The sequence below is a fragment of the Rhyacophila brunnea genome, unplaced genomic scaffold (genome assembly GCF_057557595.1).
Source record: "Rhyacophila brunnea isolate RB1 unplaced genomic scaffold, BYU_Rbru_1.0 scaffold_12, whole genome shotgun sequence".
In the NCBI taxonomy this organism is placed as follows: domain Eukaryota; kingdom Metazoa; phylum Arthropoda; class Insecta; order Trichoptera; family Rhyacophilidae; genus Rhyacophila; species Rhyacophila brunnea.
Genome location: NW_028232774.1, coordinates 27282275 through 27498684, shown reverse-complemented (window position 1 = coordinate 27498684; position 216410 = coordinate 27282275). Strand labels below are relative to the sequence as shown.

The window sequence follows — 216410 nt, the reverse complement described above, 5'->3', positions numbered from 1 at the left end:
AGAAGAAGTCGCAAAATCGTGTTGGAGTGGACGGATGAAATAATCATTAATTTAATCGGATTGGTAGAAGGTAATCCACTATTGTGGGACTGTACACTGACTGATTATAAAAACAGGGTCCAAATCGTACAAGATTTGGGCCTTGAAAGCAGTTCTCAGTACTCGGTGGATGATGCCACGCGTAAATGGCAGAGTTTGCGGTGCCAATACAAATACTATAAAAATAAGGAAAAGGCGACAAAGAGTGGCCAAGGGACCAGCGACAGGTACCACGTGAGATGAAAGTTTTTCGGCCTCCTGAAGTTCCTTGGCTGTGACTCGATAGCTGTCGTCACTACTTCAAATTTAGCAAGTATCGCAACGATTTTTATTAGACATTCCACATCGAGTTAAGTGTTTCTCTAGCGGCTAGCTATTCCAATTCAGATAACGAGATCTCTTTGCAAAGTATTTATAGTATATTATTATTCTATGAAATGTATAAAGGTACCTAGGTACCTATCCACAAAAGTGTAGACAGCCTTGAGGTACGTTCCTTCCTGAAACTTGGTATTATATTAGGCAGATGCTCTGTGAAATTAAACACAATATTATCCTATGACCATTCAGTCTCAGTTCTCTTTTCAATTGATGACTTGTTTAGGCTATTAAGCTAGGTAAAGATACTCTACTCCATATCGTTGTGATCTCAATTCTTGATTCCTGATGTTTTTTTCGTGTGTATCTTTAACAACAATGCATCGAAATCTTCCAGCGACAAGCGTACACAATTTTTATACATTGCCGTATCCTCAGCTCTTAGCTCTCTTATTAAATTACTGTACCTAGCATCCGAGAGTTTCCCGTCTTGCAATCCACTCACTAACCCAAACTCGTCTGCGTCTTGGTTTTTTATTGTCTACCAACAATAAATATGCCACGATTGCCGCGGCAGTAGCTCCATCCGCCGGCATTATAATAATATGATATGGACAGGAACCAAATAGATAAATAAATTTAAAATCTCACTAACAAGCCTAGGTAGGTACTGATTTATTTCGTTTTATAATTATTATCTGTTTGACGTTTATGAAGGCGTACCAACCATAAAGTTTGTCAAGCGTCATGTTGGTAGTATTTATCAGTGGCAAATATGTGACACAATAGATTTTACGGCATCGTGTGTAAACGGATTGGCACATACGGGTGTCATAGAATCTATGCCCACGCCTCTGTCATAGATTTTTTTGACATATATTGGCTCATGTGTAAACGGAATGGCATAGATATGATCATAGACACTAAAACGCTCTTGTCACATATGTGCCCAATCGTCATAATTATAGTCTATTTGAACAAGGAGTTTTACCAATGACATTAACATGGACGAAGCATCTGGAAAATAAAATGACACTCACTTTGTGTCGGGTCTGCCGAATGGTGAAATTCATATTTTAATATCGGTATCTTACGCTCAAATGAACATTCTGCTTGCAAGCGGTCTGGCGACACCGCTGGGTCTGCCCATACAAAATTTCTGACTGTCAAGTTTCGACTCCGCCGTTATTGTTGTGTTACAAAATGCCAATGTGCCTAGTTAAAAAATGTAAAAAATCTAATAAGCACTCCAAGAAAGATGGGATATCACTTTTCATGTGTTAGTATTATTTATTATTGATAAAATGCCATTTTAAGATATTGATGAATGTTTATTCAATGCAATTGAATGACAGAAACCATTGTTCAGACGCCTGTGATGCGCTGGGCCCACATGCGTCTAATCTCCGAGAAGTCGTAAGTAACCTAGAATCTGTTTCTAACGTAATGAGTAAGGACACTAATACTCCATTACAATAAAGGTTATATTACTATAAATTCTCGAAGCTTGTATCGCATAATGGAAATGGATACGTCATATGGTCACGTGACGTCTACCTATACATCTGTAAATGACTTTCATGCACAATTTCTCGTGCGTGCCGATATGAAGTGAGTTGTCCATTTAATATGTTATTGAGTTTTACCTACTAATAAAACTCTTATTATTCATGTTGACTTTGAAGTCCTTGAGATAGGGCTTGCTCTTTCTTCTTCGCGTGAGGTTATATTCTACTAATTTATTTTCCTTTTTCTTATCATTGGTCATTCCTCCCTTTTTATTTACTGGTCATACCCGCGCGTCTATTTTTTATGTAGGGAGTTTGGGATCCCTTTGTCTTCATTATGATATGGCTCAAGGAACCAGGTAGAAGTTACCTGGACTTCAAAGTCAACATGAATAATAAGAGTTTTATTGGTAGGTAAAACTCCTTTCATTATTCGAATTTCACTTTGAAGTCCTTGAGATATCTGTTTGTTATCACCTTTCCCCCTTCTGATCATTGGCGCACCCAGGATTTAATATTGGGGGGGCCCAAGGAGGAGAATGTAAATTAGTCCCATAGGATCTTTTTCTTCTTCACAGCCTAATTTCTCGTTTATCGGTATTTTGTCTATTGCACTCGGTGTACCTACACCATGGTCCCCACATCCTGAAACGGACCCCCTACCTACCGCTAAGATTAAAGACAGTGTGAAACACTACATTAACGTTCTTCAAATTGTGTTTCAGTTCAAATTAAGGGTAAGTACTTATATAGTGAATTATTGGCGATTTTTAATACATCTACTTTAATATCGACATATAATAATCAAACAATATATTGCACAATTATATAAGTAATTGAAAATGTTCATGGCCATGAAGTATAATAGCGCTGCAGGCGACTTTTTTTACTATTAAAGCTAATTTATGATGTGTGTTTATCTCACTTATCTGGTCAACCCGACACGCCGGGCTCCCCACAGGCCGGGCCCCCATGCTAGAGCTCTGTCAGCCCTCCCCAGCCATGACCTACACCATTCCGGAATTCTGGTGGACACCGAGAATTTTTTGACAGTTCCATTAGGGATTGTGTTTCTAGAAAACCTGACATTAGTGTTTCGAAATTTTTGTGTTAGAAATTAAAATCTAAGAAATTTTTCTAAAAAGGGTGCTGGAGAATTATTACAAATCATTTTTTTGCCGTGTCTTTATTTGTCTAAGCCCAAATGTATAGTTTATTGGCTTTCAATTTCAATGTTTAAAATCATTCTGATAATTTTCATTTTTGGGGGTTGCCAGGGCTCCTTGCCCCCCCCCCCCCCCCCCGGGTGCGCCACTGCTTCTGATAGTGGTGTGTCCATCGTTCTCTGGTAGTTGTCGTGAAATGTCGACTCACTACGTCAGTTACCTCTCTTTAATATATCATATATTGGGTGTATTTACAGTTTAAGGAAGCCACCACTGAGCGGACACTGCCTGGTGGTTCTTGTACCCCTGCTTCCAACAGTACTGACCTTATCGCTTATCCAATTCCCTATAACTGTCCTGGTGGCTGGTTTTGGTGGTCCTCTTGAAGATATAAATAATTCCGAAATATCCCCACCTTCCTCTATCCTTGGGTTTGACATGCAGACGAGTTTCCGTAACCAGAATACTGGGTCGATGTTTTGACACGTGGAAGCGCTTAGCTTCCATTCCGATTGACGATGCTTGGCGGTATGTCTTTGCGCCAAACATTGGCCATATAATTATGTGGTCACCTTTATCCACTAATCCATTGTCTACTATTACTGAATAGTGTGAGGTCATGAACCCTTCGTCCCGATGCGAGAAGCAGCCGAGTAGGTAGCTGTCCTGCGAGACGTTTCGAATAGGTTGTACTCCACCGGTGTTGTTTTCCTAAGATGATCTACCACTCGTCCTGGATCCCAAACCGGTGGTTTAACAGGTTTCGTTTTATGTACCGAAATTGCCTGTAACACATTGTGTTGTACTACCACGTTGGTGCTGATATCTACAATGATAATCGGTTTGCAAAATGTGGCTATGGCTGACCTATGCACCAGGATGGTGTTGTACGACAAACCCTCCATGTTGTGCAAGTAGCCTAGGTATCTGGCCAATTCCATTGGTTGAGGGCTATTATGATCCATTAGGTCCATGTTACATCATGCCATTGTCTTCCATTTGTTCCAATCTGGTTTGTAAGTTTTTAGAGTCGAAAGCCGCCATCTGGAAGTAAGGAGTGCTCTTTCTTCCTCCATTCAATTTGATGTTATTTCACCCCACCCGAAATTATCCATAGTTAAAGGGACAGGTCCTGGGTCCTGGGTCCTTGGAGGTGGACGGTTGGTCTCCATACCTACTAGTGTCGTATGTAGGTGAGGCATTGTATAATGAGGTACTTTTTCGTAAGTCCACTCCCCAAAAGCATTGTTTCCAGCTCGGTGCCACTTACTAGTAAGTACTTCCGTTTTGCTGAGTTCAGGTGCGCCAGAACTCGTAAAAGTAAGTTTGGTGTGGGAAATATCCACGCCAGTCTGAAGTTCTATACTCGGCTGAAGGCGTCGTGAAACAGCGCGCCACTGTCTGTAACGTCTCGTGACACATACGTTGTGCAACGACATGTGCTGTTTCGCTTGCGAATAAATCCACCTCGGGAACACCCCATCTTTGAAACAGGGGGGTAGTTGCGGTGTTGATGAGGTGCCATTCGGGAATGAGTTATCTGCGGGAGAGATGATCTGCCACGCAGTTGTAATTTCTGCGGAAGTATTGTGCAGTAAACGTGATGTTGGCTCGACTGGTAAATACTAGTATCTGTCGGCATAGGTTTAGGAGGGTGACAGATTTTGTGCCGCCCTCGTTGTTGATGTATGCTACCACTGTTTTATTGTCTGTCTGCAGAAGCAGATCTGATCCTATGATTGATTGTACCCGAGATTGAATTGCAAACATTTCTTCCTGTTGGAATGCCATGCCATGCTGACTGGTCTTGTTCCCACGTACCCGATAGGTGGTGTTCATTCAGTTGGGCTCCCTAGCCTGTGTCGGCTGCGTCTGTCGTCAGGAAGTGATTGAACTCTGAGGAGCCTATCACCTGGAGCCACCACATGATGTCCTGTTAGGCCTGTGGTGGGATTGTCGCCTATTGGCGAGAATGGGACCTCGACAATATTGATGACTGGAGCTTTGTAGCCGTCGGCAATGCAACCTTCCTCGTGGAGGTAGGATGCGCAGTTAAGTCGCCCCAGAAGGGATCGGACATGTGCCTGCCTGCGGGACCAACTGCCTTTTTGTACCTGTGTTGTGTCAAATCTGAGGATCCTATCGCCTAAAGCCATCACATGATGTCCTGTTGGGCCTGTGGTGGGATTGTCATCAATTGGCGAGGATAGGACCTCGGCCATATTGATGACTGGAGGATTCAGACAGGATCTTTTAATATTTATTAACTACCCTAAATACTGTAGGAAGGTTATCCTGTATTCCACCTGAACCGAGACTGTTTCTCGGATTGGTTGGCTACTAAGAAGTCGTCTGGTAAGTGAATATTCTCAGCCATTCTTTCGTAGGCGTTCGGCGACCCAATTGGTCAGGGATGCAAACATAATCGGAGCGGCTGACAGCACGAACGGGAGAGACGTGAATTGTAGGAGCTCCCCTTGGTATGTTAGTCGAACGAATCGACGATGTTGAGAAGTCATGGGTACCTGGAGGTACGCCTGGCTTAGATCTATGATTACTAGCCAGTCTTCTGTTTGTAAGACGGCTGGAACCTCGTAATGGTGAATTAGTTTGAATGGCTTTGGCTGTAGGAACGCATTCAAATGCTTTCGGTTGAAAACAGGGCATAGGGTCCCGTCTTGTTTCTTGATCAGAAACAGGGTTGAGAGAAAACTGGGGGTTGGACCCGCTTCTTCTAGAACCCCTGAGTTCTTTAAGTCCTCGATCTCGAGAGTGACCTCTGCTGACTGTTGCGTTAGAAATTCTTTCCGTAAAAGTAAAGAAGGACTTACCAATGGTGGTGTCCGTACAAAAGGTATGCGGGCTACGGCTGTTATTTTTACCAATGTTGGGGGTGGTACACTACGCCATCCAGACTCCCCGAAAGTCTCTTAGGCGGCTCCCAATGTTGTTGGTCGTCCAGATGCGGTCACCTCTGCTTAGAGTACGGATCCCTGGTGGAGCCCGTACCTCCGATGGAGAACTCCCTTCCCACAGAACGTCGCCTCTTGAGATTACCCCAGCCATAATGTGAGTTCGAGGGCCTTCCGGGACTCTGAGCTTGGAGGAATCCTTGATAGTGCCTCCCGAGTGAAGGTATCCTTCCGGTAAGGATCTGAGTCATGTCCTCACATTATGCGTTGTCCCCAAAACCCTCTTCGATTTTTTGGTACAGGCCCATCGCTGTTATGATGTTTTGAGGATTGGTTGCCCAATCCACTAACCATTGCATACCCTTCCAGAAGCTGTCCCGTTGGGAAAACATCGCATTCTGGAGGGCCGCGATGGTCCACTCCGTCAGATGGTTAGCTGATGACGAGTAGTCGCACCGACGCAACTTGTCATTTAGACCTAACTCTACGATCGTAGGGGCCGCCAAGAATTGTTTTTTGGGCGTTGTGCCACTCCTTGCCGGTCCCCCTGCTGAAATATGGTACGTAACGAGGATACCTCAAACATCAGCATCTTAATCGACGCTCGTACGTTGAACTTTCCCTTCTGTATGAGTTCCGCTTCGCCGTCTGGTGTTGCTTTTAGAATATCCTCCTCACGGTCATTCAGACGTTGCGCCATAATCACTGATCACTTAACGTTCACTTAACTATCACTTAACGTTCGTCCAAGATAATTTTTTTTAATAGTTAGAATGAACTGTCAGACGTAACATGTAAACAATAAGAAAGCCAAATCCAGAATGAAGACAAAGGGATCCCAAACTACCCTATCATATCCCTACATAAAAAATAGACGCGCGGTATGACCAGTAAATAAAAAGGGAGGAATGACCAACGACAAGAAAAAGGAAAATAAATTAGTAGAATTGAGTAGAATATAACCTCACGCGAAGAAGAAAGAGTAAACCCTATCTCAAGGACTTCAAAGCCAAATTCGAATAATAATTATTGATGAATGAAATTAATTATTTTACTTAGAATTTATTCAATAAATTTCATTGTCAAAACTATTTCTTTTTAATCATGTCACTTAGAGTTACAATGTATAGGTAATAAATTTGTCTTGTTAGATAATACCCAGACCAAAACTCCAACTCGCAACATTATTATCGTAAATTTACTATTATTATCTATGGACTGAAGACATCGTTCGACGTAGATGTTTCCTAAATGAGAAAAGTTAGGTTATATTCATAGATAAGATACTTAGTTATATTCGATCTGTCAAATGTCAAATACATGAGGTGTAACAACATCTTTTCTATTTTACTTGTTGGCATAGCTAGTTGTAGTATCATTATTATCACACAATGAAGTTTTTTTCGCCACCCGAATGGGATGCTGATGTTCCAGCAGAATCGACACACGAGAATTTGGTGAGTGTAGTCATTTTAATTTAGAAAATGTCTCATAGATACCTACCTACCTGCTTAAATTTACATTAATTATTATACCGATAATTGTATATCATAAATTACTTTTTTAGACTCACAAGTCGAAATTAAAGAAGCGAGGCAAAGAACCAGTCATTGTTTCTACCGTAACCGATATTACCAGAGATGACTCGAATCACAATGAATCAAAAAAATCTAAAAAACAACGTCGACCTGAAAGGAATGCTGAAATTCCAGTTGTCTGTGATGTTCAAAAAATCAGCGCCAAACGGAAAATTGTTGATAACTTGATAAGTAGTGGAAGCGCCGAGGAACGTGAATCAAAAAAACACAAACCCAACGAGACAAACATGAAATCCGTCTCTATAACTTCCCCTGTAAAGACGAAAGTATCAGATTCTCAATCCAAGAAAAAACAAAAATCCATCAAAAAAGATAACAAAATATTGAAACCAAAACACAAGCCGGTGCTTAAATTCAGTAATATTCAACAAGAAATCGGGGATTTTTTAAATAATGGTGATTTACCGAAAAACAAAATTAAGAAGAAAAAATCTGAGACTTTGTCATTGCATGTATCTGAAACACCTGTAGATATAAGCAAAAAGAAACCCACCCTTAGCAAGAATGCTATGAAAAAATTGAAAAAAGCTGGTAATATTGTCAAACCTGTTGAAAATCTTGTAAAACCAGTTGAAAATGTCATAAAACCGGCTGTGAAACTGGTAAAGCCAGATGAAAATACACCTGTATCTGCTAAAACGTTAAAAAATAGAAAGCGACGTAGTAAAAAGAATAAAACTACGGGCAATGGTGACTTGAATTCGAATCCTGTTGCAAAAGTTAAAACCTCAATAAAAGAAAAGGCTGAAGCGAAAAAAAGTGAAGTGGTATCAGCCGTACTCAGTGTACAGCCCAAGGTGGCTTCTAACAGTTATATAAATAAAATCCGTAATATGCTAAGCGCTCAAGCAACATCAGCAGTGGCGGATTCCACAAATAATGCAACACCTGAAGAAGTAAAAAAGATCACAAAAAATGACAAGAAATCGAGACTGCTCAAACCTCTTCGGCAGCGTATGGTTGAAAGACTAAAAGGTATTATATATTAATATATTATAACATATTATTACCAACATAAAATATATTTCTTCGTCTTCATGGTGCTATTCTATGATTCAGGTATAGGAGTATGCTATATCGACTCCCTCCATGCTTTGTATGCTACCCCTCCAACATGTAAATTATTGTTTTGTTCATAGTTTCACAATAATTTTTAAACCAATAAATCAATTTTATTGCGTAGATTTCTTTCCAACTCAAATTGGGGTACTGAATTAGAGCAAAATCTTGATAGGACTAAAATTGTTGGAGGTACTATAGATCCACCGGTATAAGTTGTCCGCTGAATGAATGTGCCACATTCTAACATTTGACTTATCATTTCATACTTTTATTCTGAGATCAGCTTAGTTCTAAATTCGAACACCTGACGATTTATGATGGTATATCTATAATAGTTCCAATTTTTGGTTAATAATTTATGTAAATATCATAACAAATTATATTTATATGCTACAACTCAAATTACACCCTTTTGGGAATATTTGATTGACGAAAGATATTTTTTTATAGGTGCAAGATTCCGATATCTGAATGAACAAATGTACGTAAAAGAAAGTAATGATGCACAGCAGTTGTTTAAAGAAGACCCTCAAGCATTTGAAGCTTATCACGATGGATACAGACAGCAAGTTAACAAATGGCCTTTGAATCCATTGGACATAATAATCAAGGATGTATCAACCATGTAACTGCATTAATTTAATTTATCTTTCATTATAATGATTTATATTATTATTAAGAGCGTACATAAGTGAAACGGCAAATAATTTTCAACTGTATGAGGAACGAAAATTATATTATAATAAAACGACAATCACTAACATAACACAATGCTCAATAAAACTGAATAGTTTAATCTATTAAAAATCCAAATTTCACTCAAAACAAAGAACACATAAATTATTATAATATTTTCAACCAGTCTGGACTCAACTTTACGCTTAAATTAATAGGACCCATAAAACATGTAATATGCAGAGACAATCATGCGGAGAAAATAAAACTGGTGACTAGCCATGCAATTTTAATGTATTTGCCATCCATAAAAGTTACACTAATTAAGAAGTAAGCGTTTGGCAACGAGTATTCGTCATTAAATATGACTACTTACTTTTTCAAGGCAAAGGACTATGGGTGATTTTATCAAAGTAAACACAGCTAAATTCGACACTCGATTCTTTTTTTTTAGTTTGGCACTTCGATCCTTATGTATCTAGGCGTGATAACAGTTATACCAACTATTTTTAACTGCCGTATTTATTATTACTTATTATTTTGACACCCACGGTGGCCGCGCGGCTTAAGCGTTGGACTATCACGCCGTAGGTCCAAGGTTCGAATCCTGGGTTTGGCAAGTACACATATTGTTAATACAAACCTCTACTCTGCGGAAGCCCATATGATCCTATTAGGATCGGACATGGTCGGAAAAAAAATTTATTATAATACAGCGAAGAATAATATTTAGAAAAAATGTACCGCAGACGGGACTTCTTTCGAATCGAAACTTACGCGGCGGCCTGGTTAATGACGCCATCACACTTGTTATTTTGATTCCCTATTCGTGAATGAGGCCCGCGATGATTAACAGGTTGATCAAGTGACTAACATCCATTTCTCATAAAAAAAATGCTAAGAAACCTTTTTGTGATGTGGCCAAAAATCAACATCAAATTGTATAGCCAATTAAAAATGTAAATGTATATGTTATAATATTATTATTATTGTATTTCAGGCCCAAAGAGTATGTCATCGCCGACTTGGGTTGTGGAGATGGTCGTTTGGGAAAAAAAGTTCCGAATAAAGTTCATTCCTTCGACTTGGTATCGATCGATCCTTCTGTAAAAGCTTGCGATATGTCACATACTCCATTGCTGACTGCTGAAGTAAATGTTGTTGTGTTTTGCTTATCGCTCATGGGAACAAACTTGAAGGAATACATTATAGAAGCTAACAGGATACTGAAAGTTGGGTAAGATCAATTTTTAACTAGGTTAACTTCTTTAAAGATGGTAATTCATTTTTCCATGGAATAATCATGCTTCTGATTGTTACTTCTTTATTTCTTTTACACTATTAAGATCTTTAAACAATTTATTAATTTGTGTGGCCTTATTAAATACATACACACTGTAATTAAATAGAAATAAGTTAACCTAACCATAGGTAACCTGGTAGCACTTTAAACTAGTAATGCAATTTGTAAAAGCTCCTGGCCTCAAATCCCACTTGGATGATTCAATTTATATTTCAATGTGTTATTTGACCCACATGATGGGTATCGATAATGTCCTTCCGTATCCGTCCTTAAATGAATGAATAACGTCCGTGAGTGTTGCTTCTAGAAAACTCATAATATAAATTTTGTAGTATTGATGAGTTCTCATTGTGTAAACTTGCTTTTTGTTGCAGTGGCCTCTTGAAAGTTGCAGAAGTTGAAAGTCGTTTTGAGAGTGTAGAGACATTCTTAAAAGATGTTCAAAAATACGGATTTAGCTTAATTAAATCTGATTTAAATCACAACCTTTTCTACTTCATGGATTTCAAAAAAGATAAGGATATCAAGAAAAGGAATAAACTACCTCAGTTAACTTTGAAACCATGTTATTACAAAAAGCGATAGAAAATATTCAAATAAAGCTTCATTCGATGTATACTGTTTTCTAATTTATGAAGTTCCTCGCACCATAACTAATATACCAATCTCCGCTACGGCATAACCCATACCAATAAGAATAACATTAAATTGAAGGAAAGGTTGATGGCTCCTATGCTATTTTCAATAGAAACATTAGTTTTATAATACCAGCGGCACGAGCAAGGTTGGATTTTGGCTTAGTCTGCCAAAACCCGATAGGTGCATATTATCTACACTGATGGATTTTGTATAAATCGGATAAGACATAATATACCTAATACTCTTGAAAGATGGACAGTGTATTTCATACTATAATTTTAGGACTTGGATTAGTCAAAAGTCCACAAGAATGATATTTTGGGTAGAATGACATAAAAAAAATCCATTATGTCCTATATTCGATTCTGAAAGTACAAAATGGGACATCAATTTTCAAATACTGATGTCTACAATTTAATATTTGCGGTATGCAACTTCACTTTTTGTGTTTCAAGTATAAATAGTGTTGATTTTAACATTCGTTTCTTTTTACCATTGTATTCTAGGTATTTTCAAATGAGATTATCTAGTATAGTATATCAATATGGAAACCAATATATTTTATAGATTTTGACCATAAATGAACTTATCCATTTTCGAAAATAGATGCTTCAAATTTTTATTGAAAGACCTAAAAAGAGGACTCTCCTGAATCTAAATGATAAATAATAATTGTATGTTCCAAAGACATTGCATTGGTATGTTCTTATTTTATGAGAGTCCCGGTTTCGAGGCCATGCTCAATGCCGCTATAATAAGTAGGCAATCAAAGAGATTTGAGAAAGAGAGGAGTCCAATCTTTTTGTAAGCAATGGATAAATAATGTGGAAATCATTATTAAAGCCGTGTTGACACGATCCAAGTACACTTGAATCGAGCGCCATCCAAGTGCACTCGTACGGGACATCTTCATACAAATTAGTCCTATCCAAGCTACTTGGACTGCATCCTACTCATCCAAGCTTGGATAGGAATAACTAGTATGAATATGTCTCACACGAGTGCACAGAAATAAAGCAAAATTATTGGAAATTCTTACAGTTATTGATATAACATTATACCAGAGAGATTCTCTTTGCATTATTCCTACAAAATTTTATTAAAATATTATTCTGCCTTCAAATCATAGACAATAATTTTCGAACAACCTTCAGCAAATAAAATAGGTTAAATTACTTTTTCTCTATGGTTAAGAGAGTGTTCAGCGCAAAAATATTATTTTGTTTGTATAATAGAACATAATGTGAATTATAGTATTTTAAGTGAACCGTAAAACGTTTTTAATGCTTTTTCCTGACTGCATTGTCATATAAATATGTCTTTATAGTGATAGTTTAAACAATTTCGATTAGAAAGAAAATTTTGACAGATGATAATTTAGTAACACAAACATACAAACATTGAATGTTGATATTATTATTATCGTTCTCCCATATGTTTGGGTTATTATTGCTTTAAAAATTAATTTATTCATAGACATGTCATTCGCAAATGAGCAGAATACATCCGAAGATCACGACGAGGATCCACTACACAATGATGAAAATACGAAAAAGAAGAAGGTTAAAAATCATGGCGCTGATAATGTTGACGACATAGACACCTCCAATTTCTCTATCGAAGAACGATTAGTATCGGCAGTTTGGGTTCATGAAAGAAAAGAAGATGGGACGTCGATAAACGATGTTAGAAAGTAACAATATTGACATTATTTGACCGATATTTCGAGACCGTCATTGCAGAGAAAAGTTGTGAAGTGACAATCTATACAGCTGCCTGTGTGTGGAAAACAAATATGCCGCACAAAAATTATATCTTGCTTCCTCCACCCTAACAAACTTAATAATTTTACAGACCAGTATATTAATTACTATATCAATGAGTTAAAAAGAAATCCTCGTCAATATTCTTAGAAAACACGGTATTATAGCGCCTCTACACATGCATGGAATTACTGTCGGCAATTGTGCTTATTTTAAACTGTCATGATAATAACTGTTTACACGTAAAAGTGCTGACTGTCTCTCCAATTTCATTATTCAAGAGTAAGCGAGACGCGAGGTTGTCATTTTATGCTACTATCTGACAGGTCGTATTGAAAATCGGTTAAGCTCAAAATGAGTAGTTTGTCTTTTTACCGGCATGTTCGTCCCTATCCCTCTACTGTGCAGGTGCAGATCGAAAATAATCTTACTTGCACGCAATAAATCATCACAATTTGGAATCTTCCAATCTTGTTTGATTTATGCACGCAATCTTGCCAACTGCAGGATAATATGTTTCCCCATACATTTTCTTACTGTGCACAGTACATCCATGCACGTGTAAAGCCGGGTTGACACGATCCAAGTACACTTGGACCGAGTGCCATCCAAGTGCACTCGTATGAGACATCTTCATACTAATTATTCCTATCCAAGCTAACTTGGATGAGTAGGACGCGGTCCAAGTAGCTTGGATAGGAATAATTAGTATGAAGCTGTCACTTGGATGGCACTCGGTCCAAGTGTACTTGGACCGTGTCAACGCGCTTTAAACAGGGTATTATACCTATTCAGTACTTGCATGTTTACTAAAAAATATCAATGTCTCATAAATTACTCCCATCTCCACTTGCCCGTGCATCATTTATTGCAAATAACTCCAATTTACAACTGTCAACTCTCAGTTTGTCAGGTGTTATTCACTGAATAATCCTAACATGCTAAAATCACGGCTTGAAATTATTTTTATATCTCCACTGGTTTGCTATATTAGGTATTTTTAACACAAAAACATTGGGAACATTTATGGAAAGCTGTCGATTAACTATGCTACAGATGTGGTATACATAATAAGTTTTTTTATTCTCCAATTCAGTCAGTTTTCTGGAAATTTCTTCTTGAACTAAATAATATTGCCAATCACATCTCCCTACTAAATGTATTATTCAATCAAAATCACTAAAAATTAAATAATAAATCAAAATCACTAAAAAAAAAAAAACACCCAGGTTTTGAATCGAATTTGTGTACATCCTCATTTTTCAATTTGGGGATCCATTAATTCTTGCATATTGGATACCATTATATTAAGGCTATAAAACAGTGCAAATTTGATGTTTAAAAATCATTTTTTTTTTTGATATAAGTATAGATAAAATTCCCTTACATACTGGGTTTTTAATTTTGATAACCGCGTACTGAATGAGCAAAGGTCTACTTCAAATCACACTGAGGAGGCCATAATCAAACAAGAATACCGTAATTCCACTTACCAAATTGCCTACTTGGTTTTGAAATTGTTTTTTTTTATGCTGTAATAAATTTGTAAACAGCAGAGACGTAGTTGCTATGTTTCTTTACCTTGAATATCTCAAAAATGAAACAATTGTTTTTTAATAGACGTATTAGTAGATTGTATTTAAAAATACAATGAAACTCATTTTTGAAAAATGTCCCTTGCTATGTTTTATATCTGGACAGCTGCAGTATAACCGTGTATTACAATGTGTGATTTTGTTTATCAAAATGTTTATAATCACTTTCTCTTCTGCAGATCAAAATGAAATTCCGAAGACGATTTCACAAACAGCCACCAACCAAAAATACTCTCTACTTTTGGGAAAAAAAGATCTTTTCATCGGGTAAAGTGGTTGACTCCAAAAGATCTGGCAGACCGTGCAGAAGGTACTTATTTGATGAAGCAGATTAAAGATCCCAACCCACGGTTATGGACACCCATGGATCCAGATACACATGTTGATTGAAAAATGTCAACAAACTAAATACCGCTGACTTGATGTTTTTCAACCACATATATGTATTTATTAGGACCCAGGATTGGTCTAATATTTAGCGTTCTACTTTTCTTCCTGATTCTCATCAGATATCTCCAAATGTGGAGGCACATAATATCCTACATCTGGGAATATGTTCAACCAAATCACTTCGGATATTGATATATTCCATTTGTGTGAGGATGAATTTAGATGGATGTTGTTTTTTAAATTCTTAAACGGATGGCTGCCAATGACATCTTAAGATGCAAAGTTTTCCGTGAACGGAATGCCGCTCATACAAAAATGACATCTTAGGACGTCCCGCTTTAAACGGGATTTTACTAACGTAAATCAATTATTTTAAACATACAAATATGTTGTACACACAACGACATTATATTGGGAATATCGTCACATACTCAGAATTGAAACATAATTCGTTTTCACCACTTGAAACATAAATTTATTTTAATTTTTTATTTTTGGAATAAAATTCGCGGCATGCAAGGTACCGCCATACATACACGTACCGGCAGTAAAACGGGTAATATTATCCTCCCTCTTTAGTATTCAAAAGTCTTCCATCCATTTTTTATGTTGGAGTATAATATCTGTTATGATTTTTTTATTTGCAGAAAAGCACATATGGCCACTGTTGAAGCATCATTACAAGAATCTCCAGAATTATCCTTGAGAGCGCGTGCTGAGAAGCTCTCTCTTCCTCGGACTACTCTCAAAAAAATTATAAGAGACGATCTGAATATTACAATGCATCCTCCACCACCAGGTAGTGTGTACTCTTATATTGTTTCAATATAAGTAACCTTATTTCCGCCTCTGAACCTTTGGGTACTCGCAGTGACAGCCAGTGGCTTCTAGTTGTTTTTTTTGTTAGTAGTACACTAAAAATACCTTTTATATGGAACATCTAATTGGTGTTTTTGGTGGGAAATACGCCTATAACCTAATTGAAGCTAGTGATAATTTGTAATGGTGATTTTCAATACATAATCAACAAAAATAATGAGTTTAGACTTTCTTCGTTGATGGTGTTTCGTAGAACTGATTTTATTATTACATTTATTCAATTTAACTAACCCACCTTAAACACACCCTTACATAATATGTATCTATTATTTTTTTTCGTATATCCTATTCTGAAAAGAAATGGGTATAACCAAAACCGCATGTCTCGATAAACTAAATTTAAATCTTCACTGGTTATTAAACTGGACTGTAGTTTGGACTGAGTGTTTCAACCATAACCTTCATAAGTCAATTCATAAATAACAAAAACTAACTTTGATTTACATACACAATGTATAATATACAACTTCATGCAGGAATAGCAAAGTGATATTATCACTTTGCTATTCCTGCATGAAGTTGTTATGGTAATAAAAAATTCATTGACCCTCATTTTAAAATACTTGGTAATTTATTTCGTAACTGAATCAATTTGTCATAATATAATACTCGTAATTTATAATTATATGACATCATACCAACTACATTAACAGGGTTGCCTGGCGAGATGACGATTACTTCTCGTGCAGACCAAATCGGAATTGCTTTCCTCTGCATGAAATATTAAATCAATACCAGCAATTTAAATAAATAATGAAAATAATAGCGCAGCGGAACTCTGTGGACCAGTAGAACTTTGCGCACCAGAATGATGATATTAGCATGCAAAGCACATGAGAGGAACTGTTTTGATAGTTTTTTTAAATATCCTACCGTTGTGGTAGTGTGCGATGACATGAATGACAAATTTAATATACACTTGGAGTTTGCTTTAACAAATTATGGGAAATCCAGTGCACTTGTATAATTTTAAGAGTAGCTGTGACTAGTTTCAGATACAAACCCAAAATTTGCATGGTTTTCAATCTATGTATTTGATCCAGTGCACCAATGACATTAATATGGACCAAGCATCTGGAAAAAAAAATGACACTCACTTTTTCGTCAGGTCTTCCGAATGGCATAATCTGTTCTAACGCCATTACAATAAAGGTGATATTGCTATAAATTCCCAATGCTTTTTGTTGGGTCTGCCGCATGGTTTGGTTCGAACGGGTTCGCTCAAATGTACATTGATACTATAAACACTGTTCTAACGCCATTACAATAAAGGTGATATTGCTATAAATTCCCGATGCGTGATATCGCATAATGGATATTGTGTGACGTCTACCTATGCACGTGCGAATGTTGCTATGTGCGAATTTACTTACTAGCTACTGTACTGAGTGCAGCACGGATCCTATTGGTTGGGTGAATGACTAACAACTATTCTTGGTTATAAAAGTCTGAAAGAGCGAAAACGGTAATTCACTTACTTCCTTATAATGTTAGTATCTTTTACAGTTACTGCAAAACCGAGACAGGAGAAGAAATTGATACCTGGCCGTCGGAAAAAGAAACAAGCGGCGAAACCTCACATGGACCCACCCGCCCCTCCTCCGGTTCAGCAGCACAATGATTCAGATGCACAGTGTCATCCATATGGCTACCCGGAGCCGATAGCACCATTAGCTTTTCCTGTATTACAGCACTACCTCACTTGCCCTAATAACAGCTATCATCAACTACCTGCAAATGCGCCTTCTCATTCTAAAGACATGGATCCTCTCAACCTCAATCCAGGTGTTGCGCACATCGTTCAACACAGTCACCAACACCACAGTCATCCTAACAATCACGGTAATTATGTGACCAACGGGCAAGCCACAATTATGGTCAAAAGAGAGATTGGATATCAGCAAACCATGGAACACTTGCAGAATGGAACTCGGAATCAAATGTCGCAGGGGTTTCACTCATAGCATTTAATTAGGAGTGATTATGAAAATTGTGCTAAGAATAGTAATACGTATTGTACAAAAGTACTTCAAGTAACTATGTAAAAATCTCAATTTTATTGTAACGGTGTTTCGCGAACTGTGTTTTTTTTTTTTTTAAATATTTCTTTTGTTGCATTGTCCAAATGGAACTGAAATGAATACTCAACGCATTTCTGCACTATAATTTCTTCAGTAATTTTGAAAATGCCAGACTCATGGGCGTAGGCGTTGATTATGTCAGAAAAAAATCTTTATATTCAATTCTGAATAGAATTTTTTTTATTGCCAGCTTGGAGGACCTAAAATATAGCTAAGATATACTGGTAAAATGTAAAAGGGGTACTAGCGTGTGTAATAATTGCTTCTCCCGCATTAGATTACTGGTTTTCGATTTTTTGTAAGTTAAATTAATAACATCGACATATGTAATTGTCTTTATTAATACGATTCAAAACTATTGCATGTAACATGATATTGCAGTGAATAGTTTGAAAAAGACCCGAAGCTCCGGCCCGCTACATCACAACCTCTCGCCGAGAACATACAGATATCCACACTTTTTTCTTCCATTCATCCGTCTGTGGATTATTTCAATGAAATTTTGGAATATTATATAAATCAAAATTTACTACATACATGTTTATTGGCCTTGTCAGATTTTCAAAAAAATTTTAGATGTCGACCCGAAAACGTGCATTATCGAACCATCAACTCAGCGATGTAAATATTACAGGCTGAATGATAAAATGTAATGTTATTTACTTCGTATAGTAGAATATTTTATGTGACTCGTGTTTCGTTCACTTTATCAAGTATAATATACCAAAACTTTTACATTTGAGTATATATAATATAATTATTGTCAATCCTATCACGTTACGGCGAAAAATACCTATCTACTGTAGGTATGGGGCAGTTGGTAAATTTCTATATTAATAGTGAGTAGAGGCGGTAGCAGTTTTTATATTTACTACCTATGTAGTATCTACTCAAGATACAGTAAAACCTCGTTAATACGAATTCCATGGGACCGAAAATCAAATTACGAAATGTATGGGGGAAAAATATAAAAATTTTGAAAAAAAAAAAAAAAAATGATTTTCGTTAATTTTGTTTACGATCATAGATGTGCCTACGAAATTTCCGATTCCGTGTGTGTTAATAGGTCATAAAATGTCAGGATTATTTCGAGGGCTTAGTGTCAAACAACACTATCTACAAAAGTGCAACTTTACAGGAGAGCCAAAAATCGTTATTTTAGATTCTTGTAACTCAACAAGGGAAATGTTTATTTAAAACCCAATGTTAATATTTTATAATTTATTGTGTATTGTACATTTATCTTGCTTGATAATGTTAAAATTTATAGGGATAGTTTTTAAAAAATATGAAAACAAGGGTAACTTATGTAGTTAGCGTTAAACTTTACTGACGATTTAATAAGAAATTAGAAAAGATTGACATAACGTTATTTGACTATCATGTAGCCGTAAATGTAAAATAATGTTATCTCAAAAAAAAAAAAACACTTTTGTAGATAACGTTGTCTGACTTTAAGCACTCGATTTATATTACCTTCTTAAAATAAGTAATTTATGATTTAAGAAAAAGCTGTCACAATTTTCAATGACTGGCTCATGAAATAGTCTGCTTTATTACGATTTATTGAATATTTTTGTATGCCAGGACTCTGAAATCATTTCGAATTACGAAATTCGAATTAAAGATATGATTTTATATGAAAATAATGTTCAAGGGACTTTTTTTGCGAAAATTTCGAATTATCCATGTTCTTATTAATGAGGTTTTACTGTATTCCCCTTTTCATATGATTTCAAAATGCCCACTGTGTCGCAATTCAAGTCATTAAAAAACTGGTGTGTAATCATTGCAGTTGTACATTTTGACTGCAACATAATTCTGTACAAACTGAATATGTAGGTAAATATTATATGGGTGCATAATATTGTACTATTCAATTGTGTTTGTATTATATGTAAATATTTCGATGTGTTGATATTAAATCAAATTGTATTTATGTAGTTTTATAAATCTTGAGCATAATATAGTAAGAGATCTGTAATATTTAATTTTAATAATTTATGAAATGTGGAAACTCTGAGAATTTTCATTACATGTTGGAAATGAATACAAAAAGAAAAACAAACGCCGAATAAAATATGTTTTTGCAGATATTTGGGTTTAGTCATTGCATTTCTAACTTTACCTTATTCAAACTAGCTTGTCAAACGCTGCAACTGAGACAGGCGACGAAATAGAGTGTTGCACTCAAACAGATGTATCTCGGTACGACAGACGATGTTCCTATTCCGAGAGCAGTAGTGTCGTCTGTATCTGTCGCCAGGTTCGAACTGCTAGCTTTGGCCGCTATGTTTTTCAAAATCCTCTATTATTGATTGTGCGAAATCGGATTATAATTTTAACACTAAGCGTACGGGAGACTAATAATAACTCGCGGTAGGCTGAATTGAATAGAGGATTGGCTGAAAACTTGCCAATTGAAAGTAGATTAATCTACATTCCCTGTTCACACATCTTTTTTGTCACACATGCATTTTTTCTTTGCTAGAAAGTTTCTTCGAAGGTCATTCTAATAGTTTTGACAGCGGAACCAAATAAAGTTGAAAACAAAATCCCGGTAGTATGTCAATCAAGTTAGTAACATTACTACTTTGAACATATATAATTTTGAAAACACGTCTGAGAAAATAAACTATTTAATAAAAAATCTTTATTAAAAAAAGTAAGAATCACCCAGAATCGAACCTGCATCTCTCGGGTATCGCGCCCATGCACATAGTCCACTATGCTAAAGGAGTCATACTTAATTGTGACAGATTTTAACTATTGGCGATCAGCTTTTGTATTTTAAATCAAAGTAGGTATTACTTTAATTACTAACTGACGTCACGGATCACTCCAATATTATTATATTAATTAAATTAAATTACTTATTAAATTAATTATATTAAAAGCCAATAGTTAAAATTTGTCGCAATTAAGTGTGACTTTTTTAGCATAGTGGACTATGTGCGTGTGCGCGATACCCGAGAGATGCAGGTTCGATTCCTGCGGGGTGGGGTGTCCTACCTTTTTCAAAAAAGATTTTTTCTATTGGTTGTAAAATATTTTCACAAGTGTTTTCAAAACTATGTATGTTCAATAATTGGAATGTTACATTCTTAAATCTTGTGAATTATTCGTTTAATAAAAAAAAAAGTTAATTACTACTTTGATTTAAATTAGAAAGATGGTAGCGATTATTGACTTTATTCGAAAAATACCTCAGATAGTGTATGTAGTTATTAGATAATATCTGGACCCCCGACAAAGCAATTAAAAGAATTCGCTTACCGTTCCTCTTGGTTTTTTCAGATTGTTATTTATTTTTATTGGAAGGTCCACCAATATGCCAGCGCCAACACTACGAATGGGAACATTGTGGTAGGATAATTATTTTAATAAGCACATAATAAATCATTACCATTGAATATACATTGTATTTATTATAAATATTTTCTAACATTACATTTTTACATAAAAAGAAAATAATACATTATTACAATGAAATAGCCCACAATTCATGCATAATACTTCACAGAGAAAATATGTAGATACATATTTATGACCTGCTGATTTGGCTACGTTGAGAATTAAAGTGTGAAATTGTAAAATATAACTTTATAAAATCATTGTTCTCATCTATTTAAATGAGAATTATGTGTAAACAAATTAATTAAACCATAACTATCTCATACATTGTCTGTTACAATATCATATTGACTTGATTGAAATTTTGATGTTGTTAATGTAAACTCACTACCGACTACGTTAAAATTTGTTGATATAAAAGATAACCTTTGTTTGAATATAATTGAATACACAATCCAGTCATTCAGCCGGCAGTGTCATTGGTCAAGTAGCAACGAGAGACTTGCGGCACAGTCCCCAAAATTCTCGAGGTATCATACATTTTCCAGTAGCGGTAAATCTGAAATTGAATAGAAGGCACTGTTCATTGCGTGTTTAAGACGATACATCAGTGAAACAGCAAATAATTTTCAACTATAGGCGCGACGAAATTCGGAGAGCGAACGTCAAGTTGGGAACAAGTCAATTTGTTTCTTGATAGCGACGGGGGTATTAATTCTTAAATCGTGTAAAGATGACTAAGAAAACATGTGAATGAATATATTATTATTGTTACTAATAGAACAATAAACAGAACATTAAATGGACGCATGTTGGATTTATATGACAAATTATATTTCGTTTGGCATGCGTCATTTGCACCCGCAATCCGCGCATCGCCTAGCCACGATCTTTTTAGACCATGCCTCAACTGAGGTATAGCCATAACATATTTGGTCAACTCATGATATCAATTAAAACAACCTACAATAAATAGAACTGAAGTATTACTGACTAATTGGGGATGAAGGTATCTGGATAATAAATCAGGAAAATCGAAAAAACATTTTTTTAGTACAAAACTTTTGTTCATACATAAATAAAATTCATTCAAAAAAAAGTTCATATATAAAATTTGACCATTCATTTATGCATTTTTATCTAAAATAAAGAATGCTTTTTGTACTCCAGTTACAAGAGAGCATGACAATAACAGACAATATGTCATTTTTTCATTTGTTGAAGGAACGCTGGGTGGTTTTTTGCATTGACTGCCTCAAACCAGTTTAAAAATGACCATTTTTTTTTGATGAAAGTTCTAGTGCATGTAGCTCCACCGTGATTGAATTTCTCAATGGTGCCAACTGAATGATTCCGTGAAAAATGTATAATATTAAGTTATATGTACTATAACTTCATGCCAAATAAGCCAAAAATACTATGATTTTTAGATCTTTGTATGTATTATAATCAGCATATTAAAAGATCACGATACTCCTTCCCGTGAAAAATTGAACACTATTTGACATACAAGTGTAGACAGTTGACGGAGTGTATTCCACACATTGATCTAAAGCAGTGGTGCACAACCTATTTGAAAGAAGGGCCAGTTTATCCATTTTTTTAATTTTTCACAGGCCGCAGTCTGAAAGTGTTGAAAAATAATGATATATTATACTAGATGAGACATACGTTTTATTATTTTTAATTTGATAGTTACATATCAGCTGCTCCAATCACTCTACATTACGTACATATGTATTTGCATGATGGAACTTACTATATAGGAAATTAGATTTTTGTCACATTCAATGAAAAATTTGGTGATGAAGTACTTGTTATTTTTGTCAACAAATGCCATTTTGGGATGCGGTTTGTGCATCACTGATCTAAAGCATGCGCAAAACTACTCTTGTGTTTAAACCAAAATTAAAAAGTTGAAGTGAACAAAATGGAGACATAGTTTATTGTCATGTTGGCAGAACCACCATCCATAAACAATGCAATTATTACAAGCAGGTATATTACTATGTAGTGTTTACAGGTAGGTAGGTATATCTTATTTCAATAGAAACTGATTATTTAAAATTAAGTCTGGAAATAATTATGGAAAAATTATTTAAAAAATACGATGACAACACTAAAAGAAGAAAATTAACATATTCTTATTTCAGGTTAAGCCAAATAAAGTGGAGCAAATTGCTACGCATTGCCTGACATTAATTACTATAATTATACTGCATCTATTTTATGGCATATGGTGTACTGTCTTCATGTGCATTGTTATTTTTTCTGGATTTATATAATTGTTTACCTCTATCCAAAGTAGCATATAAATCTTGATATTCAATTAACTCAAAACTAATAAATCACACGGTAAGTATCCACAGCATAGCTTGTCACCTTGCGAAATTTAATATCGTTATTTCTTTCTGCCTGTGAATTGTGCCACATAACATTTTACAGACTAATGAGATAACAATCTTATAGTTGACATCCGTAAAACTTTATATCGCACAACCGGTAGACGGAGATAAACGATGGTATTTGGTTTGGCGAGGTAAAAAGCTATGCTGTGGGTACTATAGAACTATTCAAATTAACCATTTGATAGTTATTTTCACTGTAAAGAAGTAAAAGATGTATCAATACCTCCATCCTATGTGTGATGTGCAAGAATCACAGACTGCTATGGTCCAAGCGTATCCCGGGAACCAAGAAAACTCTTCTGAGGGATTTCCTTGGAGTGATAAATTTGTTACCGCCTTCGATGTTGTTATATTATGAATATAGCCACCTGTATTTAAATAAAAAACTTTGATTTAATAAGGACACGTAACAAGTGTGAAGATAACAATGTTCGTGCAGGAGAATACAAACATATATACAAATATTAAAAATATCTATCGTAAATCAATTATTATTGACTAAATGGCGCCAATGTTGTGCAATTGAATAATTTAACTGTGGCGATGGGGTTGAAGTGGCCGTTAAGATCCGACATAAACAGTGCACACTAAACTTTGTCAGTCATACATGGTGCTGGTTAGTTTTCAAAATTCAGTTAATCAAACGAAAATTATGTATGATTTAATGGCGTAATTGTAGGTATTTTATAGGTAGAAGAATATTTATTTTATTTAATATGGTTTGGCTTACAGGGTTTATTTGAATTTTAAAAACCATCTGCAATTTATATTCTTCTTTCAATGAAAACAAATAAGTATGCATGACAAATTTTAGTGTGCATTTTTATGTCAGATTTCTACAACCTACCTCCACCCTTCACCACTGTATGTATCAACAATACAGGCGACCCTCGGCTTTCGTAAAATTTGCTAATTTATACATTTCTTAGAATTTAGATTTTTGTTAATAATGCAAAAACAGCATTTCCATGCAGTCGCTGATTTCTCCTCCGCTCCCCATCACCTTCTCAAATACGTAAACAAGTTTAGTCTTGCGTTAGGACACGTGCTGATACGTTTTGCCAGTTTATTTGTATATGTACATATTTCGCCCTTATAAATTTATAAACATGAGTGAGAAACGGAGAAACTGCAGTGTTGATATGGAGAAAAAGAATGTAAGGACTCATATGATCGAGACAAAGATGAAAATAATATGGTTAATTGAATCTCACTCAGAACCTCTGTCAAATGAATACTTAATTGAGTAACAAGAGATAAATGAAAGTGAAGAAGATGACACTGATAAACTCATTATCAAGACATTGACAATCAAAAATAGAATGAAGCCTTCATGCATCTTGACAAATTTTTGACTACCATGCAAGAATGTGATCCCAATGGAGTGTATATCTCATAATTGATAAAGACAGCATGTTATAGAACTCTTTATCAAGAAAAGAAAAAAAGGGTGGTAATCAACTATCTCTTGAAAAGTTTGCAAAGAAAACACCTGATTGCTAATACGCCTCGTTACCTTTGTTACACCCATTGATAAATAAATACTTATTTTTAAAGTACACTTCTTGATGTTTTTTTTACATCCGTCTATTTTCGTACATTCGATATTCGTACACATTTTCAGAAACCAATAATTAGAAGTTGTAATATTATAACAAATAAACTCAAATGTAAATTTCTGTACCTTGATAAAGCTCACGGCGTGAGCGAAACACATGCCGTAAGACAATCTTTATTAAGGTGAATACCGAGTGAGTTGAATTCTTCTTACCATAGTTACAAAAATTGGAATACAATCCTTCCCTGGACATTGGAAATATATGTTCTTTCTGACATATAGTACGCATACATTCCCTGCAGCATAACACGCTCTTCTGAAACAAGCAATAAAAAAACATTTTACTTTTCTTAAAAAAAAAATTGTTGACCAATCGTGTTTTCTTTTTATAGAAAAAGATAAACATGTCTCTTTTACTGCTGGATCACACAATGGCCCAAGTCACATAAATGTTTGTGGTCACGTGGTGCTCACCATTTTAAAGAGGGCGACATTAGCGTTGGCCATCTACCGACACAGTGTCTGTATTTCAACACGCATCAAAGGTCACCAACATTTGCTTGACTTGTGCCAATGTGAATCGGGGTGTACTAAGTACTTATAAATAGAAATTTAATATAGAATAAAAAATATTATTGTTACCTTAGCTACAATATGTTTTAATTCCATAAAAAGACGCAAAACTGCGTTATCTTCCGTGAAAAGTGCCAGCCGATCTCTGGGGGGCAGGGTGAGATTAGTAGCTACCCAAAAAGATAGTGTCAATGGGTCTTCAGGTAAATTCACTGAAATGTATAAATAAATTTATTATAACAATACAAAAATATCAGACATAGTGGGTGCAGTAGAGGGGGAATGCTCAACTCTTAATCTGACAATCTTAAATTCGAATCTCGCAGCCCAATTAAAAATTCACTCGTTAATATCAATCTGTGATCCATGTTAAATAGACTTAATGTACCCACATGATGAGAGGCATAATATATCCGCCTTAGAGTGGAAATGGTAATGCACCTATTTTGGTTGTCATAAATTTTCATTCCCCTCAAATTTTGAGTACCCACGATGGCCGCGCGGCTTAAGCATCGGCCAATAACGTTGTGGGTCCCAGGTTCGAATCCTGGGTCTGGCAAGTACACATATTGTTTTTCAATTTGTGTATGAGGCAGAGTTTGGACCTGCAAATGGATGACATCCATTTCTCGTAAAAACAAAATAATAGAAAGCTCCACTCCGTGGAGGCCCATATGATCTTATTAGGATCGGACATGGTCGAAAGAAAATTTTCATTACAACTAAGTACTACTAAAAAATCTGTGTAAGTCCTTTCAGATGTTTCGACTTCGATGGAATCGGACAATTTCGTCGTATCGGGACGTCTAATATCGATTTGGTTTGGCATGCAATTCAAAATTCAATATGAAATTCTTTCCAAAGATGCATATAGGACAACTTAAAATGAATTTTGTCATTGAAGTTCTGTCTATTATTTAGTTGGCGACCTTTTATAAAAAAACTTGTAAACCCCTTCCTGAGTAGTAATTATTGCATAATTTAAAGTTTAAATTATAGAAATAAGACTAATTCATAAAATTTAACTCACCAAAAGACAATTCTTTGAAAAAGATTTGAATGTGTCGAATCATTTCTTTTATATCTGTCATTCTAAAAACAAAAGGGGGCACCGACGTGAGTAGAGACTCCGCTCGCTTGCTTCGGGACCTGTCAATAAAAGGTATTGTGTATTTAAACTTGTATTCTTAACTATATACAATTGCAGAACTAAACAAGCAAGTTTAAATTAGTTGAGAAAACAAACTGTACAGAAATTTAGTAAAAACGTCATCGAAAAATACCTGTTGATTTCATTGTTTCTTTGGCCACCGAGACTTGACAGACGAATATTGTAAAGAGGGTCACAAATGACAATGTCTGGTAAAATCTGAATTTCATAATCGGCAATGCTAGAAGAAATAAAAAAAAAAATATATTATAATTTATATGAACCGACAGTGATCCTGGTAATCGGCTGTCTGCTTTAGATCATCAGTAATGGCCATCCATTCTGACAGTGGCGAAGGGTGGAGGTAGGCTGTTAAGATTCGACACAAATGGTGCACACTAAAGTTTATCAGTCATACGTATTTGTTTTCATTGAACTAAGACTACAATAAGCAGACACTGTTGGTTAGTTTTTAAAAATCCATAAAACCCTGCATAAACCATGCCTTAATAGATAATAGTCGAAAACTATGCATCTATCTATAAAATATATAAAATTATACCATTCAATCATACAAATTTTTGGATATTTTATAGATATAAGAATTTTTTTTATTTAATACTAGCTGAAGTACCCGGCTTCGCACAGGGTCGCTTCGTGGTTATATTTATCTTAGATATTTGAAAAATAATAAGAGGTAATTATTTTTTTAATATTAAAATATCTGTGTAATACAATATGGCAATATGAAAATAATTCTAATAGGAGTAAAGGTCAAACATAAGAACACTAAATTAAAATCGAATCCAAAATATGAAAACGTTATTAATGTTATTAATATGTAGTAAAAAAAAATCAAAATTGGATGGAACAAACAAACAACAAACTTTGTATGTTATATAATAATAATTTAGAAACCTTCGTAGGTGTGCGCACACAACTGACAAAAGTTTCATCGCAATGGGATGAATGGTATAGGACCGCATATGAATAGTAGAAGAAGATGATTTTCTAATTCAGAAACCTTCATGGGTGTGCATGCAACCACTTACCAAAATTTTATTGCAATCGGATGAATGGAATAGGAACGCATACAAATAGAAGAATATAGAATAGAAGAAGAAGAAGATGGTTGTACTAATTCAAAAACCATTGCGGGTGTTACCACAACAACTGACGAAGGTTTCATTGCAATCGGATGAATGGTATAGGGACCATACGAATAAAAGAAGATAGAATGAAGAAGAAGAAGAAGAAGATGATGATTTTTCTAATTCAGAAACCTTCATGGGTGTGCATACAACCACTTACCAAAAATTCATTGCAATCGGATGAATGGTATAGGAACCATACGAATAAAAGAAAATATAATGAAGAAGAAGAAGAAGATGATAATTTTTCTAATTCAGAAACCTTCATGGGTGTGCATACAACCACTTACCAAAAATTCATTGCAATCGGATGAATGGTATAGGAACCATACGAATAAAAGAAAATATAATGAAGAAGAAGAAGAAAATGATGATTTTTCTAATTCAGAAACCTTTATGGGTGTGCATGCAACCACTTACCAAAATTTTATTGCAATCGGATCAATGGAATAGGAACGCATACAAATAGAAGAATATAGAATAGAAGAAGAAGAAGATGGTTGTACTAATTCAAAAACCATTGCGGGTGTTACCACAACAACTGACGAAGGTTTCATTGCAATCGGATGAATGGTATAGGGACCATACGAATAAAAGAAGATAGAATGAAGAAGAAGAAGAAGATGATGATTTTTTAAATTCAGAAACCTTCATGGGTGTGCATACAACCACTTACCAAAATTTCATTGCAATCGGATGAATGGTATAGGAACCATACGAATAAAAGAAAATATAATGAAGTAGAAGAAAAAAATTATGATTTTTCTAATTCAGAAACCTTCATGGGTGTGAATGCAACCACTTACCAAAATTTCATTGCAATCGGATGAATGGTATAGGAACGCATACGGGACAGACACACAGACATACAGACAGACAGACATTCATTTTTATATATTAGTATAGCCTATACTCTTCCCGCAAGTGCAAGCAATAAGTTTACAAAGTTTTATCGCAATCGGATGAACGGTATGGCTGCACATTAAATACGAACAAACAAACACACAAATATTAATTTTTATATATTAGATGTTTTGGCATATCCACGGCTTAATGAATTAAAAAAAAACTAACCATTTGTAATATGTACTAATAATCCAACGAAAACAAATAAGTATAACTGAAAAAGTGTTGCAGTATTTTTGGCAGATCGTCAATAACATACCAAACCTATTATGGTTTGGTTTAGGTAGGGTTTAATGGATTTTTAAACACTAACCAGTGTCTGCTCATTGTTTTCTTAGTTCAATGAAAACAAATACGTATGGCTGAGAAAGTTTAGTGTGCACTATTTCTGTGGGATCTTAACAGCCTACCTTCACCCTTCGCCACTTCATTCTGATCTACGATAACATAAATTGTAATTTATTTATGACAGAGTTTTTAATACTATGTAGTTTGAATTGAAAGCAGTGTTGCCAAACACATTACTATAATTATAGTACAGTACTATAATTTGATTCCGTGAAAATACTATAATTTTACGCTAAATATGCGAAAATACTATAATTTGAAAGAATGAAAGATGAAAAAAATTTGGTATACCATAGTTTTTTTCAGAATTACTATAATTTTTATACCTATGTACTATAATATAGTAATATATAATAAGATGGCAACACTGATTGGAAACCTCAGCACCATTAAAACATGGCGGCCTATTTTGACGTTTTGTTACACTACACATTTATTATATTATAGCTATTACTGTAATTTGCAATTTTTGTAATTATTCATCTAAATATACCAAATAATAATGGTTAATTGTATAAAAAAACTTGCTTAATAGTTCAAGGTGTTTTTATCTCAGAGCACAAAAGTGTAGTGTTTGCTAGAAATGATTCTGCAATGTGAAATGACTTGTAACTAATTTGATCACCAGCTTTGGAGTTAACAAGGCTTTTAGTGTCCTTAGAAGATTGAAAACTTCACAAAACAATGTCAACGATGATTAATAAAAACAAAATGGTACCCCTCACATTAAATGCCGCTGTATGCGCTGTTTGGTCGGGTACAAAAGTCGAAAGCGTTGTCGCGCTCTCGCTTTGAAAGACGCCTGCTGGCTGCCTTCAGTTGCTTCCAGGAATTCACACAGAACCCCATAATTTGATAGGTAGACATCTGTTCCACTGTGGGAGAGATATAATAAATCTAATCACGAGTTGTGCAAGAGGCAACCACTCTATCCTTTGCACCACTATAAACGATCATAACAATAAGCCGGCTCGCACATCTAAACTCGTCTCGTCTGCAACATGTCAAATACGTCGATGTCACGTCATCTTTATTCACAAAACACACATTGCCAAATGGAGCTTCGCATATTGGTAGAATGCGACATTTTAGTTTGAAAAAAACATCTAGTGTTGCATGCGATTCACGCTGCGAGCAGAAGCCACCAGTGTTGCAGTCACGCATGCGCACAGGCTACGGGTTGATCATTTCTATATAGACGTCAAGTTGGCCGGTCACTAGACAGAGAATATTTTGACGTTTCGTGAGGTTACGTGTGATTATCGCTAGGCGCCTATGTGAGCAGTTCAATATGAAACATTGGTGCTACGTTCCTAGGTTTGATTTGTGGCTGTGCCGCAGATGATGTCGAGTTTAGATGAGCGAACCGGCTTACAACCGTCGAGTGGGGGTGTTATGGGGTCACCGAGAAATAATTTTAAGAAATCTTCAGCATCTTTTTAAAATAAATTATCGTATCCAGAGCATGGACATAACAAATTATTCCAAGACGTTTATAACATGACATTCAAGTTCTTATTTAAGCAGACAAGTAAAGAATACAGTGAGATGTCAATTGAGTGAATTAAACAGAACCTATTTTAAGGATTTTTTATAAAACAGTGTCCATCCAAATTCTGAACTCAGCTCAAGTAAATGGAATATATTGATATCCAAAGCAATTTAATTAAACACAACTATTACTGCTCGCCCAATCGGCATTATCAATAGCAGGTAAGTTCTACACCTTGGAACAACAAACAGTTGATACTCCCAATTTCTTAAACCGTTTCCGGAAACTTTCATGTATGCAGTTCGCCGTATCACATTTCACTGTGAAATGTTGTATCGGAAATATATGGCCGTATATTAAAGACCGTCCAACCTCTTTGGGTCGTATACTACTGATATAAAAGTCATGTCTAAATAAAACACAGTTCCTGTCAGTTTACACTTTACAGGAAACCAGCAGCAAAGAAATTTTGAAAATAGCTGATATACTGGATTATTTATTAGTGTAGGTTAGGTTAGATTTTCATTCTTGAATTCATGAATTTTGCCAATATCAGCTATGAAAATTGAATTAATGTTCATATTGAATCTAATAAAATCGGTCATCTCTTTCCGATAAGACAGTTCATGGTGAACTGTGACACGGTGAAATGTTTTACATACAATTTACATGTAACCTTCTCAAACATAATGAAATACTCTGATGTTTTCTTACTAATATTACATATAAATTAAGTAAAAGTGTAATAAACATATTTAAAAATAATTATTACTCTGGTGATAGTAGACCGAACAAGCTCTTGGATCGAATAGCATCAAGTAACATGGTGGACTCCACAAGGTTGTTGCTGTACATGGGCACCATCTCTCCAGGAAAGACCACTCCATTGTGCGCCCAGCATGACACTCGGCCTGTCCATCCCGGATCAAAGACAGAGTGGCCAGGTACTGTCACCAGACTTGGTAGATACTGTAAAGTGAAAAATATAATATTGTTAACATCAATAATCTAATCCAGGGTTTCCAAAACATTTTCTACCCACCGACACTGTTTAGTTAGACCATTATTATATTTCTTATGTGCCACCCCCCAATCAGTAATGTTACACTGATAATACAATATAAATCTGATGTTTGTTCTTATACAAGGGTAATTAGTATCATCATTCAAAACCAGAGAAAATGACACAATATATCTAAGTACTAGTGAAAAATCATTTAAATGCGACGTTTGTTCTTGGACATGCCTAAATCCTCAAAAAATTCATTCATAACATGAAACGATTCATTTGGGTGGATCGATTTACAATCTTTTGCCTTTTTGTCTCTTATGCACACAGAGTCATACGTCTAATAAATTGATTTTCAATAAAACACTAGAAATTCAATAGAAAGATTTTGTTTCAAAATTAATAAAATCTATAAGTAATAGAATTTTTTAAATCAGAAAAAACAGAAAATATTGTAACATCAAACTGTACTGTGCTCTTTTCAGATATACAACTTTATGTGTGTTAAATATTAATTTGTATTCTTTGCCTCTTTTGAGCACCCTCCTACTGCTAACATAATATATCTTCTAATACTCCTCGCCTTCATCTTATTTTGGAAATCACTTATGTAACATTTCAAAGAATCCAATTGGAAATGATTATAAATCTATTCAAAAACGACACAACGTATACGGTGGGTTAAACAAATTTAAGAGAGTCATTCAATATGCAAACCTACCGAATGTTCCGCTGTAAGATTTATATCGAAATCTTCAAGATCGGCAGCATCCACTTCTGTATTTTCCCCTTCATCAGCTCCATCTGTCTCCTCAAATTCTAACGCATTTATAAGATCATCAGGATCTGAATCCTCATCTAAAATTATAATAACATTAAATTAATAAAAATAAAGACACAGTGGACCTCCATTATAGAGGTAAGGAAGTTTCGAGTTAGGTATACTAAGTGGAAGTGCTTCAGAACACCCAATCTCAAAGAAAGATGTACTTTTTGTGGACCTAAATAAAGACCATGGACATGCTGGATAGATGAGAAAATCAAATTTAGCGGGTACCTATAGTAATCATAGATAATATAGTGTAACAAATGGCCTCAGGTCATACTTTAAGGCAGGAAAATAGCAAGGCATTTGTTTTTTTCCGCTGCCCCACTCCGTCCTTCCCGACTTCTGCCGCCTATATGAGCCAATTTTCTATAATAATTTTCACCGGTTTTTTCCTACACACACATACACAGTGGAAGCAATCGTCATCAGCGAAATGTCAATGTTGTTTATGTCGCATTTACACATGGTAACTAATGCTATCGGCTTTTGATTTTATATATTTTCACACTACAGCATTATTTTATAGTTTCAAGGAGTTTTTATTACATTGACTACGGAGTGACCGATTGAAGGTGACTAACAGTGACTCCTACAGAAATGTGTAAATTGGCATACTAACCAATCTCTCGATTAAAATCAGCTGTGCTCTCTGCTTGGTGGTAATGAAAGAAAGCCTAAAGCCGCGTTGACACGATCCGAGTACACTCGGACAGAGCGCACTCGTACGAGGCAGTTTCATACTAATTACTCCTATATGCATCAATTACATTGAGCTACTTTACGAGCTGTTTGTTGGCGAATTTAAAAGCGGGCGATTCAGCTACTGCGATTGTGATGATGACACACAAAACTTTCCATTCGCTGAGAAGCCAACAAGCTAGCAAGTATTTTGACAGAACGTAGTTACCGGGAGGTCTCTACTGCGCAGACGCAGTAGGCCCACACGCCGGCGTGTAGCGTGTAAAGTTGACCGGGTTTCAACTTTTCTCGGTAGATTGTTTACAATCTGCTTGTTAGCTTGTTCAATGATGACACTGGGCGACTTGACAGGCAGATTGTAAATTCGCCAACAAACAGCTAGTAAAGTAGCTCAATGTAATTGACGCAATACGAGCTACTCGGACCGCGTTCTACTCTTCCGAGCTAGCTCGTATAGGAGTAATTAGTATGAAGCTGTCCCGTACGAGTGCGCTCGGATCGTGTGAACGCGGCTTAAGGATTGATGAAAATTGAGACAGCCGTTATTGAACAGTGGGTCGAATGTGTCCCGAGATGAAGATGACAGATACATACGTCATATTTATATTCTTTAATACATTACGCTGATGGTTTTAAATGCTGTGGTTATTTTACTACTGCACTAACTTACTATTAGCACCTATGTATTCATTCTATCGATTTCGCATTTCATAATATTATACTTCGATATTCAATAACAGCTGATAGAACGCATTTCACGTTAACACAAAAAAAGTCTTTAGCATACCTGGATCTATTACCGGATCCATTACTGATAGACGTAAATTGCAAGCAAAAACATAAATAGTTTCCGTAAACAAAGAATAGCGATATAGTAAAATTATTTATTAAACACAAGCAAAAGGGCAAACAATCAAAACACAAACAGTGCGTGTTTGTATATCATAGTACAAGTACACGGTGTTACCTTTTTTTTACTCAGTTATAGTACATTTTACAAAAAGGAGATAGGTACTATATTTTATGGTACACATTCTCTGTGACATATTTTTTTAATCGCGTCTGTAGTGACGAACCTTTATTTATATTCTGAGTTACCAAGTAGTTTTCCTTTTGAAGCCAAATTTGATAATTAGGTAGTTAGGTATAGGTTGAGACTGTTGAGAGCTTTTATTCCGGGCGGCTAATTGAAAAGTTTTAATTCATATTAAAAGTTACACGGCTTTTTTTTTCAGGATTACAAAAATGTTGGTAGGTCAGTGACGTCCCGTGGGGGTAGGCAGATTGAGCGTCGCTTGGGGGCGGCAGTTATTCGAAGGGCGGCAAATCGAGGAGAATCATTAAATATATAGGAATAGGTACCTAAACTTAGTAATAACGGAAATATCTTTCCATTAAAAAATTCAGCTCACTGATTGGAAACAAAATGTATTAATTAGCATACAAGGTTTAAGAAGACTGTATTTTTTCGTCTGGTTCGTAATGTCTAGTTTACTTCCGTTGTCTTTGGACATCACTCCTTGATGACCAACAATGACACGTGCAGATTTGCGAATTATATTTGAATTATATGTAGGTACATATTTAGATACTTACCTAATTAATTTATCTAAATATTTTTGCCAGTCATTGTATTTTTAAATATATCTGAAACCGTGGACTCGCAATATTGTCTATTGAAGTCGAGATGACATTTAAATTAAATTTTGTGGTATATATTATTTTGCTAATAATGTATTTCTTAAATATTGAAGTCATGAAACGATAATAAAAAATACTGTGTAATGGGGTGACATTTTGACGCTGCCTAGGGGCGGCATTTTGTCTAGGGACGTCACTGTGGTAGGTACATAAAATAGTCACCTTTAGTAGCAAACTCTTTCTCAACATTGCGACTAGCCATCCTATTTAATTAGGTACGATATATGTGACCCCTATCTGAAGCAATACTGACCCTATGTAACATTTAAAAACTCAATTATCTTAGAAAGATCACGAATACCTACGTCATAGTTTTTTTTCCGTATTATCTACCACTATTCCCGGAAACTTGATTGTAGAAACCATCCGCGACTACGACTTGAGACTGTTAAAAAAATCTACAGCTTCACGACCAAGGACCATGAGCTCTTCGTCAATATGTATACAATTATAAGCCCTATGAATGACAAAGATCAAAGGCTTAAATATTATGATACAGAATATATTTGAGAATTATTATTAACCTAGTATTTCGACATACGGCCGAGTGGTCATGTGTCTAGTTGTTCTGGGTCTCGAATTCGAATCTCAGATCGGTCAAATTTACGGGTTGTTTTTTAATGTGTGTTTGGACCTAGAGCTTGGACTTAATACGTTGAGTAAGTTCCACATTGAATTAATTATAAAACCATGGATAAAATATATTATATAATTATAATATACTTACCTAATTGTAGAATGGTGTCAAATTATTCTGGCAGTATAGGCCACTCATTTAGATGTTGATAACATTACTTTCAAATTACCTACACTAACACCAATGCAAAATGATTTCATCGTTGCATCAATACCATAAGAATTTGTTCTTCCTCTACTGGCACAGATAACCTAAAGTGTACACATAGTAAAGTTCGGCAAGAAAATTACAACAAAATGAAAGAGAATTGATTTTTGCGATCAGAAAGATTCAAAAGCACCGTCTTTTTGCACGCGATAGCTACTAAATAAATTCAATATGTAGTAGTATCGTAAACAAATAATACACGGAACCAAAACTATAGCACAAATACCAAAGAGATTGAATTGTCCAATCTCTTTGACAAATACGTACTATAACTATATTATCATACTTGGCAATACTGCTGCCCGTCAACTCAAATGTCACAATTATTATAGTGCTACCATATGGAAAAAAAGTCTTCAAAATATGTGGAATATTTTTTGACCTAATGACTGTGATTCACAAATTATATGAAAGACGACGGTGTAAAGTTGATTTAATTTTTCCAAAAGATTACACCGTGTCATATTATGTATTGCATACCTATAAGATTTTTTGAAATATGCAAGGTTTGATCTACTTACAGCACAAGGCGTGTAGTTCTCTATGTGATACTGATAATAGTGATGATATTATCTAGGACAATTCAGCGCTCGAAGTGGAATATTTTACGAACTGGAGCGCTCGATAATTTTTCGAAAATATTAAAACGTGGTCAATTTTTCTGTTATTTGTACCATATGTCTTATAATAAAACATAAAATAATATGTTGGTAACCTAAATGAATTTAATATTTTATTAACAATTCACGCACAAGAATGTAATTTATAAATTATCCACGAGACGGAGCGATAATCTCTAGGATTTCACGACTGGAGCTGCGTTCCGGTCAGCTCCGGTCCATTAGCTCTGATCTAGGTTATATCATTTCGTCTGCTTGGTAACAGCTTACAAGATATTGTCAAACATGTTTGAAACTCAAATAACTGCTCATATATTATTGTTATAATTGATGTTTGTTTCATATTTTATTCCATTTATTTAATAAAGTCCCATTCGGTGTATACGTTAAAGAGGTTTTTAGTATGCATTTTATGTAATTGTCTCGCTAGATTTCAAAATCAGCCAAGTCCATAATAGATAAAAGAGAGAAAAACAGCTTTTACTTTCTCAAATACACAGTCACAAGGGTGAAAGTTTATAATATTTCGAGTATAGAATATTTAAAATTAATAAATTCCACATTTTGATAATGCAGAAATGTTAAAAAGCAGTATTTCTTCAGAAATTCACAAAAAAGTAAAAAATATCTAAAGGTGGACTTGGCTGATTTTGAAATGAAGCGACAAATATATTAATATGGGCAGGCCCACCCAAAGGAACTCTGCCGCCTCACCAAAAAGCCTACGTTTATTGTGTAATTATCAAAGAAGTTGGGAAGGTTGGATATTTTAGAGTAAAGCACCCATAGTGCGTCTTAAACTGAGGATATATTATTGTATTGTACATTTAACAATTGCACACTTAGTTTTTTTATTTAATGCAATATTAATTTTGAATCATCGTTTTGATCAAAATAACTTAGCTCTTTATTAACAATAATTGTATAAATAATAACGTCTGAATCTCGGCATGACAAGCGTTCACTCAAGATGCTTCACTATGGATTAAATTGACCAGATTAAAATCGAGGGCCTCATACTTGTGAAGGTCCCAAGATTCCTCAAGATTTTCCCCCAGTTCCAACTGTTTGGATTACTTTTGGATTTTTTTCTCTGCCTACCTACCTGAACCTCATTCTCAGTCTGCAATACTGAAATAATATGTACCTAATATGAAATAAAACGAATGGTAAATTTACCTATTAATTTTCCCTCTAATTAAAAAAAACATTATGAAGCTATTTTTGGGCCCCCAATAATCATTAGACCAGTGACGAGGGCCCTTCAATTGTAAATTTGTCCCTGCTGTTACTCTTAGGTCGGCTCTCTATATAGGTACCTATCTACTATACCGGCTGTCTAGTGCCTTACATTTTTTCGAAAAGTCACTGGATGCAACCATATTATTATTTTTGTCCAATGTAAATTTGAGAACAATTTGTTATACACACTAAATAGATAATTTTGACTTTTTTGTGATTGAAACAATAGAGAATGAATAAACATAATAATTTATTACATTGTATAAAATTCGTATTTATGCCACTCCTAGACCCAGCCGCTCGTGCTTTGTGCACTTTTGCCAAGTCTGCACTAACCATGTTTATATTTGAAGCAAATTATTGAATAAAAGATAAAACAGAAAAGTAGGTATTCGAATATTATGTATTCCTGTCATACTTAATAAAACAAATTATATTATAACGTTTATAATAACTTTTCGCGGTTAGGTATGAATAGATGGTTGTGGAGATCTTCATCATTTTTCATTCAATTTTACACGCGCCAATGAAATAGGTAGTAAACGCAAAATAAAATATTACTCTGTAAATTTGGTGAATGAAACTATTTCAATTAAATCATTTTTGTATTATTTATCGCTTAACAACAATAATTTGTTTAAAATTGTGCAGATCATTAGTTTGTTATTGAAAGAAAAACAATTAATTTTGACAGATCAAAGTAGGTAGATACCTACAATCTTATCTGGAGAATGACATAGGAGAGCTACCGTAGAAAACTACCCAATCATGATTCGTAACTGGAAAAATCTGACATTTGCATGACGTTTTTCAATATGGCGTTCTATGGTAGTTCGTAGTTCCATTTTTGGCCATTCTCCAGATAAGTTTGTAGGTCTGTATGCAGGTACCTATGTAATACGAATGGATGGTGGATATCCATGATAATAATTTTATTATTAATATTAAATATTTTAATTACAATGCTTATTCATGAAATGCAATGCACTATTATAAGACATCAATCAAATTTATATACATAATTCTAAAAACGTATGAGGTAGTATTATATAGGTATTGTGTAAATTTGGCGTTGTTTTCATTCAAAGTTGATTTTAGGATTGTCCCTGCGAAGTGGCGCCGACCTGTTGGCGAGGAAAGTAAACTAAACAGCTGCCGAGTGCCGAGTGCCGTTTGGCCAACAACTTTACTTTACTATAACCTCACATTACGGGTCCAGTGGACGGGTCCATTTTGAATCGAGTGAAGTGAAGTAGGTGTGTGAAATCGCACGTAAGTGTGTGTCCGCCGTATGTAGTGGATCGTGAGCGAGACCCGTTCTCCGACTGTTGAATTCGATCGGTGTCAAATGGTGCGTGTGGTATTTATTTTAATGAAAATGCAGTGATTTATTTTTTTCGGTGATTACAAATATTTATAATAAAGATAATGTGGTGTTTATTATCGAGTATGCGTTTCAGTATGCTGGCTCAGAAGTGTTTTGTCAGTGACGTCTCTATGTAAAATTAGATCAATCGTTTCTCTCCTTCTGTCAAGAGGAAAATATAGTGTTGTGACAATCGGGAATTCGGAAGATTCCCGTTTCAGATGAAAAGTGTGCATAAAATGGATGAGTGCTTTATCAGGTGGAAATACAATCTGGCTCCAGCAACAGTGGTCGGTGGTGGCTCATGAAGAAACGACGGTGAGAACCTCTTACTACATTGTCGTTTGACAGATAGGTGCGTAATAACCTCGGCGACGGACAGGGTGCTCGAATCCCGTGGCAATTATTTAGCTATCATATCAGTTGGCGGGATTTAGCATTCGATCTCTACCAGTTGAATATTATTGAACTGATTATTAGTGCCCTGTTTGATAATGAAATTTTTGAACCGTGCGTACGTCAAATTTGCGGAACGTCGTTGGTCTTTCGAATGATTGCATGTTATTCGGTTTTGGCACCTGAAATGGCTGCCTTTCTTATCATTTTGCGGTATTTACGAGTAAAATATGTGAATTGTTAATTGACGATAATGGCGTTTGCCATTTCTCTGTATTATATTATTTTGCTGTTGTTACTTTCTCTTATGATTTCGCCTTTAACGCTAGAGAGAGACGGCAACAGTTTAGTCCGAACGCGTGTGGAAGGTAACCGCCAAAGTGTCGTAGAGGCTATCTTCGTCTACAACGGAATGAGTGAAAAAGACGGAAACAGAAGGTCGCATGACGTACACACGTATTTAAGCATCAACATTCCGTTTGTCAGACAAACTGCCCCGATTTCTTTATATAATAAATAAAAAGCCACATATCTAACATCCAACCTGATAAATAAATTATACTACAATCAACATCCCTCACAATTCCTTTAAGGAGTTTTGTTTATGTCCAGTTCGGCATAAGCAAAGGTATAATAGCTGCAATCTCAAAACGACACGAAAGTGACACATCGTTACATTGTTTCCCTTTTCTATTGTAGTTGGTAGTACCTGTGTTTTTGTACACATTATTTGGATATAACTTTGCAAATAGCTAGTGCTACCGGAAATACGAGATAATAATATTGCGACAAGATACCTATATAATATTATTATACCTAGTTTGATAGGACGTACTAGGTGGGTACCTATTAAACATAATGAAACTAAATCAACTCCACAGAAAATATAATAATATGTTGTTCTAGTATTATAAAATAAATCATATTATGAATAATTGTTTACATTTACCTATTTATCATTAATACCTTGTTGTCAACTCATTTCCAACTCTCCATAGACAACAAAAAATATACAAATATTTTTTAAATTAAATCGAAGGCACTTGCTTGAGTGCGAGCAATATAAAAAAGAGTCAATACTAAATTAATATGCATGTTGGCATTATGTATACCTACCTAGCTAGGTATATTTCTTCATACTGGCAAATAGTCAGAGAACATAAATTATAGAGTATCATTGGTAAATATTGATTTTTTGCAAATGAAAAAAATAGGTATAGATATATGTAGGTATGTATTTACACACCTGTATATTATTATTATTTCATTATTATCAAGTAAATTGCGAATACTCTACAAAGATGGCAGACAACCTTTGCATCGCCTTTCACTTGCAGACAGCATTTTATTAAAAAAATTAAAAAAAAACAGTTTACAAATCATCCAATAAAAAATAAATAAAAGTGTAAATACTTTCTTGGTTATTAAAACATGGTTGCTTGCATAGACATTGCGAAACAATCCCTATATAGGTATTTAGATATTCCAATTGGTTCATTCGTATAAGTGGCGTATTAGTAATTAGCTCAGCTTTAGCTTATAATAATAACGCTAATAATATGCCAATTATAAATTATACAATATACTTAACGGTTAAATTATAAACTTTTATAACAGTTCTGCATTCAACTGACAAACTGTTTTCAACATTAAATGAGGTATACCTACTTACATACTCAAATGATCCATTATTATTATTATTCCAAGATAATATGAGTGTTTGAGGGAGGACAATTCACACCATAACATTCAAATTAGATACGTTAATATGGCAATAATTACATCATTTTTTTTATAGTCCATGGGTTATAATCCAATGTTAGAAATTTAATGCTTATAGCATATTATCATACTAAGCAATTTCAGGTTTGAATCCTGTTCCACGCATCGATATGTGCCTAGAATATGAATCTAGCATGTGATGTGAAAACAGTACTGCTCTAACTCATTTTTAATAAGGATAGTAACGTGTACTAGTTTAATCCCAAACACCACAAAATTTCCTCAGTGTAAGAAGAACCTAGGTCCTAGACTAGAATATAATACAATAGTGTATATTCTATTGCTTCTTTATGGTTAAGTTATCTAGTCCTAGTCACTAGTGTATGCCACAGAACTTCCTATAGGTATATTAAATAATTATATGAATACAAAGTACTTGGGTATCCTTAAATAAGCCAGTAAACAAATGAGCATTGCTACGTGTTATATTTCCTTGCAAATACATACGTAAGCTGGATTTAATGTTAAATAAAATATCACTATATGTAATAACATAATGATTCTGTATATCAGACATACTTTCAAGTTGTAACAGTTTTTTTATTAGCTCTGAGATGAATTGATTTTATTCGGAAAATTTTCACACGACATCATTGCTCAACCTTCCACCTTCTTCCTTCACCGGTCTGAACCAGACTCAGTCCAGAACTCATGCACGTCGAAATGAGTCATAACTAAAGCATGGAATTATCGTGTTATAAGTATATTAGTTGGATCGGTGAGATCCTTAAGTTTAGTGGAGACAGCAAAGAGAGGTCTTGAGTCTTAATCCAGCAGTGAATCAACAGTGGTTGAAATATGACAATGATATTAAGTAGGTATAATATATCAATAATGTTGTATAATATAGGTCTATAAGGTAGAGTATATAAGGGTCCTTTTTTGCTCCACTTTTATGTTTGGGTTTTTTTCACATCTTTGTATGCATTATATTATATACTTGAACTTCTCATTATGTTGAACTTTATATTACGTAGGTATATATTTATACCTATATAGAAAAGGTATTGGAAGAATACACGTGTCGTGGAAGATTTTAATTTTTAATCACGTGTCCTAGTGAAAGCACTATGTTGCCTGTTTCAACCTTTGTTAGTTGAGTCCTACCTTTAATAATTGGTACCTAGCAATAATTAAAAGCCGAACATATCTACTATCAATGCATAGCAGATATGTATGGCATAATAATTGATTGCAGTAGCTATCCTTAAGTAGCTAGGCAAAAATGACCTTTGGGATCACTAATTTTCATACAAATTCCTAAATGTGAAAGTGTATTACCATATTTTTGGACACAATAATGTAACTTACATAAAACGGGAACTTACTTCACTGATTTTTATGGGCAAATCACATAAGGCGCCATCTGGAAGAATATTCAACATCTTTGATGGACAAATTTCATTTTTACCTCAGATGTACCACAATAGTACTTTTTAGCACGTATTTTTACAATAACATTTTGCGTCCAGCCGTAGATGCGTTAGTAAAATAGGATAATGATATAAAGATATTCACGCAGCTTAGCAAACATACCCTTATTGAAACGTAGACAGAGTTCATTGTCCCACTGTATTCATCGGTGTTTAAGTACTTGTTTGCGTAACATTTTTTTTAATGATCGCCGTCAGACCCAGATATCTATGGGCAGGGTCTCTTACGATGACCCTTTTATTCGTCGTATACCATAATATACACTAGTAAGTCACTGAACAAAAAAACTGCATTCATCACTTATGCACTTACACTCTCGGGTCCAGATGTAATTTTTCTATTATATGTAGGTACATAGGTATCTACTGAATTGATTATTACCGTGTGACAAGTACAGTCTTCATGACGTTGAGAAAATGTATTATGTTATCCACAGCTACTTACGTGTCGGTATATATAGCTAGACTAGGTAAACGACTTATTAATGAAAACCTGTCACGTGACTCCTTACAGGTTATCGTTCATAAACATCAAACCCACTATTTGTGTAGTTGTAGTGCAATGTTATATTTTTACACGCGCGTCCACTGCCACAGAATAACATCGTTTTTTCTCTCTTCGCATTCCGTCCCCCAGACGGCATTGCTCTCGAGTCAAGTCTGCGAATGAGATGCGAATTATTATCTTTATTCTTCTTATTATCCGGGGCAACAACCTGTCGTCTAACGCCCGGGGGTGTGGAACGGGTGCTGCTCCCTCATTGTCCCACTTTGACACCCCGCCTGCCCCACAAACGGCCGACGACACCTCGTCGTCATGTTTCTATTTCTGCATCTCGGGGGTGGATTGAACTCTTTTTTTTCTCGGCTGACTTCTGTAGTAATTGCTTCTAAAAATCTATTGTAAAATACTCTGGCATCTTTTATTCTGTTTGTAATTTAATCGTCTATTTTGGGTGAGAATAAACTTGTTAAAATTTATTGAGATTAAAACAGCAACAAACACTATAATGTCGAGACTACTAGAAATAAAATTAATATAATAGCCATAATTCTTAATTTCATGTAGGTATACTATGTATGTATTTAATAAAGTTAGATCAGTTGATAAAATGAATGGAAAAAAGTTGTCTAGCCAAATCTCCGGCGTTTAAAATGATGGTCGAAGGTGTCATAGCCTCTCTGTGCATCTAATCTTGACGATGGTGATTATTACGATCACATCGTGTTAGTGGACGCGGTTCCATGTTGCAATTCTTCACCTGCGGTCGATTCTCCGTTGTGCTAAGGACTAAGGCCTCCCATATCGGTCCTTCGCTTTTTGCCGTCAAGTAATTCCCCCAAATTAAAGTCATTTCAAGTGTCTTGTGTACATATTACTGGACAACAGATTTCAGAATGATAACCATTCGATGGTTATCAGGGTCTCCAGAATTATGAATAATAAGTAATAATTATAACGTATAAATAAATATTCGTTATTATTTTATGCCGAACATATTATATGACGTGACGTTCTTGACGCCTTTCTCTCTCACTACCCCGTCTACCGCCTTGATAACGGGTTGAGCGCATGACTGAAACCTAATTCTTAAAAAATATAATATAAACACTAGGATCACGATTATCCAAGCGTTATTTCATCCGGTTTTCCGTTGGATGTCACGTTGGAGAATAAGTAAGTAGGGGGCAACAGCCATTTATCGATCGCGCTGGCCATCTTTGAATAAAATTGATGATATACCTATTTCGTTTATCGAATCGCGACATCGAAAACCCGAGAGCCTCTCGCATCCACTGACAGACTTTCTCATAAATCAGTGCAGTGATGCGGAACCGGCCGGCCGCGGCACAAAAATGTAGAATATAGATGAATATTTATTTCGTCATGTTAGTTAACACTTTCCGGCATCTTATTAAAGTTTGTAATATTTCGATTTGATCGTATTTACAAGGATTTTACCTGGTTAGTTAGAGAGATACATGTCAATTCATTACATAGTTCTCTCCTATCTTTTTCCCCCAGAATGAAAATCACTTTGGCCAATACGATACCACGGCCAAGGAATTAATAGTTCTCACTAGAGTCTAGATTCTAGTGTCTAGCTAGAGTCTAGAGAGGCATCGGTAATGCCTCAATCCATACTTGCGCGTTATGTTCAGTCTGTTAAAAATGCCTATATTACTTACCAAAATAGGTACTTAATTCTTCTTCTTCCAACACTAGAGACCAAATCGAGCCTTTTCATCCTCAGTTCTCCTCTTCCTTTTTCCAGCAGTCTTCGATCAGCTCGGGATTTTCAATGTTCGGTGTTGATTATTATTATCAATTGCTTAATATCGTGAAGCACTTCTATGCCTTATTAAGTATCTACATGTCCTTACTGTGGTTTGTTGCAAAAACTTCTTGTTTTTTGCCTCAAGCAGACTCCTCTACTCTGCCCGGCTCTCTGGTCTATTTCTCAGGTCAATCAGACCTAGCACCTGTCGCAAGTCTCTTTAGACGTTTGGTTGGTTATGCGACAAAAGATTATCAACGTGGTGTTTTTATGGGGTAGGCTTGTTAATCCTGTCCCCAGCGGCCTTTTAGATGGCTACTTATACTTTTTTTCATTCGGCCTGTTGATCTGTTGGCCTGTTGATCGATCTTGAGTGTGCTCCACCATGTGGTGAAGACTATGCCAACTGGAAGTATCAAAGTGTGGTGCACTTCTTCATTTAGAGTTTAGACTCTATCACAAAAACTTCACACGATGTATGTGATACTTATTCAGTCTTCTGGATTTAATAAGTTATCATCAGTATTCATATTATCCATAAGTACTTGGTTTAGCAATAATTGTAAAAGGTTTTCTTTCACTCGTTTTTAATCATCGGTCGCCCGCTATTGCGTCTGCGGCCACCGAGGCCTCCGCATTGTTTCAATTTGATAATTTACGACCGCTCCAACATTTCAATAGGTAAGTAGGTATGCATAAGCATTTAATACAAGTTGACTGTCAACATGCTACTGTCCTTCGTGACTCTACAGAGCGCCTTAATCCTGACTCAAAATGAGTTGGCACTGCCCTACTTACCGTATCTCACGCAATGTCCTGGATGCTATGAATACTAACATAATGAAGCATGGAGATGCAACATGTTTATGTCCGGAAAACTCATAGTATTCGTTCCTATTATAATTTAACCGGAGCATGTGCGTACTCTAATATTTTGGAAACAAAGTTGATGTTCTCTTTATAAATGTACAGTTATTGATGTTGACAGTGGCGGTTTTGGGTTGTAAACCTATCCTCAGAACGATTCAATTACATATAACTAAAGCAAAACAATTAAATAGCGATAGTTGAGTCTCGGTCTGAATATCGCATCAGAAAGAGTGAGTGTATTATCTCTGAAATTTATCTCCTTTTTTCAGGTTTCATTTATTTATTTATCATTATTATATACATTTCAGAAAACTGACAATAGTGTTAGTGGCCGGGTTGGATTGGAGGGTACTAAAATGTTGTTTTCTAAAGACTTAAAATATCTTTGATTAATAAAATAGTTTTAAGAGAGGACTATAAAACAGGTTGACATCTACATTAATTAGGTAATCTCTGGTATTTTTTTTCAATGTATTTGTTTATGTCAAATTGCTCCATGGGTTAAGTCGATGACCCTTGTCACATAGATGCACAGGTACAGGACCATTAAGTAGACTTTTAGCTTTAGTTATATCGGGGCAGCGCCATCTTTCGGCTTTGATTGGGGTCATTGTGAGGGTGGGTTTATCGCGCGTCACCAGGAACAACTGAAAAATTGTTTAAGAAATTCGACATGTGCATATCTCTCAAATCTGCCATAATAATGGCGGGCTCTTGAAAAGATTAAAATTTAATATAGGTACTATAATTTAGTATCCCAATTAGGTATACATAGTTAAAATTGAGTGTTGGGACCATGGTTCCTGAATCACTGTAAATCGTCACTTGTTAAATCTTGCCGTTCCATAATCCACAAAACTCGTAGGGGACAGGAACTGTATATTTTGTAATCGTATTCTACAGTCTACATACAATAAGGTACCATTCTGAGTATTTCTATACCTTTCAATTATGATTATACCTTCAAATTACAATTACAAGCATATCGAACAAAATTGAGCAACAATTATTTATTGATGTAAGTTTGGGTTATACGTATAAGAAATGAAAGCTGTAACTATATACTTTGTTTAAATCTACGATATACCTTTACGTACTAGTGTCGAAGAGTGGAGGTAGGCTGTGGAAATCCGACATAAATAATTATTGTAAGTATAAACTAAACTTTGTCAGTCATACTTATTTGTTTTCATTGAATTAATAATACATATTGCAGATGGTACTTATTGGTTAGTTTTTAAAAATCAATTGAACGCTGCCAAACTATACTAGATATTAGGTAAAATATGTTTTTATCTATAAAAGATCTAAAATTATGGTAATGAATCAATCATACATCATTTTAGAATCTAAAATTTAAATATTTTGTACATGGAAGAATATTTTTTATATTTATTCGTTTTAGGCGGGGCTAAATCTGAACATTTGAATATTGTATTCTTAGTTTAATGAAAACAAGTAAGTATGACTGACACAGTGTGCTTTAGTTTTTTCGGATCTTCACAGCCTACCTCTACTATTATGGTTTAGTGTAGGCAGGGTTTAATTGAATTTTTAAATCTAACCAATACAATCTGCAATTTGTATTCTTATCCACAGCCTTACCTCCACCTTTCGCCGCTGAATAACATTATACATATTATTTATACCTAACTGTATTGTGAAATACGTCTGATTATTTTTCTTTCGATTTGCGTGAAAGTCATGTCGTAGTGATTACATTTCTGATACGAAATCCCTATTATTATGTTGTTGACTTTTTGCTATCTTATCATATGGTTTCTAAATAATGTATTGGGTCATTGAATGTTTTCATACATATTTAACACGATAAATGTACGCATGTCATGTGTCAAATTGTTCAATTGGGCATTATCTAAGTAATTAATTATCTCATGTATATTGTATAGGGGCATTTTCGCCAAAGTTTGTACATGTTTGAAATTTGGGTAATATTATTTTTTCACTCAAATTAACCATTTTTATATAGCTAGCAGATTCCTTGTTCTATTGCTGAATTGGTGATAGCAATTTTTCAGCAAAATATTGATTAATACAATATTTATATCATTTTTATTATGAAATTGGGCATAATAAGTTTCCGTTCCGTGACTACGAAACTTAGCTTTTAAAACATGAATGAAACACTTTTTATCACTTAAAAGAGCTCTATTAGATTAAAAAAACCATACACTTCAAAATAAAACTACAAATAGTCAAAAAATATTATTGAATTTTAATTCTTGGGCACATTTCGTTCCCCTCCGTTACCCTATGTCTATAATGGCAGAGCATTTTTCCTTTAGTATTTGAAAAAACCAATCAATGTTCGTTCTGCTATTTTTTTAAAGACAATAATCACTTTTACTAAATTTTATTGGAAAAATAAATAAGTTTCGTTATTTAATAATCAAATGAAAAATAGTTAACGTTCAACTTTTTTGGGGACATTTTCGGAATGGAACGAAATGGTAACGGAGTGTAATTTGTAAAGCTTAAGTTACATGTTACCATAAAAACAAATTTTTGTTTTATGAAATTTATTTGAATTTTTTGATAGACAGATAAATATTCAACGTGCGTCAAAATAACAAAACAAATCAAACTTAATCACTAAAATAGACATATTTTATAATAAATTTCACAATACTTGTAAAATAAGGTAGGTAATAATTTTGACACACTATACATTACCATAACTTTATTTGGCATTTATATTATTTGTAACTCAGATAAAAAATATTTTTAAGCAAATTAACAATATATGAAAAAAAAAATCAGCAAGGGATTCAGACGCGAGTTCCTAGCGCGGCACGGAGTATATAACTTTTACGAAAATAATTATAGTCAAACTCGGTTATTACGATCTCTGACATAGCGAGATCTCGGATGTAATAACGAAACATTTGTTGACAATTGGTTTATGATTTTCGCCATACATTTAATTCTTTCACTGTTATAACGAGCAACTTATCGGATATACCGAGCTAAAATACTGTTAATGTGTCGACCGTTTTAAAACATTTCGACCCTAAGCAATAAAATCCGATTGGACAGGATGCCGCCGGGGTCGGATTACGTTTATGACACTAGTAAAGTGTCTAAGTACCTACCTTATTGGTGTTTCACCGACAATAATAAAAAAGTATCCACGCATATGGTTGAAAAATCCAAGGTTTGTGAAGTCCGTAGGTACCTACCAGCGTTAATTACAATAAACAACTTCTTTTGTAGTTTATGAATGCCATGCTCGTTTCGGGGATTTTTACGATGGTTTCCAAATTTTTTATTTTCGGCTTTTTGTGTAATGTGACATGCTCATTTAAAAATACCTATTCTCTGATATAACGAGTAACGCTTATAACAAGCAAATTCAGTCGGTCCCATCTTCCTCGTAATAACCAAGTTCGACTTTATGTTGTCTTGAAATTTAATTGTATTCATCAACATAAAATGTAGCTATACAGGTTGATTGTAATCAAGACGTACTTTTCTGACATTTCGTGAATACCTACAGTTCTAGGTATTAAATCTAATCGAGTACACATTTCTGTTAAACGTGACAAAAAAATACTTTTTCATACATTTTTATAAATTTCTATGCCTAAAATGTATGGAGAAGTTTTAAAATTTTGGTGGCGTATAACAGAAAGAGTATGACAGAGCCAGTGCCTGTCTCGCAATTATTTCAGTCTGGTGTTTTTTCTTTTCCTTCTGTTGTTTTTTTTTATCTCCATACTTTTATGTGCGCTATTTTTGCGTATTCAGACATATCACATACTTTTTTAATCTTTATTATATTATTATATTATAGTCAGGTTATTTTTTATATTTTTTAATGAAAATATTTTTGTTTTTCATACGAACAGACAAAATAATTTTTTTTATAATCTATGAAGAACTAAACACACACTGTAAACCCAACTTTATGCATGCCATTTCGTTACTTTTACATTCCACATATACGTTACCACCAATATAGTTTCGGAGTGGAAGTAACGGATTCTGTTTCAGAAGTGTTTGAAGCCAAAATTTAGCTTAGTTTTATTGTTAAACCTGCGATATGTTTTATTATATCTGTAGTATGAAAGATAAGCTCCATATGTGTAGTATGTGAAATAGAAATATGTGTTTTCTTACCTTATAAATCGTGGTAACAGTAGTGGAACTTCTTAAATGACCAACCCAGAAAGCAACCTGTTCCGATAGCGATACCGACACACACCAACAATTTAAAGTGTACATGGCGATCAGTGTTATACAAAAATGTTGCTACATTAAAAAAAAGCATATTTATAGTGAAAATTTTTCGCCTTCATGCTAAAATCGTGGTAACGGAATGTGGAGTTCCACTTTTTCAAATATCCTGGGACACACTTTAAACGTGATTTTTTTTCAATATTGGTACAAATTTACGAAAAAACTATATATTTTCCAAAAATATATAATGTAAGCTGTTGAAAACACTACGAATTTAATTTTACACACTCAAAATTAATGACGAAATCAGACTTTGTTTATTTGAATTTATGGGTGGGACATGGTAAAAACGCACTACCTTTCGATCTAAATAATCAATTAAAAATATATACAGGTCAGATAGTTGTATTTAACTGATTGAATAGAGTAAATTAATAAATTTGCATGTTAAAAGTACATAACTTTCCAACATTTTATAATATAATAACTATGAAAAAATCAATCAAAGTCATGGGACATGCCAAAAACGCAATGTACAAACTTTGGCGAAAATGCCCATAGAGATGATCAAACAGCGAGAAACACGGTCATTTTAATATGGCATTCTTCGGTTGATAATAATTGTTTTTGTTCTTCAAAATATAGTGTTATTTTATTACTTAACTGATAATATAATTATTACTTAATGACAAATTTTAAGACCACTCTATTCGAAGCTTAAATTTGAAAAGATTACAAAGTTATTTAAATACTATCCAACTGTAGATAAGTACTTGCATTTTTAGGTATATGAGTGAATATAGTAGGCCTTGTATGCGGGTACTAAAACTATTCAAAATGTCGCTTACGCACATTAAACCTGATTTTATTACTACCCCAACCAAAGTATAGTTTGATAACAATGATAACATAAACCCTTCGTACCATTAGCCCTTCAGCTGCGGATTTGTAATTTATTTTTCTCGTTATCTCGCTGTTATCTATATCTCTTATCAATGCTGTCTATCACTATCGAACATTTTATAATAGTTAGTAGGCAAATAAGGTAAATATAATATAGGTCCCTGCCATGCATACTTAGTTTGCTTTGTATGACATCTTCGTTGATATGGCTTCGGTATTTTTACCACAAATTCTTTTGATTTTAAATAAGTTTATGGTCTTACAGAAATTTAGTACTTACCTATTACATAATCTTAATCAATCTTCATAATAAATCATTATTATTATTGAAAATATGTAAATTGTTTTATTCGCTCGTAAGCGGAGTAGGTACTTATATTATCGTCCTTATAGACTGGAAGTTATATTGAATAAAAAAAAAAGTTTTCTTTACGAGGAATTGTTGTTGCCCCGACCTATTGGGTCCTTGTACATATACAGGATCGATCACACATTGAAAAAACCAACACGAATTATTGTCTTACCCGTTGGGTAGAACCCACGGGTTGAGAGACAGGTGCTCTGCTACCATGAGTAGACGAATAAAGGTGCTGTCACCTTATTGTCGCGTCTGGACCCCATCATCTTCATGACTTTTTGTTAAACCTTAACGGCCCACGTGCTCGTCGTAGGTCGAAATTGAGTTTTTATTGTATTTTCAAACCATGATCCTGGACACTCCTTCATCGTTGTAGATAATCTATTTATATAATTTTGAAGCCTTATTATTCTTTATAGTTATTTTAAACATTTGATGACTGCATGAAGTATTTTTATTACATAAAATAGTATTCTTTTAAACCTCTCGCTCTAATGTTTCAGAATATAGTCATATTTCGGTACATAACTGTGCAGTGGTGTTAAGATTTTTTACATTTATTAATTTTTAAACGCATTTATAAAACCATTAGTATAATTTATTACGAGATAATTTTTGTAAAATATTCACGATAAAAAATTATATTGATAATCTCTGTGATCCCAAATTTGACAAGAATTAGGCATTTTATTATTCAAAAAATCGGCAAGATAAACACATTTGAAGATGATTCTAAAGATACTTATTATAAGCTATGTCTTTGACCATTCAAGTGTGATAAACATCTTATGAATAATGATTGCTTTATAATAATTATTGACCTAAGAATAAGGTAGTGTTTTTTTGAAATACGCCATTTCTTTTGTCATTCCCCAGTGGTTAAGCTACAACATACGGCTGTAGCCATAAATTGACAAACTATAATTAAAGTAGGGAGTAAAATTATGTTAACGCGCGTGTTTGAACATGTACCTAACCGAATTTATTTTTTATTTTTTTTCAAACGGTACATGTTCAAACACGCGCGTCAATATCATTTTACTCCCTATTTCAATTATAGTTTGTCGATTTATGGCTACGGCCGTATGTTGTAGCTTAACCACTGGGGAATGACAAAAGAAATGGCGTATTTCAAAAAAACACTACCTTATTCTTAGGTCAATAATTATTATAAAGCAATCATTATTCATAAGATGTTTATCACACTTGAATGGTCAAAGACATAGCTTATAATAAGTATCTTTAGAATCATCTTCAAATGTGTTTATCTTGCCGATTTTTTGAATAATAAAATGCCTAATTCTTGTCAAATTTGGGATCACAGAGATTATCAATATAATTTTTTATCGTGAATATTTTACAAAAATTATCTCGTAATAAATTATACTAATGGTTTTATAAATGCGTTTAAAAATTAATAAATGTAAAAAATCTTAACACCACTGCACAGTTATGTACCGAAATATGACTATATTCTAAAACATTAGAGCGAGAGGTTTAAAAGAATACTATTTTATGTAACAAAAATACTTTATGCAGTCATCAAATGTTTAAAATAACTATAAAGGATAATAAGGCTTCAAAATTATATAAATAGATTATCTACAACGTTTAAGGAGTGTCCAGGATCATGGTTTGAAAATACAATAAAAACTCAATTTTGACCTTCGACGAGCATGTCCCCCCTTAATGTAATTTTGCATTGCAGATTCATTTGTAAGCACACGCTACTCTTTTGTAGTCTAAGATTTATTTGCCGGGACTGTACAGAAATTATCAACGCCTTAGATTAGTGTTACAGGGGTAAAATAGTATTTTTGATAGAGATAATCTATCACAAAAAATACGCCATAGGAATATTATAACCAAACGCGTCAACGTGCGAAATATTTTTATATACCTAGTTATTAATTCAACCACAATTTTGGAATCATCAATAGTTTCATAAGGCAAACTTCTGTATTCCTCTTGTAAACTCTTTCGTTATATACCTATACATTGTACGCTATCGATCTCATATTATGTTGGTACATACTCTCGTTTGTGGCGTCTCATATCCTTCGAGGCCACATTCCATCCGCTTTCCCCAATTTTCCCGCGATCAGTCAGAGTCGACTCTGTGCAATCGCCGCATCGCGACGCTTTCTTTTGCGTCACGTGGCGTGGCATGAGACGCGAGGATGCGACATGCGACGCGCATCGTCGGCGTACCAGCGAGGGTAGGCAGACTCCGCTTGGGCCGCGTCTCCCGCCTACCAGCGGCACCACGACCCGGCATGGCGGTCGTGCTTCTATTTCGGGGCGCGCCAAATCACCGAAATAACGCATTAAATGGGTCCCCCGCTGCTATTTCCGGAACAATGGAAATGTCGCTAGTGAGATGTGTTGCGGTGGACCACTCACGCACAGTCCAGCCGCTAATTGATGCCAACTGCACAACCGTGTGCCTATGCGATCTAGTAAATAGTTGAATGAAAAAAATCACATTTAAAAAATAATAGTACCTACCCAGGTCTCTTTTGAGGACATCTTTTGTGTGACGGAATTTAAAACAACCAGATAGCATAAGTTGCAGCGGCTAAATTTGTTTGCGGGCATATGCATATTGGTCTGGTCTATGCTTCAGGATTTATTCGCAGGAATGACACTTAGGTCGATATCGTAATCGGCTGGGAACACTCAACCGGAAAGTGATGGATGTGTGTTCGAAAGTTTTCAGTCAAAATTTTTTTTATAAAGTGTGATTCTGTGACCTTTCAAAATTATGTTTGGTACTGTTCGGTTATACGGAATACAGCGGAAAACGCATTTTGAAAATACCCGATATACTGGATTATTTGTTAGTTTGGGTTAGGTTAGGTTTGGTTAGGTTAACTTAACAAATAATCCAGTTTATCGGCTATTTTCAAAATGTGTTTTCCGCTGTATTCCGTATATCCGAACAGTACCTTATTTTTTTATTGTAATGGAGCTCTACACAAATAAGTAAACGCGAGTTCAACCAATAGTTTATTATCAATACAATCATTATTGTCATTATTATTTTACTCTTTCCACTTTTTATTTTTCATAATTTATCAGACTGGATTTTAATGAACATTTTACGTCTATATAATGAGTAATTAGGTATAATGTATTTGTATCTGAAATATTTAAACGAACACCTTTGGGCACGTTAGCAGAATAGGATAAAAATGCTGGAAAGCATAAACGTGTATCGGCGACGTGCACCATTAAGCTGTCACCTGTTTGGCGAAATAATGAAATTTGTTTAAGTCCAAATGCGGGGGGTCGTTTACGGCGGCCGTGTTATCTTTCAGATGATGCATACATTTATAAGTCAATGACTTATGACAGATTACATATTATGGAATTGACAAAGTATAGTAAACTTTAATGTTTTCATACTAATGAATTCTTGCCAATCGCTGAAGTGAGAGGGCATAAAAATGTGCAATGCCGGTGCACTGTATGAAATGATTTCTAGCCGTCGAAATGCGGCCGCGGGGTGTCGTCACACTCGACCTATAAAATATATTATTCGCGCTGTCAACACAATCTAACACAATGCTTATTTCGTTTCCTACCTTATCATTATTTTGTCAAATCATCAACGCTGTCACGTGCAGTTTATTTATTTATTTATAGGTATTCTCAACACTGGCAATTATTGCGGACCTCCCATTTTTCCAGATTTGTTGTCGGTTAATTTATTCATCCCCTTCGACGAGTGGCAGAATGGTCGCTTGTGAAACTGTGAATCTGGCCCACTGAACAGATTATTTCTGTGTTCCCTGATATGGCCTGAGTAGACTCTAGCTAGGTACTCTCAACCCAATTCTGCCAGTCAGTGCAATTATTGTCAATTATCACGTATTGATACGTCGTGAAAATTTTCTTACGATACCCAGTATGTATGCTTCTTTCGATATCGCAGAAAAAATTCTGTACATATATAATACCCCCTTTACACGTCCATGTATTCACTGCTGACAGTACGTATTACCGCGACCATACAAAAAATGCACGTGTAAACACGTACGTATTATCGTGGAAATTGTAAGATTGGATGCATGAATCAAAAAAGTTCAGAAGCTTCTGTAGCCTGCGCAGTAGAACGATAGTGGCGAACCTGCCGGTAAAAAACGAACTACACCGCGCGAGACTCATTTTGAGGTTAACTGATTTTCACGACCTGTCAAATAGTACCGTACCATGATAACTGATAACATCCCGTCTCGCTTACTCTTGAAGAATAAGATTGTCGAGACAGTCAGCACGTGTAATCAGTTATTATCGCGATAGTTTAAAATACACACTATTGGTGCAAGTAAATCCATGCAGGTGTACAGGCGCTATTACCAGTATTTGATACTTTTTTGGATGTTCGTTGCGATACCGAAACCAATATACATTATCGATAATTTTATGTCCGATATGACATCAGTATCGATACAGACACCTAGTAGTGATATGACGCCTAGGTGTAGTGCATAATATGTATATTATACTACTTACCAATGTTATTGTTATTTAAACACAGCAGTCAGGGTACCTAATTTTGGTAGATTAAAATTGCACAGTTAGACTAGTTGCTATAGCAAAAAATGTAAGCAACAATGACCTAGATTGCAAGGATTTTCGGCGACCTTCAATCCTAGATTCGGTGTGCAACAGAAGAATGCCCCTCTGTATAATCAAAAAAATAATTACTTACGAACTAAATAGGTACATGATATTTTTCAGTATTGTTGATATTTGCAGTGCATGTTGTTGCTATGGTTTAGCGTTAATTAATTACGGAGACATGTCCGCAATCCTTGTAATAATTTCTCGCAAGATCTTCAGTAAACTGTTTTGTTTGCATTTTAAACTGTAAAACAGTTAGATATATAATTTGTTGGTTAATTAATCATATCCGAACTCCGGGACGTCGAATATGGATCTTTACGCTGTGGTGTTATCTAAATAAGATATTTTTTTACGAGGAATGATTTTTATCTATTCATCCATCTAACCCAGTAACATTTTATTTTGCTACCGTTACTGGTGACAGACGCATTTATGCATCGTAATCTCGGTTTAGCTGCATAATAGTGAAGTATAACTTCGATTGCCATATTTACACGATATTAAATGTCAAAACCATGAACACGTAAAACATAACACAATGGCTCAACCGATTGACACACTTTTCATTAATTAAACACATTTTGGGCGTATTCAAAAGATATTAAAATCTTTATTGTTTAATTGTATTGGTTATACCAATTATTTAATTTAAATACTTACAAATCAATAAATTATTTCAATGTCTTTTATTTCGATAATACTTAGGTGTAAGTATATTTTTATTGTACGTATAATAATTTAAAAAAAGTGGTTGATTAATCATATTCATATCGGAGAACTAGTGAGAAAATGAAACAGTAGTAGGACACGAGCAAACCGCTATTCTATCAGTGGGGGCGATTGAGTTGGCTGTGGAAAATGTCCCTCTGAGGCGGACGAAACCGGTCCAAATTTATTTATTAAAGTGGAATAAGTAGTACAAAAAAAATATTAGCGTTTTATTGTTACGTTGTTATTATGTTGCTTTAACATTGTATGTTTGCTTCCAGAGCGTTTGGGCACGACTAACAACCATTCCCTGTAAACTTGTAAGAAATCTCTATAGGAGTCGACCTAGCTAGAGATCCACACATTTTGCATTATTTGGATAGCCGAAATGACACATGAATATTTACTGTTGGTTACGAGTAGGTTATAGGACTATGTTAGTCAGGCATAATGCTTCTTTTTGTATAATATGTCCGCTTCTTATGTGGAACATGTGGACACTACTCATCGAATCCGAGTATCCCTGTTATTCCCAGTCCGCAAGCCAGGCCAGGTAGCACGTGGCCGAGCCAGGTCCACCATCGAATCTCCACCTTTTGTGGGACGATAGGCTACATGGTTACTTCTTCTTCTTCGGCCGTGTACGCCCCTTAGCTGGAGCATATTATGACCACCACACGGAGCCTCCAAGAATCCCTGTCGCTAGCCTGATTAACTCTCTCATCTCCTCGTTACTATTAAAGTAATGTCCAGTATCCGCTGCAAGCATCTGTTCTTGAAGCTACCGTAAAGTAGCACCAACAGAATGTGCAAGCGTTGAACGGGCGATTTTTTTTCTGACCGAGTATAATCGGAAATCCTAGACGTTACTCAACAAAAGCGTAATGCCGGGTCCACACTGGCAACATGTCGCCGGCAACCTCGTTAAATTTTACGATAATTATCATACTTATCGTAAAATTTAACGAGGTTGCCGGCGACATGTTGCCAGTGTGGACCCGGCATAATACACTGCGATATAATTATATGTAATTTATAACTTGTAATAAGTGTTTAAAGCCTTCACTTCACTATAAATTATAACACTAATTTCTTTTGGATTCACTTTACGTATGCTCTCCGTCGAGTTTCAATGTTTGTGCCGCATTCAAAGAGAGAGTGGGCGGGTATTTATTTTATCTGTTCAAGATTACGAAACAATTTCTTCATATTAAAATATTCGGTAAGTGCGTTCCTCTCTCACTGTCCCACGAGGCGTTGATGGATATTTTTATTGTCGCTATTCTAATTAGATGTCGGATACAGTGTTGCCAACCGTACTATAATTATAGTATTTGTACTATAATTTTGGTCCGCGTACTATGTACGATATAAAATAGGTATAGTACGCCCAAAATACTATAATTTTGAAAATCGTACTATAATTTTATATAAAAGTACTATAATTCTGCATTTGCCATTTCGCAATCGAGTGGTCTTCGAAAATTTGGAAATCTGCGGCCCGCGGCGAAATTTTTCCCAAAAAAAACAAGCCGACCACGAAAAATCGGGTACCTGCGGCCCGCGACGAAATATTTTTCCTAAAAAAAACAAGCCGACCATGTAAATTTGGGAACCTGCTGCCCGCGGCGAAATATTTTTCCTAATAAAAACGAGCCGACTATGAAAAATTGGGAAAATTTTCATTTTCAACAGATGACAACGCGTACTATATTTTATCTCCAAATACTATAATTTTGGAGGCTCTGTACTATAATTCCACTTTTAAAATATGGCAACACTGGTCGGATATGTCGGGGGGTGACTCCACCGAATGACTTTGATTTATGTGCCCGTGTCTTGGAACGTTCTTCTAAATATCTCTTCAATTATTCTACGATTTGTATACTACCATGGGTGTATAATATTTATTGGGTGATATGTTTTGTTCTTCGCGAATCGTGACTGAAATCATCGTAGCAACTTTAGTCGATCCACTATTGGGTGAAGACATCTCTTGACCCCTCACTCTCTTCTCAGTCTCTCTTTTACTTGGCATAAGAAAACTCGATAATGTACACGTTAGCATAATCAGACACGAACATAAGTTTAAAATGCGTACCCTTATAGCAATGCAGTTAAAATAAATTCTTCAACTACAAAAAATGCATTGTGTTTGTATATCGCAATGCAATATTTACGGCTGCGAACACCTTTAGCGGAATAGTACAACAATTCTATAAATACATGAACGCAGATTAATCATTACCAGTCAGGGTCGATACAATGTTGGACGAAGGTCTCTCCACTGTTCTTGGTTCCTTCGACGCGACGTACACCCAGGGGACTGAATTAGTTCCTACCTACATATTCATATGGTATTGGTATTTGAGGTGTATCATTTATCACCTTGAGTTTTTCGGTAATAGCGAACAACCAGGCCCCGTGAAATAAGCCTCAGGATAGGAGTTGTGGTAGATATATGTGGGAGGATGGAGGAAGACAGGAATCACACAGAGTAGGTAATACAAGTATGTTGATTAATTTCATCGATGACATTTATTGATTAGGTATTTGTTGTCATTCTTAAAGTTTTGCGCCCTTTAATTTAATATTAAACGTCTTGTAAAAGTATTTAACATCATATAGATATTCCAATAAGACAGTAGGTACGTATTTATTTTGTAATGTTTATTTAAATCCTTCTCGATAATTAACCGCCTGTTCAATCGCTAAGGTATTGGTAAATTTATTTTCATCGAATGCTAAGCTTCTGGATTTTCCCAAATATCTCGCTGTGATTCGAGGAATTACGATCGAGATAGCCCCGTCGGAATGTTAGAAATAAGTACCCAATAGCTACATACATACATTCTCTGGCACTTCGAAAATGCTCAGAAATGGATTCATGACAGTAGAATTATCTTAGACACAAACTCAAATAAGTCCATGACGTGGAACTTATACACAGTTATAAAAGGTCGATATTTTTAATCGTTCACTTACTTACATGGTATTCGAACCCACGGCATTCCGCGTGATGAATAATTGTTGGTCTCATTTCTACCAGGTTGGTATTTAGTCGCCGCTACAAAATTATACAGTTTCGATCCACTCTGCGACGAAGTCCTTCTTTAAATCCTTACATTCGTCTCAGTCATCTGGATTTTGGAGCCAAATACTTGTACTAAACTTAATAGTTTCGTCAATTCATTACACTGTGTTTCTGGCCGATTAGTGGCTCTATTTATATATTTGACCAGCTATCCACTCGTTGCTCGACATATCCCAACTTTTATCACATCGCGTAGAACCGTAGTCTAATGTAATATTATATACATGTGTATATAATGTACCTAATTCCATTGAGTATAATATAACAGTGTGAAAAATACTTGCCACTTCTAATTTGCTTCGGATTTGGGATAATGACACCAGCTGTTTCGGGCTGTGCATCCATCGTCAGGTGTGAATTATGACTGAATATTGGAAAGCTGCCAATATCCCCAAAATGAATATAAGTTTGTTTCTGATCAATGATCATCATGGTATTTTATTGAGAATATTTTTTTAAAATGTTATGTGAGTGCTCGAACATTCTAGCAATTAAAAATAAATAAGTGAGTGATAATTGTGTGGCTGAGGAATAAAAGGAGCCAAGTGCATATTATTATGTAGCAAAGTTAGGTATGTCGATAACTTGTTAAAAGTTGCAAAAATGCAATTATCAATTTTTAATACTTCACTATTATCAACACTCCGGTCCGGTCTACAGGTCCTGTTTTTAAATGATTCATTAATATAAATTAAATTTAATTTTATGAAAAAATATTGATATATCCTTTTGTGTATTGGTGTTTTTCAGTGTATGAAGGGATATAATATGTCAGGGCATAATAACAAATCGTATACACAGAAGCTCATTAGAGTGCGGTCCGATATATTACGAATAAATGAAAAATACATTTTTCAAATACATTTTTTTGAAATTTGAGATTGAAGATTTGAAAGCTGTGGCTAATTGATTGTTAATTTACATGCTACTTGTATGCTTTTGATCATCGTTATCCCTTTAATTAATGAGACTTTTTTTCTGGCATACCTACATACCTGTATTGTGGCGGTTTTTGTATTTCTTCTAAGCTCGTATCTAATAATCGAATCGAAAGTTATGATATTACGGAATTATTACAATAAAATCTTCATGCTTGAATGTATCGTAGGAATGTGCCAGCTGACCCACATATTTTATCGTCGACTTCTTCAAACTTCGTGACTCTCTTCCGTCGAGTTCGAACCAATCTAAATGACAATGACACTATCACTTTTAGCCATCTCTGAAATACTAATTCAATTTCATGTTTTATCGGAAGACTATAATATTTTTACGACCAGGTAAGTAAAGTCCTGCCATGTATCCGAACACGATATTATTTTCATTCTAAAAATTCAACAGTTTCGTACAAAGACGTTGAAGAAATCATTCTCTAAAAGACGGAGCTTAAATATATGAAAGAGAACCTGAAAAATGCTGCCATAGACTACTGATTAAACTTAGCTGCAAATAATTTCGCATTGCAGATTCATTTGTGGCAGAATTCACACTATTATTGTCCACATTTAAATACACTTCCGGTGGCACTCGTAGTAGAGTGCGTGAGGCGCTGGCCTTTCATCCGGAGTCCCCGAGTTCGATTCTCGGTGAAATCACAATGTATACATAAATACCCTTTTTTCTCAAAACCCGGATGTTTGTGATTGTGTCTCTTTTATTACTAAATACATTACTGTTTCACTACACCACTGTCATCGGGCCTTGTTAAAAAGTGTAATAAAAATAATATGTAATAGGTATGTGTCACTTGATTCATCCAATTCCACTTGTATAAATACCGTCAAGATAAACCCTGAAACTTTTTGAAATAATGGATTTGTGATATTGTTTTATAAATTACTACTCACATGGACCATTTTTAAGGCAAAACTTGTTCGACTTGTACCGAAAATATAGTGCTCACATTATTACGTATGCAAACGTAGCTTATAACTGAACATAGATAGACAGTGAAATACACCGAACCATAATTATTTAGTACATTTAAATGAACAATCATAAAAAATCGCGTATGTCATAATTATTATTAATTGTTCATGATCATACAATGCAGGGCGTGCCATAATATCTTTAACATAGTACTTAGGTTTATACTAAACAAATCAGACATGTTTTTAAGATTATCTTTGAGATTTGAGAAACTAACACAGTTTTTAATGAAATTGTTAAATAATTAATTACAGTGAATTACAATTAGGCAAATATTGTTTTTGGTTCGATAGCTACCTATTTCGAATTTCGCACCGTTCCAGGATCAGTATTCACGTTGGTGCTTGACAGTTTTGTTGTGTGGACACCTATCTATCTACTTACTGACTTGATTGGAGAATTTTATTCATGTAATCAATCAGCTTTCGTAAAATCTAAATTAATTAAGTAGGTAAATACTTAAGTACTAATTCGTGAAAAAAGATTACTTGTCAGAAATAACTTCGCTATTTATTATATTATGTTATGTTGTTTTGTTTTTTTTATATACCTACATAATAATATAATCTTCATTGTCATTAATAATTGGTCGTTTATCAGCATGTATGAGGTTACTGAGCCAACTAACATAATATTATTATTATTGAAGCGACTAAGATGCCATCCATGGACTGAAACCGTATGCGGTTTAGATCCGTATGCCATACTAAACTTGTGATTTTTGTTCATGAAAATATATTTTCACTAAATTTGTAAGTATCTAAGTGTAAGTGTATGGTATAAACGGATACGATCAGATGCTTATAATATACTTTGTGGAAATATATTTCCATGACCAGAAAAGATAAGCTTAGTATAGCACATGGTTCGAAACCGCATACGGTTTCAGTCCATGGATGGCCTATAATCCTAGTGCTGTATTTACCCGGAAACACAGGAAGACAATCGCATCGTGAGAAAAGGAGCAATGGTATTGTAGCAGATGGTTCGAACAAAACATGTTTTTTTGCCTGTATTAGATACCTATTTGTTAAAGAAAATTTGATTTTCTCTCATTACTTATATACTTTTTTCAATATTATGTTTAATCAATATACCCAGCGAATGTTTTATCATAACGTCATCCCCACAGTGCAAGACTATGTTGAGCACACATTTTTTAAATCAATAAATAAATATCTAAACATATAAAAATGTAGGTTCATACCTATATAATAATGTCCTTTTATACTTATAGACAGAACCTGTACACGTGTTTGGATTTAGTTGTACCAATAGTGTATATTTTAAACAATCGCGATAATAACTATTTACGCATAAAAGTGCTGACTGCCTCGCCAATCTCATTCTTCAAGAGTAAGCGAGACGCGATGTTATGATTTTATGGTACAATTTGACAGGTCGTGAAAATCGGTTAACCTCAAAATGAGTATCTGCGCGGTGTAGTTCGTTTTTTTACCGGCAGGTTCGCCACTATCGTTCTACTGCGAAGGCGCAGATATCGCACAGTCCAATTGTCGCATGAAAATTCAGAAGCCTCTGAACTTTTTTAATCCATGCATGTAATCTTGCAATTTGCATGATAATACGTGTTTATACGTGCATTTTTTGTTATGGCCGCGATAATACGTACAGTCAACAGTAAAACTATGCACGTCTAAACGGGGTATTAAGTAATACATCGTCCTCCTAGCATTGGCATATAAATGCCATACCACACCATACTATATCGTATGATTGTGAATCCAAATGTTTCAACTTTCATCGGTTAGGATCGCAGACGCTTGACGATCTTAACACAAAACCTAAGAGATCTGTCGGGTGACACAAATATAATGAAAATAATATAATACATTTGAAACGTTCATTCGCCCGTTTTGTCGATATACTTACATACTTTTTTTATAATTCTACACTCTTCCGATAAGCCATTGATAAACAAGCGTGATATTGTACGATACTGTCTATCATGCGGTTGATTTGCCACCACTATGGAGTTATTTTGTTTGTGTATTTTTTACTCTTTTGTTTGATTTGTTGCGCATAAGTTGGTACCTATTCAATACATAATATATAAGTATACCAAATTTAGTACTTTCCTACTCAACTGATTATAATGATGCCAATACCTGTAATTGACTTATAATAAAAACCTCAAAAATACACAAGGAATCTCAATATTAAAATGGATACGTTAGCAGAAGTCGATAACTCTACGATAAATTCACCCTTATTGCCATATTCATCTATCTACTGATCATCACATACCCAGAATATTATGTTACTGAGATTCTATATTCTGCAGATGCTGCGTCTACTAATAAGTGAATTATACTTATCACGTACCTACTCTATATTTTATGCTGACTGGCCAATAAGTAATAACTGTCTTGTCAAGATGTTTTCGTTAAATATATATAACGATTATAAAGTTCACGTTGTTAGTAGGTACTTTCAATCGAATAAGCAGTAAAATCTAGTTACAAAATATCAAATTCCTACATACAGTTTGAAATATCAAACATCTATGTAATTTACCTGTAAATCGCAATTTCAATCCACGTAAGTACCTATCTGTCTACTTAGTAATTACTGCACCGCGATTTCCTAACTCTCGTCTCGTGTGGCACCAGACGAGATGACGTAATTGTGTCGTCACGCTCGTGGCATGCCGACCGCGCACAGAATAACCATAGAAAATATTATTATCATACACCTATATGTGTATGGTGACAATGAATAGCGCCGCTGTCTGACCACTCGCTATTTTCTCGAATGCTATTATCACTCCGGTAGTACGTCATAATGATGTCATATGACGTCATCTCGACCGGGAAGCTTGCACTCGCAAGTTCTAACATAGAGCCCCTGAACCCCGATTTCCTAACTATCGTCTCGTGTGGCACCAGACGACATGACGTAATTGTGACGTCAGCCAATACACGCTCGAGCGGGCGGCATATATTGGCTGACGTCACAATTACGTCATGTCGTCTGGTGCCACACGAGACGATAGTTACGAAATCGGGCCCCTGATCGTATTGCCACCCGCGAAGAAACTTGCATCATTCCAGAAGTTAGGTGAACACAGTAACTATTTTTACACAACTGTATTTAAAACCTTTGAATCTGGTGATGTTGTGTATGCATTTAAATAGGTAATATCTGAGATTACGTACGAGTGTTTACTTTGCGATTCCACAGTTAGATAATATATAATATGTACACAATTCGAATTATATATTATTTTACAATCGCATCTTGGCTATTTTTGTGAAAGTCTTAAAAATGATTATTACTTAATTATTTGTTTTTAATGAAATATCTGTAGTTTTATAGTATAGCGGATCTTTTTTTCCCGATTTGTCGTGTTTTCGCATGAATGAATTTCATGTATGAATCGCATAGTAGTACTTACCTATCTCAGAAACAAACTTGTCCATTAGTATTTTTATTCTAATAAAATAACAAATCTAATCAAGTGCTTACCAATCATTATTCATAGGAAAGTAAGTATGAAGTTCATTTAATTAATTTGTCTATTGAATGAATAAATGTTTACCAATATTATTATATAAATGAATCTTATTATAATATGGCGGTGTTACCTGAATATTTGCCATACGGCAAAATCGATGAGCGCGGCTCCAAATGCAATTTTGTGCGAAAATTAAATGTTTTTTCGTTATTCAATCTCAGAAAAATCCAATATAGGTATAGGGCGATGGCTATCGAAAAATCCGTGTAAAAAAATAAATAATTATGTTACATGCAACATAATATAGGAGTGAAAATGGTTATTTACTAATTTTTTGTCAAAATAAATAACTTAGCATAATATATAATATTATAGCGATTATAGCTCTGAAATTTTCACAAAAAATACTATCTGATTAACATTAAAATATGCAATAATTTAGGTAAGTAGGTACTTAATTTTTTTGGTGACAGCAGAGCTATTCACATAACTATGTTTATAAAACATCGTGAACAACAAACAAAAACTCACAACTTCAACTAAGTATGTTTTGACGAAATGTGAGTTTATACTTTTCATTTTGCGATGAATAATTTATGCTTTAAGTAAGTGCTTGACTTTATATAATAATATAAGTTTTTTACACATTGAGTAAGCGTATTTGTTATCTTTAACCCACATTACTGTATGGGGTTTCTATATTTTGATATAAGTATAACGAGCACAGACGTTGCTTTAACTAAAGTACGTACTGGGTGGGTGGTTAAATATTGATTCGGCCCAGAGAAAATTCACAACATTGTGATTTGATGGCATCGGCCAGGCCGACAGATTTGATGATTGGGCAAACAAGCAAACAAACAAAACGACACACGACCGCAGCTAAATAATAAGATTTCAGCCAACGCCATACGCGAGAGTAGTTTTTTCGAAGCTTGTTTTCATTGATCATATTTTATGAATTACTAAAAAAAATGGAGATATTGAATTGTATTTGTGGCGCACATGAAAGTGAAAACAATCTAAATGACAGTACAATTATTTGCATATCACCGCTTAACACGCTGTTAATATGTTTTAACATTGAAATAAGTTGATGTAAAAACACGCAGAAAACGTGCGAATTCTGGTTGATGAAAATTTCATTCGATTTTAATGCTTTTCTTTTCTCTGTTTTGTAATTCGATCAAATGGTGTCGATCAATTTTCTTTTATACAACTTGCCACACATGATCTATACTTAACAGGGCTGACGAACCTTTTTACGTGTGCGTGCCAAAATTTCCCAAATATTATTTTTCGTCTGTTTGACGTGCCTTTGGTTATTATTTCAAATTATTGAGATTTTAAAACAGATAAGTATATTAAGCTGGCTACCATAAGGCATTTTCCTGCTGCAATAAATGTTTCTATATAACGGCTCTCGTGGTGCAGTGCGTAAGCGCTGGCCTTCTACCCGAGAGGTCTGGGTACGATCCTGGTGAGGACACAATATGTATATGTTTTTTTTCAAAGCCTGGATGTTTTTGATTTTTCAAAATTACTAACCACCTTGTACAAAAAAGCAAGGACATAGTTATTAGTAATTCAAAAAAACCAATATCTAAACTAGAAGTGATCTTATACACCATATACCGTTGTCATTCTTCAACTTGTACGATTGTATTATAGGTATTGATCCGAGGACACATGCGTTACAAATTAAACAAGGCTTGTTTTTTACCATCACAACTTACTTAAGTGCACTTATTGCACTCTTCGTCAAACTATTTTCTTAGTCCGCAAAGAGCCTATTTCGCGACGGTAAGGTGGACTACGTCTCAGTTTAAAGCGCAGCGACTCACATTTTTCTTTCTCTCACTCCTATGACAGGTTTTGAGTGATGCAATTACGAATCGAGTTATACGACGAGGTCACGGAATTTTACCAGTTACAACTGAATGTACCCTACTTACTCGTTTTTTTTATATTTTCACAAAGATTATCGACCAACATCCATCCCGCTATCGACGCATTGGACATGCCTGTTATATTATATTGTATAATATAACACAAAATTATTGATGTAGTTTTGCGACTCTGGATCTAATAATTAAAAACGGTAGTCTTATGACGTACAAAACTCTCTTACGTTTCCTTAGATGTCGTACATGTGATATTCTCGTGTATAATAATATTATATATAACCAGTTTATGTTTATGATTTGTTATGGAAACTATTGTCTCTACACTCTCTCTACAGAGATGTTATTATTGATATTGTACGCTTACACATTACTGTATGTCAAATATTTTGACCGAATCGCGCCATATTTGTTTGTATAGGCCAGGGACTAGCAGACAACGAAGTGTCGCCGTAATCTATTCAATGTTCAAGTTTTTAAAATATGAACTGTTTCAATTAGTATTTATCGGAATTATTGTTTGCCACGTTATCGTCGCCGTGTTTCAGATATCTTGAGAGCATTTTGGAATTTTCCACTGCACGCTTTTTAACATATTATTACAAATTCTCTCATATTATAGTAATATGCCGTTAGATTAGATTATTGCATACTTCACGTTCTTTTCTTCTCAATATAGGTAGGCATCTAAATAAAATCAACTGTTTGAACAAGATTATTATTGTTAGTAACGTATATTCAGGTGGTTTTTAAGTCCAATCAATACCGATTTACCTGCCTACCTGTATGAACCACACGTAGGTATGTATTTTTTTGTCATAAAATGAATTATATTGTATACCTACACACATATAAATATTTACCCATAGGAGCACTTGGTAACGATTGTAGTGTTTGTATACCCATTGCAATTACGTGCATTGCATACAATATGGTTTTTCTGTATTTCGATTTTCGTCTAAATAAAAATTGGCCAACATGAGCTTTGTTAATATTTTTAGCCTACTCATTTTTATTTTTTTTATTTACAACATGTACATCAAAAAAATTATTAACTTTCAAATATAAACTAGGTACCTATATTAGTTCTAAATTAATCGATGGTTACTATTACGGCCATAGAATAAATTATACTGAGTCAAATCAATCACATTTTCAATATAGGTATAACAGTGATAACCACATCGCAAATGCCTACGCATATTTTTTGCACATTGCATCAGTGTCGGCTACATTATTATAATAGGTTATGGACAGAGGTGCTGAATCCTTTTCCAGTTTTGTGTAGGTTCACTAAAAAGCACTGGAGCAAGTTGCAATTTGTAGGTTCACTAAAAATCACTGGATCAAGTTGCAATTTGACGTAAGCGACATTTTTGTATGCAAAATAATATATAAATATGAAAAATTATATTTTATATAAATACGATGTCCGGAAGTCCTTTTTGGCCTCGTTTTCAAGTTTTCTTTAACATCTTTAGTTGTGACATTTACTTTTTTTAATTGGCTCTTCAATCCTATGTGGATTTCGGCCGCCTTTCTTTTACGAGAAATGGATGTTAGCCACTTGCTCATCGTATTAGGTCCACGCTTTGGGACCAAACAGATATTTAAAAACGACATACGAATTTTCCAGACTTGGGTCTTGAACCCGAGACCCATGTCTTTATAAGCCGATTTGTTACCACTCGGCCACTGTGGGCATCTTCATGTGATATTTACACGTATGATACTTATTATATTATTCAATTTTGAAGATGAAACACTTCAATATCGCTAGACAATGACATATTAAATGGACAACTCACTTCATACCGGCGCGCACGAGAAATTGTGCATGAAAGTCATTCACAGATGTATGGTAGATGTCACGTGACCATATGACGTATCCATTTCCATTATGCGATACAAGCTTCGAGAATTTATAGTAATATAACCTTTATTGTAATAGCGTATTAGTGTCATGACTCATTGCGTTAGAAACAGATTCTCGGTTACTTACGACTTCTCGGATATTAGACGCAAGTGAGCCAGCGCATCACAGGCGACTGTCCAATGGTTTCTGTCATTCAATTGCATTGAATAAACATTATCTTAAAATGGCATTTTATAAATAATAAATAATGCTAACACATGAAAAGTGATATCCCATCTTTCTTGGAGTGTTTAGTAGTTTTTTTTTACAATTTTTAACTAGGCACATTGGCATTTTGTAACACAATAATAACGGTAGAGTCGAAACCTGACAGTCAGAAATTTTGTATGGGCAGACCCAGCGGTGTCGCCAGACCGCTTGCAAGCAGAATGTTCATTTGAGCGTAGGATACCGATATTAAAATATGAATTTCGCCATCCGGCAGACCCGACACAAAGTGAGTGTCATTTTATTTTCTAGATGCTTCGTCCATATTAATGTCATTGTCGCTAGATAGGGATATTGACCACATCACCCTATCTATTTCGTCGTTCTACCTTCGCAATAATTTCGTTCTATTTTATAACATCGAAACCGGTAAGTATAGCTTTTATATTTACAATGTATTTAAATCTTCATTTAACTTACCCTGATACCGTAATCCCACATATCGATTAAACGAGCGAATATTTCTCTTCGCTTAGTTAGAATGATCTTAGAATCTTGTTTATTTAATGTTTTCAAATAGGTGCATAGGTTAATGACCAATGTCCTAAGTAGGTAATATAATTTATTCTCACCTAATTTACCTATATTTGGTGCAATCGCATGACTCTCATGCCATCGCCATCTCGAAGGCGATGCTTTCCCCCGTTCGGGCGCTGCAGGTCTACCGATGCTTCGCAGCTAGACTTTGCTAGAGACTAGAGTTAGCGAATAACAATTTATTGGAAAGTTGGCTCGTCTCCAGCGGTTGGAGGCGGCCGTCACGACTGCGCTCCGCTTACCGTGGGCGGGGGCGGTACTTGCATTTTCATCTGCGCTCGGGACCCCGCCTAATGCACAACGGTTTCAACAAACAACATGCTTATTCCCGTTGTTTCTCGGTAGCTTCAATTTTAATTAGGGGCGGATTAGTGATTTTAGTCTTTTCAGTTGGCGATTCTCAAGTAGATTTATAATACATAATTGGTATTTTTTGTTTGATGACCGGTTGAAACATTTGCTTACATAACTTGAAAAATCATTTTAAAAGTTCTACACCGAATTAGTAGTATTCGTAACACATATTCGCACCCTCGCAACTAAACCGCCACAAGTCCAAATTTACGTGTTTTGAGTTAATTACTACATTTCATTGTCTATCGTTCATAGTATATGTACCTACCGACAATTTCATATCTCTAAGCCATCAAATTCAAGTCAAAACTTCATTCAATATCTAAACACATTTCCAAAACACAGTACAAAATGCGAAAGGTAAAAACTTCAAAACCGATTTTCTCTGTTTGGCGTTTTTTTTATTGATGCAGTTTAGTTGCGAGGGTGCGATATTTCGCTTGTCTGTCGAGTGTTCTAGCCACTGAGTTGTCGATGCAAGTGTTTTCCTTGCGGATTTTGTTTAATACCAACATAATTATGATCTGAGGGCGTTTAAAACTCCTCAAATTGATTTATTTATTCGTATTGCGAAAATTTCTTAACATTCACTACCAACTGTTTTTTTCGCGTTCGGCTTATCAGATGCCAGTTGGAGACGTTTTAGGACTCATTACTGCGTGGAAATCTCGATATATTCAGTGATGCGTTTTTTTATATGTCTTATTTTTACTCAATATTTCTTTGAGTTCATATTGAATAATATGGCTTCGGCGTTCACATTGTAATGCTGTTATTAATTTTGAATATGTATATTATATTATACACAAGGAAATATTCGACAATGATACGATATCTCACAGTGTTTTTTTCTTGCATAGTTATTGTTTGATAAGCTTTTTCACTAATTTGAAAAAAAACTCGTACCTAGGTATTTATAGCAATGGCCTTTCAATAATTGAATTGTAACTGCAGGTAAGCTCACAGCTATTAAACTTTGGCTGTTACTACTATGGCAATGTGAACAACCTTTATATTATTATTGGGATCATGGCCCCCACAGGGGGTGGGTTGACAGGGCTTTAGGTTTGGGTTAACCAGATAAATGAGATAAACATACAAAGTTGCTTTAATAGTAAAAAAAAGCTATTATACTTCATAACCATTAACATTTTAATTTATATTATGATAGTTTTTGATTATTATGTGTCGATACTTGACACCTCCATAATTAAAGTATGTAGATGTATTAAATATACAAAAAATCGCTAGTAATACATTGATTAGGTACCCTTAACTTGACAGAAAAACAATTTGAAAAATGCTACTTAATGCGTCACATTGCCTTTAACCTTAGCGATAGGTAGGGGGCACGCCAAAGACCCTAGCCCGAGGGCCCGCTTCAGGAACGGGGGCCATGCCTGGGATATTTTAGTTGTTTTGTCGCTTAATCTATTGCAATACTTAGATGTATGTATTTTAATCACTTATAAATTACTCCATTCTTATATTGAGTTGTTATAAAAATATGGCATTAAAACTAGAATATACTTATAGAATATACAATGACATAATAATATAAATGCATCTGATTTCAGTACTATACGGATCTTTACGGACGTTTAATAAGAAGTGTTAGGTACTTTTTTCTGGGTTGTTATTTTTTCTGTGCCGGTGTATTCTACATTAATTTGTTCATATAGGTACATATTATAAAATATATATCGCAATTACATCATATTATATCTTAATCGTCATGATATTATATTAGTATAAATCTAATATTGTGAAACACGGTAAGTGCTGTCAACCGTACTATAATTATTTATAAGTACCTACTTAGGTACAATAATATAATTTTGATTCCGCGAAAAATGTAAAATACTATTATTTTGAAGAATTCAAGACGAAAGATGTTCATGTTAGTAATATAGGTTTTTCAGAAATGCTATTTTTTATTATAGTACACAACTATAATCGTCATAAGGATGGCAACACTGCATGACTCATTATATTTATTAAACGTGTATATTTATGTAATTGTTATGAATATTAGTGACATTTTGCTAATGTGTAAATAATCCAGTCTGCGGGCGGGTTAATTATATTACCGGAACGGTGGATAGTTACCGGCTTAAATTAATAATATGACACCAGCTAGGGATTGTGTAAAACCGGTTGTTAAATAACCATTTTAGGGATTTCGGTATAGTGGGTTCACTAACCAGCAGTAATTTAGTTTTTCACAAATTTAATTAATGCGGTAGATAGTAGGTACTTACCATGCGCCATTACTAGTTTGGAGCAATGACACTATTTTAAGCCATGTTGTTTCAAATAAGTTGGTATGTCAAATTAATCATAATGCATATATGAATAAAAAACGGAAGGGACATGTCGAATTGACCTCGCTGATTTGGTATTTTCCATACAAAGTTGTCCAAAACACAGCCGGTTCTCCTGAAAAGTAGTAATTTTAGACTTATCGCCCTTTTAATGTCGCACACAGAATTGATCGGACGTGGCAATCGACGATGTATCGTACTTATATATTGTAGCAAAAGTACACTAAATCGCAAAAAAATTACTTATGCATCGTTTTTTTTAACACTAAGTATGTTTTTGTAATGTTCAATTATTATTAAATGTAGATAATTTCTACGAATTGGTTGATATGTATGTAGAAATTATTAAACAATCTTACAAAATAAAAATGATAGAAAAATAGACATAAAAAACTTTCGTGATAACCAAGTTGCAAAAATGCCTGAATTTTATAAACGATTGCTGAAGCGTATAACCGGTATCGCAAAATTTACAGCCTGTCACTTGCGGGCGCTCAATTGTGTCGCCCTCTGCAAAATATTATGCACGTACGTACACTGCAATACAATGCTAAATTACCAACGTTATCATCCGATCAATAATATAACTGATAAGGGGGATAATTGATAAAATGTTGATAGCTGTGTAGATACATACCTACTTGCCTGTGTATTAATTTACTGTAGGTATACTATGTTTCCATTTGAAATTTATAACATTAAGTACCTACTTATAAAAAAATATAAGTTTTGTAACATTTATTAAGAATATTTGCACTGTGATGATTTAATATTGTGGTGACAATTTTACAATAGGGTTGTGAATTTGAAATCTGTTATTTGAGGGTTAAACATATTATGAGGTTATGTTGTTTATCATATTGTACTTAATTTAAATAAAAATATAAAAAGTACTGTATAGGTAAGTAATTCATAAATAAATTAAAATCAAAATAAAAGTAATATCGACTGTACGCTGCATCGGATTTCCCGGGCTGATCACACTACCGACGAGGAGGTATTTTTAGCTAATAACTTATAGCTAACATCAAGCGCATACAGATTTGCCATTTTTCCGCAACGAAACTAGAGAGTACAGTGACATCTCGAGGGAAGCAGAGGCGTGGGCATAATGGCATAACGATCTGACATAAATGGGTCAAATGGTCCAGCAATTTGGTCGCCGACCTGTGACAGAAGATGGCATGAAAAGAACAAGAATATAGTAGCTAACTATTCGACATTGTTGAATAACGATTATAACCGGTTTCGTCTGCTTAGATCGTTAGTGGATATACTTAGTCAATTGATTTTTTTTAAATTAAAAAACAATAAGTACTTAACTAAACTTTAAATAGGTAGGTACTTACATTTTTCAAAAATAGTTTTGTCACCTTAAAAGAACTTCTCAAACTACAATTTAATAATAAAAATATTTATAAAATATGATGTAGTTGTAGGTATGTACTTGCGTATAGATATTTAAACTGAAAGTTTTGTTTTAAATATAAAAATAAGTAAAAAAAAATATGTTCTTGGATGCGTATTGATCCTTGATTACTTGACCACTAAATTGACTAAATAATATTAAATTAAAAAAAATAATAATATTAAAAACATTACTCTTCGAAATTGCCGTCAAAACCGCGAATGGCTTTCGCAACTCTTTAACTATAATAGGTATGTATTATTAATCTATTCTATGGGTATATAACGTATAACTAACGTGTGTCAGTTTGGTGAGTTCAATCAGTCGTCTTTGGTTCCTAGAAGTAAGTCGTACACTATATTATATGAAATTGTAAATATATTATGATATAGATATTGTAGACACACAATACGGACGGTATCGACGAAATCTGTATAAAAATGTACCGATCAAAATGATTGAATCACGTGTAGCATCCTCAACTATTATTATTGAAAATACATGACATGGTCAGTCGCCTTGACACCTGAACCTCGCCGTCTCGCCGGCCTGCGCCAATTGACGCCTAGCTAAACAGCAAACAGGTAGGTACCTATAAGTATAGGCACTTACCGTACTTTGATAAGAGAATGTATGCAGACGCATGTAACTGACCATGAATGATATCCAGTGACTATTAGATACCATCTACTTCTACCTCTTACCAGATCTCTGCACAGTGCCATGGTCGCACAATCTTATCTCATTATGCATTATCGTAATGGCCATTTTGAAGATATTAAAAAAGGTTTTTTTAAATGTTGTTTAAAATTACTTCTGTTTTACTTAGAACACCCCTGCTGACTGAGTGCTTGGTAACTAAGTTGTATTATATTAATATAATAAGAGTTATCTAGAGCTCCAGGATCTGCTCCGCTCCGGTAGAAAGTTTTAATTTGTATTTAAATGTTAAGAAATTAAAAAGTCGTTTTGAAATAAGGTTTATTATTCGTCATTTTCATTATTACTTAATTCTATTAAACAAAATCCGACAGCAGGTCGTCTTTTCTCATCTGCCTCTTTTGTCAAAAAAGTGAGGTTATTTATCACTCCGTAGTATAGCCGTATTTCAAATAATTCCAGTGCAAAGTGTCAAGTTATAATATTTTCATTGGATTGTTGGACGAAAATTTAATAATTAAAAAACATCCGGAGTGGACCACTACAAATTTTGAGTGCTCCGGGTAAAACCCCATTGCTCCACTGCTCCGAGCTCCGCTCCAACGCTCTGGAATTTAGTCATCTAGTGGTAGGAATCCATCCGAAAATGTTTCAATTAATTAATGCTTATCAAAAATCAACAAACATAACATTGTTTATCTCTTAATTTGCATCTTTGACTGCAGGTATTTGCATATTACTCGGCAAACATTTTGTTTTCATTCGATTTGCATCTAATTCAGTAGATCACGACAATATGAAAGTATGATAATATCTGCCTAACCGGATGTCAAATTACACCGTGTAAATCTGGATGCTATGCAGACTAGTAATTGGATTTATTTTTTCCCAAAAAAATGACACCGTTTATTAAACTACTGATTGTCGTTCATTCATTATAATATTATTTTATTTATAATAATATGCTGTGTCAATATTTTTTACACTGTCCCATATTCTATGCCGAGGACAGCGGTAGCAAACCTTATCGTTCACGACACGAAACGAAAGTTCGTATTATGAGTGATCGACTGTTATTATTATTAAGAATACATTTTTATATAGTTTTAAATTAGGTTTATTGCATCAATATCATGATGGTAGCTTTTTTTTCTTATAAGTAATATAAACAGATTGATAATATGTGTAATTAATAATACGAAATCTATAGTATTCTATCAGTCCATCGGCATATTATACGTTGTAAATAAGGGGTTATAAACGCTATAACCTCATAAATAAGTGTTAATAAATACTTAAGATAATATTGAATTGTTATTTTCGTTCTTATTCTTGTTAAATAATCAAAATAATGATAATAGTATTCATTTCATAAAATAAAATGGAACACTTCTGACACCGTCGGATTATTTTATGTGTTGTATACCTACTTAGGTAGAATTTAGTGAAGGATACTGTCAAATTAACACGTCACTATACAACATACTCAAATTTTGATAGCGTTAGAAAAATGCTAGTGAAACTACACATAGGTATATAGTAGTAGTACCTACTTAATAATTAGTATCGTTGTTATTTAATATTTTAGGGAAAATAATTTCGTTTATGGCAACACCAAACAACGAGCAAACATAATATTATTATATTATAATATTGCGAATGTAAACGTACCCAGTGCCTTATTTCAATATTTTGTTTTTGTGAGTCATACAAATTTTCGCACACACAATAAATTATTATTTATTTTTACAAGTTGTGCATCGTAGCGATAATTTGAAACTGATAGTTTTCTCTGAAATTTGATAGAAGCCTCTTATTGGTTATATTATTAATATTATTGTTAATTTTCACGTATTATGTCAGTCACTGCGTCGGTTGTGTCGTGGATAGGTGTGCGCTTTTATTCCTTATCAAGTAGTGTGTGACAAATTGATGGATTATTTTTTGGCAGTGGAACAGGTAAATATTTAGGCAGGAGTTTTAGTATTTATTACCTTTCATGTGTATTTGTTTATACCACATTGTGCGTATGCATCGCGACACCCGGTCGGGTAAAGCGGTCGTTTATGAAGCCGTCGGTCACGGGATCAATTATTATTTAAAAAAATATGTTTTTGTTCCAGTGCAAGAACCAATAGTTTGACTGATTGGCTGATAACCATTCTGCGAAAAAAACTGTTAATAGGTATAACCTCTACTCTCATCACATACTTCGCTTAGGAGCGAAAATGGGCATTTAGTTTTATACAACACTGGGATTTCGGATGAACACGTAGAAAACAATATAATATAAAGAAAATCATCAATCAATAATTATTAAGTTCTACCAAATATAATGCGATAAATTCTGTAGTTTTATTTATACGAATATTTCGTATGTATATTATATCATCATCATCAGCCGGGGTCAATCCACTGCTGGATGAAGGCCTCCCCAAGCTTTCTCCAACTCTCTCGGTCCTGTGTCGTTCGCTGCCACGTATTTCCGCCGAACTTTACCAGTTCGTCAATCCAGCGGCTTTTAGGGCGACCCTGTGGCCGTTTCGTACCCCTTGGGTACCATTGGATGACGGCATTTGTCCAGCGGCCGTCCTTTCGGCGAGCAATGTGCCCCGCCCATCTCCATTTCAGCTGTTTGGCATATTATATATATTTGTATATTATATACTGGACGCCAAATTTTTTTTTGGGATAGGTTTCCCATGCTTTTGTAAAATCCCAGGATTAAAAAATTAAGGATTGTAATCCCTAGTAGATAGCTGTACATATTAACACCCTTTTCCTCTTTTATCCGCTTTAAACACATTTGGTGATAATTAAGGGTGGCTGTACCGAAAGGACATCGGGTAGTGATATAATAGGTAAATCTCGGACTTTGCTCAGTATCGAAAAAATCGCATGGTCTACAAGCGCATACACGAGCAAGATGAGGCTTAGGTAGCTACATATTAATGTCTTTCTTTCTTTTGACCATGTCCGATCCAAAAGGATCATATTATCGGCCTCATATGAACCTGTGATCCACGACATTATAAGTCGACGAGTAAGCCGCTCGGCCATCGTGGGTACATACTACATTCATATTATATTATAATACGGCGTCGCGACACCTTTTGGGGGTGGGGGTGTAGGTACTTATTATCATTATTCAGATTGTATTTTTGTGTATGAAAATCGTTATTTTTATCTGAGATATTTTTTTATTAATAATAAATAAATTAATTAATTCTTCAAAACTACTTGTCGGCCATATTATAATAAATAATGTTATGTTCCTCGGAATTTCTTTAAAGTATTCTGTCTCTAGGTAGTACTGACCGCGGTATTACGGAATGATTCAAAGTCCAGTTGAATACCTCAAGTGCGACTAGGTACTAAATTAAATAATACAGTTATTGCTAATTGGGTCCAATTAACAAAATAATATTATTATTGTTATAATATTTCAAATTTTCTTTGACAATAATTTATTGTCAAATTCTGTAAAAATAAAAGTAGTAGAGTGGACAATGTTAAACTGAATTCGATTTGAATGCTAGTTTTTTTATTAATGTCTGATGACGTCTTGAGGGAGGACATGCTCAGCGTAGGTCAAAATGGAGCTTTTATTCTATTTTCAAAGCATGATCTTGGACATTCCTCAAACGTTGTAGATAATCTATTTATATAATTTTGAAGCCTTGTTATCCTTATATTTATTTTAAACATTTGATGACTGCATAAAGTATTTTTATTGCATAAAATAGTATTCTTTTAAATCTCTCGCTCTAATGTTTAAGAATATAGTCATATTTCAGTACATGCATGTGCAGTGGTGTTAAGATTTTTTACGTTTATTAATTTTTAAACGCATTTATAAAACCATTAGTATAATTTATGTCGACATTATTATAGTGAAGTATTTACGATAAAAAAATATATTGATTTGCACAACAACGAGTGGTCTACTTTTCAGCTGTCAAAATCAGATCCCAGATTGCTTGACATATTGATTCGCCCTTTCTCGTTTAAAATTGAATTATAAAAAAATCTCAAATCAAATATATTAACTATTAGTGTTATTAATAAATAATATACATTCTTGTTATTCATCAGCACTGTCAAAGTCAGACTAGTCCTTCACACAAAAACCGGTGGTTATATCGATTTCCAAAAAATATGCAGCATTGATCTATGCATTACATTTGTAGAAGGTGTGTTAATGCTAGTGTATTATTTATCATGTAACTTATCTATTAAAATCAAACCATTCCCTGTGAACACGACAGACGCGTCAGTATGAACACTCTATAGAACAATGACAGTTCATACATATACAACAACGGGAGGGGCGGAAAAAGTATGACCATTTATTGTGAATGTATCGGCTTTCTACTTGAGTCGGCAATGGTACAACTTATTGTTAATGCGTTATTCTTGTAATTAATTAACAGATAATGATAAACGGATGTCACTGTAAACAACAATGACATTAGGTAAATTGCCATACTACTGGGCTTAATAATCATGCACTTAATCGTTTGCATTATTTTTACCTATAGTTAACTACATAAAGCCGAAACTTCTATTATTTTTAAAGGTAAAGTATTAATAATTATGTTGTTATTGATGTAAATAAAGTAGATATTGCAGCCAAAGTTTAATTGTATCTAGTCTGTACTCTGTACCAATGTACCTGCAACATTATTCTCTTGTCTCGTTTTCATGCATGGTCAATGTAAAGACTCGTCACAAATTAATGTATATTGTGGACATCGAACGGGAATGGAATAATACATATATGTACATAATATGTCATATTTAAGAAATTTTAATAGCAGGGTGCTATTACGATTTTACGAGATTCATACTTACAATATAGATTACCTGCAACACTTTTGAGTAAGTAGTTCTTAAATATTTATTTACTAAATTTTAATTGAAATTAACTATTATTTAGAAGTACATTGTCTTCTTGGTAAACATTTGTAAATCACATATGTTTTTAAATCGATACGCTTCGGATCGTTTCCATACAAGTCGATTATTTTAAGCCTACATTATTAAGAAAAAAAAATAGATTTTGTATAAGTATTAAAATAAAAAATACCAAAGAGTCATCTGAGCCTAAGTATTATAATTTAATTGAATTCAGACTTCACCCACACATAGATGTAGTCGTAGTGTATTCAACTCTATTTTTAATCTTCTACATCTACAAGAAAGGCTTCGGGTAATCCAAAGTTTTTTTTATGTGTAGTTTGACACGATTTATTAATGAGATTTTTGTTTTACCTGGTTTAATATAATATGAAACGGGTCATTCTTCTAACGACTTCGCTTATATTATAATAATATATGACTGTTATTTTACTCGTAGTCAATCTCGTAGTGGACTACCAGGTCTACTGGATGTTTAGTAGATTGTATCAGTCAAATTTCCAATCCCGTAAATTTGGCTGTCCTAAGATTTCTGTTCAGTTATCTACATTGTAAACTCTAAACTACTCTAAAGGCACCCTTCGCCACTTACGTACATCGTATTAATTATATCGTGGAATAAATTAAGGACTGGAAAATATTAATGCTTATTTTCGTCCGAATGAATGTATAGCGCGATCTGAAGCAGAAGTGACATGCCGTTCGTTATTCTGATTGTTTTTATTTTCTATGCATGGTGGTCATATGAGGGAAGGATATTATTTATTTTATAAGGTATTATTGATTGAAAGCTTGACATTGTTAAACATTGGCTAGCAGGACAATGCAGGAGGTAGGCTTATGCAAGAAAATATAAAAAATAAAACATTCCGAATGCCTTCCGTGTTTAGGTAGACAATGTGACTAATAGTAATTGATTTCATTACGAAATTGATGAAAAAGGTTTCATCGTTACCTAATCCTATGCTATATTTTAATTTGGCCTATTCAATACGCAATATTATTTAAGAACCGAATGATTTGAAACACCAAAGTCGGGGGGCTTTTTATTGTCTTTAATCAATTCGTTACGTGAAAATGAGCTTTATGCGTGCTCCGCACAAAGAAAAACAGTTTCGCGTGTTTTTCTTTAATCTCCGGTCACAAAGCCCGAATATTTCGTTAATTTGTATGCGATTGTGTTGAATAAAAGCTTTAAGTTTGTTGTTTTTTTTTTTGTTTTCATCGATACTTAATAGTTTTTAGAAAGCGTAACGTTAGAACTGTTTGTGTCTTTGGCTATGTTATTGACGACCAACCTAGTTAGGGCTGTCACTCTTTTTCAAATAATTAAATAAGGGGTAAAATATGCATATAATATATAATATGTACAAACTGGAGATGGCAACATCGTACAAATGACATATCGCCTCGATTGTGTCATTAATTCATTAATCTCAGAATAAAGTAATAAAAATGAAACTGTGTCGGCACAACATCCCATTAAAATAATTTATCGTAAAATGAATACATACCTACTACGTCTTACGAGGTTGTCATCTTTTAATCCTGTGTATACACAGTTAGGGTTGTCGTTATTCATTGTCCGGTGTCCCTGACTGATGATCACCAGGTTTCGACACTCACATTTGTCTCTCTCCCAAACATCTCCTCGAGATTTTTTATTCCAGTCCAATATTTGATGTTTTCTTTCATCATTTACCTCAACGCCGTTTAATCTTGACGTCCAATGTTAATTGCAGTACCTATACTATGTAATCATCTGCATGATTTCATTCGGAGAGTTGACTCTCGGTCCAGACCACTCGAAACATTTTTCTATGGATCTACATTTCAAATGCTTCAAGCCGGTTTAATGTATTTACTCCACTAAGGGATCTGAATCCATGCTTCAACGCCGTATAGTACAATATAATATGGAACCGTTATCTAATACTGATAATGTGATAATTCATCGCCGTCAGGTATGGTTAATCGTGTGATTAGTACCTATTACTATTCAGGAAATTAAAATTAAGGCTTAAAACTTCCCGGTAATAGCTTATTGATTGTTTCAGTATATCTGCAACAGATCCATTGTCGAAATTTCCAAAGAGAAAGGCTACGTACAACGTAAGGTAGGTATAACTAAATTAACTCCAGAATCAACACTATTCCGGAGAATGTGAGAGAAAGAGACGAAAAATATTGTGGGCTGTATGCATTGATTTGCTTTGCTTACCTGTCGTTTATTATATTAATTTCAATGGCAATTATTAATTAATACGTGCAGGTACAATATTTGTTTGTTTAACGTATTTTGTAAATGTTATGAATTATGATGATATTCCATTATAAAATAGTTAAATAACAGATTAATAATTTATCGCTACTTAATTAATTTCACTCGTTCATATCAATACATAATTGTTTTTGTTTACTATAAATTGTCTGTATACAATTTACCCGCTGTTATTTTCTTTAGTTGTGTAGCTGATTAGATAGGTAGTTCTTATTAATAAAATAAGTAATTTATTCAAGTTACGAGGGTGGGTCAATAAGTCCTTAGAAAAGCCGACAGGTGGCGTGACTAGTACTGTAAGCGGTTTGTTTTCATGCAGCGGCACTACCGATTCAGTATGCTGCGAAGTTTCAATCAGATTGGTCGGGTTGTTGTGTGTTTCTCGTACATTTAAAAAAAAAATTTGCTTGTGGAAAATGGAAAAATGGAAAATGGAGAAAATTGAGTTAAGGGCTGTTATTAAACATTTTAATATAAAAGGGTTAACAGCAAAGGAAATAAAAAATGAGTTGGATTTAGTTCACGGCATATCTGCTCCTTCACTTGCAACTATTTATAACTGGTTAAATGAATTTAAACGTGGTCGTACATCAACAAAGGATGAACCACGCTCAGGACGTCCTGTAGAGGTGACTACACCAGAAATGATCAATAAAATCCACGATATGGTGTTAAGTGACCAAAGATTAAAGTTGAGTGAGATAATTGAGGTTACAGGGATCTCAAAAGGTAGCGTCATTTCTATTTTACATGACAAATTGGGCATGAAAAATATTTCTGCAAGATGGGTGCCGCGTTTGCTCACAGTCGACAATAAACGCAATAGGGTGGTAGCCTCTAAAGCCCTGTTGTCGCTCATGCAACGCAATCCGGATGAATTTTTTCGTCGTTTTGTGACTGTAGATGAAACATGGATACACCACTATACTCCCGAGACGAAAGAACAGTCAAAGCAGTGGATTGCGAAGGCAAACCATGTCCAAAGAAGGCGAAAACCGTAAAATCAGCTGGTGAGGTTATGGCTACTGTATTTTGGGATGCACGTGAAATTATTTTCGTTGACTATTTCGAAAAAGGAAAAAAAATAACAGGGGATTATTATGCATCTTTATTGGACCAGCTAAAAAACAAAATTGAAGAAAAACGGCCTCATTTAAACAGGAAAAAAATCCTCTTTCATCAGGACAATGCCCGTGTTCACACATGTTTACGATCAATGGCTAAAATTGAAGAATTGAAGTTCGAATTGGTCGACCACCCACCGTATTCGCCAGATTTAGCCCCCAGTGACTTTTTCCTTTTCCCAAACTTAAAAAAATGGCTAAGTGGACAACGTTTTTTTTCAAATGAAGAAGTCATCGATCGGACAAATGCTTATTTTGAGGACTTTCCGAAAACTTATTTTTCTGACGGTTTAAAAAATATTGAGAAACGTCTAACCAAGTGTATTGAGCTCCAAGGAGATTATGTTGAGAAATAAAAAAAAAATACAAAAATAAAAACTGTTTTAATGCTTTTTTCTAAGGAATTATTGACCCACCCTCGTATCTCCGACGTTGAGGAACCTTTTGGATACGAATATAATACAATAATTATGTACTTAATTGTATTTAGTAAATAATCAATGTTTGTTGATCATGTAGGTACTTTTAATAATTAACCCCTGTATTTTTTATACTCTTGGTCAGTGTTTCCCAACTTTTTTGTGTCATGTCAGACCTTTCTGTCATTTTTTGAAAATCATAATATTATGTTGTGTACGTATCTCGCATAAAGAAAATAATCGGATGCAATTATTCTGTGCAATTAAAGTCAAAAGGGCGGCGTGAGGTGCGCACTTCACATTTCCCGATGCTCTACCGCTCATTCCCTGTCGTATTGATTGCACGTGCGGCACCCCCACATGTCCCCACGTGAAATCCCCATGTCCAAACGTTCACCGAAATAAATAATTGGCATGTGACTTATGAGAACTTCTATTAGTTGTCGTGTGCGCTCGGCCTTATAATATCCTATACTTACGTTAGTGGCACACCGGTTGGAAAACTCTGCCCTGGGTAACTAAATTTACTTACATAAGTTTCGGCAGGCTTGTCTTTAGCTGTTTTAATTAACGCTTGACTTGGAACGGTTTTATTATTATAACTCGAATAATTAATTATGTATGAATTTTAAATCTCTTCGAGAGTCAGCTATTTTTTTCTGTGGCAACATTCAATTTATATAACCTTAACCTGAAAATGACAATCACTTTTTTGTTGTAATAAGAACAGTTTAATAATTATTATGTTATTATAGGTAAGCTTAAATAATTATTATGAAAATATTGTATGCATTGCGAATTTCTGTTCGTATTGCTGAACGAGAAGAATCGTGATAAATATACGCCAAAATAGCGTTGGATGATCCTAAGTAAATTCAACGGAAATCAGTGTTGCATAATGTGCGGGTGGGTTAAGTGACATAAAAGAGTTGGAAAATCACTTACATAACATATTGCGGAGTTGCTAATTTTGCTGGGATTTGAACGAGATAGGACCGCCGAGTCTTTTTTTTTGATTCTACGAAAGTTGCCATTCATCAAAGCGATCTATACATTCGAGGACGCTGATCGGAACGACGAGGCCGTGCTCTTATGCAATCTTGTCCTTAGATTGTTTCTTTTATGATAATAGTTTTGTATCCGGACCTCTTTGTCCTGGGCGTCTCCCGTATGTGATACGTTATAAGACGTGGTATTGTTTGTTATTACCGTTAATCACTTGGCTAAAATACTCAAGCTCTCTGTGCTATTTGGTGTGTAGGCGATAACTATCTTCGAAATAGAGAGCATCAGTTGTTTATTCTCCCAAGGTGCAGAACCAACCTGCCCACTGGTAATGCCAATTGGGAGGGCGATAACTTACTATGTTCAACCAAATTGCTTCGGGTGTTGATATATTCCACTTGCGTGAGGGTGAGTTTAGGTGGACGCTATTTTATAAATTCTTAAAATAGGGTCTCCTTAGCAAACTCGGTGTGTTTCTTTGAACTTCTATAGATGTATAATTCTATTTTCACTGCTTTTGTATGTTTATAATAGGTATGTTCTCTTTTTATATTTTAATTTCTATCGTTTTTATTACTTTTTTTCTTTATCGTTTCATGTCGTGTTGTGAACGTCTTAAACTTATAATTTTTGATGTCCACAATATGTTAAAAAATAAATTGAAATTGTATATATATTTTATGCATACGTCGATACACCAAATGACTTAAAAGATTTTATCCTTTTGCATGCATTTTCTTTCATAGCCAATGCTTCTAAATACAGCTTGAAAGAGGAGATGTGTATCTACATAATATCGGGGTGATTTGTAGTTCGCTAGGTGTTCGGCTATCTCTATACCATGACGACAAAACTATAAAATACATAACAACCAAATGCCTATCACTACCGCGGTCAATGCAATAAATGAAAAAAATACTCATTTGCATTTTGATAACAGACTAATGTGATAACTCGATAACGCGCCGAAGAAATGGCGGTATTGGTGTCACGGTCTGAGAGTGCCAGGTCGCCTGCGGCGCTCGCCGGACCTCTCACAACGATCGCCCGCCGGTCGTCACTCTGGCTGCTCGGTGGACGATTAAAAAAAAATCTTTTTTCTCTCACACAACTGATCGGCGTCATACTTTTTACCTTCTGCATCCCGGATACAAATCGTAATACATTGTGTGATGAAATAATTTCGTATCGGATGTTTTTCTTCGGTTTAATACTATTTTCACGGGACGCATCGTGAGAATTTTTTCAATCTACGTAGGTAGAAATAAATAAAGTAAAACATGATATGATACAGCTACGATAATAAGAGTATGTATAAACAAGTAATACATAATATTTAATAATAGAAACTTTTCAGTAGTGAGTAGAACAATTTCAAAATTATAAACTTGGATAACTGTTATTGGGTGAGTTAATAGAATATAATGTATTATAACTTTGCACTTGTTTGCACTCTTTACTAATCCTGATACGTTCTTTGCCTGATAACCTCGCATAAAATTAGATCAAATGATATTTACTTGTATTAATATAATATGTAATAATACTTAAATATACAGATACTTAATATATATAAAATGAATATTTTTAGAATATATTACATCGTATAGTAAAATCGATATTGCGTTTTTTTTTAAATATGGTATGCTGCCTACCTAATATATTTAATTAATCAAATAAAACGTACTGTCAGCTTATATGGGTCTTCATCTGATTAGTTTTCTATAATTTGGCAACATCAAGAATCAGAAGATTGCCGACATTTTGTAATAAAATACAATGCTTAAATATCAAGATTCAAAATCAAGTCCAAAGAAGATTTAAAAAAACTTAATTGTCATTTTTACTTATACTGCTATTATAATAACTTAATAATATTCCTGGGCTCTTCTTGTTACCTTGGTACGACACGACTATGATAAGAAACGATGTCTTTCAAATAGATATTTACTAGTAGTACTAAATAGAAGTTTTTTTTTTATGTAAAGTATCAAAGACAATGTTACTTGTACTCTTTCGTTGTAATAACAGTTATCTTTCGTTTGAAGATTGTTTGGATGCTTGGAACAGACATACGTACCTATATTAATTTTCACAATATTACAGGACTGGCAACAACTTATATTCACTTCATCTTCTTGCGTCGTAATTCACGATAAAAACATGTCACTATATGATGTATTAAGTAGTTATATCGATTTTTCTCATTAGAATATAATATTCGTATTGCGTAAGCGGGTGGGAACACTGCGTTTTTGTGGGGTAATCCCATATTTTTTTTTTAATTGGGGCTTGAAAAAATCTGTCCGAAATTTCAATACCTAGACTACCATCATTAGGTTCAGTATTGATATTCATTGTAATATAATTATTTCTCACATTTACCAGTCAATTTATCTGGTAGGTACATCGACCAGGTACTTGGCGTGAGAATGCGGATGAAGCGCCGGTGCAGCAGCCAGCAATGCCATTTATCAACAGAAGAAAGTGCTCGCTGCTCACCACAGTACACACTTTTTTTTCTCTTGCAGTATTTCGTCAGACCGCTCACAAAATAAATCCTAAGAACGAATCTGTTATTACTTTCATTTAGTCATATTTTTATCGACGTTTTGTCGCCGACCCATACAAACATGACTGAATGAATGGTCTGAATAACTGCCGTGTTTCGTCAATTTGTGATAACTGAAAAATGATATTTTTCGTTAGAAGAATTTGAACCGTTAAGTTCGTCCCGTAACCTGACATAAGAAACTGCAAGGATATATTTTAGCAACATAATTCTACAGTTTCATTTTTATTTTATTATTTATCACACGAGATGAAGACCCGTTTCACACGGGACACTTGTGTGGCGCCACCAGTGTGGCGAGATTCCGCATTTCCACTTTATATGTAAAGAGGAATCTCGCTACGCCGGTGGCGCCACGCAGGTGTCCCGTGTGAAACGGCCTAATATTGTAAGAACTAGGTAGTTACGTTAAAATTATTTTCTTAAAAGATCGTATAAACATTTAAAAATGAACGTACCGTTTAGTTAAATGCATGCTGATTATTTTTGGGTAGGTACTGGCAAAGGGTCTTTGCTAAACGATTATATTTAAATCATTTATATTGACTGTAAAATGATTGAATGACAAATAATGTTTGTTGTAGATGGGTACGTGGTTATAAAAACATTACGTTTCATCTTAGTAAGGCACATAAAAATCGTTCACATCACACATCGTTCGCTTTTTGCGGAAATTGTTAAAATCTCAATATCCGGGTCACATTATCAATTCATGAACATTCAATCTTCCTTAATTTTACCGCAATGTTATTGAATAAGAATAAGTGTATCAAAATATTCGATCTCCATTTATCACAACAGTGATAACAAAATAATAAATATTCAAATGCGCGCGTGGATTCTGTTTGATAAGAGTGTGTATAGATCGCATTATAATATGCTAGTGTACATAATTTTATTTTTATTTTGGGGGAAAGAAAACAGTCCGATAATGATAAATACATACTAATTGATTGAATATGATAATTAAACGAACAAGCACGTCGAATATGGCAGATGGCATATATTAAATCATTAGATTCGCTGTAGCCGTGATAATATGAGTGTCGGATAATATAATAATAGTTTTGGGTGTAATTATAATCCCTTTGGCTGAGATGGTACATTGTATGTAATAGTGCAGGATCCCATAGACTTGTCGTATACATAATATGCGGAACGCATTCTGACAATTGGAATTGGTTCTAGGGGTCACCAAGATATATAATGTCGATGTTGCCAGGCGATATTAGTGGTAATTTTTTTTTTATTGAGGTTTTAATTTTTTTTCTTATAACCCACCAAAAATTGTTCTGAGTTCTTCAATAAAACCAAGACCGAATCAGGAATTGATTGAAAATGCAATAATTGTACCATGCCATCGGCATGGTCGTAGAACGGTTCGTCCCATTTGAAAAAATAAAAATAGCGGGTACTGCAATGTGTTCAAAATTATCGATTCTTAGGATCCTCCTTGGCTTAAATTTTTTTATTTAGTACCATTTTTGTATAGAATCACCCAGATTCCGAACCGTTCTACGACCGTGCCGATGGCATGGTACAATTATTGCATTTTCAATCAATCCCTGATTCGGTCTTGGTTTTATTGAACAACTCAGAACAATTTTTGGTGGGTTATAAGAAAAAAAAAATTAAAACCTCAATAAAAAAAAATTGACCACTAATATCGCCTGGCAACATCGACATTATATATCTTGGTGACCCCTAGAACCTATTCCAATTGTCAGAATGCGTTCCGCATATTATGTATACGAAAAGTCTATGGGATCCTGCACTATAATATGTATGCTATTGTTTATTGAGTATTGGATGCAATGTACATACTGTAAGACAATAAGTTAATGGCCCACCAAACCATACCTCCCGATCTACAGTCAGCCATAATCGGGAGTAACATAGGAGTCCGGGACCCTATGTTTGATGTGAGGCATCAGTATCTTTTATCACCGGAAATGTCTCAAGAGCGGGGTTACCTAAGACTGGGGTCGCCATGCTCTTAAGTGTGCCTTGACTGAATTTACACGACTAAGTTAATAATCCCAATGGAATAGACGAGCACGCCCACGTTAATTTAAAAATTGTAAAATATGTATGTATATTGTAAAAAAAAAACAAAAGCCAATATGTAATACAAAGCTGCCGATAAATCTAAGTCTAAGGGCCAAAGCACAATGCGAGTGGTCGTACGATGCGCGCTTGGCGCGAGAGGCGTAAGAAGCATGTGCCGTTTAGCCCCCTGTGCCGTACGCGCATTGCACGACTTCTTGCAGTGTGCTCCGTCACGAAGTGAAGAGATATTCGCGTTGACCAGGTTGGACGATCATATGGGCCCAACAACTGGTTGCACCGACTTGAGGAGCGCTTCCTATGCGATGTACAATGCAAACCAACCGTTATTTAGGTACGTTACATAAAACAAGAAAAACAAATTAGAGTGGAAGACGACATTATTGTCTTGTAATACCGTGAAATGTGCGCTGATTTTTTACAACAAACTGTCAATCGCTGCTTTTTTTTTTACTGCATAACCATTGTTAACTGAAACAATAATAATAATATGTTATTAGTTGCCTTAGAGATCAATTCAAGTTAAATACATAATATTGTAGCGTGGACGCACCTGCACAGTTCAATTTACCATATTATATTATCAATATCATACATTTAATACCAATTATTGCCATGCATACCTACCATGTTTTTATAATAAAAAATATAATATATAAGTAGCCTCCTGGTTTATTTTACTGATGTAATTTTGTTTGTTCTTTTATGCGTAGGTACCTATTTTAAATAATACACATTATCCGACGTTTGATTAAATGTTGTTAATGTTTTCACATTCCTTGGATAGGATTCAATTATATCAGGGTTATAAACATTTCAAAGTAATGAAAGAATCCGTAAAATGCTGTTTAAGAGGTAAGATTACAAATGAAAGGAACTTTTCTCTGAGAGTATTTTGTTCATATTGTCTGAATTGAGAGCATTTGAAATCATATAAGAGTTTTAAATGAAATCCGTCTGCAAATTTTTGCTAATCCATCTTCAACCGTGACACAAAATTTGGTCCGGTTTTAACATACTTACCTATTACAGATACCGATCGGCGATCACAAAATATATTTTTTTGTTTTTATGGGACGCCTACCTACAGACTGCGTTGATCTGATGCAAATCCCTACGATGTTTGAAAAGTTCACAGCAAGCCGTTGCTTACCGTGCCTCGTCGCAGCCATATTTAGTACCTAGGTACCAATCAACCACTCTTAGGAATCATATGTAGGTATATCTGGAATGATTAAGGTATTTAAAATGAAAATATAAGCCTGGCATTGTTATGAGCCATTTTGCCAATCCGAACAGTCTTTTTCTCTGGCCAGATTTCTAATATTCGAAATGTAATATTGCTTTTATGTTTTGAGATATTGACCGTTCGTTTTCGAAGGTACCTACCAACATTGTAATAAAATGCAGTCATTTATTTGCTTCACGTGATGAGATAGTCTCGCCGAGCACTTTCCAATTGTACGAGAGTCTATTTCAATTGATTCGAATCGATATATCAATATGACTTTAGGTCGGTAATCAGTGCATTCAAACGTACATTTTGAAAGTATTTATTTCTTTTCCTACAGTGAGTTAGCAAATAATATCTTCTTGAAAAAAGTGTATAGTGTATATTAATTAAATTTGCGAAATATTCCTATTGGGTTTTTTGCCACATTGATAATGGTTGATTGGAGTCCATAGACTATATATACTCACTATATAGTCACTTATTATTTTAACTTCATGTATATTATAGGTAAAACGTTATACAGGGACATTGTTGTACGCTAAAAACGATTTTCAGTTGTGTTGGTGTTCTTTGGTAGTATTGACACAGGTGTGCATGAAGAATTAAGATAAATAAGCTTATTTTTATGACTTATTGTTTTAATAAAATATGGAATAAAAATGCGTACATTTGAACATAGGTACCTATATATTATTTACTTATACTAACTGATAGTTACAATTCAATGAAAAATACAATGTTTTCAAATTTATGAATTATCCTTAACGATATCATTATCGTTATTTAACAGATTAGTTATAAATTTATGGAGAACTAAACAATTAAAGACAATTATAGTACCGTAAATACATAATTTCGTTGGCAATGTCATTTAATTATATATAGTAATCATTAGGACTTCGGAGAACAATAATTACAAATAGCATTTTCAACTATAAGTATAATGCTGTTAAAGTAAAATAAATAATAGGAAGAACATAATTTAATCGTGTATTACTATTTATTTAGTTAGGATTGGGAATATACAATGTTTTGGAATTTATGAATTAGCCTTAAGGGCGGACATGCTCAGCGTAGGTCAAAATGGAGTTTTTATTGCAAGATTTTTTGGATTTATTAACTTAACACACTGAAATATGATTATATTCTAAAACATTAGATCGAGAGGTTTAAAAGAATACTATTTTATGTAATAAAAATATTTTATGCAGTCATCAAATGTTTAAAATAAATATAAAAGATAATAAGCCTTCAAAATTATATAAATAGATTATCTACAACGTTTAAGGGATGTCCAGGCTTATGCTCTGAAAATACCATAAAACCTCCATTTTGACCTACGTGGCGCATGTGGGCCCTTAATTACTTATTCTCCGACTTGGCACGAACATTTTACAACCTAAATAGCGCGCCGTGATGCGAAGAAGGGTTGGAAAGCACTGATTTATGCTATGTAATTAGTAATTATGCATTATAGAACATACAAATTAGGCTATTTATTTATAGAAGAAAGTGACCAGGTATTGGAGTTTGGCACTGTGCACGATATAGTCTAAGTACCTCGGGCGCTGGTAGCATTGCATGGTTTGTTTATAAAAAATGGCGGTTTCAAAGGAAGAAGAACCAAAAGAAGAAGAAGAAAGTAGGTACATACAATAAATTCATACAGCTCATTCGTTGTTATGGAGTTTAATCAGAATGAATGGCGTGCAAAGTGCCTGTTAGTGATTTCCTCGAGAAAGTTAAACATGATCATTTCCAATCAACTCTGATTATTCAGCCCGTGTACATACCTACATACTGACCGTCTGCAGACTCTCGGTCATTCCCACTCCATAATATGCAATTTCGCAGTGGGTACTTGGAAATATTTAGTCATTTTGTTATTGTTATTTTGGGCAGATAAACTTCTGTCGGCATTTTATTATCAGAATTCTAGCAATTTTTATTTAGATTAGGTACTTATCAGATGCGCTACTACATACCTATAACATTGGTCAGCGACGAATGCTCGATATTAAATATTTAATTAATGTTTATATTGAATTTGTTTTACAGACTACAATTCAATTACATATTTATAGTATGCACTCATTGATTTGTGATCATAATTGAAATTTGTATTAAAACAACTAGCGCCGCACTGTGGAGATAAGAATGATACATTATAATATTAAAAAAATATTTAAGTTAACTGAACATAATATTCAGTTTATTATGAATTTTTCGGGTTACGTCAAATATTCCTCGTGCTTTACTTGGATTACTATTTATTCTATGTACCTATATTTTAACACTTTTATCACTGTAAAAGTCAAATTTATCATTTCATTTTACGCTCCCGTGGTGTACGGATCTTTTTATTTATTAATACTCTGGCACTGATCAAACCGCGTGTATTCCTTGATTACGTTAATATGAATTGTGTTGTTAATTAGATAGGTACACAGTAGGTATTGTAATGCAATTTAATTTTACTAAGTACTTTGCGAACAAGTTTCTTTGAAATAATATACCAAAGTAACGTTAATTTTAATGATTTTTTTAAAATGACAAACAGCAGTAGAATATTATCCATATTCACTGCAGCAACGCTTCGTAGAAACCGCGAATGCTTACTTAGTACCGTTTGCTATTTGTATAGTATCAGCTATTCTGTAAGTGGTTATCATTCTAGCTACTAACTTGCATTGCAGCACATTCCTGGCGATAAATTACTAAACTGCTTTAACCTCAAATAATAATGTACATACCCGTTTTTAACTAAGCTGAACGTGTCAGGAGTTTTGCTATTCTACTCACACATATTGCAGCAGATATTATGATCTTGTTAATTGTCTTCGACAGCTGATCTTCGTCATATTTGACATAGCCGATAAATGGGCAGGCGAACATACCTATCATTGATGTCTTACATTTTGGAATACCTATTGATTCTCATCCTATTCAATGCCTTCCAGACACCAAACACCAAACGGAGTATATATTCCGTTACCCTTAGTCGGGGAAAGAGTACAACGTTCTGGACCCGAGTCTTATCAGTTCAGCATTGTGACTATGCAGTAGTCTTGGCCTACTATTTCATTTTGACTGTAACTGCTCACCTGTGAATATAATAGGTATTGCAATATGACGTTTGTTAATAATATTACCTACCTCCATGTTCTGGTAGTGCATGTTCAATCCGGGTGGTATATGCTGCAAAAATCGTATAATATGAAACGAATGTACTGAATGACCTTTTGACCATTGGGATAGTTACGGAATTTAGTATCAACATTGCAGTGAAACTCGGGTCTCAGTGGAGTTTGGATGGTTTATAAAAGTTGTTTATAACTTAGACCACGTCATATAAAAATTTACGGCACGTGTTTCGGTCACTCGATAATGTCTACCGAGTAACACAGGCGTACTTACCCAAATTTACGTGTGAGTTTACTTGACGTAGTGTTATAATTAAATTTTTAATCATTTCCAATGCTGGTGGCGGTAGAATAGTTTGAGAAATGGATAGGATTGAAAATGTTGCAATATATGATATAGAAAATATTTGTTTATATAATATCGTTATAAATTGTCATATTATACCACAGGGTAAACCCAGAATCTCTTGAAAAGAGCTTAAATGGTTTTAATAAACAACTTCAACTCAACGGCGCCAATAGTTTGTTTATAGGTATTAATGGAAAAATAATAATATACTGATTATATTTTCACTTTTCTCGCGCAGCTTGGTCTAACTGGGTTTGACATGAATGAAAAATATAAATGATTTGGGGGCGCGATGACGTCGGCCGACCCAGTTCGCGATTCACCTCTGACGCCGCGGCGGCCTTGGCGTCGCTGCGGTCGCCGCAATTCGACTCCGTTGGGCAATCCCTCGCCGTTATTAGCGAGGAACCAGACCGTTTAGCGGGGACTCGAACCGGTTAATTGATTGTAAATCACTGGGCGAAACCTGACGGCCGCTTCGGAAGTTATTTATACCAATTCGCTTTTTCATTGTTTCCGACTATAATAAATTTTTAAACGGACTTCCGGAAAATAATTTGATATAATTGTACGGCTATGGAGTCATTTATCTATTTTGAACGATGTTAACTGTTGTTAATATTATTAATGAACGTGGAGTTATGAATGTTGTGATAATGTTACATATAGGAAAAACTGTCTGTCTGCATTATGAAGTACTTACACATTATCAGCAAATAATTGTAAACGGATGTTAATACTTACTATACCTATAAACACTACAAATTATATCATACAACATTATTGGCGAAGGAACCGTCATGTAGCTAATTATAAATTAAAAATAACGTATTAATTGAGATAGCTTTTATTTGTCACATAGAATAATATTGTACCTAGTTTAATAATTATTCATGTACCAACTATTTTACAATATTTTCAATTTTAATTATGAGTGAAAAACTATTTCGGCCTTCGCCCCTGTATATTTGACAACGGTGAAAAAGGGGTTGTTATATTTTATTCCAGGTTAATTATTAAATGCTTGCAATTTTTTGCAATTGAAAGTACGTGGACATAACATTTGTGAAAATAGTTTTCACATCTTGCAAATGTGTAGGTATATTGCACGGAAATAAAAATTATTACATTTACCTATAGGTATGCAATTGACTCACAATTAAAGTGGTCAAGTATAAGCATGCAAGAAAATAATTGTTTGAACGTGTAGGTAGCAGTGGCGAAGGGTGGAGGTAGAGGCTGTTAAGATTCACTATAAATAGTGCACACTAAACTTTTTTAGTTATATGTATTTGTTTTTATTGAACTAAGCTACAATTTACAGATGGTGTTAGTTAGTTTTTAAAAATCAATTAAATAATGCCTAAACGAAACCATAATAGTTTTGGTCTAATTTGGGCAATACGACAAAATTGTGCATACTTTTTCATTCATAGTTATTTCAGTTATTTGTTTTCGTTGGATTAAAAATACATAGTACACATATTGTTGGTAAATTTTTTTAATTCATTAAGCCCTGACTAAACCAAAGTATAATAAATAAAAAAATATTATTCTATTTATTAAATATTCCAATTTATGTATGATTTAATTGCATAATTTTAGATATTTTATAGATAGACATGTATTTTTTGACTATTATCTATTATGGCTTGGTTTCTCAGGGTTTAATTGAATTTTAAAAACTAACCAACACTATTTGTAAATTGTAGTCTTATTTCAATGAAAACAAATATGTATGTCTGAAAAAGTTTAATGTGCACTGTTTATGGCGGATCTTAACAGCCTATCTCCACCCTTCGCCACTGGTAGGTAGCTACAATTAAATCACACGTACGTATTTGCAGTCAAGGTGGTTAGAACTTAGAATGAACATTACGATTTGGCGCTGTCACCTGACCGTAGTGCTTATATCTACACATTGCATTGAACAGCATAACCGATTTTTTATTATTCATTGTAATTGCAACTCCGAGAACTGGAGTAAAGATGTGTACAAAAAGCGAAAGCCTTGTTTACATACGTGGCTTTGATTTAAGAAAATCAATTCCGTTAATTGGGCTCAAATATTAGTAAATTATTTATATAGGATTTGCAGTTTTTGTATGTATTTTAATAAGGTGTGCAAATATAATAGGTATAGAGTATTTGCTTTACAGGTTTGCACTCCGGCTCTAGGATGAAAATGATATAATATATTCTAAAAATATTATTTTTACATTGACTTATTATTTGTCTATTTATTTATTAGATACTAGGTACATAATAATACAAGTAAATATTATTTGATCTAATTTTAGGCGAGGTAATCGGGCGAATCAGTATTATAGTAAGCAGTGCAAAAAAGTGCAAAGTTATAAAACGTGTACCTACTTCTACCTACGTCCTACTCTATTATTAAAATATCGAATATTAATTAACCATCACCTGTTTCGACGATCAATGTAGGTATTGGAAATTGTTTGATTGTGAATTGTGTGCTTCTTAATAATCAATTAGGTGGGTACCGAGTATTTTTTTCCTGTGACTTTATTTCATTTTTCAGTACCTAGATATAGCAAAAAAAATAATTTAATAAACTTTAATCTTGAAATTCAGCCAAGTTAACGTCGAATCCACTGAAAATAATAATACCATTATGTCTCTCCACAATTCAGTTGAAAGTGTTCATTAAAAATACGTACAATCAATAAATCACATTCGTTATCTCAGATAATGTTGTCTAGTAACAATTTAATTACATACTTACTGCAGCCCCGATCCGTTAATGTAATTTTCCTTATCGTTATCAGTCACTTAGTGTAGCAACTTACCTACGTAGCTTGCTGTTAACGCAATCTTATTTGTGCATTATGGACGTAGTGACACTGCACAAGATGACAAAAGGTACATAACTATTTACAGCCAGGCGCACACACAAGTGGGGGATTTCGGATCCGGATCCCCCACAGAAACCGAAAAATACAAACTATTTAGCTGAATGTAATGTTATTTCTTCTTCCTCTTTGTAAAGACCTCATGACTTGGAACAGACTTCTCAACGGGTTGACTCACTCATTTCAGCTTTTACGACACGCAAGACCTGTGACCACTGCAAGAACCGTGACCCTCATGAATTGATGCAACCATCCAATGTTTGCTTTAATATTATGATGCGGCCTATACCGTCGTGGGTCCCAGGTTCGAATCTTGGGCCTGGCACATACACATATTCTTTTTCAATTTGTGTTTGCGGTGGCTTACATCCATTTCTCGTAAAAACAATAATCTGTTAAAACAAACCTACACTCTGTGGAGGCCCATATGATTCTATTAGGATCGGACATGGTCAAAAATAAAAATATCTATAAAACAAAACAGCGCGGACGACAAAGACGGATAGACGGAAGACAGGTCGCAATAACTTGGTGGTGAACACCCTTAATTATACCTGCAGGCCAGGTCTTTATATCTATACTTAAAGTGCGGAGTGCCTGGGTATGAGTAATGTATCCGGAACAATGATGGAGGGGGGAAACATGGTCGACACCTGCTAGATTTTCTTAATCCCGTCCCCTCCCGCCGCCACAACAATCAATAATAAATTATTAAGGATATTTTTTCGAATTGTACCCCCCTCGAAATCGTCTTTCTGCGTGCGCTCGATGACGGCTAAAAGCAGTGTAGCATTTTAATGCAATCATTGTTTTTGTAGCTATTTATTAATAATACTATGTTATCTCTTATTTTCCTCGCTAACTGCTCAACTTCAAGATGAAGGTTTGCCGTATCTTTTTGTTACAAGGCATTGGTACGGGGAGCTTTAATCAATTTATCTATCTCATTAGTAGGATAGTAAAACGATGAATATATAATTTTTTTTCAATATAAACTAATGATAAAAATGTATACTTACTGTAATCTATTCGGAAGAAAAATATACCGTTCAGCAAACCTTGCTTTCACCTTTGACTTTACTATGACTTCACTCTTTGACTTCTTCATCGCTCGAGAAACGCTGTTCTCGAAGATTTTTTCAATATTCGAGGGAACCAGTTCAGGCAGTGGTGCATTCAGTGACGTAGATCCTGACATACCGACTGATTTTTAGACCCATACGATAAACAGATACAAATACACGCATTTGAACGATTTTTTTTTAACTCGACGGTTGATTCTACTATAAAAAGATCAAGGTGTACGTGTATAATACTTATTCGCAATTTCTGCCTTAATTGCTCAAGTAACGCATGACCTGCTTACTCCTACTGGTTGTTGTGAACCTCTTGCAATTTGTAAAATTCATTATATTCGAATGCGGAAAGGAAAAAGGGCGTAATCCACACAAATTAAATTTTACAGGAGACACAAAAACGTTTTTGTAATGGTTTTCGGTGAAAGTTAAAATACAAAATAGACATCACCTTGAAGTGCATGATAATTAATAATTTGAGTTTGATATCCCTAAGCTGATATTAATAATTGAGTTAATTAAAAAAAAAAAAACCAACAAAAATGTTGGTTATGTCGTTTTACCCACATAATTTTTTATTGCTAGCTAAATTTAGATAATAAATCGACATCTGCAACTTAAATTCTTTGGACACACCGTGTATTTAGTCGTGTACTATGCAATAAAACCTATTTTGAAAAAACTGAAGGGTTACGCCCCTTTTCCTTTTTACAGTCGAATTATGAATAAAGAAATTTGATTTTTTTTTTATTTCACCGTGGATTAAAAACATGTGCAAATATATCTACTTGCAAATAAGTGTGGTAATATTTCATCGGAGTCTAAGCAGCGACGTGTCATCTTGTGGGATGTTGTTTTGATAAAAATATGTACCTACGTCAATCTACATTTAATTTAATAGCAATTATTGTAAGTGTGGACATACGTTGTATCAAATCTTTCAACCAAATAATTGCACGTACCTACCTACTTTTGTCCAGTTGTCCACATACAATTAAAGAAATTTATTGTTGGATGAGTTGAAATAGATTCAGTGCTCGGAAAGAACGCGTTGGCGTTTTGAGTGTTAATTTATATCGGACCCGAATCTCTAACACCTCTCTCTGTATGTATTTGCATGTCAGCCAAATACTTTTTAATGTGAAGTAAATAAAAAATATAAAAACCTGAATAATATTGAAGATTAAAAAAAATATTAACGTCAACCTTGATTTGTCCCGCTGATAATTATATCGGAAGGAACAAAGGATTTTTGAATGTCTTTCGGCTGGGCGGGCATACATTCTTATTATTTATTCAATCCCTATTAATAAAAAAATTGCGTAATTTTGAAACTAATAGATAAAATTGTAGAAAAATTTGCGGGATTCCAACTCACGCCTTTCACTGTCCGGGTGAGTTAACCCTATATGCCATTTTAATCCGCCAATGAGCCATGCAAAGTATTCATAAAACTGCGTTTGGCTGTTGTGTTTCAAATTCTGAAAGTGGAAGGGCAACAAATTTTTGTGATTGATCAAGGTAATTAATTATACAAATTACTAATACTATTACTATATCATTACAAAACAATAATTGTATATTGACCATAAATAACTTTTGATAAAACTGATTCGAGAGTAATTCGAGTTTACAGCCAATTAAATGATTTACACCTGTCGATCTTACTTTTATCCATTCCTGCCTTGGTGAGTTGTTATAAAGTAAACCAACATAATATGGCTTATTTGTCGTCTAGTAACAATTTTTTGTTATTTTTCCGTCAAGTGAAATAAGAAATTTGTTAATAATTGTTATTTTGTTCATTGATTAACCTGTGACCTAGGAGTCAGGAAAAGCAATATACGACATACGTGTATGGATATAGGTATTATGGCCAAGTCAAACATAACACCGATGATTGATGGGTTTTCTTCGCTTGATAACTGACAAGCAGTAGTCGTAAAATCATTATCGGTTTATTGTGTTTTATTTGTTTCTAAAATTACCCAGTTTTCATTTCTTTTAAGAATGTGTACACACTATCTGATTCGTAATAAAATTATTACTCATTGGAGAAAATATTTCCGATTTTGTGCACACATTTGTGGTTTTGGAATACCGACATAAAATTACCCATCTTAGAATATTTTATGGTATTCAGAAGAATGCATTACTATCTAAACATGGTTTCTCAGTCATGAATTTTTAGTCAAGATATCAATGAGGTAATAAAGCACACACATTACTTACTTAATCCGCTTAAGGTGACGCATCAGTGAAACGCCAAATAATTTTCAACTGTACGCGCGACGAAATTTTGGACTCGCTGCCATTCACTGAGAGAATGTTGACCCGGGAACACGTCACTTTGCTGCGTGATGGCGACGGGTCAATTAATTCTAAAATCGTGTAAAGATGACTAAAAACGTTACCCATTTACTTTAAAAAGAAAACATGTCAATGAATATATTATTATTGTTACTAATAGAACAATAAACAGAACATAAAATGGACGTATGTTGGATTTATATGACAATTAATATTTCGTTTGACAGGCGTCATTTTCACCCGCCACCCGCAATCCGCGCATCGCCTAGCGACGATCTTTTTAGACCGTGCCTCAACTAATGCATGGCCTTAAGCTGCAACATCGGGACAAGCACCAGGTCGCGCGTTGAGTGTCGATCCACTGCCACGTCTTGTATTTGTTAGTATGTAAATTATAAAATATAAAACATGCAACGCGTAGATTGCGCTGGTTGCAGTTGCGCAAGATGGAAAAGTGTCAACCATATTCAATACCTATCTAGTTGATCCTGAATTATCACAGTTCAGTAATTCTAAAACGTTTAATATAATCATCAAAATCGGGAGCGATCTATTTTTGATATATGGCCCACCCAGCCTACTCCTTGCGATCAATATTAACTTCACCGTATTCGCAAATTCAATGGATTTAAAGGCGCCTGTTTTGTGTGTTACCATCGTCTTCTGATGTCGCTCCATTTACCGTGTTGCTATAGTCGGCACTTTTCCAATCATTAATGTTGATCAGAACTCTTGCATCACTCTTCACACCATCCTTTCGGTGCATCCGTGGCCTTTCGACTTAGGTATCCTTGAATTACATTTCGCGATATTTCTGCAGTTATAATATTTTGTCATCTGTTGTATTTCCGGTTTATGCCTAACTAACTATTCATGTCTAAATATTGTATTTTATTCGTAAAAGTTAGGGCACTCCTTTCTTTAATAATGATGGTGATGTGAATAATTAACTTGGCTCACGATTTTCTAAATATTACAACGTTCAAGAAGAAGGTCATTATGATATGTAAATTTCCGCATGTTGTATTTTTTTTACTCTTTCAATGTTGAGGAAAATTTGTTTACGAATTAATACAAAACCGAAACGTAAACAAACGTCGATCGAATTCATATAAATTTGTCTAAGAAAGGTAGTAAAGTAGGTAATGGCCTTAAACCCAATATTGTGAACTTTAAAACTTTTTTGTTTTTTCTCATTGAGAGTAGAATAATATACAGCTCTCAATACATTTTGTCCTCGTTTTTTGAAATATTATATGCTTGATATTTTAGACAATGAAAAATTTATTATTAATTATCAATTTTTCACGTCGTTGTGAATCGATTTTAGAACATTCAATATTTTGCTATTTGAACCACAAATAATATAACTCTTATATTATATTAATAAGAAAATCTTATAGAAAATTGGATGAGTTTTGTCAATAGTCTTGAAACATTGTATAATATTAGTAATTTTATGTTGCACAAATTAAGTTTTTTAGACGATAGCTACCTATTTTAATTGTCTTTATCTAGGATTTTGATCATATTGGTCTTACCTTAGTGGTTTGTCTTAGTTTCGATAATGGTGTTACAATCGAATTAGATATCGACTACTTAATAATCTAAAATTGTAAAATTAAATATTATTCGACTTATACTATTACAAAACCCGCAGATAAAACTTTTCATGTTTGAAGTATTTGCAATGGATTTATAATTGATTGTTAAAATTGTATCGTAATCTCGATTGTTGTTATTCTGAAATCATAATTATCGATTCAACGCAAAGTTTTGTTGCATCTACGCACATATTCGGAAAATGTGTGGCACACTAAATACCCGCTAGCAAATTTCAAAAGAGTTTGCATCGTAAAATTCAAGACAGCTCTATCGGTTTGCTGGCCATATAGATCACATCCAGGAAAATGCGCTGTGTTTTGCCGGGTTTAATGTTAGATGACGAGGAAGCAGCTCCTTGCAAAATAGTCAGACCAACTCAATGTCAAAGCCAAAGGGTTTTCACTGAGATAGATGGGGCCAAACCGCGGAGAATGCTGTCTGACGGCCAACTCATCTGAGTCATGTTCCTCAGCCATTAGATTTGGTTAGAATGTTAGATTAACCAAGATAAAAAAAGTGGAAAAATCCTCATAATATACGGGATTCGAACCCGAGATGACTTCATAAGCGGACGCGTAAACATTCATCCACCCATCACATACTCCTGATCAACATAATTTTTAATTGAAATAATTATTACCGTCGAATTTTACGCACAAGTCGAAAGTTTTCTCGTTGATCGTACACAGTACTGACATAACTCGCATAATAACTTTCGAAAAAAATACCACTTCAGATTAAACTCTCAGCGTTTATAAATGCCGCTTTGAAAGTCGTCAACTCGGGCACGGCGCGAACCGCAGAAGTATTATTTTGTTGTTTGCGGTACTCGCGATGTTTGTTGGTTGTCTCGTGTTTGTTTTCTTTGTGAAAATGACGCGGTCGCTCTGTGACGTCACTCTTCACTCTCCGGCGGACCACGTGGGTTTATTTTCCTCTCGGCGACTCGGCTCGGAAAATGTTGTTATTATGATTTATGATTGTTATCGAGAGCGGTTTGATTTACCGGAATTATGATTTGTTTGCTCTATTTTAGTTTTATTTGTGTCATTTTTTTAATGTAACCTAACCTTCACACATTTTGTACCTAATACAATATAACATGTGGTAGGTGGTTCTTGGTTGCTTGTAGTACCTATTTCTAAAGATCCTAGAGTAAATAACCAACATTTTCTCTCTCAAAATGATCTTGATATCAAAAATGGTTAAAATTCTTAATGAGATTAAACAAAAAACAGCAAGTCAGACATATTTAGTAGTAAGCCATAAAGCCGTGAAAAATTGTTTGTGAGGATACACATTTTTTAAATCTTTGATTGCGAAAATTTAAAACAATGCATTTTTTACTTTTAGGTAATGTGCTTTGCAGGGAGAGGAAGGAGACGATTCGTTGACCTTTAACTTTGTATGTTATAGCCAAGCAATATTTCTAAAAAAAACCGGGAAGCCTTCTAAATACTGTATTGGAGACAGGTTACTTAGTGTGCTAGTGCTGAGTTTGCGTATACTTGTCAAGTCAATCCGTAGATACGAGAAAGAAAATATTAAAATATTGTCGTGACGTTTTTATTGAGATGTATTATGCTTTTAGAATATGTATTTTCCTGAAACCAAACTCAGACACAAAAGTTATTACTTATAAGCATAAGAGAACAAAATTTTGGTGGGTAAGTGTAATAAAAAAATGTATAGAATATTCTAGTTTAGGATATAAAAACTTCTTAGCTAAAAAAACAACATACTATGTATTGTATAAGTACATATAAGACATTAGTATATGGAAAGGCGTGATAAATAATTAAACATCACGTTTTGTTTTGATATTACTTCTATAATAAGGCTATCACCAAATATAATGTAATTTGTATTACATAATAATATTATATAGACATATTATGTCCTTCTTAAATCTTTTTATCATGAAACAACTCCGTAATTATTTTAGGTTATAAAATTGTCAAAAGTTTTTGACATACGGATGCTTATTTTTATGCAAATACATTATAAAGTGGATAAGATTAGATTTAACTTTTTATTAAATAAAACACAGGGCAGGTATTTTAATTAGTAGTTAATTTATTCACATGATCAGTAATGATTTCGTACGTCTAGAAGCCCACTGTGAACCTATATTATAATATAATATACACATACACAATTTAAACAATGTAAAAACGTAACTGATTGTAATATGTTTTGGTATTTTCAGTTACCTGTATTGTAAAACTATATAAAACATACATTCTCCCAACCCTAAGTCAACTTTTACAACAATGTGAGTTAAAGTAATTCATTTCAGAGTTTTCAATTTATATTTTACAATTTCGTTAACTACAAATTTGTGTATACTTTATATACATAACACAAAAAAAAATCAAATTGAACAGTCGGTACTATTTACTTTAACCAAATAGTTCTAATGACGATTAGTACAATATTATGTTACGTCTGTTTTTACAAACATTTTCCACGGTTATTATTTAATCAGCACTTTATTCTCTAATACAATCTATTTTTGTAATACTAAGACACTGTGTAGGTACTACCTCATCTTATCTGATGACCGCAAGAGCCATTGAAGGCACAGTAAAACAAGAACAATATTATGATGTTTTTCTCCAAAAGGCTTTATTTTGTGCGTCTTTTTTTATCTATTCGTAACACAACAGAATACTATGATATTATTTTTCTATTAATATGTAAGTACATAAAACGTGTGGTTACTTCCAAGAATCGCGTGATCATACTGTCCGACCGAATGACCATGTTTAATTGCAGCCTTTTCATTCTGACTACCTCTACAACAGAATTAATAATATTATTCAACATTTATGACTTACGTATATTGAACCCCATCTATGTTATATTATTTTTACATTTTTTCACGTGAAATAATATAACATCCTAGTGTTCTGTATACTAGTGGTGAAATGTTATTATTTATTGCCATACTAATATGGTTATTAGGATATTATTCTAATATTAGACTACGTTTTCATAGAAGCACGATAAAATGCTTTCTATTATCCGTTAATTGTAATAATTGTCTTTTTGTTTATTGTGGTGCAAAACATTGATACACATGTATTGATTGAAGCAAACAATGCAATTGTATTTCTCATCGCACCAGCGTGGACCTGGCTACGATAGCACAGATATTGCCTGCATTGCACAACAGCAAAATCTGATCGGAAAATATCTGACTACCTACTAACTTTTAGAGGTTATCAAAATCTTCCTTGTTGATAACTAATTGATGCTATCGTGCAGTGTTAGCACTCTCACTTGTGCTGACACCGAGGTTAATATTGTAAATATTTACGTGGCGCAGGGTGAATAGTGACCAAAGTAGAATATGTATAATATTTAATTCAAAATAATAATACGTCTAGCTAGAGAGAGAGAATAATATAGTATCATTTATCCGCGACACTCGTTTCCTGCGCGGCAAGCAAACAGTTACATAAAATGGATTAATAATTAATCCATCCATACAATTATTATTGTCTCTACTAATTTAAAGGTCGCATCATTGCTATGTGCGAAGCAACATTACTGTACTTTAAAAAAAATCTGAGACAGTAATTATGAATAAAAGTCTCCGTGTCCGATTGGTGTATTGTTGCGCAATACCACCACCACCCTCTAAAATATTTTATTATTAAATACACACTATAAGGAAGATAATAGAATAGAAATACTCTATAATTTTACACACTAAAAAATTATAAATAGTCTATAAAATTACCTATGTAATTAAATAAATCCATTGAAAATATTGTATTTTTGTTGTTATTTTTGGGTAGAGCTATTGATCATTTATTTTCATTTATCGGAACGCGATGCTAGTACCTATGTATATATTTAAAAAGATTTTTGTAATAAAATTGTTGATTTTAATCGCTATTTTCGTCCGGTTAGTTTGATACTACTTAATTAATTCGACAACAGATAATTACTTATGGACTATAATAAAACCTACTTACTTATTTAATTAAATTGTCATCATTATCGGCCTGGATCAATCCACAGCTAGATGAAAGTCTCTACAAGTTAATTCAATTTCTTTCGGTCGCATTTGCCATGTCCTTACGCCTACGACTATGTCTTGGAAAATCAGGGGGGGGGGTCAGAGATAAAATTCCGAAAACAACGCGACCGAATTATCCCAATTTATCGGCTATGTTTCACGTTAATTGTTTCAAAATCATCCGTCTATTTAAAAAGTACCACTTGATGATTAGATTTCTCTCGGGATTGTCTCGTCTTCGAGCGACGTGTCTTGCATGCTATGTTATTAATAAATAATTTGTACTATATGTAAATGCACTTAAAACTTTTGCATTTAATTCATGTTTTGTTGAATATATCGAACTCGGTGTGGTACCTACCGAGAATAAATATTTTTTCATCGTTGATCTTGATTATTTAGATTAAACCCTGTTAAAGGTAAAGGTCATATTATAATATATTTCATGGTTTTCACTAGACACTATAGTAACCAAAATTAAATCTGCTGAGCATTTAAAATTTGTTGATCAATCTAATTCGGTAGACGCCAAATATAAATTGAATGAATGGATCAACTAAAAATAACCCTCCGAAGTATTCTCGTGTCTATTTTTGTCCTGGGGTGATTTCGTGACAATGAAGCACAGGTGGGTGGAAAATGCCGAAGCGTTGACATGAAAAGCAGCTCGCTGAGATATTATTTTCACGATTAATAATTCTTTTAGCGGAGGCGTTGGTGTAGGTACTAGCAGGGAAAATCGTGCCGGGAAATTTTACCAATCAAAATGATGCCTTGTTGTACGAAACCAATTCTCTATTGAAAGCAGCAAAGCTTTCCAATATAATTATTATTACTAAGTGAAAAGGTTTTTCTTCTTCTTTGATACCGGCTATACTAATTTGTATTATCTCCAGTACCTAGTATAAATGTGAGAGTAATAAAGCTATTAGAAACATAATATTATGCGACAGTCTCGCTTAACTGTTTTTCGAAAAACGTCAAAAACGTCAGTAATATAATGTTTGCTAATCATGGTAAAGTATTACTTTTAACAATTTTTACATGGAATTTCAAACTTGTTTACTTACCGATTTTATATTTTTATAGAATGAACATTATAACATCATTTAATTTAATTTAGATTGGCGTAGACTGACTTTTCGTCCATCTTACAGACAATGAACGGGTAGATTCTCTGTGGCTTTGTAACATTTAGATTTAGAACCATGCTTATGTTTGTATACAATAAAATTTTCATTAGTTTGAAGTTATCTCTCCTTCCAAATATGTATTACTTAATCATATTTGAAAAAAATAACAAGGTATTAAAACTGACGACAACATACATTCGATGGTTTTTCATTTTGTTAAAAATTGCTTTTTGTATCTATCTACAATTTACAATAATTGTTGATTCCATATCTGTTTATTAATAATTACTTGCACTCATTAATGCCTAGTCCAGACTAAGAACATCGGAACAAATATGGACATTTAGTATCAGGACATTTAAAATATACATATATAAATAGTTTTTATACATTGTTTATTTGTTTACGCACTGTATCTTGGATTGGACTCGGCAACATATGTATAATTTATTCGTAGTGTTTTAATACTAATGAGTGTCTCTCACTTTAAATGCAAATCAAAAAAAAAACTTCGAGTTAAAAGACAGGCTGCCTAAATATTGTGATGTTATTTATTTCGGTTACATGTACATTGTACGTAAAACATTTCACCGTGGCACAGTTTGCCGTGAGCTTTCTATCGGAAAGAGATGACCGTACACTATGCGGTTTCCAATTTTATTAGATTCAATATGAACATTTAATTTTCATTACTGATTTTGGCAAAATTCATGAATTAAAGAATGAAAACCTAACCGAACCTAACCTAACAAATAATCTAATATATCGGCTATTTTCAAAATTTGTTCACTGTTGGCTTCCTGTAAAGTGTAAACCGACAACAAGAACCGTGTTTTATTTAGACATGAATTGTATGTCAGTACTATGCGACCCAAAGAGGTTGGACTGTCTTTAATATACGGCCATATATTTCCGATATAACATTTCACGGTGAAGTGTAATACGGCGAACTGCATACGTACAAGTTTCCGGGCACGATTTATTTCGAAGATGTCATAAATTCTGCAGAACTTCTAATATGAACGAAATATATAGATTCAGCTAGGAGATGCCTTCTTCTGGCATTGAGGTATTGATTCAGGCTCATGATGATAATGATACTGTAAATTATGTATAATTTACATGGGTTTGCTGAATTAAATATTATATTGCAAGAAAAATTACATATTTTTTTTATAATGGGTAGGTACTAATTAAAATTGCAAGGGAGAAATTTATTAATCGGTTCTGTGGGAAAAATCTTTTAACTGTCGATTTTCTTCAAAGGCAATTAGAAAACATTTTATTTACATTAATTAAAAATACACTTGATAGTTTTTGTTTTTACCTTTGAACTGACGATTAATTGATCAAATTGTTACTTGACTCCAAAGAATCATTTTTGTTACATGCTCCGTCGTCAGCGTATACTGGTTGTTTACATGACATTTTAATAATTGATAATGTTATAACTTGCATGACATGGCATGACATTCTGTGAGCCAGGCGGACAACTATGTGATATATAGTAATGCTGCCCACGAATTGCGCTCGCGACCTTTCATCGATTTGAGAGCACGAGCTATTAATAAGAGCTGCGTGAACTTATCGGCGGACATGCCATGCCATCTTGCGCGATAGATAAATTAAAACGTTTTTCATAAGACAGTTAGTTAGTTGGTTATCTAAATTTGACTAATAGCTTAATTTGTTGTAAGTTCTAACATAAACGTATCTTAGATCTATGCTTCCCAACCGCCGGTCCGCAAATAGTTGTCCAAAGTCAGATTCCGAACAAACATTATGGTAGAATAATTGTCATCGTGGGTCAAAATGGAGCTTTTATTCTATTTTCAAAGCATGATCCTGGACATTCCTTAAACGTTGTAGATAATCTATTTATATGATTTTGAAGCCTTATTATCCTTTATATTTATTTTAAACATTTGATGACTGCATAAAGTATTTTTATTACATAAAATAGTATTCTTTTAAACCTCTCGCTCTTTTCTTCGCTCTCTTTCTTTTGTAAAAATACTTTATGCAGTCATCAAATTTTTAAAATAAATATAAAGGATAATAAGGCTTCAAAATTATATAAATAGACTAGCTGACCAGGCAAACGTTGTTCTGCCATATAAATTATTTCTAGTGAATATTTTGGTTGTTAAATAAAAAGTAACGAATGTATCGTAAGTGTGTGGGGATGGGATCTATGACAGAAAGAGGAATAGAGCACTGTAGACGATGACCGCCAATAAAAACAAAAAAACATCAACCATTCATTTTCTCAATTCAAAATGAGTAATGATGTTCATAATGAATGAATTACCTGTGACAGGATCTCGTTGTTTAATGTTTATGCAATATCCGTCTTGTCCCTTCCAGAAAATTAGCGGATATTGGAGAGCGTCGTATGAACGGTGTGTGTCAGCGATGAACTCCAGATTATTGTTTCTTCTTCGAATCACGATTTCTCGCGTCGATGTGCGGTCGCCAACCATGATTCCAGCAATGTCGTCAACAACAGTCGCATTAAATCGACGTACGTGCTCTCCAGCTGGTGTTTTATCAGGATTGATGACAATAGCGTGATTGTCACTTTGCAATTCGTGCATGTGTGCTTTGAAGAATTTCAATAATTCATTGTGCTCATTCAACACGACGACGCCGACGATGCGCCTGGCATTAGGCGAATTGAGGCTATTGTAGCCACAACGTGCATCCACATGCACACCGCCGCGCCCATGAAGTAGATTTGTAAAAACGTATGTGGTTCGTTTGGCATTAGCAGCAATGAGCCTACTTTGTGGTATACTTGACCTTTGATTTTGAACGTAGAATGGAATTGTTGACCATTTGCCGCAGTATTGTGAACTATTTCTGTTGCTCCGGACGAAGTCATTTGGAAGCATGAATTGAATGTGCGAATGGACTTCAGGAACAGGTTTGAATCTGGAACCGTGCCAATGGGCAAGCTGTTCAATGGTTGTGGTGGTATCTCAATTTCTGGTAGTTGCACTTTTTCTGATGCGCAACACATCCCGGCTGACTCATGTTTGAATTTTAGCGCATGACAATGGGGACATTCTTTGTCCATAGCACCAATCAGCACTATCGGATGAGCGAAATATTCAATATCTGGCTCGTACTCGAATGCGAGACGAAGGAACGAAGCGGATAATGCTCGATGTACTTGTTGACGTTGTCGGTCATTTGCTCTGCGTGTGTTAACTACGAACCGGCGCGCTTGGCTCCGTTCCAATTGTCGTTGTTGATTTCGTTCAGCTCGTGCCTCTTGTGATTGAGATGCACGCAATTGCGACATGCTTACACGCACGTTTTTGTTATCTTGTTGGATTTGTTCGTCTGTTCTTTCTACTCTACTATTTCGCATTTTTGTTGCTTTATTCGTTCGACGGCCCAAATGGCCCCCCTTGCGTCTTGCTGGCATTGTGCACTGTAATACACGCACATAAAAATAGATAAATTAAAATAAATCGTACAAAATTTTGCACGCACTGCGTTGTGATTTGCCGAATGAAATGTCAAAATGACGCGACGCTTCTCTTGAATTTTTCTCGGACGTAGTGCCATCTGTCATTCAACAACATAAATAATTTCGTTCTGTTTGAAATACGAACGACGGTTAAATTTGTAATTTTAATCGCGATTAAAAAATGGGAGGATGGGGGTAGGAAAGTGAAAATTTGAAATTATAGGTATTTTTTTATGCCAAATAATAAAAAAAATACAAAAAAAAATTGTCAAAAAAATAAAAGAAAAATTTTCTGGATAGAGATACCCTAATCACCTAGCAGTATGAAATATACTTGTTGACCTATTCTCATACCTAACAAATATACATAAAAAAATTCATAAAAATCGGTCGAGCCATTTCGGAGGAGTTCGACCACAAACATCGTGACACGAGATTTTTATATATATAGAGATTATCTACAACGTTTAAGGAATGTCCAGGGTCATGCTTTGAAAATAGAATAAAAGCTCCATTTTGATCTACGCTGAGCATGTCCCCCTTAAGTGACGCAGCATGTTCTGTCCGAAGTTTCAATCATTACCACAATACGGTAGTATAATTTGAAGCCAAAGAAATTAAAACTACCCTTGCAATTAACTACACTGCATCACTACTCTTATCGAATGCATCCAATATTTTTGCTTACTTCTTATGATACTAAAACACTGCTTCTTCGTCTGATGGGTTTAAAGCTGTTTGCTTGTTTACAGTTAACTAGAAATTGATGTATTGGCTCTAAGGACGTCATGTCTGTGTGGGATCTGGAAAGCAATTTTATTATCTTATTTGTTTCCAGTTTATGTTTGGGTCACCTCGATTATTTGTCTATAATAATATAGCGTTTTTATTACACTAACGCTAGTTTTCCCCCCTCCTTGTTATTTTTATAAGTATTATCATAAATTTAACGTATTGTATGTTAACTGATATACGACCCCTGATGAGATAGATGGATAGCAAGTTATTGTCAATACACGGACGATATTTATAATAATATGTTCTCGACCTCCTCTCCTTAAATATTCGTAGAAATCAACACACCTGCAGTCGGCGTAACAGTGGCATATGAATTAATTGAACGAGTATTTTAACACACATTGTAAAAAATATTGCTATACTACAACATAAAAATTATATAAATAAAATTAAGTAATTAACATATATTTTTATTATTATTTTTCTACGGTCTATAAATATATCAAATATTATTGGATGACCTTATAAAGCATGAAACTATTATGGCACGCGAGAATACTATTTTAATTGTGTTATCCTAAAAGGAGCCACCTCACAAACTTTAATGATTTGCAAATGATAATATAAATTATATTAAATTGTACATGACGTATTTTTTTTTATTTTTGAGAGAGAAATCATTTCGTCTCATTATATGAGTTTTATACTTAAATAACATATGTAGAATTTAATATAATTTATATCATTCCAAAAATAGAATTCTACCAAGTAAATGCTGATTCAATTAATTTAATGATTTGGTTTTTGTGACTACATTTTTTGGGTCATCATTGTTTTTTTTTTTAAAATATGATGCATGCACTGAGATATACATAAATATTGTTTTCACAGCGAATATTTGTAGGTTATACCTACTGCTTCCAAATAAGAGATATTTTGGGTCGCAGTTGCTTATCGTAGCTTGGCGCACAAACTAAATTATGTACTTATATTATTAAATGTTCGATACGTATTGTGAGTGAAATATGACCTACCGTTGTACGTTTTCTTTAGATATTATATTATTAGTTGCAGAAACGCCATTTTAACCCGTCGATTTTAAAAGCTATATAAAAATATGTAAAAGAAAAATAGAAATTTTCAACCTTCAAGTTTTCTCTGATTCACTTATTTGATTGAAGGAATACCATTAGGTGTCTTAAATTAACATTTCTCCGTTTTGACAACGTTTGCTATGTTCTGGTAGTGTTTGTATAGGTATAATATAGGTATTGTGTTGTAAAGTATTTACCATTTTAATTTCGAAAATTATTAAGAAATTTGTATTTGAAATACAAAATCTCACACATTTCAAAAGGACGAGAAAAATGATTCGATTATAAAAGTTTAAAAAAAATATGTGTTTATTTTACTGCTTTTGCGACAAATATGGGATAGGCCGTTTCTGCATGATGCCATCTAATTATGAGCGCAATCGTAATATTGCAGTTAAGTAACGCTGGTGCTATTTTTGTGAACTAAGAAGGCAAGTATTGTTTGCATATCCGACAATCAATAATCCAGCAGAGGTTTTGTTTTGAATGTTCCCTCACTGACCCTGACATTAAAAAGTGCAACTCGACAACATAACATTTACAATATAAGACTATTTATTATTACTTATATTCTGTATGTTTATATCTTTGTATGATTTTATTTTCCGTTGATATTCCCTCCGTCCATGCTGAGTTTTTCGCATTAGATAATATTATTATTATTTAAAAATAATTACAAGATAAAAAGAACTTTTTGTATTAATGTTTTTAAATTTTCTGTTGAATCATATAAACTTGACTTGACTAGCTTAAACGATCAAAATAAATTGTATTTGATAGAAATAATACTGAAATGTCATTTTGACACTTATTGATTTCCATAGTAACGCACGTATATATTAATAATTTAGTTTTTAGGACCTAGCAACCAATAATAGTGGATTACGGATTTCTTCCGAAATAACTTTTCATACAAAACAGAATTAACTGAAAATTAATTCAATTCTACGTAAAGATCGCTAAAAGTATTAAAATAATGCATTGGCATCGTGTTCTGATATATTCTAAAAGTTTCAAATGTCTAGCTAGTCGGGAAGTTAGTTAAAAATCGATTGCAAGATTTGTACTGGATAAACAACCACCGGACAAACCAGAATACCATCTAAGAAAAACGTGGTAAAATAAATAAAACCGAATATTATAATAATGTCAATCATTAGTCAGGGGGTGCTGACAGGGCTCTAACCTGGAGGGCCAGCGTGGCGCGTCGACCAGTTAGATGATAATATAAACACATACCACAAATTTTCGCTAATGGTAAAAAAGTCGCATATTTTACTTCGAAAATATTAACATTTTAAAATACTTATGTAGTGTGCAATGCAATTTGATGTTAATTAAATGATAATTCATTTTTTATTGGTGTTTCTTGACTTATACAAATGGTCATTTCTCCAATATGGCGAAGGGTCGCATATTACTTGGATCGCGATCAATGTTCATAATATGATGCCGATTACCGACAACTCAATTATTATTCAAGTGGATTTATTTAAACATACAAAAAAATGCTAAAAGCACATGGAATGCCTTTAATTCTACCTCTTGGTATATCATTTGAGGGACACTGCTGTAGAACTTGCACTTAAGCTTACCAATAGGTAGGGGGCTCCGCTTTAAGATGTGGGGGCCATGGTGTCAATAATTCTGGTATGTCTTAATCATTGTCAATTTCTTCGTTTATGCTTTGTAGGACATGTCCATTTTCCAAAGTACATTTATGTTACAATTTATATTGAACAAGATGTGAAAACTAATTAAATACACCAGAGTACCTACCGATTTCATTAGCGTCGATAGGTTTTTTTTAAAAATTGTATTGTATTATTAAATTAATTGGTTTCTAATGTATGTTTTCCATTGTTTGATAATAGCCCAGTCGTTATTATAAAACTACTCATTATAATAATTCTTACTATTATTAGTGAATTCTGTTTTATTTGTTGTACTATTGTTACTATACATTGTTATTCATTAATCATATTAACCCAACAGCAATTCAGGTACTCACCTCTTTCATACAGTATTTTTATTTTCTCAATTTTACCTATGCACTATTTCATTGTGTGATAGTGTGGAAATTGAACAGATGTTTATTAATATTATGTATTGTGGAAGCAAACGATTTATTAGTAAGCTATCCTTTTTCGGACGGTTTCGGAATAGAGTTTATCGTAATATTATCTCGACAACAACATTATTAGTGGTATGAGGAAATTAATTACAACTGTAATGGGGTGAAGATTACGCGAGACCTTGCCACTTTTCGTGGCTGTGTTGAAATGTTAAAACTAGGTGTTTTGTTTCTATTATTCTAGATTCTAGGCCTAGTAGTTATTATTTGCTGGTGGTTATGATGGTTGGCAATCCAACTACATATTATGTTTATCCATGATCCGTGTCTCCAATAACACATGTATGCATATAATGCATCATAAAAACATAAAATGCAACCACATACTATATAAGTGGTATTTCTTGTCTATAATAAATTACCACAGTGCAATTGTTACCATGGTACAAAGTGACCAATGATAATACTATCGATTGAGGATACTTCATTGAAATCGGTTTTAATTTCTAATAGATTAGACATAATGTAGGTCTTCTGGATTCCTATTTTACGATATTATAAGATTTCGTAGGAGGTATATGAACAGAAGTATATCATACCGTTTTCATTTTTGTAAATAGATCTATTCTAAAGATTCGTTTTATGTACATAATCCCCTAATCCGAGTAGGTGGTACATATGATGTGCTTTACGTTTTACTGTGTGTCTTGATTTGTTTGGAAACCATTTTGTTATTGATATTTCTCCCGCAAATATATTGCTCACACCAAGTCATAGTTTGTATGAATAAACGCGAGAGAAGTAGAATCAGCTTGGAGAGGTCTTCATCCAGCAGTGGATATATCAGGCTGATGATGATTATGAAATGCTAATGGCAAGGGAGGTAGAACACCGCTTTAAGCTTGATTTATGTTTGTATTTTCTATTGTCTAATAAACCAAGTGGCAATGCCAGATGTAATATCGTTTAATACTTTATATGTACCTACCTAGGTACTCAATATTTTAGTACTGCACTGTAAGTATCTGTCAAACTATTATGACAGTAACCTAACATTTGTTTTCTTTCATAGCCCGATTAAAATAAACGAATTCTGTTTTAGTGTCAGTTTAATTTTAAAATTTAGAATTTGCGTTAACGTGGATCTTTTCTTTCACTTAACCCCATTTAATACGTCTTATCCCTGTCTCGCTTTCGTGTACACATATTATGTTTTCTCTCGTGCAGATAAATCAATACAAATATATAGAATGCCAAACAATATGGAGATGCGCACCACCGGTTCAACTAACAAGCCAACAGTTGCCGTTCAATATTATTCACAAATCAGAATCAAAACTCTCCGCTTCAATATATGTCTTGGTATATTTATTCCAGTTTTGATTCTTTACTCGCGTTAAAATTTATTAGTAATTTAATTCAAGTCTAGGATACAGTATAGCAAATAATCGTTTTATAAATTGATGATACTTGATATGGGTAAATTGAAATATAGAACGGTCCACAAAACGTGACGTTTGACTTATATTGTTAAACGAAATTCTGCATCGCGCCTTTCATTATATAATGTCATTGATTATAGGTACACAGTTTGTTAAATTATTTCGATCACATAACTGACGTTATTTTTATCGAGTATATCGATTTGGTGTCCAACTGTTTTCTGGTTACCTACGTCCTGTCCAAGCTGCATATTAAATCGCCTTAATTAATCAATAATTATGTTGACCACGTTTCATCGAATATTTTCAAATTAATTCGGGTTGTTAGAATCTGTTAAAAATCGATTTTGAACTTGACTTAATTTTCCGATGGTTGTAATTTTAATTTTTCTGATACATGTGTATTTGTTACTTATGTAAAACAGTTTTATTATTACCCTGACGGCCATGCATTGGGGGATAAGTAGGTGATTTTTTCAGTAGAGTGAAAACAGTAACAAAATCAAGCATACTATTATGCTCGAGTAAAGGATACTTTTCACGCTGTCACTAATTGCTACATAATGTAGACGACATATTAACATCGTTATTGTGCATTGCTATTGACTGCACACGAAATTATGAAAATAAGCTATCCTAACAAATGTTGTGAAAATTCAATCTTCTTTATTGGTAACATTTTTAGCACATTCTTTGAACAGTAATGTGAGCTATTTCAGTTTTTACACCATTATCAAGACTAGTCTAATTAATATTTTAACTTTACTGTTTGTATGTACTACATCACCTCTTTCAAATAGCCGTATATTCGCGTGACTGGTGCCTGTTTTGACCTTCAGAGCGAATTGAGACTTTTAATATGAGTTTTTTTGTCGCTACAAATGTTTCTGAACGTGTTCTTGTTCTATGGTTTCAGAAACAAAAAGAAGTTCTCAGATCACTATAATAATAATATGTAATTTGATAATTTTTACAACTAATTTTTTGCCATTTTGACATTGGGTTGTAATAGTTTGTATGGTTTATTACGACAATAATCATCTGCATATCTGTTGATGTCTTTTTTATGAATATTATAATGCCTTGTATACATGTCTGGGCGGCGTTCAATAAGTTTGTCTATGCAATTGTTATTTATTTCAATGCGTTTTGATGTACCTTATCATTAATCAACGGCACGTAAATGTTATGTTATTAATGTGAACAAACTACAGTGGCAAAGACTGCATTTAGGCCCGTTTCAGACGGGACACCGGTGTTGCGCTCGATATAATATAGTAGGCCTTTGTTTTCGAATAAAGGGGCCTTTGTATTATGTTTATGAACGCCCAAGAGCTAATGAGTCAACGCGTGCCCGGTACACAGCCGCTGCATTCTCAAGCCGCCGATACACTTGGTTTTATTACCGCAGCCAGTTTTATGTTCTAATTTGTAACGCGAAATTATCCGTTGACTCATTAGCTCTGGGGCTTTCAAAAATATAATACAAAAACCCATTTATTTTATTCGACTACAAATGCCTCCTATATTATATCGAGCGCGACACCGGTGTCCCGTCTGAAACGGACCTTAAACGTTTATTACAAACGAAAATACAGGCTTGGGCAGTAATGAATGTGCTATTAATTATTGTAATACACATACTAACAGAAAATAGTCACTAAATTTCAATTCCGCACAAAAGTGCATTTTTGTTTATTCCGATTAAGCAGACAATTTCAGAATAGCCGAATGTGTTAATTTTTACAGATATTATTCAAAGTGCTTCGCTAGTTGTGTTCATATTATAATTATATAACTTGGGATAGATTCCTCAGAAGCATACTAATAATTAGATACAAGTATTTGTACCGAGCTGGTCTCGAACCTGCATTCATTGGATTTCGGCCAATGTGTTTTACTAATTAAGCAATTCATACAATATTTATCATGTCGAAATTTTGAAACACCGGGATAATCATTTTTATTATTTTGAATCAAGCAATCGCTCGATGTTACATTTTTTAATTTTGTGTTATTATTCAGTGAATAAAAATACTTATACTTATAAATATAGAGATTAGTTATGATTGCGTAACAATACCTAAATAATTTTCGTAGTATTTTTATGTATCTGTACTACGAGCATGGCCCCATATTCTGAAGCGAGCCCCCCTACCTATCGCCAAGGTTAAGGGCAGTATGTTCTACGGTAGTGTTCCCCAAATGGTGTTCCGTGTATTTTAATGATTTTCTATATTTTTAAATAAATTCCCCTGAATTATTGAGTTGTCGGCACCCGGCATCATATTATAAAATAACAAACCACTGGTCACGAGTGTCACGACCCCCTCTTGTGGTAGCCAAATAATTTGTGATCTTTGATATTGGATAAATATACATTTTTATTATTCAGGAAACACTAAAAATAATCTCTATATATATAAAAATCTCGTGTTACGATGTTTGTGGTCGCACTCCTCCGAAACGGCTCGACCGATTTTTATGATTTTTTTTATGTATATTTTTTAGATATGAGAATAGGTCAACAAGTATATTTCATACCGCTAGGTGATTCGGGTATCTCTATCCAGAAAAAAAAAATTTTACGGCTCGACCGATTTTTATATTTTTTTATGTATATTTGTTAGGTATGAGAATAGGTCAACAAGTATATTTCATACCGCTAGATGATTTGGGTATCTCTATCCAGAAAAAAATTTCTTTTATTTTTTTGACAATTTTTTTTTTGTATTTTTTTTTATTTGGCATCAAAAAATACCTATAACCCAAAATTTTCACCCTCCTACTTCTACCCTCCCATTTTTTAATCGCGATTTTAGTATTTTTGTATGAACAAATGAACCGTCGTTCGTATTTCAAACAGAACGAAATTATTTATGTTGTTGAATGACAGATGGCACTACGTCCGAGAAGAATTCACGAGAAGCGTCGCGTTATTTTGACATTTCATTCGACATATCACAAGGCAGTGTGTGCAAAATGTTGTACGATTTATTTTAATTTATCTATTTGTGTGTGTGTTGTGTTACAGTGTACAATGCCAGCAAGACGCAAGGGGGCCTATTTGAGCCGTCAAACGAATAAAGCAACAAACATGCGAAATATTAGAGTAGAAATCACAGACGAACAAATCCAACAAGATAACGAAAATGTGCGTGTGAGCATGTCGCGATTGCGTGAATCTCAATCACAAGAGGCACGAGCTGAACGAAATCAACAACAACAATTGGAACGGAGACAAGCGCGCCGGTTTGCAGTTAACACACGCAGAGCAAATGACCGACAACGCCAACAAGTACATCGAGCATTATCCGCTTCGTTCCTTCGTCTTGCATTCGAATACGAGCCAGATATTGAATATTCCGCTCATCCGAAAGTGCTGATTGGTGCTATGGACAAAGAATGTCCCCATTGTCATGCGCTAAAATTCAAACATGAGTCAGCCGGGATGTGTTGCGCATCAGGAAAAGTGCAACTACCAGAAATTGAGACACCACCAGAACCATTGAACGGCTTGCTCATCGGCACGGATCCAGATTCAAACCTGTTCCTGAAATCCATTCGCACATACAATTCATGCTTCCAAATGACTTCGTTCGGAGCTACAGAAATAGTTCACAATACTGCGGCAAATGGTCAACAATTCCATTCTACGTTCAAAATCAAAGGCCAAGTATACCACAAAGTAGGCTCATTGCTGCCAATGCCAAACGAACCACAAACATTTTTACAAATCTACTACATGGGCGCGGCGGTGAGGACATCAATCATGTGGATGCACGTTGCGGCTACAATAGCCTCAATTCGCCTAATGCCAGGCGCATCGTCGGCGTCGTCGTGTTGAATGAGCACAATGAATTATTGAAATTCTTCAAAGCACACATGCACGAATTGCAAAGTGACAATCACGCTATTGTCATCAATCCTGATAAAACACCAGCTGGAGAGCACGTACGTCGATTTAATGCGACTGTTGTTGACGACATTGCTGGAATCATGGTTGGCGACCGCACATCGACGCGAGAAATCGTGATTCGAAGAAGAAACAATAATCTGGAGTTCATCGCTGACACACACCGTTCATACGACGCTCTCCAATATCCGCTAATTTTCTGGAAGGGACAAGACGGATATTGCATAAACATTAAAAAACGAGATCCTGTCACAGGTAATTCATTCATTATGAACATCATTACTCATTTTGAATTGAGAAAATGAATGGATGATGTTTTTTTTTTGTTTTTATCGGCGGTCATCGTCTACAGCGCTCCATTCCTCTTTCTGTCATAGATCCCATCCCCACACACTTACGATACATTCGTTATTTTTTATTTAACGACCAAAATATTCACTAGAAATAATTTATATGGCAGAACAACGTTTGCCGGGTCAGCTAGTTATAATATAAAATTGTACACGTGAATTAACATTTGGTAATATCAATAATCGTATCACATAAAATTGCATTGCACAACTAAGTAGGTACATACTTTTAAATGTTAATATTTATTAGCAGTAGACTTTTTTTTTTATAATACAACTAATTTGTGGTGTGTGTCTATTTCACAACTGGTCGACCCGCCACGCCGGGCCCCCAGGCTGGAGCCCTGTCGGCCCCTCCCCCCCTTGTGGGGGCCATGACGACGAGTATTGAACTAGAAACTTATAAAATTAAAAGAGACCGCATTTGTGTTGTATATTGTTTATTAAAACAAAACATTGACTTTCCAGAAATTCTCTCTGTCTCCTAAATGCTCTTGCAGTATTTGACTCTTTAATACGTTGCAGAGACATTTTTGTGTTTATGAATACATCCACTTGAACCTTTTTTACTATTAATGCAAATTTGTGATGTGTGTTTATCTCTCTTATCTGGTCGACCCGTCGCGCCGGCCCCCAGATTAGAGACCTATACGTCATGTCAATCGGATAATATATAGTATGTATTAACATTGTGTGCATACCACAATGTATCGTTCTCATATGTGCATACTTACAAATATTGTTGAATATTGATTGTTGGTTAATTTGACTCAATAATTATTACTTAAAACCAGTCACCGGCTTTGCTTAGAATTACATTAACCATTCATTACGAAAAGCGGAAATCATATTATAATATCTATAGACGTTTTTTCACGCAATATCTTGTAGTGTTTGTTATTTGTGTTTTGGTTACGTAAAAATATTATTTCAGTATAAAAAAATCGATAAAAACTTTCACTCCCGCCACTGAGATGCACATTTTTTGACGATGTCTACTCGCTTTTTGTTTTATAATTAATTCTCTTCAAACTGTATGCCCTTGGTTATATTGTTATTCAATAAGTAGGTGTCTTCCGTAGTAATTATGTGATAAACTGATAATATTCTAATAATATCCTATTCCTGTTTGTAGTCCTAGTCGTTTTATTCCTCACTGACGAGGATCGCCCTCCATCGTTGAGCCCAACAGAGCCGTTACATTCAACGATCGTCAGCCATCCCTCCCTTTTCTTTTCTTTTCATTTCATTTTTTTTATTTTTTACATTACAAAAGATGGCAGTAGTTTAATAGTATCAGGGAAAAATTCACATACACACACATGTTTTGAGAAAATTACCACATATATTGTGAACTCATCGAGAATCGAACCCAGAGCCTCGGATGGCAAGCCCGTAACTTACGTATTGGACTATGAGAGCTGCTTCCTGCACTCTTCACCTGCGATGACTCTTAGTAGAAGCCTTTGCCGTTCTTTGTCTGGTCATTCCATAGAGTCAAAATATTTGTCTTTCGGCTGTATTATCAGCTTTTGAAAATAATCGGCATGTGTATGTTCTGGATTTGCAGTTACTTACTACATGATAGAGGCTTTCGTGTGATTGGCCATCTATGGAATTCGGAGCATCTTCCTCCATAACCACTTCTAATCGTCCAGTCGTTGTCTCTATCATGCCTTCGATGGCCATGCTTAAAAAGAAGAAACAATCGCATAAACACCCATGAAAAAATAACTATGACCTCATCGGATTCAAACCCGGAGACCCCGGGTGAGAGCCCAGTATCTTACGTACTGGATTATATTTAGCTGAGGACATTGAAGTGTCGGAATTAAACACCAATACTTATATTTCTCTATCACAAAGAAATATTCAATTTCCCTTTCGTCGTGAAAATGATAAATTTTTGGTCTACTTCTGAGGACTCATTGCACCCATCGTTTAACTACTATTCTCCTAATGTACAAAGAGCCTACAGCGTGACGGTAAAGAGACAGACAGTTTAAAGCGTGATGCCTCATATATTCCCCTCTCAACTCATGTGGCAGGTCGTGAGTGATGCGATACGAATCAAGTGATACGATGAGATAATACACGATAGAGATTTCCGCATTTTCACGACTTTCATATTCATATGGCCCGGGCCAATGTTGCGATCAACGCATTGGATATGCCTGTTCTATGTACCTATAATCTATATGGTCATTTTACTAATTAGTTTGTTCTTTGGCTGGTATGTTTCGAGGTTCATCAACCTAATTTATGTTTTCACTCTATAGGTACTAATTACATATAATATTATAAAATGGAATTCTATTAATTGAATGCTATCTCAATTTATTAACATATTTGTCATTTTGTTTGTCGCTGTAATGTTTTCCGAAAAAAAGACAACACTGATGACGAATTTAATCTGTTTATTATCTTATCTGCTGAAAAGTGATTGAATTTAAATGTACAATGGTGTATATCCGGCCGAAACGTTTAGCGAACGTGAATCACTGAAAAATGTGATATAGTTAATGAGCATAGAATCAAAAATCGCAACCTCACACGAAAGTATCGCACTAAGTTTTCACATTTTGATTCGCCCTAGCCTCATATCGAACACCGTTGGTCTGAATAGTCGATATAGTACGTTCGATTGAACGATGTTTGTCCCTGTCTTGTTCGTTTAATTTCGTTCTTATCCGAAGACATACGAACGTGACGTCGCCAGATTTACTGCGCACATTGTTCCCGCCGTTGCAACACTGAAAAAAAGTGATAACGATAAATAATTTACCTGCATTGTTTTTTTTTTGAATTTATGTTGGTAAGTATACAAAATACATTATTCTTCTTGCCATATTTTAAAAATGTTACTCACATGCTACATTGCCACCCTTTTTGCGTTGTTCTTGCTAGATTTAGGATTTTTGAATAGGCATCTAGTTTTTTTGACACCGCAAACAGTTTGAAACTTCTCATAATAAAGACAGAATATTATATCATATTTCCTTAGAAATCAATATGCTGATCTTATAAATAAAGTGCTACAAGATGACTAAACTTCTTTACTTGCATATATTTTATGACTCATTTTATTAGTTGTAAAAGATGAAATTCTTCTTCTATCTTTGTTCTTGTTAAAACAATGTTAATAATTATTGTGACATATATTTAAAAAAAATGCATACGTACCAAACGTACGATTTTCAGGAAATTAGCTTATTTTCTTATGCTGTGGCATATTTTTGTGAATTACAGTTGGCAACACTGAGTAACACCGTTATTCGTTGTCTGATATGGACATACATCCATATTTCCTCGATGATACACATTTCCGGTGGCGTTATTATTACTACGTCAATCAACTCGATGACTGAACTTGACTGTCAACATTATCTGCTAATCGGGAGGTGTGTCAAGTCGGTTTTTATTTGAGGGATTTTATAAACATCGCACGTCCTAATTCACTGATTCCACTCTCATCCCTTCTCATTATGCCTAACATGTAGGCGTAGGGTTACCATAATATAGTATGGGTATACTAAAGAATGACATAATATAATTCTCTCATTTATTACATCTTAGGCGGAAGTACCTACTATACTTTAAGATTTAGGTTTGACTCTGAAGGGACAAGATCTATTTGGATATATTTACAGTAAAAAACAAGTTTTACGAAAACCCCCAATTTATCGCAGAGGAATACATAGATTGTCTTCGTTTTTCATTTATGTCTCGGTAACCCTACCACCATGCGACATTGTAAATAGGTTATACAAAGTTTTCATAATTTCCTTACTTCATCGTTGTTTTGTCGGTACAGTGTTCTGAGTATGTATGAAAAATATCAGTAGTAGGCGAGTTGCCACGTTTTTTTACATACAAAATATACAAAAATCGTTTTGTAAAAACATAAGAAGTCTCTATTAACTCGTTTATAGAACAATTTTCCTAAGACGGGGAGGGGAGTCTTACCTCGTATCGACCTTTTGAACGATAAAACATGTTAGGTTTTCTGTTGATTGAATTATTTTCTACGTAGAGATGCTGCATATCTACCAGTGTATGGTGTCATTTAGCAAATATAGGTAACTAAAACTAGTCAAGTAGTCGATATCTTTTGCCGTTACTTACAAAGACAAGTTTAGCAAATTAACAGTATGGGCTACATAATATTGGTTGTAGTTTTTTTGTTATATGCCTTGTCAATCTATATCGCCGAGAATTACATACAAAACAAGTATATTAATTGGCACGACACAATAAATTATGATGTTATAAACGTATAAACAATATAGGTATATCGACATTTAAGATGCGTTTACAGTAAAGCTACGCGGGAGAAGGCAAGCGAATTATAATACTTATAACATTTTAGCATTTTTTTATTTTATGGATAGGATCTATTCTTCCTCATCGGGATCGGATTTGCCATAGGGTTAAACGGGCTTTAGGCAGGGTCCCGAATTGCTAATGGTCCTGGAGCCAGAACAATGTTATTATTACATCCCGAAATACACAATCATAGATCAATATCAGATTGTAAGTGAATCAAATGATACATTATTGAGAACTAGAGTCTTGCGTTGCATATAATTTGTTATTTTTACAACTTGAATATGCTTAATAAAGATTGCGGTTAAGCAAAGAGTCAATCACGCGGTGGCATCGACAAATTCGGCGTGTTGCAGATGAGATGAGTTTAGATTTGCGATATGAGTTACGACGACATAATAAGTTTGACATAATAAATTTGATTGTAATGAAGTCGACATGTAGTACGTATGACCATGTAGATAGACTATAGGATTCTTCACCCGAATACTCGCAGCTTTTGGTACCAGTCAAGGTGTAATTCGCTTCATGCAACTTTACCATTCGTACTAGAGGTCGGCCACCATCGTAACAATGCTCCTTCTATTGACTGCTGCCAGTTTAGTGGACCTGCATATTTGTATCAATCACGGAACTCCTATGCCAGTATACCGTTGAGCTTTCTTTAGAAAATGACCCTGAGAATGCTGTAAATTTGTACTCTCATAATGTGGCCGATGTATTGTAGTTTTTTAGTTGTAATGCTGTTCCAATTGATGAGCCAAACGCTATATACCTCGTCAGCCCAACAACATAATATAGTCTACGCATCCACATCTCGTAGACGTAAAATCTCCGTTAAATTTCCTGGCCTATACCTCCATGCTATAGAGAAGACTGTACCAGCGAAATCATACGTAATTTCAGGTTAATGCTGACGTCTCTCTTTCTGAACATGCAACTAAGATTTGATAAATAAAACACAATGATACTAATATTCGGTCATCTATTTTGTCATACATGAATCCATGTGACTTTTTGCATATCTAATCGTTGATTCTTTGATTAGATTTGCAATTCCGTAAGGCAATATGTAGGCCAATGAGGTTTTATAATATCATTATTGTCCAGGTATGTCAACATTGAAACTTTACATTTTTGCGCGTATCGGCGTCTCCATAAATAAAACTTTTTGGCTGTTACTATCGATTGACTTTTAATGTAATTTTTTACAATTTTGTATTATGCCTGTTAGTACTGGAAATAAATCACATATTTCGCTTTGTTTATGTTCATCTTATCAACAAACTAATGAAGACGTTATCGCGGTCCATCGCCGCTTCGTTCCACCGTGTCCACGACGATAGCACGGACTGGATTATACCGATCCGAAGTAAATATCCGACGATGTTAAGCCATTATTGTGATGCTCGATTCTTAGGACACTGCAATATGAATATATGAATACTCACTTCATTAATCGGCGTCTTCTGAGTATATAAAAAATGCATGTTTCCTAACATAATGTAAACGGCCAATCGTGAAGACGCCCGGGGCCATCATCGTGATCGATCAGAAAAAAATATAGGGTGAATGTCCCAAAGGTCAGCCACTTAAGGTTTTTACTTGATTTAAAACAGTTTAAAAAATAGTATATAGCTATTAAGATTCTAACAATTATACCTTATTATAGTTCAGAGAAAAGGTTATCCACTTGTCGTACTTAAAATGTTATTTGTTTTGATTAAATTAATTTAACGGCCTTTCAAAAATAATATGCCAAAATCACCCAATGTCAGCCACCATGTGCCTATCTCCAGCCTTTTGTGTTCCTAAAGTCAACCTAAGTCGATAGATATCCAGCAGGGTACATTTTCCATGAAATTAAACTAAATATTTAGGTATGTGCAGTCACAACAGTAGTAATTTTATTTTCATCTACATAGTTAGCAGACAGATATGGCAAGTAAATTTGTTAGAAGCAACTTCCACATAAGGTATACCCCGTTTTTGGGTACACTTGAGATGATACCATCTTGGACAGATGTCGCAGCCAACATTTTTGAGATCATCATCGTCCACATCACTGATTAAATCTTCTTCACATCCATTACATGAAATTTTAGATTGTGTAGATGTTACTTTTAATTTTTTTTTAGTTTCTCTAATCTTTCGTCCTACGATCTGGTGTTTGGTGATGTTTCTTTTTCGTTGCACTTGTTCTTCCTTTCTTTTCACTCGTTCTTTTATTTTTGTAGCCTGTTCTTCTTTTCTTTTTTTTATAGCTTCCTGCCTTTCAATCCTCTTCTCTACCAGTGCCTGTTTTATTCCTTCTTTTTTGTTCATGTAGTTCTTCCAAGCATCAGATGAAATTGCCATCGGCATCTGATCTCCTGGTTTCAATTTTCTTTTTCCAAATTGCAAACATTTTGGAGTAAACAGGTGATTTTTGAAGAAAGGAGATATTCCTCTTGTCATTTTATTGGGTGCGCATGACAAAGGTGTTGCGGGCAATGACGAAGGTGGGGTATTTCCAGACTTTGTAATAATTGAGGCAGGGCTTGAGAGAGGAGAGAAATTTAAATTGTTTATCATGTCCAGTGATTCAATAGCATCGTCAAGATTAGGTAAAAATGAATTATTTTCGGTATCTTCTTGGTTGGGGTTTATTATTCTTTCAGTAATTTGGAATTCGTCTGTTACATAGCCTGAAGTTGAGGGTTGAGGGTCAGCATCTACTTCCAGAACGCCACTGGATTTTAAAATGTAGTTTCCAATAGTGACAACACTATTGTCTGCTACATTGAAAGAAGTTTCGATAATTTCGATAACACGAAGTGCATCTATATGTTCATCTTCTAATTGTTTTTTTAAGCTTTTGATTATGTTTTGTGCCGTTATTATTTGTTCTCGGCTAAAAGTAACCGCACCTCCAGGAGTCATTTGTTCATTCCTGTTGGTGTTTTCGGCACGCTCTAATGTATTTTGAATACACTTGGTGTAGTCGACAGCATCAGGGTTAAACGGGAAAAGCCCACATTTTCTAAAACCATTCTTAATAATTTCCGTCATATCATTTTTTAGGACTTGGTTCAATAACGGACAAAAGGTGCTCTTAGATAATACTGAATTAAAATTTTCTGGATTTCCTTGCCATTCTCTAACAGTTTTTCGCCATTCGACTTTGAGAGGCCGGAAAACGCTAACATCTGCTGGTTGCATTAAGTGAGTCGTGTTTGGAGGCAGTGCATACAGAATGATTTGATTGTCATTACAGAATTTGTTGAGTTCAAGAGTAAGATGGGATTTATGCCCATCTACCAACAAGAGTACCGGTTTTGGTACAGAGTTTTTTTCCAACCACACATTCACTGCATTGGCCACATATTCAAAGAATATTTCACTTCTCATCCATCCAGTCTCCGAACGACCAAGAAACCACCCATCGGGCATACTTTCAATTACGTCTCGCGGCGGCCGAACATATGGAAAGACGACCATCGGTTGTAACGTGTCACCTGCCGCTGTAAAGACTAATAATACCGTTATAGTCTCTTTTTCATTCCCGGCTTGGATTTCATAAACATTTTTCCAGCCTTTTGGGGCGATAACTTTTCCGGTTTTTGGGCAAACACTAAAACTGGTTTCATCGCCATTTAGAATTCTTCTTGGGTCTTCCAAAAGGTCGATAGCTTTTATATCATTCAAGTATTTTTTAAGATCATAAAACCATTTACGAATGTATTCTTCTGTAACAACTGCTCTACCCTTACTAATTCCTTCCGGAACACGCTCATTCAATATTGGGTGTCTCTTAATAAACAGGTCGTACCATTTTCTTCCAGGCCGGTCATTAGTAAACGGGTTTGGCCGTTTATCATCTTTCATAATTTTTTGAACTGTATTCAACAGATCATCTTTTTTTCTTGAAAATCCACATTTGGACAATTCTGATAACCATTGCACCAACGACTCTTCTTCCTCTTTGCTTAATGTGGTATCTCGACCCATATTTTTATTTTCAGCAACTCTGCCGTGGAGACGATCTTGTAGAGTTCCTCTCGGAACTCCATATTTTCTGCTGGCTTCTCTAATGCTGACTTGATCTCCCCTTATTGCTTGGAGTGCATCTTCAATTTTGCTCCTGTCATATTGTAGAAGAGGTCTTCTATACCCATTCGGCATGATCCTCTTCTCTTTCGGCATGACGAACTTAGTTATGTGAATACCTTGAACAAAAATATAACACTGAATCCATTGATCAAGCCATTAAAAGAGTATAAGCACGTTGACGGCCGACATTTGGAGCATTAATTTCCTAAAGTCAGCCACGTCTACCCCAAAACAAAATGAGGCGGCTGACCTTTGGTATTTTTCTTTAAATTATTATGTTTGTGTATGTACGATCAAATTGGAAAGATAGAGAACACTACTACATACTTAGATTCCAGATTTGAAAGAACTGACTCATAGCCAAAGGTCAGCCCCCATGGTTGACTTTAGGATGCTCTAACAAAATATGTTCCTAAAGTCAGCCACCACAAAATTGCAAAAATCAAGCATAATAACCGTCAATTAAATGCTTGAAAACAAGGAAAAACAATCACCAAAACGTAAAATAACACTTAACTCAACAATATAAGTAAAATTGAGGGTTTTTGAACTTACTTGGAAATGGTTGTCAACTGCAAATTTATTAGTAGCACGAGGAAGAATGGCACAGGTCTTCACTTGTTTGAAAGCAACGGCTGAATATAGGGACAGAAAATAAGTTACAACTGCCATTTTGAAACCATGTTTGGTTCATTGGATACTAGTTCATAAACGTTCTCATAGATGGTGATACAATGCATAATTTTCTTATTATTTCACGAAATGATGAAAGAGGCTGACATTAGGCACAGGCTGACTATAGGAGCGTCCACCCTATACGGTTGTCTTTATATATTCACTTATTTTTATATATTTTTTTGACCAACACACCGATGACAACGTTACGCTATATGCATTATATTAAATAATATTATACTGCCCTTGGCACATATCCTATGTTTATAACAAGCATTTTTAATATTCAAATATATCCTGGTGTAACTATATAAATTGACCTCTGTAACGGTCGTGCGATCAAATCCAAACACAATGAATATTTTCACATCTTCCAAAGATGTTGAGACAACCCTTATTCTATAGAGTTGTACCCGAATGTTTAAAATTTAAGCAAAAAAGGACCTTGTCTACAGATTGACAGCTACAAGTGACTTCACATTGCAGTGAAGAGAGCTTCACCTGTCTACTATGATATTGCACTATAATTTCAGATTCAGCCAACTAGTTAAATACACATATGTGTCTAAATGCAGATATTGCCAAAATCAACCTTGTATAGTGTTTAATTAAACTCGTCTTCAATTTGACATTTCATGCATCTCACATTTTGCCGCATCAGACATTTTAAAATAAAATTTAGCTATCTTAAATACCTTTTCCTCAAAAGCAGAAACAAACAAAATACATTGTCCATTATTTTCAAGATAAGTGATCACGTAAAACACGGAATCATGCATACGTTGGTTATGTAAACTAAGAGGCCATCCATGGACTGAAACCGTATGCGGTTTAGATCCGTGTGCCATACTAAACTTATGATTTTAGTTCATGAAAATATATTTTCACTAAATTTGTAAGTGTAAGCGTATGGTATAAACGGATATGATCAGATGCTTATAATATACTTTGTGGAATAATATTTCCATGATCTGAAAAGATCTGCTTAGTATAGCACACGGTTCGAAACCGCTTACGGTTTCAGTCCATGGATGGCCTAAAAGCAACATACTTCAAACTCGAACGCGAGCCGCTATTTTATTTTTGGGGCTGCTTTTATAAGAAGAAAGTAACGCACTTGTTACCAATGCAACCACACATACAATTATTGTACGAACTGTATTCTGAATTTCTAATTCAGAATGTTTGTAAGGATCCTATCCAGAGTCAAACTCTTTGATTCTTTCATTGACCATTTGTCTATCTACAATTTATTGTTAGGTGCTTGAGATGTTTCTCATTTCATAGTCCCGTTTCCCATTTATCGAATAGATGTGGAGCAAATGCCCAACGTGTGATCCTTATAAAGATATAGGTACCTCCACGTCGCGGTATCCATGTGATCTCTCAGGGACCGAATATTCTATTTTCATGTAGTCCCAACTAGGGAATTCAATCCCGAGCCAAAATTCTGATCCCGGGATTTCGGGATTACAATTTGACAATCCCGGGATTGGCATTTTTTTCCATTGTTAATATAAAATTTTTATATTTACACATAACATTGATAAAATCGGTCAAAAATAAATCTAGTATAATTTATAATATTTAAGACATTTATTGTTAATATTGTATATCTACGTTCAATCTTGGAAATACAGACGTTTAACGGAGTAAATAATATTGTAATATAAATAATAATGTGAATTTAATAGAAGATTGCTGTTTCTAATAGTAAAGACTTAATGAATGGATTAACGAGATTTAAAATAGTAAAGCAAATAATCATGGCGTACTTATGGCCTTTTCGCTTCATAAATCTAATTAGTCAGCCAAATATGAAACTGCCGTAACACGTATGAGATTATGGTGGAATTACTTTGTTAAAAGTGCGAAGCATTGTTTTTTTCCAATCTTTCCATTTTTAATAATTTGTGTGAAAAAATAAAATGAATCGGCAACCTACACATGGGTATAAATCAAACTTCATTCAAACTCAGTTTATTTCTAATGTAGTTATTTGTTATTAAAAGTATTTTTTCTGTTATATTTTCGCTTTTATTTTATTTTCCATAAAAATTGATAAAAAAATCAATCCCGAAATCCCGGGATTATGTTTATCAATCCCGGGATTCATATGTATTGAAAATAGCTCGGGATCCCGGGATTGGAATCCCTAGTCCCTACCTACTAATATAGTTAGTTCACATTGGAATCAAGTCAACCGATCACCATATTATTGAATTAATATATACATATTTCACTTGTTGTGTAATATGTGGGAAAATAGAAACAGCATGACTTTCGTATCTGATTTAAAAAATCCACCAGCGAACGAACGTACGCCACATTTTTATCTTTATGCCATTTTGTCATTTTGCTTGTCTCGCCCACCAATGATGTGCGTTACGATTCGACAAGTGTTTCACCAATTTTCGACAATTCTAACCGTTGCATACTGATTCGAACACATGTTTGGTATAATGCACATTCCTAATATTAAAGGATTTACATACCTGCATTTTATTTTCGTGCTACCTTATCCTCTTCGATTCATTTTATCATTTCTTTCTTTGCGCAGATTGAGTATACGATCCCGAGTGAAGTTCAGGGCAGTTTCTCCATGATGTGAGTTAAGACGCATGTACTACTACATTACAGATTCAGATTTAAGTATTATTATCAATTGCAAAAGTCAACATGACCTGACGCTTATATTATTGCGGTTTGAATGTATCCAAAAGTTATATCAATTGAGTATGTACCTAGTGTGTTTTCCCCTACCACTTATATATTTCTGTTAAACATATTAGGTATATAATGAATCCAGCTGTCTACACCGTAGGCCCTAGGGTATATTCGCCAATTACTATCTAATATTTAAATACGGATTACTGTATGGCCTAGCACTCGCTTATACATACACGGGATTGCCATACGTCGCTATTTGAGCGGGATTGTCCCGAGTTCAACAGACAAATCCCGAGTCCCGCATTGCTTCTGAAAATCCAGACTTAACAAAAGTTGTATCCATTAAAGTCGTGTCCTTAAAACCAAATCGAATTTTCGTCAATTGAAAAATCAAAAAAAATATTTAATATTACTTATTTCTCTGTTTATTAAACAATTTTTAACTGATGACTGAAGCAAGCGAGATAAAAACAATATATGAGAAATGGGTAATATATTTTTAAAGATCATTCCGCTTGCAAATTTGTATAAAATTGTGGCCCACATACTCTCAATTCCACATTTCAATGCAATTTGCGAAAGAATATTTAGTTTAATGAGTGTAGACTGAAGAAAGGAGAGAAACAGATTATTATTAAAAACCATAGAAGCGCTGAATTTATGATCGAACAAAATTTTGATTACAATAAAATTTATTATCGAGCAAAAATGGCGAACAGATTTTGAAACAAGTTAAAAGCTCGGAAAAATACTTTTAATAAAACTGTACTTACAAATTTTTGCACAAATCAAAATGTAATTCCTGTACTTAATTATACCTATCTAATCAATATATTTTAATAACTGTGATTCCTGCGGATTATTATGTGACTATTTTTTATACTATGTTCTCTTCTGTATACATAAAATGTACTTATTTACTATAATTTAATTAAAATTGTGCATTTTTTTTTAAATTTCTTAATTCTTAAAGTTAATTTTGTTTGATCGTTCGAAATAATGAATGTCTCGATCTGTGATTTTGGAAATCTGGCAACCCTGTACATACATAATATTATATTGTAGGAATTATTATTATAATATGATATGTTACAAATAACTAGTACGTTTAGTAACGCATTCCTATCCTTACACTATATAGGCATATAATATCAAAGTAACAAATTTATTTTACACTATCTCACAAGTTATTGGTTTTGACTTGCAATGAACGTTGCAAAATTTCAGTTCAGAACTTTCAAATTATGACCTTTTTGACATAGGTAAGAAGACTATTAAATTAATGTATGTATACCTACTGTTGACGCCGATGCAAGTTTGTTTCTGATAAACAGTATGTATACTATTATACTCGTAGTTCGCTATATTTAAGTTTATTATTGAAAATAATTTAATGACTAAATAAAGACAAGGGACATTCGTGTACTGTTCAATACAATATTACTATGAGGCTCTGTGAGGATAATTATTCCTCTTAGTTTCATGTCCGCTCCATAAGTGTATACCATAATATTATGGAGATACCATACGACGTATCCCCGAATTCCAAAACTTCCGTGTCTCTCACTAGTTTTATTGTGTCTTCCCAGGTCATGCGAGCACACCTAACTTTGCCGTATAAACCTTGTGCCATTTACCGACTTTGAAAGAAAATGCAGGCATCCGTAGTACGTGGTCGAGCCTGTTTCCAACTTAGCATCTTCACCTTCGATGTGGCGAGAGCCTGTATGGTCGTAAATATCTATTCTCGAAGCTCAGCATACGGCCGAGTCTTCACAGTTCATCATGACTGGCTATCGCCATACATTAACAGAATAATTGATTAGTTAAAACAGCGATTTCCAAACTGGGAGGCGCGCCCCCTGGGGAGGCCCGGACTGTCGCTGAGGGAGGCGCGAAAAGTTTAACACAAACATGTAGCCTCCGGTTTGCAATTTGCAAATGCATAGTTCATAAAACGGCCGCTAGTTATAAACTACATAAAAACAGTTTTATAATAGTTAGATTGTTTGCAAACCTGTCTGAAGATATGGAGATTAATTTTTATTATACCTCACTTCTATACTATTATGAAATGCGCTAGCTATCTCATGAAAAATGATATAAAATGTTCAAATCATATTGAAGAGACAAATTTGTTAGTAACGATAACTTTATTGCTAAACTTGTATATTTGGTTAAAATTGAGTAAAAAATCAATGCAGGCTCAATCTAAAAAAGAGTACTAATAGATATAATAGAGCTAATAAATAAGCACATCAACGCATGAAAAACAAATAAATTTAAAAATGAATATAAAGTAAAACCTTGTTTATTTTCTTAATTAAAGTTTTTTTTTTCATTTTTTTGTATTAGTACATTAAATTTGTAGACGTAAAAATGTGTCTGTATTATTTAATGGAATAAAGGGAGAGAGGAGGCGCCAAGATTAGATTTTTTAAAAGGGAGGCGTAGTAACATAAAGTTTGGAAACCAGTTAAAAGATATATTGTTGTCTTATCAGAGAATGTTGCATTAATTATCGAATTGTGCAAAGTATTTTGTATCACTATGCACCGATAATGGCATATAGGTAGTACATGGGCGACGTCTTAAAGTTGCTTAATCTACTCTGCTAAAATCGGTTTAGCTCCAATAGAAAATTGTTACTGATTTGAGTGGTATTCATTCCTTATGAATGCGGAATTATTTGACATTAAATACGGACATCATAGATGTAGTAAGTAATTACTAATTAGTAATACTCACCACATATTGTGTATTCAGTTCATTTTACGTTTTATAATTTTCCGTGATCTGTATAATAATCTGATGTCAGTTTCCTGTAGGCTATATTAATTAATATTCTATTACATTTATATTCGCGGTTGAAAATTGAATGCGGGTTGCAATAGTCATCATTGTTAATTTATTGAACTGCAGTCGATTGATCATATCACGACAGCTAATATGCATAATGCACATGGTCCTTGTCCACTGATATACGGCTTACAATGTCGAATATTAATTTGTCATATTTTATGGTTAACTGTATTCATTTGAACAACACAAATCTTAAGTAAATGATACGCTACCATTGGTGACGTCAAAACAATGACATTTAAGCGGAAGCTAATCATAATATTACGAAGAATGAGAAATTACTTTCGTTGTAGTACGTAGGTTCAAATATATTCGGAAAAGATTATGAAGTTATGAAAATTTCAAACGTGTGTAATTATTATTCTTTTTATGACCATGTAGTATAGTGAAACAGTACTATATATAGTTGGTAATAACAATCACAAACATCCAGACTTTGAGAAAATCACATATGTACGTAGGTATATTGTGACTCCATCAGATCGAACCCGGAGCCCCTGAATGAAAAGTCGGCGCCTTACGCACGAGGAATATAACTATATATTATGTGTACTTGTATTTGACCATTATAAATGGTGTATATATTTATTTTATTTGACTAAGTACCTACTTGTTATTACTTATTGATTTATTTATTTTAAAACGTATCATGCTCAATATTAAAATAGCAATTTATAAAATGTTTAGTTTAAAATTTAATGATAATGACATGTTATAAAACACATAAACAATAAATACCTACTCAAAGTCATACCTAGTACCTACTCATATTAATGACAACAATAAAACAACGATTCAGTATAATTAAAATAAAATATTACAGACAGATAAAATAGATAGCACAGGCAGATAAACAAAATACAAGATATCATTTGTATAAATAAAAAAAAATGTATAACAAAATGAACATCTACATTTATATTTAAAAAATTGGGTCTGCATCTTCAGTGTTTCTATCCTTGAACGAAGTCATGGTTAGTGTGTTAATTAAAAACCAATTTTTCATGTAAACTGAACTACAACCAATTTAACATTATTCAGACCCACTGCTTTATTCTTTGTGCATTGGTAACCAAGCTATGTGGCAATGCCAGAGCTGTTGGAACTCCCAAAATTTTTTAAGGTTCGGTTACGAGTTCCGTTCTAGTAGGGAAATTGAATAGGGTTTATTCAGGCGTTAAGTTCCATCAAGTAGAAAATCGGGACCCTGGTTCTTAGGATCGTTTCTGGTTCTTTGACCTAATTATACTCCACCTAGTTGTAGGTATATTATGGATTTTTATGTCAAATCTCAGAAGGCTAAATCGCTGCACTTAGCGGGATGGAGCACTGATCTAAGATTCTCGAGTCAGAGTATTCATCTTCTGTGAGGGCTTAGCTTATTGGAATGCTTCCATTGCCTCAATGAAATTTAAAAAAACTGTTCTCTTCATACACATATTCACAATATTATTCAACAAAACTGTTTGTTTCTCTGTGCGATATAATTATAAAAAAATTATAATCAGCATGACATGGCAAAACAAAAATACTTACTTGTTGTACTGAAATTGATCACTTTGTTTGACCATAAAATAATAACCTGCAGTAATATGCATCTACTGATTGGAATGTTTCGTTTAGAATTTTGAATAATCTGAGATTACAACCAAATGTATCAGTTCTAACGGTAGATTTGTCTTTTAATCTATTCCCAAATAAGGCAGCAAATATAGAAATGTTTTAAAAATAATGGAAGAATGTACCATCGTCTGTGGTTCGCGACAGTCAATAATTTTCAGCGAACGTAAAATCTGTGGTCAATTGATATACTAGGATTTTTTAAATCTAAGATCTTTCTATTAATAAGTTCGTTGTATCCAATAAATATTTCGCATGGCTTCGCGACATAAAAAAATAAGTTAATTTTTCTCAAAGAGGATAAACGACTGCCCATTGTCAAGAAGAGAAACGTTTTCGCCGTGCAAATACAATAATGTTCCCGTGTTTATGGCCATTAAACGTGATATGGTCGTGTAAAAAAAAATGTTCCGATAGGTCGTCGGCCAGCCAAACCCGTTCGTCTGGTCCGCTTATGGATTGAAAAATCGCTGCCCTAAAAACGCAGCCGCTACCTCCTACTCGAGAACAAGATCCAAATACACAGTCAGCTGATTCCGTATTGCAGGTGATACAATGAAGCCTTTTCTCTATAAGGGGAATACTTAATCTGAACAAGAATGTCTATACATATTATCTACATAATCTATATATTTTATAATTGACCACAGATTAACACGAAACACTCTTTAAACACGTTTTTTTTTTTAAATACATAGGTACTCTTCTTAGGTAATATAAATAAAATAAGTAAATACTTTGTTGCATAATGTACGTGAATAAATTAATTAAATTATTTTTCTAATTTAGTGTGGCCGACGTTGCCAACTTTGTGCTTTTCTTGCCAGATCTACCATTTTAAATAGACATACTTGCAAAATACACATGTGACGTATCGCGTTAAATAGAGCATTTTTTGACATCTTAAACAGCATAAAATTTCTCATAAAAAGCTAGAAATCGCACCAGATTTGCTTGGAAATAGACATACTGGTATTTTGTGCTGTACCGTATAATATAATATAGACAGTATGTTTGTTTCTTTCTTCCTTCAAATTTTTATTTTTTATTGCAATATTAATTATTTCCATATTTTAGATTCGAGTTTAATTTGATGATCTTTTGTTTGGCTTTTACTGCTGTCAGACTTATTATTTTCATTTAATATTGTATAGAGTTATCTATAATCTTTTAATAACGTACACTTGTCTTATTGTTAGGTTAATATATATTGTATCGATCACCGAGGCGACCTCGTGCGAAGCCGGGTACTTCAGCCAGTATTCAATAAATTGAAATGTACCTATCATACAAATATTTTTGAGCGATGGCCAAATTTCGTAATTGTCTACATTAATGTTTATTATTTGGGAATCGACAAATCATATTTCAATCTTCGATTTCGTGAAAATGATAGTCACGTGACTTATTAAAAATAATATCAGTACGTATCTAGATTTTTAAAATTTTGATTATATTTATTTAACATTTTTTACTACCAACCAGCTTATTTTCTTACACTGGCAGGTATATTTAAGTCAACGACTATTGGCAACACTGTATCATTCATCACTTCCTCTTAATTGATTACCAATATTATTTATGTCCTACATTAACTCAAAGTTTAAAATGTAAACAAAACACTAGTCTAGATTTATATTATTTATAAAAATATTATGGAGACGAATACCGAGTAAACGCCAAAAGAAATAATTTTCTGTTGTCTTATCGTATTCCTAAAGGCATGCACCGTGAAATTACCTGTTTTAAAAATGGCTTGGCCATCTTTTACATTCACTTTAATGGTGTTAACTACTGGTGGGAAATCATTATCTATATAAACTAAGTATAAATATATATAAAAGTCTAAATATGTTAGTTTGATTTCCTTTTCCTACTCGACCCCAACTGTCATACCATAATTTTCTTCGAATTGCCTTTCCTTACAATTCCTATTTTGAATTTTCACGACAATAGTTTCCATATTTTGGATTATATTTTCATTACCTAATTTTGATGTGCTTGTGTTTGACTTTGCTGTCAGAATTATTTTCATTTTGACATGTTGTAGATACAGTTATTTTAATTGACGAATTATTTAATTATTGTTTTGGTAAGTAATATGGTATTTCAGCTAGTATTAATTAAAATAAATCACAATATTATTATAATACTTGCCTATTCTACATAATTTAAATAATCACCGGGATCGGTTTCGACCGTTTCAATTAGATAAAAATCACCAGTTGGGATTCGGGAATAAATAGTATATTATATTGTGTTATATCTTATTTATTGTTTTAATACTTTCAAATTTGTAAATACACACATATCAATGTGTTACTTTGTGTTCGATATTAGTGTTCCTTTTGACATATTTTATAATTTAACGATACGTAGTATAGGTTAATCATTAGTGTGGGGTATGCAAACAATACCTCTACAACTGCTAGTATCGTCCTCTAATAATGTGGCCGAAATACTATAGTTTTATAGTTTTAATGCTTTGCAGAACTTCTTTCTACTTTCACATTCATTGGTCGCTCTGTCGATTCAAGCGATTTTAAGAATTCGTCTCTATCTCTACCTACATATCAAAGGACAACTCTCCGTGATAGGTGTATAATAGTATAACGTAATGCCGGGGCCACACCGGCAATAAGTCGCGCGAGAACTCGTTAAATTTTACGATAATTATCATAATTGCTTAAGAAATTTTACGATAATTATCATGCTTATCGTAAAATTTAACGAGTTGTCGTGCGACTTGTTTTCGGTGTGGCCGCACTTTTACATTTGTGTCTTGTCGTTAGAGAAAATAGATTTTTTTAATCGTCACAAAATTGTGTGTAGCTTTATGTAGCATTTGTACAGTAGACTTTGTTATATTTTTATGTAATAATTATGTATTTTGTATAATGTATCTAAGTACTTACGATATGTTACCGGAATAATGATCTTTTATGTCATTAACACAAATTACTTCTGAACATAGCAGATAGGTACTTGGATTTAAACTTGAATTTCGTCTCACTCAAAACTAATGAATGGTATCTTCAGAAAAGACAAATTTAATAATGATGACGATATTGATATCAAGTTATAATTTTATATTATTATAAAACGAGGCATTAGCCACATTTCTCTTGATCATCCTTTATTTGTGGAAAATTAATATGTATTTAACACATTTCTTCTTTTTATAACAGCATACTAGTAAGTAGGTGTAATGAAAGAAAGTCCACAAATTAATCATAATGTACGGATATAGTTATATATGTATTTATACTGTTTCAAGCCTCCATACCTACTTATTTTAGATTAACCCGGAATAATTTCCGGAATATACTATTGTTTTTGCAATAGGTATTTAATCGGAATATAGGTATTTGCGTGGTTTGTTTTGAACGCGTGAAATTTATTAAGAACGGTACATTTTGAGTTGAAACATTAATTTGTCTAACTGCATTCTATCATAATATGAATAATTCTAAGTCCTATGCATTTTTTATAAATGTTATATTAAAACGAAGTCTACACTTTTATCAAATACTTTTCCTAGTGAATTATTGACTGTAGTTTTAGTCTCACTATAGGCAGGCTGTGACACGGAACTGTAAACTTCGTTAGTAGCGCTAGTTATTGCTCATACTTCGAATGCAATATGGTAAACTATTTGTAGAAAATTATGATTGTTACATATTAAAATAAACAATAATAATTGGAACAAAATATGTATTCGAACATCTTTATTTATTGCGAACAGGTTATTATAGTATTACATTCGAAGATAATTAATAACTAGCACTACCACCGTAATAAAGTCAGCTTTGTGTCATCTTAGGGACACGTGATGACATATTTACGGAACATACAATCAGCTATAATTGACTTTAAAAATCCTTTAAATTTGGTGTGTAGGTAATAACAAAACTACATAAAACAATGAAAAAACTAAAAGTTTTAAAAAAAAAAACTACAAATTAGAGACAACTGTTGTTTGTGACGGTATCGAAGTTTGCTTATACGTAAAATTAATAAAAACATTTTTTTATTTTCTATTGAAATCGATATTTTAATTAAAATAAAAACTACATTAAAACTAAGAATTATTCAAAATTCTCCTCCACTGTCGAGGGAACTTCTCAAACTAGATTTCAAAATAATCAAAAAAGTAATAATATATTAAACCGGTTCAACTAACGTTCATATTACCACAGATTTTTTAAATTGTGGGTTTATCCTTTCATTTAAAAAAATGGTTTTATTGTTTCTCGATATGCATTGGTTGGTTAAGAGTGTTAAGATACTTAAATGTAAATTATCTACTTAGTAAAATGCATGTTTCATACTAATTCCGATATTGAATAATATCCATAGAGGCACTACATTCTACATTTCCACATGTGTGAATAGGTACGTCTCATGAATTGGGAACAGTATTTTTAAAGAAATTGTATATGCATTCGTTGTTTTATGTCTGATATTATATTCTTTGAAATAAATACATAATATGTAAATACCTACATGAATAATTATTTATATTTCGCGAATGTTGTGTCGGCAGTAGGTAATCATGTAGGATTTCCGGCGATGCGCGCGCACCGCGGTCGTGTCCGTGAACCACACATAATAATTTTAAATAATGCTTACTTAGCGAATTTCAATATTTATTACCGCAGGAGGCGTGTACTGTTTTGTATTGCATTCAAGAGCATACACTTTTTACCAAACAACAGTTATTCCGGGAAAATAGTCACTTACCTACGCGCTGCGCTAGTGATTTGGCCAACACTGACAGTCTGTAGACATTGATTAATGATTAGATATTATTTTTATATTACATCGGTTCAATAAAACATTGTAAAATTTTAATAATTGTAGAGTTAGCTTAGGAGGCGCCTGCTTTAGAATAATGGCAGAACGTCAGCTACTAAAGTACCCTGGGTCACGGATTCATAAAATTCTGGTCCTCTAGCTAATGTTGTATTGTCATTATTATTGGCTCTATAATTTGACCGCCTTCCTAGGAAGTTTCTTGACAGAAACGGTTGTCAGTTTAATATATTTATTCCATTTTATAGATAAAAACACATTGTATCTACATCCATAGTTTATTCAGCTCGCCTCTGCCGGGACATTCAAAATGTCATCACTCCTGTCGCTTTTATTTTTCCAATTATTCAAACACAAAGTTTGCTGGCCGCGCGAGTGCGTTATCCATTAAACTACCTAGGCAAGTGTCGTTCTTCTTGATAATTTAAAAATACTACATCCGTAACTGAGTGTGTTTTAAAAAATAAGTTTTTTTTCCTAATTTGTGTAATTTGACGCTTTTTTAAGTTATTTATTAAACGTAATTTATTGTACCTACAGAGTAAATTCGCTCGCTGATTACATAATTGATCGCAGTAGTCTTTTGAGAGTTTATCAAATCTCTGTATTCTATAACAACTAGGCCTGTAAAAGCGGATCAGTGGATAGACACGCAAGCATGTGAACTTTATTAATAAAGAACGTAAAAGTTGTCAGCGTGCGTTTGACAGCAGACAAATCCCGAGCGAGGATCTTTGTAATTGAAAATGAGCCTCCATCCACCTCACCTGACTTTCGGTTGACATTGACAGTCCGCCGGGCACTTTGATCTGGTAATTGCTTTTGCAGCATGAAACGAGCCAACTTTTATGAACCCTCTACCACCGTATGTATTGTGGTATTATACTGCGCACAACAAAAAAAATATAGACGAATTCACGGTGTTTTACCCCGAAATAATGAGATGATTTTTGCCATTATTATAAGTAGGTACAAATTTTATTTTTATTAATCGGCTAATTAAGTTTTATTGCCTACTAACTAATTCTTACTGCCGAACAGAGAAAAGTATTTGAAAATAGGTATATTGGTGAGTGAACCATACTTCTTCAATTCTCTCTATCTATTTATTCTTTAATCTATTTATTTGCATTCACGAACATTATTACACGTTTAAGATGTTCACAACATTATCTGAAAACATACAAAAAGTAGAAAGGTGCACAACGTAAATCAATTATAATTTGAAAGCCAGTATGTATTAACTCTATACAAAAAGAAATAAGTAAAACCACGAAAAAATGAGATTGCAATACCCACAGAACAGATTAATAAATATAATTCCGATAGGCTATATTCAATACACTACATTTTGACGCAGGGTTTTGAGGTGCGATAGTGTGTGTAATACACCAATGTTAAATGAGCGTCAATGCATAAACCGAGAGCAGTTGTCAGTATTCGACGTATCACGTATTCTTGACATGTGTTTAAGTTTATCCCATATTCTTCCATACTCGAGATCGGTTGCCTGCTATTCCTTACCCGTTGGGTATTTCAGTTCACATTATTTCTGAATTCCCTGGCAATACCGAATGAAAACGTCAATACCGGTATTTCGGTATTTTATAATATAAAATATCGGTATCAATATTATTTGTTAAAAACATTTTTTTTCCGTGTCGATCACTTTTTCGCTCAAAACAAATTCCCTTCAGAAACCTAAGCGGAGAGAGCTATCTCACAGAAAATTTCGGCATACAAACTCGTTAGCTTTTTTTAAAACTGTAAACCAAAAAGTGTTGTCCAAAGTCATTTATAAATATGTGGTAATGTTTTGTTATTATTTCATTTTGTCGGATGATTCAGATATGTGTAATATTTGCAATTATTTCTCTGCTCTCTTAAAACCGAAAATAACGGTATTTTTATAGTACTTGAAGACAGTAAAATTACCATTTTCATAATTTTTTTGTAGTTAATAATAAGTACACTGATTTAATAATGTAGTATTTATTATTGAATATACGACGTAATACAGAACACCTCAGCAACCTCAGAAATATACCTATTTATACAGAAACGTACCAATATTATGAAAAAAAAAAATATTGATACCAGGTAAGACTGGAACCCGCATCCACCGGATTCCGGCGAGTGTGCTTTGCCAATATAGTCCCCTGTAAATTGGTATGTACCAAGTAAGAAAATTCTTACTTCATCGGAAGTAGAGATTTGTTTAAATTAAACCGCGTACACTGGTAGGGGTTGGACTGTTCAAATTACATTTAATATGATAGCAATGTTTGCAAGTGTGGGCGTGCGTTGAGTTCCAAACAAAAATAATGATTGACACGTGTAATATTTGTGTAGTGGCCAGTCTATAAACCATTGTACGAGGGTGGGTCAATAATTCCTTAGAAAAAAGCATTAAAACAGTTTTTATTTTTGTATTTTTTTTTATTTCTCAACATAATCTCCATGGAGCTCAATACACTTGGTTAGACGTTTCTCAATTTTTTTTAAACCGTCAGAAAAATAAGTTTTCGGAAGGTCCTCAAAATAAGCATTTGTCCGATCGATGACTTCTTCATTTGAAAAAAAACGTTGTCCACTTAGCCATTTTTTTAAGTTTGGGAAAAGGAAAAAGTCACTGGGGGCTAAATCTGGCGAATACGGTGGGTGGTCGACCAATTCGAACTTAAATTCTTCAATTTTAGCCATTGATCGTAAACATGTGTGAACACGGGCATTGTCCTGATGAAAGAGGATTTTTTTCCTGTTTAAATGAGGCCGTTTTTCTTCAATTTTGTTTTTTAGCTGGTCCAATAAAGATGCATAATAATCCCCTGTTATTGTTTTTCCTTTTTCCAAATAGTCAACGAAAATAATTCCACGTGCATCCCAAAATACTGTAGCCATAACCTTACCAGCTGATTTTACAGTTTTCGCCTTCTTTGGACATGGTTCGCCTTTCGCAATCCACTGCTTTGACTGTTCTTTCGTCTCGGGAGTATAGTGGTGTATCCATGTTTCATCTACAGTCACAAAGCGACGAAAAAATTCATCCGGATTGCGTTGCATGAGCGACAACAGGGCTTTAGAGGCCACCACCCTATTGCGTTTATTGTCGACTGTGAGCAAACGCGGCACCCATCTTGCAGAAATTTTTTTCATGCCCAATTTGTCATGTAAAATAGAAATGACGCTACCTTTTGAGATCCCTGTAACCTCAATTATCTCACTCAACTTTAATCTTCGGTCACTTAACACCATATCGTGGATTTTATTGATCATTTCTGGTGTAGTCACCTCTACAGGACGTCCTGAGCGTGGTTCATCCTTTGTTGATGTACGACCACGTTTAAATTCATTTAACCAGTTATAAATAGTTGCAAGTGAAGGAGCAGATATGCCGTGAACTAAATCCAACTCATTTTTTATTTCCTTTGCTGTTAACCCTTTTATATTAAAATGTTTAATAACAGCTCTAAACTCAATTTTCCATTTTTCCATTTTCCACAAGCAAATTTTTTTTTTAAATGTACGAGAAACACACAACAACCCGACCAATCTGATTGAAACTTCGCGGCATACTGAATCGGTAGTACCGCTGCATGAAAACCAACCGCTTACAGTACTAGTCGCGCCACCTGTCGGCTTTTCTAAGGACTTATTGACCCACCCTCGTATAATTTCTATGCGGACAGATGTAGGTAGGTGTATTGGCAAGGCGGCCCTGCATATCCACGGCTGTAGATAGGGTACATGACGGGTGGAGATGGGGAACCTAAACTCGTGGTAGACGTATTGTTGGTCTGGACTAGGCTTAATATTTGCTTATTATCCTGCTGTAGGCAGTTAATAATTAGCACGAAAGCATTCCGTTACGGACATAGGAATACGAGATTTAAATTTTCTTTCGAAGCCCATCGGTGTGACATTTGTGTTGTTGGTACTTCTATCACTGAATTGATCACCCTTCGCGAATTAAGCTGAAATTGGTTTCTGACCTTATAACCAGGAGTTAACTGCAATTTAGCTAAGATTGATATTCATTTGTATTATTGTATGTTACTTTATATATTTGATCAGCTGTTAGATAAAATCATAACTTTACCTGAATGTTTTACCAGTGAGCCATTTCCGAGAGATCACTTGGCACCGGGAGGGAACGACAATTAAATAGTAGGTAGGTATCGTCTCTTGCAGTTACCTGAGAATCATTGCAGGTAAAGGCAACCGGGAGCTCGCCCTTTGCTAGGCTAATTTGAATTCTCTAGTTTATAGAATAATTATTGTAAACTGTAATGCTGTCTGTCTTGATCTTTAAAATATAAACTGTTATTGGATTCGCCTCAACACTTCACACAATCATTTATCTAACTAAGTTTTCATATGGATTGCTTATTGCAGTCATTCGTTCATTTAATTTCGGGATTTACATATTATTGTCGTATTTTGTGGTTATAATAAAATCAATCTTCAACGGAAATTTCTAACAATAACAAGCATATCATTAGATATTGAATATGTTAATAAATATGAATTGTTATTAATAATATTAATTTGTTTAATGGCACCATTTTGATACTGTGAGTAATAATTTATTTTTGACATTTCGGTCACTTACTTAGGCAATGTTGTTTGTTGTTTAATATTGATTTATTGGTATTGAACATTACCGATAACGCTCTCTGTTTAGGAATCTTTAAATATCGAAACGTATGAAATGTTTAAAATAAACAATAGGTATAATGAATTCACATTTTAAACTAAAACAATATTTTGAGATAGCTCCAATCACTTGGATGACCTTAACGGACATAAATTTATAACGCGATACGTTGAATAATTTGCGCATCGCTCGTGAAAGTGAATAGGTATATTATTAAATCTTAGTTAATATTGTTTCAGCATTATTATCCATAAACATTAAGAAACCTGTACGTTGTATTTACAAATAAAAATTATAGCTATCGACCATATTATATTTTATAAATTTACATTATAATTACACGTATTACAATTAAATGCAATATGTGGTGTGAATATGTTATTTTAAGTCTGTATTATAATCAAAGTTTGACATGTAATATTTTTGGACACTCGGCACGCTTTATATTTCTTGCGTTTTATGGTATGGCCATCGTAGAGTCATAAACCTTATCCTTGGTCCATGGCGACTGGCTTTCATATTTTTATCTTATTAATCTGTTCTGTTACTCGGGGAACATTTTTTGTTTATAACACAGTTTCCCTATTTTCTTAATGTTAATAATGAAAATGACTTTAAACTGAATAAATATGTATGATTTTTTAAAATATATATATCGTTTATTTTGATGACAGATACAAAAAAAATAATTCCACATTTAGATAAAATTTTAAATTTTCACCAATCCGTGGATTGAAAAAACAAATCCCGGGCAATCAATCCCTAGTAACTAAGTACTTACCTATCCTCCTACTCCTACCCACGTGTTGTGGTTTTCCCGACCACTTTTTATATTGACGCGCGATGATGATGGACATTGTGTTATTTATCAATTTGTATCATGTTCATGAATTTTCTAACGTGACGCCAGCATTCATATCCTGCTAAAACTCCTTATTGTAGGCGTATTTACGATTCAATAATAAGCTCTCTAATAAACCAGTGATTCCAATGTTAAATGTATTATTATTTGTTATTAAATCAGTGACCGTAGCACGAGCGTGTAGTGTTGTTATTGGTGTGGGTGTCTGTTATCGGAGTTTCTGGAGTACCTATCTACATTTCACAATCAAACAAGAATTGATATCGCAAATTGAAACATTCGCCTGCACGCGTTTATGTGTTCAATGCGAAAATACTCACTCCCCCGCGCTTTATCTCGATTCACCTGGGGACAATCGAATACAAACTTAATAATAATATCGCGATGTTATCAGTTATTGACATTATATTATCGGCGGGGTGATCAATACTTTCGACTTACAACGATTTTATATACTAACGGATAATGTTGTTTGACTTGTGTTTTTTTTTTGTAACTAGAAATCGTCACAATACGTTAAATATGCCAATTATATTTTACCAATTGTACTGCAGTGGCGAAGGATGCCTGTTGAAGGTAGGTACTTTGGTTGTCGTAGATAATTGAAAGAAAGTCATGGGCAGCATCAATTTACAGGATTTGAATTTGTATTTTGTTCATCTTCAGTATTTTACTGAACAAACATTAATATTTTTATAATATATATTTCACAAAAAAGGTAACATACACTAAAATAGATATTATACAAAGTAATGTCCAACGACGATTCGAACTCGGGCTAGAAAATGGCTTTTATACCTATAGCCTCATGTTTTGACATTGTGTGTGTTTTCTATAATACGTGTGTAATCGTTGATATGTTTTAATTGCAAATTAGTTAAAGCCGGTTACGCATTAGTGAAATTGCTATATGCCGTCTAGTTGACCGAGTCGATAATCAATTTATAATACATAATTACATACTTACAGATTTCATTGGTAAGTTATATTTTTTTTTGTAGAATATACAATAACGAAGTTATTATTTAAATAAGTTAATGGCAATTACAATTATTTTTATTATGAAGGTAGGCTTTAAATAATCTCCAAGTATGGAGTCTTCGCCACTGGTGTACTCTCACCGTGTGCTTTCTCTTCTTCATCCTTTATCGACATTTCGTGGCCGTTACAAAGCCCGTTTTCTGGAGATTATATTTATCTATTTCAATATTACGATGAAGTGTATTTGACAACGTCATTGTACGTCTTGCTATGTGCCCATGTGCTATTCGGAGCGATATACTGTTCATAGTTTGTCTGATTCTAACAACATGGCGAATAATCCATTGACAAAAACGCTTAAATTTTTATTAGAACAGTTCAGCCGCTCTTCGAGTCGGCGATCCTCGTGAGTAATTTATTCATCAATGTCATATGTTTTTATTGATACTATTTTCGTGTAATGGTTATTAGGCTGCAGACGTCTAAGCGGTGATCTGCGGAACTAAAAATCACCCCGCTATTTCACGTAGGTACATACCTATTTTCAAAACCCTTGCTTCCGATCTTTACACTACTTACACCGAAAGCAAATCTTGATATTCAGTATGCGTATACATATGACACTATTGTCACCGCGGTTAGCTGAGCCAGTTCAATCTTTTTTCCCTCTCTAAATTCCCTCTTTAAACACAGTCACTGCTGACCAGTTAATTACCACAACTCGGTCAGTGGTCAAGACACGCCTGGCGTGTAGAAATTAGCATGATAATTGAATGTGGTAATTATATAATCAGCAGTGAATGTATATGTATCTAATGGCCACACGCCAGGCGTGTTTTGAGCATTGACTGTGTTAAGCACCACAGTTCTGTGCGGCTCCGTTTGGGGATAGCAGAGTGAGCAGGTAAAAGCTTTTCTTTCAGACACGTTTGTCATGGAAGGCGGGTGGAGATGGGGAACCTAAAATCACATCCTTGTTAAATTGTAACCGTGACAATTTGGTTGTAGAATAACTTCAGAGACGATCGATATTTTCGTGCTAAGATCGGTGTCGTGTGTTTATCCATTAGGAGATGCTCTTATGGCGAAATCACCGATTGGGCGCATTTTTATTAGGTCATATTATCCATATTAAAGTGAAAACGGGCCAAATCAATCGTATAAAGGTGTATCCATTTGTTTTACCGGCTGACCACTCACAGTATTTATTATTCCACGCGACCTCCGCGTTAGTGGGTAGGTGCCTACATTATTGGATGGAGCCGCCGTACACGCAATTATTTCACTCGAGACGCTCCGGTGGCCCATATATGCCCATATTAATTAATTACTCGGTGGTTTAATCAGATGCTCTTAAACTGTGTCGGACGCATGTCTACCAACGAACCTCTTACTACCCTTCGAACGAATAGGGTCGTGGTTGTGAAGAGGAGACACTTTGATTTTGAGGGAGGGTTGGTACCACGATGGAGTTTTACAGAATTGGTTTATTTAGATTATTTGACACAGAAAGTAAAAAAAGGTGCGCATTTGCAACTACACACATAGAACTAATGCACAATATTCAATGTAGTATTCTAATACAAGACAGAGTCTCGAAGTGGATAATATTTACATCACTTTTTACTTCTTCGGAATAAACGCAAATAGGTAGGTACTGAATATTATGATAAAAAATATTTGTTTTTTGAGAATAGCTTCTCGTCGATTTGTGTTACATAATGTAAATCATTAGTTTCGACTGCTACATTTTTTTTCATGATGTCTTTAATGTTATTATTAAAAATTGTCGTCAACAGGTAATCAGGTTTTTTAGTCTGACAAAAGAATTCTCGAGCACTTCCATACGCTCGACGGTACTAAACGATTCAGTTCATAAAAGAAAATGGTTAATATGTTAGTCCTCCCAATGTCACCAACGTCTTCGTATTTTTTTGTATGGAATGTGTAGTTTAAATAAAAGTAAATAGTAGAGCGAACTGCAAAAATCTACGGCATCTGTTGGTCCAGTCATTGCCGTGTGACACGTCCAGCTTTTTTTAAAAACCATGTTTGTTGGAGGTTGTATTACTTAATAGTTTTTTTTAACGAGAAATTGACATTGGCCACTTTTTCAACATATTAGGTCCATACTCTGGGTCCAAACACACATTGAAAAGCATCATGTGATTTTGCCAGACCCGGGATTTGAACCGGGGACCCACGACATTTTACGGCAAACGCGTAACCGCTCGGCCATATTCGGCTTGGCTGCTAATCACAAATACCTAAACCTAAAAAACATAAGAGTATCGATTGCATTGAAAAACATAAGAGTATTGGGTTTCTGTATCATATCCATAACCATAGAGGTTATATTTCTGAAGAATCAGATTGGTAGTTGTATCATTTTTACATCTTCGATCGCGCTGTATAGTGTATATATACCTATAGAAACAACTGTTAACATAAATAACTCAAATATCGTAGAACTAATAAACACCTTATTGTGATGTTATTATTGTTAGGTAGGTACATATAAGCGGAGTCATTTTTCTATCGTATCATATTGGTTGTATGATGTCACAATCCTTATTAAATATCTACACGAAGGATAATCAATTGTTTGCCCAATATTATTTCTTATTGTGACGGAAAACTCAACATAGTGAAATATATGCTTTGCGACAGCCATGGGAATATCGAGGTCAAGTGCTGACGTAGTACATTCTCCGATAAATATGCAATTGGGAGTGCAGAATATTCTCATGGGGTAGGTTGTTCAGCTCACGCATGCCCGTCCTAAGTGGGTATTCCGACTATTCTGAGCCTTGACTTAATACCGCAACTTCCTTCCGGTTTACCTGTCCAGTTGCACCCAAGAGGGAAGCGAAATCGAGATTCGAGGAGGAATACCTGATTATATAAGATCGTTGAATATGGTAGAGGTGTTAACTGTTTATTTACAGGGACATAATTATTTATAATGAAATCCATTAAACACGCATCCGAATTTGTTATAAGTTGGTGCGGTGAATGTGGAATACGTCAGTTCAACACCGAGGCGACGATTTGTAATATGCCTAGGTACTGATGATTGAGACTTAGGATTTTAATTGAAAAAGGGTCAATAAGTCCTTAGAAAAGCCGACAGGTGGCGCGACTAGTACTGCAAGCGGTTTGTTTTCATGCAGCGGCACTACCGATTCAGTATGCTGCGAAGTTTCAATCAGATTGGTCGGGTTGTTGTGTGTTTCTCGTACATTTAAAAAAAAAATTTGCTTGTGGAAAATGGAAAAATGGAAAATGGAGAAAATTGAGTTTAGAGTTGTTATTAAACATTTTAATATAAAAGGGTTAACAGCAAAGGAAATAAAAAATGAGTTGGATTTAGTTCACGGCATATCTGCTCCTTCACTTGCAACTATTTGTAACTGGTTAAATGAATTTAAACGTGGTCGTACATCAACAAAGGATGAACCACGCTCAGGACGTCCTGTAGAGGTGACTACACCAGAAATGATCAATAAAATCCACGATATGGTGTTAAGTGACCGAAGATTAAAGTTGAGTGAGATAATTGAGGTTACAGGGATCTCAAAAGGTAGCGTCATTTCTATTTTACATGACAAATTGGGCATGAAAAATATTTCTGCAAGATGGGTGCCGCGTTTGCTCACAGTCGACAATAAACGCAGTAGGGTGGTGGCCTCTAAAGCCCTGTTGTCGCTCATGCAACGCAATCCGGATGAATTTTTTCGTCGCTTTGTGACTGTAGATGAAACATGGATACACCACTATAATCCCGAGACGAAAGAACAGTCAAAGCAGTGGATTGCGAAGGCAAACCATGTCCAAAGAAGGCGAAAACCGTAAAATCAGCTGGTAAGGTTATGGCTACTGTATTTTGGGATGCACGTGAAATTATTTTCGTTGACTATTTGGAAAAAGGAAAAACAATAACAGGGGATTATTATGCATCTTTATTGGACCAGCTAAAAAACAAAATTGAAGAAAAACGGCCTCATTTAAACAGGAAAAAAATCCTCTTTCATCAGGACAATGCCCGTGTTCACACATGTTTACGATCAATGGCTAAAATTGAAGAATTTAAGTTCGAATTGGTCGACCACCCACCGTATTCGCCAGATTTAGCCCCCGGAGACTTTTTCCTTTTCCCAAACTTAAAAAAATGGCTAAGTGGACAACGTTTTTTTTCAAATGAAGAAGTCATCGATCGGACAAATGCTTATTTTGAGGACCTTCCGAAAACTTATTTTTCTGACGGTTTAAAAAAAATTGAGAAACGTCTAACCAAGTGTATTGAGCTCCAAGGAAATTATGTTGAGAAATAAAAAAAGAATACAAAAATAAAACCTGTTTTAATGCTTTTTTCTAAGGAATTATTGACCCACCCTCGTATTAAAGTGGAATATTGTAGCACCTGCTCACTCACTGTTTGAGACACATTATTTAGTATTCTACATAACTGTTGCTTTAAAAGTTTGTGTATGTGTTGGATAAACAAATAGCATTCATTATTGAATGAGTCCCCTATAGGGAAAACGACGTTTCGGAAAACGTAATTATGTAGGCATTATATGAATGATGTGGTAAATTGGTAATGCCACCCGCGATCCGATGTCCTGAAAATGACGTAATTAATCTACAGAATCCTTTTGTCATCAACCGTGTAGCATCTGTATAAGCAAATTGATGTATCTACATAGGTTAACCATAATTTATTCTCAACCATTGTGTCCAGGTTAGCTAAGTGAATAATTGAATCATTTTGATCGAGAGATAACGTTAACACCCCCTATGTAGCTTCGACAACAATGCAAGTTCTCACCGCTCACTCCAGTGACGTGCATACTAACTGATTCTGACAGCAGCGTGTGAAAACAATCAAATCGGGGGAGGAAGGGCCTATATTATTATTTCAACTGTAAAAATAATAAATAAATCTTTACACGTATGAAGCATGGTCTGCAGATAAAAATATATATGCATTGATAATTAATCATTGATTGATGATGAAGAATGGCATATTTACGTGTATAAATAATATTGATACATATTATAATACATATTATTAAATATACAATAATTAATGTGATATGACAGAAGAGGTCATGATGTAAGTGACATTGAGAATCTTAATTCCTTCTTTACCATGACATCAAAAAAATATTTTGATATGTCGACTACTTAATATGTCGCTAGTGGTCAAAATATACAACATTTATAAATCAGTATTAAAATGTTAAACTATATTATTTTGTCTTCCACCCAACTCTCATTACGATTTAACTCTTGACTTATATTATTTAATATATTTTTTGACGTTTTAACAAACTCATCAAGCGTTGTAGAAAATATAATATATCTGCTATTTCTAGTCGATATTAGTTTTTCACAATCAATTACTTAATTCAGACCCCAACTTCAAAACGAGATTGATATCACGATGTATAATTAAAGCGCTATGCGATTATTGTAATGTAAAAGCTACCTGCTGTATTTTTTACCTATAACGTAATCAATCAATAAATTGAATAAGTTAGTAGGACCTAATTAAAATGAAAAATAGTTACTATTTGAAAACAAACAGTTAGCTAGTATATATAGTGTCATTAAAAGAAAACACGATTCTGACTAGTAGGTACTGGTTAAACCACTAGGTATTTCCGAATGTCTGGACAAAACTTAAGAGGTATTCATTAAGTTTATTAATTTGTCCCATGTAAAGATGTATAATTGATCAATAAGGTTACAGTACTTTTCAATCAATTACCATATACCTTTTAAATTATCGTCCTATGATGGATAGCGGAAGCACATGAGACAGATGCCCGTATTGGCAATCTTCATCTGCCCTAGATGTTTTCACTGACGACGAGCATTTCTAAATTATTTTTGCCTTCTGGCTGTGGTCAAAGAACTGCAGAACTCTTTGGATATATATTTTAGAAAGCCTGTCGTTTAGATGTATTGTTTTCTCAAAGGCATAATGTTTTTTCTTTAATGATCCAAATCTCTACACCATAAAGAAGTCTTGACCAGGTGAACTTTTTTTCCATTTTGATATGGCACTACTTCCTCATATAAAAAATCGGTGTGTGTACTTATGTACGCGCGTTAGAAGTTATACTTCTTTGGCGTAACAAAACAAAATAACACTTTACCTGAGTCTATTAACCCATAGCTTACGGGCCGCACAAAATTGTGTTTTTGCTAATTACTTTTCAAATGCAAATTAACACGTTAATTACAAAATTAATTAAAAGGGCCCGTAAGCATTGTGTTTATTACAGTGGATTTGGTTGATGAAAACGTCCGCGATTAATCTGTGTCTCATATAGCACATGATAATTGTAATTTAAATATTGTATTGGACCAAAACTCATCTTTGCCATACAGCTATTATAATCGATTCAGAAGTGCCCATGATAAATTAATAAAAAATCAAATTTTAATCAGTATAGGTATTTTTTGAATTATTTACCAACTCAACATTCACAAAATTTATTTATTTATTGATATATAATTTTACTCATAAATAATACTTACATAAATATGGCCTCAAATCTTGATACACAATCTTTACAATGAAAAACAAATATACACTCCGATATAAATAAAGTTTTATGAATATAAATTAACAGTGTAGAATGTTAGTCTCCAGAAATTTGTTAATAAACATATATATTTATTATGACACAATATTGGTTACGTTTACGACACGTGCTGTTAACTTGGTTGTATTGAACGACTAACTAAATGACACTGCGCATGTACCCCTGAGACCGAAATGAATGTAATAATAATAATAAATTATGTGTTGCATTGGCGCGCGCAACTTCCGTCACACGCCAAACGTGTTACATCGGCGCGCGCAACTTCGTCACACGCCAACAGTACAGTCTGATCTGTTTTCCCAAACGCGCCAAAAGAAGTATAACTTCAAAATTTGTTCAGGTCTTCTGTTTTCCTGTTTGTGACATTCGATGTTTATGTCCCACTTTCCCTTTCAAATATACTTATCTAAAATGAATTTGAATAAAATTGTACTTTTAAATTTGCGAGACGCCCCCCCCCCCGCACATGCTGTCACGCCGTTAATGAAGGGCCGAACACGTGGGGCAATTAAATTCTCCCGCGCAACGGGGCGGCGGATGTCACGTGTCATCGAGTTAGCGCCTGTCACGTGTCCGATTCGGCCGCTGCAGGCACTTCACTGGAGAGGCGTCGCGGCGCCCGCTCTCGGCGCCGAGTGCCTGCCTGTGCACCGCATATCGACCGGTCAAACGCACTTCGATTATACCACAATGCGATCGAGTCGAGACGTATTAGCAGCCATTTACGCCGAGTTGATGTAACGCGGACCACATGCGTGCACCTATCTGGTTTCCAAGTCAATCCAATATGCCAAGAGAGTTTATAACTACCACCAGATTCAGACAAGCTGAATACTTTGACCATATTTCCTACAATCATTAATATGATTTACTCCAACTCATAGTGTATGGAAAGGTAGAGCAGTAGAGGCATTCTTTAAATTGGCTGCGCAACCTCTGTAAATAGCTCCAATGCCTAAAGCGTTGGTGATCCGATACGATTGGTCCAGGAGAGAATAAGGAGACGCACTGCAATTCGATCGCCAACCTTCGATAGAAGATGGCTCCAGAAGAAAAGAAACAGTGCAAAGGTTTATTTTAGTCGGGGGCTTTCCGAAATATGTAGATACAAATAGGTACCTATGCCGGTTATGTATTCGGAAAATCGCCTTAATTTAGTTTGTCACATCGATATAAAAAGAAACATGTTTATTACCGTTGTTACAAGGTAGTTTCGATATTTTTCGTCATTATAAAAGCAAGGCGGCTGACGAATTATGCCACTTACTATAGCCTTTTTTAAGAATACAATTGATAATAATTATTAACAATCAACTAACGACCCAGAATGAATGGCCTTGATTTAATTATCTTCTTCAGTTACTTATTAGTAGTGTTATTATCAGTAGATAAACAAATAATTAAGATGGTTAACTTGTAGATGTATGGTAAAACCTTGACCTCAGATAAACAATTTCCTATTAAATCCAAAGCACCAATCTAAATTTTAAAACTAAGTACTTGATTAAGACAATAATCATCGTACTATTCTTGCCCAAATTTATTGCACGTGTTGAAAGTTTACTTTACAATACAATCATGCCAAGTGATACGTAAAAATATGAACACAGTAGTGAATCACTGAAAACTTTCAGTAGGACTTATTTTTAATTCAAATGCTTTAAAAAATCGCCATTTTCAGTTAGAAACGATTATTATAATATATATAAGCTATATTTGTCCGTTGGTTATTAGCAGTACCACTTTACTATTATTATTAGTTTTATAAACATTTCATTATTTGTACTTAAATGATTATTAATAAATTGATATGCTAATTTGTCTTCTTTTTCTTATTGCAGCGTGGAGCGAGATAGTCTGCGCGAGAGGGAGCGGCAAGCCCGCGCGCAGATGTCCTCGCAGGCAAACAGTGAACAGCAGGAAGCCGTTCCGATGTTCAGACCGCCGTTCAGGGTTAGTACTTCGTCATGATACCATGTTCGATCCCCGTGGACATCCATCGAGCAACTTCTTTCAGATTCGGGAGTACACCCGTTGCTTTGGGGTCTTCCATAGGCCTCGGACTTTGTGTGTCGTGGAATACCTGGACGAATAGGGCAAAATCATCCGGGTCACGATCCTCAGCCATGAGGTCCTGACGAAGAATCAGAAGTAATATTCGATTTAATATAATCACTTATATTTTTGTCCGTTTCAAGAGGGGGATCCGGACCCGAAATCCTTCCCCTCCAATTGTGTGCGCGCCCTGTTCTTGTATCCTGCTCATCGCAGTATCTTAGTCGGAGCATTTTATATGTGCGGTGAGTCCAAGATCGTCTGTGACACGCTAGTGAAATATTAAACCTTGCGTACACGTAACACGACGTCATCGGGCAATATTATTCATTCAATAATAAATGCAATGTAAACTGACATTATTTATGTACGTATTAACCTCAGGTGGCGAGTGACGTACTGTTCATAAGAATAATGCACTCGCTGATTTAAAATCTGACGTATGGCTGTTTATTTTCCGCAAGGTAGCGGTAATAAATCGTGCGGTCAATATTTTAATCGATAGTCTATGCTAATTGGCAATTCCATATTTGAAAAAGTAGCACAATTTAGGTACTTAGGAACTGGGATCTCCGAAAAAAATGATCTTGACACAGAGCTTGCCTGCCGACTGAAGAGTGGAAATAGAGCGTTCTTTGCATTGAAGAGCATATTTGGGTCCAAACTGCTGTCCGGAAAAACGAAATTTCGGGTATACAACGTGATCGTAAAACCTATAGTTCTCTACGGATGCGAAACCTGGAGCATTACGGAGAAACAAGAAAAGGCTATCCAAGTATTTGAAAACAAAATTCTCCGAAGAATACTTGGACCAATTAAAGAGGACCAAGGGTGGCGCATTCGTAAGAATGCCAAACTTTACGAGTCTTTCAAGCCGAAGATCAGAAATATTCTGAGGGCAAGAAGGCTGAGATGGGCCGGTCACGTTGTAAGGTGCGAAGAAAGCAGAGCTCTCTACAGGGTCCACAAGGGAGTCCCAGTGGGTATCCGGCCTCTAGGCCGACCTCGGAAGAGATGGTCGGACGCCGTCAGCAGGGATGCAGCGAAGCTGGGTGTGACCGACTGGAAAAGAGAAGCTCTGGACAGAGACGCCTGGAGGATGGTTGTGCAGTCGGCCATAGACCTAAATTGACCTTAGCGCCAGTTTAATCATCAAATCTATGCTGATTAGCATGGCATGGCCCTCACATCCTGAAGTATCACTCAATATATCAATATCGACGTTTAAAAAATTATACCAGTGTATATAAATGTGCGTAGTTTTGTGTCTACACATTAGAACTGGCATTATTTTTATCAGGAGCACATTTATTTTATAAACAAAAATGGTATGGCGGGAAATTTTGTTTTCCAATGAAACTTACATAACTTACACAGATAATACTTTTTTTAAAATTAAAATAAATAGTCAATCTGAATCGTTGACCCCCTAGCTAGTAGCTAGAGTCTAACTGCTAGATTTAAAAGCCCCTATATAAAAATAAAAACTCTAAATAAAATTTCATTGACGCAACAAAATAAATAATGAATATATATTTGAATAGTATAATAATGAATTGTTGTTAAAATAAGTATTTTAAAATGTATTTGACAAAATAAACATTTATTTAACACAAAAACATGGTTACACATTCAAAAAAAATCTAATATCCACTTTTTAGAGTTAGAAAAGGAGAAAAAGATCATTACCTGCCTACCAAAATATTGAAAACTTAATATTGTTAATAGAAATTATATTCAACTAGCAAAATATTTATGAAGAACGACCCAAAAGTTCACCAGCGCCACCGACTGAAACGTTTGGCAGAATTTCATCCACTTCTTCTACAATTTTTTCGCATTTTAATTTAATCTAGATAAATTTCAAGTGAGGGGTTATTTACATAGGTGGTATTGTCCGGGGGGTTTTTTTTTAGTTTAGGGGGTAATTATTGTATTATCACGCAAACTACTCACCGATACTTTATAATATCATAGCCAACCTGACTCTTTCTGGGGGTCTTATCCATCGATATTACTGTACAGTTCACATTCCAGAATTATTTGTGCACGCATGCTACTTAAAATTAAAAAGGGACGTTGCCCACAAGACGATATTATTATTATTATTATTATTAGATACGTTGTTCGCAATTAATGTAGGTATGCAGGTACCTACTTGTATTTATATGTCTCACCTTGCATCCTCCATAATACAAACTGCATTGCATTGCATTGAACTCGGAAAACCTACGGCTGGCTAACCAGAAATATCTGTTGAATATAGCCTTGCATTTTTACTTTACCAAGCGTTGCATTTTGCAATGTTAAGAGGATGTCATAAAAGTAAAATGCTAATATGCGATGAATTTGTCGGATATTGTGATTAACTTACCTTGCTAATTGCATCTAGTGCAAACCTTCCCATTTAGCATAGAGTTCAATGATATTAAAATTAATACGGTTACATCTTTTGCTATAAAATTTTTATTTGCTTTGTTTTTTCTCTCTACTAAGTTGATTTACCTGTACTTTTTATTCTAAAATAGTCATGTTGTGAACGACTTGCATTAATAATTTGTTATGTGCTCAATGTGTATTTTTAAATAAATAAATAAATAAATACATATTATATTATATTATAAGTATTAAACACCCTATCACGCAGTGGCGAGGGGTGGAGGTAGGCTGTTAAGATCCGACATAAATTTATAGTAGGTGCACACTAAACTTTCTCAGTCATATTTATTTGTTTTCTTTAAACTAAGTAATAATACAATTTGCAAATGGTGCTGGTTAGTTTTTAAAATTCAACTAAATCCTGTTTAACCAAATAATAATTAATAGTTTAGGTATGCTTTGGGCGATCCGACAAAAATAGTGCACACTTTTTCAGTCATACTTATTTGTTTTCGCCTAGAGTTTAGGTTTAGACCAAAACATAATCGATTAAAAAAATCTTCTACCTATAAAATATCTAAAATGATGTATGCTTTAATGTGCATAATTTTTGATTTTTTGTAGATGTCGTAAAACTTCTAAATAATACTGATTATTTACTATAAATAACCTCGTAGTAAGAACTCCTAGCTCCGTTGAAGAAAAAATTATGGGATAAATTGACATTCGATCGAATTCGGTCTTGGCTCTTCAGGACGTTTACATTGAGATTATTGGACCTTTGCTTCGATGCCATAATCGTACGCCCGCAATTTGTTTCCTTTTATTATGCATTGGAGAACTTCTTGGTCATCAGCGGCTTCATTCAGCAAATAATTATTGTTTATCAATTTCTTTACGATATTGTTTTTTTCTGAACAAATTTGCCTGCCACTAGTTTTATGCCCGAAAGATAGTAAAAATAGTCATATTTGTGATAACAACATCTGCAGCAACCTTCCTAATACTAATTTTGACGATTATCAAAAACTATCTTTAAAAAAAATCCACGTTTTTATCGATTGTAGCCGACCAACCCTCTTGTCATCGCCAATGAGTCTTCACGATTTTTACTCGTAAATATGTATTTTTTTTATAACACAGTAGCAAAAATCCTTTTCTATTATTAACATTAAATTTAATGCAAAATCTTTATTCCGTTCACAGTCGAGCACTTATTTGCCTGTAAACAATAAACTACGTTTCCAATATGGACGCACATGCCATAAATATGTGTACCAATATTTTAAAAAAGATGGGTTCAATCATATACTAGGCCACTAAGAACTAGACCAGGGGTATATATAGCGCGCGAAATTAAATAATTCGGGAAATTTTTTGACCAGACTCCGTATGTGTTGATTTATATTTTACCACGTTTTTATTAGCTCTTATTCTTGTTTGTCCAAGATTTTTCACTAACTTCCCGGCTAGCTAGATATATCAGAACACGACGACAATGCATTCTTTTAATACTTTTGGCCATCTTTAAGCAGAATTGAATTCATTTTTAGTTAATTCTGTTTTGTATGTTTCGTAAAAAAAACGTTAAAAGTAATATTTACTACTCACTATTATTGGTTGCTAAGTGGGTCCTAGCAACTAAATTATTAATATATACGTGCGTTACTATGGAAATCAATATGAAATGTCAAAATGACATTTCTGTATTCTATAAAATTATTCAGTATTTCTATCAAGTACAATAAAAAGTTTTTATTGATACATAGAATTGTCAAGTTTATATGATTCAACAGGAAATTTAAAAACGTGGTATATAAAAAGTTCTTTTTATCTTGTAATTATTATTATTGTTATTTCTGCAAATGTGTTCCGAGATTTAATTTAAACTCCGTAATTGAATGAAATATTGACTGTTTTTTTTTTGTTATCAGTGTATCGTTATCATTATCACTTATCAGTATCACTATCAACCTTATTGGTGTTTTTTTTGTAGGTCTTAACTTAGCCCGCCACTTGATATACACAAAGGAAATTTGCCACGCGTTAAAAGTAGCTCATATATTATTTTATCGACCGTTCCTGTGAATAATAAACAAACAATGAAATTGCTAGGATGCACTAACAATAACACGGCGAGACCTTGGCCATAGAAAGGTAGATGATAATTGATAATATAGTTTTAATTATTCAAAAACTTTATAAATCGTAGTTGCCTTATAATCTTATATGAATGACGCATTGGTTATTGTTATTAAGGAATACAGAGTTATAATTAGTTAAGCACTTATTTTTAACTGTAGTCATAGTGGCACAGTGGGAAGAACGCTCGTCTCTGAGGCAGTGGTTTATGCGTTCGACGTCGAGACGTAAAAATACATGTTATTTTTTCAATGCCAGGTTTAATTCCTTTTCCAAATTTTAGAACCCAATAGGTTTTATAATAATGAATAATATCTTATTATTCTTATTATTATTTGATTAGAATGTGTCGTGTTAGTAAGATATACATTGTTAAAGAATATAATATTATATAGGTAGGAGGTACGCATTATTACGATGAAATTCATTTAATTTAAAATACGACACAGTCAAAAAAATGTTTTATTATTATAAACTCAAATATCGTAGAATTAACCGTTTTTATAAAAATGTTAATCATTCAAAAATGTATCGTAAGTCAAAAACAATGTCAAATAGATTTTTTTTTTCTTTATTTGGAAGCAATTGAGCTCTTCTCTGAATGGAAGGCTATTCTGCTTTACAATGGTTTACAAAAGTATACATACACTTTTTTAACTACAGACATAAATAGTTACATTATTAATAATACAGAATTACATTTTTGTTACACTGTACACTAGACATTTACGTTACATTTTTGAAGAAATTCATGTACAATTTTCATAACTGAAATATTTGGTTTTGCCAGGAACGAATTAATCGTGAAAGGAGGGTATAACCTGCATTCAAATAGATTTTCTATCTAAAAGTTGGGCATTTTTTCAATGCACTCCAAACGAATGGAATTTTAGAAACCACGGCCGTCACTGTTTGTGACAAAGTTTATCTATAATAGACGAGGGTGTTTGATATATTTAATTTTAGTTTGCAGAGCACTTTGACTTATAATAATAATAATATAACATTGGACCAAAGTCCTTTCCATCTATAGACAGATATATGAAATCGGACAGGTACGAAAAATTAACGCGAGAAAATTATTTGACTTCAAATACCTACTGCTTAATAATGCACCGATTTCAGTTAAATATTGTCAGCACGTTCGAAGTCTATATTATGCAATATTGTAATCGATATTTTCAAATGTTTTCTCTTATCTCCTTCACCACTTTATTTATCTATATTATGTATTAGAATTCCCGCGAGAATTTGAATAAGTACTCTTATCGTGATTTGTATTTACTCACGATAAAGACGTATTGTCAATCAGTAATCACTAATATATTATACTTTCTTAAATACCTACTATTGAATTTTACGTTGTTATCTTTTTCAATAGATCTGCTATTAATGTTTCATTTACTTTACTTATAAAACTGTCCTAGTATCTCTTAGTACTCTTCAACTTCATGCTATCCAATTTATAGAAACATTGTTATCTCTAATGCCGGGTCCACACCGAAAACAAGTCGCGCGACAACTCGTTAAATTTTACGATAAGCATGATAATTATCGTAAAATTTCTTAAGCAATTATGATAATTATCGTAAAATTTAACGAGTTGTCGCGCGACTTGTTGCCGGTGTGGCCCCACTTTAATATAAATCTAGTGAAGTATGTTAGTGTTTAGGGCGAAACAGCACAAGGTGTCATTATTTTAATTTTATTATTAGATTTTTTAAAATTTAATTATTATGTGTTTGTTTGATCCACGTAAGCCTAAAGGTAAAATTGAAGAGCGAACAGTAACTACTGTCAATATTTTAACTGGTTCAATCATGGCCCCCACATAATGAAGCGGGCCCCCAGGATAGGATATTTTTCGGGCCCCCCTACCTATCGGTACGGTTAAAGGCAGTATGACGCTTTATAGTAGCGCTTTCCACATGTTGTTTACAGTAAAATTATGGATATTTAGTGTATTTATATTATAGTACTTAAATCCACTTGAATTATAAAGTTATCGAGTACCGACACACAATTAAAAATTGCATCGCATTACCACATACTTTAAAGTATTAACATTATAGAAGGACAATAGGCGACTTTTTTGCTGTTAGAGCAAATTATTTGTGATGTGTGTTCATCTTACTTATCTGGTCGACTCGCCACGCCGGGCCCTCCATGAGACTGGGCCCCCAGGCTAGAGCCATGTCAGCCCCCCCTTGTGTGGGCCATGGGTTCAATAATATAGGTACGTGACTGGACAGGATTGAGGATCTAGGAACATTGTGGGTACAGGTGGTAGCTATGCCTTTATTCACGTTATCGCCAATATGAGTAAAGAAAAAAAATCACTTCGCGTTGAGTATGAATTGATAGTATGTGTATGTACGTCAATAACATCAAGCCATCAATACATTGGTGTATTAAATCTACATGGTATGAATGAAGCGGGTCAGGAGGGAGAGATGTCTTTTTTAGGAGATCTTAGCGAAATTTAAATGTGTTTATTTATTCATCGGTTATTTCAACGATAAAAATCACTGTCAGCCTTTTGCTATGCCTAATAAAATAATGCATCTAACTAAATTAAATATATACGGCGTTGGCAGTACATAGTAGAAAGTAAACGATTGTAACAAAGTGATTGGATAACAATACTTACTTAGGGGGTGATTAATTTGTAACTTATGTGACTAAGTAACAGTAAATAGTAACGCCAAGTAAAGCGCGACAAGTTGTTCTGGTATATTTGGTTTAAGCCAACAATTTCATAATAAACAGAATATATTATATATTGCCATAGCATTGACTTGTAGAATTGGAATTCAATTTTACAATAATTGTATAGTAATATTACATTTTGCATTTTTTCCAGTAGCTATTTTGTTATCTAAATTCTAGAATATCATATTAATAAACGGATTGCCCTTACTTACATATAATATGAGTTATTATTCAGTTTATTTTAAATAAGTACCTACTAGAGTATTTTGTATATAAACTAAAACTTCTGAATACTATTTCTTATTTCGTCATAATTCGCGTTATTTTAATACACATATCAGTCACTATTCATTGTAGATCAATAATTACATACTACTTAATGATGTTGCTAGTAAGCAGTTCTTACTAGTTATATCATTACTGACAGATAAAATAACGAATCAATTCGCACTATTTGTATTAATGTCACTGAGCAAAATATCGTTATATTTTACAATAACTAAACGTTATTTACTCGTTTTTGTTACGAATATTTACCGCTGGTGTTTAGAATCTTATTAAAACATTATATATTTTTCAGGTGAGTCCGGCGGCGTCGGACCCCGTCACTCAGCAGATCCAGAAGAAGCTGGGTGACTATGCCTACATGAAGCAGTTCCTCGACGATCCCAAGTCTTCCATCGGAGTCTACGGAGAGCCTGCTAGTCCTGCGCCTGGTAAATATACACTTATATACAAGATACATAATGTGTGAACAAATTATACAAATATTCCTTAAACCTCTGTTCCAACACCAATCTTCATGCACAGACCACTGTTTGAAAGTTTTGAAAATCAATGCACGTCCTGCAAGCCCTGTTCAAATTAAATGCAGTTTGCACAGTGTACGTCGAATTAATTTGCGCGATTTAATTAAAACAACGTTCCACGAGATGTCGCTACTTCTGTTAACACTAAAGAATTTTCCAGCAAACATGGTCACACTTGCTTGTTTGTCAGTATTTTTACAAATTTTTTCCACCCTTGGGCGGAATATAAAATAAATAACACGAACATCTGTATCAAAACATTTTGAATGTTCTTATACAAATGTTATCCACTATTCAAAATGTTCCCAATTTATATGACTCAAGCGATCTCTAACTATTTCTCAATTGCTGAATGTGTCGAGATTTCCGTAGCGTCCTTTACCTGGTCGGACCATCGACCAACCCTCTTCTGCGTCGACTTCTGTCGACGTCTTCATATTGTGTTTATCTGTTCTGACTAAATGCTCAAACTACTCTGAATAACTTAGAAGTACTAAGAATTCTCTGGAGTAATAATATTTTGGAAAAGATGTTGAAAAAACCTTCTTCTATAGAGTTTGAGAAATTGAAGCAAAAAAGGACCACTGGTCCAATAATTAAGTTAGGTACAAGCGAATCCGATTGCAGGTGCATTTGCAGAGAACTTTACACTATTGGTATGGCATTTATTTGCCAATTTGCAGAGCGTATAAAAAACGGGGATGAGTAGATAAGCAGCCAGTAACAAACACATAAAATTTGTGGAGTTTACCAATTTAACCAGTTGTTATGCGCTTGCAAAATAATGTCAAACATCATAACAAAAGCAATGTATAAGACTTATATTTATAGTCAAAAATCTTTTTGGCCAGACCTATATCTTAATTTATCTTTTGCCATACATCGAATCATAATATCCGTCTGTATTGCCATATTTCAAGGGACCAAAAATTTTACGTTTTTACGTTTTCTTTCGTATCAATACCATAAAATACGTAACATGGAGAAAGCTGAAAACTTTGCTACATGTCACCGTTTTCCCATATTTTATTGAAGCGTCTTCTTAATAGATGTATCACTCTAAATATATAACAATATTTTTCCAAATATATATCTATATGTCGGTTACATATAATTTTCTACGTAATGTGTCCAGTCCAGTGGAATTTGCCGGTGTCCTGTAACTTCGAAATTGGACACAGTTGTTAGAGTAGAAGTTGTCCGAAAACATTAGGGCGGTTTACAGTTGGAAGTAATCTATTCAGCTTTAATAATATCGTCAACGATATGTTAAGAATTCTCGAATTAAATAGTGTTTGATGGTAGTATTTTTCGAGAAAACTATTACGCTATTTATTCAGTTCAGTCGGCTTTCTCCTCCAAAAAATATTTTCCGTGGGAAGTCGAGTCGAAAGTGTTATTTTAGATTTCTTTCCAAAATGTTTTCCTCCATAATATTCAATCATTATAATATGCGGACTTTCCGGATTGAATACTTTCCTAGTGAAATTTTCTAGAAAATAGCTTCTTGGGAAATAATAATTACCTACAAGATAAAAAGAACTTTTTATATACAACGTTTTAAAATTTTCTGTTGAACCATATAGACTTGACTAGCTTAAACGATCAAAAAAATTTGTACTTGTCATATTGATTTCCATAGTAACGCACGTATATATTAATAATTTAGTTGCTAGGACCCCAGACCCCTAGCAACCAATAATGGTGTCGAAATAACTTTTCATACAAAACAGAATTAACTGAAAATGAATTCAATTCTACTTAAAGCTGGCTAAAAGTGCATTGGCATCGTGTTCTGATATGTTCTAAAAGTTTCAAATGTCTAGCTAGTCGGGAAGTAAGTAAAAAATCGATTGCAAGATTTGTACCGGACAAATAAAAATACGAGCTAAAAAAAACATTGTAAAAATCAATTGTTCTTTCCGTTTCTCGAAAATTCTCGATCATAAGCCCTAATCCAATTAATACGAATTAAAAAAATACCATGCTTTCATATGACCTTTATTAATGAAGACAGTCGAATTTTCCAACTGAATGCACACACAAATGCAACTTTATGACCATATTATCTAACTCTAGTGATAAACTCCGCTTTATAAAAATAAATAAATGTGGTCGATTTGCCACGTGTCCCGTATGTACCTACATGCTGTCACCTTATTTCACTCTCTCGGGTTATGTCTCGGATTTAATTTCATACTGTCTCGCATTTTCATATTTTTAACGAAATCAAACGCCAAAAGCAAGCGGGGATTCCAAGTTATCTCCATACCTCCTTCACTTCCTTAGTAAATAATCGCACACGCAGCCTCACCCCCCTCTCACACTTCGCAGTTATCATAGCTATCACTACCAATCAGTATGCTATGATAAAAAAGTTTTTCGTAAAAAGAGATAGACAACACCTATAGTCTCTTAAATCAATACTAAGGTACGACTGAATTATCTCAATTTTCAGTTCTTATTTGTCTTTTTTTTCATTACCTATTCTTACAAGGTCTATAGTCATTAAACATAATATGTTTAAGGGGGGACATGCTCAGCGTAGGTCAAAATGGAACTTTTATTGCATTTTCAAAGCATGATCCTGGACATTCCTTAAACGTTGTAGATAATCTATGTATATAATTTTGAAGCCTTATTATCCTTTATATTTATTTTAAAGATTTGATGACTGCATAAAGTATTTTTATTACATAAAATAGTATTCTTTTAAACCTCTCGCTCTAATCTTTTAGAATATAGTCATATTTCAGTACATGCATGTGCAGTGCTGCTAAGATTTTTTACATTTATTAATTTTTAAACGCATTTATAAAACCATTAGTATAATTTATGTCGACATTAATATAGTGAAATATTTACGATAAAAAATTATATTGATAATCTCTGTAATCCAAAATTTGACAAGAATTAGGCATTATTCAAAAAATTGGCAAGATTAACACATTTGAAGATTATTCTAAAGATACTAATTATAAGCTATGTCTTTGACCATTCAAGTGTGATAAACATCCTACGAATAATGATTGCTTTATAATAATTATTGACTTAAGAATAATGTAGTGTTTTTTTTAAATACGCCATTTCTTTTGGCATTCCCCAGTGGTTAAGCTCCAACATACGGCCGTAGCCATAAATTGACAAACTAAAACTGAAGTAGGGAGTAAGATCATGTTAACGCGCGTATTTGACGTGTCTTATTTGTGTGTGCTATACGTCATTTAGGCATGTTAATAATGCAAAAAAAATTTGAAGATTATAATAATTGATGACAGGCCAAATCATTTGACATTTTAATGTTCCCATAAATAACTAAAAATATCCCAACTCTATGGAAAAAATTGCCGTAGGTCTTTTATATGTTTCTGTTTTCATCAATGATATCGGGAATAATATCTTCCAATCCTGGCAACAAACACTCTTACAATACTTCGATAACAACACAGACCTCGCCGTCAAGCATCATGTTCAGCTTGTCGTATTCTGTCATATCCATGCTTGACATTTCTGACAACACTGCTGACAGTGAATGACGACAATAGAGATCGGTAATTTCCACTTTGCAATCCCGAAACACACGAATCAGTCAGTTTGTTTCTCGTTCCTAATAAATTAATCGTTTTATAAAAGATTAATGATGACATTGTTATTAGAAACGTTATTAAGTAAATTCTTGTTTTTTTCATATCCAGGAAGTGGTCACATACGCGGCGTCGAGTTCAAGAAGCCTCATCACACGTCGTCTCAGAATGGCAGGCCGCCACACCGGATTCACCACCACTACGCTAAGGTATTTATAAACTTCAATTATTATTAATAACTTAGTGGAAAGCCCATCGAAGAAAATGCAAAAAAATGTAATATCTTATTAATTATTAATAGGAACTTTAAAAAGATTGCTCAAAGTCCCACTAGAAAGTTGGTACCTAATCCTGTTAATTTTTTTACCACTGTCAAGAAAATATCCTACCAATGTAAAAGTATTGTTTCCACAATTAATAATCTTCTAAAACCTCCCAATAATCTTATTTACGATTTGCAAAATGTTATTATTTAAGGAACCACCACAATCTATAATATTCACATATAATTTAAGTAATAAGTACTATTTTTTCAGTGCGTAATAACAGAAACGATATTTTTATTTGTTTTGTTAACCTACCGTCGACTTCAAAATAATGTTTTAAAAATTAGAAATGCGCAGATGACCCGTGCGCATTTCAGGCTTTGTTATCCAAAGTTTTATGGTGACATGGATTCAGTAATACAGTCTTATACGATATACGAGGGTGGGTCAATAAGTCCTTAGAAAAGCCGACAGGTGGCGCGACTAGTACTGCAAGCGGTTTGTTTTCATGCAGCGGCACTACCGATTCAGTATGCTGCGAAGTTTCAATCAGATTGGTCGGGTTGTTGTGTGTTTCTCGTACATTTAAAAAAAAAAATTGCTTGTGGAAAATGGAAAAATGGAAAATGGAGAAAATTGAGTTTAGAGTTGTTATTAAACATTTTAATATAAAAGGGTTAACAGCAAAGGAAATAAAAAATGAGTTGGATTTAGTTCACGGCATATCTGCTCCTTCACTTGCAACTATTTATAACTGGTTAAATGAATTTAAACGTGGTCGTACATCAACAAAGGATGAACCACGCTCAGGACGTCCTGTAGAGGTGACTACACCAGAAATGATCAATAAAATCCACGATATGGTGTTAAGTGACCGAAGATTAAAGTTGAGTGAGATAATTGAGGTTACAGGGATCTCAAAAGGTAGCGTCATTTCTATTTTACATGACAAATTGGGCATGAAAAATATTTCTGCAAGATGGGTGCCGCGTTTGCTCACAGTCGACATTAAACGCAGTAGGGTGGTGGCCTCTAAAGCCCTGTTGTCGCTCATGCAACGCAATCCGGATGAATTTTTTCGTCGCTTTGTGACTGTATATGAAACATGGATACACCACTATACTCCCGAGACGAAAGAACAGTCAAAGCAGTGGATTGCGAAGGCAAACCATGTCCAAAGAAGGCGAAAACCGTAAAATCAGCTGGTAAGGTTATGGCTACTGTATTTTGGGATGCACGTGAAATTATTTTCGTTGACTATTTGGTAAAAGGAAAAACAATAACAGGGGATTATTATGCATCTTTATTGGACCAGCTAAAAAACAAAATTGAAGAAAAACGGCCTCATTTAAACAGGAAAAAAATTCTCTTTCATCAGGACAATGTCCGTGTTCACACATGTTTACGATCAATGGCTAAAATTGGAGAATTGAAGTTCGAATTGGTCGACCACCCACCGTATTCGCCAGATTTAGCCCCCAGTGACTTTTTCCTTTTCCCAAATAGTCAACGAAAATAATTTCACGTGCATCCCAAAATACAGTAGCCATAACCTTACCAGCTGATTTTACGGTTTTCGCCTTCTTTGGACATGGTTTGCCTTCGCAATCCACTGCTTTGACTGTTCTTTCGTCTCGGGAGTATAGTGGTGTATCCATGTTTCATATACAGTCACAAAGCGACGAAAAAATTCATCCGGATTGCGTTGCATGAGCGACAACAGGGCTTTAGAGGTCAATAATTCCTTAGAAAAAAGCATTAAAACACTTTTTATTTTTGTATTTTTTTTTTATTTCTCAACATAATCTCCTTGGAGCTCAATACACTTGGTTAGACGTTTCTCAATTTTTTTTAAACTGTCAGAAAAATAAGTTTTCGGAAGGTCCTCAAAATAAGCATTTGTCCGATCGATGACTTCTTCATTTGAAAAAAAAAACGTTGTCCACTTAGCCATTTTTTTAAGTTTGGGAAAAGGAAAAAGTCACTGGGGGCTAAATCTGGTGAATACGGTGGGTGGTCGACCAATTCGAACTTCAATTCTTCAATTTTAGCCATTGATCGTAAACATGTGTGAACACGGGCATTGTCCTGATGAAAGAGGATTTTTTTCCTGTTTAAATGAGGCCGTTTTTCTTCAATTTTGTTTTTTAGCTGGTCCAATAAAGATGCATAATAATCCCCTGTTATTGTTTTTCCTTTTTCCAAATAGTCAACGAAAATAATTTCACGTGCATCCCAAAATACAGTAGCCATAACCTTACCAGCTGATTTTACGGTTTTCGCCTTCTTTGGACATGGTTTGCCTTCGCAATCCACTGCTTTGACTGTTCTTTCGTCTCGGGAGTATAGTGGTGTATCCATGTTTCATATACAGTCACAAAGCGACGAAAAAATTCATCCGGATTGCGTTGCATGAGCGACAACAGGGCTTTAGAGGCCACCACCCTACTGCGTTTAATGTCGACTGTGAGCAAACGCGGCACCCATCTTGCAGAAATATTTTTCATGCCCAATTTGTCATGTAAAATAGAAATGACGCTACCTTTTGAGATCCCTGTAACCTCAATTATCTCACTCAACTTTAATCTTCGGTCACTTAACACCATATCGTGGATTTTATTGATCATTTCTGGTGTAGTCACCTCTACAGGACGTCCTGAGCGTGGTTCATCCTTTGTTGATGTACGACCACGTTTAAATTCATTTAACCAGTTATAAATAGTTGCAAGTGAAGGAGCAGATATGCCGTGAACTAAATCCAACTCATTTTTTATTTCCTTTGCTGTTAACCCTTTTATATTAAAATGTTTAATAACAGCTCTAAACTCAATTTTCTCCATTTTCCATTTTTCCATTTTCCACAAGCAAATTTTTTTTTTAAATGTACGAGAAACACACAACAACCCGACCGATCTAATTGAAACTTCGCAGCATACTGAATCGGTAGTGCCGCTGCATGAAAACAAACCGCTTACAGTACAATTCGCGCCACCTGTCGGCTTTTCTAAGGACTTATTGACCCACCCTCGTACCTATCTCAAATACAAAATGTTGAAAATAGTTATAGAATCGCATATGATCACTATAATCTTACAGCATCCCTAGCTCGCATAGGTATAACAAATGATCCCAAATGTCAATGCTGAGACGACAATGATGATCGAAATCACGTTGTTTGGCAATGTCCGCTCTATGATGGTCAAAGCGGAAAGCTTCTTGAAAATTTAAGAAGTCAATATTATCAATTACCACTCAATCTTAAGATGTTTATAGCTCAAACAAACATCAAAGCGTTTTTGTCTATCCAAACGTTTCTGAGAGAATGTAACCTGCAAGTATGTAACATGATGAAACTACCCATTATGAATACCTACTTAATAATGTTTTTTAATATGATATAATAATTAATCTTGTATAAATGTACAGCTAAGCCTCAGTTGAGACTTCGTAGCTTAATAATAAATATATAATCGCAATAGAATACTTTGAAGTCGATTTACTCAAATGGGTCACTGGTATAATATACGTGTAGGTATTGTCGAACGAGAATTTATTGTCCACGTGTTAAAACTGTGAACTAACAAGCAGTCAACATGCAGTTAATCGCACTTCCGTTTTCAAATTAGGAACGCTCACAGATTTGTCATTCCATTTTACGCTTCCGTGGTGTACGGATCTTTCAATATACGTCATTTGATGTTAATTTATAATAAAAATGTGTCTAAAACGATCAGGAGTAGTCTCAGAATTATTATTAGTAAACTTTTAGTTTATTGCGAAGAAGAAAAGGAGTCGCACCTAAAAAGAAGCAGAACCATTATTTAAACACGCGTTGCCGCCATGACAGGAATGTCATTAAGGAGTCTTCTATATGCGACTACAGCGACTATTTATTATTCTATTAGTTATCGACGAGATTTTGTTGTCGGACAGTAGGTATTAGTTCAATCCTAAGCATCTCATTTAATGAGCGAGTCCGGTTGTGGTTCCGAGACTATTAACGTTAACGTAAAATCTTTTTTACTTTGGTCGATTTCATTAGCACTTCCAAAAGAAAATTGAATACAACCTTCTATCCTCGTTGATCTCGCAGGATAATTTTCATGCTTTTTTACCGTCTCACATTTTACGGCGTACTACACGAGGGGAAAGATTTATAATTTATGAGCACGGTTTACTTATTTTATGGGGCGTCATTTACGAAAAGTCGAGAGGAGAAAAACGTTTGACCCGATTCCACAGGACACCCATCCGTCGGAAGTGGGCCACGGCCTGTCGAAGTGGCCCGCCCGCCACCTTCGCCACGAAGATAATAATAATAATATATTTTCAAAAAAACCTTTTAATGGTAGCCATCTCCCACCATGGCGTTTTCTTTTTACCCCTTGCGGACTGGATTGAATTTCTTGATGCGACCCGTTATAATAGAGTTCGGCGATGAAGCACCTTTTTTGCAGCCGTTTGACAACCTATTTTCGTAATTGCGTATGTGTTAAGTATTACGCCTGTCACACGGTAGTGTTTAATTTTATTCATCCTGTCCAGAGATCCATCATCAAAAATCGCATTTTAAATATCTACTTCCAAGTAGAGTATGCTACTTAGACAAAATCGCTTATCATATTATTAAATTGGTAAGTGTATACCTCTATACGCAGACAAAGAATTTAGAGTAGGTAGGTTATGTTATTATCATCATCACCATGGATCCACTACTGAATCTCCCTTAAGTCCTTACAGTATTATAGGTCCCACGTTCTTCGTTACCATGTAACTATTTCCGTCGAAATCAATGAATTCGTCAATTAAGCGGGTTTTTGTTTGGCCCTGTCACCTGTGGTCGTTTTGCCTCTTTTGTACGACTGTACGACTGTATTCATCCAGCCCATTGCCATAATATCATCTTGGTGACCTCGATCACATCGCGTACTCTTATATGCTTCTTTATCAATTGGTTTATTTTGTGGTCTCTCTGCATTATGCCCAATATTCACCTTTCCATGCCACGTTGTGCTACTCGTAATATATAAGTAAGGGGGCTAAGGTCAACCCACTATATATCAGTGGCGATGGGTGGAGGTAGGCTGTTAAGATCCGATATAAATTGTGTACACTAAACTTTGTCAGGCATATGTATTTGTTTTCATTAAACTAAGACAACAATTTGCAGATAGTGCTGGTTAGTTTTTAAAAATCAATTAAACCTGCCTATACCAACTATGACAGTTTAGGCGTGCTATGGGCGATCCGATAAAAATAGTGCACACTTTTTCAGTCATAGGTACTTATTTGTTTTCGTAGAATTAAGAATACTTAATACAGATGGTGCTGGTTAGTTTATTTAAAATTCATTAAGTCCTGCCTAAACCAAACCATACGAAATAAAAAATATTCTTCTATCATAAAATATCTAAAAAAATATATGATTTAATGGTATAATTTTAGATATTTTATAGATAGACAAATAACTATTTGTTGACTATTATTTAATAATGGCTTGGTTTACGCAGTGTTTAATTAATTTTAAAAACTAACCAATACTATGCATATTGTGATCTTAGTTTAGTGAAAACAAATATGTATGACTGACAAAGTTTAATGTGTAGGTACCTACTATTTATGTCGGATCTTAACAGCCTACCTCCACCATATTATATATTCTGCACACAAAATGTCGCGATATTCAGTTCTGCGGGTATAAGTTTAGTGTTCCGTCTACGATCGGTCATCAGCATTTTGTGAAAAGTCCATCGAATCCTTTTACTGCCAAAGTTAGATCTGTGAGTATGAAAATAAATAATACAAACAAATAAATAACGCAGGACTGTGTGAAATTCAGTTTACGTTATTAATTAACCAATTTATATCAGGTATAGACATACGTATCCAGGGCCGCATTGTTATGTATCACTGTGTACAGTGTGGGGCAGTCGTAAATCTTCTTGAGGTCGACAGGAATAAGTAGACAAAGGAAACTACACAACACGAGAATGATTTTCTCCGCCTAGTTGGGCGTAAGTAATGTCTAGTATGTACACATACTACGCTGAATATTACGGAAAATCCATCAAGGGTTATTTATATTGGACAGTATTTCTTACTACCTACCCCTAAAATCTATCTGGAACCTCTTTCAGTCATTGGGTTTGTTTTACTTTGTCAGGTGATTCTTTTATGACTTTCATTAACAATATACGTTTTATATGACTTAGGTATGTCTTCTATGATAAGATTAATAATACTAACGACTCGATTAATCTCGGTAATCGATTTAAGTTTTGTACTTACCATTTGAATATTTTTTTTCGGCTAGAGTTTCGCCTTTCGGCATCTACACGAGTTACACGACACACGCTGTATTGACTTTGATATTATATTGTCACTTAAACTACTCATTACCTACCTAATGTTCTATAAAGTCTCCAATACTTTACCTTTAATTGGTTTATAATATGTTTTCTTAAATGTGCTAATGTACAATAATTAATACATCAACACTTTGGATTTCCCAATGCCTGGGTATTTTTTAATAATTTAGTTAGCTAATTTCACAATATTTTAATGTATTGAATTGATATATAAACGGCATTTACCTTTATTATTCTGTGTCATTTGTATAGTTATCATTTGTGAGCGTTTATAGTGCATGAAGATACAGAGAGGCGAAACATGTGTCATGAAAAACGATTCAAATGGAAAAATATAAATCCAAGTCAATTGGAGTTGTATACGAGATGACTTATACGAGCTGTACCTAAATGATTTTTGACTTTGTTGAACTGCGTGTCTCTGATATTGATGAAATCGGGAACTTCGCTTATTTGTTCTCTCAATTTACTTGCCATTTAGATGGCAATTTTTGACATATTCCACTTGTATGTGGTGAGTTTACATAGATTTTGATCGTCATCTACCGAAATATTATTTTCTTCAAAAGTAACCTCACATTGTGCTTAAAGCATAAAGTGTTTCAATCAGTTTATATGCACGAGAAACATGTACCCTTGATGTAGGTAAGATCTAAATGTTAACAAAGTATGTATAAGGATGTGCATGTCGGGCATGATGTGGAAAGACCACGCAATAACTCAATTGATAAGGAAGCCGACAAAAGTATACGTACCATGTGGAAAAACTTACGAAGTGGCAATGGGCTGGACACGTTGCTCTTCAAGCATAGCAATAAGCATACGTCACTCTAGCAATCGTTACCTTTATATTATTCATAGTAGGTACCTATAGATTAATTTTTTATTGAATTCATAATAGTAAGTTGTCTTTATTTCTGTTTTGCCAGCTATCGGATGGACACCACCTTTCTTCTTCTACCCTCCACAACAGGCCGGCGCCCCCTCGATTATACAACGGAAAAACACCACCGGTCAGTATTATTAACACCCCTGTTTGATACTTGTACCGATTGCTTTCGCCGTATTCACAGAAAAATGTAACACCACAAAACGTTGCTTCTTGTGGCATGAAGTAAGGGAGTACAGGAACGGAACGGACATGGGGATTTGGTGCGGAGCCGAGCGCAGTTCACATCGCAGCTTGTACTGCTTGTTCCTAGTACATCTGCCCTCTGCCCGAATGATGTGCGTGCTGGTTACCTCTCGGTTCCGTGGTAATTCCCCACATCCAATCCGTCCCTGTATTATTTGACTTCCTTCCACGCGACGGATTTTACAGCTGTCATAATGTGCGGGAAGTCTTTATGAACTGTTATCAAAAAATAGCTCATATCAGGGCCGCATTTACAATATGGCCAAAGTGGCTATAGTATAGTTCAGCACCCCCGACGTGTAAGAGCCTAACAAACTAATTGAAAAACTCCATGAAAAGATCATGGAAATATATTTTATTATTTCGTTTTGATCGGTTCGGTGTTTGGAGGGAGGGGGGCAATAAATATTTGACCAGGGCTCCTTCAAGTGTGAATCCGGCCCCGTTCACAATCATTGATTCATTGTCAACAAATGAGATTGGTGAACGACCTCATTTTTTTCTTGATTAAATCTGATTCATAATTTTTATTGACACATTGTTTTGGTATTAATTACGTAAATAATTAATAATTTTGCTATTTTATTCACAGAGTGTGGGCGACCCGAATGGTGTACCTCCTATCGAAAATATTTTGAAGGTATTTATAATAATTAATAATTTCTATCATCCCGGCTATACAGCCAGGGGTGGATCTTGGCTTCTTCAAAACAAACTCTACTCGTTTCTATACTTTATGCTTAACTGTCGTTAATATTTATTACTGAAGCTTGTTCGACTCAATAAGTTACTTTTTTATTTCATTCAGTTAACGAAAAGTTTTAAAAAAATAATAATGGAAACGTGCCTAATATTTTGATATTTTTAGTAAGCACTATTATGAAACTATATAAAAGACTTCTCATTTATAACTTGATTTTGATGAAACTCTGAGTTACAGCTATTAATTTTATAAGTTAATAATACTGCGTATGTGTATATCTATTATATAATAATATGTACTTAGGTGAAATGTTTAGATTGGATGACGAGTCGTGACATTTTGTTATTATTGTATTCGCAGGAGATGGCGTCAACGGCTGTCCAGCCGCTGACGGCGATTGCTGCAACCCCTCGCAAGGAGATGGAGTCCAAATTTAATTTCAATATCAACTTCCAGAAGGTCAGTAACATACTGTGACTTTATGAATAGTTTATTTGTAAATTCACTAGATGTAGTGTATTAAATGTACTAAATGTAAAGTCACTATGTGAAATTGCTAATTCTGATTGCTGAAGTAACTATTACTTGTGGAAATTGAATGCAATGCGGTAAATTGTTTACGCTATGTGTAAATACATAAAAAAGCGTATTTCTTTCTTTTATTGTGCTAACTTTCAATTCATGGTGGAACTGCATTGTATTATTGATTAATTTAATAAAACGCAAACGAAAAACTAGTACTTATTCCACTTTTAATAAATAAATCTGGACCGGTGTCGCCCGCCCAGAGGGACATTTTCAAGGCGGACGAAAAAAAAATTTGCGTTTTAATAAATTAATCAATAATATAAAGCGTATGTTACATAATATCTAGTTGTTGTTAGTTTCTTACTCCATATATTATGTAAACGCTACAGATTATCTGATTTGGTCAGGCGGTCGGATGATGCTGACGCCTGTCATCACCGGACATCAACGACAACATTATGTCGGATGAGAATTATTACGCGGGATTCGATCAATTCGTGCCGATCGCGTGTTACAATCAATTTTTCTGTAGGGACACTATATAGATGGATCTATGTGTGTATAATTATATTTTAAGATTTCTCCTTTTTTATTTTTAGACCAATGAAAGCCTCTCCAAGACTAGTATCATGCCTGAACCTAAGCCAGTTCCTCAACCTAAACAATGTAAGTAAAATTTAATTAATACACATTTTCTTTTTATACATTCTACAAAGTAACACAGGTTGCAAGTTTGATATGGCTACATCTGGCTATTTATTGTATCGACCTATGAAATTATATAACAACAATTAACAAAAAAATAACGTATAAATTCTAATTATTTTTCTGATTCATTTCTAACGTTATTTTTTTGAAAATTGGAATCGGACTACCTAATAAATTTGGATCAAAACGAGATGATTCATTCGGTTGATGACATTTTCACGGTGACGTCACCCGGCGTCGAAATTTCATAAAACGACGCCGCAAACAACTAACTAATGAAATGCGATCGTTCAGTAGTATATTTACTATTTCCCGCTAATTTCCAGTTCGCCTCATTAAATATGTTATTTACACACGGAGTAAAATATAAACACAAACGTTTTAATACCTATTTTATTCCGTTATCGACGTTCCTTCTTATGAAAACCTGGAATGATTCTTTTTTCAAAACGAGATCGAATGATTCATTCGCGCGATGACATTTCCACGGTGACGTCAGGCGGCGTCGCGTTGGAAATTTGAAAAAAAAAACCGACGACGGAAACGTTCGACCTACGCCACCCGCTTTCCGCGCGCTAGCGGATCGTCGCGGTGACGTAACGCTCGCGCGAAGGGGCGCGGGTGGTCTGTGACGTCACAGAAGACGCCCACCAATGCCGACTGGTCCATTCTATCGATCTTCGCCAGGTGCTCTCAACAGTTTCATTTTTTCAAAGTCAACCAGTTCTTTGTGTTGTACTGTGATTATTTCTCGGTCAATCATTTTTATCTTTACAAAATTAGTACGTGGATAAAATATAATAACGCGATAGACTATTATCGGTTTTTGACAACTAAATTGGTAGCCATTTAAAAAATATACGTTAGCGCATTGAAACTCTAAACATAGTCTAAATAATAATAATAGTACCGTTTTAGTTTCCCATATATTATTATGTAGGTTCAATGTAATATATCCTTGCACATATCAGAATAATTATAGTCAATTGTTATAAATATCTACACTAATGTGTAATATTATAATGTCAATATTTTGATTAGGTGTTAGTGGTGGATTTATTCGTTTCAGATTAAAGATAACTTTAATTAAATTTAATTGAAACACGAATTACAATTAATAATTAATGAAATCGACTGTTTCAATAAATCGAAAGTTCAGTGTTGAAGTCAACTTGCAGCTAATGTATTCATTGGACGTTTTTCTAGTTCTCATTTTCAGTTTCATTTTCGTATTTAGTCTTTTTTTTCTTCAACGTCATTGGTTTTCGATGTTTTTGAAATTAAACAATTATTATTATTTTGTATTTTTGTTATAAATCACTAGAGTAAACACAGATATTTCACGATTTTCAGTAGGTATCCAAAATACAAAAATTAAAAATCTTGACCAGATAATAAAATGAGTACTTTCCAAATATATTGGAGATATCTTGAATATCTTAAAATTGAAGCAAAAAAGTATCGCTGGTCTACTTGTTAAGTTAGCTACAAACAGGGAACTCATATTGGGAACTGAAATACTTAACGGGTAAAGAGAAGCAGGCAATCGATCTCGAGTAAGGAAGAATACGGGATAAATTTAAACACATGTCAAGAATACGGTATACGTCGAATACTGACAACTGCTCTAGGTTTATGCATTGACGATCATTTAGTATGTATTTTTGTATTACACACACTATTATTGCCTATTGGTATTATATATCCTATCGGAATACTATTTATTATCTGTTATGTGGCTACGAATTATGTCACATTGCAGGTTTGATTGCATTATACTATATTTTCAGATTTGCCCAATTGATATTGCCAAGAATACTTAAATGAATTTGATTGGGTGGTGTATAATTAAATTCGGCTAAAATTCGACGTTTCACCAATCTCACATATTGCCGTATCAAAGCACACATTTGAATATAAAACGTACCTTTCGAAAGATACTTACTCCCTCGTTGATGATACTTAGATAGCCAAAAGTAATACATTGACCATTATTTATAAGATGAATAATCACGTAAAACACCGAGAAATGCACACAGTAGGCTTCAAAATTCCTCATACTAAATGCATAGTATAAGACTCCATCTATCTAAAGTTCAAAGTCTTTGGTACTCACCCACTTTTAAATCGATAACTAACTGATATATTGGTATATCTGGTAAACTAAATAAAAGATTAAATTGATGCGGACAATAGCTAATTGTACACCTCTGATCTTTCGCCTTTGTTCGGCTTGGTCCCACACTATTGCCGCCGCAATAACATATTGCTTTTCAAATTGGCAGGAAAACAAACATCGGACAAGCACGCAAACATCCACACAACCTATCTAATTTGTAGTAAATTAAAAAAAAACCTAGAATTCAATTTTGCAAGGGGGGAGGGGGAATGAGCCATAAAGATGTATTTGCACTAAAACCGCAAACTTCTCATACTAAACTTATCCTCGGTGATCATCAGAATTCTGACCTTGCGTGGCATTATTAGTATACACACAGAACACGTTAAAGCTGGTAGAAGTGGGAAAGCCAGTCGCTATGTACTAAAGCTCGAAGTTCATTTTGGTTTACGATTTAACGACTGTCAATCACTTAATCTATATTATGAGACAGACTTATCTATTGAAAATAACGGTTTCTTTAACACGTGTTTAAGTTTATCCTATATTTCTCTATATTCGAGAATTAAACTTTGCTACAACCTCAACCAGAAGGCAACTCACTTCTCATTATTTTTGTGTTCCCTGATTATACCAAGTACGGAACGTAAATTAAGTGAAAAGGGGATAACTTTTAGTATGCCGTTTGCTTTGCATATTATGCCAAATGATGACAAATTATTGTTAGTTATAAAAAAATACCAACATTACGTATTCTACGTTTACAATTCTCGTAATGTGGCTTATGTGTACAATGTTTTGTATCCAGATTCACACTGTTTCCTCTAAGATAATACCTCTAGCAGCTAGCTCATGGCTCGAAATGGCAGGAGCGCCGTTCCGGTTTGTAAAGTCTGTATAATTGTCACTCCGTCTCATGGAAAACATAATTGACAGTCTGAGCTAGATAGGCCATATAACAAAAAATCTAACACACTTATTTTTATAAAATACACATACAATTTGATAACTACATAGGTACAATATTCAGAATCAGAAATGTCGAGCTCTCCGGTTCGTAAACTTTTCCATTACGAGCGCTGAGTCTAGCTCGACCAATCTCTGGTAGAATCTAAATCAATACATATTACAATCTTACAAATTTTAAATAATATTTTAATATGCGATTTGTTTGTACCTACATAATATTATATTATTATGTATGTTTTTTACGCTGAAAACGAAACACCGGCAATCAATATTAATTTTATGATTTATTATGATTAAATAAACGTCCAACAATCGCTTATAAAGTTGTTTATTTTAAAAGTTAACGCGCATGAATTCGCATTGTTCTAATAACACACGCAGGGCCGACTCACGGATCGGGCGACCGCCCAATGCGCCGATATTTAAGGGTCGCCAAAATTCAGAATAAGTAGGTACATTATATTTTTGTAAAAAAAATGTTACTCTACATTTCACTGGTTTTGGTTTTGGGCAGACCACAACACTACATGAATACATTTTTCACTACATTATTTCACAGTTAATTACCGATGAAACGACTCATAATTAAATTGTACTGCTTACTGATTAGTGAGTTCTTTCTTATTTTAATCGGCGCACCGACGCCGTCATAAAAATAATGTTTATAAATAATGTATCTACATATAAATAAAGCCTATAATGTTAATAAGCATTGCATCATTTATGAAATTGTTAGTAATGTTACGACTCCCATCTACATCAGGGGTTCACAAAGTGTGTCCCGGCCAATTATGTCCCGCATGACTTTTTGATGTGTCCCGCAAGATTTATGTTAAATCTGTATTATTTTTTATTCTTCATATCGAATATTAAAAATTACATTTCAAATTAAATATCCTCTGGCCAGAATAAATGGTCAGACAATTTGATGTTTATGTGCAAAGTGAGGATGTTCAGCGCAGGCGCAGTTACGGGCGCGCCTCTGCCATAGTTGTGTTGTAAGCTGTCAAATTTTACCTGTTCTGTTGACAAATATAACCCCAAAACTAAAAAGGATAAAGGCGTCGAACACAGGAGGGAGGTAAAGAGAAAATTTCGAGAAAAACGGAGTCTACTAATATTTTGTAGATTCTACATGAATATTGAATTATTAATACAACTCAGGCATTTTAATTGTCTGAATTATACTTATCCTAATTCCAAACAATTCACATCACATTTTTAGCTTTATGATATGATATATTGTTTTTTAAAATCCGTAAAAACTATATCAAGCGCCCTTTTGGTAACGGACGTATAGATGACCATGCGTAAGGAAAGGGAGAGCGCCATTACATATTTTGTCTGGGCTGCCAAAAAGTCACAGGCCGGCCCTGATCATTATTAAGTACTGGGTATAGTACTACCAAACAACGTTTACTAACTTAAAGTAAAATTTAATGAACAAATCGCACTAGAACATTGTTTTTCTCTCTTACCCACGGCTTATCTTTGACTATGCATAAAAAGGCGATGCACTACAACACCGCTATGGTTTATGCTGGCAATACTATTTATTTTATCTTACTAATAAAAAGTATTTTTGTCTTGTCCACTTGCTTGATACATTATCAATCAGTGCCATGTTTAGTGAGATTTTTTAAACATTATCTTTTATAATATAACCCGTTGTCCGTGCTTAATTGAATGTAGGTATATTTACATCCTTATGTTAGCGTAGTAACTGGTGATCAATTAATCACAAATTATGTCAAATTTGTCACAGTTTAGCATAACAAAAAAAACATGGCGGCTGTGATGCCAATCGTACTTTACTTATAGTATTTGTGCTATAACTTTACGTCGTCAAATACGCGAACATTTTTATGATTTTGATGTACTCTATAGTTAGGCTTACCATTATAATTATGAAACTCTAAACCGGAACAGGAACGGGATATATGACAAAGAAACAAATTTAACCACCAAAGATTGTTTTAAGTACCTACCTATGTGCAACTGCAGCAGAAATTTAAATTATTTTATTTATTTATTGTACCAGTCCGCACTTTTCGCTGGAATGTACTTTTTTCGCGTCCTTCCCCGCTGTCTCATCACATAATATACGCTACTACGGTCAATAATGACAATTTATTATTGATAATCAAGACAAAATTCCAAACCGGCCTGGACGCCGGGACCAATATGTGAAACCGGGACGTATGGTAAACCTATCTATAGTGAACAATTAATAAATTCGTACTATAGTATACTGACTGTATTTTCAATTTTATTTAGGTTTTGTTCTATGTGTATTCTAGATTTACAAAACAAAGATAGCAAACTGAACAGCAGCGCCTATCGATCAGGCGCATGTAACATTTTGGATACTTACCAAGATTGGTTAACCATTTTCTTAAAACATAATTGGCACCTACAATAATTGTATAAATACCAATACGTAGAATATAATGGTATCATTAAACAACCTGTTTTAATATTTATTGGAACGAATTGTTAATAAACATTAGATATAAAAATAAACGGCTGGTATGCGCATAATTTTACATCAGGGATCCGCGGAACACCAGTTTGGAATCGCTGATTGTAGCACAACATTGCCCTTAACTTAAGCGATTTGTAGGGGGCCCGCCTAAGGATGTGTGAGCTATGCCTAAGACACATGGCGGTGTAAGCTGAGATTGATATCAGAACCAAACTGGCATTGAGTGCATCTGGGCGTCTGAATAGTATCTTGATAAGTAACCTCATATTGTGTCTTAAACCAACGTGTGTTACTAGTGATAAAGTTTGCGGGTGAAACATGTACTCCTAGTGCTTGGCCAGAGTGAGCGCGCGGGCAGCGGCGCGCGAAACTCAAACGTATAACCGTGTGTACTCATATTGGACGTACAACATTTTTATGTAAATGTAATGTTTTATGCTCAATTTATGTAAAAACTGGACCTACAACATCTGCGCACTAACTTATCGATATTAAAATATGTATTAATGCTATGGTAAAGACCAATAGGTAACAAATTCTATCAATAAAAATCAATATAATATTATGCGCTTTATTTAGCATACCTATTACAGAAATCGATCCGCGTTTTTCCTCCCCTCTTATATACAGCGTTAAACCACCCCATTAAAAATTGGCAACAATCGCTGAAGGGAAGTATGTCACACCAGTGTTATGAATACAAATACTTATATACCTATTATGTATTTACAGTGTCACCAAGAACCCCTTTTAACCTTTTACCTAAAAACCTACCTTCATTAAACAAATCGATTTTAAAGTTGATGTTGATGTATCACGTTTTTTATTGTATTATGCACAATTTTATTAAGCCATACAACCGACATAACTCGATAGCGAAATTAATCCCACGTCCTATGTTATGATTTTCATTTGAAAATGAAATCATAGTTAGTCATAATTTACATTATGTTAAAAATATAGAATGAGTATAGGTATTTTATAGTTACTGCTACTGCGACGATTTCTAGTTGATACTACGATTGGCCGAAAATATAGCATACGGCATGGTCTAAATTGGTCAAACATGTAGAAATTTGGTTATGTTAGTTAGAGACTTAAACCTGAACACTTGCACGAAAGATAGTTGACACGGTATTATAATATTGTCTCAAATGCCATTGTTTATTAATTAACTGAGGTAACATTTACTTGGTCGAATACCATTTTACAAAATGATAGTATGAATTATATTAAATTATATAGGTAGGTTGTTTTGTAGGTCGATAGTTATTTTAGCTTTAGAGACTATGGTAGTATTGAACTAGCTTTCGATTTAAAAAACACATAGAATTTATTTTATCATCTTGTCCATTATATTTATCATTCAATAAAATATGCTAAAATAATATTGGAAAGATCAATTATTTAATATTATTAAACATGATTTAATTATAGGACGTGGTATCGTGACACAAATAGTCTTTCCTACAAAGTTTATGGATTGTTCTGGTGTATACCCCTTCCTAACTCCCCGCAAATCTCAATTTTCGAGCTGTCTGATGGCATTGTGCTATTTATCGAAATCGAGAATATATGTTATCTGTAAAACTGGAGATTCTCGAGAAATCGACATTATCATGAACGTTTATCGACGTTATTTTTAGCTTCAATAAAAACTTTCCATTCCAGAAATTCCATTTAGAAGATTTTAAGTTGAGACCTTTTATTTTTCTTCTAAAATAATTTTTACTGGAGATTTTTTTATATTCCGGTTGCGGTTGGCAACTTAGCCTAGTAACAATTTCTGAAAAACTCACTGATGCTGTTTTGATTATTTCTCGAGAATTCTTGAGATTAGATTTCTCGAGCACAAACTCTAATATTATCCCAGTTTCCAGAAGACGTCGCTTAATCTCTAAATACATCGCGGTTCATGTTTCACATTCTTATTGACATCTCGCTCAATGTGTATGGATTAATCGTAAATCAGCGTATAACTAGACGTAGGTAGCCACTAATAAATAAAATTTCCAAACGACTTAAACTGAGCAGGTACTTATTGAATCTGGCTTTATTGTTTTATGGATTTTTTTACAGCTCTCTGTAAATCAAGCAAGCTCGCTAAATAACAATATTCGATTGCTTCCAGTTAGTTCGTTTTAGATTTTATTGAAAAGGGGAGCCACGTTTTATACATTTCTTTTGTGTCTTTTCGTCAGTTGATTTGTATTTTATTACCTACATAATATAACGATTTATCGTGTTAGTAATCAGTAAGTCATTTTTTACGTTACGCTTCTGTTGCATTATATTATGCGGTATCGTTTAGTTTAATGTAATGTCGTAAAACGTATCGGTTATTGTTGTCATTACGGAAAGATGTTTTATTGATTTTTTTCACATTTCATTGGTGGAAACCAAAGAGGTTAGTTAGAAACCAAGTGGAAACGTTTGGATGTGGTTTTAGTTACGTGAGAGTTCGTTTGAATGTATGTATCGTATATCTTTGGACCAATACCTCTTCATGTTCTAGTGTCAGTTACTTTGCTTGTGCGTTATGAGCGATTTGTTACATACACTCGCTGTTCATCTTATATTTTACTATCTGAAGTACCCGGCTTCGCACGAGACCGCTTCGTTGGTCGATATCATGCCCCCCACACCCTGAAGCGGGCCCCCAGACCAGGATCATTGGTAGGCCTCCATACCTATTACTAAGATTAAAGGCAGTATGAGTATTTTTTTTAATACATCCGCTTGAATTATTGAATTGTCGAGTATCGACACACAAAAGTTGCATCGCATAACTATATGTTTTAAAACTATAATCAACAGTAACATTTGAAGTAAATTATCGCCGCCGACGACTTTTTTTACTATTATGGCCAATTTGTGATGTAGGTATGTTTATCTAACTTATCTGGTTGACCCACCACGTCGGGCGCTTAGGCTAGAGCCCTGTCAGCCCTCCCTTGTGGGAGATACACCTACATGCATATTGAAGTGAAAATAATCCACCTGCTGTATTTCTCGTTTGAAATAAAAATTAAATCAAATTGACTATTTCTTCATTCTGTATCACTGTATATTGAACAAAAAATATTTAATTATACAATATATATTATCAAGAAGTGCCTTCCGATGTACGTTAGTAACCCTACCTAAGTTAATAAGTTAAAACTAAGATTTTGAGAAATCCAGTGAATTTTTTGGAATCAAAAAATGGTATTGTTGTTAATATTTTGATTAAAAATGACAACACCCCAAATTTATAGTTGTTTATTAGTCCATCATTATTAACATGTAATGGATAATTGTACCATTAAGCTGTCTCATCGCTGTGGTGGTTTAATAAGGATGGATGTGAATTCAAGTCTCATACGGCACAATTTTTTCTACGATTTTTATAATAGCAATGTACCTACTTACTTATTTGAAATTGTTCCAAATTGTTTATTTATATTTAGTATGTAATATGCCTAACGCAGGGCTCGAAATGGATCGGAGCGCCGTTCCGGTTCATACATACAATCCCAAAAATTATCGTTGTCTCGTGGAAAATTTTATTTGACCGTCTAAAACAAGTCTTGACAGTCTAACAAAAAATCGAACACACTTATTTTTCGTAAAATTATCGAGCGCTCCGGTTCGTAAGATTTTCTATTTCGAGCGCTGGCTAACGTAATTGTAACCAGTTAAAAATCAAACTATCACCAATCTATAAGCAATCTGTATCAATCGCCAGTACCTACGAGGTACCTATGTCGCATTTTAAATTTTAATTATTAAATTAACTATTGATTAAATTTCATACTCCATCACTGCAGCATCTTCTCACTTCGGTCTGCTCTCCTCGCATGTGATTGGACGCAATAATAAAATAGTAATGCAATCATTGCCCCTCTCTCATCTCGCTGTTTAACCCGCTCACGATATCTAATCGTACGCGGTGTACGTCGAAACAGCCAAACGCAAGGGCATTCATACGTCACGACAATAGCCCTTTCCTCGTTCCGGCGGCCATTTTGAGTGACGTCATTGACAGGTCTAAAAATCTGCCGGAGTGAGAGAGATAGGATGCATGCATACTTTAATTTTCAATACATAATAATACACAAAATCATTTTTCATTTGGATTGATTATGTGCATCAAATTAAATTTGTACTTGTGAAAATTTCTGCGAAAGATTGATTCAATCACAAGGCAGAAACATAAATGGATGTGCTATTGACATTGTTATTCGGTAGTTACGTATTACGTTTTCACTTTTTTATATTCTTCACATAAACACACATTGACGTACCTAGGCAAAGTGCCGTCCATAAGCAGACTTAGAATGGCGTCTCCTTTCATTTTTAGTTAACAAATTGTCTGCCAATTCTTTAGGTAGATACCTCCGTATTTTACCTATTTTATTATTCATTTTTTTCCCTATATTAAACAGACAAATACACCAAAATTCTTTAAATTTGTGTACACACCATCTAATGAGAATTAGAACATTTTCATGAAACGTACTCTCACTAACAGTAGTAGTTTTGGGCACGGGGAGGCGTGTGAGGCTGACAGATTTGGGGGCACACTTATGAAAAATTTGTCGGTGCGATAAACAGCCGTTACAATACCTACCAATGTTTATGATTTGTTATGCTTATTTTATTATTTATTTTATTGTAATATTATTTTTTAACTTTTCGATACTTAAGCAGACGATGCGGTCGCTTAATTTAATATCGCCACTGCTTTGCTGCAATTTATAATGCCCTATCTAATGCATGACCTGCCTACCCCCACCAAACGTCGCAGTACTATCTACGTTATTATGTACATGTGGATGTGGCTCAGCGATTGAGTACTATTTACTAGTTGTACAAAAGATGATGTAAAAAAAACCTTCTATATAGAAACATTACCTAAATATGTGTGTGTTAAGCTGAAGAAAAGTTACCAAAAACCAATCATGAGATTCATTTGTAGCAAACATGCCACTTATTTATCAGTGTTGCAACAAACGCCACGCACTTTTTTACAATGAAATAATGTAAGTAAATGAATTATCTATTTTAGAATATCACAAAAATGACGGTACAGTATACAAACCATCATAATGTTTATGACATCGTCCAATGCACCGACGCATAATATACATACATATATATATATACTTAAAACTTCCTCTGGGCGAATACTGATGAGTACTGACCAAGTGAAGGAATTTATAAATTAACCAAACTATCCACTACAAGACTCGCAGATGATGACATGATGATGTAGAAAACTGATCCAGAATGTCACCAATTCCGGAGTGAACACGATCCTCACCCATTAGGGTTACGAGAAGGTAGAAGGGGAAAATCCAGAAGTCGCTAACAAATGTTCATAAATAAGTCATTATCCAAACTCTTTTGGTTATACCGATATAAATTAATTCGTGAAACTGTATTTTACATTATTGTAGAGAAGCCACTGCGACAATAAAAGAATATTGACCACATATTGTATGTTAATTATAAGTTAGTCGAAATTGTCCGCCGGTCCTCAGTTTTGCTCACCTGTCGAATCCAATCGCATTGTCACACGCACACCTAGAAATTAGTTCTAAGAACGCCAACACTATAGTGCGCACTACGCTATACACATACAATGCATACAAACAAAATGCGATATTGGTACGGTTGAACTAACACACTTCACTATTAATGTCATTTACTATGGTTATGTCAGGGTTATGCACTGCTAGGGTGATTTCCGACAGTCGCGCGACATTGTCGAGTATTTTTTTTAAATCAAAAATCTATACCGATTCAGCTAATCTTAATAAATCTTCATAATATAGTCGTAAAATGCTATACTATACAGAAACATTGAAAGCATCAGATTTGATTGCAGCTAGAAATTCTCCTATTATATGATAACATCATTAAAATAACAATAATAATGAAAATAAAACATCTGAATTCTCCACACAGTACCATAGCCGCCAACCCATAACCAAACTTGGGTTCATAACCATTGTCCAAGCAAGGTAAGTACCTAAGTCATTGCAAAAAGAGTGATGTAACAGTTGGAATTAAAGCATTTTGATAAACCCCGTCCAACTTTCTTAACAGGTCTCTAATTTTCCCAAAATTGCTTATCACTTACTCTTTTTTTTACAGAAATTTATTTATTAAATATGTACCTACATAATATATCTGGGTGCGTTTAGTAGTGTAGGTGAAAACAGCGAAATATATAAAATACTACCTATAATAAATTTAATAGATACTTTTATAGGTACATACAGTAGTTAGGAGTAGGACGTTTGGCACAACTGACTCGTCGCCGGCTATGAAAGCAGCGGACGGAAACGTGTGACCTACGTTCGTCTCGTTTTGAGGCCTTCCCTGCTCATTATTTTTGCATATTCACTGCTCAGAATCATGTCCTATTACAGAGCTCTAATACAATATGCATTAGGTACTTTAGTATGTCTCTACAATTTGATTCTCAAGTCTGATTAGATTACAATGAAACGAATGATTAGGAAAAGTTATCAAATTCTCCGAACATTCGACAAATTGATTCAAAACCCAGGTGCGATAAATATTACCTGTTCTTTTAGTGTGTTGAATTAGAATTAGGAAATGATATGAAATGATTTTTTTTTAAATAATTATAAGAGGATTTTTAATGATATGCATTTCATTTGTGATCCTAATTAACACAGGAACGGACACACTGTACAATTTAATCGGTGTTCCACAAGGCCTATGCATTGGTCCATGGTAAAGTGCAACTAAATGGCCCAACTAATAAATTTAATGTCATCTTTGACGGTATGATATATTTCAAGCGTAGTTATGTTTGTAGCATAAATAAGTTGATAAGTTGTAATAGTAATAGGTGTAATCTTCTTCTCTTCTCTTCTTTCTCGGCACTACATCCCGGGGCGGGATTTGGCCTCCTCTACAATTATTGTCCTCCACACGCTCCTTTCCCTGGCTGCTCCTCTCCAGTCTCCAGCCCTCCCCATCTTTCTCCAGTCCTCTTCGATACAGTCAGCCCACCTATTCTTTGGTCTGCCCCTAGACCGTTTCCACTGTGGGTTCCACTTGGTCATGATTTTTGGCGTCATTTGCTCAGGCATTCTCTCAACGTGTCCAGCCCACCTTAGTCTTTGGGATCGACAGAATTTTACCACCGTTTCATGTTTTATTAACTCTTCTAACTCGTGGTTCATTTTTATCCTGTAACTTCCATTTTCCAATGTGGGCCCGAAAATTCTCCCGAGGATCTTTCTTTCGAATATGGCCAGTTTATGTTCTTCCCTTTGAATGAGGCACCATGTCTCACAGCCATAGGTAGCTACTGGTCGAATAACTGTTTTGTAGATAAGCGGTTTGCTATTCTTGCTTAGGATTTTCGAACTCAGTAGACCCTTACAGGCGTAGAAGCACTTATTAGCAGCTATGAGTCGTATGTTCACCTCTTCTGTTGTTTTATTGAGTGTGTTTAGGTTAGAGCCCAGGTACGTGAAGCTCTGAACCTCTTCCCATACCTGCTGTTTGTTCCACACAGATATTTCGAGGTGGACCCTGCTCTCGCGTGGATACCATGTATTTTGTTTTGCAGGCGTTTATTTCTAATATATAGTATAATAGGTGTAATAGTAAAGTTGTATTAATAAGTTGAAGTATAGATGAACATTTAACGAATTGAATGTCACAAATTTGTGGAGGAAAAAAAGATGAGTCAAATTAATGTCATTGAATTAGTTATTTATTATTAGTTATTAGTTCATTATTTTCAAAAGAAATTCACATACAATTACAAAACTCAAATTTCCTTTTGGTTCTCTTGAAAAGTAGAGATTTTATATCTTTTTCGCGCTATAATAATAAAAATAATCATTGTATTCATACGACCGTTACTGATTCGATTGCTGTATGAGATATTATTAGGAACCGCATATTGTATTATTATGGTCACCGCAGCGTGTCGATCGTCATTCTTCTTGCATCTTCGCATGTGGTGCCAGCGGAGTTTTCTAGAATCTAGATATAGGTCAATGCTCGAGGGTTTTTTTTGTACAATAGAACTTTTTGACGCCCTTTGAATCGAGTTGCACCGCGCCTTTTTCAAAGTCGCATGCACCGCAACTGTTGTCAGTTGCGCGCGCAGTGTTTACCAGCATGGCGGTCACTCCGCGCTGCCGCTGCATCGTCTCTCCTTCCTTGTGTGTTTTTATTTTCAAGCGGCGACGCTCGCGCGGCGGTGTTATTAATCCTATTCGCGTGATGATAACGCCGTCTAAATTTTGACGCGCGTACAATGTTGTTTTTAATATCAAATTTACCCGCGTAACGTTATTTATTTTACGGTCCGTGTCGGCATCGCCGTATTCGCTCGTCTCCAGTCGCGGTAATTGTCATTTGCAATCGCATCGTTGTTTTCCTTGCGAAGATTAAAAGTGAAATGTTGCACAATAATACAAAGACGAACTCCGCATGATACTTTTCGAAGCGACGGTGCTGTCATCGCACAAAGGTTCATCAATTTACTCGATTTGTCTAACAGTGTGTTAGATTATTGTTCCATTCTTAATTTTTATTCAAATTCTGTTTTGTTGTGCTAGGTATATAATATATGTCCCAATTTAGTTCTATCGACGAGTGTCTTGCCTCGCGTCACTATCTAGTTTTATAACATTGTCGCGTATGTGTGTTCCTTTTTTGTGATATTGTTTCTTATTACTTCTCTTCCGATTATTCAATAAATCGTACGCAATCCGTAGGGACTAGAATCGCGTGTGCTCGGTTCGCGTGGTTGTGTGTGTGATTTTGTCTGTCTCTATTGGCTGTTCGTGTCGCGTGCATGAGAAATTCTCGGACGTTTGTTGCTCAACTGAATGTGTGACGTATGAAAACAAAACGGCGATCCGGCCATTGATCATTATTATTTTCATATAGCTGCCTTGTTCTTTTGTTTTTTATGACAGTGTGTGTGTGGTATTACAATGTTTTTTTCTCACAGAAGGGCGATACGTCCGTATAAAGTTATTTGTAATGTCTTCTTGGATTTGTGTTTTATTACAAATGAAAATCGCCTCTATTGACATTGAGTCGATATGTTACTTGCTCGCTATCTAAATAGGTAGGCTAAATTAGTCAGGCGCAATAAAACGAATTATATACTCGGTACTTTATACTTACTTACATGACTCGTGTTCATAAAGAAGAATACTACAATTTTATTTTATCTTGTCTTGAAAACTTGCATTTCGTAATTTTAATTATACCTATTTAATGATTATATTGGGTATGTAGTTTTTAGTTACTTTATTTCGAAACTGACAAGTTTCAGCAGCGGGCCCATCGAAGATTAATTAAGTCCCTACTATATAGCTTATTCAAAATTAAATCTTGCCTATTGAGATTATTGACCACGTGTCCCCTAATCGGGGTTGCCAGTATGATTGAAACCCGTCCCGTTTTGACCGGGATCGTCCCGAAAAATCGTTCCTTAGGATCTCGGATGAACCTCGATCAGAATGCACGTCCCGGAATTTTAGTGGCCACCACTAAAACCTAGCAAAATTAGCAAATTAGGGTAAATCTGACGAAGAGGGTGATCAATACGGTCGGAAAACATATGTGACGTACCTAACGGAATTTATAGAAATTGATCGTATCGGGGAATTTTTTAATAAAATAATGGATTTTTTAATTTTAATTTTAATTTTGGCTGGAAAAGCAGCACTGATGAAAAATAATTCTTACGAAGAAAGAGATGGGAAAAATAGTAAATTTATTTTATACTCATCCCGGAATTGTCTCAATGAAATGTGGCATGTAACCTTATTTTCCGGAAGCAACATGTAATGTAAAATGAGGACAATTAAATGTTTCGTCCGCGTTGAATTATTGACTTTCTTGTAGATAAAAATTTTAAGCTTCAGATGGGAGAGATGTTACATACAAAGATTTTCTCGTGTCAAACAATATGTAGATACAGTGCAGTAACAGTACGAACAGTACAGACTATTCGCTATACGTAACAATGTTTTCTATCTGCGGCGGAATAGGTATACAATTTTTAACGTACCTATTGAAGCATTTTAAAGGCTGTAAACAGTTTTTATACAATGTTTATTTGTTCACCGAAGTATAGGATGGTCTTTGTATGGACAAGTCTGTACAATGTTTACTAGTAATGGCAATAAAATAAACAATAAGCCAGCAGTTAAAAAATTGGACATTGGACAGTAGCGCTCGTCGCCTTGACTTTTGTAGGCCTTCGCGACATTTCCAGCCTGATTATCAACACTAACTTCTCTTTATGATATAGAATAGATACACACCCAGATAAGCTAAGTTTCTCTTCAATTATAAAAAACCATACGGAATTCTTTACCATAATAATGCATAATAATATTATATTGATGTTATCAATGTTTTAAAGTGTTTTATTAGTTTATAAGTATGTATATTAATAATTTATTATTATTACATACATTTTTATATTAAATTGTGACGAAGTTTAATTAGTTTCTCTAATTATTAAATAATTTAACGATTTACTTATTGATAATAAAATTAGTATGCAGTTGAGCAATTACTTATGTACATTACAGTAAAATTAACGCGTTTGTGTAGATAAGTTCATAATAAAATCTATCGTAAATTTAAATTACGTGTCTTTTTCTATTATTATATTCGTTGCACGCAACACTTTATTTTTTTCTTTTCTTATTTCACACAGTCACGTGAGCTTTTTGTATTACGTTTGACTGCGATTCCAGAACAATATCACTAAATTTATTGATCTATTTTTTAGATAGGGTTATCTTTCGCTAGGACTGTCTACAAACCATTTGCATGCATTTTGATTAAAAAAAACATGTGCCACAGTCTGCATTGGTATGCCAATAATTGTGGTCATACTGACACCGAGTGAGAAAATGAAGTTCTTATGTATTTAGTTTAAACCTGTTTAAGAATCTATAATATCTATTATCTATATACTTAATTAATTATTTGTTTTACCAAAATATCAAATGCGTATTATCGACATTGCTGAATCCTGAATATAAACAAACATTATACGTTCATATTTAATTATAGATATTATTAAAAAAATAAAAAAAACAAGAAAATCAATTTCAAATTTATTTATTTACACGATCAAACATTACACATTACATGTTAAAGACGTTTACTTACATTGTCGAGTCTGAATAATACATTTAATATTTAACAGATGCATACAGATGAATATGGTTAAAAATAACTCCACATACCTACCTATATTGAAATAGGGATGGGTATTGAAAACTCGCATCCATGTCTATACAGTATTCTGCTAACGTGTTTACTTAAATTTAAATAATGTTACATATAACTTACGCGATAATATTATATGTGGTTGAAAATTATACCCTAACTACATTGCAATGAATTGCTTCATACTAATTAGCGTTCACGTATTCACGTTCAACTATTCTGCTAACGTCTTCACTTTAATATTGATATTTTTATGTTAAGGTGAGTTCTATGCAAGTCAATGAGCCAAACCAAACCGGTTAATTCAATCCCGTTTCCCACTCTGGAGTACTCCTGTTGGATCATTCGGATTATTGGAGTGGGCACTTAATGGCTAATTAATTATTCACGCGCACCTGGCGAGGTTCTAATTGACGCGTGCCCATTTACCACACGTTGGAAGCTTGAAATATGTAACCGTTTCCATGAAAGTCCTCTTCCTATGGATCCTTTTATCGGAAACTAGCCATCATCACTGCTACTTCTTTCCTTGATAATGACTAAGGCTTCGGCCGCATAGGCAGGTGCTTCGCTAGACCCGAGCTAGATGCTATGCTTGTCTACTAAAAACACTACTGCCACATTGCACGCTACGTGCTTAGGTACAAATTCATTTGACATTTGGGAGCGCTCAAATAAAAAACGATATATCACTCTCAAAACTAACCAGAAAGAATTTTAAACCAGAAGTTTAAAATTTCGAAAGTCGCAAATTCGAACTTGGGTGCCTACTGTCGATTAATTCATCCCATGCGTCATTATTCATAACCTCAAAATATACGGTGTTTGACGTTTGTCATACTGAAGAAACATCCGCCATCTTGCAAAATCCATAGACAATGGCAAAATCACTAGGTGATACAATAAAAATAACCAACACGTTTGTTCGCCGGGAGACTCACGAGGTGATTCATAATCACGTAGCGAGGCGCGGAGCGTACTCTGTGGCCATTGCGATACAATAGTGTTCGTTCGTTCACTAGGATATGTCACCCAGCACGTAGCCACCAAGCAAGGCACCTGCCTATGTGGCCGAAGCCTAATGGTATAATACTTATTATCTCACGAATACGCCTCGCTAACCTACAGACGGCGTGCGCAGATCAATTTATAAGTAGGTACATATTTCGTTACCTAGTCCAGTATAGTGATAGGTGATAGGATAGGTACGAGATTAGGGTTGCCAACTGTCCCGGTTTGGGAGGGATCGTCCCTGAATTGAAACCCTTGCCCAGTATCCCGGTTGGAGTTATCCTGAGACGCACTATATTTCGGGGTTTTATAAAAAACAAACAACTAAATGGAAATTCTTCAACTTCCATATAAAAAGCTCTTGACTTTCATTCTGGACTCCCGGTTCTAAAAAAACATCACTCGACTCTTATTTTGACCGGAATTTCAGATAAAAGGTTAGCAACAGAATAGTAACAGCGATATAGAAAATCCTAAAGGTACTGTATAGCAATTGAACTATTATGGGTATATTGTTGTCCCTCCAGCCGGAAAATTCTTCGTCTACTGGTAGTACGGGCTTCCTTCTTCTCCCACCACGCAATCACTGACAACTTGCAGCGTTTGGTATTTCTCATTTCTCAAGATGTGCCCGTGATTAGAACAGAAACCCGGTTATAAGTTATTTCTTTAATGTAATTATTAACATAACATAAGTCACCAAGCCATTGTGTTCAACTGCCCTTACCTCTCACGTAGGGTGTAGATCGCTATCATAACACCACTAGTTGTGAGATACGGTGTAACTTTGAAGTGAGAACTTTACAATTTTCGGTACAAGTATCATTGCCAATTTATTTATTAAAAATTGGCCTAAAATCGCCTAAATGAAAGAGAATCCGAGACCAAAATTCGTGATGAACTTATAACATAAATCGCGGAAGTATAATATGCGAGGAGGTTTTATCGGACGCTGTATCTTGTGATATTTGTCGTATTTTAACACGTTTAAAATGGGTAGTTGCACTTTAATGGTCATTAGGTACTAAGTTTGTTTTTCTTTTGCCGTGCGCGCTGGACACACAATTTTTGTAACATTTTTTCGTTATTATTCTCTTTCGTTACTCTTGTGCCCTAGTCACGTCTTCTTGTAATTTACCACACCGCGTAGATAATTATTGTAGTACCACCATTTGTGAAATACGGCATATTTATGGTTTCGTATTCCATCAACTATATATTATTGTATTTATACGATCGTTTGTGTAATATTTTAATAGTTTGTTTAATACATAGGTAGGTACTCCATAATTGTATATATTTATTTATTTAAAAATAATATTGTTCAATGAAGTTCACAACATTACAATAAATAAATTGTGTCATTTATCATCTGTCATCCATATTGTTGATGGGAGATGATTATCTTGATTTGATTAATAGGTAAGGTTAAGAATCGTTAAGTACGGTCGCGCGGCGGAGAGGGGGTAAGGTTAGGGTTACGTGCGTTTCCGATCGACTACCAAACGCATCCCGCGGAATATCTGGGGCGACGACCTTTTACCATAACCGTCCAGCGAATGGAAACCTTTTTGATGCGCTCCTATTGAATTTTTAATTTATTTTAAGTATATCATTCTTGTTTTTCAATATACATTCTATGACTCTCGTAATAATAATTTGTATCCGTCTGATCTCTGGCGAATATAAATAACGGTTGACAATAATTGTAAGTTGTACGCTGACAGATTCACTAGTTTAAAAAAATATGATATACTTACGTACTCACTGCGATATTGTAGAACATACATTATCATTGTTATGCACATTGCAAACGATAATAATTAATCATGTATTGGGCACTTTTTGTACCATTTTGTGTTTCACTCATTGTCATTAGTACTTACCATTATGGATTTGAGTGTATCCTTTGGAATTTGAAATAATTTGAGTTTAGGTACATCCAATTATTGAACGAGTTACATCCACACACAACAGTATAGGTTCCTGATATAATACCTATGTAAATAAGTCTGTCAGGAACCTCTTTTAGAAGTTTCATTTTTTCGTAAACAGAATAACGCGGCTGAGAAATGAACTAAAGATTAGTATTCAAAAACTGCGTCTATGTAATTATGTAATTATTCTCGTATTGTGCTAACGCCGTCAACGGTCAATTATTGATATCAAGTATAATATTGCAGTTGGCCGCAGATGTTCAAAAAATTAACTTACTGTGTGTAGTTATGAACTCTACTTACATTGCAGTAGGGATGATTTTGCTGTTTATCGTCAGACCATATTTAATATATTTGATAAATTATTCTGCAAGTGCCCATTTCAATATTAGGATTTTGTACGCAAGGATGTATCACTATGGCCTCAATGATTACTACGTTAGAGTGGATTATTTTTTATTATTTCCTGATAAACCACAAATTAAAAGAAATGATAATTGCTAGGCAAAATAATTCCTTTAATTAAAAAACAATGTAATTAACCTTGTTTTAGTTTGCGGTCAATAATTATTTACCGTGATAATAATGTAATGACGTTTCGATTTATATATATATGTTACGCCGAATGTGCGAAATTGAATATTACATGAAATGGGCAAAATTTTGCCTAAATCATGAAAAATGCAAACCCGTTGCCTTATTCATGAATTAGACAAAATATCTGAAGAGTGCGTGAATTCGGCAGTAATTTTTCTGCCTAGTTCATGTATTGGACAAATTAGATAGTAGCGCTACGGTGGTATTTTTTGCAACTAAACTAAATGTATCAAATGCTCATGCATTGGTCAAAATGTACATATATTATCTATGGTCATAATAGATGATCGCGCTCCGGTGGTGTTTTTTGCAACTAATCAAACTAAACAAATGTGTCAAATGTCATTGATTATAATATAAAAACATACCAATCATACAATGACGTTCATATCCATTTACTATGCGCAAAAAATCTAGAACTATAATATGATAACGGAAGAATTTTATTGAAAAGTATTTTCGAGATTTGATTCGTACTTGGGTTTCAAACGTGCAATGGTCGATTGAATGTTTGTGATAGTTAGTTGACACTTGATAGCTAACCTCAAAATGGACATTCAGTTGAATAATTTAATTCAGAATTACAAAACCTAACCTAACCTAACCTTACCTAACCTAATAATAATAATAATAATATAATATTATGTCCAATTATAACTAATAAAACCATCCGTATTAAATTTACTTTTTCTTCTGTCATGTTGACAGTTCAAGAATTCCATACCCTGGCGAATTCATGTACTCAGCAGAAAATTTACCTAATTCATGAATAAGGCAACAGGCTTGACTGTTACATGAATTAGCCAAAATTTTGCCCATTTCATGTAATAGTTAATTTCGCACATTCGGTGTAACATATACAATACAGATTCTACTATAAGCTAATCTATGTATTTACAAAGCACTCCCGGCACTCTCTACTTAAAGGAGCCTTACCTTACAAGACAATGGTTTAATATTCTTTCGGATGGGTATAGTGGTTTTTTTTAATGTGAAACCTACTAATCGATTACATAATATTATATTATGTAGTCAGTCATGGCATGTAGGGTAAGGGGGGCTGATAGGGCTCTAGTCTGGGGTCCAACGTGGCGGGTCAACCAGATAAGTGAGATAAACATACATAAAAAATTACACGAATAGTAAAAAAGTGGCCTTCGGGCTATTTTACTTCGATAGTAGATACTCGACAACTCCATAATTCAAGTAAGAAATTTATTCATAAACAAAAAAATCGCAAAAATCCAATGAATACCCTTAATTTTACCTCGAATACCATTTGAAAAAACGCTACTATAGAGCTTTACACTGCCTTTAACCATAGTGATAGGTAGGGGTCTGTCAACGATCCTAGTCTGGGGTCCGCTTCAGGATGTGGGACTATATAGTCGGTAGTGCAATACTTTTTAAGCCTGGTTACGATACTCTGTTCGTTTCATTATGCTGGTTATTTTTATTCTATATTCGATTTAGAGTTCATTTTGGTGTTCTATTCTGGCTGTGATTTTATTTTGACGATGTTCGATATACAGCACACCGGTGACGCTTATGATGACAAACATTCGAGGAATACCGCTGGCATCCCGCAAATGACCGCACCACGTGACCCTAGTATGTCACCATCGGCATTATTATGCATTATCAAGACATGCACTATCCACTAAATTGGTCATGCATTATCTTTGATTTTTTTGAATACGTAAGTATACTATTAATAACTACATAATGAGTAGGCGAACCGATAATTCTGAAACTCTGGCTTGATCGGTTGAAAATGACTTTTTAGATATTTCAGTAGCAAGGAACAAATCATTCTGTTTTTTCACAGTAAGGAGAAGAAACGGTGGTTTATTCTTTTCAAAACGTCGGGTTTACTCAATTTTATTACATATGGTACGGCACAGGATTTGCCAGACAAGCGGGCGATGTTAATTTCGTAACCATTTGGCGGGCGATTAATAGCATGCAGTTATCATTAAATTCCTCCATTTTTTTTGGTTCGAGTTTCTAAATTCTGATATAAATATTGACGGTATCTTCCTTAGGTATATATACTTAATAAATTTAATCACCAGTTATCTTATAGTCTTATGTTATTATTATTATAATGTCCTCAGTGGAGAAGAGTGTACGAAATCAATTAAATGTTTAAACACTATCTTACGATATAACATTGAGTGGGAATTAATTCGGTTTTTGGCATAGTTAATTAGTTGATATTCTCTTCAAATACGTTATTTTTAGATGTTTCTTCTGTCTAATTCTTGGTGGAAATACATTTTATTAATTAATTAAAATAAAATCCTGGCTGAAAACGTTCCTCTGCGGCAGATGAAACCGGTCCTGGTTATGATTAAAAAGTGTTTTATTTAAATTATTGAAAGGTAATATATCGAACATGGACGTTTTTGTTTGATAAGTGATTCATTCATATACTATGGTACCTACTAAGGATACATTATTATATTTTATTCTGTTCCCAAAACTGACTACTATAAGCCTCGGTTCTGACACAGCGGATTCCGCGCGGGGTCAATTTGTACTAGGTTCTATCTATAATAATATATTATTCGTCCATACTTTTCTTGTCCGCGGTGGAACTAGTACAAATTGACTCCGCGCGTCCAATCCGCCGTGTCTGAACTGAGGCTAATAATTTAGCTACTAGAATATAATAATATGTACCTATACTGCGGATCGCCGTTTAATTTTTTAGTGCATTGATTGATTTCTTTTATAATTATTCTATATTTTCTATAGTCAAAAATTACTGCACAACAAAAAAAACATGCTCGATTAGCGATATAATGAATGCTATTATATCGCTATAATAGTAATAGTAAGTATGTTAAAAACTAATTTAAGGACAAATAATTGTTCAGTAACATGTCTTTGCCACTGCATGGTCTATAATTTATGTCACTACCCTCCTCCCAGAATATTATATAGATTGGAATTTAAAAATAACACATTCGCTAAAAATATAAATATTAAAAAAAAGAAGTAAGGGTACGCGTGCCACTGGACGTCAACCTCCGACCTACTTAGAAAATGCAACGGGAGGGATGAAGAACAAAGTCGGCGGCAACTTCACATTACTTTAAAAAAACGGCATGTGTTTTGTCGTTTATGGCAAGGGGTAATCACGTAGTGGCGAAGCAGGGGGGTGTTGGATCCCCCTTCGCAGACATCATGCGTTCGAAGAGCCAGAGCTCCATGCGGATGGAATATTATTATGGCAACACCTGCCTCCGAATCGGCGGCTGCCTCAATGCCGAATGTCGCAGCACATCCGATGTAATATTTTACAACACCACCTGCTTCGGAAGTTGAGCGTAATCCAATAAAAGTGATCGCGACGCAGGAGGAATCTGTCCGCGGTCAGACCGAGACGTGTTTCGTGTGGCTATCAGGACACCCGTACCTCTTTACTAGTTGCGCTCTGTGATTAGTGTTGTTTTTTTGGGCGCGAAATCATCGCGATTCGGTCATTATCCCCCGGCCGCCGGATGTACGGATTAGATTTTGAAATTGGAATCGAACGCGCGACATCATTTTCGATCGATTGTTTTTCTTTTTTTAAATTGTATGGGTGATGGCGGTGATTATTGTCGACAGTGAGTAGTTTCATACTATGAAATATACGAATACGTGTAATAATTAAAGATATGCAATCTAAATTACAAATGTGTGTACGATAATGTGTGTTACTTATTTCGATGATTTTTTTTTGAATACGAAATCAATTTTTTGTTGACCAATGTATTTAAAAAGAAATGACCTCTAATAATTATAGTTCTTTGTGTTGTTACTTAACGTAAGCATTGGGCATGATGCATTATAATCAATGTTTAAATAAATTAGCATTTAGGTATATTTCACATAATATGTAATTATATAAATAAACTTCAGCTTCGTTTTTCTTGTTGAGGATTGACGTGATTTTATAGCTTCTTCAGGTGCGTCAATAAGCATAAAATATTTCACTTTTAATCTCTAACATTATTATCAATATTATCATAATCAGCCGGGGTTTGATCCAGCGCGGTATGGACGCCTACCTACCTTAGGTCTTTCTTACTTTCTTTATTTATTTATTTATTTAGAAAAGTATTACGGCATTACAGCGATTGGCCAATGCGTCATAATACAAAATCATAAAGATGGCTTAATTACAAAATAACAACTAGTACTTACCTATAACAAGAAAGTAGAAAAGACAGTATATGCTTATGTAGATATTAGAGTAAAATGATAAAAACAATTATAAATAATAATACACTATATCAAATTCAATAATAATTAATTGAAGAGCCGAGAATTAAAAGAATCTAGATTTAATGTCATTGTAAATTTTAAATTTTAAATTTGTAAATTTTACAGATTCGTGTACCTACTTTTAAAAAAAATATGCCATATTTTTTCTTCTTCGATCCGTGTAGTATTTGAAAAGGTACATTCATCATAACGACTTTTTGTGTAGAATATAGATAGATGAATGAGTTCATGTATTGTATTTGTAATCCAATTTTAGAAAGAAAACAGAAATTTTTGATAATTCAAAGGTGAGTCTTGAATTCATCAAAGGCCATGTGGTGATGTGAAAACTGCTTCTAAATATTTTTACGTATATATCGCTTTCTTATGTACCTAGTTCTTTAATTATCAGCACCTCAATTATGTTTCAACAGTATCTAATAAATATTTTCCTTTTTGTTACAGATCTTGACAGCTCCAGTATTCCAGCGTGAGTCTTTTTGTATTGTTTTTTTTTATGTAAATTATTAATGTCTCAAAATCCCGCACCAGAATTGCCTTTTTGGGTGTAATTTTCAAAAAAAAAAAACAGTAAGGATTTGATAAACATTTTTTTTTATTGATCTGTGAATTAAATCTTTCGTCAATGTAATTTTTTTCTTTGTATCCTGAATGTTATCAATGCAAATTAACGGACGATCGCCGTCTTCTGTAAGTATATTATTTTAGTTATCTATTCTATTTTGCTTATTGCAGGGAGCTTGAGAAAGATCTATCATTGTCAGACAGCGACGATGAATCCAGGAAAACAAAGCCGTAAGTTCAACGGAATAAAACAATTATTTGGTAACCTTCTCTAGTGCACTATAACATAACGAGTTCGCGAGCAGATTTTAGTGTTTGGTTCTAACGTAAACATCATGTTGAAGGCTAGACTAAAAATACAAAAGATGTGTAATTTGTTTGGGCCATCGCCGTGATTCACGAGCGAGTGCGTTGAGAACATTTTTGACAGCCGACAGTGTGAAAATATTTTGTCAATATTGTCGCCTCGCCTGGCAGTGGGCCAGTCGGTTTCATTACACTAGAAATTGTCAAACTATCAAAATATTAGCCGAATGCAAAGTAGAAATTTAATATGCACATTTTACTGAACTGTAAAAAACAATTCTTAGGTGCTCTTGAGAATTGTCGAGAACAGTCGACATAAATATATTAAGCTAATTACATTTTTTAGTTCTGTTAATTTTAACGAAATTACGTACTGTTAGTATTTTGGCACTTTATAATTTTATTGTTTAAAATTTTACATGCAATAGGCACGTCTTACAACACCAGGAGTTATTTTTTTGCCAAAGGAATCAGCATCTTTTGTGTAGGCTAATTTGTGTCATATAATTTTACATTGTTAACATAATTTTACCAAAATTGAATGTTTTGGATGATAATGTAATTATTGTTGGATTGCAGGGCGGTGGCAAGAATGACATCGGGCGGTGGTAGCACTTCCGGCAGCGAATCCTCTTCCACTGATACGGATTCGGACTCCACCAGCGATGACGATTCCAAACCTCGCGGTACATAACCCTCGTTGTCTTCTGCACGTCTACCGATATGATATACTTATCGATTCTCGAGTCTGAGAAGTAGTTAATAAATAGTCAATAATTGGAATCATTTGTTTGTAGGCGCTCACACACCCTTGGAGTCACCCTCCCCAGAGTTGGACGAACAGCCGGAGGTGGTGGAGGGTCCCGGAGAACCCGCCGCGCCTCCGCACAACAGATCTTCCTGGCTTTTATCTAACTTCGTGCCCCCGCCTGCCGCCTCTTCCGCATCGGTCTCGGCGTCTGCATTCAACGTCAACAGGCTCTCCGGCTCCAGCCCGAGGAGCGGCGGCGCCGGCGTCGGCCGGGCTAGTCCTCCCGTCAGAGGGGGCCAGAGGCCGAGCCCGGCCAGGAGTCACCCCAGAGCCAGCCCCAGAGGATCGCTCAAAGGGAGCGGCAACATTTCTTCCACCGCTCCCGGGTCAAATACCAGCGCTTCCAGTAATACCAGCAACACCACCGTGGAGAGCGACAGCTGTTATGATTCGACTAAAGAAGTGGAAACTGTTTTGGCTGAAGCTAAGGGGAAGACTGAGGTTAATATTTAATCTTTTCAACTGTCTGCTCAAGCTATCTAATATTTTAAGTCATCATCATCATCAGCCTGAATCTATCCACTGCTGGATGAAGGCCTCTTCAAGCTGCTTCCACTTTTCTCGGTCCTGTGCATTGTGTTGCCACTTACTTCCGCAGAACTTTATCATTTCATCGGTCCAGCGGACGTTTTGTACTTCTTGGATACCACTGGATGACTAGATTTGTCCAACGATTGTCTCTTCTTCGAGCTATGTGTCCAGTCCATCTCCATTTAAGGCTTTTAATAAACTCTATTACATTACAAACCCTTGTCTGCTTCCTTATCCACTCATTCCTCTTTTTGTCCTTTCCCGTTATGCCCAGCATGCACCTCTCCATACCACGTTGTGCTACTCTAAGTTTCTGGATCTCTCTTTTACTTAGGGTCCATGTTTCACACGCATATGTGATCACGGGTAGCACATACTGGTTGAATACTTTGCGCTCTAGGCACAGTGGAAGGTCACTTTTGAAGACATTATTCAATCGGCCAAAAGCACTCCAGCCTAGCTTTACTCTGCGAACAATTTCATCAAATATACATCTATCTATAGACACTTGTTGTCCCAGATAGATGTAGCTTTTCACCTGTTCGAGCTGAGTGCCATTGATGAGGATCTCTTTTTGGCCCGCAAAGCAGTTGAACATGACTTTCGTCTTTGTTACATTTATTTTCAAACCTATTTTGTTGCATACTTCAGCAAGCTCCTGCATTCTGCTTTGTCTTCTGAGTCTTGTGAGAAAATTACTATGTCATTGGCAAAGCGTAGATGACTCAGGTATTCTCCATTTATGGGGATCTCTTTGACATTCCAGTCAAGTTGCCTGAATAAGTCTTTAAGGGTAGCTGTAAATAGTTTAGGTGAGATTGTATCACCTTGTCGGACTCCTTTGCTGATAGGAAATCTGCTCGATGGTTTATGGAGATTGACAGATGCTGTTGCGCTACTATATATATTATTGAAAATATTTATATAGCGCCCAGGGATTCATTGTTTTCTGAGTGCGTTGAGTATTGAACATTTCTTTATCGAATCGAACGCCTTCTCATAGTCTATAAAACCCATGCATAGTGGCAGTTTGTATTCAAGTAATATTAAAGTAAGAGATTGATAATAAATTCATAAAATTAACCTAACTAAACTGAGATGTTCTCGTTTTAACTTTCAGTCACTGCTCTCCGGCCTGTCTGACTCCGACGAAGGCATGTACCCTGAGATTTCGCGCCGCGCACCGGGTAGACCACCAGCTCCGGGCTCCGGCTCGGATCGGGGCGCTTTCCGCGGTTCCGCTGGCAGGACTGCCAGAAGGTCGCCTCGGACGCCAGTCGGACCCCGTCCGAGGTCCTCACCCAGTGGTTCGGAAGATGAGGCGCCCGCGCGGCCTCCGCGGCCCGATCAGGAGAGGAGACGCCGCGGCAGACCCCCTAAAACAGCCGAAAGGGGTCCGCCGCCCGAAGGACCTCCTCGGGAGGAAGACTCTGTCAAAAGGAGGCGCGGGCGACCTCCCAAGCCGAAACCACCGGTACGTCCGCCCTCCCCGGCCTCCCTTAGTGATGACGACCGACCCGACTCCAGTCCCGCTGCGCCAGTGCAGCGCTGGCAGTCGACTGATGAGAGCGAAGGCGAGTGCGCCACTGTGACCGCTGTCACTGATAAGAAGAAAAATGATACTCTTCGAAAGCTCTTTTCTGCCGTCGGCGCTGGGAAAGGGGGAGGAAAAGGAGGCGCTAAGGGGGGCAAGGGCAAAGGGCAGGTGATGGTGATCGAGGCTCACTCCATCTCTGAACACGAGAAGGAGGACGATTCCGCACAGCGCCGGCTCAAAGAGGAGGAAGCGCACCGCAAACTCAGGGAAGAGGAGGCCCAGCGGAGGCAGCGGGAAGAGGAAGTGCAACGGAGGGCGGAGGAGGAGGCTGCTGCTGCTGCTGCTGCTGCGGCTGCGGCTGCCGCCGCCGCCCTAGCCGCCGCTGCTGCCGCCCAGCAGAAAATTAGGGAAGAGGCTGAGAGGAGAAAGCTGAGGGAAGAGATGCAGCGGAAGCTCAAAGACGAGGAGGCCCTTCGCCGCAAGTTAAAGGACGAAGAAGCTCTGCAGAAGAGAAGAGAGAAGGAGGAAGCTGCGAAACGACAGAAAGAAGAGGAGGCAGCGCAGAGAAGGCAGCGGGAGGAGACAGCCCAGCGGAGGATACGGGATAGTGAACTCGCTGCCCAACGCCGGATAAAGGAAGAGGAGGTCCGCAAGGTGAAAGAGGAAGAGCTCCGGCACCTCCGATTCAAGGAGGAAGAGGATGCTCTTCAAAAGAGGTTGAAAGAAGAAGAGCAACCCATCCTTAGAAGAATCAAAGATGAGGACACGACTTCTCGGAGATCGAGGGACGAGGCTACCTCGCAACGGAGAAACCGGAGCGAGGAACGACCTTCGGAGGCGACGGGTGTCAACTGTCAGGTGATGGTTCGCGTTGACCTCTGGCGGCTGAGCGAGTCCTGTCTCGGTCGATTGAAAAGAACGCGGACCCTCAAAAGACCTCCTCCTCCGCCACCAGCACCCCCCGACAAGAGACCGAAACTTGCCAGACAGGTTTGTAATATTTTCATTCTATCAACGTACTCGGTTTTTAAGTGGAATGATAATTTATCAAGTCAAATCCGACTAGTTTCTTGGCCTATTTTTGTTAAATATGCTTATAATAATAATTTATTATGATACTTACTTTTTAAATAATATTCTTACACATTGACATGGTTTTTCATTCAATAAATTATTGCTTACAGAATAGTGGAAAACAGTTTTGTTTACAAATCAATTGCAAAGTAAAAATCGTAGTGTGATATTAATTTGGTAGAAATAAACTTTTAATATTGATCATAAAATTTTTACAGAATCCCGAGACTACCCCCACAAACCACGAACGAGTGGAAAGAGATCCGCCCAGAAGTGGGCAACCTCCTGTTTATTATTCTTACCTAGAAAAGGGACACCAAGATTGTTCTTCAGATGACGAAAGGTATTTATTTCTGGTGCAGCATTCCAATATATTTAATCCATCCCATTAATAATAGCACAGTAGCCCATTATGGGCTCTGGCATTTTCTAGTCTACTATCAACTACAAAGTTTTTTCATTGTTTATCTTTTCTTAAAACACAATCACTGCTAACCTTTTAATAACCTTTTAATTACCACATTTAAATAACATGTTAAATATTATATCTAATGGCCAACGACTCCAAACGCGCTAGTCGCGGTGTTAGGACTAAATGAGTTAATTGGGTATCGTTTCCTTGAAGCACATGAAATTTAAGGATCACTAATGGGTAGCCAAGCGCACCAACCAAGGCCTGAACAAAAACGATGCATGAGTGCGAGTGAGAAAGTATTCGGCACCCTTACAATTTCTGCGACACGCGCTAGAGTAAGATAAAAGGTCTACTAGCTACAAGCCAGTTTCCAAAAGTATCGCCATCAAATCGGGGCGAAACGCTTCACATAGCGTCGATAACTTGAGAGCTCGTGTTGCTAAAATTGATATTTTTTGTGTTAAACATAAAGTCAGTGGTAAATATTTTTGGTTAATTAAGTAGAAAAGATGGTTCTGTGTGTTGTCTTAAAATGTGGTAGCCGTACTGATAAGCAAGAAGATGGTATTACGTTTCATAAGTAAGTTGATACATGTTCGTGATAATTTATTTGTATTTTATTATATATTTTAATATCAGTGACCTAGTATTTCTTTAAAATAACTTAAATTATGGATATCTTTATCTAATGGTTGCATTTTGACCGCTTAAAAATACTATATAACGTAAAAAAATAGAAAATTATATTTTAATTCTGAGCGTCTAGTGCGAGCACTTTGGGCGAGCACTAGCGAAATGGTCTATGGTCTCGAACATTTGTAGACGAATGCGATCGCTCGCTAACAAACCAAACGCAAGGCACGCGGCTTCATTTAGCAATGCAACGGGTGGCGTCTAGATGTATCTATAGTCTAAGGCACCAACGCACCTAGTCCACTTTCTAATCTTTGTAATCTGCACACGCCGACAGGGTATCATAATGTATTTATTATTGTTGCAGCCGGGACCACAAATATTACCTAACGGAGGCGAAGAGACTGCGTGCTGAAGCGGAGAAGATTGATAGCGATCCGCTGAGGCGAGTGATGTTGTACCAGGAGAGCGTGCTCTGCTTCGTTCTGACAGGGCGGGTGCTGGAGCTGGAGTTAGATACCAAGAAGGCCTTCACCATGTACCGGGAAACCATGGAGTATATCAAGTCCATTCAGAATGTGCCGGCCAGGTACAGGTCACCCCAGTCTGCCCTCACCAAGTTAGATATTCTCAGGTAATCATATTTTCTGTTTTCTTCTTCGAAACTACAATCTGAATTGAATATTTGACACCACCATAGCTTTTGTCCCCCCACCCGATTTGCGATTTTAAGATTAATTAAGGCATCCCTAAAGCCTCTAGGCCCTAGACAAGGGATGGCGAACCCTTTTACGAACGCGTGCCAAAATTTCCCAAATAATATTTTTCGACTGTCTGATGTGCCAAGCAGTTTTTCATGGCGAAAAAAAAGTTTTTAAAAGTTTTCTAAAAAATATAGTTTTTATTTAAATTAAAAAAAGGGTTTATTCGGGAAGTGAAATACAGTCAAACTTGGTTATTACGAGAAAGATGGGACCGACTGAATTTGCTCGTTATAAGCATTACTCGTTATATCGTTCTATAACATTTTTCGCGCCAAATTCTAGCATAGAACATAAAAAATCTGAAAACCATCGTAAAAATCCCCGAAAAAAGCATGGCATTCATTGACTTCACAAAGCTTGGATTTTTTAAATGCAATTTCAATCATATGCGTGGATACTTTTTCAATGTTTTCGGTGAAAACACCAATTAGGTACTTAGACATCCGTTCCTGGCAGCATCGGTCTAATTAATAGCCCGGTCGGATTTTATTGCTTAGGGTCGAAAATGATGTTTTTAAACGATCGACACATTAACAATACTGCTCGGTATACCCGAGAAGTAGCTCGCTATAAAAGTGAATAAACATATGGAGAAAATCATAAACTAAAATGTCAACGAATGTTCCCTCATTACATCCGAGTTCTCGCTATTTCCGTGATCGTAATAACCAAGTTCGACTGTAGTTATTTTATTTTATCCAGATTATTCTCATCCCCAATTTGTTCAGATAATTTGACAGTATACAAAAACTATTGAAATGTATGAAAAGTGCATCTGTTGACATGCACTCTCTAGGTCTGTCTAGTTATGTTCATAGCAATTATTAATAGAAATAATACTGTAAATTGTCATCGGTTATGATTTGTTTTTGATGAACTTCCATTTTATCAATATTGATTTAAATTCTGCCTATCATCAAAATAATGTGTCAATTGATTATTAGAATTTTTAGACTTAACTTTTGAACCCCACTATTAAGGCACTATTAAGATAAGCATTAGCATAATATTATGTCTTCACAATCTTTCCAAATGCGGGGAATCGAATTCGGTGATGTTTGGTGACAGTTGAATTAAATTATACACAACAATACCTTGCAGCACAGCATACTTCTCTATCGCTCACTGCACACCGGTTTGGAAGTTCTGCCCTAAATCAAGATTTTAGCATACCTAATCCAGGTTATGAGTTTATGTGAATATTATTACCGGATACTGGCTGTCCAATGTTCCAACAATAATGAAATAACATGCCGATTAATTTTACATACATCTTCTGCAAGCACAGTACAGCATTCATCACATTATTGGTAATAGAAGATTATATCTTGCTTAATTCACATTTTCTTATATTGTCTCTGTTTTGAATTTCAGTTTGCGGTGTCAGGCTTTATTGTATTTGCGGATGCATAAAATGTACCGAGGAGAAGTGAAGGAATACTACAAAACTTATCAGGACTACGTGCAGAAGGTCAGTTACAGTTTTCTATTTTAAACTACATATTTTGTGTTTTGATAATGTTTCATCTCATTAAATGACATTATGAATGTAGCGATATAAGTTTTTGACGTCGATTTATGTAAGTAATATTGTCTTTCCACCAAGAATAATTGACAATTAACACTATCTAATTGAATTCGTTAGGGTTATGATTTGATGTGAGAATGTGAATTCGTGTTTCAGCCAGCGTGTCCGGACGCAGTAGGCACGGTGTCTCCCCTCTCTCCGACTCCCAGCCCCGCAGGTTCAGTGGGTTCGGTGGGCTCGGGCGGCAGCAGCAGCGGGTACGGGTCGGGTGCGCCCACCCTCACTCCGCAGCACACCCCCAGCACGTCGGCCACCTGCTCTTCCTCGCTGGCCCCCGCTTCCTCCACGGTGTCTGTGCCTGTGGCGGCGCACACAGCCCTACTCTATCTCACCAAGTACTACAGCTTTCTGTGCGTCGCGCACGACTTCTGGGACCAGGCCGACTCTCTTATTGTCTCTCATCAATACACAGGTAACAATACTTTATTATTCACTGACATAATTCAAATTGAAATATTAATATTATCACATCAGAGGAATTTGACTATTAAAATACATTTAATTCCTGTCATTTTGTTTGTAAAAATCGTACCGGTTGTTCATGCATGGTATCTTTGGAGTCCCGATAGCAGTGGTCAATAAATTTTCAGTCAGGAGGAGCTACTGTAAGTCTTACAATTTGACCGCCTTTAATTATATTTCGATAAGTTGCCGACGACGCAAACTCTCGCTGGGACTTTCAATATTATGGAGAATATATTATCATCCGTAAAGCCTTGATGGAGAGCAGGATGGACAGGCAATAAAATCTCCAACCTCCGATATGCGGATGATAAAACAGCTAATCGTGATTAGCGAGAAGGATATGTCCAATCTCATTCTCCTTGGACGAATTGGAAAACCACATGCACAGAATTGGGCTGTACCTAGGGGCGGTAGGTTATATGAAAGTATGGTGAAGCAGGCTAGTATGGTGAGCCAGGCTGGTAATCAATTTGTGGCAAAATTTGATTGTTAACATTATATTATATGGGTACGTTATAATGACAAAAGTAAATCCTCTGTGATGCCCAGAATTTTTTTTATCGCGTCGCTATTTCTTGTAAGTTGTTGGCCTGCTGCATTCAGCTGTATGAGAAAGCCGATTCCTTGCCCCTCTTTTAATTCAATACCTCTATGGGCTGTACCATTAACTAATCAACATGAAAGTATTTAATCAAACTGACAAGCTTGTTCTCACGGATAGACCAAACCATTTGGAAAAAAAGCATTTTTATATACCTCGACTCAAGCTTTAATGACTTTTGTAGTGTAACAAGAATTGTGATGTCCAATAACGCTATGGGGCAACTCACCGATAGATGGCATAACCACTAAGACAAACTCATTAAAACACTGATATTATCACTCGTTCTATGCGGTATTGAGAACCCTATAGGAAGAGAATCGACTCGTTTGAGATGTGGTGCTCCGCATTCCATGGATGGGGCTGGGCTTGTAAATGTCTATATTGGAAGAGCTCTTGGCATCAAAAAACATCTCTCAGCTACCTGCAAGAAACATACTCTCCAATTCTTTGGCCACATAGTTGGAAGAGACCCAGGCGGCTTGGAAAGGACAGTGATCACTGGTGGCGTCGAATGGAGGAGGTCCCAAGGGGCGTGCACTCCTAGAAGGAGCGACATCATCAAGAAAGCAACTGAATTAACAATGACTGAAGCAACAAGATCAGCGCAGATGCATCGCTCCAGATGGAAGGAGATTATTGACAAAGCCTGAAATATCAGTGATCACCATCATCGATAATAAGAAAAAGGATATGAAAAGTTGGCCATAAAAGAGAGTGTAATATGTGATGTATATCAGCAGGTCTTAGATGGACTCGTTACCATCTGGATTTTTACATTTCCTGAAATTTTTACCTTTTGCCATATAGGTACATGGTATCAACTTAATGTAACAGTGTATTAATATAGAATATGTATTATTGGATTTAGTGCTGATTGTTTTTGTTTGTTTTGTAGATCTGTTTGTGAGTGTGGACCGGGTATGCGGTCCCCTGACGCTGCACTCGTCCTTCCGTCACCTGGTGAAGTACGTCCGCTACGCCATCTCGCTGCTGAAATCTCAGGAGCGCCACGCCACGTGAGGCTGGCTGGAGGCGCTTTCGCCACCCTCCGTCTTCTCCGTGCCTGCCGGCTCCTTCATCACCGCACCGGATGACACCAGCGTTTGAGACACCGTCGTTTGCCACGCAGCCGTTTGTCAGGTCGTCTACAACACGTGATACGACTGTTTGTGACACAGTCGTTTGAGATATCACAGCTGGAAGTGAAAGGCGACAGTGACAATCGGTCGCCGTTGTGATTTGTGTAGTGGATGCGGTGTTTCCTGTGACGGTCGATTTCACCGGGACAGTGAATAATTAATACTTTATTGTGTACTTGCCTTTTAACAGTAAAATTGTAACTGCCCGTTGACTCTACTTGCATCTATATGTAATGAATTTATTATGATAGTGAATGAAACGGAAACATCAGTAATTTAATAATGTAACAAGCGTCGTATAATATTCTTTTTAAACGTAGTGCTCGATGTTAAATGTTAAAGATTTCGGATTCACGATAGAACGATAGTGAGGAAACTTTATTGAAGTAGTCATTTCATCATTATATTATGAACCCATCTGTTCATCGATCGTCACGATGGAAGTAGCCTTCACTAAGAATTTAAGACTCGATAACAGGATACCTACCGTATTATATGAAGTTATGTACAATTTTAGATAATTAGTAATTAATAAATTACCAAAAAGATAATAATATTTGAAACAGTGTATTCTCAAAAACTATTGAAACGGTTAATAAAGTCACGCAGATACGATTTAAAAGAACCTTATGTATGTATTGTTTTCTTAGTGAAACTGGTACGGATCTTAATAAGCAATCCATCAAGTTTCCGCAAAGCTCCGTGGGGGGAGTAGATAATGACAAGAAATTGATCTGAAACGTCAGAAGTTTGTTACGGATAATGCCATTGCCTTTAAATACTATATCTAATTATTGTTGCAAGCGACACTGTCTATTACAGTCATTATTATTATTAGTATCTGTTAGGGTTGTTTTCTTACGAAGATCTTTTTACTACTCGTTGCCAAATGGGGTTGTTGATATTTTAGCATAGTCTGAAGGTTTGTATTCCCAGCGTTCGAGCCATTGTGTTATTGCCAATGCTACTCGCGTCAATTGTCAGTCAATGATGATAGGCTTAACATAAATATCGTGAATTTTGTCAATAAACTCAATTCAAACGTGCGTCAATTCAACGAAACGTTGATCTTTCACCGAGACAGCCTTACGGTTTAATCGGACCGAAGCATTGTACTGATTACACAATGCGCGATGAGAACAAAGAAAATCTTTATTTGCGGTTCTTATATGACACTCGGGTATCGCTATATGTCACGGTTTTTACTCCACAATATCATAGCTTTGGTAGTATGTAATAAATAAACAGATATTAATACTATCGACTGAGGGTTCTTGATAAAATTTGAATTGATCTAAGATTTGTACTACTTATTGAATTTTTTGCGCGACCGGTTTTTGCTTTTTGGCATCTTCGGGCACTATGCACTTTCGCCTATGGCAGATATACAATGTGTGTAAGTTATATATAAATTTAAAATTACCATAGATTAATATGTCCCGTGCCTAAAGACTCCTTAAGATGAAACCCGGCTCACAAAAAACGATTAGAATGGAATAGTGTGAAACTTATTATAATATAAACAGATATGTGCGTACATACCTCCTAATTTCATATAAAATGCACTGTTTATTTATTATTTTGTCAGCGTGATATTGCAATGTTGAAATCATGTTGTTTAACGCCCCGATTATACTGAATACATTAACGATTTTGTCATTTTTTAATTCATTACTTCTATTTTTTTTTTTAATTAAATGATAATATTCGAATATATAATATTACAGAATCCGATGAGAACGTCACAGGAATTGTTCTATTTAGCCATCACAGATAATATGTTACAGTGAATACGTCTTTCGTATAATTTTTCAAATTTCCATTTGTGAAAGCGGAATTAATAATAATAAGCATTTTACCGACTGACTTTTTGAATTTAGTAGCTGCATAATAATTCAGCATGTTCCTTATTTCGCTATCAAGTGTCTACAGTATACTAAGTATACTTCATTCAATATTTTGTAATGATATAACTTTGTGTTGTCATTGATTAATTTTGACAGATCGACATATTATATTTTTTCGTAATAGCAACAATATTTTTAATAATAAACGCCGGTATTTAAATCTCCTCGTTAAAATTGGTAGTATGTGTCTGTAAGCGTCTTTTGTAAGTGAAAATAATATGGAATAGTACAAATAAGTATTCCACTACTGCTTGGCCTTATTTTCGTGCAAAGTATGTTTGCTCATAATATTTTGTGTAAATCGTATTCTCTGATAGGATAATGAGGTTCTCGGTGAAACGCAACATTATTCAATGGAAGAAACGTGACATAGATAATCCTAATGCACAGACAGTGTTCATATACTACATCTTTTACTTATAAATTACATTTATAACAATATAATATGAAAACGTACATCGAGTTGTGAAAGCAGTTATAGATATCGATGAAATCACCGATGGGTTTTTCTGTCTAGCGTTAGTCTTGTTCTGATAATTAAATATTATAATTTGTTTTCCTGTTGAGTGTTCATAATTATATCGGTCGCATACAGGAACATTTACATTATTGTAGTAGAGGTTATCTTGAAAAGTCTGATTGACTCAAGTTTAGACCACAAATAACATATTGTTTCTAAAGTAATAGAAATGGTTTTATCTTCTTTCCTACATTATTAAATTAATATCACCTGCGTTTTTACTGGTCTAATCAAAGTAAATTTTATCTCTTGTACTTTTTTTTTTCATAGATATTAACTCCGTACTTCCGTTGCATTGTCGAAATCTTGAATATATTTTTTATAAAGAATACGTATTCTATTCTGTTTACATATTGATTGTCTTCATTTCATACTAGCAACCTTTACAATAAATCAACTCGGTTGTAATAAAATCGTATTTCTAATGTAAATTGAATTCTAATATCAGTGCCTTCATCATGATATCTCTTCAAATAGAGCTGTGTTGTGTTTCTCACAAAATGTCTCGCTTGTCCTTCTGACTATCTTTACCGAGTAGAACACTGGTTGTGTATTTCACATTTTTATCCATAGTCTGCTGTTGAACCTTCAGCTATTTAAAGCTGGACTTAACTCCAGTATGGCGAACAGAAAACGTTTGTCATCGTAATCGCTCAATTCGAAACCTCGATTTAGGACTTGGGTCTTTGTCTTACGTCTAAATGGAGCTGTATACCCCGTTTACATGTGCATGGAGTTACTGCTGACAGTGCTTATTTTTGCGGTCATAACAAGAAAATGTATGTGTAAACATGTATTATCCTGCAGTTGCAAGATTGCATGCGTGAATCAAAAAAGTTCGGAAGCTTCTGAATTTTCATGTGACAGTTGCGATTTTTTCACCGCGCAGACTCATTTTGAGGTTAACTGATTTTCACTACCTGTCAAATAGTATCATAAAATGACAACATCGTGTCTCGGTTTCTCTTGCAGAATGAAATTGTCGAGACAGTCCGCACTTTTACGTGTAAACAGTTATTGTCACGATAGTTTAAAACATAGTTTCTTAACCGGTGGTCTGCGAAGATTTTTGGGTCGGCTGCAAAGTTTTCTGCAGTTCAAAATTAGTTAGTATCCATTTTTAAAAGCTTATATTAAATTTCAAGTAATAAATGTCTTTTAGAACTCGTGCACCTACAAGGGTTAACAATGAATTAACAAGTCATTTCTGAAATGAATGACATATTGTATTTCGTCATAAACCGTTTCATAGAAGGACGGGGGGGGTGTGGTTTACCTAGAAACCCAACATTTGAAGTGGTGTTGTATTATATTTCGACAATTGTTTCACAAAAAGCGTAAATATAAATATTTATTATTTTATTCCAATGTTAATGGTCTGCAAAACATTTTTTTGTGGTCCGCGGATGTAAAAAGGTTAAGAAACATTGGTTTAAAACACACTATTGCTGCTAGTAAATCCATGCACATGTACAGGCGCTATTTGGGATGAGTGTTATGATAATGATAGCTTTGACGTTCGGGTATTATGTTT

At 34.8% G+C, this 216410-nt stretch overlaps 4 protein-coding genes across 7 annotated transcripts; 3 read left to right on the top strand and 1 right to left on the bottom strand.

The window, feature by feature from the left end:
* The first annotated feature begins 7196 nt into the window (after window positions 1-7196).
* Window positions 7197-11197, top strand: LOC147078017 (uncharacterized). The gene is made up of 5 exons (XM_085961107.1): window positions 7197-7400; window positions 7511-8516; window positions 9054-9228; window positions 10279-10515; window positions 10956-11197. Exons 1-5 carry the CDS (start codon window positions 7335-7337, stop codon window positions 11164-11166), a joined length of 1695 nt encoding a protein of 564 aa, XP_085817233.1. The 5' UTR covers window positions 7197-7334; the 3' UTR covers window positions 11167-11197.
* Window positions 11198-12394: 1197 nt separating this feature from the next.
* Window positions 12395-20016, top strand: LOC147078016 (uncharacterized). Its single transcript, XM_085961115.1, has 4 exons — window positions 12395-12905; window positions 14758-14888; window positions 15616-15767; window positions 17354-20016. Exons 1-4 carry the CDS (start codon window positions 12699-12701, stop codon window positions 17809-17811), a joined length of 948 nt encoding a protein of 315 aa, XP_085817241.1. The 5' UTR covers window positions 12395-12698; the 3' UTR covers window positions 17812-20016.
* Window positions 20017-21325: 1309 nt separating this feature from the next.
* On the bottom strand, window positions 21326-34360 carry LOC147078015 (protein cereblon-like). The gene is made up of 10 exons (XM_085961114.1): window positions 34193-34360; window positions 32599-32735; window positions 31641-31837; window positions 30102-30251; window positions 27105-27212; window positions 26852-26970; window positions 25891-26033; window positions 25462-25564; window positions 23914-24058; window positions 21326-21841 (listed from the first exon to the last, which is right to left on the bottom strand). Exons 1-10 carry the CDS (start codon window positions 34212-34214, stop codon window positions 21766-21768), a joined length of 1200 nt encoding a protein of 399 aa, XP_085817240.1. The 5' UTR covers window positions 34215-34360; the 3' UTR covers window positions 21326-21765.
* Window positions 34361-39056: 4696 nt separating this feature from the next.
* Window positions 39057-212990, top strand: LOC147078014 (uncharacterized). Of its 4 annotated transcripts, none has more exons than XM_085961103.1 (18): window positions 39057-39496; window positions 155828-155939; window positions 163855-163990; window positions 167779-167876; window positions 175231-175314; window positions 176029-176076; window positions 176500-176598; window positions 177267-177333; window positions 202463-202487; window positions 202754-202813; window positions 203468-203574; window positions 203686-204140; window positions 205351-206757; window positions 207060-207184; window positions 208257-208523; window positions 210028-210124; window positions 210338-210653; window positions 212206-212990. In XM_085961103.1, the coding sequence occupies exons 1-18, from the start codon at window positions 39483-39485 to the stop codon at window positions 212328-212330; spliced, it is 3642 nt and encodes a 1213-aa protein (XP_085817229.1). In that variant the 5' UTR covers window positions 39057-39482; the 3' UTR covers window positions 212331-212990. The 4 variants fall into 4 exon arrangements, with proteins under 4 accessions (XP_085817229.1, XP_085817230.1, XP_085817231.1 ...); XM_085961104.1 differs by having other exon boundaries at window positions 39402-39533; XM_085961105.1 differs by lacking the exon at window positions 39057-39496 and adding an exon at window positions 76444-76529.
* Window positions 212991-216410: the final 3420 nt, after the last annotated feature.

Bases quoted from the DNA above. Each gene is read 5' to 3' on its own strand.
- LOC147078017 (XM_085961107.1), top strand. From the start codon at position 7,335: ATGAAGTTTTTTTCGCCACCCGAATGGGATGCTGATGTTCCAGCAGAA. The intron at 7,401-7,510 runs GTGAGTGTAGTC...TTACTTTTTTAG, and splicing joins AATCGACACACGAGAATTTG to ACTCACAAGTCGAAATTAAA. The intron at 10,516-10,955 runs GTAAGATCAATT...TTTTTGTTGCAG, and splicing joins AACAGGATACTGAAAGTTGG to TGGCCTCTTGAAAGTTGCAG.
- LOC147078014 (XM_085961103.1), top strand. The intron at 175,315-176,028 runs GTCAGTATTATT...TTTTATTCACAG, and splicing joins ACAACGGAAAAACACCACCG to AGTGTGGGCGACCCGAATGG. The intron at 203,575-203,685 runs GTACATAACCCT...ATTTGTTTGTAG, and splicing joins TGACGATTCCAAACCTCGCG to GCGCTCACACACCCTTGGAG.
- LOC147078015 (XM_085961114.1), bottom strand. From the start codon at position 34,214: ATGGATCCGGTAATAGATCCAG. The intron at 31,838-32,598 runs GTAGGTTTGCAT...TTCACTTTACAG, and splicing joins ATCTTACAGCGGAACATTCG to TATCTACCAAGTCTGGTGAC. The intron at 30,252-31,640 runs GTAATAATTATT...TCTCTCCCACAG, and splicing joins TTCGGTCTACTATCACCAGA to TGGAACAGATGTCTACCTAT.
- LOC147078016 (XM_085961115.1), top strand. From the start codon at position 12,699: ATGTCATTCGCAAATGAGCAGAATACATCCGAAGATCACGACGAGGAT. The intron at 14,889-15,615 runs GTACTTATTTGA...TTTTATTTGCAG, and splicing joins TCTGGCAGACCGTGCAGAAG to AAAAGCACATATGGCCACTG. The intron at 15,768-17,353 runs GTAGTGTGTACT...TATCTTTTACAG, and splicing joins AATGCATCCTCCACCACCAG to TTACTGCAAAACCGAGACAG.